At 50.9% G+C, this 239,668-nt stretch overlaps 1 protein-coding gene across 1 annotated transcript; it reads right to left on the bottom strand.

The window, feature by feature from the left end:
• Window positions 1–27,680: 27,680 nt before the first annotated feature.
• Window positions 27,681–218,828, bottom strand: CACNA1B (calcium voltage-gated channel subunit alpha1 B). Its single transcript, XM_057313871.1, has 47 exons — window positions 218,548–218,828; window positions 217,461–217,566; window positions 213,703–213,842; window positions 180,129–180,220; window positions 178,754–178,906; window positions 177,314–177,504; window positions 168,399–168,502; window positions 165,218–165,333; window positions 164,563–164,619; window positions 163,404–163,493; window positions 155,050–155,259; window positions 150,724–150,836; window positions 146,472–146,584; window positions 144,076–144,207; window positions 143,771–143,843; window positions 135,213–135,330; window positions 132,718–132,785; window positions 129,660–129,769; window positions 121,573–122,364; window positions 120,409–120,626; window positions 87,483–87,609; window positions 84,351–84,480; window positions 83,994–84,053; window positions 82,821–82,927; window positions 79,996–80,092; window positions 78,175–78,335; window positions 75,094–75,231; window positions 74,117–74,318; window positions 73,672–73,836; window positions 73,262–73,372; window positions 72,762–72,845; window positions 64,300–64,305; window positions 60,511–60,627; window positions 60,065–60,130; window positions 58,570–58,661; window positions 56,191–56,335; window positions 50,484–50,611; window positions 44,611–44,707; window positions 41,472–41,580; window positions 35,351–35,458; window positions 34,705–34,817; window positions 33,615–33,742; window positions 32,098–32,233; window positions 31,814–31,930; window positions 30,421–30,628; window positions 29,927–30,171; window positions 27,681–29,525 (listed from the first exon to the last, which is right to left on the bottom strand). The coding sequence occupies exons 1-47, from the start codon at window positions 218,826–218,828 to the stop codon at window positions 28,995–28,997; spliced, it is 7,005 nt and encodes a 2,334-aa protein (XP_057169854.1). The 3' UTR covers window positions 27,681–28,994.
• Window positions 218,829–239,668: the final 20,840 nt, after the last annotated feature.

Here is a 239,668-nt window from a genome sequence, read left to right as displayed (position 1 = left end):
GTATCCCACATCTGCTTTATCCATTCATCAGTGCATGGACTTTGGGATTCTCTCCATAGTTTGGCTACTGTGGACATTGCTGCTATAAACATCATGGTGCATGTACCCCCTTCGAATCTGCATTTTTGTATCCTTTGGGTAAATACCTAGGAGAGCAATTGCTGGATCATGGGGTTGTTCAATGTTTAACTTTTTGAGGAACCCCCACACTGTTCCCAGACTGGCTGCACCACTTTGCATTCCCACCAACAGGATGGGAGGGTTCCCCTTTAAGCAGAACATTATCTGCCAGCAATTTCATAAGAGGAAACAAAAATTCTGTGAGATACACCCAGGGTCAGGCAAGCAGTTGCAGAATTCACCCCAAGGCTCCTGACGCCAAGCCCCTTGAAGCTACCAGCATGCCACTATCCAAAAGAATTACCAGACTCTCCTTCTGACTCCACCACCGAAGAAACTACAGAGAGAATATGGCGCCTCAAAATATCGAGATAATACATTTAGTAAAACTAGAAAGTCAAGCTCAACTTTTAAACAGTAAAAGGCTGTTTTGAATAATTTTGAATTTTCCCTCGACCCTAATTGTAACTCTTCTGATGAAAACACTAATCAATGATGAAACATCACCTTTGACAAATGACATCATCCAAGTCTGTATCTGACGACAAAAAGCCACCTAACTCTAGATGCTGGCCGCTCAACCATATCCTAGGCCCAAGTGAATAGCACTGTTAGATGAAGGAACAAATCAGACATTACAAACACAGAGTGAATCTCACCTTCCCTTTCTAATAAAAGAGGATTTCCTAGGAAACAGATGTTCAAAATACATTCGTAAGCAATAAATGGACAGAGAAAATGTGATCCCCTGAAATGTTCTACCTGCAGGGAAACTAAGTAACTCTTGCACCAAATCCAGAATGCTGACAGCTACTTAAGTTTTACTTCGTGGCTCAGCTAGAGAAAAGAGAAAAGCCCAGGAGGTTCTGGGAAAATGAAAGGTTTTACCTCCAGTCTGACATAGATAGGACATTTCACCAAACGTACGTGTGCTTTCTCTGAACGCTGACGTCCTGTGACAAGCTGCCTCGCTGACTCAGATGCTGACGTTCAAAACCTCGGGTTTCGTGGAGCCAGAGCAGAGAAGTGCTGTCAGCTGGGGAGAAGAAGGCACCTCTGACCTATAGCCCGCACACCTGCTTCGGTTTCTGGGCGAAGGGGCAACACATACTTGTTTTTTAGCAGTAATTATCTTCATTCTAAATAGACCAATGACCTTGCTTTTTCTGGAAAGCGTAATTACTCTTCCAAACCCTCAACTCATCTGTTCCAAATACAACCAGAGTGGGGTCTGCTTTACGCCCGCCTCCAGGTCCCCACCTGGAGGACCTTCCAGCATGATTCTAACAGCCAAATACCACCAACTCCAGGGCACGGGGTACAATGTTGAGGCTGGGGGATGGAGCTGGGGCTTGTTACCGCCACACCTGTGCCTGGGGCAGCAGGAACCTGGAGGACCCTCCTGCACAATCCTGACAGCTCATTACCACCAACCCCTGGGGTCAATGCTGAAACTGGGGGACCGTTCTGTGGCTTATTATCACCACACCTGTGCCTGGGGCAGCAGGAACCTGGAGGACCCTCCTGCAGGATCCTGACACCCCATTAGCACCAACCCCAGGGGACACGGGGCACAATGCTAAAGTTGGGGGACTGCTCTGGGGCTTGTTACTACCACACCTGTGCCTGGGGGAACAGGGAACGCCCTGCTGAACTCGGGGTACTATTCAAGGTCCATCACCTGCACTGTGTCAGGGAACCGGGGCACAGCCAACTGAAGATGGGGACTGTGTGCGGTCCTTACCCGCACTCTTCCAGGGGAACACGGGAAACCCTGAAATTCTGCTACCCATCCCACAAAAGCTCAGGTGAGCGGGCGCCCTGGAGTTCACGGGTCTGGGGAATATGGCCAGTTGTCGGACATCGGGCAGAAGAGACTTTCAAGGGAAAAAGAAAACTCACCTGAGACCCCACGATGAACCCTCTCCACACGCCCTTCCAGAACCCCGCCTCCTACCCGGGGCGCACCCTACCCCTGGACCCCCACCCTGGCGCGCAGCCCGCACTCACCCAGCCAGGAACTCCATAGGGCAACTCTCTCTCTCCCAGCGCCCCTTCCTCTGCCCCAGGTCTGCCCCCCCACCCCAAGCTCCGGGACAGCCCTCCGAGATGTAGCTCCACCCCCACGCCGTGATTGGTCCGAGAGGGTGGTGCCCCAAGCCCCTTGGATGCCGGGCAACCCGCCCTCAGGCCTGGCAACTCTGCCAGTGCAGGGGGTCCAGGAGGCACCTCCTCGCCCCAACACCTGGCGCAGGGGTGGGTAGGGTCGTGGGCCGGGCCACACACACACACCTGGCCCCTTCCAGGGACCCCTCTAGCTGTAGACCACCCTCTGAGCCCTGCCCCTTCCCTTTCTGCACCAGCCCTCCCTGCTGGGGTGTGCCTGGTTCCAGGCAATGTCAGCTGCCCTCAGACCCTCCAAGACTTGGGCTTTAGGAAATGCAATGATTTCATGCATTTCCAAGGCAACTTTAAGACCTAAAAAGTAATGCTCTAATTGGGAAGAGTTTCGCCTTCTGGTCTCACCCATGGAGTGAATAGTGCTTCTCAGACCTTCAACGCATCCTTCTAGGATGAGCCCATTTGTGCTGGAATCTATATACACATGCTTGCTTCTGCAGGAAAGCATCCAGGATGGAGAACAGCCGCCCTTCTGTGCTGTTGCTGTTGTGAACCAGGAACATTTGTTTTTCACTTAAAAAGAAAGCGTATTGTTATTGTTGACACTAAATGAACTAAATAAACATTTTAGAGAGAAAGGAAGAGAGTTTTATTCAAACCCAAGTCAGGACAGCTGCCTGGGAGACACAATCTTCACAAAGAAGGGAGTGCTCCGGGGAAGGAACATTTGGGGCAGGGTTACATATTTGTTCTGCTTTGTTTTACGTACAGAGTTACATACCACGAAGAGGAAGAAGATTCCAGAAAGTTACAGACTTGTTCTTATGTTTTCAGAATGTGCAAGTCAGTATGACTTTAATCTTATGGGAGCCACAGAGGTTCTTTATTTTTTCTCATCTTTATGTTGGCATTTTTGGTTATTGTTTTCTTCTCGAAGCAGATGTCCAACATGTGCTTGGGGCAGAAATAGGGCCCATGCTTTGAGGTTTTGTCCAGTCATTTTGAACTGGGTAAAATGTTAAAGAATAGCTTCCCTGGGAGCCCAGGATCAGGGCCCACAGATGATATAAGATAAAAATTACTTTTATCGTTATAATTACTACTAAATGGAGGAATTTGAGACAAAAGCACCTTTCACAAGAGTACCAAGAAATCAAAATGATGCCCACAGAAGGCTACCTGCTCCATGGTCAGCACAGGTAACAGAAGTGTTCACAGTCTCTGGACTCCTGCCCTTCTCCTGCCCAAATCTCTGAAGCACACAGATCATTTAAAATCAGAATTTTAGGGGGCGCCTGGGTGGCTCAGTCGTTAAGCGTCTGCTTTTGGCTCAAAGCATGATCCCGGCGCTTTGGGATCAAGCCCCACATCAGGCTCCTCCACTGGGAGCCTGCTTCTTCCTCTCCCATTCCCCCTGCCTATGTTCCCTCTCTCACTGGCTGTCTCTTTCTCTGTCAAATAAACAAATAAAATCTTTTTAAAAAATAAAAAATAAAATAAAATCAGAATTTTAAAACTGCTAGACACCTTAGAGATGTCTGGCACCATTCCCTTGTACTACAGAGTAAAACAGAGTAGCTCATTGTCACAAACTAACTTAAACATGAAGTACCCCCTGGATGCACTAAGTTCTTTCTCTGCAAATGTTGACTAATGTAAGTCACAGTCATACCATATAAACACTGCGATGGCTGGGAAGTAAATAATCACAGGTAAGGAAATATTTTAGCCATGTTTATAAGCATTGGCTCACTTTGTAGAAGAGGCTGAGATGACTGTTTCTAAATACTATTTCAGACCTGTCTTACAGCACACTCTGAACACACCAGAGCCTGAATCAACTAAAAAAGATAGTTCCTTTCAGTAACTTTAATACCAGAAAAATATTATACTGTCTCTATTCCTAGGGATCTTTGAGTATCTCACCCGGAGGTCCTCCACTGAGATAATTATCTTCATGTTAATGATGGGCAGAGGTTAAAAGGCCAGCTGAATCTGTTCCAGTTGGCCACACAACAAGGAAATCCTGATACTTGATAGGTTTCCAGATCGAGAAGACCAGAGATAAGACGGAAATAGTACCCTGTATGGAATAACAAGGGATTTGGAGTCAATTTGGGGATCCCACTTAGGTTTCTGACACTAAAATCCTCTGTGGCTCGTATTGTCTGAGTCCCCAACTAACCATCTAGAAAATGGGCCTAATAATATCTACATCCTAGCTGAGAAGTTTAAGAGGGAGAACACTACAAAGAGCCAGTATGATGTCTCTCAAGAACAGGTGCTCAGGAAGCCATAATTGCTATTGGGTCTATTTCTTTTCCAGAAGAAAGAACACATGTTGAATCCATATTTCTAATAGATGACTCACCAGATGATTTTCAAACCTTAAGGAAGGCCAAGAAGCTACTCTGTGTCATATTTCTCTGAGAAATCATGTTTTTGCAGTGGTGAGGACAATACAATAGCACCATCATCACTAGGAGTGGGGAGTTTCCCATTACCATATGGCCATGTTGCCCCCCTTAGCTCAGGGCCACCAGAAAGGGCAGCTGGGGGCAGAGGCACAGGCCAAGGCTGCTAAGTGTGGCTGGGGCAGGCAGAGCTCTGAATCTAGATTAGGATAGTGAGGGCTCTTCACAGATAGAGGGCCATTGTCTGTGAGCCCTGACATGGAAAGGTGGAGAATTTCCATTGCGATTCCCTCTCTGACCCTTAGGATATGCAGCAAAGTTACATTTAATTTTTTAAACATTGAGGGACTTCCTGGTTTTCTTTTCATTATGACTGTGGCTCAATTCCCCTGTGGTCTAAGAATAGAATCTAGTTAATTTCAGGCTCTTAAAATTTGTAGACTTGATTTGTGACCCAGCATACCATCTATTTGGGTAATATTCTGTGACCACTAGAAAAGAATGTATTCTGCACTTATTAGGTAATGTTCCATATATGTCAATTAGGTGACATTTGTTACCAATGTTTTGTCTGCTTTTTCTAGCAGATACTGAGAAAGGTATATTAAAATCCTCAAACAATACTGCTCTATTTAACATTGCATTGGAGAATCTACCCAGAGTTATAAGGCAAGAGAAACAAAAGGTATAAGAGTTGAGGGGATTGGGGCGCCTGGGTGGCACAGTGGTTAAGCGTCTGCCTCCGGCTCAGGGCATGATCCCGGCAATCTGGGATCGAGCCCCACATCAGGCTCTTCTGCTATGAGCCTGCTTCTTCCTCTCCCACTCCCCCTGCTTGTGTTCCCTCTCTCGCCGGCTGTCTCTATCTCTGTTGAATAAATAAATAAAATCTTTAAAAAAAAAAAAGAGTTGAGGGGATAATTGTCACTATACACAGATAATATGATGGTGTACACAGAAAATCCAAAATAGTCTATAAATACACTATTAGAATTAAAAATGGAATTTAGAAATTTGATATGGACCATAGCTTAATGTTAGACCGTTTCTGGAAGATGTGTAGAAAATGTTAATCTTGGGGTGGGACACAGACTGCACTAACCTTTTGAAAAGATTCAGTGGGACTTCATAAAAATGTGACGTTTCTCCTTATCTCATGACCATTAAGAAAATGAAAAGGCAAGCCATAGACTGGGAAGTAAGGATTTGCAACACACACACGGACAAAGACTTGTCAATAAAGAATTCCTATGCATCAACCATAAAAGACAGTCTATTTAAAAATGAATACTTCAAATGTTGGAGAGGATGTGGAGAAAGGGGACCCTCTTACACTGTTGGTGGGAATGCAAGCTGGTACACCCACTCTTAAAAACAGTATGGATGCCCCTCAAGACGTTTACAATAGAGCTATCCCATGAGCCAACAACTGCACTACTAGGTATTCATCTCTAAGATACAAATGTACTGATCCAAAGGGGCACCTGCACCCCAATGTCCACAATAGCCAAACTGTGGAAGGAGCTGAGATGTCCTTCAACAGACGAACGGACAAAGAAGATGTGGTTCATATACACAATGGAATATTACTCAGCCATCAGAAAGGATGAATACCTACCATTTGCATCAACATGGATGGAACTGGAAGGGATTATTCTAAGTGAAATAAGTCAATCAGAGAAAGACAATTATCATATTGTTTCACTCATATGTGAAATATGAGGAATAGCGCAGAGGACAATAGGGGTATGGGGGGCACTGAATGGGAAGAAATCAGAGAGGGAGACAAACCATAGAGACTCTGGGAAACGAACTGAGAGTGAGGAAAGGGAGGTGGGGGAGGGGTAACTGGGTGATGGGCATTAAAGAGGGCACATGATATGACTAACGGTGGGTATTATACTGAAGTAATGAATCACTGAACATTATATCAAAAGCCAATAATGTACTATACCTCGGCTAAAAATAAAATAAAATAAAATATTAAATTAAATTAAATTAAATTAAATTAAATTAAATTAAATTAAATTAAAATGGATGTTTCTCAAAAGATGGCCAATAAGACAGGAAAGGGTGCTCAACAGTATTATCTTCAGGAACATCCAGGACCTTTCTAAAACGAAAACATACACACAAACCAGTATTCCCTAGATGGATGACATCCTTATTTCTGAGGACAACTTGGAGAACAGACGAGCATCCAAGTCAAGTGATGGAATTCCTGACACTCAGAGGATGGACAATTGACCTAAGTTAGGGCTGAGGACCTCAAACTACAGTACAATTTGTAGGCATCATTCGGTCCTCTAAAGGCAGACAACTACCACACCCCTTCCTACACCACACAGGTTGTTTCCCAACCCCTACCATAAAGGAAGAAGATCAGAAACAGATAGGACTGGTAGGAAAGAGCAAAAATCACATGTGGGGATTATCCTGAAACACACTGGTCACATAACTACTGTAAGGAAGTGTAGGGAACTGACATGGACGCAGACCCAAGAGGTACTTCTTTGGGAAATGCTGTCTGAAATCGTCACATGCTGGCACCAGCTAATGAGGGCTCTGAGCATACCCTAGAATGCGTATACTCACAAGGGTTTGCGACATGGTCTCTGAGGACTGAAACTCTTCAAGACCTCAAAGTTTACCAGATTGACCACTTGACTAAGAGATTCCCATGTTCTGAGAACAGATACCAACTAATTGGAGGCTCACCTGGGCTCTCTCAGAGGCCCTACAAAAGGCTGGACCATTCACTGAAAATCAATCGAAAGGAAGAAAGAAAAGAAAAGAAAAGAAAAGAAAAGAAAAGAAAAGAAGAGAAGAGAAAAGAAAAGAAGAGAAAAGAAAAAGAAAGAAAAGACACCAATGATACAAAAACTCCAAAAGGCTATTCTGGAGTGGGAAAAGCAGATCCCAGATGAACAAAGCAGAACCACTCCTGACCTTAAGTCCTACTACAGAAATGATAATTTTCTGAGTAGGACAGACAGACAGACAGTCCTACGCGTCCAATGAGGGTCAGCACAACATGCAAAACAAATAGCTGGAAAACTAGTGATTGATGAATCTGTTCAAGAAACCCAGAATGAGATGTATCTGTTCTCAGACTCATGGCAGTAACTAGTGACACAAAACTGTGGTTGGAAATAGGTCAGAAAAATGACTGCCCAGTAGAAAATAAGAACATAGGAGTTAAGAACATATGGCAGAAATTAGCACCGGCTGGGGCGCCTGGGTGGTGGCTCAGGACATGATCCCAGAGTTCTGGGACTGAGCCCCGCATCGGGCTCCCTCCTCTGCTGGGAGCCTGCTTCTTCCTCTCCCACTCCCCCTGCTTGTGTTCCCTCTCTCGGTGGCTGTCTCTCTTTCTGTCAAATAAATAAAATCTTTTAAAAAAATTAGCCCTGGCTGACATTTCCATCTTCATCATGCATGTTTCTGTACATCAGAAGAATAACTCTAAAGTAACCAAATTAAACACCAGGCAGAGAACCTCATTAGGAAAATGAGTGAGGCCAGAATACCTAAAAACATCATTTAAAAAACCAATAATTTTGGGGGGCGCCTGGGTGGCACAGCGGTTAAGCGTCTGCCTTTGGCTCAGGGCGTGATCCCGGCGTTGTGGGATCGAGCCCCACATCGGGCTCTTCTGCTATGAGCCTGCTTCTTCGTCTCCCACTCCCCCTGCTTGTGTTCTCTCTCTCGCTGGCTGTCTCTATCTCTGTCAAATGAATAAATAAAATCTTTAAAAAAAAAAACAATGATTTTTGGCAGAAGAGGAAAACAATTCAAAATGGAACCATCCATGAATACGAAGGATAATGGAATATGAAACCAGAACACATAGATATGGCAATCAATACGATCATTGCATGGGCACATCACCAAGGAGGTCATGCTGGCATAACAGAGAACATAGAGGAAGCAAAATGTATACTGTTACCAACGACTCACTGAGAGAGAGAGAATGCCATAATTGCCAAAGTTAAAACCAAGAGATCTCTAATGAATACCCACATAAAGTCAAAGCTGACAGACTCTTCCAAAATATACAAATTGAATATAACCAACTCTTATCTGTATCAAAGAATAAACTATACCCATGTACCATTGTAGACACATGGTCAAAAATAGTGTTCTCCTATTCTTGCCAGAAAAAATGCTTTAAACACTTTTATCAAAGCATTAGAAATCTGGATTCATTGCTATGTTATCCCAATCATTATCAAATCAGATCACGGCACCCGCTTCACAGGAAAGCAAATACAACAGTAGGCTAAGGAACAAGGGATAACGTGGAACTTCCACTTACTCTACAACCCAACTACCACTGGGTCAACTGAAAGGTCGAGTAGCTTGAGAAATCAAGGAATCAATCCCATTTAAAATTGCACCAAAAGCCATAGGAAACCCAGGAATAAACCTAACCAAAGAGGTAAAAGATCTATACTCAGAAAAGCATAGATCACTTATGAAAGCAATTGAGGAAGGCACAAATAAATGGAAAAACAGTCCATGCTCATGGATTGGAGGGGAAAAAATGTTAAAATGTCTTTGCTACCCAAAGCAATCTACACATTCAATGCAATCCCTATCAAAATAACACCAGTATTTTTCACAGAGCTGGAACAAACAACCCTAAAATTTGTATGGAACCAGAAAAGACCCCAAACAGCCAAAGGAATGTTGAAAAAAGAAAGGAAAGCTGGGGGCATCACAATTTCGGACTTCAAGCTCTATTACAAAGCTGTCATCATCAAGACACCATAGTACTGTCACAAAAACCGACACATTGATCAATGGAACAGAATAGAGAACCCAGAAATGGACCCTCAAGTCTGTGGTCAACGAATCTTCAACAAAGCGGAAAGAATATCCAGTGGAAAAAAAGATGGTCTCTTCAACAAATGCTGTTGGGAAAATTGGACAGCCACATGCAGAAGAATGGCACTGGAGCACTTTCTTACACTGTACACAAAGATAAACTCAAAATGGATGAAAGACCTAAATGGGAGACAGGAATCCATCAAAATCCTAGAGGAGAACATAAGCAGCAACTTTTTTGACCTCAGCTGCAGCGACTCCTAGCTAGACATGTCTCCAGAGGCAAAGGAAACGAAAGCAAAAATGAATTATTGGGACTTAATCAAGATAAAAAGCTTTTGTTCAGCGAAGGACATAGTTGACAAAACCAATAGACAACCTATAGGACAGGAGATTTTTACAAATTTCTTAACAGATAAAGGGCTACTATCCAAGATCTATAAAGAACTTACCAAATCAACACCCAAAGAACAAATAATCCAGTCAAGAAACGGGCAGAAGACATGAATAGACATTTCCCCAAAGAAGACATACAAATAGTCAACAGACACATGAAAAATTTTTCCACAACAGTTGCCATCAGGGAAATACGAATCATAAGATACCACCTCACACCAGTCAGAATGGCTAAAATGAACAAGTCAGGAAATGATAGATGTTGGCGAGGATGTGAGACATCCTCAGGAATGGGACAGACGTAGGAACCCTCCTACACTGTTGGTGGGAATGCAAGCTGGTGAAGCCACTCTGGACCACAGTATGGAGGTTCCTCAAAAGTTAAAACTAGAGCTACCCTATGACCCAGCAATTGCACTACTAGATATTTACCACCCAAATACAAATGTAGAGATCTATTTCCAGAAATAGAAACTAGACTGTTAGTAACCAGGAGATTCAAGGAAGGGGGAAAAGGGGGAAGCTGTGATTTAATGGGTGCAGACAGTCAAAGGCCCGTCAGAAAAAGACAAATACCATATGATCCCACTCATATGTGGAATTTAAGAAAGAAAATAGATGAACATGTGGGAACAGGGAAAAGAAAAAAAGGAGAGAAGGAAACAAACCATAAGAGAATTTTCATGATAGAGGACAAACTGAGGGTCCCTGGAGAGAGGGGTGGGGGAGGGGCTAGATGGGTGATGGGGATTAAGGAGGGCACTTGCTGTGTAAGCACTGGGTGTCCTATTAAGTGATGAATCACAGAATTGCACTCCAGAAACCAATATTGCACTGTATGTTAACTAAAATTTAAATTAGAAATTTAATGGCAAAATTAATGTTATGATTTTTTACAATTTTTTAAAAGTACATTTTGTATGATTCCATTTTTTAATAAAGATTTTATTTATTTATTTTAGAGAGAGAGTGTGTGTGCCATGGGAGTGACGGGAGAGGCAGGAGGTGGAAGGAGAATCGTGAGCCCACGCTGCACTGAACACAGACCCTGTGTGGGGCTCTATCCCATGACCATGAGATCACATCCAGAGCTGAAATCAAGTGTCAGTGGCTTAACCGACTGAGCCACCATCCATCTCCTTGGGCATTAGTGCTGCTCCTTTCCCTGCTCTCTCCACCACCGCTGTGCTGAACACTCCTGAAAATACAGCCGAAACACTGGGCCAGAGTTCCTGGGGGTGAGTCCGAGGACGAGTGTGCTGGGTGATGGGTGCACCTGCGGCCTGGGATGGGTACTGCCCACTGTTCTCCCAGACAGGGGTGTCCGACACCCTTCTCTCCAGGGGACCTGTGGGGACCGCCATGTCCTCAGGAACCTGAGGGCCACCCGGCCCAGGAATTCACCTTCTCCAGCAGAGGGCAGATGGGACTTCTTTCTCTGGCCAGGAATAGGAACCCTGATACCAGGAAAGGAGAGTTCTCCAGGACTCCTGGCCCAGCCAGGCAGCCGTGGGCACCGTGTATGTGACGGAGCCAGAGCGGCTGGGCCTTGGAGGGAATGAGTGTCTTAAACCAGCTTTGCGCAGGGCACGCAGGAGCAGCAGCCCCTGCTTCTTGGGGAGCAGTGATGTGTGTGGAAGGAAGGAGGCCAGGGGGGAGCCTTCCCAGCCACACCACAGTCTCTCCCTTGGTCCTGAAACCAGCAGGAAGGGAGCCCCAAGGGCGGAGACGAGACTCCAGGAGGATTCCCATCAAGGGAAAGGGGACCTGTAGCCCCTGGAGGGCATTGAAGCCTCCAGCTCCACCAGACCGCAGGCCATTTGCACAGGATCACCTCCGGCATTTCCTTAGCACGTTGTCCATGTTCGTGTGTGGATGGTGATTGGCCCACTCAGTGCTGGTGCATTTCCAGAGGCAGACTAGAAACCAGCCAGTGCCTGCTAGTGGGACAGAGGACCCCCACCCACAGAAGCAGAGGATGTCCCTTTTCCTCCAGAGCTGGGGAAGGCAACCACTGTCCTGGGGCAGGACCTGGTCCAGGTGTGTGTCCTTTCTGCAGTCCCCACGTTCAGTGGGCATCGTTGTGCCTGAGAAAGGTCCCCTCAGCCCTAGAGTCAGGAGCAGTGAGGGGCTGTCTCCGGCCCTGGCCCAGGATCACCACCCAAAACCATCCTGTCTTTGGGAGGACGGGCCTCCTTCAGGAGCCAGGGAGAAGACTGGCCCCTCTCCCCTCCCCAAGTCCAGGATGCCCAGGACTCTGCAAGAGCTCTTCATTCGAGGAGGAGTCCTGGAGAGCGTGTGTGTCTCGTCAGCCCAGCAAGTGAAAGAACCAAACCCCAATACTCAGGTTCTAACCAATGCAGAATTTCCATGTGCTCTTCAAGTCCAGATTTACTGTGTGCAGCAAGGACACCTGCCCCTCCCCACTAGGTAAGTGGGTGCTGGGGAAGGGCTGTCTGGGCATGGAGACATCCTCCTCCCCCCTTACATGCCCCTGGGGGACCCCAGGGAAAGTCTTCCTTGCTCTCCTTCCCTCAGAGGGAGGAGCTGGCCTTGTACTCCCAGGGTCCCCACTGTGTCCCCACTCTGGATGAACAGTGACCCATGGACCTCGCATCAAGAGTGTGGTCTGCCACTGCTCCTGGGCTCCCAGCCAGGGGCCTGGCGGCTGCATGGAGAAACTAAATTGCTTTTCAGGGGAGGGGTGCTCACTGGCGACCCCATTCACCATACCCCACAGTGGTCTGCAATCCAGGCTCTGTGCCCAGCGTAGGTCAATCACCAACACCCCACATGTTCCTGCCATGGGAGTGAACATTCAGCATCACCCCATTGCACAGAGGAGGAGAGCGAGGCCCAGAGAGGGGAGGCAAATGGCTCCAGCCACAGGGCTGCTCAGCAGAGAAGCTGGAGGCCAGCCCTCCCAAGCCCCCGCTAGCCCACCCAGAGACTCCCTGAGCCCAGAGTGAGCCCTCCCCTGCCTGCCCAGCCACTCACTGGCCCCTGAGCTTGATGACAGCTTGTTCTCTTGGCTCTGAAGGTGTTGCTGGTCGACTAGGAGGGGGAGTCCAGCTGGCAGGACAGGCGGTAGCTACAGGACAGAGCAACACGTCTGAGCTAGCAGGAGCCACACTCTGGTCTCCCTCCCAGAGCCTGCCCGGGAGCTGGAATCTGGGTGCCCTAGGGGCCAGCATGCAACAGGGTCTGTGCTGACCAGGAGTCATGGCCCTCAGGGCCCTCTTCCCTCTCCCCGCTCCTGCCCGGCCTCACCTCTCCTCACTGTGAGTCTCCAGGACCCAGAACCAGACGCCATAGGGCTGCTCGGGCTCCAGCTTACAATGATTTTGCAGCCCCCCGACCAGCCGGATTTCCTGGAGCTGGAGGGAGGACTGGCTGCAGTCAATGACTGGGCTGGGGAGGATGCGGGGCCTCGTGGGGGTCCAGGATGGGGCAGGGGCTCAGTTCTGGGATCCCAGCTCATGTCTGAAAACGGCTGAAATCCCTGAATCGCCATGGGGTCCCTCATCACAGTAACAACACCCTCACACTCGGGCATCCTGGTGGTGGGCCTCTCCTCCCTGGCCTCCTTACCACCCCTCTGACTCTAGCCAGGGCTGCAGCCAAGGGCAGACTGGACTTCTGTCCCAGGTCCTGCCAGGAAGATGAGGGAGAATGAGGAGAGGGGAAGGGGAAGGGGCAGACCGATCTTCTCCCTGCCGAGTCGGCCTCCATTGCTGCCTCCAGGTCCCCTGGCCCAGCCATGCACTTAGCTGGACCCTAGGAGGGAGTCTGCATTCCAAGCCAGCTGGGTGGGGGGGTATTCAGTGACCTCTGCGTCCCCAGATGTCCAACCCACCTGGCCTTGCACCCTGAGGCTTGCTGGCCGGGGTGGGCATGGTTCTGGGGCTTAGCGGACTTTGGGGCCACAGAGCACTTGACAGTGGTGAGGGAACATGGGGGACCGGTCAGGTGCAGAGCCACGGGTCTCGTGCACGTCTGCCACAGGGCTCGGTCATGATACACGTGCTGTGTGCAGGTCCCCTGTGCACACCTGACCCTCTCAGTGGGGAGGTCTGTGTGCCTGTTGCACCTGTCCTCCACCTACCACAGGGGAGTGGCCACGTTCAAGCATTTCCATGTCCAACCCTCAGGGACAGTTCGGAACCTGGGGTCCAGAGAGGCAGGGACTGGCCCAGGACAAACGAGGGGTGCAGAGTCCAAGGAGTAGGGCTGCTCTCCAGTCCTAGGCCAGCCCCAACCCTCCCATGAGATTCACTTTGGGGGTGAGAGCCCCTCAGATCCTGGGGGATAACTCCCCACCTCATCCCATGTGGGGACATGACCTTGGGCATCCCCAGGCAGGTAGAGGCATGTGCACCTGCATACACACACACACACACACACACACACACACACACACCACTGACTGCTCAGCTGGGGGTCAGAAGGGGAGGACACCCTGGGAGCGAGGTGGGTGACAAGGAGAAAGAAGAAAGAGGTCGGAGACAGCTGGGCCATGGGGCAGGGGCATCAGGACTCCTGGCAATACCCCAGATCCATAGCATGGGGAGGGGAGACACGCGAGGCTGATGGTCAGGGGGTCCCCAAGGGGCTCAGGGGGGTTGCCAGGGCACTGGGAGAGGACAGGGTCAGGGTCCAGTGTCCATCACCTCCCTGGGCACCTGCAAGTAGGAAGAGACACTCCCCCCCCCAGTGCAGAGGGGGCTCAGCTTACTCTACTGTCAATTGGGCTGTAGAGATGGGCTGTCCCTAGGGTCCCACAGGCTTGTAGAAGAGCCTGCTGGCCTTGGGTCTCCATCCCTGACCCACTGTGCTCCCAGTCCTGGGAAAATGCCCTGTACTCCCTCAAGGTTCTTCTGAGCAGAGGGCAGCCTGGGGGCTGAGGACCTGGGTATGCAGAATGTGGCAGAGCGCTGACCACTGGTCTGGGGACCAAGGTCAGGACCCTCCTTGGTGCGGCCTCAGGGTCCCCATTTGGAAGAGGTTCCAGAGTTAGTGCTCTGACCAGGGTGAGGAGGCCTGAGGAAGGAACTGAGCACCAGGACAGGAGAGGGAAACAGGGACAGGGAGACTCCTGAGGTTTCTCACATCGCCCCCGGAGCCCACAGATCCTGCTCCTGGGAGACACACAGAGACAGAGACAGAGACAGAGACAGAGACAGAGACAGAGATTGAACACAGAAGAGAGGGAACCAGGAGAAGTCACAGACTTTCCTCCATCAGCTTGGAAATGGGATCCCATCATTTTTGCTCCATTCTCTTCCTGAGAGTGCAGTCACACAGGCCGTCCCCCCGGAGGGGAGGGGATTCCCCAGGGATGTGTAACCAGGATTCGGGAATGCCCGGGAGCCACTGTGGAGACTGCCCAGCACATGGGCACAGACGAGGCCCGGGGACCTGAGCCTCAACCTAATGGGAGCCCCTGGAAGTCTGTGTCGTGAGAGGACAAGGTCGGAATCAGTTCATTGCAACCTTCCCACGGGGCCTGGGACAAAGGGGTGGCTTTCCTGGACCCCAGAGCAGACCCAGCCCCTCTGAGCTGTGTTCCATGCCCCGCCCAGCCCCTGGCTCATCCTCGCATTGCCAAGTGCGTGCCCCAGCCTCCTGTGATAGCAGGTACAGAATGTATGTAGAGGTCCTACCCCTGATGGTGTCCCTAGAAGTAGAAGCCAGAACACCCCACTGTGCAGATGGGGAGCCTGGGGAGTCCCTGAGAGGCACAGGTCTGTCCAGGGTCACAGCCCTGGCACAAGCAGGAGCCCAGTCTGAACCCAGCTCTGTGTCCTCACGGCGGGGACACCGGCTGCATCCAGGCCTTGCGGGGGCTGTGGGTGGGCTGTGTGGGTGTCACTGTATGGATGGGCCATGGGGGGAGGGTGAGCATTGAGCAGCTGGGGGAGGGGGCCCTCGGGGGGCTCTTGTGTCGGGGGAAGTCGGGTAAGGGGACCCCAGGTGGTGGTGACCTCACTTCCCTGACAACAGAGCCCAACAGAATTTGGAACCCGGGTAACCAGGCACCCACATTCCAGAGCCAGCCCCCTGCCCAGCTCATTTCGTTGGAGATCCTCGAACGAAGAACATGTTTGCGTGTTGCATCCCCAAGTCCGGAGGCTGCAGGCTGAGGAAAGCGCGCCCTGCAAACACTTCCCCTCGCTGGGGATGTGGCGTCAGGGCTCCCCGACGCCTCTGGCCATTTGGCAGGAAGGACCGAAAGGTGACACCAGGAGACCCAGAGCCATCCAGCCCAGCCCCACACATTCTGATCCAACTGTGCAGCCCCAGGTCCCCTCCCTGTGTGTGTGTGTGTGTGTGTGTGTGTGTGTGTAAGAGGGGTCACGCAAGGTGGGGCCACCCTGAGCAGGAGCAGGCTGATGAGGGGTCAGATGCCCGGTGGGTAGGTCATGTTCAAGGTCAAGGCTGGCTGGGTGGGTTTGGGTGTGGGGGGCTGTGCCCTTCTGCCCAAGGTTTATCCCGAGCCCTGCAGGGATGGGTCACTGTCCCGGGTGCAGGGCTGTGCACACACAGGTCTGAGTCTGATCTGGGAGCAGCAGAGGGACTGGGCAGGAGGACGGTGGGGACGGCTGGGCAGGGCTGTGATGCCCCCGGGCCGGCTACCGGTCCCTGTCTTTGCAGAAGACCATGGATGAGACTGAGAGGAGGTTGTTGGACACGCCCTCCATCTCCCTCTCGGAGGAAGTCAGTTCAGAAAGCTCTCCAGGTGCAGGCGTTGGGGACCACCAGGGAAGGCCTCTGACCCCGCCCAGGCCACTGTCCCTGGTGGTCCATTACTGGACTGTGGTCCATGAGCCCAAGGGTGAGAAGGCTGGGGCTGGGTGCATGTGGTGTGTGGGGTTGGGTTAGTGCTGGCCCCACAGGGAGGAGCTCCCAGAGGCTGGTGTGGGGCCAGGAGCAAGGACTGGGCTCAGAGCACCCAGCGGGTGGACGGCAGTCGGGAGACATCCCGGGGAGGGTTCCTTCCTGGCTGTGGCTGCTCTGGGCGCCCCTGGGCTGCGCTCTGTCTCTGCAAAGGCACAGGAGAGGCAGGCACGTGGGTGAGCTTTTCTCCTCTCACAGCTGGTCCACCGTCTGAGGAACTAGAGCCGGCTCCAAGTTCATGGGCAGCTGCAGAGGGAGGGGTGGTGCCTGCAGCGACTTCAGCAGGACACCAGGAGCCAGCGGGTGACCTGGCACCTGGCCACAGAGAGCCTGAAGCTGTCCAGGAGGAGCCTGCTGGAGAACCTGCCCACGGACAGCCTGCCCCTGCGCCCGCCACTGCTTCTGCCCCCACCCCTGCTCCTGGCCCTTCCCCTGCTGCTTCCCCTGCCCCTGCCTGTGCTCCTGTCCTTGCCCCTGACCCAGCTCCTGCCCTGGATCCTGCACCTGCCAGTGCTGCTGACCCTGTCCCTCCCCTTGCTCCTGCCCTTGTCCCTGCTCTTGCATCTGTCCCTGCTCCTGTCCCTGCCCCTAGCCCCACCCCTGCCCCTACTCCTGCTCCTGCAGGGCTCCCAGAGCCACATCCAGAGCCCACAGCCCTGCGGGGACAGCTCCTTGTTCAATCACCCTTAGTTCCTTCACCCGAACCCGACGCCCCCCCACGATGTTTCGTCCCCTCCCCATATATTCTTTCTCTCTGGTATATTTTAACTGTTATATTATCTTTCCATGTTCTGTATACTGTTTATTATTTATTTTAAATAAAATTAATCGTTTTCAGTTGAACACGTCATGAGCAAGAAGTACATTCCCGACGCTGTGCCATCGCGGCACAGAACACGGCGGCAGAACATTCCTTCCCCAAAGGACACGTTGAACCGGGAGCCCTCCCTGCCCCTTTCTCCCCCAGCCCAGACCCTCGCAACCCCTCAGCAGCTTTCTCTCTGTGTTCCTTAATCTGTTCTGGATGTTTCTGTAAGTGGAATCACACAATAGGTGCCTTCATGTCTGCCCACCTATTTTCAAAAAGGGACTCATTTCTGTGTTTATCTGACATAGGATTTCCCTTATTCGATATTGAAATCCCTGGTGGATTACAGATCAGATGTAATCATAGAGGCCCCTTTAGTAAATACGGGCACAATCTCGGGGCCTAGACCCCTGTTCCTGCTGGGACACCACAGCCTGACCCCAGACAGGACACGGCTGGTTCCACCTGTGACCCACACAGGCACCAGGGAAATGCAGAAAGCTGGAAGACACCACAAAGGGCAAAAGCATTGCTCACAACCCAAGGCCAGAGAAAGGTTCCCCTGCCTCTGGTCCAAACCGTGCTCCAAGTCACTGGGTTCCACACGGACAGAGACCAAACACATGCAAGTCCATGGGGAAGGATAGGCATGTGGGGAGTATGTGTCAGAAATGTGGGAGCTCCTGGGAAGGACTCCGGCAAAAGAAACCCTATGGAGGCAGCACAGGTCACCCTCAGACCGGCAAGCGTCTGGTCTGGGGACCAGCAGCCCTGGGGAGAACATGAGGATGTGGAGGTCCCCCGCAAGTCCCCTGGAGAGAAGGGTGACGGGCACCCCTGTCTGGGAGAACAGTGAGCGGCACCCACCCCAGGCCGCAGGTGCACCCATCACCTAGCATGCTTGTCCTCGGACTCACCCCTGGAAACTCTCACTCGGTTTTTCACAGATGTATTTTCAGGAGTGTTCATCACAGCGGTGGTGGAGAGAGCAGGCTATACACCGACACTAATGCCCAAGGAGATGGATGGGATCCTTGGTCCCAGTCCTCATGATAGAATGCCCTGTAGCTACTGTCACAGCTTCCTCTGGGGCACAGGATCGGGGAAGCCCCTCCTGAAACTCCCCTCCTGCCACCCTGCTCCTGGGAACATTCAGAATTGTTTGAGGAGGAGATGGAGAGGATCCAGGATGACAGCAGGTCCGAGGAGAAGGATGGTCAGCACTGGGAGGACAGTTGGACGTGCCCTGAGCCACCATCCAGGGCCCAGGCTATGATGCCCTCGGACCTCACCCCAAATAATGGCTCCTGATGTAGGGACTCTACTTCCGTGGTTTCACTCCCTCCCTCCCTACATCATTTATTCACTCCGTCATTCATTCCCCCGCCTCTTTCCTTCCCCTCCACCCCTTCCATCCTCCCTCCCTCCCTCTTTCCCTCACTTCCATCCTCCCTCAGGCCCTCCCTCATTCAGCAGAGGATCTGGGGTCCCTGCTGTGTACTGAGCACTGGGGCTTCATCAGTGAGCACCCCCCAACCCATACCGTCATGTCCACTGTGGGTGGTGACAGGGGCCAGTCCTCAGGGTGAGCAGGGGTGATGAGCACCAGGAATCTGCTCCTGAAAACAGAGGCCAGTTGCACAAAGAAAAGAATGGAGAGACCCATGCTTAGCACTTCCTCTAGAAAAATCTAGTCCTGAAAAGTGATGAAAAGTAGGTATATCCCAGACTTGACGCAATGTGAGTTCTCATGGCAGGTTCGCACTGATTCCCAGAACCAACAAAGAGTAAATCATCCAGTGTTGGTGGGGGTTTGTGACACAACTTTTCTGACCAAATGACAGCCCTTCAGCCAACATCTCCAGGGCCTCCAAGTCTTCCCAAGGCCTCTGTGATCCTCTGACTCTTCCATCGACCTCTTTGGGAAGCTCTGTCCTGCCGGAGGGACAGCCCTGCCCTCGGACACCCGTGAGACACCGACGACAGATGTGGAGGGAGACGGACAGCCCTGCCCTCGGACACCCGTGAGACACCGACGACAGATGTGGAGGGAGACGGACAGCCCTGCCCTCGGACACCCGTGAGACACCGACGACAGATGTCGAGGGAGACACGCGGAGATGGAAAGACTGACGCCGTGAGAACACCTGCTCTCCCCACAGCCGTCTGTCTGCAGAGCGCGCACCGTCGCTACCGAACCTCCAGACACCGAACCGACAGCCCGGACCGCGTGTGGACGCGGGGAGGACCCTGCGGGGCCGAGGCCGGGGGAGCACGACCACCAGGCGGCCGGAGGTTCCCTGACTGCAGACTGCCTGCGGAGCCCCCGGAACCGGATCCGTGTGCGCGTAAACACGGACCCGCGGACCAGCCCAGCGGATCAGAGCCCAGAGAGGGGAGACCCCACAGCCCCGCGCACAGCCCCGCCAGCGACCCCACGGCACCGCACAGAAACCACGGAAACCCCACCGTCTACACAGCGCGCCCTTCCTCCGCAGGGTCCTGTGAGCACGGACCCCTCGGCAGCCCCCGCTCAGGTGGCTGTTCCTCACCTTCTCCGGCGGCGGGTCCTGGGGAGACCCGGGTCCGTCGGTGTGGACGCGGAAACACGTCCTCTACTGCGGGCCCTGTCCGCGTGGACGCGGCCCCACCTCCTCCCGAAATATCCACAGCGGGTCCTGAGGAGGCCGAGCTCCTGAGTGTGAATGAGGCCCCACATCCTCCCGGGGCCTGGGCGTCAGCACAGAGGGTCCTGAGGACTTGGAACGCCCGTCAGCGCGCCGGAAAGCGCATGCCCCGCATGGGTCGCGGAGCGGGACTCGGGCGCCCCCTGCGGGCGGTGGGGGCAGTGCAGGGTGCGGTGCACTCAGCTCAGTGGAGGCACCTGTCCCTTGTGGGGTCCAGCTGAATCCATTACATTTTGGAAATTCAAACCGAAATGGAGTCCAATTATCCCCTGACTTTTCCAGAAATAGAAACAATTAATTAGAAACCATACGGAAGTAAGTGAAATGCAGGCACAAGCTTTACAACTTACACCAAAATTCATTCAACATTGTAGATAAATTCAAAATGTAAAACTATCAAAATATCAAAAAGAAAACATAAAAGAAAATCTACATGACCTTGGGTTCGGCGATAAGTTTAAACACACGACACCAAAGGCCAATCCACAAAAGAGGAGAATTGTTAACATGAACTTAAAAAGGGTATAATGAAGGGGGGGTTCTGAACAGAAAAGGGAATGAACCATGAAATACTATGGACTCCGGGAAACAAACTGAGGAATTCAGAGAGGAGGGGGGTAGGGGAGTGGGAATAGGCCAATGATGGGTATCAAGGAGGGCAGTATTGCATGGTGCACTGGGTATTATACATAAGTAATGAATCATGGAACATTACATCAAAAGCTAGGGATGTACTGTATGGTGACTAACATAATAAAAAATTATTATAAAAAAATAAATAAAATGTAACCACTAAAAAAATAATTAAAAATAATAAAATAAAACTTCTGCTCTGTAAAAGACCTTGCTCAGAAAACTAAAAGACAAGCCACAAACTGGGAGAAAATATTTGCAAAACATATATCTGGTAAAAGATCTGTATTCAAAATATACAAAAAACTATCAGAACTGAACAGTAAGGAAACAAACATCTGAACTGATAATGGGTAAGGGTCTGAAAATGCCTGGACAAAGAAGATATGCAGACACAGAATAAGCATACAAAAATATGCTCGACGTCATCATTAGGAAAGAACAAGTGTAAACGACAGTGAGACAGCACTGCACACCTATCCCAAATGCTGAACTCCAGAAACAAGAATACCAACTGCTGGAAGGTGAGGAATGGCAGCAACTGTCCCTTCAGAAGACAGTTTGGCCATTTTCTCCAAACCTAAATAAGTCTCACATTAAGGTCCAACAATTGTACTTCTGGTATTTAGACCACTGCTTTGAAAAGCTATTTCCAAACAAAAACATGCAGTTATGCACGGCAGCTCTATTCATGGTGGTTACAAACTTAACGAAGCCAGGATGTCCTTCCGGTAATGAATCCATAAGCAAACTGAGTGCATCCGTGTGAAGGAAATATGCCACCCAAAATATGCCTCTTTGGCACAAGGGTCATTTGGGTGGATTAATTTTAAGAAACAGCAGACATGGGAGAATCTCTGACAACTGGGTAAAAGTTGCGTTTGATAAGTGAAATGTACGCTGATAAAGGAAAGCTCCATTGGTAGGCCTGTCTCCCTCTGTATCAGGAACAGAATGACTAAATCTCTAGAAACTCTTACTGAAAGAAAAAGCACAGACTTAAATCTGTGTAACAACCGTTCCCTCACTTACTGTGCTCACCTGATAACACCCCTTAACTGGCCTTCCCACCACCTAAAATCTTTTGGTCTTTAGCTGAAGATGGCATTTAGAGTGAGGGCTGGGTCACTTCAAGGGGTTACTCCGTTTTCCTGGGTATCTCCCATGAATACAGGACATTTGAATGATATTAAACTTTGACTTGTTTTTCTCCTGTTAATCTATTCAGCAATAAAAAGAAATGAACCATCACCCTCACACAATGACATGGATGAACTTTACACGTATTTCTCTAAGTGAAAGAATCTAGTCTGAAATGGTTACACACCGAGTGACCCCGTTTGTAGGAGATACTGGGAAAGGCAAAGCTAGAGGTGATAAAAGGATCAGGGGGTGAATTCCATGATAGTTTAATGATTTATACCTGCCTCTATGCTCAGCCAGTGGAGCTTGCAACTCTTGATCTTGGGGTTGTGAGTTCGAGCCCCATGTTGGGTGTGGAGATTACTTAAAAATAAAATCTTTAAAAAACACAAACATTTTTACATCCCAAAGAGTAAATCATAATCTACTGAAATTAAGTTATTTAGGATGTGGGAATGTCACAGGATGGTGTAAGGTCCAAGGGCAGGCTGCCCCAAATCTGCCACTTTGGCAGATAGATCATTTTAAATAAAAGTTACTTAAGAGACAGCCTATGCAATGGGGACACTTAGACCTTCCTCTGTCCCCCAGGAAGCAGGAAATCTATCCTCCATGTGAAGATGTCCCTGTACCAGGAGGTAAAGAGATTTTGACATCACCAGAGTTGGAAAATTTGAAGCCCAGAAGGCTGTATAAAAACCTGTGTTACTTTTTACTAATTTAAGACCCAAGCCCAAATTCTGTTTAGAACTCCGTACTAATTGAAGCTCCCAAGGTCAAGCTTTTTTGTCCTGTGATTTCATCACAGGTTTATTTTCTCTTTGTCCAAAAAGTATAAAACCTGACTTCCTTGTTCATTTCTTTAGAACTCAGTTTCATTATTGGGTCTCCATGTGCATGTCATTACACTTTGTGTTTTTTTAATCTCCTATTAATCTGTCTCATGTCAATTTCATTCTTAGTCCCGCGGTAAGAACCTTGGACCAAGGAAAATTTTTTCCTCCCCTTCAGTGGAATACAGAACATGACACATAATCTAAATGTATTAGAAACATATGGGAAAAAAAACCCTCACTGTAGGTTGTATGACAAAAGTAACTTTGGAAATGAATGGAATCTGTAGATTAAAGAAAAATGTACCGTACGTACACAGTGGACTCTATTTGATAAAGTTCTTTCCCATCAGAGTGGTAGCTAACAGTTCTGAAAACACCACATCTGTAATCTGGAACGGAGCAATGAATTAAATAAATGGCAGGTGGGGAGAGCCAGGTTTGTCACTGTTGGAGTGGGAAGGTACAGATCAGCAAAGGGAGAAGATCACAGTCTCCATGTGGTGATGGACCAGGTTGGAGACATCAGTATAAACTCGTCTTTAGCTTCCTATGGACACAGACAGTTCCACGTAGAAATCTTTATAATTAGGTGTATGAACATAGATGGAAATACATGCATGTATTGCCTTGCATTGTCTGCGGAGCACATTTAGCTCCCACGTGTAAGACTTTAACACCATTCTCTACTAACCAGGGCTCCATGAAGAAATTGCTGGCACTGGAGCTGAGACAGTAAGTATAGGAGCCAGGATAATCTTGATGTATCAGAAAGTAAGGAAGTGCCAAGAAAAGAGCCACGGAGATGGAATGATGTCAATGGAAAACAGGAGCCAATGGAAAGTGCTCTCAATCACCAAAGCAGGAATGAGCCAGCGACCAAACACTTTCGTGCCAGAGCATAACCTACCCTGGTGTCCACACTGGTAAAATAAATGAGCAACAGACCCAAAATAGAGTCAGCTATGTCAAGAGACCCAAGCCAGCAAACCAAGAATTACTGCCTAACCTAACTGCAGCTCCACACACCTTCACTTCCACATAAACTTTAACCAGTGAACCTGGAAAATGAACTGAATGGCCCCTTTTGTTCTCCTTAGAAGGGGAACATTGTCTAAAATAGTGCATCCTTTTCTAGTAATTTCTGTTTTTCAATCCCCTCTCTGCCTTTAAAATCCTTCCCTTCCCTGCAGCTCAAAGGAGCCCCTTTCTTTTTTTCTAAATGGGATGCCACCTGTTTCATGAATTGTTCAGTGAAGCTAATAGGATTGGGATCTTTTAAATTACTTGGTTGGATTTTTATTAACAAATTACATAGTTTTGTATAAATGGGATTGAACGGACCTCTCCTGTAAGAATTCCAAATAATAGATGTAGATACTCAACCATTCATCAAGGAAATGGAGCTAACTCCCCTCTCTAAAGTGTGAGCTCAGGGCAATGTCTTCCTACACATGGGAAAGAGTAACTTCATGGGGGTGGGGGGAAGCCTGACCAACACTGCCTCAGCCAGGTGACCAATGTTAACATGGACAGTGACAAGTGTTCCCTTGTTATAAAGTAACGACAGCCCACTTTACCTCCCTGATCTGCTTCCTCAAAACCCATAACCCCAGTCTAATCATGAGCAAAACAAGTAAATCTCCATGTGGGACTTTCTACAAAATGCCTGACCAGTCCTCCTCAACACTGCCAGGGTGATTGAAACAAAGCAAGTCTGAGAAACTGTCACAGCCAAGACAAGTCTAGAGAGACATGAGCACATGTCACGTAGCACCCTGCACGGGATCGTGGAGCAAGAAAAGGTGGAACAGAGGGAACCTGAATAAAATACGGACTTTAGCTAAAAATTACCTATCAACATTTGTCCATTAATTATGACAATTTTGTAGAAAACTAGAAAAAGAGGAGAAATTAGGGGTACCTGGGTGGCTCAGTCAGTTAAGACCCAAAATAGAGCCTGCTTCTCCCTCTCCCTCTGCCGCTCCCCCTGCTTGTACTTTGTCTCTCTCTCTGTCAAATAAATAAACAAAATCTTTTTTAAAAGAAGAGTAGAAATTAAAGGTCAAATAAGAGAAACCTATTGCATCAGACTGGAAGCCTAGACGAAATGAGTGATTTCCTAATAAAAATGCACATTAACAAAATGGACCCTAAAATAAAGAAAAAACAAGCAGACCAATTAGCCATCCAGGACCTCTTCCTGCTGCTGGTTCTCCTCTCACTGCTCTGGGGTTTTCGTCTCCTGGGACAGAGAAGGAACAGGAACAGTGCTGTTCTGGAGCTCCACTGAGACCTGACCCCACTCACTGTCTTCCTCTCCCCCAGCCCTGTCCTGCCCAGTGAGGACACGTGCACGGGGAGTCTCAGGGATTGTAGACCCTGATGTGTCAGCTGGCACTTTGGATGGCAAGGGACTGGACACACTTGCTGAAGTAAAATAAATTAATATGTTTAATGGTAGAAATAAATTAATACTTGCAAGAGACAAGTTAAGAGTGGGTTTGTAAGACCTGGCAGGCTTAGTAACTGGCCATGGGGATTGTCAAGACCCTGCCTGGCCTGAGCTGGAGGACCACAGATACCTCCCTGGATGGTCAGAGGCCAAGAGTTGTCCTGTCTACTGACTGCTTACTGCTGATCACTCAGATGGGACGAAGGATCTAGCCAGTGCCAGGAGGGCCCCACCACCCCACAAGAAGGCTGCACATGGAGGCGGGTAGGCCACTGCAGTCAGTCCTATATAAATCCATACGTGTTTACTGAGTGCTCTTGTGGGTCAGGTCTGTGATGGAACTTGGGGATCCCCAGGCAGAGTGGGGCCAGTGGGACCCTTCCCAGGTAGGAGGGCGGAAGAACGCTGTATAACCTCTGAGGCCCTCCACAACTCTTGAGTGGGGTTGAGTTGGATCTCAAACAGTGAGTGGCCAGGTGGACATTTCACTTTTCTTCTGTTAGAGCCCAGGAGTGAGGGGCAGAAAACCAGTGCTCCAGCTCCCCTCTGACTCACGTGTGACCCTGGGTGAGTCCTGTCTATCCTGGAGGCCCAGGGATATGGCAGAGGGGGAAGAAAGCCAATTATGCCCCGATCCAGACCCTGACCCCGATCTCGAGCCTGGCCCTGACCCCAACCCATGACCCTCACCCCAAATCCACCCAGATTCTCAGGCTGATCCGCACAAACCAGTTTTCTCCAGAGAGCTCCTCAGCTGTGCACTCCTGCCCACATGCCCACAGAGGTGGCCCTGCCTCTCGAGGACGCACAGATTGCTGAATCCCACACCCCTTGCATACATCACCCAGCAGCATGGTGGGGTTTGTTTTGATTTTTTGCTAAGTTTTATTTTAATCCAAGGACTTTGATTCATACAAAATGTCATTGTAGAAACAATAGCAGAATCCAAAGTCTGGGTGATCAATATTACTCAGGCAGCAAACTCGTCAATCACAGGATTGTTTTAAAGCAGGTCCCAGTTGTGTTGCATGGTTGGGACTTCTTTTGGGTTTTTTTTTTTTAACACTGTTCTTAAATATAAAGTTTTGCAACAAACCTTTGATTTATATCAAATATAATTAAAAATTAACAAATGAGTACATTGTATCAAAAAGTACGAAGATCTACATTTTCATGCACATACTTGTATATATGTATATACGTATATATTTTACATGCACACATGACTTATTCAAACTACAGCCACTGCTTGACGGGTCCAGATGCAGACAACTGGCTAATGCATTTCAAAGTTGGCAACTCACGATGAGATTTCCGTGGGGACGTACGATAGCTGAGAAGAGACGGTACAGAAACAAAACCCAACGTCAGGAAAACAAGACACGGTATCTCCTCCCCCACTCCCTGTAGTTTTCACCAATTCCAGGGTCTGGAAGAATCCAGACACACTGGTGAGGCTCTGTGGGGCTAGAACAGTGATGCTCCACCCAACATGGCCTGGGAAGCAGCTGTTGTTCTGCGACAGAATGGATACATTCAAAATAACATGGGCCAGAGATGAAACATCAGTATCAAAATACACATCCTTCTGCTTTGCAACAGGAGCACAGCAATCTCATGCACAGTCTGAGATACCATTCCAGTTATTATTTCCTATTGCAGTAAAATACTCTGTAATCTTAAAGTTTCAGAGTGTTGTGCCTTCCAGTAAGGAAATTCTACAAAATGGTTTGGTCACAATCATGCTGAAACCCTAGAACAGGTGGCGGTCTTATGTGATTTATTTCTATTGAATGTGTGTCTTTTGTTGCATAGCCCTATGGGTTAACGACATCCACTCACTGGGCCACACCTCCACACAGAGAAACGCACACGCACATCACAGGCCAAGTTTCTTTGAGTCATGGGGTAACAGCCAATGGGAACACTCAAATGATCCAGCAAAGAGATCATCTGACATTTCCAAACATGGAGGATGCACCAAAATCTAATCATCTAAATATCCCTTTTGTTCATGAAACAAAGGGTCTCCCAGCATTTTATGCACAGCCTCCTAACTATGGTGTTTCCCTTTTGAGAGTAGCCATGAGGTTGGATTTCTCTTTCGCTTCCTGCTTTCCCATGTCTTATGCCACAAACAGTGCTGGGCTTCAGATGCTCCCCCCTGAGCCGCTGTAGCCAAGCTTCTCCTTGCCCCATCGCTTCCTCCGAGCTTTGGCCTCATTTCAGTCAGGGCATCCCAAGTCACCGCATCTGCTCAGACACAGGCCCTCCTCCCTCCTGCCCCAATGGCTCCATCTCCACTGCCCCCACCTCTCCCTCTTCCCACCACCTCTCCCTCTCTCTGGCCGTATCTGAAAAGAAACTTTCACGACAACAGATATCATGCCCCCTTTGGCAGGCATCCCATCCCTGAGATTCAGATGTGGAACAGACTGAAAACACCCCATACAAGGACACGCTCTACACCGCTCTGTGGCTTCCCAGGAAACCCTTCCACTAGTCAGAGGAAAATGGGGAAATGGTCACTTCGCTTCCAACTACAACCGTCTCCCTGGATGTTATATGAGTGTTCCCCACTGACACCAGCTTTCTACTTGGTTGATATTTGGAACTGGAAACAGTTCCAAGGATTCACCCACACTTCACAAAGGCTTCACGTCACCACCCCCAGGAGCCTGGCACGAGAGGGCTCAGAAGTCAGGCACTTGGTCGAGAGCAGCAGGGGCCAGGGGAGCTGGGGGACCACCCAGGCTGGACGCAAGAGCATCTCCTCGCACAAGCCACACACACACACACACACACACACACACACACACACACGCCGAAGAGCTGAGAGCTTCCTACAGGTTGGGTTTTTTAAAGTTATATTACTATTTCCTTCCCCATTTGTCTGTTTTTCTCTTTTTTCTAGATCAAGTATACGGAATTGACGAAAGAGGGAAGGGTGTCGCAATTAAAAACCAAAACCAACAGCAAGAATTTTTTCCAGATTTGGTCCCTGTCAGGGTTGACAGCATCTGGGAGAGGACAGAGGGTGTGTGAGTGTACTTCTAGGGTCCGTTTGCTGTTTCAGGTACAAAGAGCCACGCCGGGCGTGTCTGTGTTTGTGGGCGTTGACAAGAACGCATGGTGCCACAGGCCGGGCTCCCGAGGCTGCTGCTGTTGACCGTCATCTCCGTCTTGTCTGGCCAGGTGTTTAAACATGCCAGGCTCCTCTGTACCACACACTTGGATAAAGGATGGTCTCCACAAGATCCAGACCTCCTAAAAACGGCTCCAGGCACACACCCCAGATGCTGGGATCCATCACACAGGATTCAGACTGGCAGGGTCCTACTCAGCACATGCAGCCACTTCCCATGTGGGGTCTGTGGTATGAGACCCAGGCAGGCAGCATACAGGGGATAGAGAGAGACACGTCCCTCTCCGGAAGGGCTTTAGGAATTGGTCCAGCGTGAAAGAGGAGGCAGGGGTGGGGGCGGTGGGGGGGAGCAGTGGGGCCTCCCCCCAAGCTGGCCCCAAAGGCGGGGCCCCTCCTCCCAGGGGCTGCTGCCCCCGCCTTGGTGCCCCTGAGCGTCCCCGGGAGCCCAGCGTGGATGATAAAACTCATCGACTGGACGCGCCGCCGAGCCGGTGCGTGGGGGGGCGGTGCACCTAGCACCAGTGGTCCTGGTCGGGGTGGTGGTAGCTGTGCCGCACCCGGCCGCCCGAGCTGAGTCCCAGAGTGCAGTGGTAGCCGTTGGGCACGCGGCGGAGGGGGTGGGGCTGGGAGGTCAGAGAGGACACGTAGGAAGTCCGGGAGGAGCGGCCCGAGTTGGTGGCCACAGCCTCCTCGAAGGTAAGCGTGTCCTCAGGCTGGGTGCGGGCAGTGTCCTCACTGTCCAGACGCTGCCCCAAGTAAGGGTCGGAGCCGATCCTAGAGCCGGCGGCCAGAGGCTGGCTGAGGGGGTCTCTCTGGAGCAGAGCGTTGTGTTCGGAAAGGCCACGGCTAAGCCGGCCTGGGGAAAAGGTGGGGAGGCTGGTCTGTGCCCCAGCAAAGTGCACAGGCGAAGAGTTGGCCGTCTTGTAGGTGACGCTGGGCCGGGGTGTCAGCGGGGTCTGGGGGAGCTGTCTCCGCCCACCGCGGCCAGGGGTGCTAGCACCGGATGTTGACAACAAGGGGCTCCCACTCACTGAACCTCCACCCTGCAAGAAAAGAGAATAGAGAAAAAAAAATCAAAGAACTAGACCAGAGGCCAATGCGGGTGAGAACCATGGAGGTGGGGGGTGAGGCATGGAGAGAGGTGGGCACCCTGGGAAGAAGACAGGTAGGGTGCGTGGTTGGGGGGGGCAGGAAGAAGCTGGTGCCAGTTAGGCCTGGGGAGGTGCTCAGGGAACAGTGGGTGACAAAGGGACAGGCACGGGGAGAGGAGAGACCAAAGGCCAGTCCAGGGCAGTTGGGGAGGGAGGTTTGGACTGGTGGGGGAGGAATGGGGCAAGGAAGGGGGGAGTGCAGACTCAGGCCTGCAAGCCAGGACAAGAAGGAGGATTCGGAGCATGGGGAGGGGGGAGCTTGTAAGGAGGGGCAGTGAGGGGTCCTGTCTTACCGGTCTCGGGGGTCCTGGCTCCTGCCCAGCTGTTGGTGATGTGGGGTGGCTGCTGAGGGAGGGTTTGGGCTGCGAGGGCTCACGGCCCCCAAAGCGGTCACAGGAGTAGAAGCGCTGCTTCTCTGAGGACGAGGAAGAGGGCTGCCTCCGCTCTTGGGACCGGCCCCGCTCCTGTCTGCGCTCCCTCCGGCAGCCTGTGGGCCCCTCTCCCGGGGGTGGGCCTGGCCCCGCAGCGCTGCTGGGTGCTGGCCAGGAAGAGGAGAAGTCAGCACAGCGAGCCAGGTGGGGAGACAGACCCCCACCCCAGACCTGGTCCCCAGGGCCAGCAGGGGGACCCAGGGGAAGAGCTGAGGTGGGCGGGTGATTCTGCCAGTCCCACACCTGGGACTCTCCACCCCCTACTCAGGGCTGCTTGCACGGTTGAGGCACAGAAAGGAAGAGGGTCTCAGATCCCTGCCTCAGGCGCTGGCCATTTGAGGGATCCCCACACGCACCGCCATCTGTGTCTGCGGACAGGCTGGGCCCCTTCTCCAGGGACTTCTGCTTCCGGTCCCTGCGGCGATGGCAGCGGTGGTGGTGGTGGGCCACAGCCTGGCTGGCTGGGGCGCGGTCCAGGGCAGCGCTGCAGAGATGAGCCACGTGGGGGCGCTGGGGCGCCAGAGTGGAGATGGAGCGCTTCATGGGGCTGGCGTTGGGGGCCGGCTGCAGGTGGGATGTGGGTTGGCACACGGTCTGAGAGAGGGCCCTGGGGCAGGCTCCAGGGCGGCCAGCAGCAGCCATGACACTGAGGGTCTGGGGTTCAGGAACCACCAGTCCCCTCCCTCTCCTCTGGAAAGTTCTTCCCCACCCAAGCCCACGCTTTCTCCCAGAGCACGTGGTGCAAGGTGCTGTCCATCTCTGCCAGCAGGGCCCAGACAGCCTGGGGGACAGGGAGGATGCCAGGAAAAGGGAGGCTGTGGGCCTGGCTGGGAGAACCTGAGGGATGGCTTCCTCTGCTGGGCTAGGGCCATGGGGCTTCTGCCCCAGGCTGAAATCAGGACCTGTGAAAATGGGCCCTCCAGGTGGAGCTGACCCACAGCCTCTACTTGGCATCCTCAAGCTGCCAACGCAGCTTGGACAGGGTCAGGAAGGGGAAGAGGGCAGAAGCCACCACTAAGGGAAGGCAGACACAAGTTTAGAGAATGAAGTCATTTTGAATGTGCAGAACCAGGCACCACAAAAGGAGGCAGGGACAGGGCCAGCCCCAACCAAACACCAAAGGTTCTAGGCTGTAGGCCATGTCCCTCTAAAGCCCCTCACCCCCCCAACAAGTGAAAGCAGGGCCCCCTGACACAGCCTCAGGTCTGCAGACCCCGCTCTGAGTCCTTGTGAAAGGGCCCACAGACCCCTTGCCCTAGACCTTTCTGCTCAGTAGTCAAGGCAACCCTGAAGGAGCAGGGGATGGAGGGGTCCACCTCCAGTGTCCAGAGAAAGAACAGGCAGGTCATCCCAGAGCTTCAATGGGGAAAAGGGAGGACCAAGGTGTGAGGCATCCCGGGGCGGCGGGGGGGGGGGGGGGGAGCAGAGTGCAGGCTGGGGTGGGGGAGGTGTGTCCTAGAGAGAGGGAAAGGCTGGGTGAGGGACGCTGGGCTGGGAGATGGAAGCCCCAGTACCCCAGTGGGAGGCCCAGCACAGGTGGGTGGTGGAGACTCTTGGCAGGCTCAGAGGACTCTGGCTGCACCTCTTGAGACCATCATGGCATTCTGGGAGCTCCCCACAGGGCTGACAGTGTCCAAGCTACACTGCAGGTGGGAAGCCTTCACATAAGACACAAGGCCTCCCCAAGCCAGGTCTCCTCACTCCCCACTCCCCACCCTCCCACAACCCTGACCCTCCCAGACCACCCACCTGAGTCTCTGCAGCCAGGCGGGGCATGGAGGCCGCTCGTCCTTGGCTCTCCAGTCCAGGTTGGGGCTCCCCGTCAGGACCTCTCAGGGCCATGCTCTGCATCTGGACATCCACAGCCTGGGCATATAGCAGGCCGCAGTCACACCAGCCCCCACTCCACTCACCTTCTCCCCCATCCTGGGCTCCCCCCCACATTCCTGCCATCTCCCACCATCCCTGTCTCACTCCCATCCCTATCTCATCCCCCATCCCCAGCCTGACTCCCCAGCCCTGGGAGCCCTCACCGGTTTTCCTGACTGCACCACTGGGATCTCCGTAGAGTGGCCACGCTCCAGGGGTGTCCTTGCCTCATAGGGTACCTCCTGGGTCCTCTGAGTGCCCCAGGAAACAGACTCCTTGATGCCACTCTCTTGGGTTTGTCTGCAGAGAAGAGAGGATTGTCCTATTGGCTCAGAGGCCTGTGGGTCATTGAATGCCCATCAAGGACCCGGCTCCAACCTGCCAGGAACCTACACAGGCCCCTTCTGCTTGGGTTAGAAGCAGCCCAGAGGCATGAGGCCACTCATGGGCCTGCAAGGAATGTGGACCCAGTGCCAGGGCTCAGAGCGGATGGTCAGAGGGGTCCTCCGCAGATGAGTCTGAGGGAGGTCTGGGCCCACCGCTTCCCGGTCTGGGGACATTCAGCAGGCTCCTCAGCCCTACACAGGGCCTCCCATGTGTAGTGGGAGCAGGGATGGTTCTTGGCAAGGACAAGCCCACAGGTGTCCAGGGTGCATAACTCATAGTATGGACATCCTGTCTACGCTGGTGCACGGCAAACCCTGACCACTAAGTTATGGGAAGTTTATCACTAGGCAAAACCTACCCAATTAACAGCCCAAGACCCACAACCGGGCTTCAGAAAAGAACATCCAAACATGTACAGATGAGGAGGAAATCGGAGCCCTAAAAGCATGCATGCTGTGCCCAGTCTGGTATCAGGCCCCGCACCTCAGCCCTTGCTGGATGACGCAGAGCACAGGCCCCCCTCTTTGGGCTCAGCCAATGATTTGCTTTAGCCAGTGGGGTGCTAGGAGACATGGGAATGCTGCTGGCCCTGAGGAGGGTGGCTGAGAGGAGCCTGTCCGCTACCACTCCTCAGTGAGCGACACGCGGCGCTAGACAGGGGACCGTTACATCACAACACTCGGTGCTAGGTGGTTCTTACCAAGAATCACTGTGGCAAGAGTGAGGGGATAGGTAAGAAGGATGTTACCAATTTGTCTACAAAATACAGTTGCTTCAGAAATCACTACCAGAGTGGAGATCTGAGAGGAAAAATGTCTTAGAGGAGTTAGGAAGACTAGACACATACAGGCCGTCAACAGAATGGGGTGGGGATTGAGGTGGAAACAAATATTTTTCTCAATGGTCAGTGAGGAAGCAGAGGCAGAGGCCCCTCACCGGAAAGGGCAATGCGCACGCACAACGGGAGGTGACAGCGGGAATCATCGGCTGTCTAAATCCGTCGACCTCAGTGCCGTCAGAGGCACCTGCGTAACGTTTCAGGAATTAGCTTTAGAATCCACCACCACAGATGGCTCCAGCAGCCGACCTGGACTAGCTTTCAGGCAGCACCCCCGGGGAACCATTTGGGTGGAGGTGGGCATGGGGTGGACAGTGGAGCCAGTCTCCCAAAGTGGTGATGGGATCCGAGGGCTCCCTGTCCCTGCAGCACTGCCTGCAGGGAGCCCCTCTGGGAGGTGGAGAAACCAGGAGAACTGCCTCCTCCTTGCACCACGCACCCTGGCCAGGTACTCACACTGCCCCACCATTGCTGAGGGATGCCGAGCTCTTCTGCCGAAGGAAAACCCGGGCTCCTCGGAGCACAGCCGGCTGTGTCTGCTCCAGTGTGGCCTTCAGGGGGTGGAACAGGGACACAGGGCCCATCTGTGGAAGGGGCGCAGAGAAGACGAAGAGCTCTAAGGGCAGAGATAGGTGTGCCAGAAAGCTGCCCTGACCCCAGCCCTACGTATGAGGTAGCCAGGGGCTTACTCCCAACCTGGCCTGTGAGTGACATCGGGAAAGTCATTTCACTTCTTGGAGCCTCGGTTTCCCTACCTACAAAATCTGGGGACAGCATCCAGTTACAAATGTAAAAAGATTTCATCTCACCATCGACTTGGATTGATGGGTAGAGGCTGCATGAACCCCAGATTAAGCAGAATTCTGAGGAGATTTCAAGGCTCAGGGGTGGGGGTGGGGGCATGGATGGGTGACTGCAACAGACAGGGGAACGGTGGGGGGTGGGGGGGTTGTGCACCAGATACTTCCCATCCCAAGATGGGTGAATGACCCGGTAAGCTCTGAACACCAAGCAACCTTCTAGACAAAGTCTACATATTGGTCACTGAGGCTTCGGCTGTGTGGGAAAGTTGTTATCTTTGAAGGATGAATCAGGAAGATGGGGCCCCAAACTAGCGCAGTCAGAGTCAGGAGTGGACCCATCAGTTTGAATCTCTCTGGTCCCTGCCCATGTGCATGGTAATCAGTTTCTCCTCACATCTCCCCAAACAACCTCCTCAAGTATTCTTCAAACGTCTTTCTTCTACCACTTAAAAAAGTGGTATCTCCAGGGAACATGTTCTCGGCTCCTTGTCTACCGCCCTGGAACACTAGCTCTCCAGGTCAGGGCCCCCCAGTACCAGCAAGAGACCAGCCATTGGAAAGCATACAGGCTGCATGGAGTTTCTGACTTTGAGGCCGGGGAGGTGAGGCCCACAGTCAGAACCTCTCATCTTCCTTCTCCTGCTGTGCAATCTCCAGGAAGGGTACGGGTTCCCCCTGACGTCCAACAACTGATGGGTGCCAGAGCCTGAGGTTTACTTCCTGGCAATCCTGGAACCCAGTACCTGGGACAGGCCTCCTGTGGCCTGGTGAATCTGGTCTCTGGTGGTCTTGTTCTGCTTGTAGAAGTCAAATATCATCAGAGCTGCATACACTTTTCCCACTGTCATCTCATCGGCTGGAGGGAGAGAAAACAGAGGATGGGGTGTGGAGGAGGAAGGCAGGGTGGGGCATGGGAACAGCCCCTACCACGAGGACTCTGGGACACGCTCAGGAAAGGGCACAGGGCTTGGCCAAAGTTGCGCGGCCCCCACATGGCATCTTTGGACACTGAGTGCGTGCCCCCAGCAGATACACTGACTTTCCACAAGGCCCTCCCTCTCCCCCCAGTGAAGTGGATGTGGGGTTTAGTCTTTAATCACCTCATCTCTAACTGTAGGAGTTTCCCTGCTGTTCTCTGGATTTTTTTAAGTATAACCCCCCCCCCCCCCCCCCCGCCGCCAGGAATGAGGGTGACTGTGGTCAACAGAATAAAGCCCAGGTAATGCCCTCCCACAGTCCCTATGTACCCACTGGTAAGACCATTTTCCCTACAGGTGGAAACTAAGTCTAGGCTATTGACAAGATCACCCTGGCCCAGGCCTCCTGGCTCTGCCTCCGGGTGGGACACAAAAGGGGGGTGAACAAGGGGAATTTCTTGATCTCACTTACGTTTATGGGGTGGCACCAGTAAGTCCAGCGTCTTCTGGGGCAGATTGGCCCACACAGAGGAAATCTCCTTCCTCAACTCTGCATCACACTGATGCTGCTTCGTGCCAGCTGGGGCGGGACAAGGTGTGGAGGGGAAGAGAGATGTTAGGAGCAGTCTCACAGCCCCCTTGCGGGACCAGGCAGGGAGAGATGTGGTGTGGGGGGAAATGGGGCAAGGACAGCGCTAGGAGAAAAGGCGGAGCAGGAAGAAGCGCGGCCAAAGTGGCTGTCAGAGCACCCTGATGGGAACTTGCCTAGAGACAGAGGCATGTGTGCATGCCCTGGGAGTGGAGAAGGGATATGGTGGCAGTCCAGCCGTTCATCCACCCGTTCAAAGCCATCAAGGGAACACCTGGTACCGTCCTAGGTGATGGAACAAAAGCAAAGGGGCTACCTTTGTGGCACGATGTGGCTTGAAATCAACAATAAAGTGGCAGTAAGTTAAAAATCTAGTGTGTTGGGTGCAAAAAAACCAAGTGGGTAGGGATGAGAAATATCAGGAGGCTGCAATTTTGGACAGGGTAGTCAGGAAAGGTCTCACCACAAGGTGGCGTGTGTGTAAGACCCTAAAGGCAGAAAGGGACCAGGGGAGTGCAAAGGTCTTGGTGTGTCACATAATGAGCCAGGAAGGCAAGGCTCACTGAGCAGGCGATGGGGGTGGGGGGATAGCAGGGAGCAGATGCTGAGATGGGAAGCAGCAGAGGGTGCTAAGCAGCGGGATACATTGCTCTGATTTATCTTTTTGAAGCATCAGGTTTACTATGGTATAATGTACATATGGTGAAATTCACCCTTCTCAGTTATCCCATTCTACGAACTTTGGTAAATGCATAAAGCCACGTATCCACCCCCACAACTGAGACACGGTGCAAGGTACCACTGCCGAAGTCCCTCTGTGAACCTTTGTAGCTGACCCCTTGGCCTTCTCCCATCCCATCCCTGGTGTGCTTCCTGTCTCGGTTTGTTTTGCCTTCTCAGAATGCCACACAAATGACATCATAGGGTGTATTGGCTTTTGAGTGTGACTTCTGCACTCAGCATGGAGCATTTCAGATACATCCGTGTTGCTGAAGGTAGTGGTAGTCTGTTTCTTTTGGTTGCTGGATACTATGTTATTGTATGGCTAGACCACAACTTCTTTATCCATTCAGCAGCTGTGAACATTTGAGCTGCTTACATTTTGAGTTGCTTATGAAATAAAGCTATGAACGTTCGCATATATGCTTTTGTGCAGATGGGTGTTTTCTTTTCTTCCCACTTAGGAGTAGGACGGCCGGGCAATACAGTCAGAAACTGCCAGACTAGGATCGCAAGAATTCCATGTTACACATTCTCACCAGGACTTAATATTGTCATTTGAAAAAGTATTTTAGCCATATTAATAACCATGTAGTGTTATCTTCTTGTGGCTTCACTTTGGATTTCTCTAATGATCAATGACGTTGAGCATCTGTGTAGGTGTTTGCCTTCCATATATATTTTTTGGTGACATGTCTGTTCAAATCCTTTGCCCATTTTTATTAGGTAATAATAATATTATCTTATTATTGAGCTGTGAGAGACATTTATCTATCCTGGAAACTGATCCTATATCAGATATATGTTTCAAAAATATTTTCACCAATGCTTTAGCTTGTCTTTTCATTTTCTTAAATGTCTTTTTGAAGAGCAAAAGTTTTTAATGTTGATAAAGTTCAATTTATCAATTTTTCTTTTATGGCTCATGCTTTCTGTGTCTTAAAAAATCTTTGCCAAACTCAAAATTGCCAAAATTTCTCTCCTGTGTTTCCTTCTAGAGGCTTTATAATTTCACATTTTACATTTATGTCTGTGATCAATTTCAAGTTAATTTTTGTAGGAGGTAAAACGTACGTGCTGTGGACTGCGCTGTGAACTGCCCCTGTTCACGTGTTGAAGTCTGAACCCTCACTGTGGACTGCGTTGTGAACTGCCCCTGTTCACGTGTTGAAGTCTGAACCCTCACTGTGGACTGCGTTGTGAACTGCCCCTGTTCACGTGTTGAAGTCTGAACCCTCACTGTGGACTGCGTTGTGAACTGCCCCTGTTCACGTGTTGAAGTCTGAACCCTCACTGTGGACTGCGTTGTGAACTGCCCCTGTTCACGTGTTGAAGTCTGAACTCTCACTGTGGACTGCGTTGTGAACTGCCCCTGTTCACGTGTTGAAGTCTGAGTGACTGTATAAGCCCGAGAAGGATGTTATTTGGTGAAATGAGGTCAGAAGGGTGGGGCCCTGACCCATAGAGTTAGTGTCCTTATGAGAAGAGACACCATTTGTTCACTCTCTGCATGCACTCAAGGAAAGACCATATGAGCACACAGTGAGAAGGTGACCACCTACAAACCAGGAGAACAGGCCCAGGAATGAAACTGACCTTCCTGGCACCTTGATTTGGACTTTCAGCCTCTAGACTGTGAGAAATAAATGTCTGTGTTTAAGCCACTCAGTTAAGGTACTTTGTTATGGCAGCTCAAGCAGACTAAGACACTAAATGTCAAGATTTTTCCCTTTTGGCGGGGGCGGGGGGTGGGGGGGGCATACAGTTGTCTAAATTTTTCTAGTACCATTTGTTGAAAAAATTACCTTTTCTCCATTAATCGCCTTTACAAATTCATCAAAAATCCACTGGCAATGTAAGTGTGAGTCTCTATTGTGTTCCACTGACCCAAGTCTCTGTCCTGTCACCAACACAACAGGCCTCAATTGACATGCTTTATAGAAAGTCTTTGACTCAGGTGGAGTAAGTTTTCTAACTCTGTTCTTTTTTCAAAATTGTTTGTTACTCAAGTTCTTTTGTTTTTCTACATACCTTTTAGAATCCATTTGTATATTTCTACCTAGAAACCTGTTGAGATTTTTATTGAGTGAACATTTTTTCTATTGATCAATGTGGGAAGAACTGACATCATGACGATATGGAATCTTCCCATGCATGAAGATGATCCAGTGCTTGATTTATTTAGGTCTTCTTTGATTCTTTCAGTCAATGTTTTGAAATTTGCAACGTACAAATCTCACATATATACTTTTTAGAGTTATCCAGCAACACAGAAGTATTTCATGTTTTTGGTGCAATTTTAATGGAAATTTTTCCCATTTCAATTGCTCATTGCTAATATATAGAAATACATTTGCTCCTTGCATGTTGACCTTGTATCCTGCAACCATGCTATACTTGTGTATTGTTTTAGTAACTTTTTTTTAACGGCTTATAACAATAGAAATTTATTATCTCAGTTCTGGACTCCAGAAGCTCAAAATCAAGGTGTGAGCATGACTGTGCCCCCTCCCAATGCTCAAGTGAGGAGTTCTCCCTAGCCCGTTTCTAGGTGTTGGTGGCTCCCAGCCATCCTTGGCTTTCCTTGGCTTGTAGATGCCTCAATTTTATTCACTTTTTCTTAGAGTCTTTCCGATTTTCTCCATAGATAATCATGTCAGTTGTGAAAACAGGCAGTTTTATTTCTTCCTTTCCAATTGGTATGCTTCCTATTACTTTTCTTAACTTATTACAATGGCTAGGACCTAAAGTATGATGTTGAACAAGTATGGTGACAGTAGACATCCCTCCTTTGTCCTTGATCTTAGGGGAAAAGGAGTCAGCATTTCTTTGTTAAGTGTGTCATTTGCTAAAGGTTTTTCATAGATATCCTTGATCGGATTGAAAGGGCTTCCTTTAGTTTCTACTCTATGCAAAATTTTAAAAATCATGAATTGATACTTAATTTTTGTGAAATGCTTTTTCCGCATCTATTGAGATGATCATATAGTTTTACTCCTTTGATCTATTAAATTATATTGATTGATTTTTAAACTAGAACTCAATGTGCATTCCTGGGATAAACCCTACTTTTGTCATCAAGCAAATAGATATATATAGCCAGATTTAGTCTGAGAAAGTCATGTTGAATATTTTTGTGCCTATAGTCATGAGGGATATTGATCTGTAATTTTCTTTTCTTATAATGTTTTTGTCTCATCTTGGTATCACAGTAATGTTAGCATCATACAGTAAGCTGAGAAATATCTCTTTTCTGTTTTCTGGAAGAGTTTATATAGAACTGGTATTATTTCCTCCTTAAATGTTTGGTAGGCTTCACCTATGGAGCTAACTGGGCCGGGGATTTTCTTTGTTGGAAGGCTTTTAACTATAATTTAATTCATTTAATAAATATAGTGCTACTCAGATTATCGCTTCCTTTTTTTTAACCCACTCAGGTTACCCATTCTTGAATGAGCTTGATAGCTAGCATCAAGGAATTTTTCCATTTCATTTAAGTTGTTGAAATTATTGAAAGTTATTCATAAAATTTCCTTGTTGTCCATTTAATGGCAGCAGGACCTGTAGTGGTGTTCTCTCTTTCCTTCCTTTTATTGGTTATTTTTATCTCTTTTTTTCTTGATTGGTCTAGCCAGAGGTTTATTAATTTTATTGGTTTCGTTTTTAACATGATCATTCTGGTTGTTACCTTGAAGGCAGATGAGAACAGAGGCAGACCAGTTGGAAGCTACTGTAAAAATCTAGTCAAGACCCAAGAGAGAGTGGCTTGGACCAGGAGCTGGCAGTGGGAGAGGGCAAAGAAGTGATCATATTCTGGTATGTTTTGAAGGTAGAGTCAGAAGATACGACGAGAAATCAGATATGATTAAAACTGGGGCAAGGATTAAAAAAAAAAAAAAAAGAGGAGGTGAGAATGACTCCAAAGGTTTTGGCTTGAGTGCCGAACTGGAAGAACAGAGTTTCCACTGATGGAGACAGGAAAGACCACGGGGAACATGCGGTGGTCAAGTTGGGCCAAGGGAACTTTGGCGTGCTTATTGGGCCTCCAAGTGGAGATGGTAGATAACTTTTCTCATTAAGCTCCTCACATGAGACTGCAGGTCTGGGGTTCGGGAGGAGGCCTGCACTAAAAACACCAAGTTGGAATCCCCAGTATTTAGAGCCATCAGAATAGGTGGAATGACAAAGATGACAAAGAGAACAGTCTGAGGGGCACAGCGACATTCAGAGGGTGGGAGACATGAGAAAACAGAATAAGGAACATCAAAGGGAGTCAAAAAGAAGGAGAGGACAGCCGAGGAAAGGCTGAGCTACAGATAGGTAAGATAAGGACCGAGCACATGGACATCACTGAACAGCGTAGCGAGAGCGGCTCCAGCAGCATGGCAGTGGAAGCCCAACTGCGGCCCAAACAAGACAGACCAGACAGACAATACAGACCAGTCTCTCAAGGGGCTGGTCGTGAAGAAGGGAAGAATAAACGTAGGGAAGCCAAGGGAGGGAGAAGAAAACCTTTTAAAGATGGGAGAGATCATAGCGTGTTTTATGTTGATACAAAGAATCCAATAGGGAGGGAAAAAATGACAGGGTAAGAAGGAGGGTGCCAAATTTCTGGCGTGACATCTTTGGGTAGATGATGAGAACGAGACCTAGAGTGCGAGGGCGGTTGGGGTACGGGACTGGCCTTGACTCATCCACGAGGAATGAAATGGCTGAACTCAAGGGCATGAGTGCAGCCAGGAGGGTGGTGTGGGGGCAGGGAGAGTGCAGATCCCCTCTGGTGGCTTTAGTTTCTCTCTGAAGGTAAAGCAGTCATCATGGGAGGGTGAAGGTGGAAAGGACACCCTGGAGGGTTGTTCTCTCTTAGATCTGGCACAGGCTACGCAGTCCTGTCAGTTAGCTCGGGAGAGGACCTGACAGGGATTGGGCTCACTACGGGGAGTGGACAGAAGGCACACAGACTCTCCACCCTGGAAAGTTGCTAGCTCATGTGAACCTATGTTCTGCCACCACACGCTCTAGTTCTGGGTAATCTGGACAGGTCATTTAACCTCACTGTACCTCAGCTCCCTCACATGAACACGGGATCGTTACAATGCTCGCAGGCAGGGCAGTTCTCAGGGGATAAGGTCCGTGCCCAACAGAGGCACCATGGGCAGCTGTCCTTGGTCCCATCCAGACAGGCCTCCTCACCTCCCCTCCCTGCACACCCACCTCGGGGTGGCTCTGGAGTGAGACTGCCCGGCCCTGGCTTGGTGCCCTCCCCAGATGCTGCCTTGCTCACCTGGAGCCAGCTTGATCTCCAGTGCAGTCCGAATGAGGGCCATCAGCGTGGACGTGAAGTGGACAGTCATGTCCTCATTGGAGATGGGCATGTTCATGCGAACCAGGCGCTAGGGACAAGGGGAGCAGGTCAGGGCCAGGCCTACCAAGGTCCCTCCACCACAGGACTACAAGGTGCTCGAGGCCCCTAGAGGCTGGGCTTCGCCTCCTGGGGGTGGCTTCTGCAGGTGCCTAGGCCCAAGCAAAGTTGGGTGGCTGAGAGTTTTGCCAGCATTCATACTCACCCTTGGACCCCCACCCTCATGGGAGCTGAGGCTTCTCCTAGCTGTAGAAAAAGAGAAGTCCAGGTACAGACTGTAGCATAGCACCAAGCCAGAAGCCTGGAGCCCTCTGAAAGAACAGGCACATGCTTAGCCAGAAGGACTCCTGCCCAAGGCTGGAATAAGGGGCATGTGGCCTAGGCTGAAGAGGGAGGGGTCTGGGCTGCAGAACTGAGGCTGGGGCACCCTGAGATGGCCCACAGAGAAGAGGGAAGATCCCCGTCCTTACAGCTCTGCCCAGTGTCTCTTCTCCACCGGCAGCCTGGAGCACTGGACAAGGGGCGGGCTAGCCAAGAGCACAGCTCTGAGCTCTCACTCCCAGTGAGGCATCCCTGCACCCCAGGAAGGCTTCTGTCTCTCACCACCCAGCCAGGGGGCCTAGAAAAGGCAGCCGGCACCCTCCAGTTAGAAGGACCCAGAACAGACAGGACCGCACAGGGCCACCGTGAATGCTGGTAGGGTAAGGCTCAGAGCCATTGCACAGGAGTAAAAGTACTCCGAACCAGACTGGGGGCAGTGCCCTGCTCCTTTACTCCCTGCTTTCCCATCAGGTGAAGAGCCCCTTTCCTCACCTTGTTTTTCAAGGACAGAACAGCAGGAAACAGACGTGTGTCTGTACCACAGACCTCCGGGTATACCCAGTAGCTGCCCAGAGCCCCAGGCTCTGAGAACTTATGTGCTGTCCAGGAAGAAAAGTACCCTGGTGTGTCTGGAATGGCCTCAGCATGGGAGGTCACCTAGCTGGCCAGGTGGAGCCCTAGGGGTACCGTGACCCACCTGTCTTCTCCCAGCAGTCTCTTGTCCTCTACCACGAGACAGAGCTAGAGATGGGGACACAGGGCCCCTCCCTGGGGTCTGCCTGTCCTCTGCCAAGCCCGCATCCTATGACACAGCAGCTTCTCTTCCCCTCTGGGGAGGGCCCCCAGCCCTGCCCCCAGTGTCTTGGCCCTAAATCCAATCCTCAGCCTAATAGAGATTGGGTGGCTAGAGACATGAGCCCTGACTCTGCCCCCCTGAATGCTGGCAAAGCCCCACCTGGCACATCGAATCGTGGTCCCAGGACCTCACACATCACCTGTGTGATGCACACCAGGAAAATCGGCTTTCCAGAGCACAGTGTCCCTGTGGACCAGCACCGATGGCAGTAGGAGAGGCATAGGGATTCCTCTCCAGGGAAGTCAGGGAGTCAGGCACCAGCGTGAAGGAGGAACAAGCAGGTGATTTCCAAGAGAAGAGAGCTCTGTCCAGGGCACCTTTACCAGAGGCTCTCCTCTGCCTGTCCAGGCCCTAGAAAGGCCGGGATCTCAGGAAGCAGCAGAAGGATAAGGCCAGGGTAAACAGAGAGTTATCTCTACCCTAGGCCTAGACCCTCCTGGTCACAGCACTCTGCGCATGTCCTGGACCCTCCCCAGCTCCCCAAACCCATCCACTCCTACCCACCCTGAGGCCTCCCCTGGTCTGTTCATGACCAGAACCTTGGAACTGGCCAGCACAGCTGGGGAGGGGCCCTAAAGCCTAGCCCATCAGGGCCCTGCATGCCCAGCCTGGCCCCAGGTATCAGTGTGGACAGAACTCTCCGTCTTGGGAACGCAGCTACAGCCTTGCATGCAGGCCTCCAGGCAGGCGCGACATGCATGCCAGGCAGGGGAGGGCTGAGGAAGACAGCAGAGGCATCTGCCGATGGCTCGAAGGAGCCACTTAGCTTCCAAAGGCTGTGCTGAGCCAGGTGACAGAGACAGGCCCAGATCTCGAGCACAGAGACAGACAGCGTGGACAGAACCAGAGAGATGAAAGCTCTGCTGGGAAGCTCGCTCAGAGAGAGGGCAGTGGTAGAGAGGCTCCAGACACGTGCTGGTTGAGCCACAGGACTCAGGCTGGCTCTGTTTTCTGGGAGCAATGGGAGCTGCAGGAGAGCTCTCGGTGCAGAGCCGCGAGTGGGGGGGTGCTGGAGGACTGGAAGGTGCCTATACACCAAAGCGGGGGGGGGGGTGACTGAGGGCACGTGGGCAGGTGGGAGCAGGCTTGGGACTGGGCCATGTGACCTGCTCGCCCCCCAAGGAGGGAGGCCTGGAGATGTCCCTCAGTTTACCCCCTCCTTGCAGCTCAGCCTCCCGGGCTCCTCAGCAATGGAGGGAGGGGGCATGGGACCACCCGGGCCCCTGAGGCTGTCCTTACCCTGCAGCAGCCCTCTGAAGCCCCAGGAATGACAGCAGGACGCCTCTCCCTGGCACCCTTTCCTTCTTAATGCCACAGTGCCTCCTTCCCACTGTGGAACTTACAAAGCCCTGGAGATGCTTCCTCCCCAGGCTGACAGCAGCCCAGACCTGGGGAAATTCTGCATGTGCGGAGCTGGGAGTGGGTTCCTCAGAAGCGCCAGAAGCCCTGCAGGCCCCTATTACCCCAGGGTCAGACCCGAAGGGCTGGGTAACTCCTCGCTCAGGCGCTTATGGGACAGAGAAGCTGAGTGTGGTCCTGAGCCCAGAACAAAAACAGCTTCTGTTAAAAAGGTGGTCTGTCCCCTGGTTTCCACGATACAGAAGGAAAGGAAAAAAGGCAGGTGGAGGGCTCTGGCTCCGTCTTCCTGAGCCTCTCAGGGGCTCTCAGAGGGGGCAGACCTGCGGGAACAAGGGGCCGGTGCAGAGACACCATCATGGTATCTGTGTCCCTCTGTCTGGGAAAGTAGAGGACATGGTTGGAGCAGAGAAAATGAACAAACAGTGAGACAGCAGAGCGGCAGACAGACAGACGGACAAGCCCCGAGAGGAGATGGGAGACCAGCCCCAGCACAGCCAGCCTCAGGGTGCAGGGTCGGGGGTCTACCTTGTAGGCAACTCGAGCAGGGCATTTCTTCCCCAGCCCCAGGGGTGGGGACATGTGTTTCAGCATCTCAAACATGTCATTGTAACTGATGCGCCCACTGGAGACCCGGCCCAGAGAGGCAGAGGCAGGGTGGGTCCACAGGAAGGGGTGCGGCAGGATGGGGGCGGGGGGAGGAAGCAGACAAGAAAACAGATCCAGTTAACCAGCGTCAGATTACATGCCAAAAGTCAAAATACGTAAAATGAGGGACTTTTCTGCTTGACTCGATCCCCTCCTTGCCCCTCCCAGCCTCACCTCCACACTCCAGCCCCACGCAGGGCAGCGGGCAGGGGTGACATCTGAGCTAATGAACATGGAGGGATGAGGAAGGGCTGCATCGGGGCGGCTTTGGGTTGTCAACTTCTGATTTTACACTTTTAGAAACCACAGATAATGCCAAATCAGAAAAGAGCTGTTTCACCATGCCGGGAGAGCTGGCGGACAGAATCACATGACCGATGAGGCCGGCCTGAGAACCACGGCAGAAACATCAGCTTTCCTTATTGCTCAATTTGCTTCCAAGTTAGCCTAGAGGCTAAAAAAGTGGAGAAAAAAATCTAAAACAAGCCAGAAAACTAGAGCGGGAGCCCACGCTGTTCTGCAAGGAGCCCCGAGGCTCTAGAGACAAACTTGACGGGTGAGTCCTGCTCCAAGCCCAGAGACGCCCGAGGCCGCCCAGGGCAGGGCTGCTGCTGGGAGTCAGGGCTGGGCAGGAAATGGCAGACTGCAGGGTGGGTGGAGGGGGGTGGGGGTGTGGTGGGCAGCTGGGGTGGGATGTGGCTTGGAGCCACTCTTGCACCCTCCTGACAGCACGTGGACAGGGCTGGGTCCAACATACGGGACAAGGCTCCAGATCCAGGGAGGTGTCTGGGGGCCGATGACTGTGTCTTCCCAAGATAGACAGGCCACCAGGCCTGCAGCCTCACCTCCACCCCTGGGGACACCTGCCTATGGGACCCGCTTGGGGTCCCAGAGACACAGTCGGGTTCAGGCCACCCAGGAGAGAAAAGGGACAGCTTTTTCCTGACAGGCACATCTGCCCCAGGGCCTGGCCCTCCTCCCAGGGTTCCCAGCCTTGGCTGAGTGGATTGATCCAGAGGTGACACAGGAGGGCCTGTCTTTGGGCCTCCACTGCCTCTGTCCTCGCCTCCCTCAGGGACCAGAAACCCTTTGGTTGTTGGGCTCTTCAGACTGGGAGGGGCAGCTGCTCCTGGTTGCTTGTGCCCATGCTCGCCTCCTCTGGGGCCCTTGGCCTCCAGCCCGTCTGACCATTGGCCCACCCTCAAGAGCCTGGAGACAAAGCCAGGTAAGACAGCTGCTTCCTTGGGCACAGGCCGGGCCTGGCCCCCGCTCCCACCCAGCAGCCGACCCCTGACCTCAAGGCCCAGCCAGAAAGCTTCGTGTGCACTGCCTCAGAAGGCTGCCTCTCCCCAGCTAGCTGGAGGGGTCGGGAGATCAGATGGGGACCAAAGCGTCCAGGAGGTTGGAGTGCGGGGCAGGGCAGGACAGGAGGAAAGAGAGGTGAGGTGTCGTCATTCCCAAACCAGGCAGGGAGTGTGTGCTGTGTTTGCATTTCGGGCAGGGAAGAGTATGTTGGATGGAGGCTCTGAAGTTGCAAACCTTGTAGGCCAACCTACGAGGGCAGTTCTTCCCTAAGCCAACGGGTGGCGCAATACAACGCAACAAACTGTACAAATCCTTATAATGAATCCGGCAACTGGAAAGGAAACGTCACAGGTTATGGCAACCAAGGCACGAGGAGCCCGTCCCGCCCGCCCACCCAGCCTGCGACAGGAAGAGGAGCCCGGCGGCTGGACAGGCAGCTCCCTGCGGGGAATCCTGGGGCTCGGAAAGCCCCAGGAGGTATGACAATCCCAAGACAATGTCCAGAGCCTGAGGCAGGCAGGAGACACACATTCCAGAACAAGAGCTGGCCCCTGTCCCAAGCCCCCACTGTGCACACACTGAAACCATGGGTCCATCTCTCCCCGGGCCCTGTTCACGCACCCTCTCTGGTAGTCCCTACTCGTGCTCCCTGAGTGTCTGAAACCCCATGCCTGGCTCTCCTGACTGCCCCTACCCCCCAAATCTCCTGGAATCTGCTGGTCCAGCTAAGCACCCCCTTGTCCCAGGGTAGGCACCCTGGCCAACAACGACGTTTCTCTTTCCTGTCCAATCAGCTATAAATTACTTCTGGAAAAGAGGGAAGAAAGAGGAAGGCCCACTATGGCCTCAATGAAGGTGCTTGCTAACCTCACTGGACCCAAAGGATCATCACCAAGGGTCTGGAAGCATGACGAAGCCCCCGTCCCCAAGAATCACCCAACCCAATTCACAGCCTCATCTTCTCTCTTCCACCATCGAATCCCTCAGATGGCACCAGATGGAAAGTGGGGGCACAACCCTGTCACTCCAATTTAAAACCTGTCCTCGCGGTCTATAAAACAAAGTCAAAGCTACTTGTTTATCCCAAATTTCAAGACCTTCTCAACCTGTCCAAGCTGCCCTCCAGCCCCTTTGCAATGCGTTCTCTTCTCCAACAGACACAATCAGACCCCCTTCCCCTCAGCCCTCGCCCCACCCCCTTCTCTAGAGCTCAATCCGTCCTGCCCTCTTAAGCTTGGCTCAAATCCCACCTCCTCTGATTCACCAGCCAGATGGGGTCTCTCCCTCCTCAAACACCCCCGGGCTCACACTACGGCTCCTCTGTTCTCCCACAGTCCTGCTGGACTCAGCGTCCTGAGAGCACGTGCTTGCTTCACCTACACACCCCCGGTCCCCAGCACACGCGGATGCTCAGGAATGTTGACTGGGCAGATGGATGAACACAAAGATGAGTAGACACATCGCTCACAGGTGTGATTGTGATTCTCCTTTCGAGTCTCTACACTTCACCAGAAAGTGAGGCAACAACAGGGAAGATGGGAGAAGGCGGCACCAGAAAGCAACAACCCCATGCCTTCATCTCCTCACGGCATGCGTGTGTGCGCGCACACATGTGCACATATATACCCACGCACACGTGCATTCACACACTTGTACACACACAAGCACAACACCCCTGTACACCCATGCACACGTGCACTCACACACATGTGCACACAAGCACACACATGTGCACTCAAACATGCACTGCACTCATACGTTTGCACAATCACACGCGGGCATGCTCGTACGTGTACACGCAAACCATGTGCATATGCACACATGCACACGTGTATGTCTGCCGCACACATGCATATACACATGCCACATGTGTACACAGACCTGTACACACAACACGCACACACATGCACGCATGTATACACGTGCACACACTCACATAGCCACACAGGTGCAAACACACACGTACACACACACATATGAAAGCCTGGGAAATTTCACAAAGTTTCGTTGTTTTTTAAGTCTCTCCAAGAAAGAGGAGACAGCAGAGTGGCCACCTGGGATATAAAGAGGACCACACCCTTGCATCTGCCACGGAGGCTAGGAAGGGCTCAAAGCACCCTTGGTCCCGTGCCCAGGATTCCGTCTCCTCATCTGCTGGGCCTTCCCCCATCCCCTTCCATCTGGAGGCAAGCTGTGTTTTCAGCCCAGGCCACATGTGGGAGCAGCAAGTCTGACTGTGAGCTGTGGGTCACACCTGTGCTACTTTTGGACCATGGTCCTGTGTGCTATTTTGCAGATGCCACCTCTGGGATGACCCTCATATATGCCGTCCACTCTGCCTTAGCACATTCTTCACCACACTCCCAACGGCCTCTGCCTTCCAGAGGCCCAATTTTCAGAACTCTGGATTTGGGAAACAGTCTGACCCCCTGTGCACCACCACAAAGCCACAGTCTGGCCCAAGTCCGTTTCCTATATGTCCTAATTCTGCTCCACCTGTGGCTGGACTAGAGGAAATCCTGGGTCTACCGTTTATCAAGATTCGGGGGAAGCCCTCCCCTCTCACAGGCCTGCACTGACCTGCTTTCGTCCTGCACATACGGACATATCTCCAAGTCACACCCCATACGGTATCTCCGTTTCCCTGCAACACAACCTCTAGAATCACTGTGCCCAGAAGCAGCAGCATCTCTTGAGACCACAGTCCAGAGGACCCTCCTGGAATGAGCCTCAACCCTGCCTCACTTGGAGTCTCTCCTGCCCTCTGACCTGACTGGGCCCTCCTGACCAGAGAACCCACGCCTACCCCCTGAGCCTGTGGATGCCACAATGAGACTGGGCACCGCAGGGCCGATGTGCTGATGCATCAGCAAAATGACAGGACTCCCCAAGGCCACAAAAACGGTCACCTACACCATGAAACATAAATAACACCCATGCTTGTTCTGCACTGTGTGAAAACTGTAAAATTTTCACTACAACAGAAAACACCCAGAGACACTACAGGCATGGAAATGCCCTAGGGATGCTGGTGCTGCCGGCGGTTTCAGGGCTTGCCCAGCCTGGGAAGGGTCTCACACAGCATCTTCCGGATCCTCACACGATGGGGTAGGGGCTCCAGGAAGGCTGCAGGAGAGGAGGGTGAGGGAGCCCAGCCAAGCTCTCAGGCCTTCAGGGGCTCGGGGTCCCAGAACTCTGGAGCAGTCCCCTTGCTGAGCTTACATTTAGGGGAAAACAGGTAGAACCCTCAGGCACTCTACTGGCGGTAGGGTCCTCACCGTGAGGGTAGTGACCAGCTCCTCCAGGCCTCCACCGCACAAGGGGCGACCAAACACGGAGCTGTGCGAGGGGGACGTGGGCAGGCTAGGGAGCCTCGGAGAGAGGAGGTGGGAAGTGGCTACACGTCATCCCCACAGTCTGTTCATTCCCTTCGAGCATGGGAAGGGATGGGTGCCCACCCGCCTACTGACGCACTGTTCATTCACGTTCGTGTCTGCTGAGTGCTCACCGTGAGCGAGGCCGTGAGCAGGCCTGTGCCTTCCCCAGCAGCCGGGTCTCTTGGCCCCTCCATGTCCTGTGCTGGCCTTGCAGAGAGCATGCCCTGAATAACTACTCAAGTATTCGCTTGAGAGAGTGAATGAATGAATAAGCAAGAGAAGGAGCGAGTGATGAAGGAACAGACAAATGGGCAGATGGTGAGTCCATGCTGCTTTGCTAGCCCCGAGGATGAGTATGTCCTGGGTGTGCAGGACTCTCCCATGGATCAGGGAACAACCTTCTAACCCAAGGCAGTCCCCTCATGACACACTTGCTCTGTCTCACTTAATGCAACACAGTAAACCTTTCCCACCATGACCAAAGGGTCTTCAACGTACTAGACCCTTCCTGGTAGCTCCTTTAATTTCGGTAAAAGTTCACCAAGCGCCTGCTATTTGCAGCCTGGGCTGGGGACACAGAGGTGCATGTTGGCTCCTGTTCCCAAGGGAGAGGGCAGAGAGGGAGAGGCCTGAGCCAACCGGCGGGAAGATTGTCATTTCTGCCACAAAGGCCTCCAAGCTTCATGAGGATGGTGAGGCCCCAAGGGAAGGCCTTCCTCCTGTGTCTACACCCTCTCCCTTGAGCCCTCCATGCCCCTCATGTGACAGACCTGTGAGGAGACAGTAGACTACCATTTGGCAAGAGCCCTGAGCCTCACAGACTCCCCTGGAGCCTCTTCAGTGCTGGACTGGGGGTCTCACAGAGCATTTCTCAGCCCAGGCAGCTGTGTAAGAGCACCGTGGGCATGAGAAGGAACGTACCACCTAGGGGGACCCAGCACCACCCTATGTGGGCCCCACCAAAACCTGAGGGGGATGCCTCGTGTGACACAGGTCTGATACCACCCAGCCCTGTCCCAAGATCCATGGCATGGACCACCCTGAGGACCACGGAGCACGGGGGCCACTCACCACGCGGCCGGGTCGTACTCAGCCCAGACCCGGATGAACTCGTCCAGGTGGTGAGGCCCTAGGATGGAAGAGTCCCGTGTAAGGTACTCAAAATTGTCCATGATCACGGCCACAAAGAGGTTCAACATCTGCAGGACAGGAAGGAGAAGGGGTGACATAGAGAGACCTCAGGCTGCTCTCTACCCTAGCCCTTCCCCTCCAGTCAAAGTCTCTGAATTAATAGCAGCATTTGACACAGACCACTGCCTGTGGTCCCGGCAGCAGAGGCCACTCTAACTCAGCCAGAGCCCGTCCAGCCCTGTTCCCCCACAGCCTCCGGGCCTCCACTATACCACCACCCACCCCCAGCTGTAGCAGCCTCCTACCCCTGGGTCTGGGTCCCGCAAACTAACCCGAGCCCCTTCCGCTCCCTGCGTCTGCTGCCCTACCCTAATTCATGTCTACGACCCCTCCTGCCGACCTCCCATCACCATCCTCTTCCCTCCTAGGTAGCCTTCAAGGAAAGCAGTGACTTTGGAGTTAGTAGTTTGGACTCTAGAGGCCAAAACCTCAGCTTCTTTTTTTAAAATTAAGCTGAAATTCACATAACACACATTTAATCATTTTGAAGTGTGCAATTCAGGGGCTTTAGTATATTCCCAATATTACACAACCACCTATCTAGTTTCAAAAATCCTTTATCACCCCAGAGAATGCCTTGCTCCACAAGTAGTCACTCGCTTACTCCCCCCTCCCATTCCCTAGCAATCTCATCGACAGGCTTGTGTGTTTGGGGTGCTCCATATAGAAGGAGTCGTATGATACAGGCTTCTTTCACTCAGCGTGATTCTTCGAGGCTCATCCATTCATTTGTAGCAGGTGTCAGAACTTCATTGCTTTTCAAGGCCGAATAATATTCCACGGTGGGTATACACCAGTGTGTTTATCTACTCATCCGTTGATGGTCCATTGATGGACATGTGGGTTGTTTCCACCTTTGGGCTGAACTGTTTTCCACAGAAGTTGCTGCATTTAACATTCCTACCACAATGTGCAAGAGTTACTATTTCTCTACATCCTTGCCAATGCTGGTTATTTGCCATTGAAAAAAATTATTATTGCTACAGCCATCCTACTGATTGTGAAGCAAATGTGTGGTTTTGAGTTTCCTTAAGGCCCAAAGATGATGAATATCTTCATGTGCTTATTGGCCGCTTTGTATATCTTCTTGGCAAAAATGTCTGTTCTGATTCTTTGCCCATTTCTTATACGGTTGTCTTTTGTAGTTCAGTTCTAAGAGTTCTTTATGTGTTTTGGATATTATCTCCTTATAAAATATGTGGTTAGTAAATATTTTCTCCCATTCCATAGATTGTATTTTCACATTTTTTATTTTATTTTTTTAAAGATTTTATTTATTTATTTATCTGACAGAGAGACAGCCAGCGAGAGAGAGAACACAAGCAGGGGGAGTGGGAGACAAAGAAGCAGGCTCCCAGTGGAGCAGGGAGCCCAATGCGGGGCTCGATCCCAGGACTCTGAGATCACACCCCGAGCCAAAGGCAGACGCTTAATGACCGAGCCACCCAGGTGCCCTGTATTTTCACATTTTTTATAATCCCCTTTGACACACAAAAGGGTTTAATTTTGAGGAGTCTAATCTATTTTTTTCTTTTGTTGCTTGTGATTTTGGTGTCGAATCTAAGAACCCTTTGACAAATCCAAGATCGTGAAGGTCTGCCCCCTATGCTTTCTTCTAAGAGTTTTGTAGTGTTAGTTCTTAATATTTAGGTCTTTCATCAATTCTGGGTTCACTTTTGTATATGGGGTGAAGCAGGGGTCATCTTTATGTTTTTTGCATGTGGACATCCAGTCATCTCTTCACCATGTCCTAAAGAAACTATTCTTTCCATACTGAACAGTTTTGGCGCCCTTGTCAAAAATCAATTGTCCATAGATGATATGGATTTGTTTCTGGAATCTCCATCCCACTCCATTGGTCTATCCTTATGCCAATACCACATTACCCCTGCATCAGCCTTATTAAGGTATACATAACTGACATAATTATAAGATACTTAAAGTGTCATATTGTGGTGTATATACATACATACACATTGTGAAAGCATTCCTACCATCTAGTTAAAATTAACACATCCATCACATTTTTTTTGGTAGAACATTTACATTCTACCCTCTTAGAAAGTCTGAATTATACAATACAATGTTATCAACTATGGTCACCATGTTTTACTTTACATCCTCAGACTTCATTCATATTATAGCTAAAAGTGTGTGCCCTTTTACCAACTTCTCCCTATTTCCCTAACTGTCTAGTCCATGGCAATAACTCTTCTACTCTTGTTTCTATGGTTCGACTTCTAAAAGAAAATTCCACATGTAAGTTATACATGTAGTGTTTGTCTTTTTCTGTCTGGCCTTTTTCACCTAGCATAATGCCCTCAAGATCCATCCATGTTGTCACATATGACAGAAGGATTTCCTTCTTTCCCATGGCTGAAAAATACAGATGTGTGTGTGTGTGTGTGTGTGTGTGTGTGTGTGTATACTCACACACACACACCACATCTTCCTTATCTAGTCACCTGTCGACGGACACTTGGGTCGGCTCCGTATCTCGGCTCTCGTGAGTAATGCCACGCTGAACATGAGCACGAATATCTCTCTTCGATATCCTGTTTTCATTTCATTTGGATGTATATGCAGAAGTGGGATTGCTGGATCATATTCTAGCTCCATTTTTAATTTTTTGAGGAACATCTATACTGGTTTCCATAGTGACTGCACCAATTTACGTTCCTACTGACAGTGCACAGGGTTTCCCTTTGCTCCACATCTTCGCCAACACTTGCTATGTCTTGTCTTCTTCGCAACAGGCCATTCTAAATGTGTGGGGTGACAGGTCTGTGGTTTTGATTTGCGTTTCCCTGACAATGAGTGATGCTGAGCACCTTTTCACGTACCTGTTGCTCATCTGAATGTCTTCTCCGGAAAAGTGTCTCTTCGGCCACATTGTTTTGACTCGTGGTACTTTTACAGTAAATTTTGAAATAGGGAAATGTGAGTTCTCTCACTTGGTCTTTAATCTGTAAGATTTTGTTGTTGTTGTTGCTGTTATTTGGGGCTCCTTGCCATTCCATAGGAATTTGAGGGTCAGCTTTTCCATTCCTGTAGAAAGGCCACTGGAGCTGACAGGGGTCATACTGAATCTGGAGTTCACTTTGTGGGGACATTCCCACATTACCAATATTAAGTCTTCTGATCCATGGACATGCACATCTTTCCATTTCATTAGGTCTTCTCTAACTTATCTTAGCAATATTTTACAGTTTTCACTGTACAAGTTTTCATCTCCATGGGTACTTATCTGTTCCTAGGTATTTATCCCTTTCGATGCTGCTGGAAATAGAATTCTTTCCTTAATTTCCTTTTCAGGGTGTTTACTGCTGGTGCATAGAAACATAACTGATTTTTGTGTGTTGATTTTGTTCCCTGACACTTTGATTAACTCATTTATTAGTTTTCGTAGTGTGTGTATGTGCGTGTCTTCTTCAGGACGTTCTACATAGGGAGTAATACCATCTGCAAACAGAGAGAGCCTTACTTCTTCCTTTCCAGTCTGGATGCTCTTTATTTATTTTCTTGCCTCACTGCTCTAACTAGGACTTCCAATACAACGTTGAGCAGAAGTGATTAAAAAAATTAAAAAAAGTGGGCATCTTCGTCTAGTTCCTGATATCTGGGGGGAAAGTTTGTAGTCTTTTACCACTGAGTATAATGTCAACTGTAGGTTTTTCATAAATGCCCTTCACCATGTTACGGAAGTTCCCTCCTATTCCGAGTTTGCTAAGTGTTTTTGTCATGAAAGGGTGTTGAATTTTGTCAAATGCTTTTCTGCATCTATTGAGATAATCATGTGGGTTTTTTTCCTCATCACACTGGTTAACTTCTGAATGTTGAAAATGCATTCTTGCACTCCTGGGATAAACTCCATTGGATCATGGCATATAACCCTTTTAATGTGTTGTTGGGATTAGTTTGTTAGTATCTTGTTCAGGGTTTTTACTGTATATTTATCAGGGACATCAGTCTGTAGTTTTCTTTTTCTGTGGCGTCTTTGCCTGCCTGTAGTATTAGGGTAATGGCAGCGTCACAGGGCGTGTTAGGTGTTCCCTCTTCTTCTACTTTTTGAAAGAGTTTGAATAGGGGACGCTCGGGTGGCTCAGTCATTGAAGCGTTCGAGTCTTGATTTCAGCTCAGGTCATGATCTTGGGGTCACGAGATCGAGCCCCATGTGGCTCCGCAACCAGCATGGAGTCTGCTTGAGATTTTCTTTCTCTCCCTCTTCCCCTCCCCCCTTTTAAAAAACGGAAAGAGTTTGAATAGGATTTGTGTTAGTTCTTTTTTAGTACCATTTTCTAAATGGCAGGGAAATATACAAAGCACAAAGCTTACAACTTAGCCACTTGTAAGTGCTCCGTTCAGCAGCATCACGCACACGGACGCCGCTGTGGAATCAAGCCCACCCTCCAACTCCAGAACCCTTCGCTCTCCCACAACTGAAACCCTGCCCCCATTACACACGAACTCCCACCACCTCCCCCAGGCCCTGGCGCCCACCACCCTGCTCTCTGTGTCTATGAACTTCACTACTCTAGGGGCCTCAGAGAGGTGAGACCATACAGTTAGTTTTCCTGTTGTCACTGGTCTATTTCACTTAGCATAATGACTGCACGGTTCATTCATATCGTAGCGTGGGTCAGAAATGCCTCTCCTTTTAAGGCTGAATGATACTCCCTTACATGTTCACGCCACATTTTGTGTACCAATCCCTTGTTGATGGGCACTTTGGTTGCTTTTATCTTCTGGCCGTCGTGAATAATGCTGCTATGAACGTAGGTGTACAAATATTTATTCAAGTCCCTGCCTTCAATTCTGGCATATGCCCAGAAGTGGATTTGCTGGATCATACTGTAATTCTATTTTTAATTTATTGAGGAACCACCATACTGTCTTCCACAGCTGCTGCACCATTTCACATTCCCACTGGCAGTGATGAGGGCTTGTTTCTCCAGCACCCCAGCAAACAGCAGGTGCAGCTTTCGCTCTCTTTTTCTCTCATGTCCGTGTTTAATCATCAGTCATGTTGGCTTTGCCTTTAAAACGTAGCTCAACTCTCTTCATCCCCGCCCTTCCCTAGGCACTGGCACCTCCAATCATCGCCCCGACCGCTCTTCAGCCTCTCCTGACCAGAAGCCAGAGCAAGGTTTTAAAATGTCAACCAGATTGTGTCACGCTCCTGCTTAAAGTTTCCCAGAGGCGTCTGCTGACTTGGGATAAAATCCACGCTCCTAGGACTTAGTCCACTGACTTCCCCAACCACCAGTTTCCTGAGGCTCGTCCACCCCAGGCACGCCAGCTGGAGTGCTGCTTCTTTGTATCTCATCACCATGGCAGAGGCTAAAGACCAAAGGACAGCTGTCCCATGGAAATTTAAAACCCTTTCGGGGAAGGAAAGGCAAGTCTCACAGGAGCTCATTACTGAGTGGGTCCTTTTAGAGGTCATCATCTCCGAGGAAACAGGACCATCGACACAGAATCAGCTTGCAATGTGACATGAATCAGTATCAGGGATCAGTGAGAGATGTAGGGAGACCGGGGATGGACTGAGACAGGTGGACACATGGGCACAATGACCAGGACTTACCAGAAAGGAGCAAAGGAAGATGAAGGAGACGAAGTAAAAGTAGGCGAAGTCGCTCCCACACTCACTGGCATTGGCGTGCTCGTCGCAGGCTTGGTTGCTGAGACAAGACAGCATGATCTCGTGCCAGGCCTCCCCAGTGGCACTCCTGAGAGGAAGGGAAGAGCCATGAGGGCCACAAAGGAAGGCCCGGACCAGCCTGAGGAGGAATCTCAGAAGAGCTGGCTCAAGTGCACACCCTCTCTGGGATCCCTCCCGCAGAGAACCCACTCAGGTGTGAGGTCTGGGTAAGAGATACCTACTTCTTGAAAAGAATCCTCTGGCATTAGGGTTTCAAACTGATCATTAACTCGGAAAGAACTAGTTACTGAAAATAAGGCTCTGCACCAAAAGTCAGGACCATGGTGAGCACCCCTTCATGGACCTCTGGCACCTCAAAGCCAACACAGCCCTTCCTGCCTCCACCGCGGCATGTGCCATTCCGGCCTTCCTTGCTTCAAGAAATGGTGACTCCATCCCTCCAGTTTCTTAGGCCAAACATGTTGCAGGCATCCCTGGCCCCATTCCTTCTCACCACACCCTATTCATCAGCTCACCTACCTTCAAAACACAGCTAGACTCTTTCCGCTTCTCAACACCCTGGGCTAAGCAACAATCATCTCCCCCGAGCGGCTGCAATATCTTCCTAACGCACCCAATAGCTGAGTGGGTCCACTAAACACAGGTGAGATCAGGTCACTCCTCCTCTCAATGACCCCTCACTCCTTGCAAAAGCCAAACTTCACACAACTGCCCACAGCTTTGTGCCACTTGCGGCCTGCTCTTTCCCAGGTCTCTGCTCAGTCCACTCCAGCCACACCAGCGTCTGCTGTTTCCCAAGAACAACCCCAGCACCCTGAGTGGCCACCCTGAGTGGAGGACCCTTCCTCATGGACTTTTGTCCCTGGGTATGCGGACAGCACGAGAGCCAGCTGTGCACTAGACTTGCAGGCAGACCAGAGGCCTGGGTCCTCCCCCACTTGGTGCGCCTGTGTGGCTGGCCAGCTCTGCGCACAAGCTGAGCCCACTCCCCATTAACAGTGGCTCGGAGTAGGGGGCTCTTGTTGCAGGGCAGCTGTCCTGTGCCAGGCCTGACTAATACTGGTGCTCACACGTGACACAGAGATCAGGAAGGAAAAGAGATCTTCGAGAACAAAGACTTAAAACTAGCAGGATTCATAGGCCTGCCTCAACTCTTATAGCACGAGGCAGGACATTACTAAATGAAGAGATGAAATGAACATAATAGCTAAAGTCCAGAGAAATGATGTCATTCAGAGAAAGTGTAGCCTAACGATACTTGTCCATCTGATTAAAAAAACAAGAGTCAGACAACTCTCCAGGAAGCTTAGCAAAGCAGATTGGTCTGATCTCCCTGCATAGAAGGAAGAACTTCCACGGGCCCTGGAATGCATCTGCCTGAGATTAACTGTGTTGGGCAACCCCCAGCACAGGCCTTACAAGCAGCCTGATGCATTTGCATAAATAAACACGCATGTGGGGCCCTGAAGAAGGAGCCCCAGGCAGGGTCTTACATCAGCACCCCTCCTCCACAAGTCCCTACAAAGAGCGCCTTTCTTCCCTCCTAAGGTCATGGTGGTGGGCTTGCCTTAGTGAAGGAGACTCTGGAGGCAGTGAGACATTCACCCCTCTCCCCTCTGCCCCCAAACCAGGGTGGTCAACAGCCCCCAGTCTGCAGAGAGCACGCCACGTCTCAGAGCAGCAGCTGGCACTGAGCCCCCTCGAGCTCACCTTCACAGGCAGGCGTCTGAGCCAGAAGCAAGCCACTCTGGGGCTTGACTTGGAGCCTCGAGCCCAGGGAATTGCAGTCCCGTGAGCCGTGGGGGCAGGTGGAGGCACACTCACCCCAGCGGGTCTGGCCAGGTGAGCTCCTTGGGTCACTGAGCAGCACACTCGGTGTCCACAGCAGTTCCCATTGCCCTGCTTCCCCCTGAGCCCACAGACCCCTGAAGTCAACCAGGTGAGCAGATGGGAGCTGATGGCCAGCACACTGTAAAAGGCCCTGCCGAACACCTGTCCTCCCAGACCTTTGGCTGCACCCTCACTAGAGGCCTTTTGGACGCCACCGGGGATCAGAGCTGAGGTGGTCAAGGCCAGCCTCACCTGGGGCTCTCAGGTTGACCTCCCTCAGGGGTTTCCCTTCCATCTGTCCCTCAGCCCAGGAGCCCTTAGGGAAGGAGAGCAGAAAGAGGGGAGAAGAAGCTGGGAGGGCCCACTGAGGGGAAGCTAGCACGAGCCCGGGGTCAGAGGGGGGTGGCCCTCTGGGTCAGCACACACCCTGTTCCTCCTGAACGAAGGAACCTCTGAGCCAAAACAACACACCTGAACAAGAGCATCAAAGCCTGTAAAAACGTCCGGAAGTTGTTGTGCCGGTTGATGCTGGTGTCATCATCCAGGGCGATATTTCCAAAAACCTGAAATGAGAAAGAAGGCTGCAGGCTGATGCTGTTGGGTCCTCAGGAGCTGTGGCCAGGCAGAAGTGGGTGTGTGCACGTGAGGACACACAAGGCACAGGACCCTTAGCCACCACCACTGCGGCAGGTGCTGGAGGGGCCAGTAGTTGCGGCAGTATCTGTGCATTCCCGGGGCAGAGTAAACCTCTCCAGCGCCAACCACGTCATGCCCCACCCTGCTCGGCATGCCCACAGGTGCAAGCCTGCATGCCTAGTACAAACGGGACCCGTAGCTGAGTTTCCACGGGCTGTGCTACACATACGACAGGAAGCATTTGAAAGTTCATTCTGTCATCAGTGACTCTGAAGCAGTAATTATATTGGTAATAGCTATGAGATCAACTTGAAAGTTTCTTTTTAAATTTCTGTGCAAATACCACGATGGGCTTTTTATCCGTTTGATTGATTTCTTTTTAGGGTTAGGAGTGCAAACAAGTCAGTAACTGTACGTGGCTTAAAATCTGAAATCTGGCTGAAAAATTTATGAACTATCACATATTCACCAAAATCAAAGTTCAGGGACCCTTACGGTCTTATACATCCACGAAGCAAAGCAGGCAAAAAATATATATTTGCTTTAAATAACATCGGATCTCAGCAAATTTTAAAGTAAGAGAACCTTTTCAATCCCTGAAATAGAGTTCAAAATCAGTTTTCAGCTAACCTTTAAGACAATGGCTTCCCCACTACAATTTAATGTTTGGATCCGTCTCCCACCCCACTGCTGAAAAGCGGCCAGATGCCAAAGACTTAAAACTGGAACACCGTTTTGTGTCTTTCAAATGGTTTTCCAAATAGCTGACAAAGGGTTCTTTGGCAAAATAACAGCAATCCAAACTATCCAAGCTGAATTTGACAGGACAGTGATCTGATAGGATCCTGTGGACTTTTTTTCTTCTGTAACACGTCATTCCCTGTAAAAGATGAGGTCAGTCTCTGGACTAACGGAGTGACCAGCTGGTGCTCTCTCTGCAGGCTGCTCAGCACCAGGCAGATGGGCTCAAAAGCTCCACCCCCACGGGGGCCCAGCACCCAATTAAACATGCCCACCGACACCCTAACAGCCCGATGGGGTTGCACTCAGGAGCACAGCAGTGCATTTTCCCACAGACTGTGGGACTAAGCTTTCCCTAGTGGACTCTGGGTGACGAGCCCCAACTCGTGGTGCCCAACCTCAGTGTCATTATAGGTAGAACAGCCTTTCTGAGAATCAAGTTCATAAAGTGCTTAAAGCGACACCTGCCTCATAGAAATGTTCCCCAGGTGTCAATCTGTCATTGTTACGGGTTGATGGCCCTGATCAGAGCCCTTGTGCCCCAGGACACAGGAGCCCCTTTTGCCCCCGTCCCATCAGGTGTGCCCACCTGCATGCCGATGATGGCGTAGATGAAGAACAGCATGGCGATGAGCAGACACACGTAGGGCAGGGCCTGTGGGCACACAGGGCACGGCAGCTCCAGGAGGGCTGCCCAGCTACCGTGCTCCGGCCTCGTCCGCAGCGCGGACGGGGGCCAGGTCTCTGGGGCCGCTTAGACCCCAGCGACCGCAGATCCACCCCAGTGACCATGCAGCCCCTCTACCAAGTGACCGCCTCGATTCCTTCATCTACGGTCAGTCACAGAACCCACCTCCGCGTCAGTGCGCACCATCAAGGTGTTCTCTGCGTCACTTACAATGTCTTTGTCACCTACAACAGGGTGACGGGTGCCAACAAGGAGCCTCCGGGGCGAGGGGCTGCTCTGGTGGCGGCCACGCCACTGTGCATCCCAGAGGGGAGGGTCAGGGCACGAGGGCCGTGCCTGGGCTTCACCTTGAAGGACTGGACGAAGGTCCACAGCAGGATGCGGATGGTGTAGCCCTGGCGGAGCAGCTTGATGAGTCGGGCGGCACGGAAGAGGCGGAGGAAGCTGAGGTTGATGAAGTTGTTCTGTGGGGAAGAGAGGCTGTTTTCTAACCTGCGGAAACCGGCCTCCTGCAGCTGCAGGCGTGCTGCTCCCACCCACCTCTCCCTGGCTTGCTGTGGTCCCGAGGAAAGGTGGATACAAAGAGAGATTGAACGAAAAGTCACTGGTGTACAGTATAAGCAGCAATCAGCCACCAGAAAACCGTCCAGAAGTAAAGCTTGTCCTGCAAATCATTTCTCATGCAGCAAATCAAAGACACCCCTCCCCCCTAGGCTCCCCTGCACCCGACAGGGAGAGAGAGAGAGAGAGAGAGAGAGAGAGAGTCTCAGAAGCAGCTCCTTGCTGCCAAGTGGAGCCAGGAGACCAACTGTGGGTGGGCCTCTAACACTGACCGCCTCCTGCAAGACACAGCCAAGCCGTCCAAGTGCCGGGCAGGGCTGCTTCTCCACTGAGAGCCTCTGAAGGGCCCTTCCCTTCTCCACACAGCTGGTGAAGCCCCTGCCTGACCGGGACCTGGCAGAGGGGCAAACATTTCCTCTGGGGCTGCTCCCGGTGCCTGCAGACGAGTCACCACGGGAAGTGTAAGCGTTGGAGATCCTGCTGCCCACATCACGGAAGCCACTTACGAAATCCGCAAATGGTCTCAACTCCAGAGATCCCGGGATATCTAGCACTGCTCCCTCATCTAAGAGGTTCAAAACAGAGCACAAAAAGAAGGAATAATCTCTGGATTCCACCGATTACCTGGGAGTGAGGCTTCCACCCTGGCCCAGGGGCACCTTGAGTTCCTGGCACAACCCTTTCAGGGAGCATGGCTCTGGACGGTGTCCACGACATGGGGGTGCTTGTGGCCCTGGGCAGCTCCCCACCCTCTGCCTGCTTAGAGACCAGGTGCCCCCACGCAGCCTGAGAGCAGCTTCCTGCCACTTTGGTGTTTTAACATATGCAAGCAGCTCAGGCTGAGACACATCGTATTGCCAGATTCCGTGGTAAAATGAAGAGAAAAGAGAACACAACATGTTGAATGAGAGCAGCAGCAGGAGAGCACGTGCAGGAGGCATGGGGAGCCTGGGGAGAGCTGGCTGCCCTCCCTCCAGGGCTGCCCATCTGGTCTTGGCTGGGATGAGGCATTCAGTGGGGAGGCAGATCTCACTCTTACTTCCAAGGACAGTGGCCCCAACCCAGCCCTTGTCTGCCCCTTTGGTTCCCACCAGGGTGGCTGGAGACTCTAGACTGTGTCTGCTGGGGGGTGAGATGTTGGAGCCATGGGGTGGGAGTCACAAGGTTGGTAGTCACAAGGAGGTGCTGACTGTGGTCTGGATCAGCAAGAAGGCAGAAGTGGACCTCAGGGTGTGACCCTGGAGGGCACACAGGTTTGTCTACAGCTCCCTCACCTGCTTGTGCTGGGGAAAGAGAATCTCAGTGGTACAGGATGGCCAAGAAACATCCACACTTGCCCCGTGGGCCCCAGGGTTCTCAGATGAGCCAGTCACCTCAGGAGGATGGGCACAGAGATGGAAAGGAGACTTTGCCTACAGTGCTGGGAAAGCCTTTGCACAAGACAAGAAAGCAGAGGAAGGGGAGGGAGCTTCCAGGTGCCTGGCCTCCTCAAAGGTCTGCACTTTGAAAGCACTTGCTCAGTTGGGTCTGGAGGGGCCACAACTGTACTAACACAGTCAGCATGTGCCCAGCCCAAGCACTCTGCTCAGGCCACTGGCATGGACAAGAGCATTTCCTGGAGACACTGGGGAAAATATAGGCTCTGGGTGAGAAAGAAGGGAAGCAAGACAAGGGGGAAGGCACTGTCCATCCCCACAGTGCACAAACGCAAAGCTCCACACGTCACCTCCTACTTTTTGTTGAGACTCAAGTTCTCACCCCTCCTCCCAGACATCTTTTCTCAGGGCTCCAGTGGGCACTCGGGAGAGGGGTGGGGGTGGCAAGAGACAGACAGCCCTAGAGAGCCATAAGGACGGATGGTGACAGCAGCCACAGATACTGCGAGCACAGTGTGGCAGGCAGAGCACACCAGGGCCGCACCCAGGGCGGGAGCTGCCAGGCACCACCATGCAAAGTGCATGCAGGAGAGCGGGGGGCCAGCAAGCACACGGCAGCCTCCCCATGGCTCTGGCCTCAGCCCACTCCTTGGAGGTGGTCAGAGTCTGCCCCATCCTCCCACAGTCCATGGTTTCTGTCACACCAGAGAGCACCCACTATTCCACCTACTGTTTCAAAACCGTGGCCTTCCTTATTGCCACCTGCCTCTGCATCAGGAAAGGTCTAGAGCGCCCCAAAGATGCATTATCGCACCCCTCAACGTGGCAGCTGATTCACCTTGAGGGTACACTGGTCCCTGGCTCCTCTGAGCCCCTTGCTTCCTCATCCACAAGATGGAGACATTAGGACATTGTGCCCAGACGGTGAGGAGTCCGATATTTAAGGGGTTTAAAGGTACGCGGGGCATTGTGAAACGGCCCCCACAAAGGTGATCAGCTGGCCCCAGACCCAGATCGGCAAGCCCTGCATCCAAGTACTTCACTGCCACCAGTCAGGTCACAGCAAAGTGACCTGAGCACATCTGCTGGGGGTCGCCCTCCACGCTGACGCCAAGGTCCCACAAGCGTCCCCTCCTTGGCTTTCTTCTCATGGGGCAATGATGAAGAAAAGAAAGAAGAGCTCTGCATACCCCAACATGCACAGCATGTCAGGCGCTGATGTGTGCTCTGAAGGAAGAGGAAGGACACGGGGCGGGGGGGGGGGAGGTTCTTCCTAAGTGGACAGGGAATGACCCCAAAGAGGCCTGAGTGAGATGAGTATTTCTGCAGCAGAAAATGGCATTTTCTCAAAACTCAAGATTTTCTGCTCCACTTGTGAAATACTTATTAATGTTCATTTTCTGTAACAGGAATCTCAAATATTTGCCACTTTATGTGAATTTCCAGTCATAGCCTCAGTTCAGTCTGCTCCTGGTATCTTTGCTCTCCTCTCAAATATCCCCGAAGGCCTGGAAGGAAGCCCCGGGTCACGCCACCTGCACTCCACACGAGCTCGCTGAGCAAGGCTGCGCTAGCACATCAGCGATGCCCGGAGGCAGGAGTCCTGTGCTCCACTGTCTCTGGGGGCAGACCATCTTCCCACTCCGTCAGGCCTTACACAACCCCTTCTGAATCGTGAAGACAAAATCTCCAATCCCTTCCAGCCCTGAAGCCCAGAGAGGATTCCCTATAGAAGGACATGTCCAGGAAGAATGCTGTAGGAGACACCATCAGAGGCCACTGGGGAGAACCAGCCATGTTTGCTGGTATGACGGGGACACAGCAGGAGGGAGATGGTGTAAGAGAAACCACGGACTCTGCAGGATTAGGTCCAAACTCGTGTCCTACAAAATCACTCCAATTCTGAGCCGAATCCCAACAGGAAAAACTGGGCACTTACCCCCTTCACTCAGAAGACCCTACCTCCTCTCTAGACCCAAGGCCAGTTCCTGGATCAAATGGCTCCTGGGAGGGCCCTCGGCAGCCCCTGCTGGACCCCAGGAGCTGAGGAGAAGAGGCCAGAGGGGATGGGTACCGCCAGACTCTGACCACACACCTCAGGAAGGCAGTGGTGAGAGGTCACAGGACGTGGAAGAAAGAAAAGGAGCAGAGCAAGCAAAGCTAGGAGTTTTAAGAACTGTTTAAAGTCATGAAACCAACCGTTTCCTATATGTGATGTTTTCATGGATGGATATTTGCGTATTATTTACAAATTAGGGTGTTTGAGCAGCAGGTGCACAACATACAGACGGAGACATGGTTTTCGCATTGTATGTTGGTTGGGTGGCGTGAGTCAGCAGGTAGGTTAAGGTAAATCAAGAAAACAGAAAACAAAAGAGAAAATGAGTCATCAACACAAGCAAAAACTCAAACTTTGAATACCTCACTGGAAAATTTTAGGATTTTAGTAAACTTTGCATATTTTGCTTAAAATGCATCAAATCAAAACATATTTTTGGCATCTGTAGCTTATGCAGACAGGGTGGCGCGTTTGCATTCCTGTTTGTAATGCAAATCCAAAGATGACTCACAGACACTTATTTTTTTTATTTCCAGGCAAAGAAATCAATGTCAGTTTGATGCTTGCTTAGGAACGCCGTCTCTACATAACCCTGTTAAGACTATTACTCTGTTTTGATTAAGTTGGAGGTGGGAACTGACACTCATATTTTTGCCTAAGGAAAAAAAAGTACATTCACAAAGTAACATATGAAGTGACTACAAATGAACGAAAATAAAGACGCCACTAATCCACACGTCGGCTTCCTTTCATCTTTTCCCCTCTAGGCGGAACAGGGTGAAGGACTGAGCTCCGAGAGCACCAGCGGCCAGGGCGCAGCGGAGCTTCCAAGCCAGGCAGCTCCTCAGCCCTCCCACCAGCCCTGCTGGGCATCGGGGCTGATGGCACGGCCATGGGGGGCTTATCTGAAGTAAGGTCTGATACGACCACAAGCTACCCTGGCCTCGAGTGTCCAGCAGCTGAGGAACAGACACCAAAGAGTCTCGAGTGTCCGGCAGCAGGGCTACAGAAGGTCTCTGCCTTGTGTGTGGGCCCCTTTGGAGATGGAGGTGTCCCTAGAAGCCAGCTGGGCATCATGCTGTCTGCATGTCTGGCAACCCCCGCCCTTGATGCCCGCTCATCAGTCTGCCCTCTCTGGCGAGGAGCCACACAGGAAGAAACCCCCAGAGCAGTGCCCGTGCGGATGGGAGCTCAGCGTTTGGGTCCCTTTATCCCCTTTCTCTCGGGAACAAAGATCCCTGTGTCCAAGCGTTAGGCCCGTGGGGATCAGCAGCCAGCTCGCTCCTCCCAAAAACCACACTGGCATGAACTATATCTGGATGAGAAGCCCTTGGGCAATGCCGCAATGGCAACGGTTGGTGTCACAGCACATCCTCGGGTTTTTTGCGAAAATGGCAGCTCGGAACTTTTCCCCACATTATGTGGATTATTGATTTTTTAAAACCATGAAACATACCACATACACAAAAGAATATGTATAAATATGTGTATGGATGCAGATTTTAAAGACAAATAATAAAATCTCCATATACTCATCACCCAGCTTAAAGAAAACAGAATGTCACCATTACTTTCGAAGCCCTTACTGTTTCCCTTTCTCCTCCCCAGATGTAGCAGCTACACTTAATTCTTGTTAATAATTGCTTCTCTTCACTGTCTTACCACAAACTCTTAAAACGTGTCATACTTGACTTTTCTTAACCTTTGTAACGGGACTCTGCTGTACGCGGCCTTCTCGGACTTGGGCAGACTTACACTGACCGTGAGCGAACTCTGCTTCTGAGAAGCAGCCCTCTTGGTGTGGAGACCACGCTCTAGGGCGGGTGTCACTGCACTGTGTTCACGTACCAGAACGATGGGTGATTCTGCTGCTACTGTGAGCGGTGTAGCCACGGACATCTGTGTGAGCGTGTCTCCAGGCCACCCGCCCAGACACCCTCTGGTGTGTACCTAAGAGGAAAGTCGCTGAGCTGCAGACATGCGTATGTCCAACTTTCTAGGGATTGCCACACTTTTCCAAAAAGCTTGTCCAACGAACACCCCCAGCGGTAGTGTGGAGGCTCGGCTGTCCCACTTGCTAACCGTTGGCATGGCCGGAATTCCTGTTTGACAAGCCAGAGGGTGTGAAATGGCATCTCAAGGTCATTTCACTTTACGTTTCTTTAATTACAAGTAAGGTTGAGCAGCTTTTCCTATGTTAATTGGTCATTTCTGTTTCTTATTCTTTTAGTAAAATGCCCAATTATACCTTCAGCTTTTTCCATTTGGTTGCTTTTGTTTTTCTTAACGATTCACAGAAGAGCCTTGCACAATCTGGACACTAACCTTCGTTAGTGGTTTGGAAAACCTCCCCGCCCTCCGGCCATGCCTTTGTCACTAAATGTTGGTGCATCCAAGAGCTCAGTAGCTCCTTCTTTTCTCCCCTTTATTGATCCCATTCAGTCTCATGGGTCTGATATCATCTTATATGCTCACGGTTCCCAACCTTATGACAATGGCATGAATCTCTTCTCCAAACTCCAGGCCCATCTGTCCGACAGCCTGTTGGATGACTCCCTCGGGAAGGCCAAATCTAACACGTACAAACTGCTCCCAGTCCACATGGACAAACAGCCCGTAACAACCCTGTTCCACCCACGGTCAGCCCCATCTCAATTAGTGATAACCATGTTCCCAAGTGCTCAGACTTTGATGCCACTCTTGCCTCAACTTTCACACCGGCATCTGGTCCACCTGCAGCTCTACTGGAAAATACATCCAGAATGACGGTCTCTCACCTTCGCCCAAACCCCCAGCACCCCTGCCGCGGTGCTCAGTGGCACTCATATCCTCACAGGCCCCATACTCAACTGTCAGGATCTACATCTTTTTTCCCTGAGAATTTTCCCAGGCCAGGACACAAGTGCCAGAGACCCCTCTCACCAGCAGTCTTCAACTAGTGGCTGACAGCACTTGCTGAAAAATACCCCAGTCGCCTTGCCACTTGCTGGGATAATGGTGGACCCACAGTGGTAACTTCATAGTACCTTACGTTGGCCGGACCACTTCCTTGTTCCCCTGGTATTCCTGTGATCACCTCCCAGATAAATGACTTGTACTGAACTCCTGTCTTGGGGTCTGTTTCTGGGATAACCCAACTAACCCAAGTCGCCTAGCCTCTTCCGCCTGGGCGCTGCACTGTATTCTCAGTCAGAGGTTGGGTCTGAAAAGCCAGATCATGTCACTCCTCTTCCTACCTCACTCAAAATAAAAACCAAAATTTACTGCAACTGCAAACCCTTCCCTGCTCCCCATTTCCTCTGCCCATGCTGCTTCACCCCTTGTACGCTGCTCCTGCAGCAGTGTGCCCACGTCCTCCCTCGGGCGTGCAGGTGCAGGGCGGGCGCAGGGCTCGGTGTTGCTTCCCCAGGCCCCCCTGCTCCACGTCCTCCCAAACCCAGACATCTTCACTCGGAAGTCACCAATTCAGTGACATCTTGTCTGGACACACAGCCATCAAAGGACCCCCACCCTGTGTCTCATAGCTCTTCTCCGCTTTGCCTGCTCCCAGTGCCTCTCATGGTGTCGCACCGTGTCTCTCTCACTGGAACGAAACTCCAGAAGAGCAGAGATTTTCATCTTCTGTCCCAGCACTTAGAATACTGCTTAGCACGTGATAGGCAGTGCATAAATATTTATAACGGACACATGAAGGAATGGGATGCAAATATCCCCTCCCTCTTCATGGATTGTCCTTTCTTCTTTTGATAAACAGAGGCTCTTTATTTTATAGAATTTTTTTCCGGTTATGGATGGTGCTTCCTATAGTTTGTTGAAGAAACCAGTCCCTATCCCGAGGTCTTAAAGATAATCTCCTGTATTTTCTTCTGAGATTTTTAAAGGTTTTTCCTCTTATATTAAGTACTTTCATCCAGTCAAAATATATTTTTTTTGTGAATGGTGTGAAGATCCAATTTCTGTTTTTCCCTATATTGATCATCATTATACCCACATCAATTGTTGAATTGTCTCCCACTAAGTAGCACAGTCATACATCAAGTTTCCATATAGGAGTGATTTTGATTCTAGGTTCTTGATTCTGTCCATTGGCTCATTTACGATCCCCGAGCCAGCACCACAGTCTTAATGTTCTAGCTTTATAATGAATCTTATCATCAACAAGAACAGTATGTCTCCACCACCACTGCCCCAGCAGCACCTTCTGCTCTTAAGTATCTCAAGTATTTAAGGGGCCTTGGCTCTTTCTAATGAGTTTTAGAAGCAACTTGTCAATTTCCAAAACAGACAGACAAAACAAAAACAAATTCACTTATTGAAATTACATTGAATCTACGGATCAGTTTGGGCAAAACCATCTCTCGAATTGACACTATTTATTATTTGACGTGCTGTATAACACCATCTATTTAAGTCTTCTTTACGATCTTTCACTGCGGTTTAGGACCTTTCCACATGAAGTGTTGTTAGGCTTACAGTCAGGACCGCTGCTGCTGTAATGACACGCAGTCAGCTACTCACTCAGGTTCTCTACTCAGCAACCATGTTCCTCAGCAACCATGTTAAACAACCATGTTAAACCATGTTAAAAATCTTATCGGCTTAAGATTATTCCAGAGTTCATCCATAGCTAATAATGCTATCTATGAATAATGACAGCTTTGTCTATTTCTGTTCTAATACTTAGGTGTTTTATTTAATTTTCTTGTCTTATTCATTCAACAAGTGTCTATTGAATACCTAAAATGTCAGGCACTATTCCAAGCACTGGAATATGGCAGCTAACCAGACAAAACCTTTATCCCCATGGAGCTGACATTCAATTTATTGAACCGACCAGGGCCCGAAGTTCAATGTGGAAAAGAAGGAGTGATTATAGGTATTGTCCTTTTCTAATTTTAAAGGGAATTCTTCCCAAATTTCACCATTACGTGATGGTAGCACAGGATTTTTGGTAAATTCTCTTCATCAAGTCAATAATTCCTAGATTGCTAATAATTTCTATCATGAATACAATCTGAGTTTTATTGAACGTCTTCTCTGCACCCAGGACAAGGTCACATTAATAGTGTCATTTGACCTGTTAATGTAAATGAGACTTTGTGATGCATTTTACATGCACATTAATGAGTGAGAGTGGAGTATGATCTTCCTTTGTTATCCTCGATCTTTTAAATGATTGTGTTGCACAGATTGCACTAGTCTCATATAAATAGAGAATGTTCACTCTTTTTCTACTCACTGGAAGAATTTGTTTAGGGTAAGAATGATCTCTCCTCATATTTTAGGTAGAAGCCTAATTAATGCATAAGACTACTATAATCAGTGGTATGAGGCAAGACAAATTAGTTACCACACCTCACACTTCCTATTCCTGATAGGCTTCCTTGAGTTTTGGAGATGGCGTACACCCCTTAGGAAATACTGTTGTGACCCATTTATCAGATGACACAAAGCTGCTAGGTTTGAGAGGATTCAGAGCAAGAGAGGGCTCTCTAGCAGATCCAGGCTACAGTACCAGGAGCCCTATAACTTGGGCCGTAAGATACAACAGACTCCACAGTGCTAGGGTGTCTGTGGTAGAATAAGACACCGTGTGGAGTCTCTGGAAAGCCCGCCTACAGAAGTTAATGCAAACACCTAGGGTTCTGGAGCAAGGCCATGTCATCTGCTGAAGACATCACCAACGAGAGGGGCCACTCCTGGCGACTGGGTCCTGGTGGAGACTGTGTCTGACCATGAGACAACTGTTTCTATGACACCAATACTTCTCCTTATGAGTGTGTGTTGCAGGCCTGCCAATAATCCAGTATTATGACAGAAGTGCTGCATCCAGAGCCAAACCCAAGCACAGCTAGAAGGCACAGTCACATGACAGGTGGCCCAGTGCCCCAGGCCTCTCACCATTGCTGCACCTGTCTTCCTTAGCTCACTCCTACCCCAACATATCATGGCATGATCACTAAAGCCAGGAGGAAAAACTCAAACCTGATATATGAAGCAGTTGGCTCAACACTTTGGTGCAGCCTCACTAGAACCCCACATAGACACGACCTGAAATACAGTGGTGAGCCAGAGCTCTAGGTAGTGAACCTGATCAGCCACGGTGTGGATGGAGAAAGAAGTTGCCCATGGTATGGATTACAGGACCTTAGGCAAGAGCTAAAGCTTGGCCAGGGCTCCAGAGGGAACAAAGTTTGGGGGAAAGGCATCCAGATGGACCTAGGGAATGGATGCGACACGCATGCAGGTCCTTATATTACACATCGATGTCCACCACAGAGCATCCATAGCTGTAGGGGCACTAAAAACCAGGCCCAACAGATGACAGCCAGCCTCTATTCTCACCAGCTCCAATGTTCACATAGTAGACCATGAATGGAGTGACCACGATGGCTGAGATGAAGGCTGTGCCTGAGCCCAACAGGTGGGCTCCCTCTCAGCAAGGCTGATCCAGCCATGGCCACTACTAAACATCCAGCCCATTATGAGCAGAAGTCAACTAGGCCTCTACAATGCACCATGCTTTAGGCTGTCAACCAGCCACTTGGTGGTAATTTGCTTACATGGGAATCCTTTCACCTGGAAATGGCAGTGGTTTGTCTCAACTGGGATCACTCATACTCTGGGTGTGGGTTTGTCTTTCCTGATGGAATACCTTGGCCTGCACCAGGATCAGAGATTTACCCATATGGGATTCCGCATAACATCAACTCAGAGCAAGCACAAGGATGTACAAAGCAGCAGGTGACTCAGGATCCAATGGCATATCTTATTCAACATCACTCAGGATGGCAACCTGATAAAATATTGAAAAAGCCTCTTAAAGGCACAGATGAAATGCTGGCTTGGCGATGTACCTCACGGGGTTGGGGTACTGTCCTTCAAGATGAACTGACAGACAAGAGATGGTACTTGGTGTCCAACTGTTGCACAGACCTAGAAAGCAAGGGGTGGAAGCAGGGGTGGCCCCGCTCACTATCATCCAGCAACCCTAGGTTTGTCCTCATCATCTCTGTAAGTTTAGGTTTGGCAAATATAGAGGTCCTGGCTGAAGGGGTAGGGAAGGCTTCCACTGTGCAACACCAAAGTCATGGTGCGCCCCCCATCACTTGTGCTCCTTATGCCATAAGACCAGCAGGCACAGCAGAGTTTCCAGGCTGGCCAGGGTATTTGGTGCTGGTTATTGAGAAGGGCAGGGTTACCACTACACAGGGTAGGAAGAAGTCTATCTGGAAACCAGAGGGTTCACTAGGGCCTTTCTAGATGCTCTATGACCAGTCTTAATTATGACTGGACTACCATGGCAGCCAGAGCCACACAAGGGTATGACAAGCAAGGGCTTGGGCTACATAGGGTGACCGTGTAGGCTGCCTCATCCGGCCCAGCAACCACAGCAACAGAAGGCTGGGCACCAGTCAGGGAACCCTAAAAGGGGGATATGGAGAATAAGTTAATGAACATCAACTTAACTCAGACTAGCTCTGGCTGGTTACCAACCCTCTTCTCCAAGACATTGTGACCAGCACCATCCTGAAGAATGAAGGAAGTGAACGCAGTGTGAGATGTGGGCAGAGCTGAGTGGGGCTAGGTTAACAGCAGACACTCATGCACTCCAGTGCGGCCCTGTTACCATGGCGCCTGATATTCCTTCCTCCCCAGTGGTGCCAGAGCTTGCTTTGCCTGCATGTGGGGTGCACTGAGAAGGGCTGGAGGTATCTGACAATTGAAACCTCCAGGTGCAGCCCTTAGCTGTGGACTAATCAGTACAGAGGCAAGAACTCTGCAGCACTGAGGTGTGACCACCCTGTCTCCAAGCCCCCATGGGGGATGAACCAACTTCACCCCAACGCTTGGCTCCAGACACAACATTTCTGATCCTTCTTCTCTTACCCATCCATTTCCCCAAACCTCTCTCTCATGGTTTTGTCTGTGAGTGCTTCCTAAGAAATGAGTTGTACAAGAAACCCACCTCAGTGTCTGCTCCTAGAGAATTCAACCTAAGACAGAGACGAGATTTTTTGCTGTTTAATTCTAACTTAATGCATTGTACTCAAAGAATATTGCTTTATGATTCAGATTCTTTGAAATTTGTTGAGACAAGTTTGTGTTTTAGCACTTGGTCAGTTTTTACGTATAATCCGTGTATGTCTGATATGAATGAGTATCTCGTTTTATTTACACACACACACACACACACACACACGTAAAACAAACCTGATATTCTAAAATATTCTAAATTCCTGTTGGTTTTAATTCATGTAATTCTGTGCCAAGTTGTTAGATTTGTTAGACACACACAGATTTAAAAGATTCTTGTCTTCCTGTTCAGTTGTTATAATGGAGCTCCTAGGTGACTCTCAGACCACCAGACTAGAAGACCTTTTTGAAACCACTTTCTTATCCAAGAAAGAGCATTTCCCAAGACAATCCCCAATCCCCAACTCCACCTCTGGAGAGGAGCCTCCTTCTTTCCAGGGGCTCCTGGGGAACTCTGGCAAGAGAGAAGGGGCTAACACTCAGGACCTGGAGGCACACTGAGGGAGCACCACCTAGAAGGAAACCAGTCTGGGGCCCCGGAGGAAGGACAGGAAATGCTACTTACCGCAATCTCTGTTACTAAAATATCAGTAATACTTCCCAACACAGTGACAAAGTCAAAGACATTCCAGGCATCTCTGAAATAGTTCTAGAGAGAAAAAAGAGCAGTTACTGCTAGAGGCTGATAAGGGTTCTGCCAGGCAAGGAGTTGCAGGAAGAGCCCCTAATCAGGAAAGGAGCAAAGGGACAGATGGGGAACCCCAGGTGAGACACCACAGCTGGGTAAGCAAACACCTGTGGGTCTGGGCAGGTGCAGAACTGAGAGCTGTGTGTCCAGAGAGGAGGAACCTGGCCCCGCCTGTCTCCAGGAGCTGGGCTAGGGGCAGAGCTCAGGCAGCTCAGAGTACTGGAGCAGCCCCTTCCTCAGGGCCCCCGCGACGTCACATTTGCTCTGGGGGCTTGGGGAATTCCCAGCTCCAAGCTATAAGTCCCTGAAGGTCCCCCTACAGAGAGGGAGCCAGAATGCAGACCACCAAAAAGCCAAGAGGGAGCCAAGGCACCTACCAGTACCCCAAAAGCGATGATCTTCAGCACGCATTCCATGGAGAACATGGATGTGAACACGATGTTCAGGCATTTCAACATTAGCTCATATTCATACGGTGCGTCATAGAACTGCATGGGGAATGAGTGCCATTGGCCACAGGTTCGACTGCCCCCAAGACACCCCACCAGGGACCACCCTGACCTCCTGCCAGAGCACGCAGAGAGAACTGCATGCCTGCCCGGGGTAGGGCCACCTGTCCCGGCTCCCCCGCTGCATTCTCCCAGCACACTCTCACCGTCTCAGCCCGCAGACAACCCAGGGCACTGGGCTTCTGTAGGCATCCCATGCCGACCAGGACATGATCAGCTGCAACTACGGCTCTCACACCCCAGCTGGCACCCGCCATACCCGTGCTTGGCCCACCTACCTTCATCATCAGCACCACTGTGTTGAGGGCGATCATGGCCATGATGAAGTACTCGAAGGGAGGTGAGACCACAAATGTCCATGTCTTGTACTGGAACGACTGCTTGTCCTGGGGCATGTACCGCGTCAGGGGCTTGGCACTGATGGCGAAGTCGATGCAAGCCCTCTGCAGGGGGAGAAAGGAGCACTGGGAACATGGCAGGGGTGGGAGGAACCCCACACTGCACCACCCACTGCACCCCACACCTGTCTCCTCTATCCTCACAGGCAGCCCTGACCAGCTACATTCAGTCTCTCCTTGCACCTGTGCTGGCCTCCAGCTGTGCGGCAGTGAGCAAGTCTCATGTGGAAGGGAAGTCCAGCGGTCCTGCCCACGCTGCCCATCAGGGGAGCCCAGCAGAGCATTCACTGCACATGTACGTGGGGCAGAAGAGGGAGCCACCCACCTCGTTCTTCTCCAGGCTGCATTCAGACATCACCTTGTCCCCCTGCTCCTGGAAGGTGATGATGATCAAGGCCACGAAGATGTTGACGAAGAAGAAGGGGAAGACCACGAAGTAGACCACATAGAAGATGGACAGCTCCATGCGGTACCCGGGGCTGGGGCCTTGCTCCTCGTAGGTGGCGTCCACAGAGTGTTTCAGGACCCTGCACCAAGGGCAAACACCAAGTGTCAGGGGGACCCCTGAGGACAGAGCCACGGGAAAGTCAAGACCTGCATCGCAGGTGAGGCTTCCAACCCTGAGCCCAGAGACGGCAAGAGGAAGGGGGAGCTCAACATTGCAGGCCCAGGCCCGCTCCCCAGGACCTCAGTCTCCTGAGGTAGACTACCTTCCCGATAGGGTTTGTACTCAGGGCTGTTGGAGGGCAATCAAGGCAAGGTCTCCAGGGGCCAGAGGTCCTAACCACAGGACAGGTGGAGGCTCAGGAGTTCTGCCCTGCTTACTCCTGGCTCACATCTGCTCATGCCCAGCATACCAGTTCATACCCAGCTTCGCCTATCTTTAGAAAGTCCTGGGCTCCTGGCACAGCATTGATCCTATCTTCTGAGCAGAGGTCCTCCCAGTCCCAAAGGAAGTCCCCTGTCATCCAGTGTGGCACTGAACATGTAAATCCCTCTGTCCACCCTTAACTGAGGCCAGAAGGGTAGGCAGGAGACACTGAATAGCCCCACCCTCCCTCTGGTCTTCAGCCACTCAAAAACGATTTTCAGGAAATCACTATGCTGTGCACTTTGCCTTAATCTTCTGCTCTTCCCAGGCTGCCCACTCTTGGACGGCAGAACCATGTCTTACCCGTAGGTACAAGAGCCTATGGTATATTTGCTGGGTGATTAAAACACGAACAGATGCAGAGTTTGGGACTCCCTGCCCGAGCTGCCCCTTTGCTCTGGCCTGACCTGCTACAATGAGCGAGCACTCACATGGGCCACCCCTCTCCTGTGGACACTGTGAACAGTGTCAGCAGAGCCCAGAGCACGTTGTCATAGTGAAAATCGTACTTCTTCCACTGCCGTGGCTGGGCTTCCACCTCCTCCTTCTCATAATCCAAATACTGGCCCCTGGAAATGAGAACAGAGGTCAGAGTTTAAAGACAAAGGATCCAACTAAACCCATTTGTCTATGGTCAACTGATTTTTGAAAGGGCTGTCCATCCAGTGGAGGAAGAACAGTCTTCAACAGAGACTGCTGGGACAACTGGTGTCCACTCGCAAAAGAAGGAAGCGGGACCCTACCTCACTCCATGTACAAAACTCAGCTCGAAATGGACCAAAGACCTAAAGATAAGAGCTAAACGCTAGAGGGGCGCCTGGGTGGCCCAGCGGTTAAGCGTCTGCCTTCGGCTCAGGGCGTGATCCCGGCGTTATGGGATCGAGCCCCACATCAGGCTCCTTCACTATGAGCCAGCTTCTTCCTCTCCCACTCCCCCTGCTTGTGTTCCCTCTCTCGCTGGCTGTCTCTATCTCTGTCGAATAAATAAATAAAATCTTTAAAAAAAAAAAAAAAAAAAGAAAGAGCTAACGCCAGAGAGCTGTTAGAAGAAGACACAGGGGGCCTGGAATGAGGGAAAGGATTGTGAGATATGACACCAAAATCACTAGCAACAAAAGAAAAAAGCAGGTGAACTGGGCATCATCAAAATGTAAATCTTTGTGCTTCACAGACGGCACCAACACACAGAATGGGACCAAATATTGGAAAATCGTCTCTCTGATAAGACTTTAATCCAGAATATAAAAAGAACTATTATAATCAGTTATAAAAAAGACAAATACCCCAATTTTAAAAAACGGGTAAACTATCTGAAGAGGCATTTCTCCAAAGAAGAAATACAAATGCCAGACAGCACATGAAAAGTTGCTCAGCAGGGTAAGTCATCCAAGAAAGGCAAATGGAAACCACAGTGAGGTATCACTTTATACCTAGAGGGTGGCTGTAACTGATTTTTAAAAAGGAAAATAACAAGCACTGGCAAGGATGTGGAGAAATCAGAACTCTCCCACTCTGCTGGAAAATAAAATGGATCAGCCATGGTGGAAAAGTCTGGCGGTCCCTGAGACCGGTAAGCAGAATCACCACAGGACCCAGTGGGCCCAGGGCTGGGCAGGCACTCCAGAGACATGAACACCACTGTCCACACAAACACTTCGCACGCATCAGTCCCAACAGCCAACAGATGGAAACAACCGAGGAACGGATAAACGAACTGTACCGCACCACGGCACGGAATAAATGCAGCCATACGGGGAATGACGTTCTGACACACGCGGTAGTGCGGGTAACCTCAAAACCACGAAGTCAAACACGACAGACCACGTATTTACGATTCCCGTTATACGAACAGGGGAATCTAGAAAGACAAAAAAATAGATTCATGGTTGCTAAGGGCAAGAAATGGGGAGCTAATGAGTAATAAAGGGTATGGGAGTTTTTTGTGTTGTTTTTTAACTTATGAAAATGTCCTAACGTTGACTGTGGTGGTGGCTGCACATATCTGTGAATGTATTAAAAAAATCACTGAATTGTGTAATTTCAATGGATGAATCACATGAATTATATCTTTTTTTTTTAAGATTTTATTTATTTATTTGACAAGAGAGACAGTGAGAGCGGGAACACAAACAGGGGGAGTGGGAGAGGAAGAAGCACGCTTCCCGCCGAGCAGGGAGCCCAATGCGGGGCTCAATCCCAGGACCCCGGGATCACACCCTGAGCCAAAGGCAGACGCTTAACGGCTGAGCCACCCAGGCACCCCTGAATTAGATTTTAATAAAAACAAAGAATATCACTGAATGGGGGAAAGGGTGCTGGGTCAACGGGATATCCAGCTACAGAAAATTTATCTTTATCCATATCTCACCTAACACACAAAAACCAACCCCAGACAGATCCCAGATCTAAATGTGAAAGAGGCAAAATAAAATTTTTAGAGGAAAACATAACATGTCCCTGACCTTCAGATAGACTTTCTGAACAGGAAACAAAGAGTGCTAAATGTAACAGATAAACTGGACTATACGACAATCAAGACTTTGTTTTTTAAAAGACACGTTTTAAAAAGTTGAAAGTACCCCACAAGGGAGGAGAAGACAACCATAATCCATAGATCTGATGAAGGATGACTATCGAGGACTTTACGAAATTTCTGAAACCAATCAGAAAGAGAAAGACAACCCACACAGGAAAACAGGCGAAGGCTTGCACGGACCGTTCCCGGGACACCTGAGCGGTCGGTCACCTGCAGAGGCGCCCAGCATCACTGGCACCACACAGTGCAAATCACGCCACAGAGAAATGCCACCAGCCCGATGTCAGAAAGGCCAAAGAGCCAAAGACAGAAAGCACGAGTTTCCCCGCTGGGGAGTACCGGAGCTGTCACGTGTGTGGCAGGAGAGTGACTGTACACACACACGTGGCAGCACCTGCAGAAACTGAACACAAGCACAGTGCACAGCCCTGCAACCGCACTGTGAGGCTGGCACTGTGTACATGCCGTCCCAGCACACAGGCCCCGGAGGAGTCACAGCAGCACTGCTCACAAGAGCCTGGGCCTGGGAACGTCCCCATGCCCACCAGGCACCGAGGGCTAAGTACGTGGTGACGTGCTCGCAGGAGAGAACACTGCATGAACACAGGCACCTGCACCGTCATGTGGGTGGAGAAGGAGCTTCCCGCCCTGCCCTGTTCAGCACCCGCACCTCTACCTACTTCCCTTTCCCCTGCTCCTCCCCACCGAGGGCAGTTCTCCTGTTTCCTCCAGCCCCTTGGTCCTAGAGCCTCCAGCAATACGCCAGTGGCCCCCTCGCGTTCCCCATGTCTACGGGCAGGAAGAGCATGTCGCTTGGGAGGCGCTGGTCCCTGAGTCCGCTGAGGAAAATGTGCCGAAAGTCCCTGGTGTGGCCCTGGGGACAGAGGCACACCCGCCAGCTCTCTGGTGACACGCAGGCCCCTCCCAGAGCCCTGGCCTCACGGGGCTCCCCACCCCCGGCCCTGCGTCGGCTTACCGGCAGTCCCTCTCCAGCCCCTTGGACTCGTCCGTGCAGTAGAAGAACTTCCCTTTGAAGAGCTGCACCGCGATGACGGCGAAGATGAACATGAAGAGCATGTAGACGACCAGGATGTTGAGGACGTTCTTCAGCGAGTTCACCACACAGTCGAACACAGCCTGCGGGGACGGGGCTCTGCTCAGGCGCCTTAACGCGGGAAGCTGCCTTCCGCGGCCTCTCCCAGGACCGGAAGAGTGGGCAGGGGGTGCTACAGGGGCTGGCACAGCAGACGGGCTGACCCTGGCAGCACATTTGCCGGACAGGCCACCTAAGTGAGGGTGACCAGGTCAAGCAGCGTCAGGGGGGCTGACACGGAGGGAAAGGGGTGGAGACGGACATGTGGCCAGCCCCCTGCTCCTGCATCTGGGCCTGCCGGTGGGTCACGCTTGGCCCCTGCCCATCAGTGGGAACCCATACGGGGCAGAAAGGCAGCGACGCTGTGGCCAGCTCCGAGCCAGGGACTTGGGGCATGTTTTGGTGTGGCCCAGAGATGACTCTGTCACCTATTAGCACCACTGTCCGGGCTTCTTCTCAGGATCTTTCCTACCTGGAAGCTCAGCTTGCCCTGAACTCCCTGGCTGACCCTGGACTGCTGACCCTGGCCCTGGTCCCTGTTTCTCAGAGCTGAGGAGATCCCCCATCCTGCTCTGGCTGTGCAAAAAAGCAGGTCCACAACCCTCTGCTGAGACACTCCTGGCACACTCAGACACCAGCAGCTGCCTCAGCAAGGGCAGCCACGGCCCACGTGCCCAGTGTCCGTGACACCCCTGACCTACCAGCCCAGGTCCAAGTCCCCACCTGACACAGACGGCCTCTGGCTGCCCTCAAGCCACCCCAGCCCACCCCTTCACAAGCACACTGCCCTCTATAAACCCCACACGGCTTCACCTCTGCACGCTGTTCACAATACTTCACCGCACAACTTGGTGGGATGAAACGAGTTCAAGCATCACAGCATTCCTCACCGTGGGAACACGCTCAGTAAACTCACATCTTAGCACAAGTCCAAGGGTTTGGGTTCACACTCCTCCTTTTATCCAGAACCTCAGCCACACCAATCCTGTGGGCCCAGCCCAGGAACCACTTCTCAGGAGCCCCTGCCCTCCCTGCATCTCCCTCAGAACCCTCTGCCTCTCTCGGCAGCCCCTTCATTCTTTGCTTTTAAATTTCATTTCATTTTGTTTCGTTTCATTTCATAGACAGAGAGGAAGGGCAGAGGGAGAGAAAGAATCCCAAGCAGACTCCCCACTGAGCACGGAGCCTGACGTGGGGCTCGATCTCACAACCACGAGATCACGACCGGAGCCAAAGTCAAGAGTTGGATGTTTAACCGACTGACCCACCCAGGTGCCCCTCGGCAGCCCCTCCTTCCCTGTACAACAGCTGTTGGTGCTGCTGGGTCGAGGACAAAGAGCCTTCCAGAACACTCCTGCGAGGAAGCTCGCTCTTGTGCAGCAGCGTGGAGCTGAGGGAGCTGGACCCACTTACACAGTGTGTGATCTGAGCAAACAGGTGTGGGTCCTCCCTCAGCTCTGCTCATCCCATCCCACGTGGGAGGCTGCAGCCAGACAGGGTTAGTTATAGGGGCACAGGTGCACTCACAAGACACAGGACGCGTGCACAAAGGCACACACACTTGTGCGCCCACGTGCACAGACGTGCACACACGCATACCTACATATACACACGTGCACAGCACACACATGTGCACACGTGCCTACACTCACATATACATGCACAGCCCTGCACGCTGCTCAAGCCCCAACTCCAGGCTCTCACCTTGAGCTTAGGCAGCCGTTTTATGGTCTTGAGGGGCCGCAGGACACGCAAGACTCTCAGGGACTTGATGGTGTTGATGTCTTTCCCTTTGGATCCTCTAGAAGGGAGAAGCCACACATGCAGACAGGCAGGGTGCGCACCTATGCCCAGTTCCCACAAAGCCCACTGGGCTGCACTCCCCCGTGCCTGGTGTCTTAGGCCCCAGGATGCAAGACCTGGGAACAGGGAGGCCTCTGCCCCGCAAGCACCACAGGCCACCACACCTCCTCCTGTGGGTTGCATGACCAAGGCCTCATCCGAGCAGACAAAGGCCAGCACCAGGTCAGCCGCACCTGATGTAGAGGGAAAGCTGGGCTCCCAGATGGGAAGAACGCCTTCTCACAGACCACGTCAACCGTTTCTATGCTAGTGGTCCTCTAACACCCACCCCAAACCAGCTTCATCTGGCTGCCATGTTGAAACCAACAATGGGAATAAAGAGGAGAGGAGGGGGCTGGCCCCAGGACTGCAGACCTCGCTCAGGGCCAGCACACGAAGGCCTACAAGCCATTAGTGTAAGAGCCTTCTGGAAGGGCTGGTTTCTCTTGCTTTTCAGTCCTGGTAGAGGGAGGTGAGGGGAACATGTCTGGCTCTCCCTGCCTGTCCTTGCTCAGCCGCGTCCACACGCCTCCAGATGATGTAAAACGGACTGAGAGGGAGAGGAGGAGAGGGATGACAGGCATGCAGGAAAGGAAGGAGTGAAGGAGAGTAAGAAGAGAGAAAGTTAGATGAATACTGAGGTGATGTGAGGGACAATGCAATGCAAGCGGTGGACAAAGGAAGAAAGAAAGATCAAAGGAAAGAGAAAGAAACAGAGAGGGAGGGAGGGAGGGGGAAAGAGCCCACAGAGAGACAAAGAGAGCAGCAGACAAGAAAACCCGGACTGGGGGAATAAGACAGGGAGTCAGGAAAAGAAAATTCAGGCACCAGATGCAAGCTGGGAAATCCGGGACCAGGGGGCCCGGGTCGGGGGTCCCTCACAAAGGAAGGCGGAGCAGGCCCAGGTGGCTCCCTCAGGCTGCCAGGGGCCCAGTCATTGTCAGACTCTGGGGGCTGGCCTTCTCACCAGCCCACAGCCAGGGCAGCTATGGGGGTGGGGGGTGACCCCCATCGACTGCCTAAGGAGGCAATTCTCAGAAGCAAGGCCACACCCACCCTCAGCAGTGGCTGAGGACTCGGGACTGGGAGTCCCATTCCATCCTGCTCAGAGGTCACCTCCCTCCAAGTTCCCCAGGAGCCTGCGCATGGGGAGAGGGGGCAGGGCCTCTAGTCTTCTTTGGGCTCCTGCTAAGCTCTAGGGAAAGTGAGCTCTGAGGCCCAGGTAGGATCTGTGGGTTAAAGAGAGCTGGGGAATCCCCAGTCCCTTACCTCTGCCCCAAGACCCAGCCAGGGCCTATATTCCAGAACCAGATCGAATTCCCTCTGAAACACCCAGCCTCCAGACCACCGTGCCAGGTGTCTCTGTCACCCCAGGGTTCCAGACACCCGCCCCCAAACCAGGTTCCTCCAGCAGCCCTGCTGAGACCAGTACAGAGAGAACGGGAGGCAGGGTGGGTGGGCAGACACCTGAGGGTTGCAGAAGGGAGGGGCACTGCTCTGGTTTGCTAGGGGAGGGCTCTCTGCAGGGACAGGCCTCAAGGTGGTCTGTGCTCTGTGTCTGGAGGCCTCATTTCACACTTGCCAGCTCACAGCCTTTCTCTTGCTCTGAGGCCACCTGGCTGGACTGTACCCCTTCCCCTGTCTTACTTGCAAGCCCCTCGCTGACACTTCACATACAAGAAAACCGGGGAAGACCCCCAGTGAAGATGCTGCTCACTGCAGGGGGGCAGTTATGAGAACAGAGAAGCAAGAAAGCCCCGTTGCCAGAGAAGAGATGTGGGAAGGTGCCCCGGGATGTCCAACATCCCGGCAGTCATGGTTACAGCAGCCCCCACCCAGAGCCCTCCCTGCCCTCAGGGCCCCATTCCCAGCTTCCGGCACTCAGTCGCCAAGGGCTGGCCTTGCCCCAGCCCCAGCCCCAGCCCCCAACCCAGCCCCCAGAGGCGAGGCAGCAACACATGGCCTGGGGACACGGCTGCTGGCAGCATGCACTCTGGACAGTGGAGGAGGATGAGCGGAGGTGAGGCGTGGTGGGGGGCTGGCCCAGGAGCGGCCATGCTGTGCTGTGATGTGGGGCAGTGCGCGGGGCAGAGGGAAGGCATTACCCCATGAAGCTCCTACCGGGAGTCCAGCAACAAAGAGACAAAGAGAAGAGAGTCAGTGAGGGAGCCTCGCCCTCCCCGAGTGCTCAGAGAAGAATACCGTCCCTCCGACCTTCCTGATCTCCGGGTCTCCTCCGCAGCTCCACCCAGGCCCCCCACACCTGTCCCATGCCCACCACCATGCAGGGTCTGAGGGAGTCAATCCAGGCCCAGCCACAAGGGAGCTGAGTGTCGTCCACTAGGGTGTCCGAGAAACCGGAGGTCTAACACTCCGATAGGGGAGGATGCCCACCAGCGCCCACCAGCTCTCGCTGGCCAAGCAGTGCAGCCGAGGTCAGGGCACGTAAGTTGTTCTGGAAGACCCTACCGGCAGGCACCAAACAAACCAGAAGCCTGCCCGCCCAACGTCAGAACCACAAGCCATGGCAGGGACAAGTGGGCCTTGAGATGCTCTCAACCCCACACAGGAGGGGGGCTACACACAGCCCATGGAGGCCAGTGGGGTCCCCTCCTTCCCTTACCCCCACTCCCACCACAGCTCTGGGACTGCAGCCCAGCCAGACCCAGAGAAGACATGGTACTTACGAGAAGGCAAATGCCACCAGGGCCCCACTGACCACGATGAAGTCCAGAATATTCCATAGGTCCCGGAAGTAGGCCCCAGGGTGCAGCAGCAGTCCCAAATCGATCATCTTCAGGGGAGAAACACGTATTAGATGCTGAATATTTCAGAAAGAAAGGCAGGGCCAGGCCCTAGACTCATGGGGTTGGGGGGAAGGATGCCACTCAGATCACGCCCTCTGAGGGCCTCAGTGGGCCTTTGAATCTCCATGCCATTGATCCCAGTATCCCTACAGGGTCAGGACTGGCTGAGATCTTGCCTGGGCTCCCAACCCCCCTGGAGACCCCCCTCCCCTTGCTGGGCTGCAGGCATACACCCCAGGAAGCTGCTGCCGTGCCCAGACCCTCAGAGGGTGAGCTGTCTGCAGCAGGAGGAAGAGATGGTGGGGTTCACAAGGACCCGGCTCTGCCAGTCCTGAAGCGGTGATTTCTGGCAAGCACCTTAATGTCTCCAAGCCTCAGCTTCCATGTCTATAAAACGGGGTGACAAGAGAAATGTCTCTCCCGTGAGTTTGTAAGAGGAAGTGAAGAAGTGGAGGTGATATGCAGATACACACACACGAAAGTCAGCAGGCCACAGGCACACCCCCAGCTGCGCTGGGGGCAAAGACGGCAGCCGTGTGTGCACACACGCAGCCACTTGTCGGACGCAGATGAGGAGCGGAGCCCGTCAGCATTCGGACAGAGTGGACCAGCACGAGATGGTCAGCCCTTAACCGAACAGGCAGCACTAGAGCTCTTCTAAACAAAAGTCTTCCGCACCCACTCACCACGATGTTCGGGTTTTGGGGACCTCCCTCTTCCCTGCCTGACGTCACAGACAATCCTGAGGGCGGGCTGAGCCCCCACGTGCACGTTACCGCCAGTCTGTAAGCCTTGGTTAGCGGTGCAGTGGAGACAGGAATGGCACTGGGGAGCTCCCCCAAGCTGGCATAACGCTGTGGTGAATCTCTGGTGAACTGGCCTCTGCCTCCACAACACACGTCAGCACACTCGTGTGCTTGCATTCTCTCACTGAGCACACACCCAGGGCACACCCACCAGGCGCCCTCATCAGAGGCTACAGGCCCCAGCCTGTGTCAGCCATGAGGGTGGATGAGGGAAGCACTGGGCCGCCAGGGCAACCACATATCTCACCTTTATCACCATCTCAAAGGTGAAGACCCCTGTGAAAATGTAGTCCATGTACTTCAGAGCCTAGAATCAACAGGAAGGTTCCTGTCAAGGGCTGGGCCGACAGCTCGAGCCCGGACAATTTCAGCAGCGTCATGCTTTTCCTGCAGGCCTCTGAACAGACAACTCCTTGGCAGGTGTGCCTGTGAGACAAGCCCCCTCTGGCAGCAGCTCTGGCCCTGGGCACATGCCCCCTCTTCCTGTCTGTAACTCAGGGCTGGGTCAGGAGGCGCCCGCAGACCTGCATCCCCACACCCCTAGAGGGAGCAGACAGGACCCTGGAACGGCCCAGCCCCTCTCCAGCCCGAGGGCCGTGCTCACGTTGTTCCTGGGCGAGTCTGTCCGCACCGGATCCTCAGCGGCCAGGGCAATACTGCTCAGGGCGATGACCACAAGAATGACCATCTCGAAGTACCGCATGGTCACGATGTAATGGCAGAAGCGGCGGAGCCTGCAGAGCAAAGCACAGGCGGCCCGAGGCCCAGCGCTGAGCCGGGCGGGTCCCCCTCCCCGGAGCGCATGCTTGGCCTCTCCCTGTGGAAGGTGTCACACCAGAACCAAGTTCTGCTGAGTGTCCCTGTGTTTGGGAGACAGCGGCCAGGTGACGGCTGGTGCCTCAGATTCTCGAGAGGGTGTCCCAGGAAGAGGGGTGGGAAGGCTGCAGAAACCCACACACATTCACCTCCTGTGTGCGGACTGCTGTGCCCTCTACAGATTCACAAAGGGCGGGGAGGGGGGGCCGAGGCTGCTGTTCAGAGAGGACAAGGCTGAATGAAACCAGCACTCCCGGGAAGGTCAGGTTGGGTCTCAGTGGGAGGTGGGACAGCAGGCCTCTCTGGAGAACTCGGGAAACCTCTCTGGGTCTGTGCCGGCCCGGGCGTGCCTGAGCCCCCAGGGCTGTGTGTGTCCCCTGCCCCCTGCCGCACTAGACAGCGTTACTGACCACCATTCTGTTGTGTTCAGGCACGTGCCGGAGCCCGGGGCCCGGTGGTGAACAGGGCGGACAGGCACCAACAGGGGACTCTCGGATGCTGACAAGTGACAGGCAGTGACCAGGAGATCTGGGAAGACCCCTTGGGGGCAGTGAAGCTGATCCCAGGGGATAAGGGGGAGCAACCACAGAGCCTGCACACAGGGGAGGTGGGGACAGACCTGTGTCTCTCCTCTGCCACCGGCCCCTCTCTCTCACTGCCACCTCCCTATTCTCAGGGCCTTAGGTCTGAAGGGACCTTCCACCTCCCAGCCACGCCCACCCACTTCTCTCTCCGCCTCGAAGGGACTACTGTGCTCTCCTCTTCGCCATGACCACCGCCATACTCTGGACTCCACACCGACCAGAGTCCCCCTTCCCGGGCCCTCTGGTGACCCCCCGGCACGCCTGCCGCTGTACAGACACCTCTCTCCTCCCTCCTCAAGGACGCTCCATCTCTGCCTCTTTCCTTCTGCATCTCAGGACTGAGTATCTGCCCTCACTCAGCTCTCCCCCTGGCCCATGCCCCCGAGTCCACCAGCCGGGACACCTCTACTATTTGTCCCTGCTCTGCAGGGTCTGCCTCCCCCGCCCCCAGCTCGGTGGGGCCCCAACTATCCTGCAGAAGCTCTGGGTGTCATCCCTGACATCTCCTTCCCCTCCACATCTAATTTATCACGTTCTGCAGATTCTCTCCAGAATGTCTTCCCAAGCATTTCACTCCCAAACCTCCCCACACGACCACCGTCATCAGATCTCCACCGTCTCTTCCTGCAAACCTTGACTGCATAAGCTCTGTCCAAGGGCTGTGCTGAAGTGCAGCCTGACTGTGTGCCCACCGCCCCCCAGCTGCCTGCCGCCTCTCTGCTCTTTGCAGCACTAGTGCAGCCTGACTGTGTGCCCACCGCCCCCCAGCTGCCTGCCGCCTCTCTGCTCTTTGCAGCACTAGTGCACCCTGACTGTGTGCCCACCGTCCCCCAGCTGCCTGCCGCCTCTCTGCTCTTTGCAGCACTAGTGCAGCCTGTGTGCCCACCGTCCCCCAGCTGCCTGCCGCCTCTCTGCTCTTTGCAGCACTAGTGCAGCCTGACTGTGTGCCCACCGCCCCCCAGCTGCCTGCCGCCTCTCTGCTCTTTGCAGCACTAGTGCAGCCTGACTGTGTGCCCACCGCCCCCCAGCTGCCTGCCGCCTCTCTGCTCTTTGCAGCACTAGTGCAGCCTGACTGTGTGCCCACCGCCCCCCAGCTGCCTGCCGCCTCTCTGCTCTTTGCAGCACTTTGCATCTAAGTTGTGGCCTCTCCATAGGGCACGCAGCAGCCCACTGGCCTCTGTGCTTTTCCACTCGGTTCTGTCTTCAGCTGTTCTGAGCCTGATGCCCTCACTTCTGGACCATTGTGATTTCTCTTCTTTCCACAAAGAATGCTTGTTCCTTTCTCTTCCCCTTAGTGCTCATTCACCTTTAGGGTTCAACTGAGATCCCTTACTTCCTCCAGGAAGGGTCTCTGACCTTCCCCACCTGCTCCCAGACAGAGAACCTCTCTACCTTCCCTGCCCACGCTCCCAGCAGAGCAGAGTAAGCTCCCAGGAAGCATGTGCTGAGTGAAAGCATGAAGAGAAGGGGCGACGGTGGATAGTGGAGGCTGGGTAGAGACCCTGCACGCTTGGAGAGATGGGGACAAAGGGTGCAGCCTGACTCCATCGGATCCTGCTGCCCTCTGCCCCCCCGCCCCACTCCACCACACTGGCTTTTATTACTTACACCTTCACTTCATCTGTTGCCTCTGCCAGGGATGGTCTCCCTCCCTTTCCTCACCAGTCTCACCTCCCACTGAGACCCAACCTGACCTTCCCACCCTAACATTAGCACCCCAGCAGCTCTGTGCTTCCTTTGTACTTCCCTCCAGGGGATGTCTTAGGCCCCTTACTTATTTGTCTGGTTTGCTCTCTGTCTCTCCTACTTGCACAGAAGCTTATCAAGGACAGGGGTCCTTGTTTGTTCTGCTCATTATCCTGTACTCCCAGCACCTAAAATGCTGTTAGTGTATAAGTACTGGGTGACCTAATGCAGCGACTGGACTGAGGAGTGGATGAAAACTGCTGGTGACCTCATGATAAACGGAGGGGAGAAAGATGGGCAGACATGTGCATGAACATGGAGCACACACGCAGGCATGCGTGGACAGTGGGCACGAAGGACACAAACTGGGTGTGTGTGTGCGGCGATGAACGGTCACTGCAGTGGGGGTAGCAGCTCTGGGGCTGACTGTCTGTGTGTCTGTGGACAGGCCATGGACCTTCCCTGTGGCTTCGTGTCCACCTGTGGGTGAGGTAACAACAGTATGTGCTGACAGACTGCTGTGATGACCATGAAAATGCATGGACTCGGCACCCGCCAGGTCACGTCTAGCACACACTGCGACCGTGCACACAGACCGTGGCCACGGACATGGGACAGGCACATGGCATGGGCAGGCGAAGGAGACTCACAGGTTGGTGGGGCTTAAACAGAACATGGAGCTGTATGGGACGATGGGTCGGGGGCCACTCCTCATCACATCATCAGCTTCCACCTCCTTCTTCCCCTCGGCTTGGCTCTCCAGGTCCACGTTACCACCTACAAGGACACATGGCCACCAAGTTAGAGGTGTGGTGCACGTGAAGCCCACATCACACAGGTCTTACCCAAACAACAGACACGGTCCCAGCCCCAACCGCACAGGCCTTCAGGGACCCAGCCAGGGAAGGGCATGTGGCTAAGAACACAGCTTCACGTGGGACTCCCTCCAATCATGGTCAGATCACGACTGAGGACTGAGCCAGCACTGGAGGCCCCTCCTCCCCTCTCACTGCACAAGGGTCAGGGCGGGAGCTGCACCAAGCACTGTGCCCTTGGCTGGGGACACCTCTGCCTCCACTAGGGGCCTCTGGTCTAGATGTTCTAGGAACACCAAAGTCCCCCTTGGCCCCAGAGACCAGGGCCAGCAGGCTCTGCTCCCCTGGTTCAGGGCTCAGCGCCTCCTTGAGAAAAGGTACCGTGTGGCTGCCTGGTGAGACTGCCCCGCTTGCCTCTGCAGAGACCTCGGGCCAGCAGGACAGGGAGGAGTGGGGGCCAGCCCTGGACCACAGACACTCTTCTGAACCCGGGAGTCCAGGCGGACCCCGCTTGGGATTCTCTCCTTCAGGACCCTGGCAAAGGTCTGCAGAGCCTGGACAGTGACCCAGGGAGGACTTCAGCAGAGCCCACATCTCGTATGGGCTCCTACTCGGCTCCTCACTGCTCACTCCCCTGTCCCTCAGCCCCCACGTCTTATTAAGGAGATTCTGTTAGCTAGATTCTTGTTCTTGGTAAGTAGATTCTGGTGTCTGTGCGTAGTGCTTTTCTCGCAGTGACTTTCCATTTTTCAGTATCCTAAAGTATGTTTCCATTCTTGTGGGTAACGAAGTTCCCAAGACGTCAGGGACGCCCAGGAAGACAGGGCAGTGACTCGGAGCCAATGCCTACTGCTGTACCTCATCTCTACTTCTTACAAGAAACAAAAGCAAAGAGGATGTTAAAAGGCAGCAGAAACGAGGGTGGTTACCGCCGGAGCCCGTGTGGCCGCGCGTCCCAGAGAGGACAGCTGGGCAGAGAACAAGCCCTAGAAGTTTGTGGAAGAGCTCCCAGCAGCAGCGGCCGTTCCCTGCTGGTGGTGTCGTTATATGATCTCTCAGAAAGCAGTGTGGCAATAAAGCCCTAAAAAAATCTATTTATTGATTTAATCTGTGACCTGTATTCACAAAAGTGTTGTTGTGAGTTCTTCTACAATAACAAAAAATTATAAGACATCCAATCATCGGAAAAAGACTAAGTTTGCAACAGTCACAGGATTCACCAACTACAGATATTAAAAATGCCTACGAAGAGTTTCAATGACAAAGGAAGTTTATGATATTAGAAGTTAAAAAAGGCCGTATATGTGTGTGACCCAGATGAGCTCAACTCCAACACAATAATATACACGGGGAGAGAAAGAACACCAAAACAATAATAATAATTGTGGTGATCTCTCAATAGCTGACAGTAATTTTAATTCTCTTCACTATACTTTTAACATTAAAAAAAAATTTTCCAGGATGAGCATGCATTTCTTTTAAACTAAGAAACATTTATTATTTTAAAACCACAGCTTTTCCTTTCAGACCCCCCACGATAACAGTAAGGCAGGACCAGTACGGACTCAATGAAGAATTTTGCTGCTCGAAGTAAGTGGAACGAAGATGCCAGAAACCGGATGGAAATACTCCTCCTGAAATAGATTTGCAGCAACAACAAAAGTCATCAATTAAGTCAAAGCAGACCAAGAAAAGCAGGAGAGGGTCCAAAGGGAACTGCGAGAGACTGAGCAAGTTCATTGTTAGAAGCAGGTTACTAAAAAAAAGGCTTGACAGTAAAATTAAATCATGAAACAGGACATGCCGTCCTGCAAAACGGCCAGATACAGAGAGCATTCCCGAGAAACAGCCACATGCTGGACGTGGTCCAAGAGCTTTAACGCCGCACGATAGCACTCACCGGCTTGCGCTGTCACCTCTGTGTTCCAGACTAAGAACCGAGACGTTACCTCGTGGGGTCATGATGTAGCAAGGCTGGGAGAAGGGCCTGGAGCCGCGGGCTTACTACACGGTAGGGAGCTACAGGAGGGTTCCTACTAGACTGCTCTCCTCAAAGAGGGCTAAAGTGAGCCCAGACCGGGGGTGTCCTGGGCTTCCGGGAAAGCAGCGGTAATGACACAAGCCACCCTCATCTGGCCCCACAGATCGGGCAACCCGTCTCAACTTGAAGAGAATTTCAGCCCTACTGACATCCTGCTATAGAATTTCTCTCCTATACATTCAGAAGGGCACTAGCTATCTACCACCCTTGGGAGAACTGAAAAAGTAGTCCGTCAATTCATTTTCTATAGGGCTTCATTATCTCACAAAACCCCAGCCAGGAAATGGTGGATTCAGGTCAGTCATACATAAACTCAAAATAAAAAATATCACCGAATGGACCAGGAAGCAACGTCAGCATGAATGACAGACAGCAGAGACAAGTAATAGTGTTACACCCTCCACAGACTTCAGATACAAGAATTTTAAAAAAATTTAAATGAAGAATATAAAGTAGCTAAATGTAAATATGTAAATAAATTAAAAAAATGAATCTTAAAGAAATGAAAAAACAATAAAACTCTATAAAATTAACCCAGCATTTCCATGACCTGTGACAGAGAAACGTAAAATGGACTCATTGTCCCACTGAAAACAGCTACGAAAACTGAACAAAATATATAATGTAACTGTTTAAAGGCCCTGGGAACAAACCAACTTGGACAGAAGCCAAGAAGCTATAATGCTTGGAAGAAGGGAGGCACAGAGATGAGCCCGTGTTCCCCCAGCTTTTCCCCTAAGGCCACGTACCTAGTTGTGGTGCAAGGAAACAGAACCCAGTAGAAAGCAACAGGGAGGAAGAGGAAAAGACTGGAGTTTGGGAATGACGAAGTCTCTGGGAATGAGGGGCAAAACCCCAGAGTGAAGTGCAGGGGAGACGTGAGTCACTCCATCAGCCCTGATTAGGTCCCTCCCGTCACCACTGCACATGTGCGAGAGGAGGCTGGCCTCCGCTAGAAGCAAAGGCCCTCCAGGAAGCTCACGTCAAAGAGGAGAGCAAGGCTGAGGCTTGATGCTGGGTGTCAGTGCCAACAGAGATGTCACTTTGCTGGCACTGCGTTTCATCCGGGTCGTTCCCGTTTGTGTTAGGGTTCTGGTTACAGAGTAGCACAGGCGTGGCATCATTGCCCTTTACCCTGTCTTTCCTATAAGGCCTATTATTTTCAGTGCATGGCATCTTCAGGGATGCACATGTCACGTTGCAGCAGGAACGTCTGTAGTTACGAAAGACAGAAAATGATGTTGATCAAAAACACAAGAAATAATAAGTGTTGGGGAGGGTGTGGAGAGAAAGGAGCCCCGTGCACTGTTGGTGGGAAGGCAACCCGGGGCAGCCACTGTGGAAACAGTGCGGAAGTCCCTCAAAAAATGAAAAATAGAATTACCACATGCTCCAGTGGTTCCACAACTGAGTATTTACCCAAAGAATAGGAAAATACTAATGAAAAAGATACGTGCAACCCTTAAGTTTACAGCAGCATTTCTTACAAGAGCCAAACCATGGAAGCAGCCCAAGTGTGAGGTGAGAAAGGAATGGGTAAAGAAGATGTGGTTATATACACAACAGACTATTACTCAATATTAAAAAGAATGAAATCTTGCCATTTGCAACAATATGGATGGATCTAGACAGTATTATGCTAATTGAAATGAGTAAATCCAAGAAAGACAAATACCACATGATTTCACTCATATGTGGAATTTAAGAAACAAAACATTCGAACAAACAAATTAAAAAGAGACCCCAAAAAAACCCACAAAACACACACACCCAAACCCAGACACTTATATACAGAGAAAAAACTGCTGGTTGCCAAAGGGGAGGTAGGTGGGGGAACATGTGAAATAGGTGAAGGAGATCAAGAGTCCACTCGTCATGATAAGCACTGAGTGATGTACAGAACAGCTGCACCAGGGGCATCTGGGGGGCTCAGGCAGTTAAGCATCTGCCTTTGACTTAGGTCATGATCTCAGGGTCCTGGGATCAAGCCCTGCGGCAGGATCCCTGCTCAGTGGGGAGTCTGCTTCTCCCTCTCCTTCTGCCCCTGCCACCCCACTGCTGCTCATGCTCTCTCTCTTTCCTCTCAAATAAAAAAAAAAAAAAAAGAATTGCTGAATCACTCCATTGTACACCTGAAGGTAATATAACACTGTATGTTAATTATACTTCAATGAAAAAAGAAGGAAAATGATATAAAGATCTAAGATGCAATATAAAAAGGAAAGCCAAGAAATTGATGGATCTAAATAAACATGATCTCTATAAAGTCAAAACAATAATAATACCTACTTTGTAAGATTAAAAAAAGAACTAAAAGGGTGTCCTACAAAGGACAACAATAACAAGGGAGTTGAGAGAAATGGGACTGCAACCGCTGCTCTAGGACCATAGCATTGCTCAAAGGGGAACTTAGAGTAAAAAATAACTATAGACTGTTACGCAGGCATGATAGCCATTACAAGGACAGCCACTAAAAACAAAAAACAGATATAGAGTCCATAGCTTTTAAACTAGTAGAGGCGAAAATGTGATACTTAAGCAAATAAACAACCAATTATTCAATATTTCTAAAAGGAAGGAAAAAAGAAAAAAGCACAGGAAAAATGGAACAAGTGTCACAATCTAAACTGCATGAAGCAAGTCCAAGTAAACTAACATAATAAATACAAGTACACCCCACCCGGCTATTAGCTAACACAGGTTATCCAGCTGCATTTCTAAAACATAGAGTTATGTGCAGTTTCCAAGACACACGCCTGAAATATAAGGCCACGTAAAGGTCACAAGTCAAAAGACACACCTGCCAAATGTTAAAAAAAAAAAAAAGTTCAGTTCTATATTCGCGTCAGAAAAATACACTTTAAGAAACATCATTAGAGTGACAGATGGTCAGCATAAGAGGACAAGAGGCTCAGACCTTGAAGGGTTCACACACATATAAAAAACCCCAAATACAGAAAGCAATATATATCTTAATAGAAGTTTGGGTTTTTTAATGAAGAAATAAAACAAAAAGCCCCACAAAAGAGATTCAGAGACACAGAGCTACTATTTTAGAAACATATACAACAGTACTTGGTCATCTGTTAGACTGTTTTTTACAATGAGCTGCATGTTTCAAACTATTCAAAATAACTGCATTCTATAAATAAATACATACATACACACACACGTCCACCAAGAACTGACAAGTCTAAAAAAATAAAGATTTCAGTGCACCTCACTCAATTATCAATGGGTCAATCTTGGCAAAATATTAGTGAATATACAGAATATTTAGCAATACAACCAAAAACTTGATTTAACAGACAAATATAAAAAGGCCAGTGATCAACTGAACATAATTAAACAAAAATAAATTTAAAAATAATTTTTTTAGAAGGCCAGTGTTCCCTAAATTAGAGAAAACATATTCTTTTCTTTTTTTTTTTTTAAGATTGATTTATTTTAAAGAGAGAGAAAGCATGAGTGAGAGGGGCAAAGGGAGAGGGGGCGAGAATCTCAGGCAGACTCCACACCAGGTGCAGAGTCTGACTTGGGGCTCGATCCCACACGCCTGAGACCATGACCTGAGTTGAAACGCACAGTTAGATGCTTAACGACTAACCCTCTCAGACGCCCTGAAGACATATTTCTCTTAAGCACACGTGGAAACATTTACAAAACTTGACCATGTGCCAAGCTGTAAAGCAATTATAAAATATCTCAAAGGAAACCATCATACAGGTCATGTTCTCTAAAAACAGTGCAATTAAGTTAGAAATTAAGGTATGGGGCGCCTGGGTGGCACAGCAGTTAAGCGTCTGCCTTCGGCTCAGGGCATGATCCCGGCGTTGTGGGATCGAGCCCCACATCAGGCTCCTCCGCTATGAGCCTGCTTCTTCCTCTCCCACTCCCCCTGCTTGTGTTCCCTCTCTCGCTGGCTGTCTCTGTCTCTGTCGAATAAATAAATAAAATCTTAAAAAAAAAAAAAAGAAATTAAGGTAGTAATCAGAAACAAAAAGATTAATTAGGATTTAAATTTTACAATTAGAAATTGAAAAACAGACTTTAAAGAGTTCATTGGTCAAAAATTATGTATTGAGGCAGTATAACTGTCTATATAAAAAAACAAAATAATCTACAGAGAAATTATTTAGGGTAACAAGAAAGCTTACTTGGCAACTCTGTGGCTGGAAACAAAGCCAACAAACATAAAAATACAGTTTTGTACACAATATCACTTAAAAAACAGAACAAGCAAAATAACAAAGAAAACAAAAAGGAATTTTAGGGCAGTGAAACTACTCTGTAAGATACTATAAAGGTAGATATATGTCATTATATATTTGTCCAAAACCTTAGAACATAAAACACCAAGAGTGAACTCCAATATAAACTAGGAACTTTGGTGGAGGCTCATTGACTGTAACAAATGCATCCCTTTAGTGGCGGGGGGTGGGGGTTGCCGATAGCAAGGGAGGTTGCACTTGCACATGGGCAGTGAGTATATAGCAAATCTATACTTTCTGCTTAATTTTACCGTGACCCAAAGCTGCTCTAAAAAATAAAAAGATAAGCTGTTTAGTATAAGAGAAAAGAGATAAAAATACAAAATCAAAGAAGATAAAAATCCTATAATCTTACATTTGAATTACGAATGCCAAAACAATATATGATATATTCTCCTCTTTAAAAAAGAAAAAAAGTAAAACATCCATTTACCAAAAACAAACAAACCAAAAAAAACCCCTCAACAACGTAGGTTGTAGAGGGAAGGTACCTCAACATAATAAAGCCCTTGTATGAAAAACCCAGAGCTAAGATAATATTCAATGGTGAAAAGCTGAGAGCTATTCCCTTAAGATCAGGAACAAGACTAGATGTCCACTCTCACCACTTTTATTCAACATAGTACTATAAGTTCTAGCCACAGCAATCAGACAAGAAAAAGAAATAAAAGGCATCCAAATTGGTAAGGAAGAAATAAAACTTTTACTATTTGCAAATGACATGATACCCTAAAGAGAAAAGCCCAAAGACTCCACTAAAAAACTATTAGAACTCATAAATGAATTCAGTAAAGTTGCAGGGTACAAAAATCCATATATAGAAATCTGTTGCATTTCTATACACTAATAATGAAATATCAGAAAGATAAATTAAGAGACTAATCTCACTTACAATTGCACCAAAAGTAATAAAATAAACTTAACCAAAGAGGTGAAAGAGCTGTATTTTGAAAACTATAAAACACTGATGAAAGGAATCAAAGATGACATTAATAAATGGAGAGAGACTCCACGCTCATGGATTGGAAGAACAAATACTGTTAAAGTGTCCATATCACCCAGAGCAAACCACAGATTTAATGCAATCTCTGTCAAAATACAAACAGCATTTTTCACAGAATTAGAACAAATAATCCTAAAATTTATATGGAACTAAAAAAGTCCTGAATAGCCAAAGCAACCTTGAAAAAGAAGGACAAAACTGGAGGCATTACAATCCCAGATTTCCAGGTATATTATAAAGCTGTAGGAACCAAGATAGTATGGTACTGGCACAAAAATAGACACATAGATTAAAAGAACAAAACAGAAAACCCAAAAATAAACCCATGTTTTTATGGTCAATTAATCTATGACAAAGGAGGCAAGACTATGCAATGGAAAAAAGTCTCTTCAACAAATGGTGCTGGGGGCGGGCCGCCTGGGCGGCTCAGTCGGCGAAGTGCCTGCCTTTGGCTCAGGTCATGATCCCAGGGTCCTGGGACCAAGCCCCATGTCAGGCGTCCTGCTCACTGTGGAGCCTGCTTCTCCTTCTCCCTCTACTCCTCCCCGCTGCTCACTCTCTCTCCTGTTCTCTCTCTCTCAAAAAAAATAAATAAAATCTTTAAAAACAACAACAACAAATGGTATTGGAAAATTGGACAGCTACATACAAAAGAATGAAACTGGACCATTATCCAACACCATGCACAAAAATAAACTCAAAATGGGTTAAAGACCTAAATGCAAGGCCTGAAATGATAAAAATCCTAGAAGAGAAAACAGTAATTTCTCTGATATCGGCTATCGCAACATTTTTCTAGATAAGTCTCCTGAAGCAAGGGAAACAAAAGCAATATTAAACTATAGGGACTACCTCACAATAAAAACCTTCTCAACAGTGAAGGAAACATTGGACAACAACAAAAAAGGGCAACCTACTGAACGGAAGAAGAAATTTGCAAATGACATCCAATAAAGGGTTAGTATCCAAAATATATAGAGTTTTACCAGTCAACCCCAAAAAACCCCACATAATCCAATTAAAAAATGGGCAGAAGACATGAACATTTTCCCAAAGAAGACACATAGACGGTCAATAGACACATGAAAGGGTACTCAGCATCACTCATCATCAGGGAAATGGAAGTCAAAACCACGATGAGATACCACCTCACACCTGTCAGAATGGCTAAACTCAAAAATACACAAACAAATGTTGGACAGGATAAAGACAGAAAGGAACACTCGTGCACCACTGCTTGATGTAAACTGGTGCAGCCACTATGGAAACAGTATGGAGGTTAATCAAAAAGTTAAAAATAGAATTACCATGTGGTCCAGCCATTGCACTACTAGGTATTTACCAAAGAATACAAAAACACTAATTCAAAAAGATACACACAGGGGCACCTGAGTGGCTCAGTCAGTTAAGTGTCCAACTCTTGATTTCGACTCAGGTCATGATTTCAGGGTGGTGAGATCGAGCCCCACGTCAGGTTCCAAGCTCAGCAAGGAGTCCGCTTGAGATTCTCTCTCTCCCTCTGCCCCTCCTCACCACCACACGGGTGCTCTCTCTCTCTCAAATAAAAAATAAATAAGTCTTAAAAAAAAAAAAAGATAACATGTACCCCTGTGTTTATGCAGCATTATTTACAATAGCCAAACTGTGGAAGCAGCCCAAGTGTCCATCAACAGACGAATGGAAAAAGAAGATGTGGTACAGACACATACAATGGAATATCATCAGCCATAAAACAACGGAATCTTGCCATTTAAACACCAGAGATGGGTCTAAAGAGTATAACACTAAGTGAAATAAGTCAGAGGAAAACAAATACCACATGATTTCACACATATGTGGAACTGAATAAACAAAACAAACCAGCAAAGGAAAAAAGAGACAGACTCTTCACTATAAAGAAAAAACGGGTGGTCGCCGCAGCGGAGGGGGAGGCCGGGGATGCGTGAAACAGGTGAAGGGGATTAAAGGATACTTATCATGATGAGAACTGAGTAATGCATACAATTGCTGAATCACTATATTGCATACCTGCTAATATAGCACTGCACATTAATTATACTGGAATTTAAATAAATAACAATTAGTTATTTAAATTTAAAAGGGAAAAAAGTTCTGAAAAGGTTGGAAGCAATAAAAACCCAGTAGCAGCAACCACATTGCTAAATAAACACCGTTTCCCATCAAAGGAGCCGCAGCGTCTGAGATCGGGGTCCACAGCAGCAGACCGTAGGATGAGGGCCACACGCAAGGGACTGATTACCCCCAGAATAAACCGGAGGGAGTGAGGAAAACAACGGGAAGAGAAAACAGCCAAGCAAGAGTGCAGTTTCAGATAAAACCATGCAACAGCAGGGTCAGGCTGTTCCCACAGGACTCTGGGGTCTGAGTTAGACCTTGAAGTTGTCCCAACCTGAAGCCACAGGGATGGGCTTTCCTACCCTTTACACCACCCCTTCGTTAGCTCTGGTCACTGGGGAGATGTATGTCCACCGCCTGTCCTCTCCCTCCAGTGGTCAATGGCAGTCCTCCAGGAGGAGCTGAAGGTGAGACCACTGAAGTAAAAGGACGGAAATGTGTAGCAACAGCCAGTGTGCAATACACAGGTCTCCTTGGAGAGATGGCCAACTCCACGTCTGGGGCAGAAAAGGTACATAATAACCCTGGAACACGTTGTCATAGATGAAAACCGGAAAACAGGGGCGCCTGGGTGGCACAGCGGTTGAGCGTCTGCCTTCGGCTCAGGGCGTGATCCCGGCGTTATGGGATCGAGCCCCACATCAGGCTCTTCCGCTGGGAGCCTGCTTCTTCCTCTCCCACTCCCCCTGCTTGTGTTCCCTCTCTCGCTGGCTGTCTCTATCTCTGTCAAATAAATAAATAAAATCCTTAAAAAAAAAAAAGAAAACCGGAAAACTACCAAAGACAACTTAGGCATGTGAGGTCAAAAAAAAGCCAACCATAAGGGGCTCCCACTGGCCAAAGATGGGACAATCTGAGCACCAAAAGCAACACTGAGTTCCAAGAACTAAAGCACAGCAAACACATTAAAATAAAAAAACTCATACTGGTAATTCTCATAAATCTCTACTTGGCCATATTTGGAGTTTCTGGGCACCAACTCACTACTGTAAAGATCCATACACAGGGGCACCTCGGTGGCTCAGTTGGTTAAGCATCTGACTCTTGGTCTCAGGGTTGTGAGTTCAAGCCCCACATTGGGCTCTGCACTCAGCAGGGAGTCTGCTTGTCCCTCTTCCTCTGCTCTTCCCCACTCCAGCCCCACCACTTCAAATAAGCAAAATCTTTTAAAAATATAAATAAATAAATAAATAAATAAATACCCATACATAAAGGGACAGTATCTTGCTTAATACAAATACAAACAGTATTCCAAATAGTCGATGAGGAAAGTTCTTCCTTACAGAAAAGGTAAAAATAATAAATGCGTAAAGAATGACAGAATCATAAATTCACCATTGTGTGATACATAATGAAATAACGGACCTGGGTAACAAACATCAGTGTCTACTAAAACCTTTAGGGGAAAGGCTGGTAGAGAACTTTACGGTGGAAGGGTCAGGCCAAACCACTGTAACATGACCCAAGGGAAAGCACTGTGACACTATACACCTCGCATCTCCCGTGTACGGCAGCAGGAAGCACACCACCTAGGAAGCTTCCCAGAAGAGTTTAATCTGATTCAATCAAGTCTTTAGATCTGTAGTTTACAAACAAGGGCATTTGGCAACCTCTGGAGACATGTTTAGTTGTCCTCATCAGAGGGTGCTGCTGGTACCTGGAGGGTACAGGCCAGAGACGCTGCTGAGCGCCCTAAACACCACAGGGCTGCCAGCACCAACCAAACAGGGTTCAGAAGATCTGCCTGAGACCCAGTCTCCAGCGACCAGGGGACACTGAGGGTGGAGGGGTGTATTACATGGCGCCGTGATGCAATCAACCAAATGCAGAACGGGGAAGTCCTACAGGACAAACGACGTAGTCTCTTCAACACAAAATGGCACCCACAAAATAAGGGGGAGAATTGTTACAGAGTAAGAGACGCAGACGAGCACACCTTGTTTTGATCCTGACACTAACAAGCCAATTATAAAACGTTATTGTTTAGATAATTGGTAAAATTCAAACTTGGAATAGATATTAATATTATGAAATTATTATCTCTTTTAAAGATTTTATTTATTTATGCGACAGAGAGACCGCCAGCGAGAGAGGGAACACAGCAGGGGGAGTGGGAGAGGAAGAAGCAGGCTCATAGCGGAGGAGCCCGATGTGGGACTCGATCCCAGCACGCCGGGATCACGCCCTGAGCCGAAGGCAGACGCTTAACCGCTGTGCCACCCAGGTGCCCCGATATTGCAAAATTATTATCAATATCGCTAGGTGTAATCATGCTTTGTGGCTGTTACACCCTGGTTAGAGATGCTTACAGGCACAGTTAACCCTAAAATAATATACAAAAAGCATAGAGAAAAAAAGGAGAAGGTTCAAAATGAAAATTATAAAAATGTGGGTAATTGCTTATGGGTGACAGAATATGAGGGTTCATTATACTTGTGTCTCTACTTTCAATGTTTCCATTTTCCACAATTTTTTTTTCCTTTAAGCAGCCTGGAGAGAAGACAGAGCCACACAGAAGAGCAATTTAGACTAACGGCTCGTTTCTCCAAAAGAATGGCAAGAGGCAGAAAGACAGTGGACTGGTTGCGCTATGGACAGAAAATAATTAACAAACTAGAATTCCATATAAAACAAAACTACTTTTTCCTAACAATGGTAAAATAAAGATTTTTCAAGCAAATTGAGAGAATTTACCACCATCAAACCTCACTAAAAGAAATCAGAAAAGATGTTCTTCAAACACAAGGGGGGAAAAGCCATATGGACGAACCAAAATACGAGAATTGGTGAAATATTAGAAGGTATAATGTTATCAACAGAAAAAAAAACCCACATAAAGAAACTTCTGCCATGTGGAAATTCAAAACTACACTTATAAATAAGTCAGGGATAAAATAAGAAATCATAATGAAACCTGGAAAAAGATTTAGAAGTATGAAAACTATGGCATTTCAAAACTCATAAGACACAACTAAAACCCTTCTTAGAGTAAAGATTAAAGACTTAAACACATTAGCAAAGTAGAGAGCCTAAATGCCAGGAGCTGAATAACCAACTAATAACTGGGAAGAAGAATATTATGATGAAGATAAAGAAAGTGGAAGAAAAAATAATAAATAAGAAGAGAAATATAACAAAATACAAAGATAGAGTGAAGAAGATCAAGAAAGCCAAAACTTGAGACTACCAAAAATAGAGAGTCTATTTAACTTGACAAACATTTAGAGAAAAACGGGGTTACCAAGAGAAGGAAAGAAGGAAGGAAATTAGAAATGTCACAGTGACCGCAACTACAAATCCAGCAGAAACTAAAAAGATAAAAGGTCGTCCCACAGATAATGGCAGTCACCTACACCATATCCTCTATCAGGTACAGAACCAGCAAGGAAAGGTAATAGAATAATCCACAGTCCCTACCTATAGCATATGGGAAATAAGAAAAGTACAAGATTGAACTTACATGTAAGTGAGGAAATGAAACCTGAAACCTGTACAATCAGGCATCAAGCAGGGATTGTGTGGAGCAGGGAAAGGAGAGCAGGATCAGGGTGACGGTGGGACACGGACACATCGACAAGCGTTTGTCCATGGAAGACAGGGTCCCACCCTAAGCAGAGGAATACTGAGGTCAGAGCCCTACTACTGGGGACTCCCGGGAAGTACACTGCTTCTGGAGGCAAAAGGCATACTTGGAAGGGAGAAGCACACTTCAGTGGCTTTTTGATGAAGGGGAAGAAAGAAACAGGTGTCTGCGGTCCAGGGTCCTCCAGCGATAGGGGGTCACCACTGAACTGGAACTACACAGCACTTCCAACGGGCCACCGCCGAATAACGAGCCTGCATTTCACTGTACTAACAGAAGAGGGTGCTCTTGAACCAGAGAGCAAGGAAGCCACCCGAGCCCTTCCGGCTTCTCCACAAAATCACATGTAATTACTGGTCTAGGAAAATTCAACAGGCTTCCTCGTTATGAGAAGATGGAACCCAACATTCCTACAAAGCTTCTACCGAAAGGGAACAGAAAGTAAGTGTGAAATGTTTCAGCTAATAACAATACTCCACAAAAACCAACTGCAAAGTAGAGGAAAAGCAAACCACAACACAACTTTCCAACATGAGTCAAATATAATTAAGCCAGCAATTGCTAATAAGAAAAACCACCACAACTACGATTAAAAGCTCAAAATAAAAATGTATGGAAAACCAGGAGATGTGAGGTGAGAGCTGACCAAACAAACTCAGGAGAGAAACTGAAAAAGAAATCATTTGAGAAATGAAGTTAAAGAGAAAGAGAAGATCGCCTCAGGAACTGCAAGGAGTCCGAGGGAAAACAGACATGACTGAAATTACAGCAAGATGAAAAGGAGACAGGGGTCAAATAAGCCAAGAGGAAAAGTATGAAACAGAATGAGTTTTCAAAAGAATCGGAGAGAAAGTGATATACAGAAGACAAAGTAGACCAACAACTATGAGCACCTGAAAAACAAAAGTAAAACAATGTAACAGAACTAACATTTAGGACTATAATCCCAGAATTTTTTCCTGAAATGAAACAGCACCTGTCAATTGATTTTTGATAAAAGTGCCAAAGAAATTCTATGAAAAAAGGATAACCTTTTCAACAAGCAGCAACAGAACAAATGCATGCCCATGCAGGGGGGAGGGGGTGGGGAATAAAAACTCTTCTAACCTCACCTCATGCCATATAGAAAAATTAACTCAAGACGAGCTCTTGGAAAGATCCATCCCACTAAGCACAATGAAAGCCCCTAGGCATCCTATATAAGGCAAACATAAGATTCTGAAAGGTGGAGAGAAGCCAGATCAGTTAGGGACCTTGGGGCCTGAGGAACAACACGGCAATAAGTTTTTCTTTTCTGGGTTTTGTCTATGCCTCATCTAATCTTGGTGCAGGAGAAGCCAGCAACCCAGAAATCTCAGCAGCCACAGATATTTAAAAGCCCCCCAAAAAACCAGCTCTCCCTAATGACAGGACCAGGAAAGATACAGCCTAGCAAGACAGGAAACTTATAGACAATAGCCACTCCACTACAGCCAAGCACACCAGAAGAAACTGCAGCTCTACCTTGGCTCATATGAGCAGAGACCAAGTCGGAAGTGCAGACTTCTATCCTCAGTAGCCTGTAATGAGGTACCCCAAAGCCCCTGCCAGGGTGGGATCAGAGAGAGCCAAGTAGGGAGCAGAGACTTTCATCCTCACCCTGTGGGAACAAGACCCCCAATCCATGTGATATCAGTAAAGATCACATGGGTAGCCTGAACTGCAATTTCTACCCAGAAATACCCTTCCTTTTACCTGCCAGAGTGAATCATAGTAGAAAGCCAGGACTTTACCACCACCCAGAGGTAATGAAGTCTACCCCCACTGTGTCAGTGGAGGTCGTGTGGGGAGCAGTAACAAGGCATTCCCACCTCTCTCAGATAGGGTGGTGTCAGTGGAGGCCCAGCAGGAACAAGGAGACTGCTCCCACTGGGTGTGGATGTCAAGGAAAGTCGAATGAGAAACCTGTGCTTTCACTCCCATCTGTCAGTAATGAGGCAGTTCACCCACCCTCCCCCCACTGGAGGGGTATCACAGTAGGCCAGCTAAAACAGAAAACTTAAGTAAAACTCAGAGGTCTATAATATAATATTAAAATATATAGGGTTCAATTTAAAAAATCACTTGTCACACCAAGAACCAGGAAAATGTTAATTTGAATGAGAAAAGACAACCAATAGACACCAAGATGATACAGATGTTAGAATTATCTGAAAATAATTTTAAAGCACCCATCATAAAAATGCTTTGGCAGACAATTAAAAACACACTTGAAACAAATGAAAAAATAGAAAATCTCAGCAAAGAAATAGAAGATATAAAGAATTAAATATAAATTTTAGAACTGAAAAATACAATAACTAAAATGAAAAACTCAGCAGATGGGCTCAACAGCAGAATGGAAGGCACAGAGGAAAGAATCAGTGAGCTGGAAAACAGAACAATAGAAATTACCCACTCAGAACAACAGAGAGAAAATAGACTGAAAAAAGTGAACAGAGCTTCAGGGACCTCTGGGACTAGGACAAAAGATCTACCATTCATGTCAACAGAATCCTAGAAAGAAAAGAGAAAGAGGGCGGAGCTGAAGATGTATTCAAAGACAGAATGGATGAAAAAAATTCCAAATTTGGCAAAAGACACAAACCTACAAATTCAAGAAGCTGAGCAAATCCCAAACACAATAAACCTAAAGAAACCCATGCCAAAATACATCATAATCAAACTTCTGAAATATAAAGACAAAGAAAAAATCTTGAAAGCAGCGAGAGAGAAACAACAGCTTACCTATAGGAAGAAAACAATTCGAATGACAGTGGATTTCTCATCAGAAACCATGGAGGTCAGAAGGAAGAGGCACACGTTTTTTCAAGTGCTGAAAAAAAAAGAACTGTCAACCTAGAATTTACACGCAATGAAAACATCCTTCAGGAATGAAGGGAAAATCCAGACACTCTCAGATGAAGGAAAACTTAGAGAACTTGTCACCTGCAGACCTGCCCTAAAAGAAATACTAAGGAAGCCCCTCTAAACAGAAAGTAAATTATGAAAGAGGAAATACTGGAATATCAGGAAAGAAGAAAGAACAACAGAAGTAAAAGTATGGGTAAATACAACACACTTTCCTTCTCCTCTTGAGTTTTCTAAACTATGGTTGACAGTTGAAGGAAAAATTATAACACACACTGATGTGTTTTTAAATATATGTAGAGGAAATAATTATGACATTTATACATAGGCAGGAAAAAGAGAGGTAAACCTACTATATTTCACTTAAACTGGTAAAATAAAAACCCCAGTAGACTGGGATAAGTTATATATATAATGTAATATCTAGAGCAACCATTAAAAAAAATACAAAGATATACACTCAAAAGTACTACAGATAAATCAGAATGAAATTTTAAAATACATACAAGTAACCCACAGGAGGGGGGAAAAAAGAGAAAGAAAAGAAACTAGGGAAATAAAAAACAGAAAGAATAAACAAAAATTCAACAGCAGACTTGTTATAACATATACAATCACATCAAATGTAAATGGTCTGAATATGCTAAATAAAAAACAGAACTGAACTGGATTAAAAACATGACCCACCCGTACGCTGTCTATCAGAAACTAACTTAAAATATAACCATATAGCTAGTTTGAAAGGAAAAAGGTGAAAAAGATATACCATGCAAATATTCATCAAAATAAAGTAGGAGTAGGTATATTCATATTAGATAAAGTAGATATCAGACCAAGGACAATTATCAGGTACAGAAAGACACATTACACAATGATAAGAGAGTCAGCCTTCCAAGAAGATAGCAATTCTAAATGTGTACGTACTCAACAGTGACGTAACATACATGAAGCAAAGCCGTTAAAACGGAAAGAAGACACGGCCAAATCCACACTTGTACTTGGAGACTTGAGCACCCCTTTCCCAGCAACTGACAGACCTGGACAGAAGATCAGCACGCGCACAGAACCCAGCACCATCCACCAACAGGATCTAACTTACATCTGCAGAGCACCCGCCCCGGGCAACAGCCGCACACATTCTTTTCAAGGACCCACAGGACATATATCAAGAGATGCCATATCCTGGGCCATAAAACAAGCCTTAGCAAATTAAAAAGAATTAAAAACATGCAAAGTATGTTCAATGACCACAAAAATAATCAAACTAAAAGTAACAGAAAGATAATAGGAAAATCTCCAAACACTCGGACACTAAACCACACACTTCTAAATAATGCATGAATCAAAGAGGAAATCTCAAGGGAAATTTTTTAAATGGAACTGAATGAAAATGAAAATATATCAAAATCTGTAAGACATAGATAAAGTAGTACTAAAAAGAAAATTTATAGCACTAAATGTTTACATTAGAAAAGAGGAAAAGCCTCAAATCAATAATTTAAGCTCCCACCTCAAGAAACCAAAAAAGGGCAAAATAAACCCAAAGCAACAGAAAGAAGAAAATAATAGAGCAGAAATAAAATGCAATTGTAAACAGAAAAACAACAGAAGGGGCGCCTGGGTGGCACAGCGGTTAAGTGTCTGCCTTCGGCTCAGGGTGTGATCCTGGCGTTATGGGATCGAGCCCCACATCAGGCTCCTCCGCTATGAGCCTGCTTCTTCCTCTCCCACTCCCCCTGCTTGTGTTCCCTCTCTCGCTGGCTGTCTCTATCTCTGTCGAATAAATAAATAAAATCTTTAAAAAAAAAAAAAAAGAAAGAAAAACAACAGAAAAAAAATAAATGAAAAAGAATCTGATTCCTTTTTTATTTTTTTAAGATTTTATTTATTTATTTGACAGAGAGAGACAGCAAGAGAGGGAACATAAGCAGGGGGAGTGTGATAGGGAAAAGCAGGCTTCCCGCTGAGCAGGGAGCCCCCCTTGCGGGCTTGATCCCAGGACCCTAGGACCATGACCTGAGCCAAAGGCAGACGCCTAACGGCTGAGCCACCCAGGCGCCCCAAGAATCTGATTCTTTGAAAAGATCAGTGAGATGAACGAACTTCTAGCAAGACTCAAAAAAAAAAAAAAAAAAACAGAGAGAGAGAAGGCACAAATCACCAATTTCAGGAATGAGACACGGCTGTCACACAGATCACAAAGACATCAAAGGGTAATAGAGACGTACTACAAAGAATCACACACACATTTGACAAAGTAAATGAAATTAACTGATTCCTTCAAAAGCACAAACTACTACAACTCACCCAATATGAAATAGATAACATAGCCTCATTACTATTGAGGACTATTTTTTAATTCCAAAAAGATATATTTCATTGGCAAATTCTACCAAACGTCTAAAGGACAATTAACACCAATTCTATAAAATCACCTCCAAAAAACAGAAGAAGAAACACCTTCCAATTCAAATCATGAATTTAGTACCATTATGATACCAAAACCAAAGACAGCACAAAAAAATAAAAAGGAAAGAAAGAAAAGTACCAACATCCCTCATGAATACAGAGGCAAAACTCCTTAACAAAATAGTAACAAGCACAATTCAGCAATATATAGAAATAGCTGCACACAATGACCAGTAGAGTTCATCCCAGGGATGCAAGGCTCACTTATATTGGAAGACCCATCAATATAAACGACCATATTACAAACGAAAAACTGCATGATCCCATCAACTGATGCAGAAAATCATTTGACAAAATTTAGCACTGATCGAATATAAAAACTCTCAGAAGAAAAAGGAATAGAGGGGAACTTCCTCAACTTGGTAAAAACATCTACCAACACCCCCCACAAAAAAAACCCCAAAACTAAAAACTACAGCTAACATCATACTTCACGTTGAAAGACTACATGTTCCCTCCTTCCACAAGATGGAGCAAGAGAAGGACATCAGTTCTCACCAGTGCTGTTCAATACAGTTCTGGAAGCTGACAGCACAACGAGAGAGAAAAAGGGAATAAAAGACACACCCCAGAAAGTGAAAAATGAACTGTTCATTAGCAGATGACCTGATTCTTTATGCAGAAAATCCCAAGGAATCTACAAACACCTGGGGGAAGTACAAGCCACAATGACACGACACCAAATGTCAGAATCTATAGCACACAATACAATTAGTGATCAGAGGAAAATTCATAACCTTAAATAATCATGTAACAAAAATTAAAGAATAAAGTAAGTAAACTCAGTCTAACTGAGGAAGCCAGTAAAGGAACCACAAAGTAAACAAAAAGGCAAGAGGGAAATAATAAAGATAAAACTGGAAAGTAACAAGTTAAAAATCAAAACCACAGTAGAACTAATAAATAAAATAAAATGCTGGTTCTTTTTATGAAAACCTACAGAATATATAAATCACTAATGTAATCAAGGAAAAAAAGAGGAATACATAAAATACACAGGATAAAAAAAAACGACAAGGAGGGAAAAAACATGAAATTTTTTAAAAAACTTAAGTGACTTATTTGCATAACTATATATATGTAAATTGGAAAACCTAGATCAAATAATCATTTCCAAGGAAATTATAATTTACCAAACAGATCTCAGGAGATAAGAAGTTTAAACAATATCCATACAGAATAGAGACATTATCAAAGAATTGTCCTTCCCAAAGAAACCAGAGCCAGATGATTTCACAAGGGAATTCTACCAAATCTTTAAAGACCAAGCAATCCTGATGCTACTTAAACTATCCCAGAAAAGGAGAAGAAGAAAACGTTCTAATTCTTTTTGTGAATCAGTAAGAGGTGTATCATACAGGCCACCTTGGGTACATTCTCCCCACAGAGTGGCCCTCAATTTTATAATACCGTCACTTCAGGAAAACATGCATCGCACATTACAATGTTGTTGGGGTGTTTTTGGATGACATTTGTTAGGAAAAATGTTTACTTCCCCCAAACCCAATATAACATTTTTTAAAGATTTATTTGAGAGAGAAAGAGAGAGAGCTGGGGAGGAGGGGCAGAGGGAGAGGAAGCCGACTTCCTGCTGAGTGCAGAGCCAGACCCAGGGCTCAATCCCAGGACTCTTGAGATCTTGACCTGAGCAGAAATCAAGAGTCCGCTACTTAATCGACTGAGCTACTTAGGCGCTCCTAAATATAACATTTTTAACCAAAAAAATGAGGGAAAAACGCTCAGCCAAGATTTCAAGTTCAGTTGGTTGACTATTAGAATTATGTGTGGGAAAATATAAATACATAAATAAGTAAGTAAATAAATAAATAAATATTTAAGAAAATTTTAAAAAATGTTTAAAGAATTATGTGTGGATGTTTCTGAAAAGTGCAATAAGCTTCAATAAAGGAGGCGATGGGTATTAAGGAGGGCACGTATTGCATGGTCCACTGGGTGTTATACGCAAGTAATAAATCATGGAACATTAAAAAAATAATTAATTAATTTTAAAAAAAAAAGGAAGTGTCCAAAGCAATTGCTTGCTAACAGCTATTTTAACTGTGGTGATCAGGGAACAATGTGTTAAGCATTTTGTGTCCTAATATGATAGTTTTTACTTTTCAGTGTTTAACTGTGCTTTAGTTATATTTTTAAAGATTTATTTATTTATTTTTGAAGAGAGATTGCTAAAGAAAGCACAAGCAAGGGGCGGGGCAGAGGGAGAGAATCTCAAGCAGACTCCCCGCTGACCATGGAGTCTGACACGGGGCTTGATCTCACAACCTGAGATCATGATCTTAGCCGAAATCAAGAGTCAGACACTTAACCGACTGAGCCACACAAGTGCCCCAGTTATATTTTTTTAAAATTTATTGGAGATTTTGAGTGCAACCAACTTTAATACATTATAATTGTATAGTACATTATAATTTTCCCATTTAAAATAATAGGAAATGGAAACATTACATTTAGTTTTCACTAATGGATTAATGAAGCTAAACATAAGGGAACTATATGGCATTCACATCTAAACCTTATGATACTTGAACATAGGATAAGAAAGCTACAGAACACATCTCATTTTAAAATGTGCAATTACATAAGACTGATGAATCACTGACCTCTACGCTTCTGAAACCAATAATACATTATATGTTAATTAATTGAATTTAGGTTTAAAAAATAATAATAAAATAAAATATGCAATATAATGATTGATAAGAAATACATATTTGGTCACTCAGATGACCACAGTATGCATTTGGCCTTCATCCACAGTTCCTGAGAACGCTTCAGAGTCATAAAGGTGGCATAGGTAACCTCTTACTAATGAAGGTGACTTCTGGACTCCGCCCAAGGATTGGAGCTGGTTGCTAGGAGGACTAACCACACGATTAGAGGGTTGAGACGTTCAGCCTCCACCCTGACTTCCAGGGAGGGAATAGAGGCTGGAGGATGAATCAGCCAATGGCCATGACTATTTCAGGACTGCACCAAAGCCTCCATAAAAACCCAAAGACTGGGTTCAGAGAGCCTCTGGGTTGGTGAACAGGTGGAGATTGGGAAGAGTGGCATGCCAAAAGAGGGGGGGAAGCTCCACACTCTTTCCCCAGACCTCACCTCTATATCTCTTCATCCAGCTACTGATTCCTATCCTTTATCATATCCTTTCACAAACTGGTAAATACAAGTGTTTCCCTGAGTTCTGTGAGCAAATTAAAGAACTTCAGGGGGAGGTGTTGGAACCTCCAATCTCTAACTGATAGGTCAGAAGCACAGCTGACAGCCTGGGGTTTCTGACTGGTGTCTGAAGTGGAGCGTGGGAAGCAGTCTTATAGGACTGTACCCTTAAACTGTGAAACCTGATGCTATCTATTGGTAGGTAGTATCAAAACTGAGTTGAATTCTCAGACAAACCAGACAAGGCATTACAAGAAAAAGAAAACGATAGACCCGTATCTCTCATGAACATAGATGCAAAAATTCTTTAAAAAATATTAGCAAATCAAATCCCAAGAAGTATAAAAAGAATTATATACCATAACCAAGTGGGATCTGTCCAAGGTATTCAAGGCTCTTCCAACATTTGAAAATCAGTTAATGATCACATCAACAGATTAAAAAAGAAAAGTCACTTGATCATATCGATAGATGCAAAAAAAGCATTTGACAAAATTCAACACCCATTCATCATAAAAACTCTCAATAAACTAGGATTAGAGGGAAACTTTCTCAACTTGATATAGGCTATCTTCAAAAAACCTACAGCTCACCTCACACTTAATGATGAGAAACCTGAAGTTTTCCCACTAAGATCAGGTCTACAAGGCAAGGATGTCACCTCTCACCACTCCTTTCAACATCATGTTGGAAGTCCTTGCTAAATGCAATAAGACAAGAAAAGGAAATAAAACTTATACAGATTGGGAAGGAAGACATAAAACTGTCTTTGTTCGGAGATGACATGATATCTATATAAAAAATCCGAAAGAATCAACAACAACAACAAAAAACTCCTGGCACTAGAAGTGATTTTAGCAAGGTTGCAGGATACAAGGTTGATACACAAAAGTCAATTACTTTCCTATTTATCAACAATGAATAAATGAAATTTGGAATTAAAAGCACAGTATCGGGCTGGGAGTTAAGATGGCGGAGGAGTAGGAGACACCGTTTTCAGCCGGTCCCCCGAGTCGAGCTGGATAGGTACCAGACCAGCCTAAACAACCACGGAACCAGCCTGAGACGCAGGAAGACGCATCTGGATCTCTACAAATGAACATCTCCAGCGCTGAGTATTGAGGTACGAAGCGGGGAGCCATGAAACTGTGCACAGATATCGGAAGATAAACGGAAGGGGGAGGGAGCCGCCATGTTTGGGCGCCGGGAAGCGGTAGCCACTTGCACGGGAGAGCGGGCGGGGCTCACGGACGGCACCCACAAAACAGCAGACTGAGACGTGAGCCGGGTGCGTGCGCCACCAGGCATCTCGCGGAACACAGGAATCCCGGTGCGCTCACTGGATCTAGACTGAGACCGGGAGCTTCCGGAGTGCGCGCGGGGCGGCTGGCGGCTGGCGGCATTAGAAACACAAAGGACAGAGACGCACCGGCCCTGGAAGTGAGGGCTGGGACGCCGGGTGTGGGGCGCACATCCCGGGACACTGCAGGGTTGAGCAGCACCAACAGAAACAGAGTTAAAGTGGCCAGAACATTAGTAGAGAACGGGCCGCAATCCCTCTGTTCTGTGACAGAGGCTGAAATTTGGCCGCTGCTGCTCTGACTCTCAGAAGAGGCACAGCAAACCGCCAGGGAAAGCTGCCAGAGAACAAAAGCCTGGAAATACCGGCTCAGGGAGTGCCCATCCCCATCCCCCCTCGCCCAAACAGGGCTGCCTGAGTATCGGCGCGGCAGGCCCCTCCCCCAGAAGGCAGGCTGAAAAATCAAGAAGCCCACAACCCGGGCGCCTGGGTGGCGCAGTCATTGAGCGCCTGCCTTCGGCTTAGGGCGTGATCCCGGCGTTCCGGAAAGGAGTCCGTCATCGGGCTCCTCCGCTGGGAGCCTGCTTCTTCCTCTCCCACTCCCCTGCTTCTGTTCCCTCTCTCACTGGTTGGCTGCCACATAAATAAATAAATAAAATCTTTAAAGAAGAAGCCCACATCCCTAAGATCCCTATAAAACAAGGGGCACGGCCTGGGACCCAGTCAATAATTTGGGCTCTGGAAACCCCGCAACCTCTCTTCATCAGAATGACAAGAAGGAGAAGCCCCCCCCAGCAAAGAAAAGACAGTGAGTCTGTGGCCTCTGCCACAGAAATAATGGATATGGATGTAACCAAATTATCAGAAATGGAATTCAGAGTAACGATGGTCAAAATGATGAGTAGAATTGAAAAAACTATTAACGAAAAGGTTACTGAGAATATAGAATCCCTAAGGACAGAAATGAGAGCGAATCTGACAGAAATTAAAAATTCTATGAGCCAAATGCAGGCAAAACTAGAGGCTCTGACGGCCAGGGTCGCAGAAGCAGAGGAACGGGTTAGTGAATTGGAGGATGGGTTAATAGAGGAAAAAATGAAAATAGAAGATGGTCTTAAAAAAATCCACGCCCACGAATGTAGGTTACGGGAGATTACTGACTCAATGAAACGATCCAATGTTAGAATCATCGGCATCCCCGAGGGGGTGGAGAAAAACAGAGGTCTAGAAGAGATATTTGAACAAATTGTAGCTGAAAACTTCCCTAATCTAGCAAGGGAAACAAACATTCGTGTCCAAGAGGCAGAGAGGACCCCTCCCAAGCTCAACCACGACAAACCTACGCCACGTCACGTCATAGTGCATTTCGCAAATATTAGATCCAAGGATACAGTATTGAAAGCGGCCAGGGCAAAGAAATTTCTCACGTACCAAGGCAAAAGCATCAGAATTACGTCAGACCTGTCTACACAGACCTGGAATGAGAGAAAGGGTTGGGGGAGCATATTTAAAGCTCTTTCAGAGAAAAACATGCAGCCAAGGATCCTTTATCCAGCAAGGCTGTCATTCAGAATTGATGGAGAAATAAAGACATTTCAGAATCGCCAGTCACTAACCAATTTTGTAACCACGAAACCAGCCCTACAGGAGATATTACAGGGGGTTCTATAAAAGTAAAAAGGCCCCAAGAGTGATACAGAACAGAAAGTCACAGCCAATACAAACAAAGACTTTACTGGCAACATGGCAACATTAAAATCATATCTCTCAGTAATCAGCCTTAATGTAAATGGTTTGAACCATCCCATAAAACGCCACAGGGTTGCAGATTGGATAAAAAGAAATGACCCATCCATTTGCTGTCTACAAGAGACTCATTTCAAACCCAAAGATGCATTCAGACTGAGAGTAAGGGGATGGAGTACCATCTTTCATGCAAATGGACCTCAAAAGAAAGCTGGGGTAGCAATTCTCATATCAGATAAATTGGATTTTAAACTACAGACTATAGTTAGAGATGCAGAAGGGCACTATATTATTCTTAAGGGAAGTATTCAACAAGTAGATATGACAATTATAAATATATATGCCCCCAACAGGGGAGCAGCAAGATACACAAGCCAACTCTTAACCAAAATAAAGAGACATATAAATAAAAATACATTAATAGTAGGGGACCTCAACACTCCACTATCAGAAATAGACAGAACACCCTGGCAAAAACTAAGCAAAGAATCAAAGGCTTTGAATGCCATACTCGACGAGTTGGACCTCATAGATATATATAGAACACTACACCCCAGAACCAAAGAATACTCATTCTATTCTAATGCCCATGGAACATTCTCAAGAATAGACCATGTTCTGGGACACAAAACAGGTCTCAACCGATACCAAAAGATTGAAATTATCCCCTGCATATTCTCAGACCACAACGCTCTGAAATTGGAACTCAACCACAAGGAAAAATTTGGAAGAAACTCAAACACTTGGAGACTAAGAACCATCCTGCTCAGGAATGACTCGATAAACCAGGAAATCAAAAATCAAATTAAACAATTTATGGAGACCAATGAGAATGAAAATACAACAGTCCAAAACCTATGGGATACTGCAAAGGCAGTCCTAAGGGGGAAATACATAGCCATCCAAGCCTCACTCAAAAGAATAGAAAAATCTAAAATGCAGTTTTTATATTCTCACCTCAAGAAGCTGGAACAGCAACAGAGGGACAGGCCTAATCCACTCACGAGGAAGCAGTTGACCAAGATTAGAGCAGAAATCAATCAAGCAGAAACCAGAAGTACAATAGAGCAGATCAACAGGACTAGAAGCTGGTTCTTTGAGAGAATCAATAAAATTGACAGACCACTGGCAAGACTTATCCAAAAGAAAAGAGAAAGGACCCAGATTATTAAAATTATGAATGAAAAAGGAGAGGTCACGACGAGCACCATTGAAATCGGAAGGATTATTAGAAATTTTTATCAACAGCTATATGCCAATAAACTAAGCAATCTGGAAGAGATGGAATCCTTCCTGGAAACCTATAAACTACCAAGATTGAAACCGGAAGAAATTGATTCCTTAAACAGGCCAATTAATTATGAAGAAATTGAGTCAGTGATAAACAACCTTCCAAATAACAAAACTCCAGGCCCGGACGGTTTTCCTGGGGAATTCTACCAAACATTCAAAGGAGAAATAATACCTATTCTCCTAAAGCTATTTCAAAAAATAGAAACAGAAGGAAAGCTACCAAACTCATTCTATGAGGCCAATATTACCTTGATCCCCAAACCAGGCAAAGACCCCATCAAAAAGGAGAATTACAGACCGATTTCCCTAATGAATATGGACGCCAAAATCCTCAACAAGATACTTGCTAATAGAATCCAACAGTACATTAAAAGGATTATCCATCACGATCAGGTGGGATTCATACCTGGGATGCAAGCGTGGTTCAATATTCGCAAATCAATCAGCGTGATTCATCATATCAACAAGAAAAGACTCAGGAACCATATGATCCTCTCAATCGATGCCGAAAAAGCATTCGACAAAATACAGCATCCTTTCCTGATTAAAACCCTTCAGAGTGTAGGAATAGAAGGTACATTTCTCAATCTCATAAAAGCCATCTATGAAAAGCCTACTGCAAATATTATTCTCAATGGGGAAAAGCTGGAAGCCTTTCCCTTAAGATCAGGAACTCGACAAGGATGCCCACTCTCGCCACGATTATTCAACATAGTACTAGAAGTCCTTGCAACAGCAATCAGACGACAAAAAGGGATCAAAGGTATTCAAATTGGCAAAGAAGAAGTCAAAATGTCTCTCTTTGCAGATGACATGATACTCTATATGGAAAACCCAAAAGAAGCCACTCCCAAACTATTAGAAGTTATAGAGCAATTCAGTAACGTGGCAGGATACAAAATAAATGCTCAGAAATCAGTTGCATTTCTATACACGAATAACGAGACCGAAGAAAGAGAAATTAGGGAATCCATCCCATTTACAATAGCACCAAAAACCATACGTTACCTTGGAATTAACTTAACCAGAGACGTAAAGGACCTATATTCTAGAAACTATAAATCACTCTTGAAAGACATTGAGGAAGACATAAAAAGATGGAAAGATATTCCATGCTCATGGATCGGAAGAATTAACATAGTTAAAATGTCCATGCTACCCAGAGCAATCTACACTTTCAATGCTATCCCGATCAAAATACCAAGGACATTTTTCAAAGAACTGGAACAAACAGTCCTTAATTTTGTATGGAAACAGAAAAGGCCCCGAATCTCCAAGGAACTGTTGAAAAGGAAAAACAAAGCTGGGGGCATCACAATGCTGGATTTCGAGCTGTACTACAAAGCTGTGATCACAAAGACAGCATGGTACTGGCACAAAAACAGACACATAGACCAATGGAACAGAATAGAGAACCCAGAAATGGACCCTCGGCTCTTCGGGCAACTAATATTTGATAAAGCAGGGAAAAACATCCGGTGGGAAAAAGACAGTCTCTTCAATAAATGGTGCTGGGAAAATTGGACAGCTACATGCAAGAGAATGAAACTTGACCACTATCTCACACCATACACAAAAATAAACTCCAAATGGATGAAAGACCTCGATGTGAGACAGGAATCCATCAAAATTCTAGAGGAGAACATAGGCAACAACCTCTACGACATCGGCCAAAGCAACCTTTTTCATGACACATCCCCAAAGGCAAGAGAAACAAAAGATAAAATGAATTTATGGGACTTCATCAAGATTAAAAGTTTCTGCACATCCAAGGAAACAGTCAGAAAAACTAAGAGGCAGCCCACGGAATGGGAGAAGATATTTGCAAATGACACTACAGATAAAGGACTGGTATCCAAGATCTACAAAGAACTTCTCAAACTCAATACACGAGAAACAAATAAACAAATCAAAAAATGGGCAGAAGATATGAACAGACACTTTTCCAATGAAGACATACAAATGGCTAACAGACACATGAAAAAATGTTCAAAATCATTAGCCATCAAGGAAATTCAAATCAAAACCACACTGAGATACCACCTTACGCCAGTTAGAATGGCAAAAATAGACAAGGCAAGAAACAACAATTGTTGGAGAGGATGTGGAGAAAGGGGATCCCTCTTACATTGTTGGTGGGAATGCAAGTTGGTACAGCCACTCTGGAAAACAGTGTGGAGGTCCCTTAAAAAGTTAAAAATTGAGCTACCCTATGATCCAGCCATTGCACTACTGGGTATTTACCCCAAAGATACAGACGTAGTGAAGAGAAGGGCCATATGCACCCCAATGTTCATAGCAGCAATGTCCACAATAGCTAAATTGTGGAAGGAGCCGAGATGCCCTTCAACAGATGACTGGATTAAGAAGCTGTGGTCCATATATACGATGGAATATTACTCAGCTATCAGAAAGAACGAGTTCTCAACATTTGCTACAACATGGACAGCACTGGAGGAGATAATGCTAAGTGAAATAAGTCAAGCAGAGAAAGACAACTATCATATGATTTCTCTCATCTATGGAACATAAGAACTAGGATGATCGGTAGGGGAAGAAAGGGATAAAGAAAGGGGGGGTAATCAGAAGGGGGAATGAAACATGAGAGACTATGGACTATGAGAAACAAACTGAGGACTTCAGAGGGGAGGGGGGTGGGGGAATGGGATAGACCGGTGATGGGTAGTAAGGAGGGCACGTATTGCATGGTGCACTGGGTGTTATACACAACTAATGAATCATCGAGCCTTACATCGGAAACCGGGGATGTACTGTATGGTGACTAACATAATATAATAAAAAATCATTAAAAAAAAAAAAGGTATAAAAAACTTTTCAGCAACTGTAAAAAAAATAAAAAAATAAAAATAAATAAAAGCACAGTATCATTTATATTTACTCCTCCCAAAATGAAATTCTTAAGTATAAATCTAACAAAATATCTACAGGACCTACATATGAAAAACTGAAACTCTGAGGAATGAAATCAAAGAGCTAAACGAAGAAGTGTTCCATGTTCATAAACAGGAAGAGTCAATACTGTCAAGGTGCCAGTTCTTCCCAACTTGACCTAGAGATTAAATGCAATCCCAATCAAAATCTCATCAAGTTATTTTATGGATATTAGCAAAATGATTCTAAAGTTTATATGGAGAAGCAAAAGACCCAGAACAGCCAACACTTCAATATAGAAGGAAAAGAACAAAGTTAGAGGACCAATGCCACCCAACTTTAAGACTCACTATAAAGTTACAGTGATCAAGACAGTATCGTATCAGTGAAAGAACAAACACATAGAATAACAGAACAGAAAGCTCAGAAATAGACCCCAGAAATAGACCCCAGAAATATAGTCAACTGATCATTGATAAAGAAGCAAAGATAATCAGTGGGGCAAAGATCATCTCTTCAACAACTGATGCTAGAAAAACTGGATGTCCACATGTGAAAATGAATATGGACACAGACATTACATCCTTCACAGAAGTGAAGTCAAAATGGCTCCTAGGCATAAATGTGAAATGCAGAACTATAAAACTCCTAGGGGATGACACAGGAGAAACCCTAGATGACCTTGTTTACGATGATCTGTTTTAGATTCCACACCAAAGATACGATCCATGAAAGAAATAAGGGGTCAGCTGGACTTCACTAAAATTAAGAAATTCTGCTCTGTGAAAGACAATGTCAAGAGAACAATTAGATGAGCCACAGGTGCAAGAAAAAAATCTGCAAAAAACACATCTGATAAAAAAAACTGTTATCTAAAATTTACAATGAACTCTTAAAAATCGAGAATAAGAAAACAACCTAATTAAAAAATGGGCTGGAGATCTTAACAGACACCTTACCAAAGAAGATAAGGCAGATTGCAAGTAAGTATATAAAACAATGTTCCACATCACACATCATTAGGGAAATGCATATTAAAACAATTTGATACCACTGCACACTTACAGAATGGCCAAAATCTGGAACACTGACAATACCAAGTGCTGGCAAGGATGTGGAGTAATGGGAACTCTCATACGTTACTAGTGGAAATGCAAAATGGTAGAGACAGTTCAGTGGTTTCTTACAAAACTAAACATACTCTTGCCATATGATCCAGCCATTACTCTCCTTGGTATTTACCCAAAGAAGCTAAAAGCAAGTTCACACAAAATCTTGCACACAGATGTTTATGACAGCTTTATTCATAATTGCCAAAATTTAGAAGCCTCCAAGATGTTCTCCAGTAGATGAATGGGTAAACTGTGGAACACCCAGACAATGGAAATATTATTCAGTGCCAAAAAGAAATGAGCTTTCAAGCCATGAAAAGACATGGAAGAACCTTAAATATATATTGGGAAGTGAAAGAAACCAATCTAAAAAGGCTATGTACTGTATGATTCTAAATATACTGCATTCTGAATAAGGCAAAACAATGGTCAGTAAAGAGATCTGTGGTTGTTAAAGGTTGGGGAGGGGGAGGGATGGATAGGCAGAGCACAGAGAATTATTACAGCAGTGCAAATACTCGGTATCATATTATAATGATGGCATATGTCATTGTACGTTTGTCCAAACCCATAGAAGGTACAACACCAAGAGTGAGCCCTGAAGTAAACTGTCGACTTCGGGTGATTATGATGTGTCAGTGTAGGTTCATCCTTGGTCACATATGCACCATCTGGTGGGGAATGTTGACAGTAGGGAGGCTATGTATGTGTGGGGGCACAGAGTAATGGGAACACTCTGTACCTTCCTCTCTGTTTCATTTTGAACCCTAAACTGCTCTTTAAAAAATTAGGTATCAGATTTTTTTCAAATAAGAAAATAAAAAAGTCAGCAAAATGACATGAACAGGTATCTCACCAAATAAGAAATACAGATGGCAAATAAGCATATTAAAAGATGCTCACCATCATATGTCATTAGGGAATTGCAAAACAGAACAATGAAATCCCATTACATACTTATTAGAATGGCAAAAATACAAAACACTGACAACACCAGATGTTGGAGAGGGTGTGGAACACCAGGGTCTCTCATTCATCGCTGGTGGGAATACAAAATGATACAGCCACTTTGTTAGAATGTTTGCCAATTCTTTACAAAACCAAACACAATCTCACCTTACAATCCAATAGTCATGCTCTTAGCTATTTGCACAAATAAGTTTAAAATGTATGTCTATACAAAATCCTGAACATAGATGCTTATAATAGCTTTAATCGTAATTGCCAAAATTTAGAAGATGTCCTTCAATAGGTGGATAGATAAACTGTGGGCGATCCAGACAACGGAATACTATTCAGTGCTAAAAAGAAATGAGCCATCAAGCCATGAAAAGACATGGAGGAACCTTAAATGCGTCTTGGTAAGTGAAAGAATCAGGCTACACACTGTATGATTACAACTATATGACATTCTGGAAAAGGCAGAACTACAGAAACAGTAAAAAGATCAGTGGCTGCCAGGAGTTGGGGAAGAAGGGCTGCGCCTGACTCATGGACAAAATCCAGGTGGAAACCCTGGGCTCATCCTCAAGCTTCGCCAGAGAGAATCAGACCAGGGGGTTGCTTTCCAGGAGTCTGGGAAGACAGACCCATCAGTACCCATGAGAGGTGAAAAAAGAGAATGGGCGAGGGAAAGCTTCCTCCCAAGGAAGCAAAGAGGAGGGGAGCCTAAGCAGCCAGAGCCGGCCACCTCCCATTGCTACCCCTGGCATTGTACACTGGTTCACAGGCCCCAGATGAAAGCACCTACACAAGAGATAAGGGGTGTACGCACATGCCTATGTGTGTGGACACATCTGCAAAAGCAAGCAGGCATGTTGTGGTCAAGACCTAAATCCTCATCTGGCCTTGTATGTCAGCTCTGCTTCTGTGGCCTCTCCTTCTCCGCCTGCAATGCTTCCTCTATCTTTGGTGCTCACAAGACATCTGTGCACCTTCTACACACAGTGTGAGGGGACTGCATTTGATCCCTACAGGTCTCTCCCTACTAGATGGAGTGATCTGCAGACAGGAACAGCATCTGGTTCACCCTGTACCCTCAGTGCCTGCACATGGTCAGGACCTCTCGAATGTGTGAGTGAGTGACTGAGGGGAAGAAGAAAAGGGCTCAGGCAAAGATCTCTGGGGACCTCAGAGCAGGGATGATAGGGCACGTAAGTCATGGGAAGACCACCGACTAGTTGTCAGCCCCCATCAAGTCTGGGGCCATGGTCCGTAGCAGCTTTCATGTAACTGTGAAAAGTCATGACCGTCCTGAGGTCTGTCTTCCTTTTTTTTTTTTTTTTTTTTTTATTTAAAGATTTTTATTTATTTATTCGACAGAGATAGAGACAGCCAGCAAGAGAGGGAACACAAGCAGGAGGAGTGGGAGAGGAAGAAGCAGGCTCATAGTGGAAGAGCCTGATGTGGGGCTCGATCCCATAACGCCGGGATCACGCCCTGAGCCGAAGGCAGGCGCTTAACCGCTGTGCCACCCAGGCGCCCCATGAGGTCTGTCTTCCTGATGAGACTATTAGCCCCCCAAGGGCAGCTCTGGTCCTGCTCCCTCCTACTGTCCCCAGCACTCTAACACCATGCCTGGCACTGAGCTGGTAACTTGCAAATGTTTTTGGAAGAGAGGAGAATAGAGCTTAAATGACACATAATAGTAACAGGCTCCTCTGGGCCACTGGAAAACAGAGATATCAAGGCACAGATGCTGACCACAAAGGACTTCCTCTCCAGTTGGTGGCACAGTTCACACAGGCGTGCTCTGTCCCCAAGCAGCTATCATGGACGGGGTGGGGGAGAGCAAACTGGGCCCACACAAGGTGGGCCCTGCCCCGCTGATACAGGGAGATACTCACTGGGAACAGCCGTGGTCTCCCCAGGAGGGCCGGTCAGCGTCACTGGGATATGCACTGTAGCACTCAGGTCCGAGGGTTGACTGCCCATCCGCGTGACATTCCGCTGATTATCTGCATCCTCTGGCTGCCCCTCCACCTTCTGTAGACACGTGCTGGGCAATGCATGCACAGGGCCCACACCCACTATCCCACTGGCCTCCAGCTCACAGTGTGGTTCCCTGCAACCAAGAATGCACATCAGAGTCAGATGCAGCCCCAAACTGCTATTCAGCCTGCAAAATCCAGCTCCTTATGCCCCTATCCAGAACAAATAAATCCCTGATTACTTCCTCTGCTACTCTGGCATTTCATACGGTTTTTATCCCTTTGCACATTTCTGTGTTTTCAGGTCTGAAAGGTAAAATGGCGCTGACTCACATGTCTGTCCCTGGCACAGACCAGGCATGGCTGGCATCACAATATGTATAGAAAGGAACTGTTTGCAGAATGAAGAAGCCTGTAAGAGGATGTTTCCCTAAGCTACTCCACCTAGAGCCCCAGCAGACCAAAAGGCCCAGCACGGAGCTCTGCACAGACAGTGCCTGCACTGGGCTGGTCCTGAGCGGTCCCCTCCAGGTGCAGGAGTTCTGGGAGGCTGCTGGCCTTAGCCTGGGGGCTCCTGTTACCCCAGGTTTCTCACTGAGTCAGAGTCAGATCCTGGCCCAACTAGAAACAAGCTGGACGGGGCTGCTGTGGAAGGGTAGGAGGCCCCCTGTGTCGCGGCCACCCAGCCTGCCCCTACTCCCTTCTACCATTCGGCCCAGTGGCCTCCTCAGGCCTCCCTCAGGCTCTCTCCAATTTTCTCTTTTCCCTGCCCCACTACGCTCTTCCCACGCCAACATGTCCCAAACCAGTCCCAACAATTTCCCTCCCCCATGCCCTCTTTCCCGCCCCGGTGCCTTAGAATAATGGCTGACGTTCACTGAGCATATCCTGCCCCCCACACAGTTTTAAGCATTCTCCATGTCATCCCAACAAGGCAGAATTGTCACCACCGCAGAGTGAAATGGAGACAGAAGGCGGGGGGACCAGCCCGAACAGAGGCCGCTGCACCCCCACCCCTTTGGACCCTGCCCCCTCTCTGGCCAGCAGCTCCATCCACCATCCGCATGCGCACTTCCTCACTTGGGCTGGTGGTTCCGGAGCTCCTTCTCCCTGTCCCGGTCCTCGACCTCGCCCTCCTTCTCCGCTGCCTCCTTTTCTGCATCCTCGTGCGTGGGCAGCGCCTTGTGCCGGGCCCGGTGCCGACGCGCCGGCTCCTCCCCGCTCCCGGCCTCCCTGGGGCCGGCCCGGGGGCCGCCGCGGTGGCGCGCTCGCCGCTCGCCCTTGGCCCCAGCCGCGCTGCCTTCCTTGCCCTGGTCGGGCGCGTGCCGGTGGGCGCGGTGGCGCCGGGGCTCCCGCTCGGCCGCCTCCTCCGGGGAGCCGCGCCGGTGGTGGCGCCGGCCGCCCTCGGGACCCGGGCCGCGGCCACGCTCACTCCGGGCCTCCTTGCTGCGGCTGCGGTGCGGCCGCGGCCGCTCTTCCCGGGCCCCGGGCTCCCCGCCCTCGGCCTTCGGGGCGTCCCCCCTGTCCTGCTCCCCCGCTGCCGCCGGGGCAGGGACCGGGGCCGGGACCTTGTCGCGGTGCCGGTGGTGCCTGCGCGGCGGGTCCGCGCCCTCGGCCGCCTCCGTGCCCTCTGGCCGGGCCTTGCCTCCCGCGGGGACCCGCGGCCCGTCGCGGCCTAGCTCCACCACGAGCGGCCGGTCCAGGTGCGTCTTCATGTCTGGCCGCAGGTGGCGCGTGGTGGCGTAGCGCAGCCTCTCCTCGGGGTCCATCTCGCTGTACAGCGCCTCGCAGCTGGCCCGCAGGTTCCGCAGCCGCAGCTGGCTGGCCCGCTGCTCCCACACCGAGCGCGCCTTGGCCGAGTTCTGCGGCCTGCTGTGGGGAGACGGGAGGTGAGCGGCCGCCCCCTGCGCCGCCCTCCGACCTCTCTGCCTCACAGGGGAAGCCACAGATGGACGCAGCGATGGAGGGATGGCAGAGTGGGCGTAGGGAGGAGAGGGAGGGAGGACAGGTGTCAGGAGCCCTCAAGACCCCTGGCAGCCGGTGCAGAACAAGTAGGGGATACCCAGGGTAACAAGAATCCAGCACTGCCCCCACCCCATCATGATCCCATAGATTGTGACAGCAGCAACCTCGGGGTGGGGGGTGGGGGGCTCAAGGCCACCCTTGAGCAGGTGTACGGGGGCTCTTGGCCAAGGGATGCAGGGCAGTGGGAATGACAGGCACCAGCATGAGGTGGCAAACAGGCTTCCAGGGCAGGTGGGCTGCTGGCCAGGAAGACCATCATGGGGAGAGGAGGGGGACAGCATCCAAATGGGGCAGGACTGAGGAAGAGGCAGGAGGCAGGGAGGCCCCTGCGGCAACCCTGGGGTGCCGGCCTTGCTGCAGCATAGAGCAGAGCTACCCAGGGAGGGACTTCTCCATCTCCACTTCTAGAAAAACAGCCACTGGCCAGGAGGAGACAGGGGTGTTTGTGAGAGACCCTGAGAAGAGGCAGGTCCTCAGGAATGGGGTAGACAGTAGCCTAGGGAGCAAGGGGCCAGGGGCAGTGGGCCCTATCAGGGGCAAAGGGTAAGCTGTGACTGCTCCCTAAGGTGGCCAGCCCCACCCGGGCAGCTGTCACTCGGCTCAGTGACCACTTGCTCCCAGGAGCCCAGCAGTTAGGTCTAGGGCTACAGATGCTGCCTCCTGTGGTCCTCAATGCCCTCCACTCTCCTGGCTCCACGAGGAGCCCCTTCCATCCGCCAGGGCAGAGAGGAGCCCTCCAGCACCAGGAGTGGCCTGTGCTCCAGTCTCAGCCCTCACTCACAGGCTACCAAAGGTTTGACCACCCTCCAGCCTCACCCACATGGTCACATGTGGGGCTCCACAGCCCAGGGTACATGAGAAGCCCTTTGCATTCTGGAATCTGTGCTGAATAAGGCCTCCAGAGTAGGTGACCCCAGTCCCACCTTGGTCAAGCAGAAACCTCATCTGAGGCCAGAGTCTCGTCCTTCAGCCTCTGGAGGTTTCTGCACCCACCATGGTGGTGGTGGTGGCATCTGTATTGTTCAGAGCCACACTGTACTGTGGGCTGCAATGCCCATCTCATCCAATCCTCACAACTATCTCTTGTCCCTATTTCACAGATGAAGACACTGAACCTAGAAGGCGTGACTCATAGAGGGCCCCATAGCAAGTCACTGACGGAGCCAGGATCAGACGCAGGAAAAGGCAAAACGGAAAAAAGGTATCCTAAGAGGTGAGGCCTTGGCCAGACCCCAACTGCACTGACAGCAGAGTCACAGCCTGAGGGGCCCCAGACCAGGGTCCAGGCTGGATAGGCCACCAGCATCAGGGCCCTGGGCCACTGGGCACCATGCTGACCTGCACAGACAGAGATGGCCCAGTGTGGGAAAGGCCCAGTCCCTCCAGTTGGCCTGCACAAGCTGTGTGATGCCGAATCCTGCCCCTTTGGAGGGGATGTCCAGGCTCCAGTGTGAGGAGCCATTTCCAGGGCAGTGCCTCAAAAGTATGAAAGCAGAAGAGCACGATGTCTGTCCTTCACGTGGGAGCCCGTATGGTAGGCAGGCAGGGCAACGCATGGGGGACAAGTGTCGGCCTCTCTGGCCATCTGCTAACCGACACCTTCAACTGCCACGCCAGGCCCTGACCTGTGTCCTCTGATACATCAAACCTGTGCTTCCCTGCTCCTGGGGACACCTTGCAACAGACCCACCACCTTCTGTGTCTTTGACTTCAACCTGAAGCCCCGGGGACCCACCCATCCCAGCCTGGCACCAAAACAAAGGGCCCAACTCTGAACAATGCTGAACCATGTGAAATGGATGATCGGAGCCCCTGAGGGCTGACAGCCAGTCCAGCAGCCTGACACATACCTGGACTCAGCACCTTTGGTCAGGAGGGTTAGTGTTAGAAGCCACCTAAGACCTGGGGGGCAGTTCTCTGTCAGAGCAGACAGGCAATAAAGATGGTGGGGACAATGTGGTGACTGGGAGCTCAGGTGAGGATGGCCTCCTGATGACATGGCTCTGCCCTCAACCTGGCCTGACCCCAGCTGCAGCTCCTTCTCTCCCACGGACTAGCTAAGCTTCACAAAGAGGTGACTTGTCCACTAAAGTAGAGGGTGCCACAGGGCTGGCAGACTCCCCTCAGAACTTCCCAGGGGAGCAAGACACTGAGTAGCTGGGTCATGTGGCCCCTCTAGGCCCCACCTGGCCCCGCTCCTGCTGGGTCTCTCTGCCTCTCTGGGCCCTAATGCCACCTGAAACTGTCTGCACCCACCCACCCCTCAATGTCCTGGCTTCCTCTCTGGGTACGTCTCTGGGTCCGTGCTCCAGGCTCCCCCTTCCTGTGGGTGTCCGAGTCGGCCTGCACCCACCTGGTCGCTGTTCTGTCCTTGCTCTGTCTGGCACATAAAGTGGTGTGGCCACCCCTAGTCTCTCACTCTGCACCTCTCCACTGAGTTCACAAGCAGCAAGAACACGAGAGTGAGGGCCAGGCCACCATCTGACACACCGTGACAATAATGCAGACAAAGTCCTTCTTTAAAAAGACTCTTTTAGGAGTCACACGGGGATGCCGCCCCCACAATGTCTTGACCCCAGCTTGCTGGTATAGCCCTATTCAACCACACCCAACCCAGGCACTGTGGATACCTGCAGGGCCCAAAAAGGAGCCTCAGTGGCACGGCCCAGCTTTGAGGGCTCTGGGCTGAAAGAGCCAGTTACCCGTAGCTACTCATACGGGAAGCAGCCCTCACTATGACACCATCAGTACCCACATCCACATCTTACTCCAGCCCGTGAATCAGTCCTCCAGGATCCAACAACAGCCAGCAGCTCCAAGTGCTTGTGAGCAAGCCCAGCTTAGGTCTGTGCTGGCTGAGTAGGGAGCAGGTAGCACCCAGAAAGGGCACCTGGCTTCCCCCATCCAGGTGCACCGAGCACACCCAGCTGCTCCGGGGACTTGTCTCACCTGCCGCGTTGGTCTCGCCTTTGAGAGGAAGCCCCTGGAGGCAAGCACCCCAGGACCACTTCCCCTGTCAGACTGACGTCACCTCCAAGAGGGACACACTGGGTTTCTGTGGGTCTACCTCAGGCTCTGGCTGCTCTAACACGAGACGGCAGCTCTGCTCTTGCTAGGACAACTCCCTAAGGGTCACAGATACATCCCTCCGAGTCTAAAAGGGATGGACCCCATGAATGTCCTCAGTGAGTCCTACTGAACACTGTAGCTCATGGGAACCCCAAGGAGACAGCGCCCACTGGCGCCCAGTGGCATATGTGCTCAAGACACCAGAGACACGGCACGTGGACAGACGGCAGACAAGAGGGCCAGGAGGGAGAGGAGGGGGGCTGAGCTCAGAGAGTGACGCCCGCGAGCAGGACTTGGGAACGTCAGGAAGCATGCCCACCGTCCCCCGTCAGCTGCAGAAGGCTTTCTTGGAGCTGCCCCTGAAGCAAGTGATTTGAGGTGGAAAAGCAGTTAGGAGTGGAGGGAGGTGTTCGCACGAGCTGCCATGAAGCCACAGATGGAAGTGGTAGCAGAGCAACTCACGGTGAGTTTACGCTGGAGACAGATGAGCTGTGAGATACAGCACCTCGAGTGTGCTTTACAAAACTGCACATGCAAAAAACAGAACAAAACAAAAGTGAGAAAACCAGAGAGGGTTCTAAGGGACACAGAACACGTTTAAGCCACGTCGGGTCAGGGCGCAGGCCGCAGTGTGCATCTGGGCAGGAGGCCGGGGTCGCTTCCGTCAGAGTGGACACCAGCTGAGACCTCGGGGTAAAAGAGAGGTTGAGAAAGACGGAGCATCGGCGAACAGGGACACTGAGAAGAACACAGCACGCCCCACCGGCGCTGGAAGACAAGAAGCTGCGATCCGGGGGCCCATGCGCTACAGCCCAGCACATTCTGCCCCACGAAGGGCAGTGGGGTTGGAAAGAGCCAACACCGTGTGTCCCTAAATTCCAAATGGCTCTCCCCTGCCACTTGGAGTCCCACTCCTATGGGGCCGTAGTGGGATGACCTGTGCATGTGCCTTGCTCTGAGATGGAGCAAAGCTAACACAGACACCTTACCTTTGGGCTTCACCTGAGCCTTGCTGCCTGTCCACCGTGCTCTGCCCCAGCCCCCGACCCCTTGGCTCCTCAGGCTCTACACCCAGGTGCCTCCAGCTCACCGTGACCCTCACAGGGGCATGCAGGCTACATCACCAACCCACTTCCCTCGGGTGTACTCCAGCCATTTCCCCAGTGACCTTCTGGAAGCTTTTCCAAAACCAACAGAGAAAGCAAAAGTCTCTATCATCCTTCCCCTTTAAGGTAGTTTCCCCAGGGGAGGACCATGTGGCTTCCCACCACCTCCTTCTCAAGGCCAAGTCTACACCCATTTGTGAGGAGCTCAGAACAACTCATCCACCTGCAGGTCCTGGGTGCAGACAGGCGTGGGTGTATGTGTGGGTGTGTGCGTGTGTGAGAAGGAGTGTGCAAATCAGTGTGCGACGGGTGTGAGTGCGTATATGGTGTGTGACTATGAGTGTGGATGTCAGTGTGGGAATGAGTGTGAACGTGTGTGAGCGTGTGTCACAGGGCGTGCCGGGGGACCGAATCATGGGACGGAGGGAGTGTGTGCAGCAGCGCTCAGAGGTCCAGGTGAGGAGAAGGGTGACCGAGCGCAGAGAACCGGGAGGGCCATGCCAACCTTAGCAACCCTTCCCTCCCAGGAGCCTGAGGTGGCTGTCCCCCGAGGACGCAGCCCAGCCCTAAGGGACAGGGACAGCCCTCTGAGGAGGCGTGGCGCCCCGTCCCCTCAGGCATGTGCAGCTGCACAGAGCCCAGGGAGCGTCTCAAACACCAAGGACACTAAGGGCCCCTCTGCACCCAAGGCTTCACAGAGAACATCTGGACCAGTCCTCCCACTTCACCGACCACACCCATGGCTGCAGGGAGCAGGTCAGGGGCCTTACTCTCACCCCAACCCAGCCGTGGGGAAGAAGCAGGCGTTGCCCATCCACCCCCCACTGCACACCCCACTCACCGGGAGAACAGAAACAGTTGGGAGGGTGGGGGGCAACGGACAGACAGAGGACAGACAGAGACCAGGAGCTCTGAGCCTCAGCCCACCACCCACACACCCAGGCGTTCAGACCTGGTCCAGTGTGCAGGGTCTTCAGCAACCACATCAGACCACCTGCCACCCGACAGAGGCAGACTGAGGACATGCCACAGGGGACAAAGGCCCAAAGCTGCAACCCAGGAGAACCTGCAGGACCCACAGCTAGCCCAGGAAGGGGGAACACAGAGGCCAACGCCTGCAAACACCCCAGGCTGGCTTGACAGGAATGAGGCGACACCAAGCTGTGAGGCAGAACGCCCACCCAGGAGAAAAGACGCACCAAGGTGGTGCTCGGGTCAACAGCTGGTGCTGCAATACGCCCTGGGCCTGGCTGTGCCATTCTGCAGCCTTGTACCTGCAGAGCAGTGTCCCCAGACGAGGCCAGGGGCAGAGGAAGAACATCCAGACCTTTCTTGGTGGCCTGACATGTTCTCCACGGTTGTGCTGAGGGCCCCAGCACACGCCTCTCTGAGGTCTCAGCCCCGATGGGAATGGACACCCTGCCGTAACCCCTACAGCACAGGGAGCTCTGGCAAGTGCAGGGCCCACGGGACAATGCACTCACCTCCACGAGCACAGAAGGCAAATGCTGAACGGAAACCCACAAGGCCCGTGATTAAGTCAAAGGCTCACCACTACCTCTGCTAAAGCAGGTTACAACACTCAGGAGAAGGGGCCACCTGCCGGGTCACCACTACCTCCTCAAAGCAAGCCCAGGACCAAGCCAACCAAGTCTCTGAACCGGCCAATCAAAACACAGAGACAAGTGAGCACCGAGTCCCCCAGTAGCTGTCTGAGTCATGGCTGCTGTGTCCTGCCTGGCTTCCTGCAGGCCCCTCGCATCCCTGCCTGGGCCCCCTATGGGCCTGTGGCCTCCTCTAGCTTCTTCTCCCCCAGAGGCCAGTGCTTCCGGCTTGGCTTAGGGGCAGGTCCTCTGCAGAGGCCTTCCTAGAAAACAGGCCATCACCCTGGGGACTGCCAGACAAGAACAGGGCTGCTGTGGTGCACGCTCACACGTGCAGACACACGCACGCTCTCACACCTGCACCCCACACTCCCAGCAAAGTCATCCACCTGGCAGCACACACACTCAGCAGCACGGACGCATGTGTCACCACAGATGTACCTGTGGCTGTTTCCGGGCAGCAGGGAGAGGGAGGGAGGCCGGCTGGATCAGCACGGAAATGGGACGTGTGGGGTGGAGTGGGCGTGGCACCGAAGACAAGTCAGCAGTTCCCGGGGCTCAGCCTGGCCTACAGAGTGAGAGCTCCTCTGTGCTCTCTACGGCCACCCTGATACTAGGCCAGACTTCCTCCCTCCTACCCATCCCTCCCTGCCCCCCGTGGGTGACCTCCCCCAGCACACTGCAGCCTTGACCCTGGGCCGGGCACTCTGTCCCAACTCTGAAGGCCCTGATACTTCCCAATGAGGCTCCGCAATGTGCCTTGAGGCTCAGCTGAACCTTGGGGTGACCAGTCAGTCTCCCCACGGAAGCCTGGGCCTGGCTTCAACTTCTGTCATCACCAAGGCTTCCCCTTGACCTCTGTCCCCATACTGAAACCTTGAAGACATTTTGGGAAACTGCATTAAGTCTCTTGGGCTGCTGAAGTACCAGCTAGAATCTTTTGGCTCACAAAATACATTCCTAAAAAGCTGAATACAAAACGGACATACTGACACGTTCCCTCGGACTCACAATCTTTGTCCAGCGAGGGGCCCTGGAGTGACCCAAGAGTGCTGAGGAGTAGGTCAGAGCCAATCCCACCCACGATGGGAGGGCCATGCGTTGCCACCCCTTGCTCCGGCTCGAACTGGGAGAAGCCATGGAGGCTTTCCCTGGTGAACCCTGTCCTCAAAGGCTGCTATAGGAGGGGAGACTTTCCTTCGCATCACAGCTCCTGGGGGCAGGGAGGGGGCCGTGTCTTAAGAAGCTCCCGCCAACACAAGGGATTCGGAGGAAGCCCCCAGAGGAAGCGTCCTGCTGAGGGCCCGGCTGCGAGACTCTGCAGCAGCCCCGCCGCCCTGCAACCCACGCCCAAGAGCCTTACGCAGCAGCAATGGAGATGTTCGCCGCAGACATGGGACTGACGTCAGCCACTTCTTTGGCTTTTTGCAGAGCAAGCTTCTGGTTGGCTGCTTCTTCCATCTCCTCTTCGTCCTGTTTGAACAGACAGAAGGGTGCAACTAGCCTTGGGAGTGCTGCGTCTACTCCAACGAATCAGCTCTTCCTCCCGCGGTCTCTGAGTCCTTCCTGCCCTCTGAAACTGTGGGCCAGGCAGTGGCTCCAGCACTGAGCACCGGTTCCACACAAGCTCTCTGGTGGCCTTCAGGGACCCCCTTCTCTACCTGCTGCTCAAGGCAACAGCCCCCAAGATTCTTGCCTCAATACCTCTTGCCATGGGCCATCTCCCAGGGTGCTCACAGCTGGTGACTTACACCCCACTTGTGAGCTCAGGCCACAGGGACCCAGCTGCTGCCTGCATGTTTGTCCCACAGCGTTTCCGACTTGGCGCAATAAAAATGCAAACCCATCCCTCCTTCCCTCCCACCTGCTGCCCCCACCCCAGGAGAACATGTCCCACTTGAACAAAGTCAGCCTCTACCCCAGAGCTGTGAGCAAAGGCAAGGGGCAGGTCTTTGCTCCCTGAGGCTAGGTCCCGGCCCAGCACTGGTCACAGGAATTGTCACCAGGAGTGGGTCTAGCAGGGACACCTCCTAGCCTTTGAGCTTTTCCTACTTGGACCCATCAGGTCACATGTGTCTACCTGTCCCCAGCTGTAACTGTGAAAAGTCCCTCCCTGTGTCCACCTGGACAGCCACTTGCAGTGCCTGTGTTCCCTTCACCACCGAGTTCCTGAGGAGGGCCCCACAGCTCTCTGACACATGTGTTGATATCCTGCCCTGCCTCTGCCCTCCATGGGAAGGGGAGTGGACATCTGGGCAGACCCTCTGGCCTTGACCCCATGTCACTTGGCAAACCCAACAGGCTCTGCTCCTGGGATCTGGATGAAAAGCTCTGGGCTGAGCCCATGGGCCCATGGAGGGAAACTAAGGCCTCCATGTCATCCAGCTAGACTGCCGAGACCTCCATTCTTTCCCCCAAATCCCCAATCCTGAGCCCACCTGGCTTCCATGGAAGGTGACATTCCCAGTGTGGCCCAAAATGTCCTTAAATCTTCCCCTAGAGGTCCCCAAATAGCAAAAACTAAGACCCCTGTTAGCTGCCTGCAGATTTCCCATAGTGCAAACGTCTTCAAGCTTCAGGCCCAAGAGAGCAGGCAAAGCTCGATCTAGCACAGAACGCCCCTGTCAAGGTCCTTCGGGCTGCGGATGCCGTCCCGGTCGACAGCTCTCCAGGGCGGAGGGCGAGCTTCTACAAACCAATTCCACTGACTTCATTCCCACTTTGAAAAGGACATGATGCTGTAACACGTTGTGCGAACGTAAAGGAAGGACAGCCGGCCCAGGAAATGCCCCACAGCCTGACACAGCTAGGCCTCCACCTGCTCCGACTTCCAAGTGAAGGGAATCCCCGAGTAAGGGCGGTTGGCCCAAAGGGGCCACTGCACAGGCTGTCTGTGCGTGGAGACAGGGCCCCAAGGACATCGCTTCCCTGGTGTGTCCTCACCCATAGCACAACTTGAATAGACAGTGAGAACTTCAAGTTCAAGCTCACCCCTGCCCCAAGACAGTTGGTGCCCAGACCACCAATGTTCCTGGGCACCCCCAGCTCACGTGGTCCCAGAAATCCTGACAACAAGAGGTGTTCTGTGGACGTAGGGCTCCCCCCACCCCCCGCCCCAGCAGCCCAGCCAGGAGCAAGAACAATCACTCTCCAGCCACTCCTAGAGGGCAAAGCCCAGTCTCGGCTCTGGCTGACATAGAAATGAGCAGGCCAGTGGGACTTCCAGGTCCTCAGAAGGCAGCAGCCAGAGCAAGGGAGGCATCTATACGCACAGGAACCACCACAGCCCAGGCCTGGGCCGGGAGAAGAGGAAGTCTGAGCAGCAGCAAAGGAAGGCACACGAATAGGCCTGCCTCCACCCGGAGCAGTCCTTCCAGAGAGCAGGGTGGGAGCAGCGGGGGCACCTGCGCGGCGTGCACGGCCAGAAGCACCAGGGCAGAGCTGCCCCTGTGCTGACTGCAGACGCGTCCCGCACCTGCCTTCCTCAGGCAAGGCCTGAATCGAGCTCAGCCCCGGAACAGACGTGGCGCTGAGAGTCGGGACACGCTGGATGGTAAGGGCTGGAATGCACCAGACACACACAGGGATGTGCATAGGTGTGATGGTAAGGGCTGGAATGCACCAGACACACACAGGGATGTGCACACGGGCATGCACACGGAGAGGTGCGCACACAGGCCACATGCTCAGCCGAGAGAGCAAGCACACGGGGCTTCTGCTGCAGGTGGTCTGACCAGGCAAGGAGGACCCTCCACACTAGGAGCCAGGGTTTATCAAAGCACAAGCCTGAGGCCGAAGCAGCAGGAGACCCAGCTGCACCGTCCATGGCTGAGGGTGAAGGTGACCAGGTGGGGGGCTGTGTCATCGGGAAGGAAACCACAGGGGAAGACGTGTATGATCACGTCCCCCACCAGGCTCCAGGATGAGAGATGACTACCAGAGGCCGCCCACTGGGCACTGCCACGAGAAGAGGCTGCCCTGCTGAGGCATAGACAAGCCGACAACGGGGAGCAGCTGTTCCTCCAGGCGCCAGCCAGGCCCGGCATCTGAGGACAGAACTGCCCAGCGACCGCCCGAGCTCAACTGTGCACACTCAAGACTGACCACAGGGGCCCCTCACCGCCCAGGGACGAGCACAGGAAATCCCACACCTCCCTTTAGCTCCCTTCGGCTGCCCTTCCTGGCAGGGCATCTCCCACGCTTCCTCCACACCATTCGCCACACCCAAGTGGCAGCCTAACTTCTACGTCTCCAGGACCTTGAGGGGACTCCCCCAGACAGCGGTCACATGAGTCTTTAACCCTGGCCTGGCCCTCTTCCCGGCTCTCTGGACTCATGCAGAGTGACACGGCCTGCCGCCCACACCCCCGCCCCCTCTGCTCTTCCTGGGCTGCAGGCGGTGTCCCTACGCACGCACGTACCTTGGTCAGCTCCTGAGCATTGGCGAGGTTGTCCACGGCGATGGCCAGGAAGACATTCAGCAGAGTGTCTGGTGGGCTCCAGCTAAGGAAGGGAACCCTTCTGCCCCACCCTCCGTCTCCCACAGTCATACCCCAGCGTCCCCCATGGAGACCTGGGCCCCATCTCCCCAGCTCCTGACTAGCCTTCAGCCTCCTTCCCTGGGTGGCCACATACCCGTCAAGCCCCCTTGCCCCTCTGACCCCTCTCACACCCCAGACCCAGCCTAGCCCAACTGCCGGGGCTGCTGCCTCTCCGCACTGCCCGCCTCCAATTTCTCCAGCTCAGGCCACTGACCTGAGTCCCTTCGAGTTTCCTGGGGCTAGAGCCGCCTCTTCCCACAAGCTCCTCTCCTGGGCACCTCAGAGCAGCACCTCCCCAGAACCATCCCCTCCCCGCACTCTGCACTGCTCCCGCAGACCGGGCCCTCCCCAGTCATCTCATTCCTTGGTGGCGCTGACATGTGGAGCCAGGTCGCCCTCTGTCGTGGGTGCTGAACGGCAGCCCTGGCCTCGGCCCAGCAGCTGGGTGCACCAACACCTTCTCCTCAAGGCAGCCAAACCCTCTCAGACATTGCCGGTGTCCTCTGGGGGCAACGTCACCCCAGTCAGAGCCTAGAACTGCGCTCTTTAACCACAGGCCTGGGGATTCACCCCCGTTCCCCAACCCAGGCTGTAGCTGTTCCTGCCAGGGCGAGGCCTGAGCAGCAGCGGGCTTTGTTTGAGGCCGACAGCGATGACCGTTGCTGGTCGGGACCCAGTCTGGCAGGGAGATGACCCCGAGACTCAAAGCCAGCCACCTGCCGGGGTACCGCCTCATAGGCAAGGCTGCTTGGGGCTCCAGCAGAGCACAGAGGACAGGACACTGAGGCTGGGGGCCACTTCCCCACACTAACCACAGCCACGAGCACCTCAGAGGCCTTCCCACACCTGGAGAGCTCAGGGCCCAGCCAGAGAGATGCACAGAGGCAGAGGGAAAGATTCCCATTGGCTAGTACGAGGCCTGACCACTGACACACCTGGCCTGACCATGCAGGGTCAGAATAAGCTGGCAGCTTACATCGGAAACCGGGGATGTACTGTATGGTGACTAACATAATATAATAAAAAATCATTAAAAAAAAAAAGAATAAGCTGGCCGGAGCTTCAGGCCCCTGCTCAGTCTCGGGGAGCGGCACCTCCTTCTGGACAGCCGTTATTCCCCACCCCCACCCCCACCCCCACCATTTGAGGTCAGTGCAGGCCCCTCCTCTCTCTGACAACCTGGCTGCCACTTCCAGGTTTCCTGTCAGCCAGCCCCCAGTCCCACCACCCGCTACACAGTGAGACCAACACTGCCCCTCCGGAGCCCCCTGACCCCTCCTTCCTGGGGCTCCTGCTTAGCCCCACAGAGGCGGGGCTCCCCGCCCTGGGGTCCAAGACCTGAGCTACGCAGGGCTGACAGAGGGCACGGTCCCTCTGGGGCGAGTGGAGGCAGAGAACAAGGTCTGCAGGGTCACGGTCACAGGCTGGCACAAGAGCCGGCAAGGCGGGGGCAAAGAGGGGCAGACAGGGTCGAGTGCCCAGGTGTGCCTCCAGGGGAATAAGGCAGAGCCGGCAGGTCAGCGTGGGAGAAGACAACTCCCAGGAGTGCGTGGCCTGCTCAGGTCGGCCTCCAGGCTCCGCAGGCTATTTACCGCAGCGGATCTCAAAGTGGGGTCCTCAGGCCGCAGCATCAGCACTCGCAGGGGAGCACGTCAGCATCACATCTGTGGGCTGCAACCTGCGCGCTAACCACCCCTGGGGGACTCTGGTGTACAGAACAGTTTGAGAACCCAGGTGCCCCTGCTCAGCCTGAAGTGCCCTCCTGAGCAGTGGGGCCATGTTCATGCCTCGCCTCTCCTGGTCCCCAGCACCGCCCCCCCACGTCATGAGCCCTGCAGCCTCCTCTTCCCAGGTGGCCTGCCCGAGGCAGAGCTGCCACCAAGCTGCTGGGCTTTCCCTGACCCCGCAGACCCACCCTCCCATCACGAGGGCCTGAAACTCAAGCCCAGCAGGCACCCACCACAGGAAACCTTGCTTCATATTTCCCTACAGGTATGATATTTCCAGCAGGGAACAGCTCTTTAAAAGCCCAGTGCCCAAATTTATCTACTGAATTAAAGTGGACAAACAAAGCAAAACAAAACCCATTGCTGTCAGCGTTCAAAGCCCATGTCTTCCCGTGGCAACCCTCCTGAGCCTGCCGCTGACCATACCGTCCCCCTCTGGACACCGTACGTGCAACTTGTGCTTCCACCATCCTCGGCCCCCACAGCCTCCGGACCCCCAAGCTCAGGCCGCCTGGAGAATATTCACCACTCCCCATCGTTCACACTTGATGAAAAGGCACGTCTCGTATTTGTCCTCCTGGGGGAGGAGGGAGAGGCAGGCCCAGACCAAGCACTAAGCACACTGCACCCAGCCCCACAGAAGGATACAATTTCCAAACAGCGTCAGGACAATGAAGTAAAAGGAGGAGAACATGCCTTTGCTGACTCCACCTTGCGATTCGATCCCGTGGTACATCACTGCGTTCCAGTCCTCTCCTGTTAGGATCTGTGGAGGGACAGCACCACAGGGCATGCCCGCATGGCCACCTTCACCCCCACGTACACACATGAGCACGCTCAGGGCCAGGACACGGCTGCGCCCCAAGAGCCAACAGGCACACGTGCACACACACACAGGTTTCTAGATGATGGTGCTTCTGGAGGTCAAGGTGGCCCACGGTCCTTCAGAAAAACTTCCGGAAAGACGTGGCTGCTGAGTTGGGCCAGTCCTCGAAAGATAAATACGCTCTAGGTCTTTGGCCCAAAATGGAAGGGAGTGCCAAGCCAGAGGAAAAGGTGAGCAAAGGCGAGGAGGAGAATTGTAGCAATGAGCTGGAGAAATGGGGCCGGGCAGGGGAGGCAGAACTCCCCACTCCCAGAGCTGCCGGGGCCGTGATGTTACGGTCTAGGAGACAGTGGGTCCAGCAAAGAGGGTGGCTAACTGCAATCTTTGCCCCATTGGGAAACATGTCTCTCTTTGCTACTGTGTTTTTGGAAACGTACAAGAGGAGAACGCCACAGACATTCACGTGTCCACCAATCAAAACAGACACTGCTCACGTTTGTCCCATTTGCATCAGGTCCCACTGCCCGTGATCACTCCGACAGACGACCCCAATCACAAACCTGGTGAGGAACCATGTCAGGAGAGTTCCACTCACACAACACGCAGGTATCTATACACAAAATGCACCACGCGTGTTTTAAACACTCACAGGAAGGCATCAGACCACACACCGTTCTCCAGCGTGCTCTCTTCACTCAGTACCGTATCGTTGAAGTGTACCCACGCGAGGCACCAAACCCACTTAATCCTGTCCCCCGCCACACAGTACCCTTCAGGCCACCCACCCACACGCCTCCTGGCTGGCACCTTCCTTCTTTCCGGGGTTTTGCTACCGAGTCTCACTGCGCACCCAGAAGGTCTGCCCACAGCTGGGATGGCCAGGCGGCATCTGACTTTACGAGAGGCTTCCAGCGGGCTCACCCTAAGCTGCTCCCGCCTGAGGAGTGAGGGCCGGCTGGCCAGCTGGTGTCCTCTGGGGCCTCTTCGACCGCCCCGCATTCTGGGTGCTTCGTCCTCCTCGCCCCGTCTGCAGGGACCACTGGAAGTGCTCGCAGCTGGCTTCTGCTGTATGACAAAGTGCCACGCGTCGAAGAATTCCTCTCCATTAGAAGGCAACAAAAATATTCTTCTGTATTTTCTTGAAACCATTTTAAAGTTTGGTTTTTCAGTTAGGTTTTTGATCTGACTGGAGTTTGTGGTTACTGTTCTGTGTACACACGGGGGTGAAGATCAACTTTTTTCCCCAGTGGAAAGCCAGTTTCCACAGACCGACTTTACAATATTTTGTACCCATCCTCCTCCTACGGCCAGCTTCCTACCTAGCCTGGCCGTGTTTCTGCCTTCTCTGGTCCGCTCTTCTGGTGTTTGGTCTTCATACCTCACAATCCTCCCACTGTAGCTTCGTAAAAACTCTTGACACATGGTGAGGCAACCCCTCCTTCCTGAATCGTCTTGGCGATTCTTGGACGTTGACCCTTCCACATTATCAATATGCTGAATTCCAAGAGATTAAATTAGGAGAAGAGACGCCTTTACCACTTCCAGGCCTCCCCGTTATAAATACACCCCCTGTGTCCCTAGAGGTGATAACAAGTCACAGTTCCATGTAAAAGTCTTGCAAACTGCTTGTAGATTTCTGGGTGCTTTATAGTTTTTATTGCCTCTGGAATGAAATAGTTCATTTTAACTGAATTTTCTAATCGAATCATTAGGTCATAGGAAGGTTACATTTTTGTATGTTGATCTTGTGTTCGGCAGCACAAGTGAATTTTATGCACTTGGTAGGACTCACCTTACACCTGCCAGGCCCAGGGCAGCAAAAGAGCTGTACAGATCCCTTGTCTTTAATGGTAAGAAAGCTGTCCCAGTTTTTAATTTTTTCTTGAGCTAATTTATGTGTTTGAGATTTTCCTATAAAAGTGCATGTTTCATCTTAGTTTTCAAATCTCTGGCCATAATATTCTTCGGGATTTAAAACAATCTCTTCCTTTCCTGCAGATACGCCTCCCTTCCAGGCTACACTTTTCATCTGTGCTTTTTCTCTTGGCCAGTCTTGCTGAGATGCTGTCTACTATATTAGACTTCCTGAGAGCAAGCTTTTTATGATTTTGTTGTCCTGGTGTTTTAGTTTTATGTCACTAATGTCTGCTTATTAACCATTTCTTCCTGCTTTCAATTTTTCTTTGGTTTACCTCTTCTCTTTTCTAGGTTTTTAAGATAAGTACATCACTAGTTTATTTCCAGTCTTTCTTTTATTTTCATGATTGCATTTAAGATTATAAATTTTCCTCTAAGCACTGCTTCCACCTCATTCCATAAGCTTTGATGTCATTACTCACTTCTAAGTATTTTGTAAAGTCTGTTGTGATGTCTTATTTACCTCGGTCCTTCAGCTTTCAAATCTGGGGAAGGTTTTAAATAAGTTTTTACACATGGTTTGTTTATTTATGTTACATCAAAAATGTGCTCGATAGGGTGACAATTCTTCAATATTTGTAAGCATTTCCTGGGTGACTTAACAAGTGTTCTGTTTCCGTGAATGTCCTATGTGTCCCAAGTGATGACTGTTTTGTTTGCTCTCAGCGGGGTGCAGAGTTCTGCAGACCTCAGCCTCATCCTACGGTTTGACAGAAATGCATCACAAAGCTCTCGTAAGATGTGGGTGTCCATGTGCTTCTGTCGGTTGCTGCTCCGTATATTTTTAGGCCATGTTGTTAGGGTCACGTAGGGTCATGATTGCTGCCTTCTTTTTGTTGTTACATAACATACTTTATTTTTACTAAAGCTTTTTCCCCTTAACTTGTATTTTGGCTGATGTTAATATTATTTCAGCATTCTTTTCGATGATTTCTACTTAGTTTATCTTTTTGTATCCTTTCATTTTTTAAGTTATGTACTATTTCAAACAATCAGAAAGGAATGATGAATAATTTTTAACAACCCTCCATGTAGCCACTACCTGGCTTGAGAACCACAGCATTCAAAAGGAGGTGGTGCCCCTTGAGCAGGACTCCTCCAGCCCACCTCCCAGCAGCACAGCACCCTGAATCTGGTGTTTATCATTCCCATGCAAGCTTTTATACTTTCACTGCATGGATGCCATAAATAATATTGTTTTGCATGTTTTCATCCTTATTTAAATAGTATCATATGTTGTGTATTATTCTGAATCTTACTCTTTTTTCACCTAATATTATCTTTGTAAGATTTGTTCATGTTAGGGGCGCCTGGGTGGCATAGCGGTTAAGCGTCTGCCTTCGGCTCAGGGCGTGATCCCGGCGTTCTGGGATCGAGCCCCACGTCAGGCTCCTCCGCTATGAGCCTGCTTCTTCCTCTCCCACTCCCCCTGCTTGTGTTCCCTCTCTCGCTGGCTGTCTCTCTCTCTGTCGAATAAATAAATAAAATCTTTAAAAAAAAAAAAAAGATTTGTTCATGTTAACACATTGAATTCTAGGTCATTCATGTTCCTGCTGTACAGATAATACCACACTTTTCTTATCCATTCTTGAGACGATGGACATTTCCGGTGACTTTCAGTTTTTTGGTTTATAAACAATGCTGCTATGATGTCTCACGCGCATCTCCTTGTGCAATTGGCCAGGAGACGTTCCAGAGCACAGACCCACAACAGGAACCACTCGTATGCAAGTTCTAGTTATCAGATTTTATGACACTTCTACCCACAGTGGTTCTACTAACCCCACCAACAGCATAAAGGAATCCCATTTCTCCACATCTTCTCTAAAACTTGACATTAGATTTCTTAATTTCTGCTAAATTGACAGGTGGAGAGGTTGTCTCATGGTGGGTTTAATCTGCGTCTCTGGCAACACTGGTGATAGTTCTTACAGGTTTATTCGTCAGCCCGACTTCCTCTCCCATGAGATGCTTGTTTACACTCTGCCTTCCCTATGACATTATTTGTCTTTTGTCTTTGATTTGTGGAAGTTCTTGATACGTCCTGGACACAAACTCTTCAGTGGTTATTCTAATACTGTGGAAATGTCTTCTCCAAGTGTATAACTTTTTTAAAACCTTTTCGTGGTGTCTTTTGATGCACAGACATTTCTACTTTAACCGTCAAATTTGTCAATATCTTCCTTTCTGACCTGTGCTTCTTCAGAAGGAGTTCCCTACCTTGAGTTAGTACCATTACACTCCTGCGCATCCTCCTAAAATTTCAGATTTGCTTTTCACATTTAGGTCTTAGTCAGTCCAAACGGATTTCAAGTATGGAACAAAGTAGGAACCCAATTTCATGTTTTGCTCTACAGATAATCAAATTGTCCCATACCATCTGTAATCACAACACTTGAGTTTTCTGTGTATACGAATATTTTAGCTGTGAATATTCTTTCTTCCTTGTCACTCCTGAGAAATTGTGTTTCATATTTTCTTGTCCTACTGCACTAAGACCACTGATACCAGCATAATCTGCTAAGAGTTTTTACTTGAAAGGAGTGTTGGGTTTTATCATGTGATTTTATCTTTTTAGAAAAAATGTATTGTAGGGGCGCCTGGGTGGCACAGCGGTTAAGCGTCTGCCTTCGGCTCAGGGTGTGATCCCGGCATTGTGGGATCGAGCCCCACATCAGGCTCCTCCGCTATGAGCCTGCTTCTTCCTCTCCCACTCCCCCTGCCTGTGTTCCCTCTCTCGCTGGCTGTCTCTATCTCTGTCGAATGAATAAATAAAATCTTTAAAAAAAAAGAAAAGAAAAGAAAAAATGTATTGTGCACATCTTCAGACATACACAGAGTGAACTGAATCCCCGTGTTCTTATCATCCAGGCTCCACAGTGAACAAATCTCCCAATCTTGTTTTTCCTGCCCTCTCACTCTGTGCCACGGTCTTGCTGGAGTCACATGTTTTTTTCTGATCACATGGTTTTTTTCCTTCCTTAATTGGCTATGATGAATTATATCAATAGGCTTTCCAATATTAAGTCACCTTGCATTTCCAGGATAAACTCAAGTTGATCATAAAAATAATTTGTTAATTTATAAGCATATCTAGTTTGATTAGTTATTACTTCCCTTCTGCCTCTGTGTTTGTGATCATGACCTAAGACTCCCACTGACCCCTTCTTCTTCACATGAATGTTCACCTTATCTTTTCTGAGGAAAACAATAGGAAGAGCTCAGTCACTGACTCCCACCTGTGTAGGCAGGCCATGCAGTGTGGGCAGTCACCTCTACCTCATTCTAACGTGAAGATCTCCTTCTACGGAGCAGCACAAACCCCATTAGCATAACGTACGATGCATGTTTCCTGAGTAGACATGTGTGACTTTATGCCCAACTCTGTATGCAGTGACAAAGCTCCCCTTTCTGAATATTCATCTGAACCCTAAATCGAAGGAACCCACTTATCCCCACATGGGGAGCCATGGCTTTGGAAGTTATCCCCTGTGATCTCCTTATTTACTGCAAATAAAAGTTTCCCTATGGACTCTGGGGAACAAACTGAGGGCTTCGGGGGCGGGGGGAGTGGGATAGGCCGGTGATGGGTAGTAAGGAGGGCACGAATTGCATGGTGCACTGGGTGTTACATGCAAGTAATGAATCATGGAACTTTACATCAGAAACCAGGGATGTACTGTACGGTGACTAACATAATATAATAAAAAATATTATTATAAAAAATAAAAAAAAGATTAAAGTTTCCACTGTGCGATAACCCTCCCCTGCCCGCAGTCTCTTCCTATAAGTCACCAAGCAGTGGACTCATATTAGTTCGGTTATGGTTTTTTTATCAAGGTTATTCTAGTCTCATAAAGCAAGCCAGGGACCTTCTTTTTGTTTTCTCTGGAGTCATCTACATAAAATTGGAATAACGTCTTTCTTAAATTTTAGTAGAATTCACTCATAAAATTATCAGAACATGGTGGCTTGGGTAGGCAGATTTTTAATCATTCAATTTCTGAAATAGTTCAGGTCTTTAATTTCTTCTTGGGTTAGTGTAATATTATTTTTTTCTTCTAATTCATTGGCTTTACTAAATGTATAAACATCTGCGGTGCTTTCGGCAATCAGGGAGTTGGTAACTCTCCACATTTGCATTTGAATGTGTCCAGCTTGCCCTTGTGGTCTAGATTGGCATTCATGCGGGCTGTCCCCCAGGGTTTCAAAGTTCCCTCCCTGACCCTCTTGCCATCGGACTGTCATTCTGTGGAGAATCTCTTTCTAGGGTTGTTTTTAAGATTTTCTCTTTACACAACACATCTAGGTTTGACATTACTTGTGCTCACCCTGCTTGACCATCCGAGTACACACCCTCTGAGACTCGCCTGGAACGGTGCTGGCATCCTCTCTCTCACCCGACACGGGAGCTTCACCCCCAAGTTCCTCCACGTCTTCCAGCTCACCCACCCTTTCTTAGGTCGTGTCCAGGGTGTAGTTTACACTTTACTTTTCTATTTAAATAGCAATATTTTTCATTCCTAGGATTTCTACTTAGTTCTTTTTCATATTAACCTATTCTTGGTTCTCAGGTACTTTTCTTTCGTGATTTTGTGTTCTGTGCTACAAATTCTCCCTCGAGCACGTCTGGCGCACAGTCACCTGCATTTGCTGTCTTCTTCCCATTTCTTTGGGACTGAGCTCACCTTCCGACCACAGACGTTGTTGGCCCTCTTCAGTGGGGTCAGCTTCACCATGGCTCAGTCTGCACGCTCACCATGAGCAGACCTGATGTTGTTTTCTTCCTGGTCACACACTCGCCCTACCCCTTCCAGCCCCATTCAGAAGCAAGAGCGAGCTCCCATCCTGGGGTCTCAAGCCCCGACCCAGCACCTTCCACGGAAGGTGCAGGCCTGGCCTGGCCAGCCATCTGACCTTGCAACCTTCTCGGCTTCCTCCAGCCATAGTCGCCCTCTCTCATCTCTGCTCCTCTGCTCCTCGAAGGGCCACACACCTTCCCCAGCACCAAGTCAGGCAGGCCACACATGGATGCTTCTGATGCCCAGCCTGCCTGCCACACCCAGACCACATCCCAGGTGCCCGGCTCCCTGCACCTCTCCTCACTGTTCCATTTCCAGCCCACAGTTTGTTTTCGGCTTGGCTGGGTCCTTTTAATTTCTAGATGTATTTATTATCTTATTGCCATGTTCCAGAGCAGAGGGGGTCTGAGGTCCAAACCAGAGCATCATCTGACCAGAAGAACCATCATTTTCCTCTAACTTTGACTTCCCCTCTGTCCCACACCACCACCATTAACCAACCACATTCCACTCCTTTCCTGCAGCAAACAGAACAAAGCAGAGCTCTGTCGACATGTCGCCTCCCTGCTTTGTGAGCCTCCGCCACGGCTCCTGCTGGGCCAAGCCCCTGAGCCTGGCCCCAGAAGGCCCATCCAACCTCACCTCTGCCAGCCCCAGTCCTTCTGCCACAAACCCTATGCCTTCGCTGCCCTGACTCTGCTCACCTTCCTACTGTGGTATCTGGAACACATTCCCGCCGATTCCCCTTGCCTGACTTTCAAGATCCCGCAGGGCAGCCCTAGCGCCCCACAGCAGGAAGGGCTCCTTCCCATCAGGTCCCACTGCCCAGGAAAGGTCATGGCCACCCTCTGCTGGAGGCCCCAACTTGGAGACCAAGGGCAGCCCCAGAGTCCAGGGGGCTAAGCTGAGCCCCCGGGCCTGAGCGCACATGGCCTGTTGGGCTTCCCCAAGAGCCGTCCTGGGTAAAACAACAACCCACCCCAACCAGCTCACCTGCAGGCGTGGCGTCCGAGGACGCTTCGTAAGACAGAGACATTCGGCATTACCCTACCAGTGAGGCCAGTCATGGGGGGCATCAGGGTGCTATAGCCCTGCAAGGGAGCAAACTGCTCAACCAAGGGGGTCTTCAAAGGGAACCCCTCCAAGAGGGCAGAGGTCACCTGAGTGACAAGGTCTGCATCACAGAGGACTCGGGCCGAGAGCCTCAGCTTCCCTAGCAGCCACGTGTGGCAGGTGTGTTCTCCAGACACAAAAGAGAACTAAAGGACCACTGGGCCTGACAGACGGGGGGAGAAGCATGGGTAGCGCTTTGTCGTTTTATTCTCAAATGGTAAAAGACAGCTGTGACACCAGATCCTCGGGGCCGGGAGAGAAGTTGGCGGCTTGACGCCCAGTGGCCACAGGACTGTTGAGTCCCCCAGGCAACTACGCATGCCTCTTGGGACCCGGTTTCTCTCCAGACCCAGGCTCTAGACTTGGCAGAGTCCCAGGGACTGGAGACCTCCCTCTGCTCATCTCCCACTTGTTCTCTTCTGTTTTCTGGAAAGTTCTGTCTGAAATGTTGGCTGGCGGGGGTAAGCAGAGGCTGACAGGGAAGGCTGCCCTCCCCGCACCTGGAAAGCTGAGCAGGCCAGGAGTGTGCCAAGAGCCAGGAGTCTTACCTGGAAGACAGTGAGAATGGCCGCAGGGAAAGTGTCAAAGTTCGTTGTCGGGGTCTCATCCTGAAAGTTGAACCTGAGGAAAACAAGAAGTCTTGGGAGGAGGCCGCCCCATCGGGAGCCAAGGGACCTGGCGCCTCGGCTTGCAACGCTGTCCCAGGCTGTGGGCGAGCTGTGTGCTCAGCGCCATTGTCGCCCGGGGGACCTCCAGGTGGAAGACAGGTGGAGGGGCCTGGGCACCATATCTGCTCTGAGCTCTGCCTTCCCAGTGGGGCCTCCAGCTTCATACGCCCCCCGGGCCCACTTACTGTCCCCCGAACAGCTGCATGCCCAGCAGAGCGAAGACCACAATGAACAGGAACAGCAGGAAGAGGAGGCTGATGATGGACTTCATGGAGTTGAGCAGAGACACCACCAGGTTCCGCAAGGAGCTCCAGTACCTGTCAGGGCAGGGGGGGTCTGTCCACACCCAGCTGCGCCCACACGGAGGCGCGTGCCCGCGTGCTGACGCCACACTCCGGGGCTCTCACAGTCATACCTGTGGCTTCCGAGACCTTCTAAACCCCACGGGCCCCACTCCTGGAGGCCAGAGCACTTCTCTCCAGAGTTCCAGACTCCTCCACTGGGGGCTCTGGGGGGCGGCGGAGACCCTGTGTCCATTGCTGGACTCACCCTCATCTCCCGAACCTGCCCCTGTCACTCTGCCTGGCGGAACGGCGCCCAATCCCTGTCCACCCCTCGACACCCGAACACCTTCCAGGTATCTCCACTCAGACCACAAGTAGAGAAGGAGCTGAAGCAGATGTAACCAGCCCCACACCCTGCATCCAGCAGGTCCTCAGTGCTGTGATGGGTGACGTATAACCCGGTGTGAATGCCCCTCTCACCAAGGGCCCAGGATACAGCATGGATTGGGGGGGGCAGTGCTGCGAGACCATTTCCCTGGCATCCCACAATGCCCACCCCTCCATCACACTCTTCAAATGCTCCTGGAGGTCAGAGACCATGTCTCTGGGCATGTCTCATGCAACTGGACCCAATGACACACAGGCCCCACTAAAGTCTGTGGTGTGGACGGCTCACTCGCTGGGTGACTGTGTCTCGAGAGCTCCTCCCCAGAAGAGGCAGGGCACACAGCTTTCCCTCCAGCCACCTTGAGACACACTACACACCTCTGTGTCTCTGTCTGGGTGTCCTATCACCCTGGAAACGTGGGAGTGGCAGGACAGACAGCAGTCACTGTGCATCCCTGGGCCCTCAAATCCTGTCCTCCCAAGAGCCAGTGGCACAGAGGCTCACCTATCTTCCATGGATTCTCTTACAGTGCACTTGAGGGTTCATGGAAGATGGGCTGGAAAACTCTGGAAAAGCCAGTCCACCTCAGGACAGGGGCTGCCTGGCTTCTGGAAGGAAGCAGAGCCTGTAAAACACCAGGCCCCGCAACCAAGGTACAGGCAGCTCTCGCAGTCAGGTCCCAGAGCCACGTACCAGCACAGCTGGCAAAGCAACAGAGGCCTGACCGCAGGCCTCACAAGACACGCGGCAGTGTGTGTGGACCAGCCAGACCAAACTCGTGTCCCAAACTCGCCTGCAGAGACACCATCGTGTCCTCAAATGGTCTCAGATTTGGATTTAAAACAGATTGGAAAAGACCAAAAGAACTCCCATCTACCCTGGGAAGGTCAGTCGGGTTCTGAAAGGTCACTGGAGGGGTGACCTAGAGCCCGGGGCCTCCTGCACGGGCTCACTGTTGACAGGTCTGCGACTTGGGTCCTGCAGCTGTCATGGCCCAGGTTGCTGGGGAGACTGCATGGAAATCTGTGCTGGAGCAGGTGTGGGCCAAACGAGTCCAAAATGCAGGGTAGGTGAGGTCCCTGCCGTGGCGCATGTGTGGCCCCAGCTAAGACCAGCTGAGCGCAGAGCAGCCTTTGCTGTGGGTGAGACAGCGACGGGTGAGGCGCGCCCCTCTTCCCACCACTGGAACCCTGGCAGAGAGACCCAGCACTCTCAGTCATGCATCACACCTCCACCCTGGGCCTCAGCCCCCTCGCAGACAAAACGGAGCAACTGGCTTCCAGGGTTACGTAAAGAACCGAGTGGAATAGAACTGAGAACACGGGCCTGTCACCGTCCTCTCGCCACGGCTTAAATAGGGCAGCGTCAGGCGCAGGGTGGAGAAAGCAGGCCCGGGAAGGGGAGCCAATAGGAACCAGCCGGCTCCGGTCAGATGGTCAGAGTCAGCGGAGGCCTCCCTCCCTCTCTGGGGGCGGGGCTGCCGGGTAGGTGGGCGGACTTGGGGCGGGATGATAAAAAAAAAAAAAACCTTCCATCTGAGAACTTTTTTCTCTGTTAACTATGAAGCAAAGTAATCCTTTGAAGGCTGAAAGATGGCACTGCTGGTTTCAAAAGAGGGGACAGTATGGAATTGTGGGAAGCAAGCTCACTAAGGAGCTAGGAATCCTGCTGGCAACTTTGAGGCCAATGGGGAACAACCCCGAGGATAGATTCGCCCCCAAGGGCGAGACAAGGTCATGCTGGGCCGGTGCTTTATAACTGTCTTTTGTATTTAAACCAATTACAAGCACAAAAAGAGATCCAGACAGCTGAGTTCAAGGCCAGCACCATGAATTCCTGGGAACAGGCGTGCTGTGTGGGCCCGGCTCCCTGCGACGCACCCCCCTCCCCCGAGCCACAGGTGACCTACTTCGTGACTTTGAAGATTCTCAGCAAGCGCAGGGCCCGCAGCACACTGATCCCGAAGGAGGTTCCTGGCTTGATGGCCGCCCAGACCACTTCAAAGATGCTCCCCACGATGACCTGCACGGGACACGGGGTCAGCCGCGGGCACGCACGCCCATCCCACACCCGCCCGGCGGCCTGGGGCGCCTCTGCATCACACCGAGCTCCTGCAGCTGTCGGGGAGCACATTCCAGTCCTGGGGCTCCCCTGCCCCCAACACGCCCACCCTGGACACGCACAGGGACACAGGATGCGGAGCGAGGTGGGCCTACCGCTCTCCTGACCGACCAACTGCAAACCAGATGGGCTTAACATCAGCGTCCTCCCACGGCACTGAGAAGCTGGTGAACGTGCCAGCACCGAGGCCCCGGCCCTGACTGGAGACCCCTGTACAGTTCAGTGCGGGTCCATCGGGCCGCACGTCTGCGCTGGCAGGTGCACCAGTTACAGGCCACCCCAAACGCACAGCCATCCTCTGCATACTGCTCTACGCTGAACACAAAGGCATCGTTGAGAGAACGTCCGACGTCCTGCTGACGTCCAGACAGCCCAACCGCGGCTCCCCAGGCAGCAGCATGCAGGGGCCAAGCTTGCCGCCATCTGTCCTTGGGGACCCTGAGCACCTCCACCATGTTCCACGGCATACACACAGCGTCTGGATGTTGTCTGGGGCTGGGGCTCTCATTTTCCTAAATCCACGTTCTTATTGTTGCCCTTCCAGCATCTCTGTCTTTCCTCAATCCTCAGAATTTGTTCCCATTCATTCATGATGCAGGTGGCCCCTGAGATGTCCCACAGTGGTCTCCACTACTTGGTAGCCCCGCCTTGTCCCTCGAGGGCTGGTTGGCCCTAGTGACTCACTTCTAGCAAACAGACTGGGACAGAAGGGATGGGCTGTCACCTCTGAGATTCAGTCACCAAGACAGGCTTCCTCCTCGGTGCTCTCAGCTCTGCTGCAGGTCCCCAGCTACCGTGATGTAGGACACGAGGGAGCCTGGGGAGAGGCCCCCGTGACCAGGGACTGAGGGCTGTGGGCCACAAGCAGGAGCTTGGGCGTGAGCTCCCCGCCCCAAAGAGCCTGCAGTTACTGCAGCCTTGTGGGAGACCGAGAGCTGGGGGCCCCCAGTTAAGTCCCACCTGACTCCCGACCCACTGACATGAGAGATAACAAATGTTGGTTGGTTTAAGCCACCAAACTTTGGAGTAATTTGTTACACATCAAGAAAAACAATACACATTTTGGAGACAGAAGTGGAGTGCTCTCCAATGTGGCAGTGGCTTTGGAGCCAGAGAAGGGGCATGGAGCAGCATGTCCGTGAATGCCTACAATGCCCTAAATGTGCTGTTCATGGGTTCTGGACAGTGAGGGAGTGTGGATGCTGCACGCAGGGTCTGCAGGACAGTGGGCAGAAGCCCTGTTGTGTGCCGGCACGAAGTTCGGCCGCACCGTTGCCCACAGCTAATGTGAAGAGAAGAAGGTGTGCCACATGGACCGGGAGGTCTCGGAGATCTCCAAGCAGAGTCTGCAGGTGCGACCTGGGGTCCTCGGGCCGCCCACAGTGGGTGTGGGAAGAGGGAGAGGCAGAGGGAAGTGCTATCAGCCAGGACCTGCCAGCTTTGGAAATGCTCTGCCTCTCCAGACAGCAAAGCGTGCCAAGTTGGGAAATGGCACGGTCCACAGAGAAAGCCAAGGCATGGGGCAGGACCGTGACACTGCGGGAGCCCGGCCCTGTGGAGATGGCCTCGCATGTCAGCTCGATAAGCAGCAAGTCCTCCAGGGCACTGACGTGCGCCGGCCTCAGCCGTCTCAGCACGGGCACCCCACGGGGAAAGGCCTGTCGCTACAGTCTAGGTAGGGTTTTGCCAAGGGGAACCCAGGAAGATTCACAACATACCCACAACACTGAAAGACTTCGCTATGCAGAAACATCACCGGCTTGGGTTGAAAGGGACACAGACAGTACAAGACAAAAAACAGGCCTTTGGATTCCTCAAATTCTACTGGTAGGAAGCAGGCTGAGAGAACCGTCCAGCTGAAAGCACAAGCTGTCTTTCCCAGAACAAGAAAGGTGATGCAGAGGCCAAAACCAAAAACCCAAAAGGCTTCCCAGTCCTTAAGAACTAATCCCAGGATCTCCAACTTCTCCCAACTGGATTCCTGAACTGCTATGGGCCAGAGACTCCCTTGTGTTTCCCACTGTCCCCTCCGAACAGGAATGCCTATAGCAGTTCACCTATGCCCATCCGGCCACTGTGCAGGTGACAACTTGTCTCTTTAGTTCCATGGGTCCACAGGTGGGGAGGGACTGAGCAGCTGTCCCTGAGCAGCCTGGACCATACCTGGGCCCGATTTGGATGAAGAGGCCCTGGACTCTGAAATGACGCTGTCATGGCAGGCAGCTGGGAAAGCGGGAGGACACAGGTGTCTTTTACATCAGGAAGGCCATGGGTCACCGGGGGCCAGAGCGTGGACTGTGGCAGGCAGCCTCTCAGACGGTTCCCAGTGACCCCTGCCTCCTGGGGTTCATGTCCCTGGGTAATATTTCCCACCCCTGTTAAACGTGGACTGGGCCAAGTGACTCACGCCTAACAAATATAATATGGCAAAACCGATGGGCCGTCTCTCTGAGACTGGGTTTCTGTGGCTTCTGTCTTGGGTACTCTCAGTCCCCCTCTCAGATCACAAGCTGTCACATCGTGAGGACACTCAGGCAGCCTGGAGAGAGACCCACGTGACCGGGACTGAGGCCTGCCGCCAACCGTATGAGTGAGCTCGGAAGCCCCACCAGCAGCCATGTGATGAGCTTGAAATCAAGGCTTGGAATGGCTGTGTCCCAGCTGTCGGCTTCACTGTGACCTCCTTGGGACCCCCTGGGCCACAGGCACTCGGTTAAGCCAGGCCTGGACCCCTGACCCACGGGAACGGTGAGACGGCACACACTTACTGTACGCTGCTGAATTTTGGAATCGTTTCTTAGTTTATGTGCATCGTTCCCATGTCCTGGAATCCAGTTAGTTCAAACCCGAAGACGAGATTCTCTGAGCTCTCCTAACCTCTTCGGTTAAGCCTGTGTGCACCACAGGCTTTCCTTGTCACTAAGCAGGCAGGGGGCGAGAAGCCATGTCGAAAGAACCGCAGGTGTGCGTGTCTCAGGGGCACCCTGGGCAGCACCGCCCCTCCTTCCCCACAGCGATCCGGCAGCGCTGCCCGGCGCAGACACGCCACTCCGGGGCCAGAGCTCCCGGGTCCACACCGCCCCCCGCACGAAGCATCTGGGCAGCCTGGGGCCAATCATACAACATCTGCAGGTGCTTGTCTACAAAGCAGGGCAGTCTCTGTGAGGGTTTAACAAAGCTGCGGACACAATGTTCCGTAGACTCCACTGACCGAAAAGTCAACGTCACACTGAATTTTCGAGTGGAAGTTTTACTTCTACCTACATCCAGGCTCCCCCCCGGCTCCTCAGAACTCTCCCTCACGGTTGGTACTGGCCCTTCTCCTTCAGAGCCTCCCCTGGGTCAGAGCTCACCCCTGGGCTCTGGGCTCGGCATCAGGGAGCTGGCTCGTCCTCCGCCGGCTGGAAGCCTCTGCAACTTCCCGGGCTTTGTCCCAGGGACTCTTGGGAACACCTGCCTTTGAGGCCTCCCTGACCTACATACGTGGGTGAAGGGACCCAGGCCAGGCCCACGAGGAGGGCTGGACCCTCGTGCCCTGTCAGGCCTCCCCTGAAGCCTGTGCCCAACCAGCCCAGAGCCAGATCTGCAGGACAGTGAGGGATCAGGACCACAGCCCCCTTGAGCTCTGCTGGGGACACTGAGCCCTCTGCAGAACAGCAGCCCGTTTGAAAGATGGTTGCAGGCGCAGAGGGGGCACAGAGGGGGTGCAGAGGGGGCGCAGAGGGGGCCTTCAGCCGGTCTCGAGATTCTACGGACAGGGTCAGAGGTGGGAAGGAGGGCGTCCTGCAGCTGACACCACCATAAGACAGGGCCTGACAAGGACGGGTCTCCCCTTTGTCAAAGGCCTCTCCCTGTCTCTAGGAAGCCTTCCTGACCCACGCAGGGTCCCAGTACGCTCAACGACCTGGGTCCTGCGGCACAGACCCCAGCACGTGCTGGGTACAGCACAGTTAGTTGGGGACTGTGTGTTCTCTCAAGCAAGGATACAGCTGGACCTGCCTGGACCCCCGGCCGGCACCTCTCACGAGGCTCTTACTCACCCCAAAGTCAAAGCAGTTGAATGAGGACCGGAAGTAGCTTCTGGGCCCCAGGCCATACATCTTCAGGGACATCTCTGTGAGGAAGAGACCCAGGAAAACAAACTCTGCAAAGTCTAGGAGAAGCCGGAGAAGAGGGGGATTAGCTCTCAGCCTCCTCCCACCTGGCTCCAGCCCAGACTGGAGGACACCAGACCTCTGGGCCCTCCCAGGGTTGAGCCCTGCAGGCCTGGTCTGTGGCCCCTGAGCTCGGACATCAGCTCAGGAGGAGAATAATGAATGGACTGGGATCGGGAGGGGCGCAGAGAGAGGCTTACTCCCTCTGAAATGTGATGCCTGCCCAATGCCTACGGCCCAGGGACAGGCTCTGCGGGAGGTGAGGTCCTGGGGCCACACAGCACTCCCCAGAGAATGGCCTCAGACCCACCCTTCCGCCTTCAGGCTTGCCCCCCAGCTCCTCATCAGGATCACCGTGTCTTTCCACGACGACTTCCCCGACACCCTTCCTCAAGACATCACCGTGTTTGGTCTTCACTTGTTCATGTGTTCGCCTGCCACCCGAGCATTGCCTGCCCCGGCCAGCACGAGGCTCCCAGAAGGCGCCAACGCTTGCCGCCCCCTCACTCTAGGAGTGGGCACCTTCACCTTCCTGCAGGTGCCTCTCCTGCCCAGGCCAGGGGTCTGGCCACTGGCTGCGCGGCCCCTCAAGGGTCTCGGGACCAAAGCGAGGCCACACTGGAACTGAGGGCCACGCTGGGAATTCCAGGCACACAGACAAGACACAGCCCCTAGCGCGAGCAACACGGGCGGTCAGAGCGAGAAACAACAGGCAGTCTGGGAGCTGCACAAAGCCGCGACAGCAAGAGATGCAGCCGGGCTCTGGCACTGGCCAAACCAGGAAGTGCAGACGGCAGAACCAGGTCGCTGTCTTTGATCCTCTCCCCAGGTGCTGACTGGAATCAGCTCGTTATTCTGTACAGGGGCCCAAAGGCACCATGGCCTCTGGCCCCAGAGCAGCAGGGGCCAGAAAAGCAGCTCAGAACTCAGGGCAGAGCCTGCCCCAGGGGGTAGGCCGTGAGCAGGAATGGAGGGTAAGCTTCGGAGAGTCCGGTCACCGAAAGATCACCAGCCCAGCCTTCCTGGGCCTCTGGCATCCAGACTGGTTGGGAAACTGGACCTCAAGCAGCTCCTGATAAAACAGACAACAGAAGAGGGGACCACGCGGCTCTGCTGTCTTCCACAGCTCCCCCAAGCACTACACTACAGAGACCCAGCAGCCTCAGTCAGGGGCAGGTCTACAGTAGCCCGGACTCTGCAGGAGCAGAGACACCAGCCCCATGGCCTGTACGGACACACAGTGATCTGCATGGCCCAAGGTCTCGGGTGGGGAAGCCCCTGCTATGGCTTGGTAGCAACTCACACGAGCCTGGCCTCTGCAGCCAGCCAGAAAGTCACCGCGGCACCCAAGCCAGGCGTGGAATAAGGGATGAGAAGGCAAATCTGACTCCCTGGAGAAGCCAAGAAGCCCGTGTCCCAGGCAGAGGAACCCTCTCCAGCCAGGTGACTGACCGACACCTGGTCCTGCCTGCGCTGAGCAGCAGGAGTGAGGGGTGGTAGGGAGGCGGCGCCCTGCCCCCAAGTCCAGCTCAGAATGCCCCAACAGCCTGCAAAGATCCAAGGCTCCTGGCCACCACGTCCCAGAGCCCCTCCACTTGAGGTCAAAAAGGCACCTGCCCCTGCCCTTGGGGCACCCCATAAGAAGAGCTCAGATCCTGAAGGAAGAGGCCACAATGACGGGACTTCCGGCCACCCACACACCAGACCTGGGAGCTACAGCCGCCCAGCCCTGCTCCCAGGAGATCCGTGTGAGAGCAGGGCAAGGAGCCGGCACCAGGGCTGCCAACGTAAGGCCCCCTCAGAGAGAGGGAGCAGCGCGAGACAGGGTCCCCCAGCGTCCTGCCTGCCCTTTCACCCTCCTGAGGAAGACACCCCCTCGGCTTCATATGCTCAGCCTCCCCGCTGAGGCCAAGAAAGGGTATCTATTCATTCACTCCTGAACCATCCGAACAACGCACAGGCGCTGGTGCTGCTTTGAACGTGCAGAGGAGACAGAGCTGACCCTTCTCTCCAGGCGTTCACACACCAAGGGGAGCAGAGGCCGAGAATGTAAACAGGGTTCTGTATCATACTAACAGGACAGTGCGCTAGGGGAACACAGGGACAGAGGAGAGGGCGGCCAAGCCTGTCTTGTGAGGGGCCTCACAGAATGACGATGCCCAACAGCCAGCTGCTGGTCCTCGCCAGTTAAGCTTCGTTCTCAGGGGTTCTGGTGGTGCACTGCGGGTGGGTGCTGGATGGAAAGACAGCTGAGGTGCACAGAACCCATTCTCTGCAGGGTGGCCAGTCTCAGGGCCGAGCCCCATGGGAACTGCAGTGAAGCTAGTCCTGGCGGGGACCCCCCCACCTCTGCCTCAGCCTCTTGCAAGCCCTGCCCTACCTGGTTGAATCAGCCTTTCTCACCTCCAGCCCAGCTGCCAAGGACAGAGCCCAGGGAGCAGAGGTGTGGAGATGCAGCCCATACCCCCTCTCCCGCCAGCCATCCTTCCTAGGTAGGTAATGCCGATGAGTTCAGAAATTCCCAGGGAACCACAGAGAAGACAAAGAAGCAAGGGGAAGAATCGTGGCCAGGGATGCCTGTGGCCTGGCCCAACACCTGGGCACTCTGAGGCCTGTTGCTCCCGCACAGCACATGTGTGACCAGGCCCTGCCACTTGCTGCCTGACCGCTCAGGTGACAGACCCCCAGGAAACAAGGAGTAACCACAAGACTGACTGGACACCATCAGCTTCTTCCGTGGGAAGGGAAGGCCTGGCTAGGAAGCTCCAGGAACAGCCGCTCGGCTGGCTGGGTCAAGAGCAAGCCCCACCTCCCTGGTCCCCACCCAACCCCCAAGGGTTAGGAGACTTTATCCCGAGGGGACGAGGAGGGAAGTACGAACCTCGGTCCCAAGCAGAGTCCCAGACACTGAAGTACAGGCCCCAGGACACACGGATTAGGGGCCAGAGCGGGCAGTTCAAAGCACACCAACGGCCTCTTAACTTTGCTCCCTGGGGAACCCGAGCCAGGTTGCCTTCTGAAAACTCCCTGGGCCCCTCTGGCTTCTGCTGTCTCTACGCCCTTCCCCATTACACAATAAGAGCTTTCAATACAAGTTTGGGAAACCGCAGTCTAGCATTGCACCCCCAACAGTCACCTCCACCCACATTTTCAAGCGGTCTGTGGAGACGTCAGAGTCTGGAGCTCTTAAGAGCCCTTCCAGAGCTGCCTAAGCTCCCGCTTAAAGCTGACAGACTCAGTGGTCTGGAAGAGGGGAGTGTGGCCGGCCCACCAGGAGCCAGGCTCTGATCCAGGAGGGTTCTTCTCGGGAAAAAAGACTCTCTTGCCACAGTGGGGTGGCTTCAGGCATACAGGGCTCCCATGGAGACAGCAATGGGAACCCAAAATAGGCCGTGTCCACATCAGCCCCAGGTACCAAACAGGGCTATTGCAGCTGACCCCCAGGGAACAGGAAGGCGGAAGGCCTGACAGAAACTACTAGTGAGCCTTCATCTCTAGAGCTCTCATCAGGTGGGACGACCCAGACCAGGCTCCCCATGGCCTGCAGAGCCCTAGGGTATGGAGGGTTGGTCCTGGAAGGTCAGCCCTGGTCCCTGGAGATGGGCAAGGAGCCTCAACCACCCCGGTTACCTTCCTTCTTTCCTCCTTGGAACTGTAGCCTGGGCCAAGAGAAGTCATGACTCAGACTCCTGTGGCCTGTCCTTAGGCTCATGGACATGGGCGAGTCAGCCCTGGTCAGGTTCAAAAAGCAAAAAGAAAAATGCAACAGCCAAAGAGCCCAGGAAGAGCCCTAGAAGCCAGGACTCTTCCTCCTCAGGAGTGCAGGGAGGGAGCTGCAGCTTTGTGGCCGATTGGAATGAGGGGCTAAATCCCCTGGTCCGTGGGTCTGAAGCCCTTCCAAGGGAGGACGCAGGTCCATGTGGCCTGGCTCGTGCCTGCTAACCCATCAACTTCCTCCCAGGATGCCCTGGACCCCGCCTCATTTCCCACCACACTGACAGATGGGTTTCTAACCCATTCCAATCAGCTAGACCTCCTGGCACCTGGGACGGGGAGCTCAGGCCCCAGCGGAGGCCCTGGGGGCACTTCAGTCAGTGCAGGGGTCCTACCCAGGGCATTCCAAGGCAAAAGGCTGTGAACCGGGATTTCCAGGCTGCAGACCAGAGGCTGCTCAGGAAGAGGGGAGGGGAGGCCCAGGCCACAGCTACGTACACAGCGCCGTGGTGAGCCGCTGCGGCTGGTCATAGTGCACCATGGCCACGCACAGTGTGTTCAGGGCCACCACGCACAGCACCACCCAGTAGAAGCTCTGTGCCTTCACCACGCGCCGGATGAAGAACCGGAACATCTTCTCCTTCCTACGGAAGTACGACGAGCTCTCGGTCTTCCCGCTCTTGAGGCTGGCACGGGCGAAGGGGGACCCTGGGGGAACAACGGGCTCACTGAGGACACACGCTCCCTCACAGACGTGTGCCCCGTGGACACACCCTTGAGGACATGCTTCCCCTCCCCTCTCAGACACACAGCTCCCCCATGAGATCCCCTTCACGGGCACTTGCCCCAGCCTGGGTCTAGCTCAAGGCCCCAGTTCTAATCACAGACACCACGTGTGTCAGACCCTGAGTGTTACTGGCATTTAGCTGATTACCCCTGTGCCTCCCTACAGTGGGTCCTGACCCCACCCCCATTTCACAGGTGAGGGACCCAAGAGCCTTGGTGGTCTCCATGGTTACTAGGCTCCAGATGGTCCCCAGCACTTCCTGGCCACCTTCCAGCAGTCCCGATGCTCCCAGGCCATCCCAACTCCTCCGTGGGCCTTGGAGAGCACTACAGCATCTGGTCCTCCCTCCTGCTTCAACTCAGGGATCAGCAGCCACTAGCTACCTGTTTTTTTTAAGGATCTGATTTAATTATTTGAAAGAGAGAGAGTGCAAGTGAGACAGCACAAGCAGGGGGAGCAGGGGAAGGAGAGGGAGAAGCAGACTCCCCGCTGAGCAGGGGGAGCAGCGGAAGGAGAGGGAGAAGCAGACTCCCCGCTGAGCAGGGGGAGCAGCGGAAGGAGAGGGAGAAGCAGACTCCCCGCTGAGCAGGGGGAGCAGCGGAAGGAGAGGGAGAAGCAGACTCCCCGCTGAGCAGGGGGAGCAGCGGAAGGAGAGGGAGAAGCAGACTCCCCGCTGAGCAGGGGGAGCAGCGGAAGGAGAGGGAGAAGCAGACTCCCCGCTGAGCAGGGGGAGCAGCGGAAGGAGAGGGAGAAGCAGACGCCCCGCTGAGCAGGGGGAGCAGCGGAAGGAGAGGGAGAAGCAGACGCCCCGCTGAGCAGGGGGAGCAGCGGAAGGAGAGGGAGAAGCAGACTCCCCGCTGAGCAGGGGGAGCAGCGGAAGGAGAGGGAGAAGCAGACGCCCCGCTGAGCAGGGGGAGCAGCGGAAGGAGAGGGAGAAGCAGACGCCCCGCTGAGCAGGGGGAGCAGCGGAAGGAGAGGGAGAAGCAGACTCCCTGCTGAGCAGGGGGAGCAGCGGAAGGAGAGGGAGAAGCAGACGCCCCGCTGAGCAGGGAGCCCCATGTGGGACTCGATCTGAGCTGAGATCATGACCTGAGCTGAAGGCAGCCACCCAACCGACCGAGCCACCCAGGTGCCCTGCTACCTATTCTTAAGTACGTTGACTAGAACCCAGCCAAGCTCCTTGGTTTGCATCTGGTCCATGGCTGCTGTCCTGGTGCAGAGCTGAGGTGAGTATGGCCCACAAAGCCCAACACAGTCTCTGGAATGTTTGTGCATGAAGCCACCACGGCCTTCCCTCGTCTCCACGTACATGCCACCTCTGCTCTGCCATGACCCTGACCGTGAAATGCTTCCCACGCTGGTCTTTTTCCACAGCTGGCTGCTTCTCAGCTTCACATCTGGACTTTGACGTCACCCCCACAAAACACCCTTCTCTGGGCACTCCTTTGGAAAAGGGTCATTGGCCCCTCCACAGCAATCACAACCGCGTAACATCTTCCCCCGTATTGGCTCATTGACCTGTTTTGTGCCCAGCTTCCAAACCAGACTGCACACTCTGTGAGGACAGGAGGGGACAGGGCTTCCCTGAGAGCCCCGTGCACTCCTTGACAGACGGATGAGCAGTCTTCATGGGTGCTTGGAGCTGGTGAGTGTGCATGGCTGTTTCTCAGGACATGCCATGTCTCTGCAGCACATCAGGGTCTCTCTAGTGTTCTCAATGAGAGCCTGGGCATGAGTGAGCCTCCGAGAGTTCAAACCCACTCAGCTTGGGCATCGGGTCCCTGGGTGTGTGTGTGTGTGTGTGTGTGTGTGTGTACCCAGACTCTCAGTGGCACACCAATAGCATTTCGGGGCTCGTGTTTTCTTAAATTCACTGAAATGAGCACAGGCCCTGAGGCCTTCGGAGAGACTTATCCGTGAGCTAAGCAGCTGCATCCGGGGGAGACGCTGTGACCGACAGCCCCAGACACAGAAGGAGCGGTCCACAGGACAGGAGCCATCAGCCAGCCCCCTGAGAACCCTCACAGTGCCCTAGACGCCACACCCCATCCACACTCATGGAAGACACTGCTCCGTCGCAGCCTCGTGGGGCAGCCAGGACACAGCCCCACAATCCACGTCCAGACAGCAGACACCAGCCCCTGCAGCTGGTCAGAGCGACCTCATTCAACAAGAGCTCTGGGCCAGCCTTACGGAGGCTGCAAAGTGCCAAGGCCGCAGCCAGACGCACCCACTCCCTCCCAAAGCAGCAATGAGGCACAGAGGGAGGCAGGCAGTGCAGACCAGGAGAGACCTACACAGAGTCATGCACAGACCCGTCCGGAGAACCGCACACTCAGACCCCCCCCCCCACTTCCTGCGTCGTTTAGAAACAAAGTCACACACACACACCCTGACCATCTCACTCTCCAAGGCACAAGCACTCACAGAATCCCACAGGTTACGAACACACACGGCCACGCCGGGAAGGAAGGTTAAGAGGACGCGTGACTGGTACGAACTGCTTTGTGCACACACACGTGGCCAGTGAGACAAGCAGCAAGTTCTCCAGCAGAGGCTCCACGGCCATACCCACTGGCTTACTGGACCGCACCCAGTAAGACCAGTGAGCCCCTGCCATGCGAAAGGCCTCACGGGAATGCTGCCCTGCACACCCACCAGCACCCACATGCGAACAAGCACACACGTCGCCCCTCGTCAAGGCACACCCAGACAGCGGCGTCCTCAGCCATGTTTGCACAAAACCACGCACCCCCACATGGCTCTTGAAGCCCCACCCTAACCCCCCAACATACTCCAAGAGACAGGAGGGGGAGTGGGAGCCAGAGCCCCGGCACGCTGAGCATGGTGGCCCCCTCTCAGTTCCCAGGGAGAGCGTTTCCACATGCACGCCACAGCAGAACCAGAGACCCGCCTGCCTTCTGGCCTCCATGTGGTCAGGGAACAGGGACACGCAGGCAAACATCGCACAGGTCCTGGGTCTCTGGAGACTGAGGCACGGGCCCCAGAGGACAGCCTTTCCCAGCAAGCAGCTAGAGTGTGCTCAGGTCAGCTCTGGACCGTGACTCCAGCCCAGCTCTTTGGTTAAATCCGGGGTCCACAGTGAACATGAACACATGTCACATCCAGAATCGTAGCTCTGGGTGGGGAAAACCCTGAGAGATTGGGACTGCTTCTTTTCACGCTGTGCATTTTCTATGTTTAACTTAATCAGTGTATATTCTTTATAATCCAAAGGCTTATTTCAAGGAAAAAAATGTGTCATCAAGCTAGGGGAAATCAAGAATTAAATCAACCTATGAATGACAGCACAGTGAAGCATCAGTGAGAACAATGCATGACTGTACGTAATATGTGGATTTCTCTCCACCACGCCCAAAGGAGGAGTTCATTGGTTAGTATAAAGTCTATACTGGGCCTGCATAACAACACCCATTCCTTCCACAATCATGTACAGAGTTCAGGCCCTAAGTGGCAGAGAGAAGGCAGAATGAGTGAGATCCATCCCCGCCCTCAATGACCCCCCCAGAGGCCACTGAAGGGACGGAGGAGAAATGTGCTTCCCTCCAGCTTCGCGTGGCATTCACCAGCATGGGGTAATGAAAGTAACGTTCGACAAGAAGCCATGGAGACACAGACCCCCGTCACCCTGCCCTAGGCACGTGGCCTTACAGGTGTCACACAGCCCAGACAGTCCTCACGCAAAAACAGATCACAGGCAACCTGGACCTCGCAGGTCATTTAGGGGTCAGTGAAATGATGCGGGTACATGGGGCTCAACCCCAGGCGCCAGTGACAGAGGGGATGGAGCACCTGAGACACCGCCATCCTCAGCACAGATGGAGGGACAAGGGAGGCGCTGGGCATGAGGAAACCCATGCTTGCCTTCTTTCCTCCCTGCCCAGCCCCACACCCAAACGTGTCCTGAACCTGCCGAGGCCCAAGGCCCTGAAAGCAAGGGAACCCATGGGCCCTGCCAGGGACCCAGGAGGAAAAATCAGCAAAATCCCAGGGACTCAAGTACAGCACCAAACCAGTCAAAATACAACGGAAAGGAGAAACTTTTTGGAGAAACAATAAAATTCCCTTCAGCAGATGAAAGGAAAGGAGGTCCACTCTTACAACCCACCAATGGCCTGAAGGCTGAAGCATAAGCCACACGCTGATGGAGGGGAGAAACCATGAGGGACAGAGGGCGAGACTTTCAGGAGCAAAGTGGGAGGCAGAACAAGAAATAACAGGGGGGCGCCTGGGTGGCACAGCGGTTAAGCGTCTGCCTTCAGCTCAGGGCGTGATCCCGGCGTTACAGGATCGAGCCCCACGTCAGGCTCCTCCACTATGAGCCTGCTTCTTCCTCTCCCACTCCCCCTGCTTGTGTTCCCTCTCTCGCTGGCTGTCTCTATCTCTGTCAAATAAATAAATAAAATCTTAAAAGAAAAGAAAAGAAAGAAAGAAAGAGAGAGAGAGAGAGAGAGAAAGAAAGAAAGAAAGCAAGCAAGCAAGCAATGGGAAAAGCCGAGCGTGAAGGAAGGCCCAAGCTGGCAGGCACAGCAGGGGCTTCTGATGAGGGACAGGAGGCCCGGCCTCCAGTGCCTCTGCGGCAGAAGGAAAGCAGCGGCCAGGGTGACAGCACGGAGCAGCAGGAGGGGCCAGCAAAAGTGCCTCACACCTCAGGGAGGAGGTCACGGGAGGGTTGGCAAGAAGCCAGAAGCCTCGGGAAACCAGCCCAGCACAGGACAGGGAGCAAGCACAGGATGCCGTCGGTGCGGCAGGGGCCGCAGGAGACAAGGACCTCGGGCAGTGAGGCCACGCGGGCCAGGCTGGGCCTCTGGGGGTGCACGCTGTGCCTGCTAAGCAAGGGTTCCGGGGCCCCAGCAACCACAGGAGCTAATAACAGCCTAGGGCTAAAAACACCGAAGTCCTCAAACAGGAGGGAGGAGGCAAACACATCGCAAAGCTCCTATCTTCTTGACCTTTGGGGCAAATAGGGGCAGAGTGATGGCAATTACACCAACTTCCTTACGGAAACAAGGCATCTCGGGGGTAAGGGTGGTAAGAAAACAAGATACAACAGTGAAGAAGCATGGCGGTAATGATGAGAGCCGGGGAGGGGAGGTGGCCGCTCGTGGAGTCAGCGGGGCGGGGGCGGGGGGTGGGGTAACTCTGGAGACGAGTCAAGAAGAGCAACCGCGGTCTGGACGTGGACAGAAAGGAGGCCACCCAGCGAAGCGTCACGCAGAGGACAGGCACAGCCCTGGGTGCTCGTAAAGAAGAGAGGAAGAACAGGTGCACGGTTTAAGAAATCAGGAAGATAGAAAAGCAAACCAAAATAATTTAGAAAGAGGAACTTATTAAAGATACAAGAGTAAGTAATGACATTTCAGACAAAAATAGAAATCGGGTGATGTGTTCACTCACACAGATTAGCCCCACACGATCCAAACTAATAAAGAGCGCGCAGAGACAGGCGTTCTCCCAGAGCGGGCGCCCCAGCGCGCACGCAGCACAGGCTCCCCGGACTCTGGGCGTCAGGCCCCGGCTCCACCCTCAGGCACCGGGCGGCCCGCGCCCTCCGATGCCCACGCGCAGCTGGCCTGTGCGCGCGTCCTCAGAATGTATCCAGAACCTGAGCACCGGGCACCCCCGTGGCTGCCACCGCGGTCAGGTCCCTACTGCGGCCTCTGAACGGCCCCACGTCTGCCCTGCCTGCACTTGGGGCTCTCCTGCACCCCAAATGGAGCCGGACGGCGTCTGCCCTCTGCAAATCCACCAGCGGCCAGGGTCCCTGCTGGGCCCTCGCCCTCCGCGACCTTCTGATCTCCTGTCGCGCTGCTCCCCCGTCCCCCATCCCACCCCACTCCAACCGCACCGGCCTCCCTCACTGTCTCCACTTGTGCTACGCTCCTTCCTGTTGCCGGAATGTTCTCTCCCCTGGGGCTGACGTCCTCACTTCCTTCAGCTTTACTCAAAGGCGACCTTTCCCCGGGGCCCTTCCGTGTAAAATCCCACCCCCGCCCCGGCCCTCCAAGCCCCTCGCTTCCCCAGACGGGGCACCCACACGCTGCATGATTTCGTGTTCTACTGCCACCGCTGGGTCAGGAAAACCAGACCGGGGGGCTCCCTCGGCTCCTCAGCGCTGCAGCCCGTCCGTGCGACGGGTTCCTGCACACGGTGCGCACGTCAGAACACTTGCTGAGAGGGTGAACGAACACCGTGAATACAGGAGAGAGGAGAAGTACGAGAGAAAGTACGGGCACCTCTACAGAAACGAGTTTGAAACGCTGAGGAAATGGAAAACTGCCTCACAAAGCGTAATTTCTAAAACTGGTCCAGGTTCTTTTTGTTTTGGGTTCACGGTTTTATCTCACCTTTAAAGAACAGATTATTTAGGTGTTACTTAAATTACTCTAAGCCATGGAAAAAGACTTCAAAAACTCTTTCCAATTAATTTTACAAAATTGCAATAAAAACTTTAGGTAAACTAGAAATAAAGGGGACGATTTAAATATTACACTCGTGTGATAAATTTGTAAAAATTATAACAAAACTTAGATCCACAACACACGTTCTTAGTCTCTTACTAATTAGCAAACACAAACCACCCAATAGAAAAACGGACAGGGTATCTGAAGAATCACCAAAACCCCATTTCAAATGGGAACCCGACACTTAAGAGACTCAAAATCACTGGTAGTGAGTGAAACGAGGACGGCGGTCCAAGAAACATCACGTGTGATCATCAAGTTGGGCTCGAGCTAGCAAAGCCCTAAGCACCTCCGGCGCGTAACCGGGAGGGACGGTGCTAGCAGTGGACCCGGCACCCTGCTCCGGGGTCTGCCCACAGGGAGGGAGCGCTGGAGAGGAAGGACAGGTGTTACGGGGCTCGAGTTTGGGCAGCACCGGTCAGGATGAAGATCAAACAACCTAAAGATAAAAGAGCGGCCATCCACACAGAGCAGCCAGACAAGTGACAGCGAACCCACGGGGCACTGAGCCCGCCTCGGAACTAGGTTTCTGAGGGGAGTGGTCTCCAAAAGGGACGAGGAGAAAAATTTGTATGAAAATATTTCTGTAACATGCAAAGATCTCAAAACTCTACATGTGTGTCTGTGTACGTGTGATGTACAGGTGTCTTCTAGCTGAGAAACAGGGAGAAACCCCAAGCTATTGACATGTGTTTACTGGACCTGTGTGGGGAGAAAGAGAGGGAGAGGATAGACACACAGACAGACAGACAGGCAGGCAGATGACAGATCGAGAGATACATAGATTGACAGCTAGGTGCAAACATAGAGACAGACATACATTGATTGATTGATCGATAAATGCACAAATAACTTCCATTAAAGAGTTGTCTCATAAATGTAACCACATAGTGAGCAGCAGACCCCTGCTCGCCTGCTCAGGGACTGCTGAAGGTCAAGGCTGTCTGCACCACGTCTGACTGCCGTGCAGGCCCTTCTCCACCTGCAAGTGGAGACCCGGGGCTCAGCCCTCTTCTGCTGCAGAACGCACAATAACAGGGCAGGTGGTGGGAAAGGGCCCGGCACTTCTGGTACCAGCCTTAGGAAGGGAACTAAAGCAGCTCTGTGTGATTAAATTCACCATTTGAGAAGAAGGGAATGAAGCCAGAGGCCCAGGAGCATGGAAGACAGACAGGGGCGGTGTAGAAAGATAGCCAGACCCTTTCGGTCCCTACAGCCAGTGACGCACATGCAGCCCTTCAGCTGGGGTGCCGCCCAAGGCTGTGCGTCCACACGGGGGACGGCAGGGCCAAGAGCAGTCAGAGCACAGCTCCCGTACAGAAGCGGCGGGCACTGGGCAGCAAGGAGCGTCCAGGGGCTGTACACACAGCCCACTCCCACCGCCTGGCTCCGGGAAAGAAAGCTGAGCACACACCACAGGGCAGAGGCACTTGACTTCCTGCCATCAGGATGGACACGGGAAGGCGGGAAGAGAGGGAAGGAAGCTGGCCCCAGAGGGGACAGGCAGGAAGCTAGGTGCGCTCCCTATATCCGGTACCAGGACAGGCCCCGTACAGCCAGGAGGACTCGAAAAGACTCACCAACAGCACAGAGGTCTGCAAACCGGTCCTCCCCCTCCTCCGCGTGGATCAGGTCATTCCGGCTCTTCTTGGTGGCCGCTCTCTTCAACACTGCTTTAAACAAGGGTGGGGGAGGGGCCTGCATGAGCCAGCACCCAGCTCACCGGCTTCAGGGTGGGGGAGTCTCAGCTGAGGGCGCGAGCATCTTCCTGGGATCTCCTATCCTGGCCCCAGGAGCCCCTCTCAGTCTTCAGAGCAAAGGGGATAAGGAATTTGGAGGAGATGCCACTTTCCCTTTTCTCCATGATGATGTCAGTGCTACCAGGGAGACCAGGAGACATCTGTGCAGGGCAAGGCCAGGGCTGCAGCCGGCTTCTCCTGCAGCCCACACGCCGAGGCCAGGTAAGAGCAGAGAGATCAGGCAGGTCTGCAGAGGGGGCCAGCACAGACTGGCTCAGAGCCCCAGATGTGGGTTCAGCTGAGGCCACAGCAGACGTGGCCAACCTCTCTGGCCTCGGCTTTGGTGTGAAAAGAGGACGGCCTTCCTGTCCCTGGGGCTGTGCCAGTCTCCAGACTGGTGGCCATGGCCATGCTGACTCTTGTCCCTGCCCCAGTGGCCCCACGCTGTGCTAGGAGTCCTGCCATGGCTGTCTGGGAGTCACAACACCCCGAGCCCCGGAGACAGATACAACTTGGCTTAAACCTGAACTTGAAAACTTCTAGAAGCAGCACTGTCCAACGGAACTTTCCATGATGATGGAAATGGTCTAGATCAGTGCTGACCAGTACAGTGGCCTCTAGCCCCATCTGGCTATTGAACACTTGGAATGGGGTGGCAGGAGCTGAGGAACAGGTCTTTCACTTTCATTTCACTGCAGCGTACTTACAGTGTGAGCTTACACGGTCACCAGCGAACTGCCGTGTTGGACAACATAGCCCTCAGGGTCATGCTGCGAGCACAGGCTCCTCCGAGCCCCAGGCTGACCCCTTGGCATGTGTGGTGTCTGAGCCCACCACCAGCTACATCTGGTCTAGTCCACGGCACACAACGCCCCAGGAGCGTGCCGTGACCTCCAGAATGCCGCTGCCCAGGACCGTGTGTGTTGTCATGGACGTGCATCCCGGGTGTGGGCACCCACACGTGTGTGCTGGGCACAGAGTGCTAACAACGGTCACCTACCATCCAGAGGGGACTTCTCCTCCGCATTCTTGTCCTCCTCGGCCAGCATGACTTCCTCTGTGAGTGAGACACAGCCTCAGGTTGGAGCCTTCCCATCCCGACCCCTGACCAGGGCTCATCCCCCAGGAACACACCAGGATGAGGCCCCCCTCTGCGGCAGGACCCTGCCTTCTCAGCCCTTACAATTCCAGAAGCCTGTGGGGCTGGTGGCTGAGCTGCTATTGAGACAGACACCCTCTACGTGTCCCACAGGCAGTGTCCCCTGAGGGGCGCCTGGCCTGTTCCCATGCGCACATCACCGTCGCCTGAGAGCAGCCACACCACTGGGTGAGTTCCTCGCTGGCAAAGCCCTTAAGGAGGCACAGCGGGCACCCCATATGGAGGAAAGTATGCTGGCCTGAGGCTGGGGGGCAGTCAGAAAGCACGGAGCCAGGTGCAGAGCACAGAGCAGGCTCGGGTCAAGGGTAGGGCTTGAGTCTGACAGGAAGAAACTCGCCCTAGGCGAGGCCATGGCAGAAGCCTCCATTAAAAACGCCAGTGTCCCCAGGGTCAGGACCCCGGATGTCAGCTCCCCTCTCCTGGACTGGTCTCATCCTCCCCAGGGCCACTGGCAGAGGCCAGGCCAGGAGCACTGCAGCAGCCCCGCGTTTCTCACCGGCCTTGAAGATCCACTCCAGGTACCCATTGAGCTCCCGCTCAATCTGCTGCTGCCGGCGGAGCTTCAGGAAGGCCCGGCGGTTCTCGACCCTCTCACGCTCCTTGGCAAACTCGCTGTGTTGTGCAGGGGCCAGAAAAGGAAGCAGACTGGGTGAGTGTGAGCACAGCCACCGGCCCCATGGGTGTGAGGACACAGAGGCAAAGGGAACCAGGAAGAGGCTGGGACATGACATGCAGGCCATGGGCTGCCCCTCCCCACCAGGACCTCTTCCAGCCTGAGCCCTCCGAGCGCCCAGGCGAACCCTCCTTCCTCAGACTCCTCCAGCACATAGGGATAGCACTCAGTCCCCAGAGGGGGTTCCAGAGAGCAGGGACAGTTCACATTCCCCTGCTCAGAGCGGGCCGAGGCACACACACCCCAGCTGCCAGGCTCTGCCGTCTGCCAGCCTACAGAGAACTTCTAGGCGAGAACTGCCCAAACTTCCACTTTGTGTCTTCTGTTGGTTCAGACCCAGAGCCCTCGCTAGGAGGGGAAGGACGGACAGGAACAGGGCAAGAAGGGACTGGATGGGGCAAGCCAACGATGAAAGGAAAACATTCCAGAGCCACATCAGCCAAACCTGGAGGCTCACGGTGACCAGGAGAGAGCTCCCTGCCCTCCTCGGCCCTCAGCAGCCCAGCCTCAGCCTCCAGACAAGCTTCTGGGCTCACACCACCAGAAGGACGCCATTCACACACACAGGCACACAAGCACACCCAAGTATACATGCACCCAGCGTCCAGCGTGCCGAGCCTCTCAGCCCAGCCTCCAGGTCCCCAAAGGACAGGTGCGCACACTCCCGCAGCAAAACACCGTCTCTGTCCTCAGCTAAGTGGCTGTTTCTCCTCTAGGAGAAGCAGCTTCTGGGCTTGGTGCAGTGAGCCCAGCACACCTAAGTCCTGGCGCACAGCCGCAGCAGGAGAGGGAGCTCGGCTCTGGCCAGCACCAACTCAAGCTCATGACCAGCATCCACCAACCCATCCCTTGCAAACCCGGAATCTGCAGGGACACAGGGCCCCCACCCTTCCTCCCCTCTCCATCAGGCTCTGTCCCTTGGCCGTGATGAGGGCAGGAGGGCCTGGGGTGCAGGGGTGGGGCAGTGACAACACCATGTGAGTCAGTCTGAGGCCACCAGCAAAAACTAGCTGCAGCAATCTAGGCCGTGCACAGAGCGGCCACTTCTCAAACAGCAGCCAGCAGCGGGCCTGTCCTCCCCAGGCATCAGTTCTCTTGGCTCAGGAAAGCCCCAAGAGGAATCCCTGCTCCTGCTCCTTGGGATGCTTTGTGGGTAACAGCCTGGGGCATGAAGAGCAAGGCTGGTGGGCTCCAAGCCAGCCCCTCCAGCAGCTGTTGCCCAGACATGGTAGAGCCGTGCCTGGACGGAGTCCTGCAGGGCGAGCTTTCCCGGGGCCAGGCTGTAGATGAGGCGCCTAATGAGTGCAGCCAGCACGAGACCCCCACGCCACGTGCTGACCGCTGGCTTTAGGGCCCTTGCCATTCCCAAGCCTGCCCAGGCCTGAAAGAGAACCCTGGGGTCCCTTTGCTGGGCCTGGATGTCCGAGGGAGGGCTCAGCTGAGACTAATTAGGAAAACCATCCCATATCACCCCATCCCCAGAGGCCAGGGTGCTCACAGGTGGGAGAAGGGCTGGGAAGTCATGAAGTTCGTGGCCCTGCTTAGTCAGGAACCCCACAGCCCCAATCCCCAGTTCTTTCTGCACATTCTTCAGGGCAAGCCACACAAAGCCACCCTGAGCAGGCAGCTCTCCCAACTCACCATGAACCCACTCATGTTCCTACCACCTCCCCACCATGCACTGTCCTCAGCACAAAGCCCACACTCCACACAAGCCTGCCGTCTGCCAGCCCCAGCACCCTCTCCCCTCCACACCCTCTGGTTCCAGCTCTGAGCACCCTTGCAGCACGCACACTGCACCCCTCTGGGTACCTCTGGGCCCCCACCCCAGCTCTTCTCTGCCTGGGAAACCCTCTCCCCTCCTTCGCTGGGTTCATTCCTGGTCTCCCTTTGAGTCTCAATGGAAATGCCCCTTCCCTAGGTGGCTTCTCTGAGCTCCAGGCCTCCTCCACATCCCCCATGCAGTTCAGACTATGCAATTCCATCAGACTAGAAGTTGTACATTCATCCACTGCACTGTGGGTGTGCCTGTCCCTGAAGATGCTTGGAAAGACGTGCTAGTGACATACCCCTTACAGGAGAGGACTGAGGCTAAGGACACATTCCAGAGCCAGAGCATGCAGGCCTTGGCCCCCAACCATTGTCCTCTCAGTGGCTGTTCCTTTCCAGGCCAATAAGATAGCTGCCCCTTGGGTCCACCAGCCTCTCCCCCAGCCTAGCTCAGGAGCCCAGGGCCTGAGCAGGAATCTTCAGGGTGGGCAGGATGGAGAGGTTCTCCTCTAGTCTTACAGGGGGTATGATACCAATGTGGGAACAGAGCACAGACCAGGCCTTCCCAATCCAGCTTCCTCAGACTGATGGAAGGGCAGGATCCCCAAACACCAGTCCCATCTGTGCCCCTAAGCACACAGCACTTCTGTAGCCATTGGCCCCATGCAGGACAGAAGAGTACAATGTGGGGTCAGGAAGCACCTTTCTTCAGTAGGGAATCCCAGCCCCTCACCCTCCCTTGTTCTCTCCTGGAGGAGCTCAGCACAGAAAGGTATCTGCAGAGGAGAAGCAAGCCGGGGGTCAAGGCTGGAGTGGAGAGCCTGGTGACCACTACAGCCAGGATACAGGGCTGCTCCATCGCTCTCCACTCTAGCAGCAGAGGGACCCTTTGGGCACCAGGGCTGCCCAAAAACCCCACCACGGACCTAGGTGAGACCCAGCAGCAGCCTCTCCCCCATCATCAGGGGACAGGGTGAAAGCCAAGGGTGGGACAGAGGTAAGGAGGCCAGGGCAAGGGAATGGTGAAGAGAAAGGTTGGGATGGCAGCACAAGGGAAAGGCTGGCCAGAGCTCAGGATGATAAGAGTGACCACCACAGAGGGTAGCCATGAGGCCAGGTCAGGCTTCACCTTTCCCACATCACACATACCCACATCTGACTCCACCATCTGTCCCCTTAGACTGAGAACACAGAAGGGCAGGCAGGCAGCACACAAGTCCTCATGGCCTCTTACCCTGAGAGCACACCCAGCACCAGGTTGAGCATGAAGAAGGAGCCAATGATGATGAGAGGGATGAAGTAGAGCCAGTTCCAGGTGTTGCCAGCTGCATCATTGGTCTGGAAGCAAAAAGGAGGTGAGGAAAAACAGGTGGACGAGACAAGCCCTGGCGGTAGAAGTGCCCTTGACCCCTCCTCAAATACCTGGAAGGGGCTAGGCTGGGAGTGTTCAGGTGTTCGGGGGGTCCAGGAAGGACCCACATTAGACCTGCCTGCCCTTGCCCCACAGAGCTTTCTTTGGAGCTGCCTTGGAACTCTCAAAGGACCAAAGACAATTAGCACTCCTGGTCACTGCCCAGCAAAGCTGAAAAGCCAAGGAGTCATTCCAGGGAGCCAAAGGCTCTCGAGACACCTGGAAGGCTGCATGCCCAGCCTCTGCTTGGACACCTTCCCTATTCTTCCCAGTCCAATAGCCCAACTATTGGACATACCAGTCAGCTCTAAAGACATTTCTCCTGAATGGAGCCCACAGGCCCCAGGCCCAAGTCTGATCTTCTGTCTGTAGCAGCTTCCACAGCTCAGAGGCAGTGAGGCCCATGCCATATTTCCCCCATATCAAAAGCAAGCCCACAAGTCCCCAAGGAACAGTTCTCACCATGTGCCTGGCTTAAGCCAGAAGCCGTCACTCAGGCATGATCCAAGAACTGAATAAAAATAAGGGCATCTCTCCCAGACCTTTTGACTTTAATAGCTTGGGTCTCATGACATAATACCAAAAGTGTTCTGTTTTCAAATGAAACTCATTTGCCATGCCAAGAACCAGGAAAATCAAAAACTGAATGAAAAAAGACAATCATTAGATGCCATGATGGTTAATTTTATGTGTCAATTTGACTGGGCCACAGGGTCCCCAGATATTTAGCCAAAGATTATTCTGGGTGTTTCTGTAAATGTGTTTTTGGATGAGATTAACATTTAATTGATAGAGTACAGCAGATTGCCTTCCATAAGCTGGTGGACCTTATTCAATCAGTTGAAGGTCTGAATAGAACAAAAAGCCCAACTCTCCTCCAAGTAAAAGGAAATTCTCTAGTAGACTGCCTTCAGACTTCATCTGCACCATTGCCTCTATTGGGTCTCCACCTGCTGGCTTTCAGACTGGAACTGTATCACTGTCTCTCTTGGGTCTTGAACCTGCCAGCCTAAACTTCAGATTTGGACTTGCCAACCTCCATAATCACAAGAGCCAATTCCTAATAATCAATTGATCAATCTCTCTCTTTCTCTCTCTTCATACATATCTACACACACACACACACACACACACACACACACACACATATATCTTACTGGTTCTATATTTCTGAAGAACCCTGACTGATACAGATTGCCAACACTAAGATGACAGAGATGATAAAAGTATCCAACAAAGATTTTAAAGCAGCTATCATAAAAATGCTTCAAAGAATAATAATATACACACTTGAAACACACTCAAAAATAGAGTCTCAACAAAGAAATAGTATCAGCAAACAAGTAGAAGATACAAGAAGAACCAAGTGAAAAACCTGGAACTGAAAAACACAATAATCAAAATAAAAACCTAAATGGAAAGGCACAACAACAGAATGGAGGGGACAGAGGAAAGAATCAGGGAACAGTAAAAGAGAACAATAGAAGTTACCCAGTCTGATAAGCAAAGAGAAACCTGACTTTAAAAACAAAAGCAAACAAGAAACAAAACAACAGAGCCTCAACAACCTGTGGGACTATAACCAAAAAATCTAACATTCATGTCATCAGAATAGCAAAATACAGGAAAAAGAGGAGAAGGCTGAGAAGTACCCAAAAAAATAATGCCTAAAAACTTTTCAAATTTGTCAAGAGACATAAGCCTACAAATTCAAGAAGTTAAACACTAAACAAGGTAAATCCAAAGAAATCCACAATAAGACATATCATAGTCAAATTTAGGAAAACTAAAGACAAGTTACTGAAAGTGGTAAAAGAGAAATGACACCTTACTCATAGGGGGAAGACAATTCTAAATAAACCACGTGTCAAAGAAGAAGTCTCCAGGGAAATATAAAAATACACTTAACTGAATGAAAATGAAAATACAATATATCAAATTTGAAGGGCATAGCTAAAGCCGTGCCAAGAGGAAAATTTATAGCACTAAAATACATACATTACAAAAGAGGAAAAGTCTCAAATTGATAATCTAAGCCTCCACCTCAAGCCGCTAGGGAAAAAAAAGGGGGGGCAACATAAACCCAAATCAATCATAAGCAAGTAAATAATAAATATAAGAACATAGAAGTGCCTGGGTGGCTCAGCTGGTTAAGCATCCAACTCTTGATCTCAGCTCAGGTCTTGATCTCAGGGTTGTGAGTTCAAGCCCCATGTTGTGCTCCAAAAGGGAAGGGAAGGGAAGGAAAAGAGATAAGAGCATAAATCAACAAAATTGAAAATAAAAACTATAGAAAAAATCAATTTTAAAAAAATTGGTTGACAGAAATCTTCAAGAATTAGGTAATGCTGATGGTCACACCACCCTGTGAACATACAAGAACCATCCACTGTATACTTTAAATTGGTGAATTTTATGGTATGTAATTATATCTCAACAAAAGTGTTATTTTTTTAAAAATCCATAGAAGAAATCTCTTGACCCAGACCGTAGAATTCTACCAATTCTCTAAAAAGAAATAATACCACTTACTTAAATCTCTTCTAGAAAATGGAAGAGGAGGAGCTACTTACTAATTCATTTTCTAAATCTTGTTTTGCCATCATACCAAAACCAAAGACAATTCAAAAAAGAAGGAAATTACAGACCAAAATCCCCCATGAATATAGATGCCAGAATCCTTAATGAAATATTAACAAATTGAATTAAGAAATATATAAAAATAATTTTATACCATGACTATGTGGGGTTTATTCCAGGGATGTCAAGCTGTTTCAAAATCCAAAAGCCAATCAACGTAATCCACCATATTAACAGGCTTAAGAAAAAAGTCACGTTATCATATGCAGAAAAATTATTTTACAAAATTCAACACCCATGCATGATAAAACCTCTCAGAAAAGTAGGAATAGGGCAACTGCCTCAATATGACAAAGGGCATCTACAAAAAAATTTTTTTAAAAACCTTGCAGTTAACATTATATTTAACAGTGAAAAACTGAATGTTTTTCCCCTAAGATTAGGAGAATAGAAATATGTCTCTTCTCCCCATTCTTATGCAACATAATGCTGGAAGTTTCAGCCAGTGCACTGAGGCAGGAGAAGGAGCTGGAAGGCATACAAACATACGTAGGACTTGTATGCTGAAAACTGCAAAATGCCGATTAAAGAAATCAAAGGTAATCTACATAAATGGAGATATATACCATGTTCATGGATTGGAAGACCCAGCATAGTAAAGATGTCAATTCTCTCAAATAGAATAAAATGGGAAAGATCAGTCTACCTGGTTTAAAAGATTTATTATACAGCACAGCTACCGTAATGAAGATTGTGTGGTATTGGTAGAGAGGGACACACAGATCATTGGAACAGAAACCAACACACACAGGGCATCTGCCTGGCTAAGTCAGTGGAGCATGCAACTCTTTATCTCAGGATTTTGAGTTCAAGCCCCACATTGGGTGTAGAGCTTGGTTTAAAAAGGAAAGAAAAAGAAAGAAATAGACCCACACAAAATACACCCCGCTTTCGTGGCAGAGGTGCGAAAGCAATTCAAAGGAGAAAATAGAGCCTTTCCAACAAGGGGTGCTAGAGGAACTGGACATTCATAAGCTCAAAGGTAAGGAAGGAAGGGAGGACAAAGGGATGGGAAGAAGGGAGGGAGAGGTGGGAAGAGAGAGAGAATCTCAACCTAAACCTTACACTTTATACAAAAATTAACTGAAAATGGATCATGGACTTACATGTAAAATGTAAAACAATAAAACTTTTTTAAAGAAAAAGTAGGAGGAAATCTTCAGATTTTAGGACTAGGCAAAGAGTTCTTAGACTTGACCCCAAAAGCCCAATTCACAAAAGGAAAAATTGATAAACTGGTCTTTATCAAAATAAAAAATGCTTGTTCTGTGGGAAAAAAATGCTTATTCTGTGGAAGACCAGGTGAAGAGTATGAAGTTAATGACTAAGAAACAATATCTGCAAACCACACATGTCACAAAGAACTCGTTTCTAGAATTCATAAAAACTCCACAGTAAAATAACAATCCAAACAGACTGTGGACAAAAAATACGAAGAGAGATTTCACTGAAGAAGATACACAAATAGCAAATAAGTATGAAATGATGCTTAACCCCACCAGCCATTAGGGAGCGCAGATTAAAACCATAAGGACGCATCAGAACACACTTACCAGAATGGTAAGGTTGAAAACAACGCCCACACCAAATACTGTAACGATGCTACATTATTCACACTGCTGGTGGGAGTGTAAAAAAATACAGTCCTCTGGGAAATTTTTAATTTCTTAAAAAACTAAACATGCAACTACTACACAACCCAGAAATTGCACACTCAGGCATTTATCCCAGAGAAATTAAAACTTGGGTTTGCACAAACACTTGCATACAAATGTGTCGAACAGCTATGTTCACAGTAGCCCCAAACTGGAAACAATCCAGATGTCCTGTAACAGGTGAGTTGAGCAAACTGTAAAGTCTAGCACACCACAGAAGGCTGCTCAGGGATAAAAAAGAACCAGCTACTGACACACAGTAATCTGGATGAAGCCCCAAGAATCATGTGAGTGAAAGTGACCCATCCCAGAAGTAACACACAGTATGGTTTCATTTCCATAACCCCCTTGAAATGACAGCTATGGCAAACAGACTGTGGTTCACAGGGATGGAGGGGGGGGAGGGTAAGAGAGAAGTGGGTGTGGCTACAGAAGGGCTACAGCGGTCCTGACGGGATGGAACCTTCTGTATCTCCACTGTGTCAGTGTCAGCGTTCTGGTTGGGATACACGCCCTCTCGCATCATTAGAGGACACATGGGACCTCTCGGTAGATCTCCGACAACTGCATGTAACCCTTCAGTCATCTCAAACCAAGCTTAGTTTTACAAAAACAGCCCATCCCCGTCTCTCCCTGCAGGTACCTCCCACTACACGTCCTGGGAAACTCCTTGCGAGAGCTGTCTCTATCTGCCCTCCCCCTTCATGCTGCCTTCTCCAGCACGTTCCCAGGCTCTACCCCCACCTCTGACACTGCTCCTGTCGGGCGCAGCAGCATCTCTCTCGACCTCTCGCAACATCTGACTTGCTTGATCACTTCCTGGAATCTTTTTTCCCAGCTCTGCTTCTGAGACAGCTCAGGGTGCTGACCCTACCCTGCCTCAACGACTCCACCCTGGTCCCTTTTGCCGGCTCCTTCTTTCCTACTTGGCTTCTGAATGTTGGAATTCCCCCGACAGCCAAGTTCGGAGACGGCTCAGTCTTTGGCCTTCTTTGCTTCTCCTTCTACACTCCTTGCTGAGACAGCGACATCCTTTCCCATAACGCTGAACACTATCCATGACCTCAGATGGACCCCCTCAGCCCTGCGGTCTCCTCTGAGCTCCCTGTCACACAACCAGCTGTATACTCAGCGTCTCCCTTGAATGAAAATAGTTCTCTGAAACATTATGCGGCCAAAGCAGAGTCCTTGGGCTCCACTACTCTCCACTGAAACAGAACTGAGCAAGTATCTTGCTCCCAAGTCTCCCTTCTGAAGAAAAGGCAGCACCTTTCCCAGGGGTCGAAGTCACATCGTCTTTGGTTCTTCCTTCCCTCACATTGTGTACCCACCTGCTGAGCGGGCCCTCCCTGCGCTCACTGCAACATGAAGCCTTTGCACCCATTTATCCGAACACCCCGCTTCAGATCTTTATGCAACCAGTACAAGGGACACATGCAAAATCATACGCACCTTCTCATCAACAATCTTATGTGCCTCCTACTGCCCCTTCGAACATACTCACGTTCCTGGATAAAAATCTGGGTAAGTCCTATGACTCAGCTGATCACTCCGGGGTAATAGAAAGTTCTACAATTACTTCAAGTAGAAAACACAGTCTCGATTCAGTAATTAAGTGTCCAGTCCCAGCTGGCTGCTTTCACTGGGAGACAGAGGCCTGGCCCCTCTTTGCCCCTCCACGCCTAACACTGTTCCTTCTTCCTCAGCTTGCCGTTGGGTTACTGACCCCAACGCTATCCAAGCAGACGCGGGAGAGGAGGGGGGGCAGGCAAGTTTTGCCGTGCATGGCGCTGTCCTGAGATCATCTCATCTCTCCAGGCCTGACAGAAGTTTCCTGCCAACTTGTCTCTCACAAGGCACTTCTGTGAGTTCTTTTAGGACCTCGTTTGACTTCACTTTCTTTTCAAAATGCAGGCAAGGCATTTCTCCTTCAGTCAGAGAACTCTCCCACCCACCACTGCCAGTTTTTCAACAGTCCTTTCTGAACAGATGTTCTCTGCTGAGACCTCATCACTCCTCTGGTCAGAATTTAAAAGGGCTCCAGGCTGCCAACTCCCCCTGGGCTAGCTGGTCCATCAGAAGCACTCACACACCCTCCTTCTCTGTTCCCAATATCAAGCATGCTCTCCATCTCTCTCCGTCTGCCCCACTGCCGTGGGCCAATGGCTCCTGCCCTCAACATACAGGTGCAGTCTTGGGCCTCCACATTCTAGGAGCATGTCTGAAAGGACCATAGAAGCCGCCCTCACTCACTGGGTTGGAGGAGAGGGGTACGCTCCCTCTCCAAAGAACCCCCTTTAAAAACTTATCTGATTTGCAAAAACCCACCCTGTTAGTAGGGAGAGTGGACCCAGATCTTGGCCACTAGATCTTGGCCACCAGCTCTGGGCACCAGCCTCAGAGCTCACCACAGTCACTGCATCCTAGTGCCCTGCCAAACCCCCAAAGCAGAATCCCACGGCACCTGCATGTCTGGCTTCCAGACCTTGCCAGGCCTTGCTTTCACAAGGTCCTCTAACTCATCACTCCCTGCTGCTCACCCTCCTTTGTTGTCTTCAAAGCACTTGCCATTATCAGGCCTTTACTGAAGGCCTCCTGCTTGCCACTGTACAAGGAGCATCTCGGGGAGTGCCCAGAGAATGGGTCCCAGGGAAATAAGTGTCTGATGACTCCTCTGTGGCTCTCCTGACCAGTGCCTCCTGCCCCAGGGTCAAGTTCCTGCCCAGCCCCCCACCCAGGGCACAGACCCACCAGTCTGAGTCATCTGGGCCGATGGCCAAGTCCCAGTGGGCATTGAAAGTTGTAGAAACCTGTTCTATCAGTCCTTGTTCAAGTGGGGTTGGCTGGCAGGGATGTGGCCAGCTCAGAGCTATTTTTAGGGTCTGTCTTTGGGAAATTATTCTTTGATTGGCTGCAGGAAGAGAACAGCCAAGCTCCTCATAATCGCCTTTGTGCCCGTTCCTCTTTTCCTCAATTAAACGGAGCCTGTCATGAGACACGACTCCCACTCCAAGGAGGGATCTGGTTCAACGGACTTTGGGCCAGCTTCTCCTTAACTTCTCATCTTCCCTGTGCCTGCTCAATGAGCATTTACCAAGCATTTGCTGGACGCTCAGCCCTGAGATCTCTCTGGGTCTCTATGAACCCAGGGAGAAGGCACAGAGCAAAGGGTCCTAGTCTGTCCCTTTCCTCCCATCCATCATGCCACCAAACTATACCACCATCATTTCCTCCCCAGGATCCTTGAGGCTGGGAACACAGGACTCCAGGCACTTGTAGCCCGAACCCCACCTCAGCGTGCAAGTGGCAGGTTCAACATAAGTATCTCGTACTGCAGGGTCCTCCACCCATAGTAACCAGGCAGAGCACATGCCAGCTATCCAGAACACAGCAATCTACCAGCCATAGCTTTCCAGCCAAACCTTCCCAGATTCCTAGCTCACGTGTACCTTCTTTCTCTACCTCCCAAAGCCCCCAAGGGCCTGATTTAATTGTGCTCGTGCTCTGGCGGCTCACAGGGCTCTAGGGGGTGGAAGGTAGCTAGGGCTTTCATCACATAAAAAAAGAGACAGCATTCTGCTCATTCATGGGAGAGTCCTCCAAGAAGAGCTTCACATGGAGGGGAGGTGGGAGTGAGATGGGTCACCAGGCAAGAGCCTTAGACCAGCTTCTGTCACGAGTACCAACCCAGACTGCCCTGTATACACCACTGTGATGGGCAGGCATTCTAACGGGCAAGAAGATCAAAAGGAAACAGTACCAGAGAGACAGCAGAAAAGTCAGAAATGTGCAAGACACACGCTCTGACCCCAGAATCCCAGCATCATCAGAGAGGTCTCCCTACTCGTCGGCGCCGTGCAGCCCTAAACCCAGCCCTGCTGTCTTCCGCAGGCAGCATACAGACAAGGAGAGGCCAGCAGGCTTTACTCGCCCTCACTCCATCCAGAAAACCCCAGCAGGATGGCACAGCTAGTAGTTCCCAGCAAGCTGCCACTAGTCTTAGGGCCTTGAACAAATTAAACAACCTCTCCACGCCTCAGTTTCTTCCTTGTATGATGGGGTTCTTGAGATAATTCTATGAGTTAACAGGGATGAGACACTTCACGCGGGGCATAACCTGCGGCGAGCCTGAGGGGTCATGCTGCGGCCATAGTGACCATCAACAGCAGTTGCATCCCTGAAGTGTTCGCCTGGCCCTCAGTGTCACTTTCATACGAGAAGCTGTCCTGGAGACTCCAGGACCAAGGTCAAGAGCTTGAGTGGACAGCGGTGAGAGTGGGCCCTGGGTGGAGCCATCTGAAGGAAGGGGCCTGTATTTCATCCTATGGTGAACAAGGGAGCTTGGGGCTGGGCAGAGGCTCTTAGGTTCAGAAACATCACCCCAAATGAGACCCCAGGAGCTCCAGGGCCCACCCACAGTCCCAGCGCCAAGACGCGACTCACGTTGTACAGGATGTCAGTCCAGCCCTCCATGGTGATACACTGGAACACCGTCAAGATGGCAAACAGGATGTTGTCAAAGTTGGTGATGCCAAAGTTGGGCCCTGGCCAGTACTCCCGACATTCAGTGTCGCCCTCACACAGCCGGGCGGGGGCCTCTTTGCCACAGGGGAAGTCACCCACTGGATCTGGATCTGCGAAGAGAAGAACGACACACAGACCCTGAGCCCAGAGACACCCAAGTTCTCCAACCCCTGCTGGGATTCCTGGGCTGCGGAGACCTCATCCCAGGGAGGGGGCAGGAATCAAGCACCAGTGGAAACCCTCCCTCGACTTCCCACCATCCCTCTGCGCACCGGCTCTCTCCCTGTGCCTACAATCTGCCTTCCCCTGAGCCCAGACTAACCCTCCCAGGAACTACTGGTCAACCTCTCCCTCTCGACTAGAGCCTGCCCCTCACTGTTTAAACATGAGACTTATTCACCTAAAAATCAAACAAGACAAAGTCCCAACACCCAAGTCTTCCTACCACCACCACCCTGATCTCTCCTTCGTTCACAGCCAAGCTACCGCCAAGACCCTGACGTGCAGCTCTGCCTGTCACTCTGGCGCCAGGACCACACTGGAGTCAGCCCTGCAGGCCCGGGTCATCAGGAAGGTCAGCTCAGAGCCCAACCAACACGTGCCCAGAGGGTGGCAGGGGGCCTCACTGCGCTGGCCCCTCAGGGTCGATAGGTTTCCGCCAGCCCTGACAGGAGGCTTTCAAAAATGATTTAAATTGTAGTAAGAGCTTTCTCTGCATCGACTGAGATGATCATATGGCTTATCTGCTTCACTGCAAAACGCACCCGAACCCAACCCATTCTGGCCACAGCCGCCATCTCTCCTGGGTCAAGACAGGAGCCCCCTACTCCAGCCTGTCTGTGCCTTGGCCTTCCTGGAGCAGCCAGAACGATCAGATGACGTCACTCCTCACTCAGAGCCCTCCACCGCCTTCCTGACTTCCCTCAGAACAAGGCTCGGAGCTGCCGCGACGGCCACGAAGCCCGCAGGATTTCCCTCTGTTCTCGCTGCTCTTCACTCTGGCCTCCGCACGCACTGCTCCCTGTAACGGGAGCTCTCGGGCCCAGGGGGCGGCCCAGCAACCCCTCTCACTGCACTCTGATCACTGCTCCATGGTCCCCTCAGGAGAGAGGCCTCCCCCGGCTGGTTTCTGTGAAGCAGGCTCCCAAATTATTCTATTGAAAATTCTCCTTTTGTTTTTTCCTGGAAGTTACTCCAACCTGCCATCATTGCTTTATGTGCTTGTTCACGTATTTGTGTTTTCCAGGTTGTGCTGTGTGTGTCCCCCACTGGAACATAAGCCCCACCCCATTCACCTGGTTCCTAGAGCAGGGCCTATCCCCAGGGCGAATGAGTCTGAGGGGTGCTGCCAGGCCTCACCTGTGCTGTTGGGGAAACAGGCCTTGTGGAATTTGCCCATGTAGAACTCGAGGCCAATGATGGCGAACATGAGGATGGCGAAGAAGAGAAGCAACCCGATCTGCAGGAGTGGAACCATGGCCTTCATGATGGACTTGAGCACCACCTGCAAACCTGGGCCAGAGCAGCCACGGCAGGCAGGTCAGAGCGGAGTGGGCAGGGCAGGGGCTCGGGTGGGGCTGTGGGCAGGCTAGCCAGGGCCTGGGCTGGGCAGCACTGGGGGTCCCGGAGCCCCCAAAGTAGGGACAGAGCAGGGAGTATGGGGAAGCATGAGTCTTGGGGGAACAGCACGTGCTTACAGGAGAGCCCTCAGGGCAGGGGACCAAACCTAAGTCTTGGAGGGAAGTAGACTGAGTAATGTCCAGAAGCAGGGGAGAAGCAGAGCGTGGGGTGTCAGAGTATGGAGTCTGGGGGAGAGATGTGGACCTATGGAGGGCTCTGGGGGAGCGAGAGCAGAGAACCCTAAGGGGAAAGGTGAGGGGGTGTTGGGAAGAAGAAGCAGAAGATTCTGGAGGTAGAGAGCAGGAGATCCTGGGGGGGAAGCACAGGAGTTCCCGACAGACCCAATTCCTTAGGGGCAGTGAAGCAGGAGACCTGCTCCTGGGAGTGTCTGACCACTAACCACAAGGCATGGGTGTGTCCAGGCCAAAGGGACTCCTCACAGAGGAAGCTCAACACCATGACCCCCTTCCCACCTGGCCCCAGCTCTTAGATACAGACCTGAGCCTTCGCCTGGCAGGGTCTTGGGGCAGAACAGGGGCTTCCCTGCGGCGGCCTCAGGGGGACGCAGCCCTAGGTCCCTGCCCACCCGGGGCTCTGAGAGAAACCCAAAACCAAACTTCCACTGCAGTGGATGAACAGGGGCCGGGGTCCTGTTCCTGCCCAGGCTCAGCTCCTTGAGCATCTGAATCCAGGAGCACGTCTTCACCTGGCCTCAGCTGTCCATGGCCCTGTCCAGCCTGAGCCAAGACAGGTGGTCCTTTGCAGCCTCTGGCCATCTTCTCAGGCACCCTACCCACCACCTTGCTCAATCTCTTATGTGTGTGGAAAGAAGCAAAGAGCTGGAAATATAGCAGAGAATGTGAGGAGGAGTAAAGCGTCCAATGGGGGAAGCCAAGTCAGGGCGAAAAAACAGGGCCATTCTCTGGGCTCTCACAGACAATTTCAAGGCTTCTTCACACCTAGTTCCTGGGGGGTCAGGAGCACAGAGACCCGAGGCAGCAAAGCCAAAGGGGCCAATAGTCAGGGCTTAACTGTGGCCATGGCCGTGGGGGGGTTGGGGGAGGAGCTTAGCAATCCAGGTAGGCTTGGGCCCAATCGCTCTTGCCAGACTCACTCGGAATCCCAGATACCAGCTTCAGGGGCCTAAGGACGCGCACAGCCCGCAGGGTCCGCAGGTCAAAGTCAGTGCCGGCTGTGGCCAGGATCCTGGCAGGAAAAGAGAAGAAGGGAACTGAAGTGAGAGAACACACGCCCCACCACCCATGTCCTTTCTCCCAAGAACAGTGACACCATTTTGCCTGTGTCCCCTACTGTCCAAACACAGGGCTGGCACAGGGTGTGAGACTTGCCAGGCAGGAAGAGGCAGGGATAGATTTCAGACGTCCCCACAGTAATGTCAGCAATGGCTGTTTCCAGCGTGACCATCCCTACAGCTAGAAGGAATCACCTTGAGAGGACACTTGCTCTCTGGCACCTGGCCTGGCCTTGAATTTGTCCTCCAACTAAATCCAGGCCAGAACCAGGTCCCCAGAGCAACCCCAGCTGTACAGCAAGCCGCCTCACAAGAGGTGATGAGGAGTGGAGACGGGTAAAATGGGGGCGGAGGTTCCTGAGCAGGCACCACACACGCCCTTCTTCACCTTCTCCCAGGAGAACAGTGGGGTGGGGCAGGGAACGTGGAAGAGAGGGTTCAGGGGATTCAGGAAAGCCATCATAATCCGTTCCATTAGCAGAAAAACAGAGTCCAATGTCTCCCATTTCAAAAAACAAAAGATCTGATATCCACCTCTCAGCACGGCACATTTCTTTGCTCCCTTCACACCAAAGCTCAATCAGAGTGTCAGTCCTGGGTCTCCCCACCGCCTAACCTTCCTGTCCCCGTTAGGTTCTCACCTGCACCGTTCCACCGAAATGCTGTTCGAGCCTGTGTCTTGCCAACTTCGGTGCTCAAGTCTCCCGCTCTAAATGGTCTCTTCTCTGCCCTTTGGTCAACTCCCTCATTTCCCTTGAACTCCCCAGGAGCCCCTCCAGGTCTCAACTGCCACCTTTGCCTCATCCACCAGACTCAAGAAGTGGATGCCCTGGGGCGGCCTTGCTTCTTCCCCAATACCCACTCAGTGAGCACTACTCTTCCATTGTTATTTCAGCCAAAACCAGGGTGTCACCCCAGAGTCCTCTCTCCCCTCACTCTACATTCAATGCACCAACAATCCTGGTGGCTCTGCTTTTAGAACGCATCCTGGACTCTTGGTTAAGAAGGCTTTGCCCCCCCCCCCGCTAGGGATACACGGCAGTGAGAATAGAATTTGAGATGGAGGGGCGCCTGGGTGGCTCAGTCGTTGAGCGTCTGCCTTCGGCTCAGGGCGTGATCCCGGCGTTATGGGATCGAGCCCCGCATCGGGCTCCTCCGCTATGAGCCTGCTTCTTCCTCTCCCACTCCCCCTGCTTGTGTTCCCTCTCTCGCTGGCTGTCTCTATCTCTGTCGAATAAATAAATAAAATCTTTAAAAAAAAAACAAAGAGATGGAGCTATGGCCAAAATAAGGTGAAACTCTCAGTGGAAAAGAAAAGAAAGGCAACAAGAAAATATCTATTCAAACCAAAAGTCCAGAGCGCGTGAAGAAGCCCAATGCTATGAGAGACGTTCAACTATCAAAACTGACGACGGGAAGATTAATTTTGTTCTGATGAAATCAACACATTATGAAACAAACACAGCCAGAAACAGGTAGGTATTTTAAAGACTAGCTAGTTTTGTCAATAAACAAATAGTTATTGAAAGAATATCAATAATAATAATGATGATAAATGAACTCTGGGCTGAAGACATGGTTTGAGAGCATTAACAATTTGGAAAATAGTACAGAGCCTAGTTCTGAAGATCTCACCCACAGACATCAAAAAGCCAAAGAAGGGACATGAGAGAGAAAGTGAGCAAGATGGAGGTTGGAGCATATGCCCAGCACACATCCGGTGTGAGCTGTGGAAGAGGACGGGGAGATGGTGGAGAAACAACATTTGAGGAGGTAGCAGGTGAGAAATTTACAGGATTAAAAATGACTTCTCAAATTCAAAGTGCATGACAAGTACGAATCAAAGAAAGAAAATACATCCAACCAAAAACAGGGAAGAACTGCAGAACACCAGGCGTAAGAACAGACTGAGAAGTTCCCAGAAAGGAAAAGAAAAGACAAAATACCTAGAGAAAAAGGGTAATTAAAAGAAAAGAAGGGGCGCCTGGGTGGTGCAGTCGTTAAGCGTCTGCCTTCGGCTCAGGGCGTGATCCCGGCGTTCTGGGATCCAGCCCCACATCAGGCTCCTCCGCTGGGAGCCTGCTTCCTCCTCTCCCACTCCCCTTGCTTGTGTTCCCTCTCTCACTGGCTGTCTCTATCTCTGTCGAATGAATAAATAAAATCTTTAAAAAAATAAATAAAGAAAAGAAAAGAAAACTTCACTTTGGCAAAAATATGTGCCAGAAGACAGCCAAGTCACACCTTCAAAGAGCAGCGGAAAGTAACAGTCGCCTTGGAACCTTATATTCAGCTAAACTGTCAATGAAGAGTGAGGGCAAAGTAAACATATTTTCTGATATAAAAGAATTCATCACCCCAGATTCCAACACAGTCGAAGATTCCAGCAACCCTCCTATCAGAATCTGAAGGCCTGAATACCAAAATTCAGTAAGGCCACATGAGATGAAAACAAAATTAGCAGCTTTGAGGCTGGGTGGCTCAGTCAGTTAAGCGTCTGGCTCTTGGTTTTGGCTCAGGTCGTGATCTCAGGGTTGTAAGATCAAGCCCCGAGTTGGGCTCCACACTGGGCATGAAGCCTGCTTGAGATTCTCTTACCCCCTCTGCTCCTCACGTGTGAGTGCTCTCTCTCTCTCAAATAAGTAAATAAACCTTCTTAAAAACGAGCAGTCTTGATGTATTATATAGTTCCAATCTTCTCTCTCTTTCCTGTCTCATCTGTCTATCGAACTCTACCCCTAACAAATAGAGAACACAGCCTTTTTTGAGTACATGGGAATATCTTCGAAAATTGCCCATGTCCAGGGTTCCTGGGTGGCACAGTCATTTGGGCATCTGACTCTTGGTTTCTGCTCAGGTCTGATCTCAGGGTCGTGAGAAGGAGCCCCGTGACGGGCTCCACGCTCAGTGAGGCGTCTGCTTGAGTTTCTCTCTCCCTCTCCCTTTATCCCTCCCTGCCTTGAATAAATAAATAAATCTTTTTAAAAAAGAGAGAAAACTGTCCATATCCTACATCATAAAAAAAGCCTCAGCAAATTTCAAAGAATTAGTAACATACATTATCGCACTTCTGCTATTCAATAAACGTATTTAAATGAGAATACAACTATAAAAACACACTGTAAAAGAAAATTTATAGGTACAGAAACCCTCAAAATGTACAACTAAATAACTCATTAACTAAAGAAGTAAAAAGAGAAATTACCAAATATTTGGGACCCATCAACAACGAAAATACTACATATTACAATTGTGGAGTTCAGTTAAAGTGATGTTTTTTGTTTTTTGTTTTTTTTTTTTTAATGATTTTTTATTATATTATGTTAGTCACCATACAGTACATCCCCGGTTTCCGATGTAAGGCTCGATGATTCATTAGTTGTGTATAACACCCAGTGCACCATGCAATACGTGCCCTCCTTACTACCCATCACCGGTCTATCCCATTCCCCCACCCCCCTCCCCTCTGAAGTCCTCAGTTTGTTTCTCATAGTCCATAGCCTCTCATGTTTCATTCCCCCTTCTGATTACCCCCCCCTTTCTTTATCCCTTTCTTCCCCTACTGATCATCCTAGTTCTTATGTTCCATAGATGAGAGAAATCATATGATAGTTGTCTTTCTCTGCTTGACTTATTTCACTTAGCATTATCTCCTCCAGTGCTGTCCATGTTGTAGCAAATGTTGAGAACTCGTTCTTTCTGATAGCTGAGTAATATTCCATTGTATATATGGACCACAACTTCTTAATCCAGTCATCTGTTGAAGGGCATCTCGGCTCCTTCCACGATTCAGCTATTGTGGACATTGCTGCTATGAACATTGGGGTGCATATGGCCCTTCTCTTCACTACGTCTATATCTTTGGGGTAAACTCCCAGTAGTGCAATGGCTGGATCATAGGGTAGCTCAATTTTTAACTTCAGTTAAAGTGATGTTTAAGGGTAAATTTATAAACTTAGATGATTTTTTTTGAAAGACTGAAAATAAATAAACCAAGCACAGATATGTCTGAAGAATCTTAAAAAAAGAACAGCAGAGTAAATTTACAGAAAAGAGAAAAATGGAAATAATAAAGGTAAGTGTAGACATGGTTCAATCAGAAAACAGAGATCTAGAAAGCTGAATCTGAAAGTTGACTAGAATGAACAAGCTTCTGGCAGGAATCATCAAGAAAAAGAGAGTGTGTACACATCTGTACACAGACACACACATGTCGAAACGCATGACACTTTCATGCATGCGCATGTATGCACACACATGTATACACGTGTACATTCACGTAGTTACATACAGGGAACCAAACTGCAGGCAAGAGAGATTTTTAGAATCACAAAAGAATATTATTAACAATTTTATGCCAATGTTAAAATTTTGATGAAATGGATATATCCCCCCAAAATGCAAATTATCAAAAGTAATTGAAGAAGTAGAAAACCTGAATAAACCATGAATGACTGTATTCGTTTTCTATCGCTGTGTAAAGACTTGCTACACATTTAGTAACCTGAAACGGCACCGAGGGGCTCACAGCTCTGGAGGTCAAAGTCAGGGCGCACCGCAGCTAGGTTCTCTGCTTCGGGTCTCACAAGGCTGAGACCAAGGCGTCAGCCAGTCGCACCCTCACCCAGAGGCTAACCTAAGGCACGTGGTGCTTCCCAGCCCTTCACGTTGTTTGCAGTAGGAATGGCGTTCCCATTGTCCTGCTGTCAGCTGGGGGCTTCTCTTAGCTCCTGGCAGCCACACGCAGGTCCTTGTCACTTGGCCTTCAACAGTCCCTCTCACACCTCTGAACTCTCTGCTTTTACGAAGGGCTCAGTCCCTTTAAAAGGATCGCCTAATTAGATTGGTCCTTTTCGGTTAACTCAGTCACCCGTTTAATAAACTAACGATGGCAGTGATCTGTTATCACACCCACGTCCTTCCCACACTCAAGGGGAGATGACCACAGGCAGGGATGGACATCCTGGGGGCTCTCTCAGAATTCTGCCTACCAAAACCACTTACAAAACTGATTTTGGATTCAGGCATCCTCTGGCAAAACATCAGATCCCGACAACCGTACGAACGAGTTCTATGAACATTCAAAGAACAGATCATTTCTATGTCACACAAACTGCTTCAGAGAATAAAAATACAGGAAAAGCTCCCCAACTCATTTTATGATCCCAGTATAATCTTGATATCAAAATTGGAAAAGGACAAGAAAATTTTATACACATCTCACTTATGAACACAAATCTTAAATTACAAATTAGAATAAAACTCAAAGGTACATATTTTAAGAGTATATAATGGCCAGTTGTCATAGGAACATAAGAATAGTTCAATAGTAGAATAACTATTAATGTAATCCATCACATAAAAAATCAAAATAGAAATCATGTCATCATGTCAAAAAATTTCAGAAAAATTATTAAGTGAAATTTCAATATCATTAGACAAGAACTAGGGATAGAAAGAAAAACCCCTTAAACGGACAATATGTGTTAGGAGCAACCCTCTTTAAATTCAGGAAAAAATACAAGTATACTATTTAGATCATATGGAGGTCATAGCCAAGGCAATAAAAAAAAGAAATAAAATATATAAAGATTAAAAAGGAGAATACAAACTGTCATATTCACAGATAATGTGATTTCTATACAGAAAACCCAAAAGCATACACTGAAAAACTATAAGAGGTAATTAGAAAGTTCAGCAAGGTTGTGGAATACCAAATAAATACCCAGAATTACATTGTTTTCATTTACGATTAGAAAATACAATTTTTAAAAACTATCATTCTAATGGGTCTGCAACTAGAAGTGGTAATGGCTGCACAGCTCTGACTTACTGAAAACCACTGAACGGTACATTCTAGAAGGGTGACTTCCATGGTGTGTGAATTATACCTGAATAAAGCTGTCATAAAAATATTGTTCATAATAGCAACAAATCAAAAGTATCTAGGAATAACTCAATAAAGTAAGTATAATACCTTAATAACAAAAGTTACAAAACATTCTTGAGAAACAACGGGATAAGAATGAACCATATTAATAGATGAGACAATTCAACATCATTAGATGTCCCTTTCCCCCAAATTAATCTACAACTTGAATGCAATTGCAATACAAATCCCAACAGATCTCATATGTAGAAAACCCTAAATTTGTTTTAAAAAAATGCACCAAAAACTACCAGAACTAATGAATTCAGCAAAGTTTCAGGATGTAAAGTCAAAACAAGAAAACAAGCTGTGTTTTATACACTTGCAATGAACAAGCAAAAAAGGAAATTTTTTTAATCCATTTACAATAGCATCAAGAGAGAATGAAATACTTAGGAATAAAATTAACCAAGGAGGTAAACTATATGTACACTGAAGACTACAAAACGTTGCTGAAGGAAATTAAAGAACACTAAACAAACTTAAAGACATCCCATGTCCATGAACTGGAACCTTAATAATGTTAAATGTCCACACTACCCAAAGCAAACTACAGATTCAATGCAATCCCTATCAAAACTCCAATGACATTTTTTGCAGAAATAGAAAAATTCATCCTAAAATTCACATGGAATCTCAAGGAACCCCGAATAACCAAAACAATCTTGAAGGAGAACAAAACTGAGAGACTCACATTTTCTGATCTCAAACTTTCTACAAAGCTACAGTAATAATGTGGTACTGGCTTAAGGACAGACATATAGACCCACAGAGCACAAGAATAACCCAGAAACCAGTCCTCACATACACAATCAATTGATTTTCAATACGAATGCCTACGACGTTCAATGGGAAGACAGTCTTTTTACCAAACTGGACTGGGAAAACTGAATATCCACATGAAAAAATAAATGGGACCCTTATCGTATATAGAAAAAGTAACTCAAAATGGATCTTTGCTCATCTAAATGTGAGACCTTCAACTATGAAACTCTTAGGGAAAAAAATAGGAGAAAATCTTCATGGAATTGGATTTGGCAATGACTTCTTGGATATGACACCAAAAGCATGGGCAATAAAAGAAAAACACATTGGACTTCATCAAAATTTAAAACTTTTGTGCATCAAAGGGCCCTGTCAGGAGAGTGAAAAGACAACCTACAGAATGGGGGAAAATATACACAAATCGTTTATCTAATAAGGGATTAATATCCAGAATACATAAAGAACTCCTACAACTCAACAACAACAAAAACCCAATTTAAAAATAGGCAAAGGAGGTGCCTGGGTGGCGCAGTCATTAAGCGTCTGCCTCCGGCTCAGGGCTTGTTCCCAGCGTTCTGGGATCGAGCCCCACATCAGGCTCCTCCGCTGGGAGCCTGCTTCTTCCTCTCCCACTCCCCTGCTTGTGTTCCCTCTCTCACTGGCTGTCTCCCTCTGTCAAATAAGTAAATAAAATCTTATAAATAAATAAATAAATAAATAAATAAATAAATAAATAAAATAAAAATAGGCAAAGGGGGGCGCCTGAGTGGCACAGCGGTTAAGCGTCTGCCTTCGGCTCAGGGCGTGATCCCAGCGTTATGGGATCGAACCCCACATCGGGCTCCTCCGCTATGAGCCTGCTTCTTCCTCTCCCACTCCCCCTGCTTGTGTTCCCTCTCTCGCTGGCTGTCTCTATCTCTGTCAAATAAATAAATAAAATCTTTAAAAAAAAAATAGGCAAAGGACTTGAATGGATGTTTCTCTAAAAAAAGAAAAAAAGACACACAAATGGCCAATACGTACATGAAAAGACGCTCAACATCAGTAACCAGTGTGGAAGCCAAATCAGAACTACACTGAAATTCCACCTCACACCCACTGGGACGGCCACTATAGAAAAGAAAAGAAAAGAAAAGAAAAGAAAAGAAAAGAAAAGAAAAGAAAAGAAAAGAAAAGAAAAGAAAAGAAAAGAAAAAAGAAAGAAAGAAAGAAAGAAAGAAAGAAAGAAAGAAAGAAAGAAAGAAAGAAAAAGAAGTGTTGAAGTGTTGGCAAGGATGTGGAGAAACTGGGACCCTGTGCACTGTTGGTGGGAATGTAAAATGGTGCAGCCACGTGGAACACCGTGTGGCAGTTCTCCCAAAAGTGGAACATGGAATGACCATGTGGCCCAGCAATTCCACCTTCAGAGCACACAGAAAAGAACTGAAAGCAGGGTCTAAGAGATATTTGTTCAGCCGGCTCATAGCATTACTCACAACAGGTAAAAGGTGGAAGGAACCCGAGTGTCCATTAACGGATGAAGGGAGAAGCAAATTCTCGTATCTACATACAGCGGGGTATTAATCAGACAAACAAGGAGGGAAGCCCTAGCCCAGGGTGCAACACGGATGAGCCTTGAGGGCACGGTGCTGAGCATAATAGGCCAGTCACAAAAAACAAACACTGCTCGATTCCACTCACGTGAGGTGCTCAGAGCCGTTAAAATCATAGAGACGGAGAGCAGAACAGGGGCTGCCAGGTCTGAGAGGAGGGCCGGGGAGTTAGGGTTTAACGGGGACAGAGTTTCGGATTTTCAAGGTGAACAGAGTCCTGGAGACAAAGGGCAGTGTTGGCCGCACAACACAGTGAGTCCGTGTAACACCACTGACCGTGCACTTAACAGTGACTCAGATGGCAAAGTTCATGTTCTTTGTGCTTTGCCACAATTTTAAAAATTAGAAAATAAAAAGAGGTCTAAGTGCAGAAAGCAAACTCTAAAACTTTGAAACAAACAAGGAAAAAATTCTATGATTGTAAGGTAGGGAAGGGTTTCTAAAGAAGACATAAAAATCCCAAACCATAAAGTAATAGGTTGATCAATTTGACTACAGTAAAATTTAAACTACAACATGGAAGATACTATGGAGAAAAGGCACATAACTGACATAGAATGTCTCCAGAATATAGAAAGAGTTCCTATAAATTCGTATTAAAAATACGAATAACCTGTCAGAAAAATCAGCAAATTGCAAAAGAGAAAAGAAGATGCTCAAAAGCACTGGTGAGCAGGGAAATGCGACCGCACTGCATAGGAGACGTCGTTTCACCCTCCGTGTGGCCACGTCCCAGCGAGCGAGGTCAGCAGCAGCCCTGCGGGCAGAAGAGAGGACTGCAGAACCGTTCTGGACAGCATTTGGCCACTTCTAGAAAACTTTAAAATGAGCATCTCTGTGACTCAGAAAACCACTTCTAACTGCATATGAGACGTGTCACACCAACGCGTGCAGAAACACGTGCAGGCGTGTTCACAGCAGCACCGTCTGTAAGAAAACCGGTGCTCACCGCGGGGCAGAGGAAAATTAACTGTGCTGTGTGTACGCGTAAAACACGGATGGGCACGTAAAATCAGATAAACCTGCACATACGAACGTGGAAGATGTTTAAGATAATGTTAAGGGGTAAAAATGCAAGTTGCGAAGTAATGATAGGTCTGTGTAAATCCGTACACACAAGCGACTCTGTCCGTGAGCTGTGGATACAGACCCGCGTGGCAGGAGCTGGAGAACTCACACACGCGTGCTGGCATCCCAGCCACAAAGCAGGACGGCCGCGACAGCCAGCGGGGGAGAGAGGAGAGAAAGTTCCACTGAGGGAGTGAACGCGGGAGAACTGAACTATCGCTGCAGTGTTTCCCTTCTCTAAGCGAGCCCTCCAGCCCTAACTGCCGAGCCACAGGCCAACGCGAGGCAGGAAGCCCGTGTGTCAGCTCGGGGCGCAGCGGGCAGGGTCCAGCCTCGGACAGACGCAGCAGGGTCAGCGGCTGAAGGGCACGCGGGAAACTCCAACGCTGGCAAGAGACAAAACACACAGGACGAACAGGAATTTCTCCCTTCGCTCAGGGCCGTCTGTCCGCCAGGCACCACGATCCCCACCAGCAGACCCTGAAACGTCAGTAAAAGGACCGCAGAAGTACTGCCAGCCAGCAAAGACCCCGAAGACAAGGAAACCGCTTTTGACGTGTCAGAGTCGTCATGGTCGTGGGACAGGAAACCAACTTTGTTTTTTAATGAAGGTCTCAAAGGTGTTTGGACCCAGGCAAGAATGTATCTGCAATCTTAAGAACCATAAAAACACAGAATCTACCCATAAAAACAGAATTACAGCCAAACAGCAGCCACACATGCTCTGAGGCCGCCAGCACCGAGTGGGGAGAAGCCGGCGTGGCCGCGCCCTCAGCCCACGCGGTATCACAAAACGAAAGGGAAGGAAGCCCCAACTTCATCGTTCTACGATGATGGTTTCCTCGGGGGGTGACCGTATGATAACCCTGGGAAGACGCACAATGAAACATGGAAGTGTTCATAGAAGTCAAACTTTCTGCATTATAGTTTAGGTCATGATTAAGCGAATTTGCCGGAACACACCAGCACCCCGAATGCGGTTGCATCTAGCATCACATTTGCCCTGTGATTCTAATTTTACAAATGTAACGGGAAAAGTTGATTTAGACTTGTGAGTTCAAGTTGAAAACTTAAGAAATTTGTAAAAAGGACTGGAACATTTTAACGAACTTATGATTCATCATCTTTACACTTTAATTTATTGGGTACGCAACACTTAAGCACTTAGGAGATCCAGTTACAGTAAATTTGTAAAAGAAATTTTAAACGTTTGACACTAAGTTTGTGAAATGGAATAAAACATTATTTAGTCACCTTGAAAGTCACTGTTAAAAATTGCTAAATGTATAAATATAATGTTTCATAAGCTGAATCTAAAAAATACTTTTCCATTTTACTGTGAAATCACCGGCGCGTCACCGTGAGCGTGGGGTGTACGGCAGGATGTGCTGGTCTGCGTCTGTCGTGAAAGGATCACCACGACAGGTCCAGCTAACACCCATCATCTCACAGAGATCAATTTAAATGAGATGTGGCGAGCTCCTAGGACCCCCTTCACAGCGTTCCTGTGGGACCCGCGGCAGCTACGGGCACCGTGTTGCTCGTTGCATCCCTGGTACTCATCGTCCTGATACTCTAACTGGAACTTTGTACCTTTCGACCACCTTACTACTCCAACCCCCCCCCCCAGCTCCCACTTCTGGTAACCACAAATCCGATCTCTCGTTTTATGAGTTTGGTGTTTGCTGTGTTTTGTTCTGGCTTTGGGTTCCACATAAAGGTTAGACCATGTGGTATTTGCCTTTCTCCTTCTCACTTCACTTCACGTAATGTCCTCTAGGTCCATCCATGTGGTCACAAATTCATCTCAATTTTTTTAAAAAGAGCTACATTTTTGTATTTGTAACTTTAATAAATTGAATGTTGATTCTTAGAAACTAAAAGTTTCCGAATAATCTTCCATTCTCAAAATCCAGTGTCAAGAGTACCAACAAACCCCTGTTTATCAGGAAGGATTTCCTTTAAAAGCAGAGAACAAAATAAGAATTACCACCATAATTCTCACTTAATCTTATTAAAGAGTTCTAGTGAACATAAGAGAACACGAATAAAAAATAAGGAAATGAATAGATAAAATGAATCTTTCCAAAGACAATGATAAAAGTCCCAGGAGCCTGGTCAGGAGCAGACTTTCTCACAGTGCTGTCCCAGGACCAGCAGCAGCAGCCTCACCTGGGACGCAATGAGGAGCCCGGCCTCTGAGGTGGTCCCAGCACCAGGGGCGTGAGCCCTGTGGGCGACTCTGAGGCCACTCAAGTTCGGAAGCCTGCTGGCGGATAGCAGCAACTTGAACACTGCCCTGCAGGTTTGCGAGGACCCCTAACTTCAACTTTTGCAGAGGACAGAAGACAGCATAGGGCCACAAAGGAAAAGTAGAGCACGGTGAGACCAAGAGCAATGACAGAAAAACAGGCGTGGAACAGCGGTCCCACTGAGAAATCTGGGCTGAAAAACAACCAGAGCTGGCTGTGAGCCCACCATCGGCAAAGACAAAAGCACAGCTCCCCCCAAACGCAGCCTGCGTCCACCCCTGAGTCCAGCAGCACGACAAGAACAGGATGTCCAAGTCAAAGGGGTAAAGCCATCACTGCTCAGAGATACGGCGACACCGCACCAGCATCAATAAATACAAGCCACTTAGAAACTCCTTTAGAAATACGAGAGACCCCCACAAGGAAAACCACAACATCTTATTCACAAGAAGGGGGGAGCACTGAATAAATGGTAAGATGTACTATAATCCCAAATAGACAAAGTATGAATTTTTAGAATTTGACTCTCCAGAAATCAATTTAGAGATTCTCAACAATTGAAACAATAGCCCAAAAGGAATTCTTTGAACTACAACAAATTGATCTCAAAATTCATCTGGAAAACTAAATAGGCAAAAAATTGAAGAAAGGTTCAGGAAAGAAGAGCCAAGAGTAAAGGGCTCGTTGAATGAGATACTAGCGCCTTACTCTGAGCTCAGCAACCGGACCCCACACCAGCGGGGAGAGCCAGCACCAATGGGGTTCAAGTCAAAACACAGCAGCAGAGTCTGTTCCACACAAAAACACACTAGGTATGTGATAATGGAAGCATAATGAGATGACAGGAAACTGAAGAATTTTTAGATATGATTTACAGAGGAAATAAACCATCATCCAATTTCCAGGCATTTGTCCCAAGGAAATAATCAGGTGTGGTAAAGATGCATGCGTTTTGGCGTCTTATCTATAAAAGCAAAATTGGAAATCAACCACGTGCTCGACAGCAGAGGGTAGCTGAGGCCCATCCCCACGGCAGAAGAACCGTACCTTCCGAGCACACCCCTGGGGGCGGCTTGTGGTGGAAGCAGGACGCCCTCAACACCCCTGCAGTGTGATACCAGTTGTGTGTTTTTAAGACCTACACACAGAAAAAGCTTGGCAAGAAACAGTGCAAAATATTAACAGTGGTCATCTCAGGACAGCTTGTGGGTCGTTGCTTTTATTCTTTCCCATATTAGCACTTCAAAGTGAGAAAGTCAATATTTTTTATTTATATAGAACAGAAAAATGTTTACCCTTCACTGAAATTAGAAAATACAAAATAACAATAACTTTGAGGTACTTTAGTTACAGGTGTTCTATTAACAGAAATAACAGAAAAGCAGTTATAGCGCACACCCTTGTGTTCAGCAAGTATTTCTTGGTGCCCACTCCTCCCAAAGTCTAAGGCTCTAGAAAAATCCTGGAAAGCAAGGGGGTGACATGAGCCAGGGAGGGAGGCGGGGGTGGGGTGTCGGCTCCCCTCCCCTCCAGGACCAGCTAGTGCCTCCTTCCAGCGCCACACCTAGCTCGATGCCTGGCAGGAAGTGCGCACCCACAGAGCCCGTGAAGAAGCTCTGAAATTTCCGAAACGAAATGGCAAAGGGTCCACAGAGAAAACTCCCAAAACTAAACACAATTTCGTAATGTGCGAACACACCGAAAGTCACAAGTAATGGGAACCGAAAGGTAAAGCGGCAGTGAGATAGGGCTTTACACCCAATAAATTAACAGGAGCTTTAGAAACGTGACATCCCGTGGTGGCAGAGTTGCTGCGAAACTGATGACTTAAATAGAACTGGCGGGAATCGTAAACTAACGCTTCCCATTTGGTGGAGAAACAACTTGGCAAAATGAGATGCACAACGTGTTTAAACACTTTTCACCAGTCCACTCTGGGAGCCTGTCCCATCGAAATAATGCGAAATTAAGAAGCCACAGTTACAAAGATAGGCGTCGCAGTATTTTGGTTAATAACCCAGATGGCGCGCCTCAGTGCTCGGCAACAGAGAAATGCCACACACCGGTACGAGGAGGAACCCCACACCGGGTGGCGGTGCAAATGGTAACAACACAGAGTAACATGTTTGCGACACAGTGAAACAGACAGACTGACACGGATGACGTGAGAGAAGCCAGACACAAAGGGCCGCAGAGCGTCTGACTGCGTTTGTGTGAATGCCCAGAACAGACAAACCCATGGACGGCAAGGGGACCAGGGATGGCCAGGAGCCGGAGGGGTGGGAGGGGAGAGGGAGTGCAGATGGATAGGTCTCTTTGGGGAGCTGATGGAAATGTGCTAAAATTAAGTTATGGTACTGGTTGTATAACTGTACGGCCACGCTAAAAGCCGCTGAATTATATGCTGTAAAACATGAATATTATGGTATGTCAATTTTACCTCAATATGCTGCTAAACAAGAAGAAAAAGGTAAAATACAAGCTCTTATGTAAATTATGATTACAAATATATGTAATACACAGTGATTTGGGCCCCAGAGCACACGGAATCCCGCTTGTGACTGTCACCAAACTCCCAGGCCCAGGTCACCTTCTGCACATGGAGCAGAAGGGGGTAAACGTGGCGTAGATGTGTCCACATAGGCACCTGGCACAGACGCGCCAGCTAGTCCCCTGTAGAGACCCACTCTCGCACCGGCACCCAAGGTGGAGGGGGCACCCCCAGCTGCATCATGGTACAGGAGGGGAGGGACCCCCACAGCTGCAGCCTTGGCCTGGGCCCCCTAACCCTAAGCAGGAACTCACTACACCCCCCCCCCCAGACGCTGGGGTTGCCACTGAGGTCGCCCTGCCTTTCAACAGCTTCTGTGCCGTAGCCTCTGGGCTCACACCCCAGCCGGAGCCCGTGTCCGAGGCCTTACCCAACCCCGCCACACCCCACAAGGCCACCCATTTCTGAAAATGTCAAGAACTCCCAGAGGTGGCCAGAAAGCCACAATTGCTATGTGTCTGAGAGGAAGTGGCAGGACAGAGAAACTACCAATTGCCCCCAAACCCAATCCCAATCTAAACCGTAACCTGCATCTTGGAGGGTTCGCCTGGCCGGCCCATAATCCCCCCCCCCCTTGCTCCTTGCTGCCCCTCTGTGGGACGGAGCCCTGCCCCAGCCACCTGTGCCAGCCCCTCAGAAGGTCCATGCTGAGCCTGGGGGAGACCACAGACCTAGCGTGGTCCAGCAGTCCCCAAGCTTGTCAGCCCGTGTTCTGGAACTGTTTGGGGACAGGCATCAGAACCACAACAACAAGGCTGGTGATGGGGGCACCTGGGGGGCTCGGTCTGCGTCTGCCTTCCGCTCAGGTGATGGTCCCTGGGTCCTGGGACTGAGCCCCACATTGGGATCCCCGCTCAGCAAAGAGCCTGCTTCTCCCTCTGCCCCTGCCTGCTGCTCCCCTACTTGTGCTCTCTCTCCCTCTGTCAAATAAATAAATAATCTTAAAACAAACAACAAGGTTGGTGATGGCAGTCTGGGGGATTCTGCCCTGCTGGAAGCATGCAACGCTCACAGAATCCTCACAATTGTCCCTTGGGAGGGGGACAGCTGTCATGCTGTTTTACGATGGCAGAGTGTGTCTTCTCCCCATCCCCAGGCCAAGCCAGCAGCTCTACCTGAAACTCCCATTCCATCAAGCCCAGCAAAGGGAGCAAAGGCAGGGTGGCCAGCCATCTCCAGGTGCCCGGACGGTCTCAGTCTGTGCTGCGGACCCAGCACAAAGACTGCACACATCCCTTTGACTTTTAAAAACCTCAGTTTGGACAACACATCAGCAAGAAGGGTCTGGAGTGCAGGTGTCTGCTCCTGCCCTCAGAGATGCTGTGACCCAGCAATGGTGGTTCTGGCTCCAGGCTGGCCGAGCTGAGCAAAGCCCCCATCCCAGCCAGGGCCTGAGGCAGGGAGCATTTCAGAGGCACCACTCAGCCCCTCTAGGAAGGTCAGGCCCTGCTGAGGCCAGGCAGCCAGGGATGCCCTCCACCCTGCCACAAGCACCCTGGGCTCAGCAGGGCTTGACTGGAGGACCCTGAGCCCTGGACCACCAGAGCCAGGATTCAAGTCTGAGCCCGCATCTTCCTGGCTGCTGGACTTAGGGAACCCTCTGCATGTCTGAGCATCCGGTCTCTCATCAGCGGCATGGAAATAGCAGCTGAGGGTCCCATGGGCCATGGCGCGGCTGCCATGGCGGCACACTTGGAAGATGTGCCTGACAGCGTGAGCACCCCCAGTGGCGGAAGTGCCGGCACCAGCGTCCTTAGAAGGGTCACGGTTGTCATCAGTGGGCGGCCGGGGGGGGGGGGGGGGAACAAGGTGGCTCCATGGGAGACCAGAAGCACTCCACCCAGGAGAAGCATCCATACCTGCATGCCCCTGCCTCAGCTCACACAAAGCAGGTTAGGGGTCTCCAGGCCAGGACCCACTGAGTAGGTGCCACAGCCCTGACCCCAGCCCTGGGAGACACAACAGCTGAGCAGCAGACACACGGCAGAGGCAGCACCATCTCCAGGAACTGCTTTGTCACTGACTTTCCAGGTGCTGGTTCTTGCCCAGGAGGCTGCTGGCAGTTGCCATGGAGACAGCCTGTGGGTCTTGGCCAAAGATGCCTCAGCATCCTCTCAGCCTCCCATCCCACTCCCACCCCAGGGCTGAGCAGAAAGCCCAGATCCAGGGCCTCCCAGGCCCACCTCCCCTGCACTAGAGGCCCTGAGCCCACCCCAAACCCAGGCAGCCTCAGGCAGGGTTGAAGAAGGGCCGGGCCTAGCATGTGAGCCCCCACTCTGGAGAACACTCCCGGCAGCAGGTGGCACTCACGTGTCACTCAAACAAAAACACTATGGGCTGTGTACTGTGCACCAGGGGCTTGCAGAGGTCAGCACCATTACCCCACCTTGTAGAGGAAGAAACTGCGGTTCAGAGAGCACAGCCAAGTGTCCAGGCTCACAACCAGGAAGAGGTGGGGCTGGGACACCAGCCAGGACCTCATGCCTCATAGTGACACACACTGACACATGCTGAGGTCAGCCCTACATGCAAGAAGTGTCACAGTCTCTGCCCAAAGCACAGAAGAGTCCAGACACATGTGGGTGTTCTCCCCAGTCGCTTCTCCTAAATAGGGCTACAGGACAAGTGGGGACCCTGCAGAGCAGACAGCAAGGGCTACAGGCCCCAACCTCCTTCGAGGCACAGTGAGGGACCCTGGCAGGGATGTGCTATACAGCCCCTCATTCTGACCTCCCTGACCCTTGCCACCCCGACCTGCACTGCAGAAGGTGGCCCCTCAGGTGGACATCAAGTCTTTGAGCTATCCAGCTCACACGAGGCCTACTACTTTGGTGAAGCGCAGCAAAGCCCTGATCAGTGAGGTCATCATGACCTCGGACAGTCACAGCAGCCATGGGTACCCCAGGAGGAGATGCCTGCAAGTCACCAGCATCAGTGACCCTGAAGGGTCGGGATCAGAGACCCAGCTAAAACAGGTTTAAATAAGATCCAGTCTCAGAAAATAGTACGGAAGTGTCCAGGTTTCAATCAAAACTCGTTCAACAAAAACCCAGGAAGATCTCAAACTTAAGGAAAAAAGAGAATCAACAGACGCTCAACAGACGCCAACACTGAGATCAGAGAGACGCTGGAAGGGTCTGATAAAGATACTGAACCAGTTATGACCAAGGTGCTCCTGCAGACAACGGCACACATGCTCGAAACAAACCAAAAAAGAAATATCAACAAAATCAAAGAGATAAAAAGAATCACACAAAAATTTTAGAACTGGGGGCACCTGGGGTGCACCGTCAGTTACCCATCCAACTCTGGGTTTCAGCTCAGGTCATGATCCCACAGTTATGCAACGGAGTCCCGTGTCAGTCTCCATGCGCAGCAGTGAACCTGCTTGAGAGTCTCGGCCTCTCCCTCTCCCTCTGCCCCTCCCCTCCCATGTGCACGCTCTCTCTAAATTAATAAATAAATGAATCTTTAAAAAAATTATAACTGAAAAATACAATAACCAAAATGAAAAGCTAAGAGGATGGGCTCAACACCAGAAGAGAGGAAACAGGAAAGAAGAAGGGGGAGGAGGGAGAGAAGGAAGAGAAGGAAGAGGAAGAGGAGGAGGAGGGAGAGGAGGGGGCCTCAAAGATCCATGGGATAATATTAATATATCACATTTCTGGAAGAAATAGGAAAGGAGGTAAGGCTAGAAAGACAGTCAATAATATAATGACTGAAAGCTTTCAAATTTGGCAAGAGGCTTAAGCGTAGAGATTCAAGAAATTGCATGAATTCCAAACAAGATAAACTCAAAAATATCAGCAACAAGATATATCACAAACTTCTGAAAACTAAAAAGAAATTATGACAACTGGAAATTTAAAAATGGAATGAATTCGGTGGTAGGTAATGGGATTGTTTTAGGAGGTATGATGATGTTACTGTAGTCATGTCGGCCAGTGTCCTTACTCTTGGAATATTAGACATGAAGTTTCATAACACCTACACCTTTTATTTCTTTTTATTGTATTTTTATTTATTTTTTTACCTACATCTTTTAAATGGCTTAGTGAAACATATAATACAGGAAAAATAAAATTTGCAAAATTAACTTTTACTGAATCTAGGTAGTGTGTGTATACATTGTTCATTGTCCTATCCAACTATTCTCTGAAAACTTTCGTAATAAAAGTATGTATATGTACCTTATATATACATTTAATATAAACAAATAAATATCTATGTATATATGTATATAGATTTACTCCCGAAAGTAGCCAGAGGAACACAATGCCTTACCTGTCAGGCAAAACGATTCAAAGCACAGGATTTCTCCTCATGAACCGTGGCGGAAGGAAGCCACACAGTACTTTCCAGTGCTGAAGAGACGGAAGTGTCAGCCCAGACACCAATACCCAACATAAGTATCTTCCCGGAAAGAAGAAGTCAGGACATTGCCAGATGAAGAACCATCAACAGAACGTGTTACTCGCACACCTAGCCTAAAAGAATGACTTCAAAAAATCCTCTAGTCAGAAAGGACATGATGGAAACAAGGAATCACTGCCCATCATGAAGGAGAGACAATGGAAAAAATTAGAATAGGGGTAAAAACCACACAATGTCTTTCTCTCTTTGGATTTTCTAAGCTATGTTTGATGGTTGAAGCAAAACTCACAGCATATCCTGATGCAGTTCTAAACACCAGCAGAGGACAGGGCACCTGGGTGGCTCAGTCAGGTGAGCATCCAACCCCTGGTTTCGGCTCAGGTCATGATCTCAGGGTCATGGGATGGAGCCCCGTGTCGGGCTCCCTGCTGGGCACGGATTCTGCTTGAGATTCTCCCTCTCCCTCTGCCCCTGCCCCACCCCCGGCTCACGCACTCGTACGCTCTCTCTTGCTCTCTCTCTCTATATATATACATATACATATATAAAATAAATAAAAATCTTTAAACACAAGTGGAGGAAATATTTAAGATAATCATATTACAAGTAGGGAAGGGTAATGGGACCCAAAGCTACAGAAAATTTCTATGCTTGACTTGAACTAGTAAAATGACATCAACAGACTGGATAAGTTATGTATATAATGTAATACTTAGAGCAACCACTAAAAAACCTATCCAAAAGATACACTCAAAATACATAGATAAGTTATAATGGAGTTAAAAAAATCTGTTTAAGTAACCCAAGAGAAGGCAAGAAAAAAAATCAGAGACATAAAACAGAGAGTCAAACAGAAACAAAAAATACAACAATGAACTTGAGTCCTAACACATCAATAATCATACTTCATGGAATTGTTCTAAACCAAATGAAAGAGTTGGCATAATGAATAAATAAACATGACCCAACTATGTGCTGTCTATAGAAAAGTCACTTCATGTGAAATGAGACAGACAAGTTGAAAGTAAAAAGATAGAAAAAGATGTATTGTGCAGCTATCAATCAAAGAAAAGCTGGAATGGCCGTAGTAAATCAGATAAAGAAGACTTCAGAACAAATAAAACCACCAGAGACACAGATGGACAGAGGAGAATAAAATCCACCAAGAAGACACAGCAGTCCCAACTGTGTGCGCCCAACAACAGAGCTGCAAAATCCACAAAGCACAAACTGCAGACTGGAAAGAGCAGCAACCCCACCGGAGCGCTAGCTGGAGCCCCAGTCAGAGCCCGCAGCGCCCTCGCGACCACGCAGGGACCCAGGGGACAGAAACCCAGCAAGGACGCACAGGAACTCGGCAGCACCTTCCACACACGGGCACCTTCCCCGGCAGGGCACCCGTGCTTCCCGAGAGCCCAGGGAGCGTGCACGGAGACAGACCACGGCCTGGGCCCTGACAAACACGGACACATGTGCAACAGACAAGATCACAAAATATGTTCTCTGACCACAGTGCAACCAAAGCAGAAATCAGGCACAGGACGATACCGGAAAACGTCTGAATGTCTGGAACCCGCACAACACGTTGTTAAACCTGCAGGTCAAAGAAGTCTAAAGGGAAACGTAAAAGCGCACGGAACTGAGCCGCGGTGAGAGCACAGCACATCAAGATGCGCGGGAGCCGCTAACGCAGTGGTGACAGGCAGACTCGCAACACGACGCGACGCACACCTTTGGAAGGAAGAGTCTCAAATCACCAGTCTAGGTTCTCAGCACAAGAACAGAGGAAAAGGAGTAAAATAAGCCCAAAGCAAACAAAATAATGACAGAAATAAATGAAATTGAAAAAAGAGAAAGAAAGAAAACACAAGGAATCCTAAAGAGCTGGTTCTCTGAAAAGATCATAAAATGGACAAGTTCTAGCGAGACTGGCGAAGGAGAAACAGAAAGAGAAGACACGAGTGTCAGAGGGGCGAGGCGAGCTGTCCAGCTCCACACACAGAAATCTGACAGTGTAGACCAAATGACCACGGCCCGAAAAAGCACAAACTACTACAACTCGTCCCATGCGAAATAGGTGATTTAAATACCCCCATAACTATTAAGGAAATTGAAATCATAATTTAAAAACTCCCCAAAAAGAAATCCCCAGGCCCCATTGGATCCACTGCAGAATTCTACCAAATATTTAAAGAATTCACAGCATTTTGACACAACGGTTTCCAGAAAATAGAACAGCGAGGAGAGCAGCTCCAGACTCATGTTAAGAAGCGTGGATTGTCCTGATATGAACACCAGACGAGACAGTACCACGCACAAAACAACTACAGACCGATAACCCTCATGAACACAGATGCAAGAACCCTTCACAAACTGGCAGCACGCAGAAGTCAGCAGGATGTGAACAAGAAGCACAAACCAAGACCGTGTTTATTCCAGGGAGGAAAGGCTGGTTCAGTACTCAGAACTCAGTCACTGCAACCCACCATAGTACAACCCTAGGGGATCGTGGGATCAGGCCAACGCAGAAAGAGCATTTAATGAAATGTGCCCCTGACTCATGATAAAAATTCTCAGAGAAATAGGAATGGAGGGGAACTGCCTCAGCTTAATGACAGGCACCTGCAACCCTACAGCATCTGAATGTGAAAGTCTGAGTGTTTTCCTCCTAAGATGGGAACAGGACACAGACGTCCGCGCTCACCACTCCTACTCAGTAGCGTGCTACTGTGCTGTGAGGGCAGTAAGGCAAGAAAAGCAGACAGAGGGGCGCCTGGGTGGCTCAGTCGTTAAGCGTCTGCCTTCGGCTCAGGGCGTGATCCCAGGGTCCCAGGATCGAGCCCCGCATCGGGCTCCCTGCTCTGCTGGGAGCCTGCTTCTTCCTCTCCCACTTCCCCTGCTTGTGTTCTCTCTCGCGCTGGCTGTCTCTCTCTCTCTCTCTGTCAAATAAATAAATAAAATCTTTAAAAAATAATAATAATAAAAAGAAAAGAAAAGAAAAGCAGACAGAAGGCACACAGATTGGGACAAAAGAAATAAAACTGTCCCTGCTTGCAAATGACATATTTGTCTACATAGAAAATTCCAAAAAAATTCAAAAAAAAAAATTTCCTAGAACTAGTGAGTCCACAAGGTTGCAGGATTAAAGACAAACATGTAAAAATCTACTGTCTTTATAGATACCAGCAATGGACATGAGGAAACCAAAATTAAAAATACAATATGATACCATTTATACTCGAGCAAACATATAAGCGAACTTAGATGTAAATCTTATGAAACATGTGCAGGCCCTGGACCCTGAAAACTGCAACATGCCAAGTAAAGAAGTCGAATGGGGTCTGCACAGACCTAGGACAGACCAAGCTCACGGACTGGAAGACCCAACGGGATGGAGATGTCCGTTCTCTCAAATAACATGCAGGTTTTACACAATTCCTGTCAGGATCTGGGTATGTATTGACAGATTATTCCAAAATTTGTAGGAAAGAAAAGAAACTAGAATAGTTTAAATGATCTGGGGGGGAAAATAGAAGAAAGTAGGGGGCATGAGTCTGTGTGATTTGAAGACTTACGAACGAGGCCATGGTAATCAAGACAGTGCGGGCCCAGTAGGGAGATGAACACACAGGTCAGTGGGACAGAAGAGAGAACCCCAAAACGCACCCACTCAAATATGCCCAGATTATTTTTGACAGAAGTACAAAAAAAGTTAATGGAGGAAATACAGCCTTTTCCACAAATGGTGTTGGAGCTGCTGGACATCCACAGGCAGGGAGGAGAAGACGCGTCTCAGCCTTTTCCTCAAACCTGATATAAAAATCAACTCGAGACGGGCCACGGACTTAAAAGGGATACACCAAACAATAAAACTTGTAGGGGAAAAACAAACAAACAAACATAGGAGAAAATCTTCAGGACTGAGGGCTGCCAAAGAGTTCTCAGACTTAAACCACAAGCCCAATCCACACACAGAAACGCTGGTAAACTGGACTTCACTCACATTTAAACCTTTTGCTCTACAAAAGTCCCCTTTGTGAGAATGAAAAAACAAGCTACAGATTGGGAGAAAATATTTGCAAGCGACCGATGTGACAATGGACCAGCACCAAACAATTCAGTCAGCACATGAGCAGTTATATGAAGAGACAGTCCACCAAAGTGGACACACAGACGGTAAATAAGCACAGGAAAAGCCATCCACCCCACTGGGCAGCAGGGGACACAGCGAGGTCTCACCGCACACCCATCAGAAGGGCTGCGACAAGAGTAGTGACACCGCAAATGCTGGTGAGGGTGTGGAGAAGCTAGGCATTCACACATTGCTGGTGGGAATGTAAAAAATGGAAAATAATGCAGCCTCTGGATAACAGTTGTGCTCTTGGGCATTCGTCCCAGAGAAAACTTACATTCACACAAAAACCTGTACAGGAAAGTGCATAGCAACCAGTTCGTCTAAATTCAAACCCTGGAAACAACCCGTGTCCTTCGGCAGCTGCGTGGTGAGACAAGCTGGGGGAGAGCAGAGCAACGGAAGGGGGGAGCCACGGACGCCGCCAGGTCTTCCCGGTTAGCCTCGGTGACGACAGCCAATCCCAGAAGGTGTGATCCCATTTTTATACTGTTCTTAAAAAGCCAAAATTGTGAGGATGGATTAGTGACTGCCGAGGGTGAGGGAGGGCGCGGCTGGAGGCCAGTGGGGGGGCCACGAGCGCACCAGCGTCCCCTGTGATTTCACGCCTCAGTCTCACCGCCGTCTCTGTATACTGAGAACCTACAAGTAGCTCAAAATGCAACATGTCCTTCTTTGAGTGGAGGAGCTCCCAGCGGCCCCGGCTCAGAACCGCTGCAGCTCCGTCCTATCGGAACAGTAGCCAGCACATAGCGGACCTCACGGAACAGTGTTTCTGTCCTCAGGTTTCAGGGGCTGGCACTGCCCACCTCCCTCTTGCTACCAGCTCTGGGGACGGATCTGGAGGTCTCTGTGACCACCCTGCACCCACACTGCCTGGGTCCCCAGGTAGGAAATGCACCATCCAGGAAGGACTTCACCCTCAAGGGACCGGAGGGTGAGGGAGGGCTGGAGCACAGCTGGGGCAGGCTGGGCCTCGGGTCTCTGCAGGGCTTGTGGGTCTCAGACTGTACCTCGGTGGAAACGTGGAGCCCCAGGACTGACTAGGTAATGGGAACACAGAAGCTCTGACTTCCTGCCCATCCCAGAGGCCTTCCCCTCCCCTGTCACTGCGTGCTCAGAACCAGCAGCTGACACAGCAGGTGCTGGCAGGCCTGCAGACAGAGCTGGGGAGTGATGCTGGACGCTCCTCAGGGGTCTCCACCTGACAGGAGCCTGCAGCACACCCAGGGGACGCCTCTACCTCCTGCCATGTCAGCAACGCCTGCCCCTGGCCAGGTGGGGGAGTGCCTGCCTTGGGGCTGCCTTGGGCATCCTCGGTGCTCGCTGGCCCTGCGGGGCCGCAGCTTTGTTCGGCGCAGAGCAGATGCCCACAAGGGATGAGAAAGGGCCCACTGTCAGAGGAAGGGCAAGAGGAGGCAGGGGACATGTTCAGCCACATACACCAGCCGTAGCAGATGCGCCCGGGAGCAGTCACACCGCCTGTGCCGATGGGGGTCAAGGTGGGCTCCTGCCTCCCAGCCGGTTTTCAACCTCCCAGTACAGGGTGAGCACTTTAGGAGCGGGGCACAGTGGTGATGGGAACAGACAGAGGCTTGTCCAGACGAGCCTGGGGTCTGAGCGCAGTCTGTTATGGACCGAAGTGTGTCCTCCCCACCACCAAATTCCTATGTTGAAGCCCTAACCCTCATACAACTGTATTTGGGGGTAATAAGGTTAAATGAGGTCATAAATTCTGTAGGGTTGTCCTGTAAGAACAGGAAGAGACACCAGAGACCTCGGTCTGTGTGCACAGAAAAGAGACTGCGTGAGGACACAGCGAGGTCAGCTGTCCACGAGCCAGGAAGAGAGCTCTCACCAGAACCAACCCTGTCGGCACCCGATCTCGGACCTCTAGTCTCCAATAAATGTCTCTGGCTTCAGCCACCCTTTCTGTGGCATTCGCTCGCCCACCGGAGCTGACTAGCACACGGCCCTTCGAGGGAACACATCTGTGTGTGGAGAGATGGGTTCGTCACGGAGCTCCAGACGGGGAGCCTCTTGGGGCAAGAGAAGGACAAAGAGGCCAGAGGGTGGAGGAGAGGGTGGGAGATGGCGAGAAGCCACAAGGGGGTCCCCACCCCTCAGCCAGGACAGGAGACCAGACACACAGGCTCTTGTCCTCTGGGGAGAGGGTGCCATTGGATGGTGTGGTGGGGGCTCCTAGAGTGGCCTCCCCAGGGAGGAGACCAAGACACAGAACTGGGGAAAGGAGGTGCAGAGTGGGGCAGCAGTGAGGGGCTCCAGAGGGTGCTGGCGGGGTGAGTGGCAGGACGCCCCCGGGTACTTGTTACCCGTGACCTCCTGGGAACCATGGGGTTCTAGGTCTGTCTGACAGCAGATCAGGGTGGGGGGGCGGCCCAGGCGGGGGAGGAAGGCACAGGGTCATGAAGAGCCCATCCCTGCCCATCCCAGGGGTCCCTCTACTAATACAGCCCGAGAAGGGCCCAGGAGCCAGGGAGGGTGGGTGGGCACAGCTGTTGAATGTCCCTGGTGTCCCTCGTCCACACCTGCTCTGCCACCCGAGCTCCAGGCCTACTAACAACAAGACATTAGCAACCATTACTCTCACCTCCGTGTGAATTTGCAGCTCCACCAGGGTGAGATGGGGGGTGGCAAGGACAGTTGCCTGGGGCTGGGGAGGGAGGGAGATTCCAGGCCCGCTGCTCCACCACCCGCCCTGTGTGCAAGGTCCTGCCCTCACAGGCCATGAGCTTAGCCTCCCGTGGCCTCTGCAGGGGCACCAGCCACAAGACACGTGAGCAGTTGCCCTCAGCCACCTCCATGGAGGCAGGGCAGGCCTGAGACCCTGTGGGCAGGACTACAGCCGCCGGGGGGAGCAGAGCACGGAGGCCTGAGCCTGGAGAGGAGGCCACAGACCAGCTCAGGTGAGCCAGCCCCAAGAGTGGGGGTTAGATCCGCGGGGCCCAGGGACACTCCCAAGCCAGATGGAAATGCAGATTCTCATGGAAAAGCTCCTCCTCCTCCTTCTTCTTTTTAAAGCAGGCTCCACGCCCAGTGTGGAGCCACCAAGAGGCTTAAACTCATGACCCTGAGGTAGAGACCGGAGGTGAAATCAGGAGTCAGATGCTTAACCGACTGAGCCACCCGGGTGCCCCAAAGCCCCTTCTTCTTAAATGTTGGCAACTAATTCAGAGCCCATCTCAGAACTCTGGCCCTGCCTCTTCAGCCCACCAGCCCCAGATCGGAGGTGGCGAGCAGCCTTTGACAGCTCAGTCCCCCCAGCCACCCCCTGAGAGCTCAGTGTGCCAGACAGCCCACGAGACCCGGGCATGGGCACATCCTAGCCCCCAGCCCAGCCCCCACCTGGCTGTGTCCCCTCCCTTCCCAGAAGCTGCCTTCTGGCACTCCATCCCCCTCCCACTAGCCAAAACTGGATTGATATCTCCAGGCTGTGCCATCCACCTCCCCACCACCCCTCCCTGAAGAACGTGGTGGGCCCTGGGTGGAGGGTCCCCTGAGTCTGACCTCCAAGGCTTCAAGGCTCATTCAGAATGAAGGAGTCACTGCCCAGCTCCCCACTCTCCTCCCAGCTCAGATGTAAGCTGCCCAGGAAGTCGTTGGCCACATCGGAGCCCGGGGCTCCTGGGCAGAGACTGAGAAAATATCCCCTCAGGGCTGCTGTGTCAGGTGGCATGGAAAAGGTGTCCCCAAGTTGTACAGAGCCCCCCAAGCATCTGCACACTGACCTGAGGCTCCTGCCCAGAGCCCCCCAACCCCCACCACACATGGGAATGCTTAGCCGCAGCCAACTTTCAGGACACCCCAGGACCAAAGCCTGAATCCTGGGGTCAGCTGCCCACAGCACAGCTCAGATCCAGGAGGCTGGGCGATCTGGATCCCCTGCCCTACCCAGGATCACCAGGCCCTTGGGGCTGGAGGAGAGGGCTCTTCCTCAGCCACGCCCCTGGACACAAGGCGGAAGTGGGGGTTCTGCAGGCGGTGCGCAGGAGGGGCCTGGCTCTGGCTGCTTCCAGACCCCGGAGAGTGTAAAGAACCCTAAAACAGAGGAAGAAGGGGGAGGGGGGATAGGATAGAGGAGACACCAAGAGGCAGCAAGCAGAGGGGAGTGAGCTGGTCCTCTATAAATACCCAGCCCGGGGGCGTGTGCTGCTGAGGGAGGCCGGGATTCCGCCCTACCCACCTCCCTCAGGTTACATAATCCAGCATGGGGGGGCCCCAGACCTGTCCCCAGGGACCAGCAGACCCAGAAGGATGCCACTGTCAGGAGGGAGGCAACCGGGGGCTGGGCACAGGGCAGCTCTGGCCCATGCATCCCCAGCCCACTCTGGGAATGGACTTCTCAATGACGCCACAGCATCAGGAGGGTCTGCAGACCCCTGGCCACACCTGCCCATGGATGCTGCCTGGAGGGACTGAAACTTCATGCTGGTCCTGACAGCCTCCCTCTGCTGCTGCAGGGGCCACTCGTTAGAACTCAACCCCCTCCCCTTGGTCCCAGCTACACACTGAAGAGGCCGTTTCCAGCCTCAGGTGGGGACGAGGAGAGAAAGTCCAGCGAACCCCGACCAGACCACAGATAAAGACTGCCCCCCCAGCAACCCCCTCACCTGACTAGGCACTAGAGGCACCCCCAGCAATCCCCTGAGGTGACCAGGCACAGAGACTCCCCCCAGTAATCCCCCGACCTGACCAGAAACCAGAGACACCCCAGCAATCCCAACCTGACCAGATACCAGAGACCACCCCCCAGCAAACCCCTGACCTGACCAGGCATAGAGATGCCCCCCAGCAACCCCCCACCTGACCAGAAACCAGAGACACCACCATCCCCGGTAACCCCTGACCTGACCAGGCACCAGAACCCCCCCAGTGGGATCACAGGCATAGGATGGAGGAAGGCCCTACATGGAGCGGGCCAAACAGAACATGGCTCCAATGCCCAGAGCTCGGACACACACCGGGGGCAGCCCATGTCCAGACTCCGTGTTGCTGGGCACTCAGACATGGTGTCATCTCAAACTCAGACACAGGGTCACTCCATATTCACGTGTGAAGTCACGTGTCATCCACAGTAAGGGAACTGTGGACGGCTGGACATACTGTCACGGCTCACGTCGGCCCGTACTTGCTGGACCCTCCGGCCCAGGGTGGGGGTCCTCTGGACTTGGCTCCCCAGAGTTCACCGCTTCGGTTAGCCAGGCCTCCTCAGCGCCAGGAGGCAGGCCTGTCCACACCCCAACTGGACGGGAAGCAGCAGGCCTCCTAGTGGCCAAGGGCGGAGCCCAGGATCAAACTCCCTCCCTATGCACCAGCCTCTCTTCTTGCCACAGGAGGCCCAGTCCAGGGAGGCAGGACCCTGAGCTCTAATTACATGTCCTGGAAAGAAATCCCAGTTTAATTTGAAGTAAAATGAGAAGCTGTGGTTGGAAATGTCCCCTAGAGGAGCCAACTGTGTGAGCTGGGACACATTTCTCTGCTGTCCCCCAGGACCAGGAAGGAAAGCACCCGGCTGAGGCCAAGACGGGAGCAGGGACACTCAGGGCTTGGGGACTCTGGGCTCTCTGCCAGCAAGAAGATGTCCCTGGGGTCCGAGGGGACCCTACCCCTGCCCCGGCCCTGACTGCCAGCTGGAATCCACCCCTCAGGGCCAAAAGGAGGGGTGGGGGCGGGGCTTCCAAGGGGACTGGGAGGGTGGAGGCAGTGACATGGGGGCAGCACCAGGAAGTCAGATGCAGGTGGGCCAGTTACAGCCGGGCTGGAGATGTGGGTCCCACACTGGGAGGTGCCAGAACGTTTCCTGTGGGCAATCTACCAGACAGACCGGCGCTTCCTCCAGCTCCACCCCAGTCCAAGCGCGCCCCCCCCACCACATCCACACAGGTAACTGTTCCCTACTGTCAGCTCTGCACCCCAGCACCAGCCCCTGCCCTCAGAGCCCTCCCACAGCCCCCATGGCCTCCTGCATCTTCACCCTACCCTCTGCGTCCCTCCTGCCTGCTCCTCTGCTCAAGGTGCTTCTCGGGGACCTTTCTGACCCCATGAAAGGACAAGCCTCACCCTCAAGCTTCCCCGGCCTCCTGCTTGTCACTGCACTTCACTGCCCCACCCGGCACACGCTGTTTGCTCGCTGTCTCCCCCAGAGAAGGCAGACTCCGTGCCACCCCCGTGCCCCCAGCAACCAGAGCATTTGGCAAGGACCTTCCCAGTGAACGAGGGCACGGACGGCCAGACACTGAGTAAAGGAGAGAATGTGACTAGAGATGAAAGCCAAGGAAGAGGTGGGAGACTGGATGCGGGCACAGGGAATCCATCCTTCCTCCCCCCCTCCCATTCATTCTCTCCCTCTCCCTCCCCATCTCATACCCTGTCCTTGGGCATCAACCTCTAAGCTTCTTCCCACACCACATCTCAGCTGATGTGCTGCTTCCTAGTTCACTGGTAACACAACCGTCTGAGGACTTGGGCACCAGCCCTGCTTCCTCACCTGCCAGCCCAAGCGCACACTCAGCTCCTCCCCTATTTCCAGCTTAGAGATCAACAGACCAGGGTCTGGATCCCACTTCCCCTCATCCACCCAGGACATCTCTCCAGCCCTTCCTGTCTACAGCCTCTGCTAGTCCTTGCCTCCTGGATTAGCACACAGGCTGTAGCCCTCATCCTGGCCCTACCTCCCCCTCCCGCCACTACCCCAGCTTCCTGCCTGCTTTGCTACAAAACTCCCTGAAAAGAAGAGCTGCTCACAGGTGCTCACCACGAACCCCTCCTCCATCCCTGCAAGAGCCTGTCCCAGCAAACTGTCGCCAAGAACCCCCTACTTGCATGTTGCTGGATGCCGTGCTCCACTGCGCACCCTCCTCTTGCTTCTGTTCAAGAAGAGCGCTTCCTTCCCGAAACACCGTCCACCTTCCTCTTTGGTTCTCCACCCACCTTACTGGCCAGTCCCAGCTACAAACTCAGGTCCCTGGTCTCATATGGGCAGCTTCCCCAGGGATCCTGTGTAGTCTCGGGCTCGGACGACCATCGGTGCACCCGTGTCCTGCACTGCCACCTCCAGCCACAGCCTCCCTGAGTATCTAGGTGGCTCACCCCTCACGCCCTTCCAAACGCATCATGGAGGACTTCTCCGAGCACCCCACACACAGCAGTCTCCCCGCCCACATTCCGCACGCCTTACTCCCTCTTCCATGTGGGAAACTGAAGCATGGTGCTTCCATTTATGGAGCGATCTTCATGGCACCCCCACCCCCAGGCACTGTGATGTAGCCGTGAGGCACACAGGTCAAGACCTGTCCTTATCAAGCATATATGCAGGGGCGGGGGCGGTGGAGGGCACAACTAGACATCACTAAGTGCAGGATAATGATCTAGGAAGACTGTTTACAATACACAGAGTAGGGTTATGGAGACTGTGCCCCCCAGAGAGCTGCCCACAGGGCAGAGGCTCAGTGGTCTAGTTCACTGCTGCGTCCTCAGCACCTGGCAGAGGCTCAGCCAATTTTGCATAAATGAGTGATGAATGGTTAACAAATGGTGATTAGCAGGGGGAGTGTCAAAAGAGGGCAGCTCCAGTGACAGACGCATGGATGAGAGGGCGGACGGAGGCACTGTAGGCAGGACAGCCCCTCGGCTCATTCCCATGGAGCCAGGACTAGGTGCTGTGACCCCAATGCCAAGAGTGAACTGGGCTTGGTTTATAGGTGAGTATATGAGGGTAACAGGGTCCCCTGAGGCAGGGGTAGAGTCCGCATCCCACCCCGGCCTCCTCCCATGACCGGCACACCAGCCTCAGAAGCAGAGGGACCCCAGCTGGCCTCGAGGGACAAGCTGGGCTTCACCAAGCAACATGGCCTCCCCAGCCAGAGTCCCTCCCTCCCCGCCATAGGTCTCCAGCCCTCTGAGCACCAATTAAGTAAACCCTAATTAAAAACAACAAAGTAATGAGAAGTAATGCCCCACCCATGGCTACCTACAGGGACCTCAGCTCAGGAGGGGTTGGGTCAGGGTAACTCCCTGGACTCCCCACACCGAAACAGACCTGGGCCCTCCTCCTACCACATACCCACATGCACACACATCCAGGCTCACGGTCCCTGTGAGCTGCAAGCAGGGGCAACAGAGCAGGTCTCCTGCATGACTCTGGGCCCACACGTGAGCCCCTTCCCACCCAGGGGTCCCCTCCCAACCGAGAGACACCTCTGGGGATGATGTGCAGAGAGAGGGAGCCTGGAAACCAGTGGGGCCAACTCCTGGCCCTCCTCCTGCAGACACAGAGAGCAGAGACTCTGCATCCCAGATAAGAGACACAGAACAAGGCCAAAGAAAGGAAGACAGCAAGAAAGAATGAGAGGGAAAGAAACAGAGACAGAGAGGACAAAGGAGAGAGAAAGGGTCAGAAAAGCAAAGAGGATTAGAAATACAGAGACAGGACCAAGGAAGGAGGGAAGGAGGGACAGAGAGGCGGTGGCTGGGCGGGGGGGGGGGGGGGGGGGGGTGTGGACAACAGAACGCAGGAGAGAAGTACTCAGGAAGAAGCAAGGGAAGATCAGAGAGAGAGAAAAGACATGGGCAGATGGAGGGGTCTCCAAAGAAGGGTCAGGGGCCAGCATTAAGGTCTCAGGACCCTTGGGACCCTCTCCCTGGGGCTTCCAGGAAGGTGGGCTCATCCTCTTCTCTCTTGTGTGTCAGGGGGCAAGGAGAGCAGCCCAGGGTGCCCTACCCTAGGGAGGTCTCTCCCAGCCCTCACTGAGGGACGAGCTCCCTGGACCCGGAATCAGGACGAGCTTATCGGAATACCAGGGGTCCTGCCAAGAGGTCAGTGGGGGCTCCTCTGCCTCCCTGCCTTGTTCCCAGAAGCCCAAACACTCAGCACCAAAGATCGCATCCTGGGAGGCAGGGTCATGCCTGCTCCCATCAGGGCAGAGCACAGAGCACCCCCCCCACCTCAGTAACCCATTAATTCAGCAGACACTCTCTGACCTCTCCTGGGGGCCCGCCCCATGCTAGGCTCTGGGGACACCCTGAAAAATAAGACACCATTCTTGTCCTCAGGGACTCACATCTAGAGAAAGGGAGCGATGTAAACAGCAGCGACACTCCTGGACACCCTACACAGCGCCCAGCGGACCGGCGGCCGTGCCCTGCCCTCCGAGGGGCTGCACTCACCACCAGCATCCCCCCAGCATCAGCAGTGGGGCTACTGGTCTCCACAAAGCCTCAGAGGGCTTTCGGTAAATTGTGCCCTGACAGCACACCCACCCTGGAGCAGGGAGTGCCCCCTGTGTCCACCATGCCGCAGAAACCAACATCTCCCAGTGGAAGGCTCCCCACTCCCCTCCTCTCTCAGTCCTCGTGAACCAGGGAATGGAAATCAGAGAGTTGTGCAAAAAACCTATTAATTCAGATTGCAGAAGCACCCATCCCACCGGTGCTGGTGAAAGGTAGTGCCACGGGCTCCAGCCCCGAGGGAAAGCACGAGGCGGGAGGAGCCCCAGACAACTCCGCGGTCCTGCCAGGAGACACCCGCCAGATGAGAGGCCACCTCGGCAGCGACGCCCACTGGCGCATGCCACACACACTCAGGGCTGAGCCATCGCAGGTGGAGCAAACAGGGAAGCAGGTCCCCAGGACAGGGCGGGCACCCTGACAGCCTGGCTCAGGAGCCCAGAAGCTAGTTAGCCAAGTCTGTGTCTTCTCACATGCAGGAAACCCGTGGAGGCTCGAGCCCCAGACCTGGGGCTTTCGTGCTCACCTCCCCCCTCCTGTGCCTCCTGCCCAAACCACCTCCGCACATGTGCTCACCCTCGCCAAGGCAGGTTAGGGTCATTGGGCGGCTTCTGCCCAGCACAAGGATGGCGGCCCCGGCCACGATCACGCCTCCTTGGGAAGGAGCGCTCTGGGCCACCGTGGAGCCTGCCCCCTCCTCTCTGATCTGGCCCCTGAGCCTCTCCGGGGACCATGAGGCCTCAGGGAAGAAGAGACTGCAGTCCCTGGCCTGGGGTGGGGCCTCAGGGGGCCTAGGCTATGCAAACAGGTCCTGTGGAGCAAATTCCCCAAGCACTCACCCGCCCCACCCCCAGAGCAGAAGCAACAACAGCTCAGCTCCAGCCTTTGGCCTGCTGGCCAGAGAAGCAGGGCAGGGGCTCCAAAGGACCCGCCAGGCAGGTGGAGAGACCGAGACCCCACAGGGTAGGGGCTCGGTGCGACAAGCAAGGTGCTCTGCCTGCACCCCACAGCCCAGCCCGTCCCCAAGTCAACTTCTAGACCGCGTGGGTTGCTTTGGGAATCACAAAGTGGTAATAATCCGGGTCCATCTGAGGAGGGTACACTGATTAAGCACCTTCCCGGAGCCAGAAACTGTGGCAACACAGTGCTGACAAGCTCATCCCAAGCACAGCACGGAGCACTAACAACGCGCTTCCCGGGGAGCTCCTCAGGCAGGGAGCAGCTTAGTGTGCGTGAGTGCCTTCCCCAGACCGCAGGCTGAGTGGGCGAGGTGGGAGCCCAGAGCCCTCCCCCTGCCCTGGGAAGCCCCCCCACGGGAACCCGGCCACGGAGGCAGCGGCCACGCCTGTGGGTCTGCAGTGAGCAGCTTCACCTGAGACAGAACACCGCGAGCGGCCCTTCAGCCAAGATCGCCACACACGGGGTGGCAGTCAGGCGTTCCCTCGCACGCACCCACCACGGCCCGGTGTGGACACCGCTGCCCAACCCCCAGCTCCAAGCAAGGGCACGGCCTGGGCCCTGGCCACCTACCCTGTGAGAACCACCACGAAGTCCATGACGTTCCAGCCGTTCCGCAGGTAGGAGCCCTTGTGGAAGACAAAGCCCAGAGCTATGATCTTGATCCCCGCCTCAAAGCAGAAGATGCCAATGAAATAGGGCTCTGTGTCATCCTGAGGAGAAGCAGAGAGCGGGTCGCCACCACCCCCGAGTTCGGCAGGCCCGGGCGGCAGCCACACCACACCCGCTGCCCCAGCCCTGACCCTCCCACTCAGGCTCGCCACCCACAGACCCCTCCAACTCGGCACTTTGGGGCCTGTTTGCTCCTCTGCCCTGTTGTCCTAACAGGAAATGAGGCCCTGCTTCCACAGCCAGTGACATCCTAGTCACCACGGGGAGGGGTCCTGGGACCTCCTACCCCTGACAGCCCTGCAGCAGGGGAAGCGATGCTGACGACATTTGTGGGCTTTTTCTGCAATCCACCCAACACCCCATGTGTTAAGCACTATTATCGTCCCGCTTCTAAAGGAAACAGACACAGAGAGGTCAAGGAACTGGGCTGAAGACTCAGTTTATTGGAAACAGAGCCACACTCAAACCCAGAGGCGATCTGGGTGTGATCCTGGGCTCCAAGCACTGCAGAAGCTGCCTGGATAATGTCCCAGCTCCCTAGAGTGCAGCCCAGGACCCACTTATTTATTCAACACACATCTTCTGGATAATCATAACATGCACATGCAAATCGTGGTGCGAGCAAATAGAGCCCAGCCTCGGGAGCCTCTGGAGAGGAAGGGAAGGGATTCCAGGTGGAGGGAACAGTGTGAGCAAAGCAATCTTGTCACTTAGCCGAGAGCATCAACTGGGGCCAGGCCCCTCTGGTGCTGAGCAAGGTGGGACGCAAGCTGTACAGAGCTCGGGGACGAGGATGCCACAGCGAGACATGCACAGACAGTGTGGTCAGTGACCAGGGGAATCGCTCACTTGGGGAGGGTGGCATAGAGAGTCTTGGTGCAGGGGAGCCCCAGGGAACTGGATCAAGGGGATGCACTGGGAGGGTCAGCATGAGAAATGGCCTGAGTGCTGACCATGGACACCTGTGTGCCAGGGCTGCTGTTGTGAAAAGCAGATGAATGGGGCGGTGGGAACGTCTGCCCTTAGGGAGCCACAGTGAGAACTGCCTCTCAGAAAGTGGCTCTGCCCTGCCAGAGAGGGGCCAGAGTTGCAGGGCCCGAGGACGGGCCACCCTGGGGCTGCAGGGGAGGGGAGGGGAGGGCCAGATTGGCTCCCAGTGGCTGCTGTCAGCTCCCACTGAGGGCCAGTGGCCTGTGCCTTCCTCCCCCAAAAAGCCTGGTCCTCAAGAGCTCTCCCCATCTGACCGGGTATACTGCCTGGGCCTTCCCAGCTGTGCATGGCGGAAGCTACCTCCCCAAGGGGCCCAGTCAGCCCAGTGTCCATCATGGCCTAGCTCTCCCATCCTGCTACCCAGATGCTGACTCATGACAGAAATCAACCCCCGGAAGCTTTAGGTCTAGTTTAGTTGGAGGGGCCCCTCTCCCCGAGGGAAGGGGCTGCTGACATCTGGCCCAGGAAACAGCTTGGCTCTAACAAACACAACCTCTCTGAAAGCTTCTGAACACACAAAAGAGCAGGCCAGAGCTGGGACATGGGGTGGAGCCCCACCCCAGATCCCTCTCCTCACTGCTCTTCCCCCAGCCCCACTCTTGAGGGCTGGCTTGGGGAGGAGTGGGTAGGCAGACAGCCATGGGCTTGCCTGGGGGTGGAGTAGGACTGCCAGCTAGGAGTTCTGGCTACAGGCTGCTTAGGCAGTTGGGGTGGCTGGGAAGCAGAGCCCCCAGACACAGGGAGCTGAGGAGGCCCCACCCCAGTCCAGGTTGGCAAACAATGGAGCACCTGCACCACCTAGCCTCCTACCCTAGCAAGCCTCCAGGCCTGAGCTCTGAAGCTGCCACAGCCTCTCCTCTCCAGGCGTCACTCTGTGTTCTAGCCTTCTCTCCGTTCTAAGGGTCTGAAGGCCTATGTCTGCACACAGGATTAGGGTCAGCAAGGGTCCTCAGGCCTCTAGGCCAGGCCCAGCCTGGGCACATTCTGCTTGTCTTCCCAATAGCTCACCCCCCATCACCACAAAGCAAGCCTTCCCTCACCTGGAAGGCAGGAGCTCAGACTTGCCCAGATGCCCAGCTGGCCCACTCAGGCCTGCCACCCAGCAGGGACAAGCCTAAGACTGACCACCGTACACTGGCCTCCCTGCCCCCCACCATCTCGTGGCCCTTTCGTTTCCTTCTGGCTCTACCCCTGCCAGACTTCCCTGGAGGTATGGCCACGCCCTGTGGCCTGGCCTAGGTTCTCTGCTCTCACTTTCTCTTCTCCAGCCTCCAGAATTGACACTCACCACAAGCACGCTCAACACCAACACACACAAGGGGCCCACAGGAAGCCAGTGACCCCGTCTGGCTCCACATGGGCCAAGAGTCACCCACAGGGACCACACCCACTTGTGCCTGGTGGGATGGCTGTGCTGCCCTTCACACCCCTCCTCTCCCTGGCCTTCCAAGTGCCTACAGAAGACTGTTCCAGGCAGCCTCCCATTCCCTGGCTGTCCACTTCCTTGCCTTCTTTTGGTGCCTCGCCCAACTGTGAGCATCCCGAATCAGCCTTCCTCTGTCTTCCCTTCCCCACCCTGGCCTATGATGGCGGGGAGGGGGAGTTCAGGGCCCACGCTAAGCACTGAATAGTCCCTGTATCACCTCCTGCCTATCTCCACTGAACTTAGGGAAAGAAGGTGTGGAGAGGACCAATCGCTTGCCAGTGTACAAGGAAAGAGGGATTCTCCTCTCCATGCCCAATGCCCCTAGGAGAGGCTGGGCTGTCTCTCAGGGACCGTAGGACCTCTAGCAGCTCTCCAGCCAGGTCCCAGACCCCCTCTCCAGACCCCTGCACCAGTTCTTCTCCCTGCTCTCAGGTCTAGGAGCCTACGCCAAGCCCAGGCACAGGGGGCAGGTCAGGAGGAAAGACTGGAGGCTAGGGGACACGGCCTCACCTTTGAAATGAGGCTCACTGCTCCAGATACCACCCTCTGGCCCTCCAAAGACCCTGCCCTGGAGTTCTGACTGTCATGGGCAACAGGGGACACCACAGGCATCTATGGAGAGCTTGACAGGAACGGGTGGAAATGATTCAGGATGTTTGGGAAGAACGCCTGGGAAGGAGTGCTTCCCGTATGAAGGGGGGGCCCGGTGAGGAAGGGATTCCAAGCAGAGCCAGAAAACTCTCAAGGACAGGTGGACAGTCCCTAGACCCAGGATCATACCACAGGGACCAAAGACGATCACAGCCCTGCAGGAAAGGATGGGCAGCCAGAAAGGTGGGTGTTCACAGAGCCTGACATTTCCCTGGGCCATTATGAATGCCCCTCCCCCACCTTTGGTTTCACTTAGTTTCTTAGATCGTGGCTTAAGTTCCTGGAACTAAACAGCCCATTTGAGGTACTGGGTAGTGAGTGGCCCGGGGCAGAACAGCTGCTAGCTAACACGGCCCCTCTCAGACCACCCTTCCCATCAGGGGCTGAAGCTGGCTACCCCAGTCCTCTGGCCCTGAGGGAGGTGTTAGCTGCCTGGGTTCTCTCCTTTTCCTCCACTACAAAGAGAAGAGAGCTACCCAGATCACCCTATCCGAGGAAGCTAAGCTGAGCCACAGATCTTAAAGGGTCGTGAAATCGGACAAGACGCCGCCGCCCCACAGCCCCGCCCTCGGCCCCGCCGCACCACACTCACCAGCCGCTCGGACATGGGAGTCTTGTCGCCGTCGGGGAGGTGCTGCTCCAGCGCCAGCACGATACAGTTGGCGATGATGGTGGCCAGGATCATGTACTCGAACGGAGTGCGTGGGTTAAGGACTAGCCAGGAGGCGCCAAGGGGGAGGGGAGGCGAGGAGGCCGAGGCCCACTGCGCGCAGTGCAGCAGCCACGGCCAGGCCACCTCCGGAGGGGCTGAGAATGACCGGTCGGAAGCCCACCCCGCCCGGCCAGCCCTCACCCTCGGCGGCCGCCTCGAGGCGGAGCCTCCGCAGTCTGGGCGGCCAGCCCCTCGGCACGTCCCGGAGGCCGTCAGCACCGCGGACAGCGCCCCCGCCCAGCTCCTCACGGCTCTCGCTACCCGAGGGGAGGGGACTGAGCCCCCCGCGCGAGGCTGGAGGAAGGACCCCGCGCAGGCGCACACTCCTACCTAGACACACGCAGCCACATGTACCTACACAGGCACTGGAACATACATGTACTCAGAGTCCCGAACGCACGCACGCGCAACACCGGGTTCATGTAATGCCCGCACACACACGCAAGCACCTGCAGCCAGGCATGCGCCCGGGCTCGCGTCCACACGGGTGCTCACACCTACACAGACACGGATTCGCCCTCGGGTGCCCTCCAGGCTGGCCGCGCGCTCTGCACCCACACCAAGGGAGTGAAGGGACGAGTCCAGGGACGGGGGCTCCGCCCAGCGTCCATCCCGCTCCCGCAGCCGCCACCACCACGACCACACGCGCGCGCGCGCGCACACACACTCAAACACACACGCACACGCGGCGCGCGGAGGGCCCCCGAGCCCCGCCCCGCCCCCTCCTCGCCGAGAGCCGCGTCCCCGATCCGCCTCTCCCCAGGTCGCACCCTCCTCCGACCCCGGGAAAGATGGCCACTGGGCGCCGCACGCGACCCGCCCCAGCCCCGGCCTCTCCCCAACCCCCGCCCAGGCCGCCCCTCCCAGACCCGCCGGGGCGCGGACGCCGGACGCCGCGCCCGGTCCCCGTCCCCTCGACCTCGGACGGTCCCCCGGCCCCCGCGCGGCCCGGCCCCTGGCAGGATATGGCCACTCGGTGATGCGCTTGGCGTATTTGCGGACGACGTTGTCCTCGCTGAAGACGAAGAGCGAGCGGTTGACGGTGAAGCAGTTCTGCTTGACTGGGATGGGGTTGTACAGCGCCATGGTCCGCGCGCGCTGCGCGATCGACTGCTTGTAGAGGACCCGCTGGCCCGGCTGCAGCCCCCCGGGCCCCGGGCCGCCCGCCCCGCCGGCCCCGCCGCCCCGAGCCCGCTCCCCACCGGTGCCCCCATAGCGGCTGCCCAGCTCGTCCCCGAAGCGGACCATGGCTCCCGGGCGCCGCGCGCATCCCCCGGCCCGGCGGCCCCAGCTGCGAGGGCACGGGGCGCGCCAGCCAGGCGCTCGGAGCGGAGCAGCAGCGGAGCCGCGGGACCCGCACCGGACCTCGCCCGGCCCCGCCGCCGCACCCGACTCCGCCGCCCGCACCACGCCCTATAAGGGGCCGGTCACGTGGCGGCGCCAGGCCAATCCGCGCTCGCCCCGCCCGCCTGAATGCCGCCCGCCCCGCCCCCAGTTGGCCGCCCCCGCCCTGTCCCCCGCGGCCGGTTCGGGCCGCCAGCCCTCTGGGCTGCGCCTCGGCCCCCGGGCCTCGGGGCTGAACCCCGGGCTGGGGCGTGCGCTGTCTGCACGTCCCGCCTCGCGCCGGGCCGGGCGCTGGCCAGATGCTGATCCCGGCAGCTGCGGCCGGGAGCAGGGTGGGGCTGGGAGTCCTCGACGGACAGCCGAACTGAGCGGCCCCAATGGACCCCTCCTTTGCCCCCAGGAGCAGGAGATGTCACCAGCCGTGAGACGCTCCAGCCCAAACTGCAGAGGGTTAGGCCCCTGGTTCCCCATGTTTCTTTCCACACCTCACTCCCCTTGCTGCCAACCACTGCCCTCCTCCAAGAAGATGCTGGCTCCCGGGCCCTCTCCTGCCATCCTTTTGGAGGCTTTGACATCCTTAGAGACCATGCTTTCACCTCCCTGGTCTTGGGTTTTCAGGATGCACAACTCTGTCCTGGGGCCCTTCAGCCCTCAATCATACCCTAGGCCTTCCGTTCAACTTGCACTGAATCAGTTCCAAAATCTCAGTTCAGAGGTTCCCTTGTTCCACCATCCATTCAATAAAAATTAAAGCGAGCCTGCTATGTGCTAGTCCTCCACCCATCCAGTCATCCAGTCAACGACTCCACTAAACACCCACTAGATGCCAGGCACCAGGCTCCCAGCTCTGCCTTCATGGAGATGACACTCTTATACAAGGAATGACAAACGCTTCCATAGTGGTTACGTTGTGCCAGACACTGCTCTACTCCATTCGCACACAATTTGTTCATTCGGTCCTCACCACATTCAGATAAGAAGCCTCCTGGAATCACTCCTGGTGAGTGGCTGAGGGGATAAAGCAAACGTCGCACACTGTCCCCTTCACCAGCACGGGAGAGCAAATCAATACTGAGGGCAGCACCAGGTGGCAGTGAGTGCTGTGAGAACAGAACAAGGGTGGCAAGTGACACTGAGTCAGGGAAGACCTCTGTCAGGAAGTGACCCAAATGCTGTAGGGAAGTGAGATGTGCAAAGTGAGACCAGCACAGACAGCAGAGGCCCAGGGGCAATCTCGGGCTATGCAGATGGAGGGATGGGCTCCCACTTCTGTTCTGAGCGTGATGGGAAGTCAGAGAAGAGTTCTGGGCGGAGGGGTCATCGTGACTCCAGTTCTGAAAGAATCCCTCTGGCTGCTGAGTGGGGAACAGACTGCGGGGGGCTGGGGTGTGTTGCCCAGGATGCATTCAGAGGTAAGCAGCTGAAGCCAGCTATCAGTGGCCCGCATAGCACAGTTTTAACCTCACTTAATAAAAAGGCAGAAGGTATGCCATTTCAGGAACACAAACTCTTTCCATCCTTCCTCCCTCCCATGGTTGCAATGTATACTTTTTGTCCTCAGGCTTGTCACCTCATGGCCCAAGGTGGCTACTATAGCCCAAAGCATCCCATCTTTATACCACCATCTCAAATGAAAGAAGGGGCAGGTGTAAAAAAGATTTCCATTTTTTAAAAGTAAACATATAACATCCTTTTATAACAAAGGAAATGTTTCTCAGCAGCTTCCCAGAAAATTTCTCTTTTAACTCTATTGGGCAGATCTGGACCATGTACCACTCCTTGTTTCAAGAGGGTGGGGAAGTGGTTGTAGAGCCAAGAGGACTAGGACTGACGTTACCCACTGAGGTGGGCACGTAGTGACCCCAGACATAAGCAGGTTCACTTAGCTGCAAAGTGGAAGGGAAGATTATAGGGATGCTGCCGAAAGGCCTGTCACTGGGAGAAACTGGGAGGTCTTTGACAGCAGCCCAAAGGAGAGAGGGTGTGGTCTGGATGGGAAGCATTGCGCAGCTGGTGGAATGGCTGATGTGCTGGTTGTAAGACATGCGAGAGAAGGAATGGAGGCTCTTCGTTTTTTACCTGACTGTTGACTGGTACTCTTCACTGAAACAGGGAAATGAGGGGAAGAGCTCATTGATCACAGGGTGGAGATTAAGAATTTTGTATTTGACATAAAAGTGGAGATGTTGAGTAGGCAGCTGGGTATTACAAGGGATGTTCAGACGATAGGTCACGGCTGGAGATACGAATCTGGAAGCTGTGTTAGACACTTTGTGTCTGCCCCTCCCATTCTCTCTGCCCTTCCCCACTCTGCTTGGTGCCACGCACTGACCTGTGTAGACTGCATCAGCTCACTCCCTTGACATCCATCTCTTGGTCGTACTTGGCCTATGGGGAGCATCAGGAGACACCTGGAGGAAGAAAAGAATAAGGTCAAGGTATGTATCTCCCCAGCTCTCTCCTGCTGGCTCACCTGGGGTTGGCCATAAGCCTCCATTGAAGGTCCCAGCTCCTGTCAGCCCCTTCCAGTTCCTGCTCTCTCCTTGTTTCTGGAGGCCTGGGAGTGGTGCCAGTGCCTGGCGTTAGTAGTCCCTCAAAGTTTTGTTATGCCTTGTACAAATCATGGTAGATAGTCCCTTTGAGTGTGCCACCCTGCCAGACCCCTGCCTGCATCAGAAGTCATCACTGAGGGAGTAAGTGTAGGCAGAGGGCAGAGAGCCCGGGGGAGAGGAGGGCACTCAGAAAGAATCGGGTAGATGAAAAGGAGCCTGAGAAGGAGCAGTCAGAGAATTCAGGGAGGGAAGGATAAGGAGAGCCCAGTGTCCAGGGCCATGGGAGGAGCATATGGCAAAAAGGAGGTTATGCGCATCTCCCAAATACTGCTGAGCAATCCAGAGACGAAGGCCGACATTCGATCGTTAGCATAGCGAGACAGAAGCACCTGTTACCTTCATGAAAGCAGTTTCCCTAGAAGAGTAAGAAATAGCCTGAGTGGAATGGATTAAAGAAGATGAGTCATGAGGAACTGCATACAGCAGGGGCACACATCTTGTGCACTGAGGAACTGCATACAGCAGGGGCACACACCTTGTGCAGTGAGTTTTTCTGCAAAGGGAAGCAGAAACATGATACAATACAGCCAAAGAGAGGTCAGGCATTTAAGGAGTTTGTGTACTTTTTTTTTTTTAAAGATGGGGATGTTATTGGACTTCATGTGCATATTGAAATTACTCAATAGAAAGAAAAATTGGTGGTGAAAGAAGGGTGTGTTACTTAGTCCAGGCAAGAGGACACGGAACTTGGACCGTTCATTAGTTGCAGCGGAGGGGAAGACCAGCCACGTGACTGCAGGCACAGGTGGGTTGGCAGACTGATTGGGGGGAGGATGAGGACTGTCTTCTGACTGCTCTACTTTCTCAGTGAAATAAGAAACAAGACAATCAACCAAGAGGGAGAAGGGGGCATTGCAGGTGGAAAGGAGGAGGAACAGGTTGAAATGATCATCTGGAGGAATGAAAAAAGAGAATCCGTTGGGGAAGTCTGGTGGGGCAGGCAGTTCTGAGCTGAGTGGGATGCAGAGGGAAACGTCTTTGGAAGTAAGGAAGTTAGGACAGAGGCTGGAGCCTGTTACCCCTTGATGACACTCTTCTTCCTGCCTGGGCCTTCCCCCTCACCTGTTCTACACTCCCCTCCAGATCTCAGTGTTTCCTACTCCCCAGCCCCCTCCTTTCCTGGAAGGGCTCCATGGTCCCTCACCCTCTGTCCTACTCACTGGCAAATGCCCCACCTTGAACGTCCGGGGGTAGCCCCATGAGGCTCCAGCCGCTGCAGAAGCTCACACACTGGACAGACTGGTGTCACCACAGTCCCCCAAGGAAGTCTTCAGGGGTCACCAAGTTGGTACTGCCCCATGCTTGGCGACAGCGTTGTCATCATGCTCCACTGTCCTTGAAACTCGGCCCCCTGCCCATTCTCGGAGGGTGGAGGCCTTGCCCCCCTTCCCTCCACTATCCCTAGAAGCCCAGCACCTCCTCGGCATCTCCAACAGAGGTTCCTCCACTTCTTCTTCCCCAACCTTCCTGAAATATAATTGACATAGAACCTTGTGTGAGTTTCGGGTGTACAATGTGATGATGACACATGTATGTATTGCAGAATGTTACCGTAGTAAGGTTAACATACATCACTTCACACAGTTATCCTTCCTTCTGTTGTTGTTGTAGTAAGAAGGCTTAATTAAGATAACTGGAAGTTTATACCTTCTGACCAACATCTCCCCGTTTCCCCCACCTCCCAGCCCTTGGCAACCATCAGCCTACTCTGTTACTGTGAGTTCAGCTTTTTTAGATTTCACATGTCAGTGAGATCATACAGTATTTGTCCTTCTCCATCTGACTTTGTTCAACACAACATCCTCGACGATCGTCCACGTTGTCACGGGTGGCAGGGTTTCCTTCTTTTTTACGACTGTACTCAGATATTTCATTGTACATACGTCTCACATCTTATCTATCCATTCATTTGTAAATAGAGACTTAGCTTGTTTCCATGTCTGGCTATTTGGATAAAGCTGCAGTGAACATGGGGTGCGGACATCTTTCCAAGATCCCAGTTTCATTTCCTTAAATATATACCCAGAAGTGGAATCACTGGATCATATGGTAGCTCTATTTTTAATTTTTTGAGGAACTTCCATACTGTTTTCCACAGTGGCTGCATCAGTTTGCATTCCCACCAACGCTGCACGACGGCTCCCCCTTCTCCACATCCTCACCAACACTGTTGTCTCGTCTTTTTGATACCAGCCATCCTAATAGATGTGATATCTCACTGTGCTTTTGACCTGCGTTTTTCTGACCATCAGGGTGCCGAGCTCCTTTTCATGTACTTGTTGGCTAGTTGTATATCTTCTTTGGGAAAATGTCTGTTCAGGTCCTTTGCCCATTTTAAAATTGGATTATTTGGGTTTTCTTGTTCTTGAATTATACACATTTCCTATATATTTTGGATACTGACCCCTTATCAGATATTTTCTCCCACTTCGTATGCTGCCTTTTCATTTTGCTGATTGTTTCCTTGCTGTGCAGAAGCTTTTTATTAATTTTTTTTATTAAAGATTTATTTTTTTAAGTAATCTCTACATCCCACGTGGGGCTCGAACCTACAACCCCTAGATCTAGAGTCTCACACTCCAACAACTGAGCCAGCCTGGTGCCCATTGTGCAGAAGCTTTTTTTGGTTAAACGACCACTTGTTGGTTTTTGCTTTTCTTGCTGTGGGTTTGGTGCCATATCCAAAAAAAACTTTTGCCAAGACCAACGTCAAGGAGATCTTTACCAATGTTTTCTTGTAGCAGTTTTACGGTATTGGGTGTTAAATTTAAGTCTTTAATCCATTTCAGGTTCACTTTTGTGAGTGGTGTAAGATAGGAGTCCAATTTCATTCTTTTGCATGTGAATATCCAGTTTTCCCAACACCATTTATTGAGATGACTACCCTTTCTCCATCGAGTATTTCTGGCTCCATTGTCGAATATGAGTTGACTGCACATGTGTGGGTTTATTTCTGGGCCCTTGCTTCTGTTCCATTGGTCTATTGTCTGTTTTTATGCTCCTACCATACTATTTTGATTTGTATAGTTTGTAATGTAGTTTGAAATCAGGAAGTTTGATGCCTCCAGCCTTCTTCTTTCTCAAGGCTGCTTTAGCTACTTGGGATCTTTTGTGGCTCTATATGAATTTTAGATTTTTTTCTATGTCTATGAAAAATGTCATTGGAATTTTGATAGGGATTGCATTTCATTTATAGATGACTTTGGGTAGTATGGACATTTTGACAATATTAATTCTTCTGATCCATGAACAAAGGGTGTGGGGGGAGGTATCTTTTCATTTATTTGTGTCTTCTTCAACTTCTTTTATCAATGTCTTATAGTTTTCAATGTACAGTCTTTCATCTCCTTGGTTAAATTTATTCCTAAGTATTTTATGTTTTTGAGGTTAATGTAAATGAAATATACCTCCCCTTCTGGTTTTCTGTTTTGTTTTTGTTTTTTAAGATTTCATTTATTTATTGGACAGAGAGAGACACAGCAAGAGAGGGAACACCAGCAGGGGGAGTGGGAGAGGGAGAAGCAGGCTTCTTGCTGAGCAGGGACCTGATGCGGGGCTCGATCCCAGGACCCTGAGCAGAAGGCAGACGCTTAACGACTGAGCCACCCAGGCTCCCCTGTACCTCCCTTTCTAGACTGCACCTTTGCCACTATGTGTTGGGTTCCCATATGGGGATTTGGGGAGGGAGAACCAAGAGGAATTTTTTTGGTATAAATTAATATTTAATTTTTTAAAGTAATAAAGGTAAATAGAACAGGAAGCCGAGACTCCTGAACCCTCCAAATTATCTGCATCCCTCAGTGTCCGAACATGTGCCACCCCCTTCTGATTTAGTGCCCCGCGTGCCCCCTTTGCACGCCCCCTTCTCTTGGCACCCTCCCCAATCGTCCCCATATTGCTATTTACTTTTTAAACTCAAACAAGTATATGCAAATTATAGAATAGGCATAAGGTTTAAATAACACACCAACCAGCTTAGACCCAGGATATCCCAGGAAGCCCCTGTGTGTCCCCAGACCTTCACTGCCCACAGAGGCCACTGCTGTCCTGAATGTTATGCTCACCCTTCTCTCCCTCTGTGTCCCTACACAATATTTGTATAGTTTTCCATGCTGTTGATAGAACGGAGCTGTATACATTCTTCTGCAACTTTATGTCCACTCGATACTCTGTTGCCACAATGCAACCACGTCATTTCACACAGCTGTGAATCACCTGGCATCACATATATTAGTCTGTTGTACAACTTATTTGTCCATTTTACTTTGATGTAGACGTGCTACTTTATGTTTTCTGCTATTTCAAAGAATTCTCCAATACACATCTAATATAGTTCTCCTGGTATTTGGGCAAGAAGCTCCAGGAGACCCAAATCGAGGAGAGAGATTGCTAGGCCATGGGACAGGATCTCAGCCCCAGTGGGTACCACTAGATTATTGCCCAGAGGGTACCGACTAACACTACTTCAGCAACCCCAACACTCTGGTATCATCAGGACAATATGTTTGTCCATCTGGTGGGCATTTCGCTATGGCTTTTAACCTGCATTTCCTTGATTACCCGTACAGTTGAGCAGCTTCTCCCATATTTATTACCCATACATGACTCCCCTTTATCAAATCACCCATTCAAATCTTCGTCCACCTTCAATGGGGTTATCTTTCTCCATACTGACATGTAGAAGTTCTTGCATGTTCTTGTATGAGCTTGTCAGGGCTAAGTATTGCAAACCTTCTCTCATTTGTGATACAGATGTATTTATAATGATGTAGCCTAAATCTACCCGATTTTTCCTTTCTATTTTGTGACTTTTGAATCATAGGAAATTCTTCCTTAATTTACTGTTGTGAAAATATTCTCTTGGAATGTTATTTTGGAATGTTAAGAGTACATTCTCCTATATTCTCTTCTAAAATTTGTACATTTGCTTTTTGCATTTTAAACCACATGCAACTAATTTTTCTGTACGATGTAAGACAGGAGTCCACTTTAATTTCTTATGTAATTTGTCAGAACACCATTTGTTGAAAGGTACCCTTTCCCCACTGCAAAGCCAGCTCTTTCAAATACCACAGTTGTGTCCACGTGTGGGTCTGTCCCTTGGGCTCTCAGTTCTGCTCAGATGATGGATTTGTCTATCTCAGCACATACTGTGTCAATTACTAAAGCTCTGCAATAAGGTAAATAGCCCTTCCTGGTTTTCTCCTTTAGGAGACTTTTTGCTACTCTTGCTATTCTATTGTCCATGTAATTTTTGGAATCAACTTGTCGGGTAATGCAAACACACACAATGGGCTTTTGACAGGAATTGCACAGACTCAAAAGATCAATGCGGGGGCGGTGCCTGGGTGGCGCGGTGGGCTAAGTGTCTGACTCTTGATGTTGGCTCAGCTCATGATCCACACTGGGCTCCACGCTGGGCATGGAGTCTGCTTGTGATTCTCCCTCTCCTTCTGTCCCTCCCACCCCCCACCGCCCGTCTCACTCCCACTCTAAAAAAAAAAGGATCAATTGGGGGCACATATACATCCTTGTGATATTGAGACTTTCAATGCAGGAGCAAAATATATATCTTCATTTATCTGAGTGGCCTTTAGTGTATTTCAGAAAGTTTTATCATTTTCTCCATAAATTAGGTCCTGAACATCATCCTGCTCTGCTTTATGTTTTCACGCTCTAATAAAGGATTCCGTTTCTTCAAAGTCACACTTTCTGTTGCTCATATTTAGAAATGCAGCTTTCCTTGTATATTGATTTTGTATAAGCAACATTGTTAAATTTTCTACTTAATTCTAACAATTTATTGTTAGATTTGTTTTCCATGTAGATAATATTGAAAAAATAAGTTTCATTCCTCCTTTTCCAATTCTTGTATCTTGCGTTTCTTTTTCTTATCTTCCTGTGCCAGCTGGTACAATCGTGTCCTGAACTAGGACGGTGGGCACACTGCCTCATTCCTCATCTTAAAATACTCTCAACCTTTCACCATGAAGCATGTTGGCTATGCCCCTTATAAAAAGTAGGTGCCCGGGGCACCTGGGTGGCTCAGTCATTAAGCGTCTGCCTTCGGCTCAGGGCGTGATCCTGGCGTTCTGGGATCGAGCCCCACATCAGGCTCCTCCGCTGGGAGCCTGCTTCTTCCTCTCCCACTCCCCCTGCGTGTGTTCCCTCTCTCGCTGGCTGTCTCTCTCTCTCTCAAATAAATAAATAAAATCTTAAATAAAATAAAATAAAATAAAATAAAATAAAATAAAGAGTAGGTGCCCTTCATCAGGTCGGGAAATTCTCCTCTAGTCTTAATTTCTGGGAGTTCTGATCATGAATAGATGATGAAACCTACCCAATGCCTTTTCTGCGTTAGCATGGTCATCTGATTTTTCTCCTGCCCGCTAAGACGGTGGCTCACAAGAACTGATTTCCTGAGGTGAAACCACCCTCTCATTCCTAGGATAGATCAAACTTGGTCATGACTGATTATTGTCTTTAGGCACTAGTGAGATTTGGTTTACCAACAATTTCTCTGGAGTTTTCACAGCTGAATGACATCACCCCGCAGTTTTCCTCTTGCACCCATTCCTACCAGAGTTTGATATCAAGGTTATGCTGTCCTTTAAGTGAGTTGGGGAGAATTCTATAGAGAATTTGCTACTTTGAAAATTCAGTGGAGCAGTCACTGACTGGGAATGGTGTTTTTTTGTGATTCGAAATACTGATTCTCTATCTCTAAGGGTCATAAGACTGTTCAAATTTTCTATCTCCTCTTGGGTCAGTTTGATTCAGTTGTTTTTCTAGAAATGTACTAGCCCAAAGTTCTTCATATCCTTTTATTTTTTATTTATTTTTTTTAAAGATTTTATTTATTTATTCAACAGAGATAGAGACAGCCAGCAAGAGAGGGAACACAAGCAGGGGAAGGGGGAGAGGAAGAAGCAGGCTCATAGCGGAGGAGCCTGATGTGGGGCTCGATCCCAGAACGCCAGGATCACGCCCTGAGCCGAAGGCAGACGCTTAACTGCTGTGCCACCCAGGCACCCCCTTCATATCCTTTTAATCTGTGTTGTATCTATGGCTGTGTTTGCTTTTAAGTCCCTATTATTACTTATGAATTTTCCTCTCTCCGTCTCTCAATCTTTCCGAAGCTTTGCTATTTTTATTAATCTTGTCAAAGAACCGATTTTTGGCTTTACGGATTGTCTCTGTCATATGTGTGTTTCCTATTTCACTAATATCTACTCCTTATATTTTTTCTCCTCTCTTTCATTTTGGGTTTATTCAAGTCTTCAGGTGAATGATTAGCTCATTACTTCTCAGCCTTTCTTAAAAGAAACACAGGACGTCATTATCATTTTAAACAGTTGTGACTGCCATGCGAAGAGGAGTCCTCCCTCAAACTACAAGAAACACGATTCACAAGGGGCTCAGCCAATACACTCCAAATCGATCACAGTCTTTGTGCCATGGCCACACTTCTTTGGGTCAAGGACCCCACGCTGGCTTTACGGGGCCAGTCAGAGGCTCAGTGATGGAGGGTGTTCCCACCCAGCCTTCTGTCACCCTCTTCACTAGAAGTCAGAGCTGCGGCAGTCTGATGGCTCCCCCAGCCTCCCCCCCCACTGCCTCCCAATTTATTTCCAGTACTAATATCTATTCATTGTCAGCCTAACACCATCCAATAAAATCCTTGCACGTTTAGTCCCATCTGCGTCATGAAGGAACTCTGAAAACATCGTGCTAACTGAGAGAAGCCAGACACAAGAAGCCCCTATTACGTGAGTCTATTCTATGAAATGTTTCCAGAATAGGGAAATCTGTAGAGACAGAAAGGAGCTTAGTGGCTGCCAGTGGGGGAGGGGCTGATGGGGAGGGATTGATAATAGGTGTGGCTTTTCTTTTTGGAAGGATGAAAATTTTCTGAAAATAGATATTGGTGATGATTGCATTACGTTGTGAATTTATTAAACGCCACTGAATTGTACATTTTAAAATGGTTAAAATGATCAACTTTATGATAGTGAATTTTATCTCACTAAAAGCTTTTAAATAAAAAATGTAAGTAATTTAAAAAATAAAGCTCTTTCCATCTCCTTTCGTCAGCGTGGCCGCCTTCCTGCTTGTTGCACCAGTGCTGCCGTGACCTAGGAACACTGTGGCCCTGTCCTGTCCCCTCTCCGCAGCCAAAGTGGCCTGTTCAAAGTGCGCCCTAAACAGCGTCACCACCCTAGCAACATCCCTTCCGGGCTCTCCTGTGGCTGCCACTCGGCTGCCAGCCTCTCCAGCCTCGCTGTTCACAAGTCCACATGTGTGCCACGTGCTGTCCCTGCCTGGACAACTTGGTCCACACCTCAGGTCTCATCCCGAAGCTGCATCCTCATAACGGCTGCTTCTCCAGCACAGCGTCCAGACATTCTCAGTGGTGCATTTATCTGTGACTCTTAGCCTGTTTCCCGGGCTAGAATGGAAACCCATGAGGAAGAGCACAATGTCTGTGCTCCTCCCTGCTGTCCTCAGCAGTGACATGATGCTGGTGACTGTAGCAAAACTGCTTGCTAAAGACCCTTCCTATTCCCTGTGTCCAGCACACTGCCCAGTCCTGCCTACCCCAACTCCAGAAGTGCTCCTGGTTCCGTCCTTCTCTCTGCCCTGTCCCAGCACGGATGACTGCTCCCTGTCAGCAGCCAGAGCCATCTTTCCAAAGCACAGTTCCTACCACATCACTCTCCCTGTGACTTTCAAAATTCAAGCTCCCTGACCAGCCTGGGAGATCTGTGGCCAGCCAGTCTCCTCTCCAGCCCTCACGCGCAATTGGTGACTCCCAGGCTCCTACTAGCCTGCGCTAGACATTCCCACTGCTCTTCCCCCCACCCCCACCTTTTCAGTTAGTTTCTCCATCACTGGGTTGGTCCACCTGGACACCCTGGCATTTGGAGGCAGGGAATTCTTTGTTGCGGGGGCTGCTGTCCTGTGCATTATAGGATGTTTGCCAGCATCCTTCTAGATGCCAGCAAATGTCAAGTACTTCTCCGCTGTGACAACCAGGTCTGTTTCCAGATGTAGCAAATGTCCCCTGGAGGGCAGAGTCGCCCCTGCTGAGAACCACTGCTCAGTCCTGATAGTCCCCAAATCTGTACAATCTCTCTCCTGAGTTTCATACCTGAGGATCCATTTGTTTCTGGACATTTTCCCCTGGAGAGATGGGATTTTCAAAAAGACAGATGGGAGGAAGTTGACAAATCTGTAACAAAGCTAATCTGAAAGAGCAAACAAATAAAAAGATGAGAAGCAGAACACGGACAAGAGCAATGAAAGAACAGTCCTAACAAGATAAGATGGCAGAAGCCCGTGTCATCTCTGCACCCTTTCAGAGAAATTCGAGGAAGGTCGGTGCGAATGTAAAGTGACATCCCCAGGAGGGCAGCAAGAGTGTCATAAGCTCAAGGGTGACACCAGGTCCGGAAGCCCCTGCACAGCACGTCGTGGGCTGACCCGCGGACAGCACCGCACAGCCAGGGGCTGAGAACTACCAACTTAAAGGAAGAAGCTGCCAAATGGGATTACAGAAGAATTTGAAGTTCTTTTAAGGCAGAAGCAAAAAAAGCACTCAAAAGCTAATATATATTTTTAAACAACCCATCACAAACAAAGTAAATATGCATATTTGGAAAATACTATTGACACATACGACAAGGGATGAGTACTCTTGCTGTGCACAGAGCTCTTTCCCTGCGGGCTCTGGGGGCTCTGGGGACAAACTGAGGGCCTCGGGGGGCGGGGGTGGGGGATGGGACAGGCCGGTGATGGGTAGTAAGGAGGGCACGTATTGCATGCTGCACTGGGTGTTATACACAACTAATGAATCATCGAACTTTACATCGGAAACTGGGGATGTACTGTATGGTGACTAACATAATATAATAAAAAATCATAAAAAAAAAACCCAAAAAAAAACAAAAACAAAGAGCTCTTTCAGATCAATATTAAAAAGATTAACAATTTCACTGAAAATAGGCAAAGGACATGAGAAGTTGCTTCACAGAGAAGGAAAACATAACCATGAAGGAACCTGCAATGACTTTATGGCAGAGGTGGGCAAAGGTCTGGACACACCGCAGCACCCGATGGGGTCATCAAGGCCACAGGGACCTGTGGGAGGTGTGGGCCCTGGAGTCGGACTGCGGGTCAATCACGGCCCTGCCATGTTGAGCTGTGTGGCCGCAGGCATGGTCCTTCATATCCGCTCCGTCATCTGTCAAGGAGAGGACAGTCCACACCGTGTGGTCAGCACAAGAATTAAATGATCGTGCTTGTCAAGCACTTAGAACAGTGTAAGCACGGAGTCAGACAGGAAGAGCTTCCGAAATGGTAGGTATTGCTCTCTTTATCGATATATTTTTACATAAAAGATATGGATATTCATGGAACTGTTCATCATGAGGAAGACACTGGGGGTAAGTGGACTTTTGTTTCCTTTCAGTACTGTGTTTATAATGGATGTTTCTATGTGGAAACATAAGGACCTAGGACACACGCGTGAAAGGAATAAACCAACAGGAGAACGCGGCAGAAAGGGAAGGGGCGTGTGTGAGCACACAAGTTAGAAGATGAAACATAAGGTTCACAGGAAGGAAAGACTAGTCAATAAATGCTTTTGAAATCGTTGGATTTCAATTTGGAGGAACATGAAATTCCAGTATTCAGAGTAACTGGTAGAGGCACACAGAGGGCCGGATTCCAGAAACCACCATGAAGGGACTATCACAATAGAGCGAGTAGAATGAATGCTTTGGTTTCCCAGGACATATCCAAGTTATGTTTACACTATACTGTAGTTTATTAAGTGTGCAATAGCATTACGTCTAAGAAAACCGATGCATATACCTTCATTAAAAAGGACTTACTTGCCAAGAAATCCTAACCATCAACTCAGGCTGCAGTGAGTCATAATCCGTCTGCTGGTGGAGGGTCTTGCCTCCATGGTCAGGGTGCTGGGTGCTGAAGTCTGGGGGGCCATGGAAGTTTCCTAAAATAAGACGACAGTGAAGCTTGCTGCCTCGATTCTTCCTCTCACGAATGACCTCCCTGTAGCAGGCGATGCTGTTCGATAGCACTTTACCCACAGTGGAACCTCTTTGAAAATTCAAGTCCGCCCTCTCAACTCTGCTGCTGCTTCAACTATCACATAAAGTGGTACTCTAATTCTTTGTCATCTCAGTAGTCTTCACGGCAGCTGCTCCAGGAGTAGTCTCCATCTCCAGAAAGCACGGATGCAGCTCCTCACCCGCTGACGCTTCACTGTGAGCCCGCGGCTCCTAATCCTGGTTCTCTTGCTGTTTCCACCACACCTGCAGCTGCGTCCTCTACTGAAGGCTTGAACTCCTCAAAGTCGGTTTCTTCCAAACTCTTGTTCATCATGATAGTTTGGCCTCTTCCCATGAATTTGGAATGTTTTTAATGGCATCTAGAATGATGAATCCTTTCCAGAACATTTTCACCTTACTTTGCCCAGATCCATGGCCTTACACAACGTATTTCTTCCATTATAAGTCTTAGAAGTAGAAAGTACTCCTTGATCCCGGGTCTGCAGAATGGAGGGTATGTTACATTCATCTCGTTGTGTGCCTCCGTCAGAGCCCTTGGGGACCAGGTACGGTGTCATTGAGCTGTAATATTTGGAAAGAAATCCTTTTTCCTGAGCAGTAGGTCTCAACAGTGGGCTTACAGTATTCAGCAAACCACGTTGTAAACAGATGTGCTGTCATCCAGACCTTGTTCCCTTTACAGAGCACAGGCGGAGTACGGAGCACAATCAGCAAGGGTTTTCAGCAAGGTCAGTGAACACTGGCTTCAACTCCAAGTCACTGGGTACTGAAGCTGCTAACAAGAGAGTCACCTGTGCCCTGAAGCTCTGAAGCCAGCATAGACGTCTCATTCGCTACGACAGTCCTAGATGGCACCTTCTTCCAACAGAGGGCTGTTTTGTCTACACTGAAAATCTGTTGTTTAGTGTCGCCGGCTTCATGAATGACCTCAGCCACATCTTGTGGGTAACCTGCTGCTTTCACCTGCCCTCTTATGTCATGGAGACGGCGTCTTCCCTTCAACATCAGGAATCAACCTTTGCTGGCTTCAGACTTTTCTGCAGCTCCCTCACGTCCTCGGAGGCTGAAGAGTCAGGGCCTCGCTCCGGGGCGGCTGTGACCGGTTGAGCTTCCATCCCTATGACTAACACTGTCTCCATGTCAGCAGTAAGGCTGTTTCACTTTCTTATCACCGTGTGTTCCCTGGAGCAACACCTCTAATGTCCTTTAAGGACTCTGCCTTTGCATCCACAACGTGGCTACTGTTTGGTGCAAGAGGCCTGGCTTTCGACAGCCCTTCCTCACTCAGCTGAATCATTTCTAGCATCTGATTTAAAGTGAGAGCTGTGCACTCTTCCTCTCACTTGAACACTGAGAGGCCATTGTGGGGTTATTGATTGGCCCAATTTCAGTACTGTTGTGCCTCAGGGAACAGGGTGGTCTGAGGAAGGGAGACAGACGGGACCCGCCGTGCGAGAGAGCAGTCAGGACACACACAACACTTACGGAGTAAGTTCGCCGTCTTACATGGCGTGGTTCACGCACCCCAAGACAATTACGGTAGTGATATCAAAGGTCAGTGATCACAGATGACCACACCAAATATAAAAATACTGAAAAACTTTGAAATGTTGCAAGAATTACCAAAGTGTGACACAGAGATGAGAAGTGAGAAGATGCTGCTGGAAAAATGGTCCCGAGGGACCTGCTGAAGCAGGGCTGCCACAGACCTTCGATCTGCAAGACTCACAGTGTCTGCAAAGCACAATAAAGCCAAGTACGATAAAACAAGCATGCTTGAGTATTTTAATAAAACCATCACAAGAAAGGGAAAAAAAGAAACCAGAGAAAAAACGAGTAGAGAAGTCACAAATTAAAAGAATAACGAATGGCTCATTAAAGCAAAAACAATAATGTCTAGCAGTATAAACTGTAGGGAGTAAAATGTAGGACAGTATCCGGAAGGTCTGGTGGAGGAGTCATCCTGCTGTGCAGCTGTAAGATACAATGTACAGAACACGGTAACAATGTAACATGTGCGAAGGCGGCCTGTGCCTAGTGGAAGACGCATATTCGTACTGTAAACCCTGGAGCGATCAACGGGTACAGCTAACTGAGGAGATAGAAAGGATTATGAAAATATACTTAATACAAAAGAAAGCAGAAAAAGAGAAACAAAGGAACGAAGAACAGATGAGATAAAGAGAAAACAAGGAGCAAAACCGGTAAATTTAAATTCCAGAAAATGGGCTGCTACCAGGTTGGAGGCAGGAAAGGAGCCCAGGACATTTCGATGTGTCATAGAGTCCGACATGCTCATGAAGGACAGGACGCGTCCAAAGGAGACAGAAGCAAGCTGGAGAGAGTGCCCACCATGTCCAGTCTTTGACATTTTCAGCACCCACACAAGTAACAGTAACGGATTACAACCTACTGGATAAACTAGGAAATTGTGAGTATGTACACCTGCAAATAAGTTAAAATTGTGGTGAAGGTTGGGATCTTCACAGAGTGTCCAAGAGCTTTTCCACAGAATATTTATGAATTTCAATGGGAAAACTGAGACTCTGCAATGGGAGAGGCTGGCAGATAGCATCGTGATGAAACTATTAAAGGCCGCCTTGTCCGTAAGTGGACCAAACCCGATTTGTGGGCCACCTGACGGGAGGCACTAGGAACACAGTACCACTTCTATGGTGTTCCTGTCAAAGGCGCACAACCTACCTCTAATCCAGAGGACACGGACACACCCAAATAGAGGGCATTCTACAAGCAAACTGACCTGTAGTCTTCAGAAGGGAAAACCAAGGAGACACAACTACTCCAGACTGAAGGTGATTGAAGACACAGGACGACAAAGGCAATAGGATGCCGAGCTGGACCCACATGCTTTGGCGACTGGGGTTGGACGAAGGCGTTTAAACGCTGCATGGGGTCTACGGGAGCAGAGCAGCTCCGTCCTGCTGTTGGTCACACAGGAGGACGTCTTTGTAGGGACGATGGAGCGTCCGGCTGGCTATCCTCAAATGGTTCCGAGAAGAAAGGCTCTTTGTCCGGTCCTGCATCTCTCCTGGAAGTGTGAGCTTCCACCGGGCGTCTTTGGCTTAATGTGCATTTTTAAATTGTGAGATAAGAAAATGCATGCTGTATGGCTCCAATCATAGAAAATTCTAGAACAGGAACTGTTCATCTGTACTGACAAGGGCAGATCAGCTCCCCTGGGGCAGGGTGGGGTTGACTTCAAAGAGGCACTGGCAAGTTTTGGGGGGCAATGAAGGTGTTCTTTACATCTTGATTTTGGTGGTGGTAGTTATAGGAGGACTTACATTCATCTAAATTCATGAAACCCTTAAAATGAGTGCATTTTATGATATGTGAATTATATCTCAATAAAGTTGATTTTATTTATTTATTTATTTTTAAGATTTTATTTATTTGAGAGAGAGACAGCCAGCGAGAGAGGGAACACAAGCAGGGGGAGTGGGAGAGGAAGAAGCAGGCTCCCAGCGGAGGAGCCTGATGTGGGGCTCGATCCCAGAACCCCGGGATCACGCCCTGAGCCGAAGGCAGACGCCTAATGACTGAGCCACCCAGGCACCCCAATAAAGTTGATTTTAAAAAGTTTTATAAAGCCCACCAGCTTTTTGTTGTTGCTGTTAAGTATTTATATGCTCTTTCTAAAGCTTACATAAACATACAAAGGCCCAGGGTGCCTGGGGGGCTCAGTCAGTTAAGCTTCTGCCTTCAGCTGGTGTCATGAGCCCCTTGGGCTCCCTGCTCAGTGGGGAGTCTGCTTCTCCCTCTGCCCCTGCCCCCCCACCCCCCACTCATGCTCTTACTTGTTCTCTCCATCACTGAAATGAATAAATAAAAAATCTTAAAAAAAATACAGGGGTCCTAGGATAGCTAAAATAGTCCAAGAATCATCTTTAAGAACAAGAACAATTTGGAGTATTTACACACATGTGATTTTGACCCTCAAGGTGAAGCTACAGTGACAAACACATAAAGACAGGCAAACAATCCACGGGACAGAGCAGCTCCTAGATGGAGCCCACGTGCACATGTCAACTAATGGTCTACAGAGGAGCCAAAACAGTTCAGCGGCACACTCTTTAAATATTTTTAAAAATGAAGTAAGTACAGAACGATGAGACGCCCACATTGGACAGGAATGTCGCTTGATCTCTACGTCCCTCTTTACTCGAGCATGGATTGAAGATGGATCACATGCCAAAGACACAGAATCTGAAACTATAATGCTTTAGAAGAAAACGGCAGATGATCTTCTCAACCTTGGAGTGGGACAGAGAAAATACCTCTCTCCCACCCGGAAAAGAGACATCGGACTTGCCCAAAATTGCAAACTTCTGCTCTTAAGAAAATGAACACGAAGCAGCAGACTGCGGGAAAACATTTAAATACTTCTGTTGGACAAGGAACTCCTATGCACCGTAATGGAAAGATAGTCCAATTAAAAAATACACAAAAGGTCGAATACTTTGCGAATGAAGATCTACACACGGACAATAAGCGTCTGAAAAGGTGCCCACCTTAGTCACCGGGAATGCAAATAAAAACCACGATGCCACTACGCACCCACCGGAATAGGCAAAATTAAGGGTGGGAAGCACTTAATGTGAGCGAGGACACATGCAGAACTCTGTGACGCACGACTGGGAGTGGAGCGGTACAAGCACAGGGAACCCGTGCTCACCACCTGACTCGGCCACCTGCATCCAGGGATTTTCCCAAACGAAATCGTACGCACACACACAGACCGTACCAGAGTGTTCACAGGTGCTTCACCGCTAAGAGCCCAGACTAGACACAAATGTTCGTGCAACGGGGATGGTTAAACAAATGTGGCACACCCTTACTACGGAATTCTCTTCGACAAGAAACCAACGTGAGCCAAAAAAAAAAAAAAAAAAAAAAGCTGAGTACGAGAAGGTAGGAAAAAGAGTAATCGACAGCATGGTTCTGTTTACATGAAGTTCCACAGAAGGAAGAGACTAATCTGTGGTGAAAGAGACCTAAACGGGAGATGCCTCTCGGAGACAGGAACCGGCCGGGAAGGACAGAGAGAAACTTCCCAGATGACATACGGGAACGTCCTGTTCTCTGGTGAGGGATGGGTTACGCTGGCAAAGGGTATCTGTCAGAACTTACTGACTTAATACACATACAATCCAAGCATTTCACCATATGTAAACCATACCTGAATTTTTTAAATATTAAATTTATAGTTATTTCATACCCTACACCAAATAAATCTCACCTAGATTCAAGAGCTAAACTGAAAAATAAGATACCAGGAAAAGTGCTGGAGCATATTTTTATAGTTTGGAAGTAGAGGTTTTCTAAATACAGTGCACAATCAGAAGTCACAGTCCGATTTTACCACACAAAAAGCTTAAATTCAGTATGCGTACAAAGCTACAATATATAGCGCTCATACAAATAATAATGGAAACATGAACACCACAGTGAAATTTCGCACAAATTCACGTAAGAGGAAAAGACACTCTGCAGTACACAGACAGGCTGATGAACAACCGAAGTGTAAACTACAACACACGGAGCATCATCTTGCTCTGGTTGACTCGAAGAAGCAGGAAGCAGGACAACGGTGCGTGTGAGCCGTGGGGAAACATACCCTGTTGGTGGAGACAAAGGCTGGCATACATTTTATGGGTGGGGTTTGGGGGATCGCTTCCAGAATGTACACTGTGGAATGCCCTTTGACCCCTTCTCGAAGAGAATAACCGCGCAAGAAGGATGGCGCGTAGAACTCTTCCTCCCAGCACCGCTGCTGTTAGGGGGACTGGTGACTTCCACATGCACCTCAGCAAGGACTTAACCACAGTCACTCAAGGGACAAACGTCCACACAGATGAGGGGAGGCCGAGAAGGGCACTTCTGGGGGGTTTCTGGGTTTCTCTCCAGTTCCCGTGAGCTGTTTTGTGTTTGGCAATGAGACGTGCAGCTGGGGTGACCCTGCTCACATTCTAGCCGGCCCTCTGGGAGGCCTCAGTCAGAGAGAGAGAGAGGGTCTCTCACCCATATCTGCACACCCATACCTGCAGTTTGTGCCCTGCTAGAGCAGAGATCCCGCCAGCCTCGTCCCCCGCCCCCATCCCCGAGCCCTGGCCGCAGGCCTGGTTTAGGGACATCAACAGCTGGAGTTGAGGTGCTCACCATGGAGCTCTCCAGGCCCAGGTGGGAGGCAGCAGCCCAGGCACAAACATCAGCCTCCTCAAAACCAAACCCTGTGGGGGCTTGTTTTAGATGCCAACTTGCTGTGATGGTGCCCAGTGGGGGGGGGGGGGCACTTACCCCACAGGCCTCCCTAACACACCAAAAGTTTTCAATTAGACTGGGTCCTGATGCAACAGACAGCTGTTTGTGTACCTAGCATCTGACCCGGTACACAGGGTTAGCTGCCTGCGAGGTAATGAGCTCAGAACCCAAGGAGAGGGGGTTGCTGGGGGCAGGAACACACAGGGCTGGTGGGGTCCACAAGGCCTGAAATCCAAGCTCCAGGTGGACCCCCGGCCACCCCACCCACTGCCTTTGGGATGTGGCACCCTGTGGGCCCACTGCCCTAAACCCTCCCGGGCTGCTGCCCCAGCACAGCCCCCGCCCTAAGGCACGACCTAAAGGAAAAAAGACGACAGCCCGGGGAGCCAAGCCAGAGCCGTCCTGGAACAAGGGGCATCGCCCTTCTGCAGGCTCAGCCCCGCCTCTGTCCCCCTCAGTCACGGACGCTCACACACACCCAGGCCTGCCGTCACCTTCCTGGTGGCGACACGGCTTGACCAACGGCCTGAAGAGAAGGCACCCTGCCTGGGCTCTTTACAAAGCATGGACAGCCGTTACCGTTCCAGATAAACGTCTGAAAATGTCTGAGTGAGTGACTTCTGTGTATAAAAAAACCGAGCACTCAGCTGTTTTTCTGGAGTTTACGGGCGGCCTGGTGAGGGAGGCCAGCCCGGCACAGAACACAGAGGCAGTGGGTTTGGGACTAGCGGGTTGCTGCTGGGGAACACAGCCC

Source organism: Ursus arctos, unplaced genomic scaffold (genome assembly GCF_023065955.2).
Source record: "Ursus arctos isolate Adak ecotype North America unplaced genomic scaffold, UrsArc2.0 scaffold_18, whole genome shotgun sequence".
In the NCBI taxonomy this organism is placed as follows: domain Eukaryota; kingdom Metazoa; phylum Chordata; class Mammalia; order Carnivora; family Ursidae; genus Ursus; species Ursus arctos.
The sequence above is the reverse complement of the archived record's forward strand: the minus strand, read 5'-3'. Positions and strand labels throughout refer to the sequence as shown.

Coding starts and splice junctions, on each gene's coding strand:
- CACNA1B (XM_057313871.1), bottom strand. CDS start 218,828: ATGGTCCGCTTCGGGGACGAGCTGGGCAGCCGCTATGGGGGCACCGGT. Junction 217,567..218,547: donor AAGCGCATCACCGAGTGGCC/ATATCCTGCCAG, acceptor TAACCCACGCAC/TCCGTTCGAGTACATGATCC. Junction 31,931..32,097: donor TGGTGCAGTCAGGAAAACCG/GTGAGGGCTCCC, acceptor CTATATGCCCAG/GCTGTGGATGTCCAGATGCA.